The sequence below is a fragment of the Nerophis ophidion genome, linkage group LG06, assembly GCF_033978795.1.
Source record: "Nerophis ophidion isolate RoL-2023_Sa linkage group LG06, RoL_Noph_v1.0, whole genome shotgun sequence".
NCBI lineage: Eukaryota > Metazoa > Chordata > Actinopteri > Syngnathiformes > Syngnathidae > Nerophis > Nerophis ophidion.
Genome location: NC_084616.1, coordinates 60,881,724 through 61,090,386, shown reverse-complemented (window position 1 = coordinate 61,090,386; position 208,663 = coordinate 60,881,724). Strand labels below are relative to the sequence as shown.

Sequence of the window (208,663 nt, the reverse complement as noted above, 5' to 3'; positions counted from 1 at the left end):
ACCTTCTACCAACCTCGTCACGCCTGTTGTGTCCTTGAGCAAGACACTTCACCCTTGCTCCTGATGGTTCGTGGTTAGGGCCTTGCATGGCAGCTCCCGCCATCAGTGTGTGAATGTGTGTGTGTATGGGTGAATGTGGAAATAGTGTCAAAGCGCTTTGAGTACTTTGAAGGTAGAAAAGCGCTATACAAGTATAACCCATTTACCATTTACTTGGAACATGTTCTCCGTGCCATTTGCTGTTTGATATCATGCTACTTAGCTGTCTGAAAGCGGGTGACTCCACTGTAGAAATAGCCTGCATGTCTTCTAGCACATACGCTGCAATGGCTCTATCAATGTCCTGGTTAGCAGTTCCTCAGTTAAAATCCTTAAGTGGAGGTGAAGTGGCATCGGAGTCTGTGTCTCTCTTTACTAGCTTCGTCAAAGCATGTTGCTTTTGTAGCTGTTTCAGCAGATTTGATTGCTGTTGTGGGCAGGAGATAGGATCTTTGATCCAAGACACAACTTACATTTAAATAAAATATTTTTTTCTTTGTGCTCGACAAAATAAAAGCAGTGAGAATATCTTCATGTTAAGAAACTCGGCTTCGGTTCTGCACACACACACACACACACACACACACACACACACACAGTGCATTAAAACACACTCAGACCTTCTCAGTTTCTAGCCGGTACTATATAAAAAATATCGTAAAATAACGCAGTAACACATGATGTAGTTACGGTAACTGAGTTACTGACGCGTTAAACTATTAGTTAACACATTATTTGTAACAACACTGCATATAAATAGCCTAATTACAAAAAAAGTCAAATGTTCAAAGATTTGTTGTTGTGTGTTTACATAGCATTATAAAAGAAAATATACCAGCTGATAATATTTGATAACAACAAAGTAAAAGTAAAACAGACTATTTAGAATTTGGAACAGTTTTACATTGGCTTTCATATCATAACATTACCTGTAACTGTTGCAGGTGGAGAAAGGACGTTTAGCAAACTGGAACTAGTCAAGAACTATCTCAGACACTCAACAAGCCAAGAGAGGTTACATAGCCTTGCTGGACTTATAATTGTTGGGCTTTCTGATGACATTTACAGTTAATAAACAAGCCAAGACTTCAATTGAGATTAGACGAGGCTTATTGTTGTTTTCGATATTTGTTCTATAACAATACAAGCCACATGCTTTTTTTTTTTTTTACTGGCAGATTAAAATTGAATGCCACTGACTAGCTTGAGTCAGGACACTTGAGCATTTGAGTGATTGATTGGTAAATACAAAAAATACCCACTACCTATTTGTCGAGGGGTTAATTGAAAATGTATTTGCAACTAAATATGTAATAACATGCAGTGGGATGAGAATAATACAACTAATAATACATAATAATACCCTGGCTTGTTAAGTCCCTAATTGCAAAAAACGAAAGCCTTTAGGTGTTTACCGTCAATTATTACTCCCAAAAATGTATTCTCATTTACGATTTCAATTTGGGTACCATCAATACTTATTTTCTGGTCAGACGTTATGTTGCGATTTACAAACCTCACTATCTTGGTTTTGTTTATATTCAAAGATAATTTGTGTCCATCCATTTTTTTATTATATTTAGCTCTGTGTTTACTGTATTTATGAGCTCATTATAGTCATCACTACTGTAGAATATATTTGTGCCGTCTGCAAATAGTATAAATTTCAGTACTTTAGATGTATTAAACATATCATTGATATATACATTAAACAGTTTGGGCCCCAACACGGCGCCTTGGGGGACACCACAAGCAATGCCAAGAGTATCAGATAAAAATTGACCCATATTTACGAACTGTATCCTTCCTGTTAAATAACTTTTTAACCAGTCACCAGCCAGCCCCCTAATTCCATATCTTTCCATTTTATCTAGTAGAATTGAATGAATAATGGTATCAAAGGCTTTCTTTAGATCAATAAAGATACCAACTGCATATATTTTATGCTCCAGTGCATTAGTCATTTCTTCAATAGCTTCAGTTATCGCCATTGAGGTTGTTCGTTTGGACCTAAAGCCATACTGACTGTCATTGATTATATGATGCTTCTCAAGAAAAGATTCAAATCGGAAGTTAAATAGTTTCTCTAAGATTTTTGAGAATTGAGGCAAAAGAGAGATTGGTCGGTAATTGGCGTAATCGTGTTTGCTGTCACTTTTGAAGAGCGAAGTTACCATGAATTGATTAACGTGGACCCCGACTTAAACAAGTTGAAAAACTTATTCGGGTGTTACCATTTAGTGGTCAATTGTACGGAATATATACTGTACTGTGCAATCTACTAATAAAAGTATCAATCAATCAATCAAAAAAACCTTAGCGATTTTCATTTGACTTGGAAATGGGCCAGTCTGGAATGATAGGTTACATATTTAAGTTAAGGGTTTTACAATATTCAGTATAACTTTTTGAACCAATATCATGTTGATAACATGGCAGCCAGTGGAGCACTTACTTTTACACTTCCGCACAATGTTTGTCGCTTCCTGCTCATTTATAGCTGAGAGGAAGAATGACCAAGAATTCTGTTCAACAGTTGATTTTGTAACTCCATTGTCTGAGATATCAACAGCCAACTTAGGAGCGTCCATCCATCCATCCATCCATCATCTTCCGCTTATCCGAGGTCGGGTCACGGGGGCAGCAGCCTAAGCAGGGAAGCCCAGACTTCCCTCTCCCCAGCCACTTCGTCTAGCTCTTCCCGGGGGATCCTGAGGCCTTCCCAGGCCAGCCGGGAGACATAGTCTTCCCAACGTGTCCTGGGTCTTCCCCGTGGCCTCCTACCGGTTGGACGTGCCCTAAACACTTCCCTAGTGAGGCGTTCGGGTGGCATCCTGACCAGATGCCCGAGCCACCTCACCTGGCTCCTTTCGATGTGGAGGAGCAGCCGCTTTACTTTGAGCTCCTCTCAAGATTGCGACTTGTCCAGGGTGTACCCCTGCCTTCCGCCCGAATGCAGCTGAGATAGGCTCCAGCACCCCCCCCGCCACCCCAAAAAGGTACATGCGGTAGAAAATGTTCATGCAAACACTTTGGCACTTTTGCTACTCCAGAAGTGGGGGCTAGGTCAAAATGACACTAAGAACACAACAAAGGCTGGCTGAATGGAGGAATGGACAGATGGAACTTTATTGCCATTACACCTAACAAGTACATTTAAGTACAAAGACTTGTTAATGATGAAAACAAACAGCCCATTTGATTTGCTCACGACGAATGGGCTAAAGAAAGCACCTTGTTGAGTTTATTGCTGCCAAGTTATGTAAGCATATTCTTTTATTGTTCTCAATCAAATCAAAGATCAAAGCAATGCTGTTATTTTTAGATACACAACATATATATAAATAGTGTCATCAGATTAAAACCATCCATCCATTTTCTACTGCTTGTCCCTCTCAGGGTCACGGGGTGGCTGGAGATCATGTCACTTGTATCTATTTGAGAGCCAGTGGTCTAAATTGCTATACTATATTATATTAATAACCTCTGAGCTATGGTATCTCGGCTACTGAATTACCAGATTAGACCACCAGATGGCAGACAAGCAGAGGAAATTGTCTGTTTTGTGCATCAAATTGACAACCCATCCCTTAGTATAATTCTTTACCAGTAGGTTTAAACTGGGTATTACAATCCAAACATGTTTTTAAAAAAAAATTAAAAACCCTTATGTTATAAAAGCATGTCTTTAATTTTATGCTAAGACTGAATGGAACAGGTGTAAGATAAGCATTACCACCTGTTATGCAACCGGGAATTAGACGTCATAGCCCGAGGTTAAGGTAATTATTGTTCTTTATGCATCACTTGCATATTTTTGTGAGGACGGCACCAGAGGGTCCGCGTGGTAAATTGCTCTACAAGTCATTAAACAGTGGCCAAACAAAGGGGAGGTTCATCCTGATAGAAAAAGAGGCTTAGAGAAATGTATTACTGGGAGTCTCAAGCTCTATTATGAATCCAAATGATGTACAAGGCATGGTTCTGTAGCTCAAACTAATTTCCAGGACCTCTTTGACTGTCCTTGGGACTCCTTGTGAGTAAGAAGAAATAGTTTGACCCAAATCATCACCGGCGTCCTTGAAGAGTTGTATTAATAACCTGAGGAATCTGGAGACCACTCATTCCTCCTACCTCTTTCAATTTGAGCTTCCCTTTCACAAAGTATTTGTATTTATTCGTTTATCTATTCTACCTCCTTTGTGGACTGTTTGCATCCTTCACACCCTCAAGGTCTCACTCAATACGGCGTGGCTCAGTTGGGAGAGTGGAAGTGCCAGCAACCTGAGGGTTCGATCCTAAACTTCTACCAACTTAGTCACGTTTGTTGTGTCCTTGAGCAAGACACTTCACTCTTGCTCCTGATGGGGCATGATTAGCGCCTTGCATGGTAGCTCCCGCCATCAGTGCGTGAATGGGTGAATGTGGAATAGTGTCAGAGCGCTGTGCGTGCCTTAAAGGTAGAAAAGCTTTATACAAGTATTAACATGTATTTGTATTTCAATATCCTTCTGATGGAGCCTTTAGTATGAGCGTGTTTTGTCTTCATTCATGTTTCCCCGTGTGAAGAAAAAAAAATTGCCTCCTAAAATGCATTTACTGGTGTAGTTAAAGGCCTAAAGAAATTAGATTTTCGTATTCAAACGGGGATAGCAGGTCCATTCTATGTGTCATACTTTATCATTTCGATATATTGCCATATTTTTGCTGAAAGGATTTAGAAGAGAACATCGATGATAAAGTTCGTAACTTTTGGTAGCATATAATAAAGCCTTGCCTGTACCGAAAGTCACAGACGATGACATCACCCGTGTGAGCGCTCCTCACGTCCTCACATTGTTTATAATCGGAGCCTCTAACAAAAAGAGCTATTAGGACCGAGAAAACGACAATTTCCCCATTAGTTTGAGCGAGAATAAGAGATTTGTGGCTGAGGATATTGATAGCGAAGGACTAGAAAAAAAAATAAATAAATAAATAAAGTAAAAAAAAAAGAAAAAAAAAGCTGATTGCATTGTGAGCGATTCAGATGTTTTTAGACACATTTACTAGGATAATTCTGGAAGATCCCTTATCTGCTTATTGTTTTAATAGTGTTTTAGTGAGATTTTAAAGATTGTAAAGACATACCTCGAGGTCGGATGGCTGCGGTGAATACGCAGTGTCTCAGAGAGAAGCCGAGGAGCCAAGCTCACATTTTCCTTTTTTTGATATGACAGCTGCTGCAGGACGACGAATAATCCAATGATGTCTCCGGTAAGATATATATCACAATTTCCCCATCCAAAAACATGCTGGTTGACGTAGAGAAAACATGTTCGCTTGACCACTCCGCTTCACAACAAACAAAGAAACACCGGCTGTGTCTCGGTGCTAAAGACAGCTGTAATCCACCGCTTTTCACCAACAGCATTGTTCTTTATAGTCTCCATTATTAAATGAACAAATTGCAAAAGATTCAGCAACACAGATGTCCAGAATACTGTGTAATTACGCCATGAACAGAGACGACTTTTAGCCGTGTTTGGTGCAGCACTAATATTTCCTGACAGTCGCTGACGTCACGCGTACGCGTCATCATTCCACAACGTTTTCAACAAGAAACTCGCGGGAAATTTAAAATTGCAATTTAGTAAACTAAAAAGGCCGTATTGGCATGTGTTGCAATGTTAATATTTCATCATTGATATATAAACTATCAGACTGTGTGGTCGGTAGTAGTGGGTTTCAGTAGGCTTTTAAGTCAGACATATCAAGTCATCACTAAACAACTATGGGACAAGTGGTACAAAATCATTGGATGGATGGAACTATTTTTGCTGCACGTTGACTTTATTACTGCAATAGTCTTCCTTTTTATATTATTGCCCCCACTATTGACTAATTGGAGAAAGAGGCTGATGTCACCAGGGTCGTTTTTGACGCTTTTCAGCAAATTTAGAATTTCTGTGTCGCGATTGCATATGACAGTTCTTAGATTCCTTTATTTGGTATCATATCCTGTGCAAAGCCCATATTTTTTCATTCCACCTCCTGTTTGCCCCATATCCCACCACTCTTCTTATCTAATTGCTGGCTCCCTCACCTGTCCCTGGCTGGCAATCACGATGCTTCTTATATCCTGTGATCATGTGCGCTTCCTATGCCTATTTGCCCTTTGTGTACTAACTTCTCGTCGGCGTAGCTTTGTTTTTATTTTTCCTGTGTTTTCCTAACAAAAGGGCTTCTTTCCTGTACTTGCTTGCTGTCTCTGCATTCTGGGGTGTAGACCATCCATCCATTTCTACCGCTTATTCCCTTTTGGGGGTTGCAGGGGGCGCTGGCGCCTATCTCAGCTACAATCGGGCGGAAGACGGTGGTACACCCTGGACAAATTGCCACCTCATCGCAGGCTCAACACAGATAGACAGAAAACATTCAGACTGTCATTCACACACTAGGGCCAATTTAGTGTTGCCAATCAAATTATCCCCAGGTGCATGTCTTTGGAGGTGGGAGGAAGCCGGAGTACCCAGAGGGAGCCCACGCAGTCACGGGAAGAACATGCAAACTCCACCTAGAAAGATCCCGAGCCCGGGATTGAACCCGGGACTACTCAGGATCTTCGTATTGTGAGGCAGACGCACTAACCCCTCTTTCCCCATGAAGCCCCGGGTCTAGACCAGTGGTTCTCAAATGGGGGTACGCGTACCCCTGGGGGTACTTGAAGGTGTGCCAAGGGGTATGTGAGATTTTTTTAAATATTCTTAAAAAAGCAACCATTCAAAATCCTTTATAAATATATTTATTGAATAATACTTCAACAAAATATGAATGTAAGTTCATAAACTGTGAAAAAAATGCAATATTCAGTATTGACAGCTAGATTTTTTGTGGACATGTTCCATAAATATTCATGTTAAAGATTTATTTTTTTGTGAAGAAATGTTTAGAATTAAGTTCATGAATCCAGATGGATCTCTATTACAATCGCCAAAGAGGGCACTTTAAGTTGATGATTACTTCTTTGTGTAGAAATATCTATTTATAATTGAATCACTTGTTTATTTTTCAACAAGTTTTTAGTTATTTTAATATCTTTTTTTCCAAATAGTTCGAGAAAGACCACTACAAATGAGCAATATGTTTGCACTGTTATACAATTTAATAAATCAGAAACTGATGACATAGTGCTGTATTTTACTTCTTTATCTCTTTTTTTTTGTCAACCAAAAATGCTTTGCTCTGATTAAGGGGTACTTGAATAAATAAAAAAAATTCACAGGGGGTACATCACTGAAAAAAAGGTTGGGAACCACTGGTCCAGACAAACAAGGAACATGGAAATCACAATAACAAAAAGTGGGATGTACAACTGGAGAACTCTTCCTGAGGTTCTCAGTCTTTACATTTGTACAAACGTTTGTAAGTTGTTGGTCTACACCGCTTTTTTACTTCTCTAAAAGTCAGCTGGTATTTACTCCAGCTCATCCGTACCCTAACGAGAACGAGCGGTAGAGAAAATCAAAAGATGGATTGATGTTGATGTACAGAACCTTATACAGAGTATTAATGTAATGCACAGTCCCAGAGGTAGAAGGTTTAACACACAACATGCTTTTCACTTCCATTATTGCGTGGCTACTCACACCAGATATGTCAGCTTTGGAGCATGTTTGGACTACTGTGGATCGGCAAGTACGACAGCAGGCGCCAGTTCCTGCCAATGACCATTCCCTTTGCGGAGAAAGAATCAAATGTAAAGATGTAGGCTAGGCCTGTTGGGACATAGCTTATGTCTTCCTCGGCTATCTGCTATCAAATGCATTCAATCTGAGGAGATGCATTGCATTGCATGAAACCACAAATATAAAAGGTTTGCACAGAATACATATATAGTTTTGTGTGGGGGGGGAGCAAAAAGTGTTTTTATCCGTGCATATAGGTCTGCTTTAATGTGTTTTCCATCACACTCATGCATACATACATACATAATTCATTTGTTCATTTTATTTGCACCTAGACGTGTGTGTTATGAAAGATGACACACCTCTAAGTGTGAGGAAAGGACTGCAAAAAGGAAGAATATAAAAGGTTAGGGAAGCTCCGTAATTGGGGACCCTGTCTCGGAAAGTTGTGACCTGTTGACAGCTGAGGAGAAATATCAACGATCAGTCGGGATAAGAATAGCAACCTGTGAGTTTGTCTATGGCTTTTTCTTCTCGTTCATGTAGCTTTCAAAGTCAAATGTCCTCTAACAATCCTTCTTGTTACAAACTTAAACCACTGTTTTTTTTTTGGGACTATAAGATGCATTGAACATAATTTCATTTTCTCAAAAATTGACCGTACGCTTTATAACTTTGTGCACCTAATGTACGGATCGATTATGGTTGTGCTTACTGACCTCGAAGCAATTTGATTTGGTACATAGTGTAATGATAACTGTGACCAGTCACAAAGAAGAGACATGTGTAGACTGCAGGTTGATGCCTGTTCAATAAATGACCCTAGCAAGCACCCGTAAGCAAGCAACACCAAAACGTTTATGTTTCATTAAGAATATAGAACAGGAGTAGGGAACCCATGGCTCTTGAGCCATATGTGGCTCTTTTGATGACTGCATCCGGCTCTCAGATTAATCTTAGCTGGCATTGCTTAACACAATAATTAATGATTAATTCCACTGGTAATCAGTGTGAAAAATAACGTTCAAAATATTAAAAATTCTCATGCATTTTTACCCATCCATCCGTTTTCTACCGCACCTGTTCAAGGAGTCAAGAATGGTAAGAAGAATGTTATTCATTATTAGTTAGCTTCAGAATAAAAATGTTATTAAAAGGAATTGTGGAGGGGGTCCGGTCCGATCCAGTGGCCATGTACTGCTTGCCTGTGTATCGGCTGGGGACATCTCTGCGCTGCTGATCCGCCTCCACTTGGGATGGTTTCCTGCTGGCTCCACTGTGGACGGGACTCTCGCTGCTGTGTTGGATCAGCTTTGGACTGGACTCTCGCGACTGTGTTGGATACATTATGGATTGAACTTTCACAGTATCATGTTAGACCCGCTCGACATCCATTGCGTTCCTCCTCTCCAAGGTTCTCATAGTCATCATTGTCACCGACGTCCCACTGGGTGTGAGTTTTCCTTGCCCTTATGTGGGCCTACCGAGGATGTCGTAGTGGTGCGTGTTGTAGTTTGTGCAGCCCTTTGAAACACTAGTGATTTAGGGCTATATAAGTAAACATTGATTGATTGATTGATAGAATAACAGACGTGTTATTCCCTTATGTTGGTTTCGGTGAGAAAATTGTGGTAAAAAGTCGCTTCTTACCGGAGATCAGCTGAGCTTGTGCCGCCCATAAAGCTGCCGTCGACTTCCCTGAGACACTGCGCGTCAAGACACCCGTGGACACACACCTCCGACTATCAGGTACTGTTAAACTCACTTAAATACTAGCAACACAATAGAAAGATAAGGGATCTCCCAGAATTATCCTAGTAAATGTGTCTAAAAACATCTGAATCCGTCCCAATGCAATCACGTTTTTTTTTAAACTTTTTTTTTGTTTTTTTTTTCTAGTCCGCCGCTGTCAATATCTTCAAACACGAATCTTTCATTCTCGCTCAAATTAATGGGGAAATTGTCGTTTTCTCGGTCCGAATAGCTCTTTTTGTTGGAGGCTCCCATTAAAAACAATGTGAGGATGTGAGGAGCCATCAACATGTGACGTCATCGTCTGCGACCTCGGGTAGAGGCAGGGCTTTTCTGTTAGCACCGAAAGTTGCGAACTTTATCGTGGATGTTCTCTACTAAATCCTTTCAGCAAAAATATGGCAATATCGCGAAATGATCAAGTATGACACATAGAATGGACCTGCTATCCCCGTTTAAATAAGAACATCTCATTTCAGTAGGCCTTTAAGTTGCTACTATGTGGAAGAAAACAGAAGCCCGACCTAGGTCTGATTTAAATATCATGAAAAATATTTTATAGCCATGGTAGTGTCTTCCTGTCATGTAAGTGTTTTTGAAATATTGCTTTTGACTGCGTGGGTTCTCTCCGGGTACTCCGGCTTCCTCCCACCGCCAAAGACATGCACCTGGGGATAGGTTGATTGGCAACACTAGATGGGCCCGAGTGTGTGAATGTGAGTGTGAATGTTGTCTGTCTATCTATGTTGGCCCTGTGAAGAGGTGGTGACTTGTCCAGGGTGTACCTCGCCTTACGGCCGAATACAGCTGAGATAGGCACCAGCACCCCCGCGACCCTGAACGGGACAAGCGGATAGATTTGTAAATGTCACTGCCTGCTGCCACCTTGTGGTTTGTGTGTTTAGCGAAGTGAATTATATTTATATAGCGCTTTTCTCTAGTGACTCAAAGCGCTTTACATAGTGAAACCCAATATCTATGTTACATTTAAACCAGTGTGGGGGGCACTGGGAGCAGGTGGGTAAAGTGTCTTGCTCAAGGACACAACAGCAGTGACTAGGATGGCGGAAGCGGGAATCGAACCTGCAACCCTCAAGTTGCTGGCACGGCCACTCTACCAACCGAGCTATACCGCCTTAGTTTTCCTTTGTTGGTGCAGTAGACCTGACTCTTATATTTTTTTCTTTCTTGTAGAGTTCCTGTGTTTCCCTGGTGATGGAGTTGTGAGACGTGCACAGCTGTGTTCAATCTTCTCGACACTATTTAAGCAGCACCTCGACAGCTGGACGGCACTCGGCAATTCCACTCCTCGACTCTCCATGTCCAAAATTTCTATGCTTCCAGAGTTTTTGATGCAAAAATTCTTGGCGAGTCCCAGTGCCATCCAGCTTGGTGCTGTCTGGTAGGTTGCACGTCTTCGAACTCCAACCCAAGTCTAGTTCTTTTTGCATTTTAGCTTTTGTTCTTTTTTCCACGGTGCTCATTTTGTTTTCTCTTTTAGGCACCGTCTCGTCTAGGGAGAGGGAAGTCTGGGTTTCCCTGCTTAGGCTGTTGCCCCCGCGACCCGACCTCGGATAAGCGAAAGATGATGGATGGATGGATGGATGGAGGCACCGTCTCTTTTTGTTATCTCCTGCTTGGATTTTTGTAGTGAGTACTCTGTCCTTAAGTAAAGAACTGTTTTACTCACCTTCCGTCTGCATCCTTGGGTTCCTCTGTACCGCATTTAAATTGCATTGTGACAGTAAAAGCATTATAAAGTGTCCCAAACCAGCGGATGACATTAAGTAGGCATTGCCTGCCCTACATTACAACTCAAATATAGCTGCTTCAATTACAGCCAGCTACCCGTTGCTACATTAGGTATGTGATAGAAACCCGACAATGCCACCATATTATTTATCTCTCAGTATGAGACCTAACACAGCTTGTGAGTGGATGAAATTAGCTTGAACTTTGGTGAGGTTAATCAAATTCTGCATGACAAAAGAGTATGACAGTATGCACCTATTTCTTTTGTCATTTGGTGCTTAAATATTTATGGCTCGCAAGATTTGTTTACCGCACATCACAAGAATGAATAATCAGCCCGTTTGGTCTCTGCTTTCCTTGTATTCATTCTTTCATCCTCCCGTGACAGCTGCCAAAAGGAAGAGCGAAGTAATTACCACTTGCCTTTGACCCACACTGGCCTGAAGCCCAACGCTGAGGTGCCTGTTGAGGACCGTGGAAGTGGACAAAGAAACAGAATAGAGAACGGAGACCAATATAAAAACAGAAGGGAAAACATGGTGAATGAGTGATGGACCAATGCAAACATGCTGGTGGTTGACAGAAGGGAAGAAGAGGCCTGGCAAGATGCAAGCAGCGAGGGAGGGAAAGCTTCCGACAAAAGGAAGTGGGAAACTATCCAGTAAAAACATGCAGCGAGGGTGTGTGTGTGTGTGTGTGTGTGTGTGTGTGTGTGTGTGTGTGTGTGTGTGTTAGGGGAACGAAGCACACGCGGTAGATGGTCACAGCCCTAATAGCATTATATTACACTATGCCAAATTGAAATACATGCTGCAAGGGTAGTTACAGACTTTATTCTAAATTAAGCCCATAAAGGGAAAATATGCATGTAAATCCATGGGCTTAGCCATTCAAATATGTGTGAACAACAATTGGAAGCATCTAAGCACATTTGAGTAAGAGATATCTCATTATGCACACATAAGTTGAAAAAGACACATTGATTCACTGTCTATCCATTTTCTACCGCTTGTCCCTTTTGGGTTGGCGGGGGTGCTTGAGCTTATCTCAGCTGTATTCAAAAACGGTCAATTATGGTGAGTATTACTGTATTACCTTGGGAGAGGGGCAGTCCTGTGACAAAGTCCATAGAAATATGAGACCATGGTCGAGAGGGTACAGGGAGCGGCTGGAGAAGTCCAGAGGGTGGACGGTGTGAAGACTTGTTTTGGGCGCAGACGGAGCAGGCAAGGACATACTTCCGTGTGTCAGCATCCATTGAAGGCCACCAAAACCTACGTTTGAGCAAGTTGAGTGTGCGAGTGACTCCAGGGTGGCAGGAAAATCGAGCAGTGTGGATCCATTGCAACACTTGAGAACGGACAGAGTTAGGCACATAGAGGCGGTTATTGGGTCCATTACCTGGATCAGGATCTGTGCGTTGAGCCTCCTTGACCTTTGCTTCGATTTCCCAAGTAACAGCTGCCACAATGCGAGTAGAAGGGAGAATGGTCACTGGGTCATAGGGGGTGTCAGAGCAGGTGAATTGGCGAGAGAGGGCATCTGGCTTAGTGTTACTGGAGGCTGGCCGATAAGTCAGGACAAAATCGAATCTGCTGAAAAACAATGCCCACCGGGCTTGGCGTGAATTGAGTCTTTTGGCAGTTTGAATGTAGGAAAGATTTTTATGGTCAGTCCAGACGATACATTGCTTTTCAGCTCCTTCAAGCCAGTGTCTCCATTCCTCGAGTGCCAATTTGATTGCCAAAAGCTCCCGATTCCCTACATCATAATTCCTTTCAGTCTGTGATAAACAATGAGAATAGAAAGCGCAGGGGTGGAGCTTGTCATCAGAGCTAGACCGTTGAGATACCACTGCCCCGACTCCAGAGTCAGAGGCATCCACCTCTACAATGAACTGACAAGTTTGGTCCGGTTGCATTAAAATTGGTGCGGTAGTGAATAAGTCCTTTAGTTTTCTGAATGCCGACTCAGCCTCCTCAGTCCAAGAAAAGGGAGTTGATGATGATGTTAAACGGCAGAGAGGTTGGGCAATTGAGCTGAAGTTGCGGATAAAGCGCCTATAAAAATTTGCAAAACCCAGGAACTGTTGGAGCTTCCGACGACTTGTTGGCTGTGGCCATTCTAAAACTGCCTTTATTTTTTGGGGGTCGGGTCTCACTTGTCCAGCCTCAATAATAAAACTCAAAAAGGACACAGAGTCACGGTGAAAATCACATTTCTCCGCTTTGACATACAATTTGTTCTCCAAAAGTCTTTGTAAAACTAGACGGACGTGTTTGATATGTTCAGCTGGGGACTGGGAGAAAATTAGAATATCGTCGAGATAAACGAAAACAAAATGGTTTAGAAAGTCTCTCAAAACATCATTAACAAGTGCTTGAAAAACGGCTGGGGCGTTGGTAAGACCAAAAGGCATGGCCAGATATTCAAAATGTCCTATGGGGGTGTTAAAGGCTGTCTTCCACACATCCCCTTCACTAATACGTACGAGGTGGTAAGCATTGCGCAGATCTAACTTTGTGAAAATGACAGATCCCTGTAATGGATCAAAAGCTGCAGTGAGCAAAGGTAGTGGATATTTATTTTTGATAGTAATGTTATTCAGGCCACGATAATCTATACAGAGACGTAAGGATTTATCTTTCTTTTCAACAAAAAAAAATCCGGCACCGATAGGGGAAGAAGATTGACGGATCAAGCCTGCTGATAAGGACTCATTTAGATATTTTTCCGGATCAAGCCTGCTGATAAGGACTCATTTAGATATTTTTCCATCGCTTCTCTCTCTGGGCGTGACGAATTGAACAAGCGGCAAGAGGGCAAGGTGGCACAAGGAAGGAGTTCGATTGCGCAATCATACGGACGGTGAGGAGGAAGAGCTAAGGCTTTATCTTTACTGAAAACCTCTGCCAGATCATGATAACAAGTAGGGATGTTCGAAAGATCGGAGATTTCCAGAGGATCAGACGGTGCACCCTTAATGGGCACCAAGCCAGAGCGAAGGCAATTATTATGACAATCTTCACTCCAACCTGTGATCCTACCATGTAGCCAATCAATGGTGGGATTGTGTAAACGTAACCAAGGATGTCCCAGCACAAGTGGTGTGTGAGGAGAAGATATTAACTTAAACTGAATCTCTTGATGGTTGTTTCTAGAGAGGCAAAGTGTAAGCGGGACAGTACAGTGAGTAATATTAGCCAAGAGTTGCCCATTTAAAGAGTTAGCTTTAATGGGGGCTTTAAGTGCCTGAACAGGGATGTTGGAATGTTTAACTAGGGCAAATTCTAAAAAGTTATCCTCCGCACCAGAATCGATCAAAGCCGACAGGGGTAGGGAAACTTCACCAAAACTAAGGGTAGCCGGAAGTAACAACCTGGGACTAGATAGTATGTCAGGACGACTCACCAATACTCCCAGGACTATTGGTGAGTCCGGTCTTTTGGCCTAACTGTACAAGAAGAAATTAGATGACCCGATTTCCCGCAATATAGGCACTGACCTAGCCTCATGCGTTGCTGCCGTTCCTCAAAGGTCAGGTGTGCTCTGCCTCACTGCATGGGTTCTTCAGTATCCGCAGGAGGGGTAGGACGGGGAATTTCTGCGGTGTCAATTGCTGGCCTGAGAATAGTTTGAGGGATTTTAGGTCGACCAAGCTTTTCCCGGCGGCGCTCACGTAAACGGTTGTCTATACGAATAACCAATGAGATGAATGAACTAAAATTAGTTTCTTTGTCTCTGCAAGCCAACTCATCCTTTATTTGTTCATTAAGACCCTTACAAAAAAATTCAATAAGCGCCTTGTCGTTCCATCCTGAATCTGCTGCCAAGGTTTGAAATTCTACAGAGTAATCTGCAGCACTACGACATCCCTGTTGTAGAGTTAGGAGATGCTTAGCTGCACTGCCAGCCTAATTTGGGTGGTCAAACACTTGCCGGAACCGCTCAATAAAGTCACTAAATTTTCTGAGTGCCAGTGAGTTCTTGGAGTCTTCTGCCTCTGCCCATGTTAAGGCCCTGCCACGCAGTAACCCAACCATAAACAACATTTTTGACTTATCTGTGGAAAAGGTCATAGGTCTGAGTTGAAAAACATTGGAGCACTGCAGAAGAAAGCCTTGACAGCTGCTCAGGTCCCCATTAAAAGGTTCAGGGTTTGGCACGGGAACTTCAGAAGTAGTGGTAGAGGCGTGTGGTGTGGCAGGGGTCATTGGTGACTGGGCAGAGGCTGTGGGTGAGAGTGGATTAGTCAAAATCGACATCTATTCATTAATTGAGTCATCTGTGAGACTAGATCCTGATTTCCTTGGACAAGATGGTGTAGTGTCTGCTCATGCTGGCCAAGAAGGACTCCTTGCTGCGAAACGGCTTCCCTGATTGCCGCAGGTGTGTCCTCATCAAGGGGAACATCCGCTGGATTCATGCTGGCCAGTTCGTTCTGTTACGGTCTCAAAAAGGAATCCAATTGCGGATTAGTAAAAAGTCTATTTAATAACAAAAAATCACTGGAGAAATAATTTAAGAGTAACAAAAAACTCAGCTCCAGGAGAACGGGGTCAAAAGTCTGTTCTGCATCTGAGGAAATACAAAAAACAGGACTCAAAAAAAAGGTTCAGGACAAAGGTCAAAATGATAGCGTTCAGGTTAGAGTGTACCACAGGCAACAGACGAACTGGCACTGGCTGGGTGGAGATCCAGGGCTTAAGTCAGGTCGTTGATTAGGTGCAGGTGGGCTTGGATGGCTGACAGCACACCTGCAACTGACGACCAGGGAGAGACTTGCAGATACAAGAGGGGAAAAAAGACAGGAGAACCGCCCTCATGACAGTGTGATCCCACGATAATTGGAACACACCCTCCGGTACCCCTTCTTAAAGAGAGGAACCACCACCCCGGTCTGCCAATCCAGAGCAACCGCCCCCGATGTCCACGCCATGCTATAGAGTCTTGTCAACCAAGACAGCCCCACAGCATCCAGAGACTTAAGGAACTCCGGGCGGATCTCATCCACCCCCAGGGCCTTGCAACCGAGGAGCTTTTTAACTACCTCAGCAACCTCAGCCCCAGAAATGGGAGAGCCCACCACAGTGCTTTCACAAAGGAAGATGTGTTGGTGGGATTAAGGAGGTCTTCGAAGTATTCCCTCCACCGATCCACAACATCCGCAGTCGAAGTCAGCAGAACACCATCAGCACCATACACGGTGTTGACAGTGCACTGCTTCCCCTTCCTGAGGCGCCAGATGGTGGTCTAGAATCGGTTCGAAGCCGTCCGGAAGACGTTTTCCATGGCTTCCCCGAAGTCCTCCCATGTCCAAGTTTTTGCCTCCACGACCGCTGAAGCCACACACCGCTTTGCCTGTCGGTACCTGTCCGCTGCCTCCGGAGTCCTATGAGCCAAAAGAACCCGATAGGACTCTTTCTTCAGCTTGAATGCATCCCTCACCGCCGGTGTCCACTAACGGGTTCTACGATTACCGCCACGACAGGCACCAACTACCTTGTGGCCACAGCTCCAGTCAGCCGCCTCGACAAATGTCCACTCAGACTCAATGTCCAGCACCTCCCTCGTGACATGTTCAAAGTTCATCCGGAGGTGGGATGTGAAACTCTCTCTGACAGGAGACTCTGCCAGACGTTCCCAGCAGACCCTCACAATGCGTTTGGACCAGCCAGGTCTGTCCGGCATTCCCCCCAACCCCCCAAAACATGAGGCCGCAAATAAATGGGTTGTACTTGTATAGCGCTTTTCTACCTTTAAGGTACTCAAAGCGCTTTGACACTACTTCCACATTTACCCATTCACACACACATTCACACACTGATGGATGGAGCTGCCATGCAAGGCGCTAACCAGCACCCATCAGGAGCAAGGGTGAAGTGTCTTGCTCAGGACACAACGGACGTGACGAGGTTGGTACTAGGTGGGAATTGAACCAGGGACGCTCGGGTTGCGCACGGCCACTCTCCCCACTGCGCCACGCCGTCCCTACAACTACAAAGTCGATCATGGAACTGCGGCCTAGGTTGTCCTGGTGCCAAGTGCACTTATGGATACCATTATGTTTGAACATGGTGTTTGTTATGGACAATCTGTGACAAGCACAAAGTCCAATAACAAAACACCACCCGGGTTCAGATCCAGGCGGCCATTCTTCCCAACTACGCTTCTCCAGGTCTCACTGTCGTTGCCAACATGAGCGTTGAAGTCCCCCAGTAGGACAAGGGAATCACTTGGGGGAGCACTTTCCAGTACTCCCTTGAGTGTATCCAAAAAGGTTGGGTACTCCGAACTGCTGTTTGGTGCGTGAGCACAAACAACAGTCAGGACCCATCCCCCCACCCGAAGGCGGAGGGAGGCTACCCTGTCGTCCACTGGGTTGAACTCCAAAGTGCAGGCTTTGAGCCAGGGGGCAACGAGAATTGCAACCCCAGCCCGTCGCCTCTCACTGCTGGGAACCCCAGAGTGGAAGAGAGTCCAGCCCCTCTCGAGAGAAGTGGTTCCAGAGCCCTTGCTGTGCGTCGAGGTGAGTCCGACTATATCCAGCCGGAACTTCTCCACCCCGCGCACTAGCTCAGGCTCCTTCCCCCCCAGCGAGGTGACGTTCCACGTCCCAAGAGCTAGCTTCTGTAGCCGAGGATCGGACTGCCAAGTGCCCTGCCTTCGGCTTCCGCCCAGATCACGTCGCACCCGACCTCTATGGCCCCTGCTATGGGTGGTGAGCCCATTGGAGGGGGGACCCACATTGACTCTTCGGGCTGTGCCAGGCCGAGCCCCATGGGAACAGGCCCGGCCACCAGGCGCTCGCCATCGTGCCCCACCTCCGGGCCTGGCTCCAGAGGGGGGCCCAGGTGACCCGCGTCCGGGCGAGGGAAATCTGGGTCCTTTTCTTGTTTTCTTCATTGAGGTCTTCGAGCTGCTCTTTGTCTGATCCCTCACCTAGGACCTGTTTGTCTTGGGAGACCCTACCAGGGGGCATAAAGCCCCCAGACAACATAGCTACTAGGACAGGGGTAGGGAACCTATGGCTCTAGACCCAGATGTGGCTCTTTTGATGACTGCATTTGGCTCTCGGATACATCTGAGCTAATATTGCTTAACACGATAATTAATGACTAATTCTACTTGTAATCAAAGTGTTAAAAATAACGCTCAAAATATTAAACATGCTCATGCATTTGAATCCATCCATCCTTTTTCTACCGCACTTTATTTATTAAAAATTTTTTTAGGGCTTGCCCTCCTAGGGGTTCTTCAGACCACCAAGCACCGACATGAAAGCCTGTTTCAGGGTTACGATATTATTTTATTTTTCAATAAGTCTCTTAGTTGCTTTCCAGCAATTGTCTTTTTCTCTTTCGTTCTCGCTCGCACTCTGGCTCCAGCTCCCACCCTGTCTCTCCTCCTGGCTGCTGCTTATAACAGAACGACAGGTGATTAGATAACAAGGCCCAGGTGGGTTGTTTACGCACCTGTCACTGATTTCGAGGCCGGTCCTGGCACAGCCCGCTGCAGTCCCGCAGGCCACGCCCCCTCCACAGTCAGCATCAGAATATCAATGTTATTACAAAGAATAAGAGACCTATTATACTCTAGTAATGTTGGTCTTACTTAAAAATGCACACGTTTAGGTGTGTTTAGTGTTGAAAAAAAAAATGATATGGCTCTTACGGAAATACATTTTAAAATATTCAGATTTTTGGCTCTCTAAGCCAAAAAGGTTCCTGACCCCTGTACTAGGATCACTGGGACACGCAAACTCCTCTACCACGATAAGGTGGCAGCTCAAAGAGGAGATAATATTATATATATATATATATATATATATATATATATATATATATATATAAATACAATCTATTGCAAAGCAATAGAATAATAAGTGCTCGTACATTAACAGGAGTGTGGATGGAACTTTGTTACAGCAGAAAGTAAGCAGCAATAAACAGCACATCAGCAAGTAGATAAATAAGAGTCTAGAGAGAGAGAGAATAGTACAACTACACAAAGCAACCACACTGTGTGACAGATTATGTCTGCAGCCTTTGTAACCGTTTGACCGGTTTTATCATATTTCATACGCCAAAATATATTTTTCTTCAATTAGTCCTTTAGATTAGTCGACTATTCCAAAAGTGAGTCCAAAGATTATTCATTAGAAAATGAATCGTTAGTGAGTCGTTAGCCTTATTAACAACAGAGAACAAAGATGAATGTGGTGTGAGTCGAGAGAGAGAAAGTGGAAGCAGAATGTAAGCAGAATGTGACCAAGTGAGTGAAGAAGAGCCAGTGCACTCGGCCCTCCTTCTAGATGGCTGTTGGCCTTGAAGCCTTGAAGGCTCTGAATGGCACATTTGGCACACAAACATATTTGCTCGGAGTCCTCAAAACCAATGATGCAGTTCACTTTTATCCCCACAGCTGCGCTTTTGCTTTCTGTTTGATGGCACAATTTAGTTGACCATCTATTCGTCCTTTTTTTTTTTCTCTCTCTTCCTTTCTGCCCAGCAGTGCAGCGGATTTAATGACAAGTGTGTTTTTCAGTTTAGTGTCATCGCACCCGCAGAGGTACTTGTCACAGTTGCTGGTGCTGCTGATTCTCGACAAAACATAATGGGTCTCCTACACCATCGATGAGGCCTGCTGGTGCTCCTTTGGTGACACATGCAGCATCTGAAAGCACACTGTTGCAAATAGGTGCAGTAGGAGTCCAGTTCACAGACTAATTAAAGAAAAACTTATTTAAGTCGCAGCATGTTTGTAGCTGCATAGCTTCACACTGCACAACACATCTGACAAAACATGAGATAAAAAAGACTTGATTTTAGGGGGAAAAAAGACAAAAGACTAGTGAAATTGTCTGTCCGTGTAGCTTGTTCATTTTACATGATGAGACATCCTAAATTAAGATGTGGTTATCTAAAAAAAAAATAATAATAACAGGACTTTTAGAATTAAGTATTTTATTCTGAAGACAAGCATTATTCAACTCCCAATTCGTACAAAACCCAAAACCAGTGAAGTAGGCATGCTGTGTAAATCGTAATTAAAAACAGAATATGATTTGCAAATCCTTTTCAACCTATATTCAATTGAATTGTCAATGCGTGGACTTTGGGGTTTGTTTTCCCCGGAATGCAAAGGAAAGTTGGAGCGGGCAAGGCGTGAAGGTAAGGACATATTTATTAATTACTAAAATTTGCTCCATTTTGTCCACTAACGACGCAGAGATCATTATCCATGCGTTTCTTACGTCTCGTTTCGATTACTGTAACGTATTATTTTCGGTCTCCCCATGTCTAGCATTAAACGATTACAGTTCGTACAAAATGTGGCTGCTAGACTTTTGTTTGATCATATTACGCCTATACTGGCTCACCTGCACTGGCTTCCTGTGCACTTAAGATGTGACTTTAAAGGGGAACATTATCACAATTTCAAAAGGGTTAAAAACAATAAAAATCAGTTCCCAGTGGCTTGTATTTTTTGAATTTTTTTTCAAAATTTTACCGGTCTCGGAATATCCCTAAATAAAGCTTTAAAGTGCCTTATTTTCGGCTCTCTGCGAAGACACTGGCCATTTCCCTGTGACGTCACACAGTGCTGCCAATGTAAACAAACAATGGGAATACCACAGCAAGATATATTGACATTAGCTCGGATTCAAACTCGGATTTCAGCGACTTAAGCGATTCAACAGATTACGCATGTATTGAAACAGATGGTTGGAGTATGAAAATATTGAAGAAGAAACTGAAGCTATTGAGCGAATAGCTATTGACGCTATTCATAGCCATAGCATGGCCGAATAGCTGCGTTAGCATCGCCGGTAAAATGTGCAGACCAAACGATCAGGACTTTCGCATCTTTTGACACTGGAGCAACTTAAATCCGTCGATTGGTAAGTGTTTTTTTCGCATTAAATGTGGGTGGAAGGAAACGTAATATAGTTGCAAATGCATCTACAGGTTATCCATACATCTCTGTTCCATGTCTGCTTTAGCACCGCCGGTAAATAGCGTGTTTGCATCGATTAGCGTAGCATGTTAGCATCGATTAGTTGGCAGTCAAAATCAACAAAACTCACCTTTGTGATTTCGTTGACTATCGTTGCAAATGCATTTGCAGGTTATCCATACATCTCTGTGCCATGTCTGTCTTAGCATCGCCGGTCAAATGTGGAGACACTCTGGCACATTCAATGGGGTCTGGCGGCAGACACTTTCGTATCCTCAGGCCAGTGGTGCAACTTGAATCCCTCCCTGTTAGTGTTGTTACACCTTCCGACAACACACCGTCGAGGCATGATGTCTCCAAGGTTCCAAAAAATTGTCAAAAAAACGGAAAATAACAGAGCTGAGACCCGGTGTTTGTAATGTGTTGAAAATGAAAATGGTGGGTGTGTTACCTCGGCGACGTCACATTCTGACGCTATCGCCTCCAGCGCGATAAACAGAAAGGCGTTTAATTCGCCAAAATTCACCCATTTAGAGTTCGGAAACCGGTTAAAAAAATAGATGGTCTTTTTTCTGCACCATCAAGGTATATATTGACGCTTACATAGGTTTGGTGATAATGTTCCCCTTTAAGGTTTTACTATTTACGTATAAAATACTACACAGTCTAGCTCCAGCCTATGTTGCCGATTGTATTGTACCATATGTCCCGGCAAGAAATCTGCGTTCAAAGGACTCCGGCTTATTAGTGATTCCTAAAGACCAAAACAAGTTTGCGGGCTGTAGAGCGTTTTACGTTCGGGCTCCAGTACTCTGGAATGCCCTCCTGGTAACAGTTCAAGATGGTACCTCAGTAGAAGCATTTAAGTCTCACCTTAAAACTTATTTGTATACTCTAGCCTTTAAATAGACCTCCTTTTTAGACCAGTTGATCTGCCGCTTCTTTTCTTTTTCTCCTCTGTCCCCCCCCCCCTCCAGTGTGGAGGAGGTTCGGTCCGATGGCCATGGATGAAGTACTGGCTGTCCAGAGTCGGGACCCAGGATGGACCGCTCGCCTGTGTATCGGTTGGGGACATCTTTATGCTGCTGATCCGACTCCGCTTGGGATGGTTTCCTGTGCTGTCTTGGATCCGCTTTGAACTCAACTCTTGCGGCTGTGTTGGAACCACTATGGATTGAACTTTCACAGTATCATGTTAGACCCCGGGGGGGGTTGCCTACATTCTCATAGTCATCATTGTCACTGGCGTCCCACTGGGTGTGAGTTCTCCTCGCCCACTGGGTGTGAGTTTTCCTTGCCCTTATGTGGGTTCTTCCGAGGATGTCGTAGTCGTAGTGGTTTGTACAGCCCTTTGAGACATTTGTGTTTTAGGGCTATATAAATAAACATTGATTGATTGATTGATTGAACAAAAGGCGAGCACAAGGCGGAAGTACAAAAACTTGGCTAATGAAACAAAAACTTGCACAAAGGCAGAAACTATGAACATTAAGCAGAACTCGATAACTGTGACATGAAAAATCAAAACTTACATGGCATGGCAAGAAGCATAACTGTGAACAGGCATGAGTATCAGAGGTAAAGTCGCCAGGCTGACTTCCTGGCAACTTTCGTTTTAATAACAGTGACATGATTAGTGAAAACAGGTGCGTGACTCCAAATGTGAAACAGGTGAAACTAATGGTTGCTATGGTGACAAAACAAGAGAGAGTGAGAAAGCAGGAACTGAGTGTCCAAAAACCAAACAGAACATGACTTAAACCAAAACCTGATCACAGACATGACATGAATAGACTGCAAAGACAAGACACTTAGCATGCGAACTGGTAAACGTCGTTATTATTTGCAAATATTAGCTCATTTGGAATTTGATGCCTGCAACATGTTTCAAAAACCTGGCACACGTGGCAAAAAGACTGAAAAAGTTGAGGAATGCTCATCAAACACTTATTTGGAACATCCCACGGATGGGATGGCGTGGCGCAGTGGGAGAGTGGCTGTGCGCAACCCGAGGGTCACTGGTTCAAATCCCACCTAGAACCAACCTCGTCACGTCCGTTGTGTCCTGAGCAAGACACTTCACCCTTGCTCCTGATGGGTGCTGGTTGGCGCCTTGCATGGCAGCTTCCTCCATCAGTGTGTGAATGTGTGTGTGAATGGGTAAATGTGGAAGTAGTGTCAAAGCGCTTTGAGTACCTTGAAGGTAGAAAAGCGCTATACAAGTACCACCCATTTATGAACAGGCTAATTGGAAACAGGTCGGTGCCATGATTGGGTATAAAAGCAGCTTCCATGATATGCTAAGTCATTCAAAAACAAGGATGGGGCGAGGGTCACCACTTTGTGAACAAATGTGTGAGCAAATTGCTTAAGAACAACATTTCGCAACCAGCAATCACCATCTACGGTCTGTAATATAATCAAAAGGTTCAAAGAATCTGGAGAAATCACTGCACGTAAGCAGCAAGGCTGAAAACCAACATTGAATGCCCGTGACCTTCAATCCCTCAGGCGGTACTGCATCAAAAACCGAAATCAATGTGCGAAGGATATTACCACATGGGCTCAGGAACACTTCAGTAACTACAGTTGAACGCTACATCTGTAAGAGCAAGTTAAAACTGTAATTGTCATGCATGTAAATCAGTTTATGTTTGATTATGTTTATGTTTTGTTTTTGGACTCTTGCACTTCCTGATTTTGTTTGTCCCCATAGTTACGCATTAGTTTCCACCTGGTCTCCAAGTCACGCCCCTGCCCTCAGTCCCGCACCTGTTTCTCATCATCATAGTCACTATTTAAATCATTTGTTTTCTGTTCATCGGCCTGGGAACTTTGCTATTGCTGGTGCTTATGCTATTGCTTGCTTGCATTCTACTTCCTGCTTATGCTGTACTGCTTGCTGCTCCAACCTTCATGCCATGCTATTCAGTTTTGTCCATGTCAAGTAAGTTTTTGTTATTTAAGCCATTGTTCTAGTTGTATTTATAGTTCATTATTCATGCCATCGAGCAAGTGTTTTTGTTTCATGTTTGTATTTTGTAGTCTAGCATTAGTACCTTCTTGTGAACGCCCTTTGTTTGCTTATTTTTGGATTTTGTGTATAAATAAATTTTAATTATGCACCTGAATTCACGCCTGGCTCGTCCCAAATTCCCTCTGCACCGAAGAAGCAAAACAAATCTTAAACACAGTCCTGACACTACTATGCAAAGCGAAAGTCATTAATCAACAACACCCAGAAACGCTGCCGGCTTTGCTGGGCTCGAGCTCATCTAAGATGGACTGATGCAAAGTGTAAAAGTGTTCTGTGGTCTGACCAGTCCACATTTCCAATTGTTTTTGGAAACTGTCAACGTTGTATCCTCCGGAAAAAAGAGGAAAAAAAAACATTTGGATTGTTTTAGGCGCAAAGTTCAAAAGCCAGCATCTGTGATTGTATGGGTGTGTATTAGTGCCCAATCTGTGAAGGCACCATTAATGCTGAAAGGTCCATACAGGTTTTGGAGCAACATATGTTGTCATCCAAGCAACGTTATCATGGATGCCCCTGCTTATTTCAGCAAGAAAATTCCAAGCTATGTGTTACAACAGCGTGGCTTCATCGTAAAAGAGTGTGAGTACTATACTGTCCTACCTGTAATCCAGACCTGTCTCCCATTAAAAATGTGTGGCGCAATATGAAGCCTAAAATACGATAACGGAGACCCCGGGACTGTTGACCAACTTAAGCTGTACATCAAGCAAGAATGGGAAATAATTCCACCTGAAAAGCTTAAAAAATTGATCTCGGCATGGCGTAGTAAGTAGAGCGGCCGGCCAGAAACCTGAGGGTTGCAGGTTCGCTTCCCAACTATTGACATCCAAAAATCGCTGCCATTGTGTCCTTGGGCAAGACACTTCACCCTTTGCCCCCGGTGCCGCTCACACTGGTGAATGAATGATGAATGATTAATGACAGGTGGTGGTCGGAGGGGCCGTAGGCGCAAACTGGCAGCCACGCTTCCGTCAGTCAACCTCAGGGCAGCTGTGGCTAATGATGTAGCTTACCACCACTAGGTGTGAATGAATGATGAGTCTCACTTCTCTGTGAGCGCTAGAAAAGCGCGATACAAATCTACGTTTTTTTTTTTTTTTTTTTTTTTTTTTTTTTTTCTTCAGTTCCCAAACGTTTACTGAGTGTTGTTAAAAGGAACGGCCACGTAACACAGTGGTAAAAATGCCCCTGTGCCAACTTTTTTGCAATGTGTTGCTGCCATTAAATTCTAAGTTAATGATTATTTGCAAAAAAAAAAGTTTCTCAGTTCAAACATTAAATATCTTGTCTTTGCAGTCTATTCTAATGAATATAAGTTGAAAATGATTTGCATATCATTGTATTGTGTTTTTATTTACGATTGACATAACATGCCAACTTCCCTAGTTTTGGGTTTTGTAAATTAAGCAAAACTTAATTTCCTCCGTGGGGAAATCCAAAATATCTTATTTCAGTAGTTACTTTCTCAATTTTAACATTTTTAAAACAGAATGGACAAATTATTCATGCTATAATTGAGGTTATGATGTAAAGTCAATGACTAAAAATAATAAAATAGCTCTTAAAACTAATTTGTAGAACTACATTTTAAAATCTTGGAAATTGGCAAATGATTTGCAGTGCATGCTTTAAGATGTTCGAAAAAGTCAGATTTTTTGCAGCGCGGTCGTCTGTGAGTTGGGTGAGTATACACGGGCAATCTCGGAGCTGGTCATAAGTTTGTCCTGGTAATCGGTGGTCGATGATTTGTCCATGACAACTTTTTTAAATTGTATTGTTGACACGTTCTAGCCATTTCCCGCAAAATGGAGATTGACAAGCTGCAATAAATGTTTTTAAACGTATTTGGATTAGTTGATTATTTCAAAAGTTTGTCGAAAGTCGTTAATGGTAATAATATTAATAATATTAATGGATAAGATTTATCTAGCCCTTTTCTAGACACTCAAAGCGCTTCACAGAGAATTCAGAACCCATTATTAATTTACTCCACATTCACACCTGATGGTGGTAAGCTACATTTGTAGCCACAGCTGCCCTGGGGTAGACTGACGGAAGTGTCGCTGCCAATTTGCCACCACCACCAAAACATTCATTCACTTTATTACAGCAGTATGAACGGCACTGGTAATGCTACGTGCTCAGCTGCTGAGGGTGTAGCACTAGTCATAATGAGGGTTGAAGGGTTTTTGTTCCTGAGGTGATACAGACAGGTGTTTCTCTTAGAAATGGCGGAAACAGGAGAGGTGGATGATAAGGTATTCTTGGTGGCCATAAACAGGCTAAAATTAGGCACATTTCTGACATATTGCAATCACATTTTGCATATTAGGGGACCCAGCTGAATATTTTCAAGACATCAAAGTCATTGACAAGCCATTGTACCACAAATACGAAGATAAGTATGTCTTGTGCATAAAACCCGAAACATCCACTGCTGAGACTATTATTCCCTGAGTTGTCACCTCTTCGTTCTCTGTTGACCCTTCTGCTCGCTGCCTCCAGCTCAAGGTTTCTTGTTATTGTCAGTCGGAATGACAACTGTAGGACTAAAGTACATGTGTGCCAACTATTTATCATACTTGACAGTCACATTGCAGAGACTAAGTTCCTGTGTTAGAAAATGTTACATTTTAAGTCAATTTAATATGACTGCAATAAATGCTACATTCACGCTCACAATGAGTGACGTGATGCCCAATGCATATTGTTTTGTTAAAATACAATCTTTCAGTGTAATGAAGTGAATTAATTAAATCATCATCATGTTTTGCTTATGGTGAAGATGTATATCCAACTTGGAGAAGGCGACCCACCAAGTTTAATTAAATAGTCGTATTTAAGTTTGAGCACATAATAAGATAAGGCCCCTTGGTTTGATATTCGTAAGTGGATTGGATCATTTCCCGTAGAAAAATATGCTCTAAATGGGACTTTGGAATGCAAAAGGGATAGCCCTATCCTTGAGAAGAGACTACCTGTCTAGCTCAAAACCAACATTCAAGCTAGGACTTTAATCAGTTGTTTTTTGCAGACACTTTCACATGAACATCTCCTTACATGGTCAGTTTATGTTCTTCTGAATTAACACTCACCCAGACGCAGGAAGAAGGGATACAAGACTGTGGTTTTGCCTCTGTAGGTTAGGAGAGACACATTTGTTTTACTTGACCTCCTCCAGGTACTGCAGTCCTGTTTAATGATGCTCACTTGTAATAAAGCAACGTTTTGTACAGCAAATCATCTCTGACTTCTATTTTAATCCAACTACGCTGCAGTGTTACCGTTCTGCCTGGGAGAAGGTGACAAGACCAGAAATACACCTCTGTAGTCGTTCACCTTACTAAAAAATGTGACTTGTATTTGGTCTCATGTGAAAAGAATCTACAAAACATTAAGTCATGTGTGGTGCGTTGTGTTAGCGGCAGTGATTTTGCCAATTTGTGTCGTCTAAGTCCTATCGGCTGGTGTCACTTTGCAGGATTTTTGCAAGTAGAGTCAAATCGGTTTTAACTCAAGTATTTTAGATTTCGGAATGAAAGAGAGCAAGAATTGTTGCAATGACAGTTTGTGGGCCACTTGTTTCTGTTCCGTGGAGTGTGTGTGCAAACAGTCTGAGCCAGGAATGGTGAGACTTCTTGGTGACAGGGCGGAACAGTGGAGCTATTATTAGTGTTCGTGCCTCACAGTGAGAAGGTCCTGGGTTAGGCCTGTGTGTGCAGTTTGCATGTTCTCCCTACGACTGCATGGGTTCTCCCCGGGTACTCCGGCTTCCTCCCACCTCCAAAGACATGCACCTGGTTCAAGCTGATTGGCAGCACTAAAATTGGCTGTTACGATCCGTTGCCCGGATCATGTTTTGTCTAGTTTTTGACTACCTTAGTTCTGTTTCAGCACTCCCGAGTTTGTGTGTTTTAGTTACAATAGGTGCTGATTAGCTTCACCTGCCTCTGATTAGTGTTCGGGACGCTCACCTGCTCCTGGGCACTAATCAGAGAGCTACTTATTCCTGCTTATCGCCACACTCTGTCTGGCTGTCTTGATTGCTTCTGCAACATGTTGAGTATTTCTATGATTCTTGATTCTAGTTCATCAGCTATGCTTTGCCTTAGCTCCCATATGATGCTATCGGAACACTTTTCTGCATTTTTGTATTTTTCTTGATTTATGGACAATACATCATTGTTTCACCTGCACCTTGCCTCCGGAGTTTCCGTCTGCATCCAGGAAGAACGATCCGCGCTGTAAAATGTGACCACGGTGTAACATTGGCCTTGGTTCTAATTTGTTTTACAGTGAATTCCTGGCAACCACAACTGACGGGTATTTTTACCTTAAATTGTGCAGATTTTTAAAATGTTTTTTTTACCTTGTAGCACTGGAGGGGACAGAGCCTTTCCTGCCCCCAAATTATGGAGCCATTTGCCTCTGCACTTTGAGGCTCCACACAGCATTTTAAAAAATTGCTAAAAACACATCTATTTTTCCAAGCATTTCTGCAAATCTTTCAGCACATACACAATGTTGACATTTATATTTATATTTTGATAAAGACGGAAAAAAACACAAAGCGTGCAGGCAACAAACATCACAGGAGACGCAAAGGTAAATCACGAAATGCAACCTTAGCAAAAAAGATGCATGTTTATCCGGCAGAGTCTTGATACCAAGGGAGTAGGTTTGATTTTGAGATTGGTGGAGACACAAAAGTGCTCCAAGGCTCTGAAAGTTTACTTCTTTTTTTTTATTACATTAGTAATCATAATTTCACGTCATGCAGATGTTATAGGGTAAAGTAACTAAAATGAAAGCAAAGGAGACAACTTCGAAGAGTTCTCATCTTTACTGTTTAGTGTAGGGCTGGGGTGCAACTGTGCATCATACTGTCAATGAACATAGCCTACTGTCCATCAACAACATCAGAAATACATTCATGCAATACAACCTTGTAAATAAACATAAATGAACTGTAATAAACTTTTCCCCAACTTGTGTTTAAATCACTCACAATTTTTCCCTTCATCTACTTCTTTCTATTGCTGCTTTTGTACTGTAAATATGTTACATGAAACTAAAAAAAAATTCAAAAAATAAAACGGAAAGGTGAAATCCGGCAATCTGATTGGCTGTTAACCATGGTTTATATATTGAGCACGACTACTATTCTAAAGCCTTATCACAGCGTAGGCTATCACTCCGCCTCACGCACGTATGACTGGTATGAATGGAAGTTGTTGTCATGTATCCATGACAACGGACTGTTGCAGTCCGTAGAAAAAGACAGCTGATGTTTTTGCTATGTTAAAAAACGGACTAAAGTAGTTGAATTCACATGTTTAAGGTTAACTTTCACCTACGGGGAGGGTTATCAATGGTAGAGGGGACTGAGCATTGACTTTCACCTGGAAAAAAAGCGGAGGAAAAGACGAGATGCAGTGCTAATTTGGAGCTAACGTCTGGATAGGTGGGACTGTTTTTTCCACAGTGAGGAGTGACAGCGGGGACAGCCAATCACACATAAGTTAGCATGAACGTGGCAACCAATCAGGGACAGCCAATCACACGTAAGTTAGCATGAACGTGGCAACCAATCAGGGAGCGATATTTAGGTTAGAGGCGGGACTTCTACCAGAGACCGACATTTAACCCTTTCTGTGCCATAATCATTGACTAAACATTACGGGCAGCGCTTGTATTGATAGTGACTACACAGTATAATGGGTTATAATGGGTTGTACTTGTATAGCGCTTTTCTACCTTCAAGGTACTCAAAGCGCTTTGACACTACTTCCACATTTACCCATTCACACACGCATTCACACACTGATGGAGGGAGCTGCCATGCAAGGCGCCAACTAGCACCCATCAGGAGCAAGGGTGAAGTGTCTTGCTCAGGACACAACGGACGTGACGAGGTTGGTTCTAGGTGGGATTTGAACCAGTGACCCTCGGGTTTCGCACGGCCACTCTCCCACTGCGCCACGCCGTCCCCCTATGCAGTAGCGGCTGGATATTGGCAGGGACGTGTCCCTAGCGTCCCTACCCAATTCTAAGCCCTTGCTTGATACCAATGTCCCTAACCCAGCCACACACAAGGAAGTTGTTGACCTCCATGCTCTTCAAAGTTTTCTTCTGTATTGTCGTGTAGAATCATGTCTGGAGCACACGGTTTAGCTCGGTTGGTTGAGTGGCCGTGCCAGCAACTTGAGGGTTGCAGGTTCGATTCCCGCTTCTGCCAACCTAGTCACTGCCGTTGTGTCCTTGGGCAAGACACTTTACCCACCTGCTCCCAGTGCCACCCACACTGGTTTGAATGTAACTTAGATATTGGGTTTCACTATGTAAAGCGCTTTGAGTCACTAGAGAAAAAGCGCTATATAAATATCATTCACTTCACTTCACACGATAGTTTGATATGTTTGGGAACTCCAACGACGAATAATCTTTTATCACTTCAAAAATCTTCTTTTTTGATAAAGTACAGTGATCTATTCCGATGCATTGTTGTTTTTTTTGCACATATCGACTTTATGCAGGTGGTCGCCAGACCACGTGTCCCCGAATCCACCGGGGTAGAGTCAGGTGGCGACGAAGCGTAGAGGCCCGCTGCACCTGACGAGGTGGGCGACCCGGTAAGGGCCATATCCGTGGCCGATAAAAAAGGTCGGCGCCCTTGGCGTGGCGGACGACCACGTAGTGGCCACATCTGTGGTTGACGAGGCGGTCGGCGCCCTTGGCGTGCCGGGCGACCACGTAGTAGCCACATCCGTGGCCGACAAGGTGGCGGACGCATCGTCATCGTGGCAGGCGGCGAAGCTTGGCGTGGTGCTGCTACTGGCAGGGCTGGAGCTTGGCGTGGTGCAGGCACTAAAGCTTGGCGATGAGCAGGCACTGGTACCTGTAGTGGTGCAAGCACTGGGGCCTGACGTGGTGCAGGCACTCGGACTTGGCGGGGTGCAGACAATGCTACATCTTGTGGTGCAGGTACTGGGGCCTGGCATGGTGCAGGCACTGGAGCTTGGCGTGATGCAGCTACTGGCGACCCTGGAGCTTTGCGTGGTGCAGGCACTGGAGCTTGGCGTGATGCAGCTACTGGCGACCCTGGAGCTTTGCGTGGTGCAGGCACTGGAGCTTGGCGTGATGCAGCTACTGGCGACCCTGGAGCTTTGCGTGGTGCAGGCACTGGGACCCGACGTGGTGCAGGCACTGGGGCCTGACGTGCTGCAGGCCCTGGTACCTATTGTGGTGCGGGCACTGGTGCTTGGCATGGTGCAGGAACTGGTGCTTGGCGTGGTGCAGCTACTGGCGGCACTGGAGCTTGGCGTGGTGCAGGCACTGGGACCCGACGTGGTGCAAGCACTGGAGCCCGACGTGGTGCAGGCACTGGTGCTTGGCGTGGTGCAGGCACTGTGACCCGACATGGTGCAGGCGCTGGTGCTTGGCATGGACTTGGTGCTAGCCTTGGACTTGGTCTTGGTGCTAGCCTTGGACTTGGACTTGGTGCCCAAAAGTCTTTTTTCTTTAAGCTTTGATTGAGTGGGTGAAGAAAAAAAATGTTTGTGACTTGGGCGGGTAGGAGAAGCCGTACGGGAAGAGCCTGGTAGTCGACTCTGGGGGAATGCGCATGCTCATGCGCTGCGCCAGGCCACCGCCGGAGCCCTCGCGTCCCAGGTGCTGTGACCTCACCGCGCGACGGGCAAAGTGCTGAGGACGACCTCTGGGTGGCTTGCGCGTGGGGGCAGAAGCGGTCTTCTGCGTCTGTCATCTTAGCCAGAAGTTGCCCCCATGCCACCATAGCGTTGGGAGGGAGATCCTCTTCTGATAGCTCCGCTTCGTCCTCGCACTCCCATGGCTGAGCGTCCGCTTTGAGCTTCAGGAGGATCTTTTGCTTGTCCTGGTCGGAAAGGAATACCTCGTCCAAATTTCCTGCGAAGACACTTTCTTTGCTGGCAACTTCTGTCAAGCATGGACTTGGACTTTCCTTGTTTCTTCGACGCAGAGGATATTTAGGACGAGCCAGACGTGAATGTAAGAACATCTTGATTCATTAGAACTAACACAAACAAACTACAAAAAGGCAAACAAAGGGCGCGCACAATGGCGGAGAACAAATACTTGGCTACAAAAACAAATGACTAGAACAAAGGATATAAACTATAAACGTGAAACAAAAACACTTGCGCTGTGGCATGAATAACAAACCAAAAACTCACGTGGCATGGACAAAATAGGCATGAAGGTAGATGGGTCATTTGGGAAGTTGCCAGGCCGACTACCTGGTAACCCTGGCTTAAATAATAACTGTGATCATTACTAACAGGTGTGAGGGCTGAGGACAGGGGCGTAACTTGAGGGCAAGGTGAAAATCAGTGAGTTGGCATGGGGACGAGAACAAACCAGGAGGTGCAAAAACAGAACTGAGTGTCCAAAAAACAAAACATAACATGACCAAACATGACAAAAACAAAACATGATCCATAGGCCTGACAATAGGGATCAATTCCATTGCGTAGTTGGATTTTTTGCTCGTATCTGCGTTTTGCAAGAATATTTAAGCCTCTTTTGTATTCAGATAATTTGTACGCTCTCTTAGCTTCATTGACCACCACTGGTTTTTACTTCCGGGAAGAAGTCACATGTCGAAGTACAAACAATTGGCCAAACTAAATCTGAATCGACCTGCAGTGTGAACGTAGCCAAACTGTCTTAAAAAGAAAGAAGTGCTGCTCTTTTTTTTGCACAGAATCCTACAATGTCCATGTACTATACACGCACACGCCTGAACCCAGGAGTTAGTTCCTGCGTCATTACAGTAGCCATCTGTCAGTAGGCACACCAACTTGGCAATGTTTACACATTCACATACACTACATTGAGCCGTTCTATTTGCAAGTGGGAAATACTGTATGTCACCCCAGTGACCCCTTCCAACACCCAGCGGGCCATGAGGTTCCGCATGATGCATTATATTCACACGGATCAATCACAGAGGTGAAAGGTTTTCATTTTTTCTTTTTTCTCCATTCCCTCGTGCGCTCTCTCTCAATTCCTGCCCACATCAACGCGTCTGCTTGTTCGCCAAGCACTGATGTCATTGTCCACTCGATGAAATGATGAACGTTTAAAGCATAATCCCACACTTTAATCCTGGAACGCCGATGTGCACACACTGACGGACAAAACATGCGAGTTTTGGAGTGGGTGGAGTAGGGACATACTCACACATTTGGATCATTTTGGGCTTCAATCAGCTTCTAATAGCGATCTTACATGATTCAGAGAGAGAGAGAGAGAGAGAGAGCGATGAAAGATTATATATTCTCATGGGTGAGTGAGTGAGAGTGGGTGAGTGGAGAAGGGAGGGCTCAGGCAGAAACAAGCAAAGTAATTCTCACCAAAGCACAGACGGTTGTGCTACAGCAGGAGCTGCACTTGCTCTCTGACACACTTTCTGTTTTTGGATAGTTTTGCTGCAAACGCACCCACACTTCTTCAGAGGTAACAACTTCAGGTAGGAACCCACCGGTGTTTTATGCACGGTTAAAGATGCCGATTGAATGATGAATGATTAAAGGCGTCTTTCTCCTGATGATGCGGATAATCACGGATCGCGCATCCTACTGTGCGTCATGGTGACGGACAAAAAGAAAGTTACGAAAAAGGTGTTAAACTCGTCTTCCCTTTGACGCACCTGTTGATTTGCATGTTGTTTCGCGTCATGCAAAAGATAGACATTTTATTATTAGAATTATTTGATCGTGCATTTAATTGTGTGAAACAAAATTGCTGTGGCTCTTTGCACTTTTCCCCCAAAGGCCCACAACAACCGAGTGCTTTTGTTGGTTCTTTCCTGAGATCTGTTGACTGAAGGCTTGAGTTGAACCAAGGCAGATGCTGGGAGGTTTTAAATGCATATTTGAAAGAACTGCAAGTAGAGCCAGCTCAGATAGCAGAGAAGGAGAGAGGGAGGGGACTGCAGAGTGCAGAGTTAATCTATTTGATAAAGTATATGTGCATTAAAAGCATCAGTGGTATACATGATTTATTTTAAGATGTTCAGCCATTGAACATATATATTACATTTCTTTATTATTATTTTTTGCAAGATATTTGTCATGTGACAATCTGGAGAAAATACTGCATTTACAAGCTAGAGTGAAAAAGGTGAAAAAGCAGCGTAAAGGATGGAAGAATGTGGATGTTCACCTATTTATTTCAAAGCATAGCAGCAGGTGCATCACTCACTCACTCATTCATTTTATGTAGCCACTGTAGGCAACCTGTTTTTTTTTCTGTTTGAAGTCATCTCCAGAGACTTAATTTAGAGTTTGATATGGAGTTTGGAGAAAGGCTTCAGCCTAAAGGACAAAAGGCTTTCACAACACAACCAAAGCAAAAACAGAGCATGTACGCAAAGCAATCAAAGGAGCTTCAAGTTGTGTATTATGTCATGTGTATGAGCCACTAAAACCCATCTTTTTATTTCTTTATTTATTTTTTGCTTGGGAAAATGCAACTCAGGTTATAACCTGCAGTCACATTCATTCTGATACTTGTGCCAAATTGGTACATTTGAAATTTTAGGGAAAACAGTTAAAATGACAACAATTTTTCAGCTTGCCATCATTTTTCAAATAACTACTAATAAATGCACATTTTCAACATTGAAATTGTGTTTTAACACGTGTTTTAGTACAAAAAAGAAAAATGCTGATATAGTTTATGTTTGCCACCATACAAATAATGGCACACACACACCACCCCTCTCAGTTCAGCGGCTGTGGGAAAACTACACTATGACTGCGCATTTAAACTTTCAGTCCCCTATTGGTTTTTTTTTTAGTCACACTCATTAAACTCTTATTCGAAGCAACAGAATATAAATCACAGCTTTTTCCTACTCGCATTAGTCGACTTCATCAATTTCCCGTTGCAATCCCATTTGTGACATGCAAGTTGAACAGAATAATGACTGAAATACTTCAATAATATACATTAATGATAACTAAGTAACACATTCAAAAAGAAATTTCCATTATTATCATAGCACAATCAGCAGCAATAGAGAACATAGAGAACATGCAAAAAAACGGACTGCTTGAGCCAGAATTTTGATGTTTATCGTTTCTGAATGCACTTTGCTCACAATGACCATAATTTTTGCATAAAGGTTAGGTTGCTTTGTGGTGACATTGTAGGGTAAATGCATGTGCGGTGTAGGGCCTGGGGATTGCTGTTGGCATCTTAAGGTCAGCAATAAGGTTTTTGAAAAAGTGTCAGACTCTGTGTGCCTCTGTTGAGACACTACATTTCAGGAAATTACTTGCAGAAAATCACCCTCAATACTTTGTTATTTTTTTTGATCCGGTGACTACCATTAAAATTTAAATGTTTCAGTACCCATCTGTGGTCAACCAAACAAACCCAGAAAATGATGTGTGACCTTGCATTTCCGTCCATTCACCACAAGTTTAGCCAATCACAGACATAAGATAAGGAGAGATATTTTTCCACCAAAAAAAGGAAATGTACAGTGTTACGGCAGCAAACTGTACAGGTTGCAAACATAAAATGAACACCATCCATCCATCTTCTTCCGCTTATCCGAGGTCGGGTCGCGGGGGCAGCAGCATAAGCAGGGAAGCCCAGACTTCCCTCTCCCCAGCCACTTCGTCTAACTCTTCCCGGGGGATCCCGAAGGCGTTCCCAGGCCAGCCGGGAGACATAGTCTTCCCAGTGGCCTCCTACCGGTTGGACGTGCCCTAAATACCTCCCTTGGGAGGCGTTCGGGTGGCATCCTGACCAGATGCCCGAGCCACCTCATCTGGCTCCTCTCGATGTGGAGGAGCAGTGGCTTTACTTTGAGTTCCTCTTGAATGGCAGAGCTTCTCACCCTATCTCTAAGGGAGAGCCCCGACACCCAGCGGAGGAAACTCATTTCGGCCGCTTGTACCCATGATCTTATCCTTTCGGTCATGACCATAGATGAGGATGGGAACGTAGATCGACCGGTAAATTGAGAGCTTTGCCTTCCGGCTCAGCTCCTTCTTCACCACAACGGATCGGTACAACGTCCGCATTACTGAAGACGCCGCACCGATCCGCCTGTCGATCTCACGATCCACTCTTCCCCCACTCGTGAACAAGACTCCTAGGTACTTGAACTCCTCCACTTGGGGCAGGGTCTCCTCCCCAACCCGGAGATGGTACTCTACCCTTTTCTGGGCGAGAACCATGGACTCGGACTTGGAGGTGCTGATTCTCATTCCGGTCCCTTCACACTCGGCTGCGAACCCATCCAGTGAGAGCTGAAGATCCCGGCCAGATGAAGCCATCAGGACCACATCATCTGCAAAAAGCAGAGACCTAATCCCTCGGCCACCAAACCGGAACCCCTCAACGCCCTGACTGCGCCTAGAAATTCTGTCCATAAAAGTTATGAACAGAATCGGTGACAAAGGACAGCCTTGGCGGAGTCCAACCCTCACTGGAAATGTGTCTGACTTACTGCCAGCAATGCGGACCAAGCTCTGACATTGATCAGAAAAAAGAGAGAGAAAAAAAAAGAATAGAGAAAATGAACACATTCATTAGAAATTAAGCCAAAATTAAAAATATGAAAGAAAAACAGACATTACAGTATAGATTTTTTTGCAAAAAAGATCAGCTGAGAGATGCAATTCGAGCAAAACTTGTAGTCAGCATTTCCAGCATAACACAGACATGCACAAAGTACACATAAAATGCAATGTATTACTGCACATTGTGATATGATCAACACAATATACCAACAACATAACATTATTTTCATTGCACAAGGTCAGAATGAAAGTATCACAGAGTAGCGCTGAAGTACGTATGACAAGTGTGTAAGCAATCAAATCTCTACACCATGCATTTAACGCCCTCCTTGTTCACGTTGACTGAATTGAAGATGCGATAAGACAGCCAAAGACTAAAGAGTGTTTTTCTTCCACAGTAATTGCTCATTGATTACTAATTATGATTACACTGAGGAAATATAGCAATTATGTTTTGTAACTTTCAAGAAGGTTGGCAAAAGGTATGTGCAAGTGGAGTATGTTGCACATTGTCGTGTGTCTACTGGAAACATATCTCAACATGATGTAATACAGTTATACACCACTGCATACTACAGCTAATTAATACACACTGTGTTCAATTAATATATCTCTAATGATAAAAACAGTTAAGGCTTGGAAATATTATTTTCCAATGGCATTTTTTATTGAGTTCTCAAATCAGATCTGTTAACAGTGTGTGGGTGTACTTGATAAAATGTCTGGTAGGTGCATCAACCGTTTAATGATTTGGATCCGTAAAATGTATTTCAGATGGGTGTTTATTAGCAGGTTATCTGCAGAAAAATTGACATTTCAATGATGTTTGGTGAAAAGGACTTTTTTTTCCAATGCTTTTTATTTGCTTCCTTCTCAATCACCGCTTCAATCTATGTATCTTTCTGGATGAGAAAACTCTGACTGATGATGTTTCATGGTCATCTATTCATATGTGAATTTTCCTTAAATACAGTACATCATTTCAACAGCTCTCTTGCCAAGTGGTAACTCCACTGGACTCTTTTTGTTTTGTTTGTTTTATGTTGTTTTATTTGCCGGTTATAATTTATCTGCTGGTAAACCGTTATCAAATCATTAATCCCCGATAAGCAACCGTTTGAAGTGAGGTTCAAAGTGAGTCAATTTACTATGTAATGAAAGACACAAGGAAACATGGAATCATCGATGGTGCCAGTAACATTGCTGGTGTCACATACATACAACCTAATCAGTGGCCTAGTGGTTAGATTGTCCGCCCTGACATCGGTAGGTTGTGAGTTCAAACCCCGGCCGAGTCATACCAAAGACTATAAAAATGGGACCCATTGGCACTCAGCATCAAGGGTTAGAATTGGGGGTTAAATCACCAAAAATGATTCCCGGGCGTGGCACCGCTGCTGCCCACTGCTCCCCTCACCTCCCAGGGGGGTGATCAAGGGTGATGGGTCAAACGCAGAGAATAATTTCGCCACACCTAGTGTGTGGCGAAATTACAATCATTGGTATTTTAACTTTAACTTTTAACACCTGACTGCAATGTGGAGGTTTTTTTCAAAAGTATAGAAACCCTATACACCTGAAGACTAGAAAACATAAACGTTTAAAATGAGATTAGTCAGTACAGGACCAGGACTGTGCCGCATATCTGGTCTTTGCCAAGCAGATAAATAACAGTTTGAACAGATTTATCATTTGATCAATAAGAGACCTAACACCAGCCTTGTATGGGTGCAGTATCGACATCAATATCTCATTATAGTGTAATGCGGCACAAAAACGATAACACGTGTCCTTTGATTTCTGTGTATGGGAATGGTCAGGTTTTCTTTTGAGATGCTGATGAGAACAGAGACCTGAGCTGTTAGACTCAAAGTAGACCGGGTCGTGGCTAATGGTGGTTGCAGCAGACTTAGAGGAGCATTGACTTATTGATGCCCTATGAAACACGGCGCTCTATTCTCTGTGCATTCATAAACCTGTTGTCAAGGATTTGGTTCATAAAAAAACACTTACAGAGTTTGGGTGTAAAATCCAAAAAGTAGCAGTTAGGCAGCCAAATAAGTCGACAAACAGCTTGCTTGTTTTCACACACATACCACCTATGTTACATAAGCGTCTGCTTCAGGATAAACTGCAAGATCAGCATATGTTTCCCTTAACTGAGTTTGGTGCCGGAGGTTCCTCGTGTCATGTTCATGTTCTGCCTTTTCGGTCTTGTATCTCATCTGCGACCCATCTCTTCCAGCTGAGCCCCTTGGCCCATAATCAACTGCTAATTTGCTTACACCAAGATGTTTATCTTAAACTGACCTAATTTGATATTTACAACAACAAAACAATAATGTAAATGATTAAAAAAAATCAGCAGCCTCTTTAAGGGCATTCACATCCCATCTCCCCGGATTACAAACAACCTAATGTAAATAATCGAATGTATTTCTAATGTATATACTTGATCTTTTGCTATCTGAACTCACTATGGTCTCTGCTCGCTGTACATATCCTACTAAATAAGACCTACACTGTTTCAACGTCCAAATTTCTTTGTTGATGCAATTGTTGATGACTGAAGTACTGATATCAACCAAAGCTCCTTATCCCACCCCCCGGAAATAATGTAAATAATGTAAATAATTCAATGTATAAACTATGATGATTAACCTGTGTGATGACTGAATTATGCTGATAGTATATATTTGTACCATGAATTGATTAACGTGGACCCCGACTTAAACAAGTTGAAAAACTTATTCGGGTGTTACCATTTAGTGGTCAATTGTACGGAATATGTACTGAACTGTGCAATCTACTAATAAAAGTATCAATCAATCAATCAATCACAAACACTACAGTGGTCCAAAAAATGTAACTGGTAGACAGGGATTCAACAAAATAGGCAGAATCAGCCTTGGGAAAATGGTAAATGGGTTATACTTGTACCTTCAAGGTACTCAAAGTGCTTTGTCACTATTTCCACATTCACCCATTCACACACTGATGGTGGGAGGTGCCATGCAAGGTGCTAACCACGACCCATCAGGAGCAAGGGTGAAGTGTCTTTCTCAAGGACACAAAGGACGTGACTAGGTTGGTAGAAGGTGGGGATTGAACCAGGAACCATTAGGTTGCTGGCACGGCCACTCTCCCAACTTCGCCACACCATCTCCTAAACCCCTTTAGGGAGCAAAATAAAAGACGTGATAAACTCAAAAGCAACCCATGGAGCTAAAAATTATGTAGATGGGAGAAAAAGGGATCAGACAAAAAGATTGAGAGAGAAGAGGACATATATGAGAAAGAACATGGCCGAACCTCAAACAGTAAAAAACGTGCTGATGTTAAGAGGGTTCCTTCAGAAAAAGACTGTGGTTTGGGACATGGTTTATTGCAGTGGTTCTCAACCTTTTTTCAGTGATGTACCCCCTGTAAATATTTTTTTAATTCAAGTGCCCCCTAATCAGAGCAAAGCACTTTTGGTTGAAAAAAAGAGATAAAGAAGTAAAATACAGCACTATGTAATCAGTTTCTGATTTATTAAATTCTATAACAGTACAATATTGCTCAATTGTAGTGGTCTTTCTTGAACTATTTGGAAAAAAAGATATAAAAATAACTAAAAACTTGTTGAAATATAAACAAGTGATTCAATTATATATAAAGATGTCTACACATAGAAGTAATCATCAACTTAAAGTGCCCTCTTTGGGGATTGTAATAGAGATCCATCTGGATTCATGAACTTCATTTTAAACATTTCTTCACAAAAAAAAAAATCTTTAACATCAATATTTATGGAACATGTCCACAAAAAATGTGGCTGTCAACACTGAATATTGCATTGTTGCATTTCTTTTCACAGTTTATGAACTTACATTCATATTTTGTTGAAGCATTATTCAATAAATATATTTCTGAAGGATTTTTGAATTGTTGCTATTTTTTATAATATTCAAAATAAATCTCATGTACACCTTGGCATACCTTCAGGTACCCCCAGGGGTACGCTTACCCCCATTTGAGAACCAGTGGTTTATTGTACGGTTTATTTGTAATACCAACAGACGATATCCACCCAGATTGTTTATTCATCCTCCATTTAAAACCTGAATGATGCTTGTCCTAATGTGTGCAAGAACTGAACATCGTTTTAGGAACTGCAATGGACACAAAGCTTCATAGAACCTTTTTGTGTGTCACTAGGAAGAAACATTGCGTGGTTTCTCCTCTTTTACATTGGCAAAAACTATCTAAAAAGCCCCTCAAAACTCCCTAAAGTAGTATCTCATCTTACAAGCTTAATTGGTTTTGTGGCGGAACTCTTAACTCAAATCAAGGTCTCCCATAAAAAATAATTCCAATCAATTCAGTCGGTTTTTGTCCCCCAAAAAACTACGCAATATTAACATGCCTTTTAAAAATGAAAAAACACTTTTAATTAAGAAGTATCGTACAATAATATAATAGAACATAATTCGAACAATTACAGTAGTTTTATGAAGTAATTTAACAATATTGTACAGATTTTACTGTGTAGAACGGACTTCTACAGTATCTATTTCTAGCTGCTTCTCCACCAAATGTGACGATCTGTCACTTCATTTCTGCTTGTTTCCTCGTTTTGTATTCACTTCCTGCCAGTGCTCTTCTTTTGTTTCCACTTCCTGCTTGTCCCGCCAAGCGCTGTGTTTTTCCCCTCACCTGCTGTTGATTGGCAGCCGGTCCACACCTGCTTAATTTTTTATGTGAAGAACTCGCATGGCTGCAGTAGTAGCGACCCCAAGATGCAGGAACCAGGAGAATGGAGAGCAGGTAAAATTAGTTTATTATACTCAAAACAGAAAATGAAGCTGTCTTGCCTGTAAATGTTCAACAACATTAAAGGGGAACATTATCACCAGACCTATGTAAGCGTCAATATATACCTTGATGTTGCAGAAAAAAGCCATATGTTTTTTTAACCGATTTCCGAACCCTAAAAGGGTGAATTTGGCGATTTAAACGCCTTTCAATTGTTCGCTGTCGGATCAATGACCTTTCACCCGTGACGTTACAATGGGAAGCAATCCGCCATTTTCTTAAACACATTACACACACCGAGTCAAATCAGCTCTGTTATTTTCCGTTTTTTCGACTGTTTTCCGTACCTTGGAGACATCATGCCTCGTCGGTGTGTTGTCGGAGGGTGTAACAACACAATCAGGGACGGATTCAAGTTGACTTTCGTGGAGTGTGCTTCGATTAGCACGGCATGCTAATCGATGCTAACATGCTATTTAGGCTGTCTGTATGTACATATTGCATCAATATGCCTCATTTGTAGCTATATTTGCATCCAGCCTTTCCCTCCACCCACATTTAATGCCAAACAAACATATACCAATCGACGGATTGAAGTCGCACCAGTGTCAAAAGATGCAAAAGTCCCTCGCTTGTTCTGCACAATTTACCGACGATAGCAATGCTACGACAGAGATGTGTGGATATCCTGCGACACTCAAAGCAGATGCATTTCCAACGATAAAGTCAACAAAATCACAAAGGTGAGTTTTGTTGATGTTATCGACTTATGTGCTAATCAGACATATTTGGTCACGGCATGACTGCCAGCTAATCGATGCTAACATGCTATTTAGGCTCGCTGTATGTACATTTGTAGCTATATTTGCATCCAGACTTTCCCTCCAACCGCATTTAATGCCAAACAAACACTTACCAATCGACGGATTTAAGTTGCACCAGTCGTCAGAAGATGCAATCGTTGGTTAGAAGGCGATCGCCGAATAGCTTCAATAGCTATTCGCTCAATAGCTTCAGTTTCTTCTTCAATTTTGTTTTCGCTATCTGCCTCCACACTCCAACCATCTGTTTCAATACATGCGTAATCTGTTGAATCGCTTAAGCCGCTGAAATCCGAGTCTGAATCCGAGCTAATGTCGCTATATCTTGCTGTTCTATCCGCCATGTTTGTTTGTATTTACATCACTATGTGAGGTCACAGGAAAATGGACGGCTGGATTTACAGATAGCGAAAATCAGGCACTTTAAAGCCTTTTTTTGGGGATATTCCATGATGGGTAAAATAAATAAAAAAAACTTCTAAAAATAAAATAAGCCACTGGGAACTGATTTTTATTGGTTTTAACCTTTCTGAAATTGTGATAATGTTCCCCTTTAAGTCAGTCTTTCTGGCACTGAGGAGCGCTTGAGACAGGCATAAATAGAAACATGCTGATTGGCAGCTGGTGTGAACCGGCTGCCAATCGACAGCAGGTGAGGGAAAAAACGGCAGGCGAGACAAGCAGGAAATGGAAACAAAACAAGAGAACTGACAGGAAGTGAATACCAAACAAGAAAACAAACAGAAATAAAGTGACAGATCGTCACACCAAAGCCGCTTTTTTTTATTTTCATGGATAAATGTCCACCTTTTGGAATATTGTTTTAGCATTCATGGCCGGCGTTAAACTCACTCTGCTTCAGTATGCTGCAGATTAGCAGTGTTTTGGTGACACACTTTATAATGCTTTTGCTCAATCATTTCTTTGAATAAAAAAAAATAATCATCCAATTATTTTCTGCACCGTCATTCCCACTCATTTTCTTCCTTCCATGCTTGGAATACAAAGTTATGTCGATGTCTAGCTATAAGCTATCTAGTAAGACCAGATGTTTTGGTCGGATCTTACAGGATTCAAGGTGACATTTGTGACGCTAATTAGTGGCAAGGATGCTTGTAAGTGATAGGTTGATTGGCAACACTAAATTGACCCAAGTGTGTGAGTGTGAATGTTGTCTGTCTATCTGTGTTGGCCCTTCGATTAGGTGGCGACTTGTCCAGGGTGTACACAGCCTTCCGCCCGGATGCAGCTGAGATAGACTCAAGCACCCCCCGTGACCCCAAAAGCGACAAGGGGTAGAAAATGGATGGATGGATGTTTGTACAAACCCCATTTGCATATGAGTTGGGAAATTGTGTTAGATGTAAATATAAATGGAATACAATGATTTGCAAATCCTTTTCAACCCATATTCAGTTGACTATGCTACAAAGACAAAATATTTGATGTTCAAACTAATAAACATTTTATTTTTTGCAAATAATCATTAACTTTGGAATTTGATGCCAGCAACATGTGACAAAGAAGTTGGTAATGGTGGCAATAAATACTGATAAAGTTGAGGAATACTCATCAAACACTTATTTGGAACATCCCACAGGTGTGCAGGCTAATTGGGAACAGGTGGGTGCCATGATTGGGTATAAAAACAGCTTCCCAAAAAATGCTCAGTCTTTCACAAGAAAGGATGGGGCGAGGTACACCCCTTGGTCCACAACTGTGTGAGCAAATAGTCAAACAGTTTAAGAACAATGTTTCTCAAAGTGTAATTGCAAGAAATTTAGGGGTTTCAACATATACGGTCCATGTTATCATCAAAATGTTCAGAGAATCTGGAGCAATCACTCCACGTAAGCGGAATGACAGGAAACCAACAATGAATGACCATGAACACTGTATCACTTGATCACTGTATCAAAAACTGACATCAATCTCTATAGGATATCACCACATGGGCTCAGGAACACTTCAGAAAACCACTGTCACTAAATACAGTTGGTCGTTACATCTGTAAGTGCAAATTAAAGCTTTACTATGCAAAGCGAAAACCATTTATCAACAACATCCAGAAACACCGCTGGCTTCTCTGGGCCCGAGATCATCTAAGATGGACTGATGCAAAGTGGAAAAGTGTTCTGTGGTCTGACAAGTCCACATTTCAAATTATTTTTAGAAGTATTCGACATCGTGTCATCCGGACCAAAGGGGAAGCGAACCATCCAGACTGTTATCGACGCACAGTTCAAAAGCCAGCATGTGTGATGGTATGGGGGTGTATTAGTGCCCAAAGCATGGGTAACTTACACATCTGTGAAGGCACCATTAATGCTGAAAGGTACATAGAGGTTTTGGAACAACAAATGTTGCCATCTAAGCGCCGTCTTTTTCATGGACGCCCCTACTTATTTCAGCAAGACAATGCCAAGCAACATTCAGCCCGTGTTACAACAGCGTGGTTTGGGAAAAAAAGAGTGTGGGTACATTCCTGGCCCACCTGCAGTCCAAACCTGTCTCCCATAGAAAATGTGTGGCGCATTATGAAGCGTAAAATATGACAGCGGAGACCCCGGACTGTTGAACGACTGAAGTTCCACATATAACAAGAATGGGAAAAAATTCCACTTTCAAAGCTTCAACAATTAGTTTCCTCAGTTCCCAAACGTTTATTGAGTGTTGTTAAAAGAAAAGGTGATGTAACACAGTGGTGAACATGCCCTTACCCAACTACTTCGGCACATGTTACAGCAATGAAATTCTAAGTTAATTATTATTTTCCAAAAAAAAAATAAGTTTATGAGTTTGAACATCAAATATCTTGTCTTTGTAGTGCATTCAATTGAATACGGGTTGAAAAGGATTTATTTAAATAAATGATAAATAAATGGGTTGTACTTGTATAGCGACACAATGTCCCAATTCATATGGAAACGGGGTTTGTAAGTCAAATGTCCTCTTGCAACTTAAAGCATAAAAAAACACTGTTAAGTCGGGGGAATCCTACAGTAAGTTGAGGTGCCACTGTATTTTGATTATTTGACAACTACGGACTGAAGCATCAGCTGCCTCAACTAGCATAGGAAGGACAAGGAGGCCACCTGGAAAGAGAGTAAGACAAAGTCAGACTTCAAAAAGCATAAAACACGCACAGGCTGACGAGACTCAGGTGGAATCGAATGAGTGATAAAACAGACAAGCAAAGATAAATAATAATTAAACAGGCTATCATTTCTCACACGTTACCAGATGTTGTATATAAGACATGGTATGTATCCTCAACTAATCATTTCATTGGTATTTTGTTAACAAAGGTAAAAACTGCACACCCCAGTTATAGCACTGCATGTGGCCAACACAAATGGGCTCTCAACACACCAGCAAGAAAAGGAGCAAAACTCATGAATTCTTAATGAAATCGCGGTATGTGCATTTGTATACATACTGGAGATGCAGCTATGGTATTGTTATTTTAGCAGCACATTTTCACACGTGCAGTCCAAATCTGTTTACGCCAACTATTGTGTTCACGTCAGAGAAGCGCATTTCTTTCCACTTGAACGATTGTGTTCTCAGAACGAGACATCCAATTTGCAATGAATGTTTTCTCACTAATTCACATGTTCACGGAGAAAAACTTGGGCAGCCATATGGAATAAAACTAAAGAGGCGCCTGTTCCTGAAGTTGCTGACTAGGGTCTTCCTTCAGAGCAGCTTAAGCTTTCACATAAAATGTGTTTTTTTTCTGCACTTTGTTGTAAGATACTGAATTAACCAGCATTCAAGACCTTATAAATACATATGTGGGGAGAAACTATGAATTAATAATGAGTTATCCTATCCTTGCGGCTCTTTAATGTGATAGGAGTGAACGAAAGAGGGATTACATGCGGCTCGCAAAAAGGTTGGATGGAAAGGAAAGAGCAATGGGAACAAAAGGCGTTCATCACTGTACTGCTGTTAATTCCCTCTGCCAGTAAACAGCATCACCATACATCATTTCTCCATCTGCTATCCCTCTTTGCTTCTCTGTTTTTTAGACTTTTTCAATGCTGCATCCCTCGTCCTCACTTTCTTTCTGTCACACAATTTGGACCATTTTTCACTTCCACCTTATTTGTGGCCTCAGGGTAAGAAAGGAATTGCAACCAGAAAAGACTGAAACTAGAGTAGTTTTCGTTTTTGTTCCTCAACTGGCCTTCTGGATGTCGAACATTCTCAATCGGGTGCACTTTGCCCTGATTTGAATCTACTGTCTGTTGAGGTTGTTTTGTAGAGATAAGGAAAGCTTAAAGGACTAATAGTACAGTAAGTGATGTTTTATTATATTTGTTGGCTCTCATGAAGTCTACAGTGAAGAAATAATCAGTGATGAAGGGGAAAAAAGGGAACGTTGTGATGGGTTTTTGAAGTGAATTTGCTTAAAATTATCAAAATGTCCATCCATCTATCCATCTTCTTCCGCTTATTCGAGGTCGGGTCAGGGGGAAAACAGCCTAAGCATGGAAACCCAGACTTCCCTTTCCCCAGCCACTTTGTCTAACTCTTCCCGGGGGATCCAGAGGCGTTCCCAGGCCAGCCAGGAGACATAGTCTTCCCAACGTGTCCTGGGTCTTCCCCGTGGCCTCCTACCGGTTGGACGTGCCCTAAACACCTCCCTAGGGAGGTGTATGGGTGGCATCCTGACCAGATGCCCAAACCACCTCATCTGGCTCCTCTCGATGTGGAGGAGCAGCGGCTTTATTTTGAGTGCCTCCCGGATGGCAGAGCTTCTCACCCTATCTCTAAGGGAGAGCCCCGCCACACGGCGGAGGAAACTAATTTCGGCCGCTTGTACCCGTGATCTTATCCTTTCGGTCATGACCCAAAGCTCATGACCATAGGTGAGGATGGGAACGTAGATCGACCGGTAAATTGAGAGCTTTGCCTTCCGGTTCAGCTCCTTCTTCACCACAACGGATCGGTACAACGTCCGCATTACTGAAGACGCCGCACTGATCCGCCTGTCGATCTCACGATCCACTCTTCCCTCACTCGTGAACAAGACTCCTAGGGACTTGAACTCCTCCAATTGGGGCAGGGTCCCCTCCACAACCCGGAGATGGCACTCCACCCTTATCCGGGCGAGAACCATGGACTCGGACTTGGAGGTGCTGATTCTCATTCCGGTCGCTTCACACTCGGCTGCAAACCGATCCAGTGAGAGCTGAAGATCACGGTCAGATGAAGCCATCAGGACCACATAATCTGCAAAAAGCAGAGACCTAATCCTGCGGTCACCAAACTGGAACCCCTCAACGCCTTGACTGCGCCTAGAAATTCTGTCCATAAAAGTTATGAACAGAATCGGTGACAAAGGACAGACTTGGCGGAGTCCAACCCTCACTGGAAATGTGTTCGACTTACTGCCGGCAATGCGGACCAAGCTCTGAAACTGATCATACAGGGAGCGGACTGCCACAATAAGACTGTCCGATACCCCATACTCTCTGAGCACTCCCCACAGGACTTCCCGAGGGACACGTTCGAATGCCTTCTCCAAGTCCACAAAGCACATGTAGACTGGTTGGGCAAACTCCCATGCACCCTCATGCACCCGAGAGTATAGAGCTGGTCCACAGTTCCACGACCAGGACGAAAAACACACTGTTCCTCCTGAATCCGAGGTTCGACTATCCGGCGTAGCCTCCTCTCCAGTACACCTGAATAAACCTTACCGGGAAGGCTGAGGAGTGTGATCCCACGATAGTTGGAACACACCCTCCGGTTCCCCTTCTTAAAGAGAGGAACCACCACCCCGGTCTGCCAATCCAGAGGTACCGCCCCCGATGTCCAAGCGATGCTGCAGTGTCTTGTCAACCAAGACAGCCCCACAGCATCCAGAGCCTTAAGGAACTCCGGGCGGATCTCGTCCACCCCCGGGGCCTTGCTACCGAGGAGCTTTTTAACTACCTCAGCGACCTCAGCCCCAGAAATAGGAGAGTCCACCACAGATTCCCCAGGCACTGCTTCCTCATAGGAAGACGTGTTGGTGGGATTGAGGAGCTTTTCGAAGTATTCCTTCCACCTATCCACAACATCCGCAGTTGAGGTCAGCAGAACACCATCCGCACCATACACGGTGTTGATAGTGCACTGCTTCCCCTTCCTGAAGCGGCAGACGGTGGTCCAGAATCGCTTCGAAGCTGTCCGGAAGTCATTTTCCATGGCTTCCCCGAACTCCTCCCATGTCCGAGTTTTTGCCTCAGCGACCGCTGAAACCGCACACCGCTTGGCCTGTCGGTACCTGTCCACTGCCTCCGGAGTCCTATGAGCCAAAAGGACCCGATAGGACTCCTTCTTCAGCTTGACGGCATCCCTCACCACTGGTGTCCGCCAAGGGGTTTTAGGATTGCCGCCCCGACAGGCACCAACCACCTTGCGGCCACAGCTCCGATCAGCCGCCTCGACAATAGAGGTGCGGAACATGGTCCACTCGGACTCAATGTCCAGCACCTCCCTCGTGACATGTTCGCAGTTCTTCCGGAGGTGGGAATTGAAACTTTCTCTGACAAGAGACTCTGCCAGATGTTCCCAGCAGACCCTCACATTGCGTTTGGGCCTGCCATGTCGGTCCGGCATCCTCCCCCACCATCGCAGCCAACTCACATTGCACCCGACCTCTATGGCCCCTGCTATGGGTGGTGAGCCCATTGGAGGGGTGACCCACGTTGCCTCTTCGGGCTGTGCCTGGCCGGGCCCCATGGGAACAGGCCCGGCCACCAGGCACTCGCCATCGTGCCCCACCTCCGGGCCCGGCTCCAGAGGGGGGCCCCGGTGACCCACGTTCGGGCGAGGGAAATCTGGGTCCATGTTTTGTCTTCTTCATAGAGGTCTTCGAGCTGCTCTTTGTCTGATCCCTCACCTAGAACCTGTTTGCCTTGGGAGACCCTACCAGGGGGCATAAAGACCCCGGACAACATAGCTCCTAGGATCATTGGGACACGCAAACTCCTCTACCACGATAAGGTGGCAGCTCAGAGAGGAGTTATCAAAATATGTAAATATTAAATGTTATTATAAATGTGCCCATTACTATATAACATATATACACACAGCATGTAGATAAAACCTTAAAGGAGATGTTGGGACGGCGTGGCGCAGTGGCAGAGTGGCCGTGCGCAACCCGAGGGTCCCTGGTTCAAGCCCCACCTAGTACCAACCTCGTCATGTCCGTTGTGTCCTGAGCAAGACACTTCACCCTTGCTCCTTATGGGTGCTGGTTAGCGCCTTGCATGGCAGCTCCCTCCATCAGTGTGTGAATGTGTGTGTGAATGGGTAAATGTGGAAGTAGTGTCAAAGCACTTTGAGTACCTTGACGGTAGAAAAGCGCTATACAAGTACAACCCATTTATATTTGGATGTTTTTTAGGGGCTCTATAGGCACCATTGTAAGCAGACTTTTGATTGAATGTATTTATTATTTAGAATGCATTAAAAAAAAAAATCCATCAGTCGTCATGTCTTTCATATTGATTGTGAACAATAGGCAAAATTCCAGCAAGAGAAAAAATAAATGTGTTGTGCACCCTGACTAGAACACCAATCAGAATAAAAAAAATAACACATGCATCTAACTAGGTATAATCATACTTATCCTATCTTGAGTGGGAGAAACGGTGATGGGAATTGTAATGTATCAATTCTGTCTATCGTTATAGAGTTTGTCTTTCACAGTTATTAGGTTCTCAGTCCACACAGGCCTGCATGAATGAGTTATGTGCTGTACAACAGGGAAATTTAACCGGCGGCTTGGAGTGTATCCAACCCGGGAATGACGCCATACCGGCATCAGTTCAAAACTTGACACAAACATTTTTTGCAGTAAAAGCTTAAAAACATGAGAGTGCTCCTGTTGTACAAAGGAACTTGGATCACTGTAAACACATTGGGCAGATCCTTATATTTTAACCTCATTAGCAAATATTTACATCGTTGAGGCATTCCTCAAGTCCGCTCTTTTTTGCCGGTTACACATTCTTTTGTAAATGATTTATGTGTTGCTGTAGCTTGTTTACTTCAGATGCAGTCACTCGTCATTCGTTCACCTTCTTTAGTTATACTAGCAATTATGCTAAAGCAGTGGTTCTTAACCTGGGTTCGATCGAACCCTAGGGGTTCGGTTAGTCGGCCTCAGGGGTTCGGCGGAGGTCAAGGCACACTCGACTCATCGTGTAAATACAAACTTCTCCCTATCGGCGTATTAAGGATACGGCAACAGCTGACTGATTTGCAAGTGTGTAATTTGTTGTGAGTTTATCCACTGTGTTGGTTTTGTTGTTTGAAGAAGGTGATGTTCATCCACGGTAATTTTGTGCACCAGTAAAAAAAAACATGGTAACACTTAGGTATGGGGAACATAATCACCATTAATTAGTTGCTGATTAACATGCAAATTAGTAAAATATTGGCTCTTAACTAGTCATTAAGTACTTATTAATGCCTATTCGGCATGGCCTTATTATAACCCTAACCCTCTAACCCTGACCCTAACCAAATAACTCTAATTAAGTCTTTGTTACTTAGAATATGTTCCCCTACTGTCCAAATAACCCTAAATTGGTCATGATCTGTGGTCTGGATTCTGTTTTTGTTAGTTTTTGTTAGTTTTTGGACACTTTTAGTACATGTTTGCGCTCCTTGTTTTGTTACCATGCCGACATGATCATTCTGTCATGACTGGGGGGTCGCAGCTTACTATAAGGTTTGTTCTCCTGGGATGCAAACGGACTATTCTGGACAAGGCTTGAAGGTAGGAACATATTTAATAACTAGATAAATCTTGGCAGAGCATCAGGTAAACAAACATAAACTATGGCATGAAACGAACAAACATAAACTATGGCTTTGAACAAACACGAAACTGTGGCAAGAAATAAACAAGACTTTCGTGGACACGGCACGAATCGAGCAACATAAACTGTGGGATCGCATGAAAACAAGCAATGACGGCAGGCCGACTGACTGGCAAATTCAGGCTTAAATAACACCAGAAGCAGGTGAAAATTATAAGTCGGCATGGTAACCAAACTAAAATGATAAATGGGTTGTACTTGTATTGCGCTTTTCTACCTTCAAGGTACTCAAAGCGCTTTGACACTACTTCCACATTTACCCATTCACACACACATTCACACACTGATGGAGGGAGCTGCCATGCAAGGCGCTAACCAGCACCCATCAGGAGCAAGGGTGAAGTGTCTTGCTCAGGACACAACGGAGGTGTCAAGGTTGGTACTAGGTGGGGATTGAACCAGGGACCCTCGGGTCGTGCACAGCCACTCTCCCACTGCGCCCAAACAAAACAAGGGAGCGCAAACAGGAACTAAAAATAACAAAAACATGATCCAGACCACAGATCCTGACAAAATTAAGTCTTTGTTACTTAGAATAAGTTCCCTATACTAAATTGTTACCAAAAACATATAACTTTGTCTTGAATTTGAAAAAAAACAAACATTTAATTTTTCACTATGAATGCGCATATGAAACTGGTGGGGTTCGGTATCTCCAACAAGGTTAATAACCACTGTGCTAAAGGTTCCATTTAATGTCCTGTCTTTTTCATAATTTCAGTGAAAAAAAAAACTTGTGAGAGACACATTTTTGCAGCAGATTCTTAAAAACACTAGTGCTGTTGTAGAGATGATCTTTGATTAGCTTTTTTGCAGAAGAACTTTTAAAACAGCAGAGTGCTCCTGTAACTCTGACACAACAAATACACCAAAAACAAATGTTTACTAATAGGACTAGTAGTTCAGGCTAATAGTGAAGAAATATGCCTTAGCTTTCTGGCCCTCAAAACAATTTAGTTGCATATCCCTGATGTACAGCATAGCCTTCACCGAAGTAATGCTCCTAAGCCGATCGAAACAGCCAAACGGAAATGCTCTAAGCTAAAAATTCAGCAGCTGAAATGATGGGAATTAAAACAGGTCCAAACTGATCCAAGATGTATTGTCTCTGCCGGTCATAAAGTAGTTTTTATTCTTACATTCCATTATGCAAACCAAGCTATGATACAGGTGAATGATGACTGCTCTGAAAATGCTCTGCTTCTCATCGTTCCTTGCAGTTCAGGATGGATAGCTTTAATACAGAAGTGCTCCACAACACTGCGGTGCATTCTTCACTCCGAGGAATAATACTAAGGGCTTGCCCCCTCGCCCACCTTGAAACCATTTCCTCAACTTGGCCTTTGGCTTTTTATTTGCCGCCCTCTTTCTTCATTGCGCTCCCGTTCTTAGTGCACAGAGGCCCCTCACTGATTGCTTGAATGCATTGACTCATCTACGAGAGACAAGAAGAAAGTGAAAGGTATTGACGCAAATGGATGATGCTCTTTCATGCATTCTTTCACTCGCTTGAATCCAGATGATCACACATGCCCTAGATGAGCCTCAGTGTACAGCATGGGCATCACACATATATTCTATAGAAAATATGGTGTTAAAGAAAAAAAAATACACCCAATTACTCTTGTGCTTGTTGTCCTCATTCATCAAGCTCAACCTCATGTGTTGCTGACCTACCTATTTGCTCTCATTATACAAAAATCAATTGGTTGCAAATGAAAGCAGGCTTTTCACTTGTAGTTGATTAATTGAATAATATCAGGTAACAAACACTTAATGGGTAATCCGCCCTGTGGAATTCCCAAGAAATTATGATTCAGGGACGGAAACCAGAACAGGACACAGAGAAATGTAGCTAAACCGAAGAAAAGCTGGAGCATGCTCTGCTTTTGCTCTGACCTGGTTCCAGTTAATCCGCCCACTATACACGACGAACGTTACCTCCACGCTGTATTTATAGAGCCATTCGGTGTGTGTATTTTTGTGTAAGCCTGCCTGGATATATTATTTTACATTGAGTTCAGGTAATGCCGGCCCACTGATTCATGGAGAACAAGTTGGTATTCTCTAACTGACATGGGCATGAACATCAATAAATGACATCAGGAAATAACTCATCTTGAGCATTTCATTCTTGATTTTAGTGACATCTTGAGCCATACGACAATCACACTGAGCTTTTGTAGATTCATATTAACTGCCACATATTACGAAGTGGAACATGTTAAACCGACACGTTTTGTTTCCGTTTTTGGGCTGAAGTTTGCCAAAATGCACCTGAAAGACTTTCAGACTATGAGAAACAAAATGATTTGGTCTGATGAGACAAATATTGAACTAACGGAGGAAATCGGGTACCGCTCATCAGCAGGCCAATATCATCCCCACAGTGAAGCATGGTAGTGGCAGCATCATGCTTTGGGGATGGTTTCAGCGACAGGAACTGAGAGACTAGTCAGGATAGAAGGAAAAATGAATGCTGCAATGTATAGAGACATCCTGGAAGCAATTGATCCTGTCTCAGAACCAGCCAATAAAGTGTCAACTTCGGACGGCGGGGTGCGGTTGGGAGAGTGGCCGTGCCAGCAACCTGAGAGTTCCTGGTTCAATCCCCACCTTCTACCAACTTCGTCACGTCTGTTGTGTCCTTGAGCAAGACATTTCACCCTTGCTCCTGATGGGTCGTGGTTAGGGCCTTGCATGGCAGCTCCCGCCATCAGTGTGTGAATGTGTGTGTGAATGTGTGAATGTGGAAGTAGTGTCAGAGTGCTTTGAGTACTTTGAATGTAGAAAAGCGCTATACAAGTATAACCCATTTACCATTTACCATAACTTGAAAGTCACATGACATGCCTTGCAATACAGCATAAAAAAAGCGGGCGACTCTGGCATAATAAAATATAATCAGCATTTCAATGTGGCCCGCTGGATGTTTTCAAACTACAGAATTTATTCCAATGGTTACAATCTGAACTTTTGAGTGACATACGAGGCTCTGCTTCATGCAGACCAGGATCGATGACAGTGGGACAGAGTGGGCGGGGCTTGTTTACAGGGCAAAAAAGTTATAGCGAGTGTCAGACGGAGGCGGAATATCCAGCATTTTTTTGTTCAAATTTTGTATTGTAAATCCCACAGTTTGTATTTTTATATACATTCTGAATGCCATCATTCAGTAAAATAACCAAAGTTCTTTCCGTTTTAAAGATGGTCCGTTCAGATTTTTTACTAAAAAAGACATTCGAATGTACATGAACATACAGAATGTGGAATTTACAATATTAACTACGAACAATAAAACACCGAATATATAAATAGTGTATATAAACATTTCTCCTCTACTGCAGACCACTTCTTTAAACGACATATTTTACAAGCAAGCAAGAGCAACAAACAAGGTGAAAAATAAAGGAAACAAGATTTAAAAAAAAAACATCCACTTATTCGATTTAATAAAACTGTTCCTATGGTTACCGGAGTGTATTGTTCATCTATGAATGACCAAACTTTGTATGTGAACAACGAGCTTACGCTCAAACAATTAGTCCTCCCTCCGTGATTGCATCCAAGCATACTGGATACTTTGTATATGTATATATATATATACATATATATATATATATATATATATATATATATATATATATATATATATATATATATATATATATATGTATATATATATAAGTGTGTGTGTGTGTGTGTGTGTGAATGTTGTCTGTCTATCTGTGTTGGCCCTGTGATGAGGTGGCGACTCTTCCAGGGTGTACGCCGCCTTCTGCCCGAATGCGGCTGAAATAGGCTCCAGCACCCCCTTGACCCCGAAGGGAACAAGATATATGTATATATACATATATATATATATATATATATATATATATATATATATATATATATATATATATATATATATATATATATACATATATATATGTATATATATATATATATATATATATATATGTAGGTGTGGGAAAAAATCACAAGACTACTTCATCTCTACAGATCTGTTTCATGAGGGGTTCCCTCAATCATCAGGAGATTTTAATGGAAGCATTCACATACAATGGTTTATATAGAGCACAGAGTGGGTGGGTACAAGCAGGCGTAGGGTGTGGTGATTGGCTCATGTGTTACCTAGGAGGTGTTTCCGCCTGTGGCGGCATGTTGAAATGATTTCACTGCGCTTGTTGAGGGATGATAGCTCTGGATGATATATAATAAACAGTTTCTCTTTTAAGCATAAGTTGCATCTTTTATTACCACTGTTGTAAGGTGTGCTGGATGCAAGAATTTGCCATGTTATTGAATATTCAACATTATTGTCTTTGAGGTTCCAAATGTGTTTGCTGAGTTCGGTAGAATTCTGCAAAGTCTGGTTTCTAAAGGAGGCGTTGTGATTATTCCATCTTGTTTTGAACACTCCTTCGGTTAATCCTACGTACGTGTCGGATGTGTTAATGTCCTTGCGTATTACCTTTGCTTGGTAAACGACTGATGTCTGTAAGCACCTTCCGTTGAGAGGGCAATCAGGTTTCTTGCGACAGTTACATTCATTATTGGTTTCAGAGTCGTTTAGTCTGGGGGTAGGACTACGACTCAATCACAGGCAACGAAAGAAACATCATCATCCACGCAAAGAACTCCATACTCATCCACAACAGTACACCATGGCAAAAAAAGAACAATTCAACATTTGACGTTACTATGGGGAGTTTTGACGGAGCAGAAACGTGCGAACTCGTTGGGAGTTTCCTCCTCTCCCAGCTTGCTAGCCTCAACCTGAACCTTGGTATTTACCGTGATGATGGACTGGCAGTGTGCCGCGCCTCGCCAAGGAGCAGCGAGAACACCAAGAAGCGCATATGCCAAATCTTCAAAGAAAACGGCCCACGGATCACGATTGAAGCCAACAAGCAAACCGTCAACTTCCTCGACGTCACTTTCAACCTGAGAAATAACAGCTACCAACCATTCACGAAACCCAACACAACACTCCAATACGTGCACCACGACAGCAACCATCCACCCACCACCACGAAAAGAATACCTACCGGAATTAATAAAAGGCTATCGATGCTGTCATCCAGCAAAGCTGAATTCGACCAAGCAACCCCCCCGTACCAGAAAGCACTTGATGAAAGCGGATACAACTTCACCCTCACCTATGAACCCACCCCAGGAAACCAACCAAAAAAGAGCAGAAAACGAAACAACATCATCTGGTACAATCCGCCATTCAGCAAAGACGACTCAACCAACATCGGCCGCAAGTTCCTCACTCTGATCGACAAACACTTCCCCAAAGGCAACACCCTAAGAAAAATATTCAACAAGAACAACATTAAATTGAGCTACAGCTGTATGAATAACATGCAACAAATCATTTCAAACCACAACAAAGCAATTGCAAAAGGACTGCCTACCCCCAGACTAAACGACTCTGAAACCAATAATGAATGTAACTGTCGCAAGAAACCTGATTGCCCTCTCAACGGAAGGTGCTTACAGACATCAGTCGTTTACCAAGCAAAGGTAATACGCAAGGACATTAACACATCCGACACGTACGTAGGATTAACCGAAGGAGCGTTCAAAACAAGATGGAATAATCACAACGCCTCCTTTAGAAACCAGACTTTGCAGAATTCTACCGAACTCAGCAAACACATTTGGAACCTCAAAGACAATAATGTTGAATATTCAATAACATGGCAAATTCTTGCATCCAGCACACCTTACAACAGTGGTAATAAAAGATGCAACCTATGCTTAAAAGAGAAACTGTTTATTATATATCATCCAGAGCTATCATCCCTCAACAAGCGCAGTGAAATCATTTCAACATGCCGCCACAGGCGGAAACACCTCCTAGGTAACACATGAGCCAATCACCACACCCTACGCCTGCCTGTACCCACCCACTCTGTGCCCTATATAAACCATTGTATGTGAATGCTTCCATTAAAATCTCCTGATGATTGAGGGAACCCCTCATGAAACAGATCTGTAGAGATGAAGTAGTCTTGTGATTTTTTCCCACACCTACATATTGCGCTCTACCACGGTATCGAGCACTATTCTCCGGATAAGCCAATCAAGACATATATATATTTATATATATATATATATATATATATATATATATATATATATATATATATATATATATATATGTATATATATACATATATATATATACATATATATATATACATATATTAGGGCTAGGGAATCTTTGGGTGTCCCACGATTCGATTCAATATCGATTCTTGGGTCGCCATTCGATAATAAATTAATTTTTTCAGTTATCGATTCAAAAACGATATTTTTCCGATTTAAAACGATTCCTTATTCATTCAATACATATGATTTCTGCAGGAACTAACCCAGTCTGCTGACAAGCAAGCAGAGTAGAAGATTTTTTTTTTTAACTTTTATAATTGTAAAGGACAATGTTTTATCAACTGATTGTAATAATGTAAATTTGTTTTAACTTTTAAACAAACCAAAAATATGACTTATTTTATCTTTGTGAAAACATTGGACACAGTGTGTTGTCAAGCTTATGAGATGTCTAATGATAATGTGAATGAGGGATTTTTAATCACTGCTATGCTGAAATTATAACTAATATTGATACTGTTGTTGATAATATTCATTTTTGTGTCACTACTTTTGGTTCGTTCTGTGTCGTGTTTGTGTCTCCTCAGTTGCTCTGTTTATTGCAGTTCTGATTATTGCTGGGTCAGGTTTGGTTTTGGAATTGGGTTGAATTGTTATGGTATTGATGTGTATTGTTTTGTTGGATTGATTTAAAAAAAAAAAAAATTGATTAAAAAAAAATCGATTTTTTTAAAAACGAGAATTGATTCTGAATCGCACAACGTGAGAATCACGATTCAAATTCGAATACATTTTTCCCACACCCCTAATATATATATATATATATATATATATATATATATATAAAATGTGGCTCACGACCTGATGATATGGAAAAATGTTTTTCTTCCTGAAGATAAACCATTTGAGAAGCACTCAACTCACACATGCTTACTCCAAATCATCATTGATGCAGAACCAGCAGACAATAACCAACATTATGTTTCATATTTATTGGAAATTCCCCCGACAGCTCGTACAGCAAATGAATATGTTTGTCTTGATACAAGGAATAACGTTAGCTAACTTAGCATCAACTTAAGACAATGATGTTGCCTAGCTAGCTAGGACTTCACTTACATCTCTTATTCCTTTGCTGCGGGCGAATAACTTTCTTAAATCCATCCAGGAGTTACAGTTTGAGTCAAATCAAAATCAAAATATTGTAATTAACAAATTGTTGTTGGCTAACGTTACCTACCTCACGCAGTGATTCGAATCCCCCCTCTCTCTCTCTCTTCTCTCTCTCTCTCCCTCTCAACCGAAGATCCACACGTGAATAAATTACCATATTAAGTAGCCATGTGCTCACTGTTTCGTGGAATGAATACAGTACCAAACAATTACCATACTAAGTAGTATGTGTGCTGTTTTCTATGTTATGTAGACTTAAAACTCTGAAGCGTTTTTTTTTATTGGTGAAATTTTTACTGGGGCACTGCAGATCAACAGTGGGGCACGTGCCCCAGTGAAATATGTCTGGCGACGCCCCTGAGTCCATGTCTTTTTCATTACATTTACCTGAATATCATTATCCAGCAGCAACTGCTGGTCACATTGTGTATGACAGTCAGTTTAGCTGCACATCATGAAAGACATGCGTAAAAAACGGATGGATGGATAACATGAAACCGCATATCACTCAAAAGTGCAGATATTTTAACCATTGGAAACATTTCACAAGTTTGAAAATATCCAGCCGGCCGCATTGAAATTGTATGTTGTATTATGCCCAGATAGCCCGGTTAACTGCCTTTTTTTATGCTGTTTAGCACGACCCATGTCAGGTGACTTCAAACTTGACACCTCATTGGGTGGTTCTGAGACAGGATCAATTGCTTTGGTCTTAATTTACCGAAAGTGAATATTGCTTTTTGAAGCAGCAAATGTTTATACACTGAATTTTTCAGCACTGATTTTTTTTACACTGAATTTTTTTTATGCTGAATTTTTTACACTGATTTTTTTATGTAGTGATTGTTTTTACATTGAATTTTCATACACTGATTTTTTTTTTTACACTGAATTTTTATACAATACATTTTTTAACACTGAATTTATGTACACTGAATTTTAGAACACAGAATCTTTATACACTGATTTTTGTTTTATTAAATTGTGAGCATTATTTGATGTAAAAAAAATAAGTCCACAAAATTCAGATGCAAAAAAAAAATCAGTTGCATGAATTCAGTGTAAAAAAAAAAAAAAGCTTTCTTAATAGAGACACAATTTAACCTCCATATTTCGGCCTTGAAAATAAATTTCACTCGATCTGTACTTCTGATAATGCTCCTCTATTACGGTAAATATTTCAAAAAAGTATTTCTACTTCTGCAGCTCGGGCTGATCACTCTCCCAAGTGAGAGTTCTTACTTTCTTTCTTGCCCTTTACGTCTGTCATTCACTCCGCTTTGGCTGTCTCTCATTCTTCTTCCTCCCTGTCATCTTCATTTCAATCTTATTCAACTTCCTCATTGCTCGTCATCCTCTGAAAGCCGCAGCTCATTTCTTATCGCTCCTTATTTTGTTTTCTGCTCCTCATTGCTCTCGGCGTAAACTTCTCAGCTCGCTCTGTCAAACCTGCACCTCAAATTTTCTTAAATTAATGTAGCGTCTAGCAAAACTAATTAATTTGTACTCTGTCCAGCCTTTTCACAGAGTTTGGTGATTGTATAACTGTAAGCAGAAATACATTTTGTTGTTTAAGGTCAATTTGATTTGATTAAAATCTCATTTGTTAAAAACGCTTGTCCATCCATCCATCCATTTCCTACCGCTTATGTGTTAGTATTAAATGAGCGACGAAAGAGCCATCCTTTTTTGTGTTTATAGTTGCATTGCTTTTTTTCAGTTCATGGCACACTGTATTGGTGATTTAACAACATTCTAACACATATATGCACCTTATGTGCATATTAATGGACTGTCTTTTGCGTTCTTTTTTTGACAGTAACTTCCTTGTGGAGACACAAATTGGACCTTTAATTTCTAATTAAAGGCCCATTGAAATGAGATTTTCTTATTTAAACAAGGATAGCAGGTCCATTCTATGTGTCATACTTGATCATTTCGCGATATTGCCATATTTTTGCTTAAAGGATTTAGTAGAGAACATCGACGATAAAGTTCGCAACTTTTGGTGCTGATAAAAAAGACTCGCCTTTACCGGAAGTCGCAGACGATGATGTCACAAGGGTGAGGGCTCCTCACATCCTCACATTGTTTATAATGAGAGCCTCCAGCAGCAAGAGCTATTTGGACAGAGAATACAACAATTCCCCCATTAATTTGAGCGAGGATGAAAGATTTGTGGATGATGATATTGATAATGAAGAACTAAAAAAATTAAATTAAATTTAAAAAAGTAAAAAAAAATTTTTTTTAAAAAGGCGATTGCATTGGGACGGATTCAGATGTTTTTAGACACATTTACTAGGATAATTCTGGGAAATCCCTTATCTTTCTATTGTGTTGCTTGTGTTTTAGTGAGATTAAATAGTACCTGATAGTCGGAAGGGTGTGTCCACGAGTGTCTTGAGGCCAGTGTCTGAGGGAAGTCACGGCAGATACAAGGACGGCGCAAACTCCACAGATCTCCGGTAAGAGGCGACTTTTTAACACAATTTTTTCACCGAAACCTGCCGGTTGACAAGTGGTCGGGAACCATGTTTGCTTCACCGCTCTGATCCATAGTAAAGCTTCACCTCCGGGAATTTTAAACAAGGAATCACTGTGTGTTTGTGTGGCTAAAGGCTAAAGCTTCCCAACTCCATCTTTCTACTTTGACTTCTCCATTATTAATTGAACAAATTGCAAAAGATTCAGCAACACAACACAGGGTCTCTGCTTGCACCATGCAAGTGACGTCAATGTTCGGCCTTCGAGAGCCACATACCACACCGTGATTGGTAGAGTCCTTCAGCTCCGGACACAACGCTGTCATGCGCCATTCATACAAAACTCGCGGGCCGCACTAACATAAAAAATTTAATATTAAGGTGGGGGCCGCAAAATAACATCGCACTGGCCGCAATTGCCCCGCGGGCCGCGTGTCTGAGACCCCTGATGTAAATGATATGATGTAATACTGACAATGCCCCGACTACGCCCCCACCGCCATAAATTAATTTTCAGTTTATTTCGAACATGCACACGATACAACGTACTGCATCACATATTCATGCATCACATAAACAGATTGCCAAACACTGGAGAGCCTGAAAAAACTGATAATGTGTCAGTGGTCTTTACACAACATACAACAGTTGCTTGCCAAATCACTATGAAGGAGTTGTTTCCTTCATTCCTTTATAAAGAAAATAATGTCGATTTGAACTCCAATGAGAGGTGCGTCCCCTCTTGTGCAGCTATTTAATGTAACCAAAATATTAGAAACATCTCTGTGTTTTCCTCATCATTGCTAATTACAAACCAATCACACAAACATAGCGTAAACATTGAACAACAACAATAAAGTCACCCTACGACTCAGTACAAGGCATGAAGATGAGACGTATGTACCTAAATGTAACATTGGATTTACACCAGAGATCATTAGTATTTAAGGGTACTGGTTCACTCCTGTGCTCTCCTCTTCTCTTGAGAAATGTACTCTGTTAACGTTCAATAAAGGTGCACTCCCAGTGATAAATGAAGGTGCGCGCCAATGAAGACTGAGCATAGGCCTTTCTCTTCCCTCTGAATCATTTATGTATATTCGGCTCAGCCTCTATTTTATTGTCGTCATTTCATACTTACAGTTGTGCTTTTTAGCTTGGAAAAAAAATGATGAATCCCCACCTTCTCACATCTTAATTCTTAATATGCGAAGTCCTCTAGAAAAATGTTCAAAAATGTAAGTCACTCAAACTGACAACTGGCTGAGTGAATATAATTATTTTAGCTGGTTCTCGTCTTCCTCTAAATGGTGATAACATGTACGAGTCAGATGTTATTTGAAATACAATGCAGATGAAGCGAAGACATTCACGGTTAATCATTCATTGTATACTACTCAACAGCATACTAGTACTCAGGAGCCCAGCTTGGTGCCTGCAGGCCAATTCCATCATGGTGACATGCAGTGTGTGCCGCCTTAAAGGGGAACATTATCACCAGACCTATGTAAGCATCAATATATACCTTGATGTTGCAGAAAAAAGACCATATGTTTTTTTAACCGATTTCCAAACTCCAAAAGGGTGAAGTTGGCGATTTAAACGCCTTTCAATTGTTCGCTGTCGGAGCGATGACCTTCACCCGTGACGTTACAACGGGAAGCGATCCGCCATTTTCTCAAACATATTACATACACTAAGTCAAATCAGCTCTGTTATTTTCCGTTTTTTCGTACTTTGGAGACATCATGCCTCGTCGGTGTGTTGTCAGAAGGTGTAACAACACGATCAGGGACGGATTCAAGTTGACTTACGTGGAGTGTGCATCGATTAGCACGGCATGCTAATCGATGCTAACATGCAATTTAGGCTAGCTGTATGTACATATTGCATCAATATGCCTCATTTGTAGCTATATTTGCATCCAGCCTTTCCCTCCACCCACATTTAATGCCAAACAAACACATACCAATCGACGGATTCATGTTGCACCAGTGTCAAAAGATGCGAAAGTCCCTCGCTTGTTCTGCACATTTTACCGACGATAGCGATGCTACTACAGAGATGTGTAGATATCCTGCGACACTCAAAGCAGATGCATTTCCAACGATAAAGTCAACAAAATCAAAAAGGTGAGTTTTGTTGATGTTATTGACTTATGTGCTAATCAGACATATTTGGTCACGGCATGACTGCCAGCTAATCGATGCTAACATGCTATTTAGGCTAGCTGTATGTTCATTTGTAGTAGAGATGCGCGGTTTGCGGTCACAACCGCGGAGTCCGCGGATAAACCGCGGGTCGGGCGGGTGACATGACGAAAAAATAGATTTTAAATAGATTCGGGCGGGTGGCGGTTGAACCAATTCGGAAATATATATTGTAATCATCCCAGGAATGTAGGCTCATAAAATTTCTTCGTTTGTCTTGTCTTTACTGCACAAGATGTAATACAACCACACAACAGCTCTCATGTCTCTAACGCTTTTCCCGGGACAACTCGAACTCTCACTTCCTGTCGATAATGTCACTTCCCTATCTGTCCCGGAAGTCCCGCCCCCCAGCCAAAGTCATTGGCTAACACCCCGTAGCCAGCCGCTACATTATACATAGTTAAATATTATGTTGAAGAGGTTCATTTAGCCTACTGACGTGTATTTATAAATGGTTGATTTATATAGGCTAGTAGGTAAAATGTTGTACCTGACAACTCTTGATGGTACAATCCATATATCACGTCACAGACGACGTCACGCTAACATCACGTGACACCTCTGATGAAGGCTGCAGAAGCAAGGTAGCCCAAACTTGTCAGGTACAACACTTTACCTTACTAGCCTATAGAAATCAACCATTTATAAATAGTTAAATGTTCTTACCACCATAGGAAAAACGAGCAGCACTCTTTGAAACAGTATGTGGGCATACTTTTATTTTGAAGTGTCTCGTTTGGTCTGTCGACGAATGTAAGGAAGCTACTTCCGGGTATGGCCAACGAGGTATTTGTCATTTGTTGGTATTTTACTCGGTAAAATGTTTGATCCACATGCTGCGCATGTTATTATTTTTACGTTTGTAACCTGCTTTATTTATTACAGTTTTCACGGTGAATTTGAAGGGGAAGCAAGCTTTCAAATAAATCAGTTCAAGAAAGCCATTGTGTCTGTGCTATTTGGAGGGAGTTACACTTTCTAACCTCACTAATGCCTTGCATTATCTATTTTAGATACATAACAACGGGCGGGTGGAGGGCGGGTGTGTCTTGGGTGAAATGTTGGTTCGGATGGGTGGCGGGTGGATGACGACTTTAGTGATGAGGTTGCGGATTATATAATTGCCTATCCGCGCATCTCTAATCCAGCCTTTCCCTCCACCCACATTTAATGCCAAAGAAACACTTACCAATCAACGGATTTAAGTTGCTCCAGTGGTCAAAAGATGCAATCGTTGGTTAGAAGGCGATCGCCGAATTCGTCCGCGTTGCCTTTGTCCGTCGTGATATGGCTCAATAGCTTCAGTTTCTTCTTCAATTTCGTTTTCGCTATCTGCCTCCACACTCCAACCATCCGTTTCAATACATGCGTAATCTGTTGATTCGTTTAAGCCGCTGAAATCTGAGTCTGAATCCGAGCTAATGTCGCTATATCTTTCAGTTCTATCTACCATGTTTGTTTGTATTGGCTTCACGCAGTGACGTCACAGGAAAATGGACGGCTGGATTTACAGATAGCGAAAATCAGGCACTTTAAAGCCTGTTTTCGGGATATTCTATGACGGGTAAAATTTTGAAAAAAACTTTGAAAAATAAAATAAGACACTGGGAACTGATTTTTATTGGTTTTAACCCTTATGAAATTGTGATAATGTTCCCCTTTAACTTACACGTCATAGTGATTTGGCAAATGTTCACAGGGGGTACATCACTGAAAAAAGGTTGAGAACCACTGTCATAAAGCATCAATGCAGTCCGGAGATCGGCTGCAGAATTGTAATATACTTATGGAGTATAATAGTATAGTGCAGGCCTGGGCAATTATTTTGACTCGGGGGCCAAATTTAAAGAAAAAAAATGTTTCTGGGCCTCACAATAATGTCTGATTGAATGCTAATAAACGTGATAACATCCATCCATCCATTTTCTACCGCTTATTCCCTTTGGGGTCGCTGGGGGCGCTGGTGCCTATCTCAGCTACAATCGGGCGGAAGGCGGGGTACACCCTGTACAAGTCACCACCTCATCGCAGGGCCAACACAGATTGACAGACAACATTCACACTCACATTCACACACTAAGGCCAATTTAGTGTTGCCAATCAACCTGATAACAGAATGCCTTAAAAAAAGAAATGGAATTTTGTTTTTTTTCACTGAATTATGCACCCAGAATTTACATGAAAAAAAGAATGTAGGATTTAAAATATTAATAACTATGAATGATAAAACACTGAATATTGACAACATATTGACGTCATAACCCCTTTCCATCAACATATTTTATAATCAAGCAAAACACAACAAAAATGCAACAAACAGCGAAATATGAACAGGAAGGGTAAAAACAACCTCACCTACAATCTGATACAACTGATATATCAGTAAGCTTTAGAACTTTGTTGTAAAAATCTCGTTCTGCGTCTGTCCCTGAGACCTGCATATCAGCCTGGCCGCTTTGGAAACACTTTGTGAAAACGCTCCCCGCCCACACTGCTCGGTGCCTCGTCTGAGCTGCTGTGACGTAGATGACCATAGTAACTAACTATATTACCATAGTAACTAAGTAGATTACCATAGTAATTAGTATATCATTATCAGTATTTTCCTGAGGGAACTCTCCTCAAGTAATCAATAAAGTACTATCTATCTATTGTGCAAAAGCGCAGATTCGGACCATTGAAATACTTTGTATAGTTAAAGACTTACGGTCATTAGAAAACATCACTGCACAACATAATGGAAGCTACAGTTTTCATCTTAAAGATCTAAAAAAATATTTGAGAATGTCCGGCAGGCCACATTGAAAAGCTTAACGGGACACATGCAGACCCAGGGTGTTAATTTGCCCAGGTCTGGTATTGTGCATATTACGCAATATGAATTACCTGAGATTGTAGTCTGTGTTGGATTAGCACAGATGGGACAGAAACAACTTCCTACTCTGCGCTAAACCAGTGTTTTTCAACTACTGTGCCCCGGCACAGTAGTGTGCCGTGAGATATAGTCTGGTGTGCCGTGGGAGATTATTTAATTTCACCTATTTGGGTTAAAAATATTTTTTGCAAACCAGTAATTATAGTCTGCAAATGATGTGTTGTTGAGTGGTCGGTGCTGTCTAGAGGTCGGCAGAGTAACCGTGTAATACTCTTCCATATCAGTAGGTGGCAGCCGGTAGCTAATTGCTTTGTAGATGTCGGAAACAGCGGGAGGCAGCATGCAGGTAAAAAGGTATCTAATGCTTAAACCAAAAATAATCAAAAGGTGAGTGCCCCTAAGAAAAGGCATTGAAGCTTAGGGAAGGCTATGCAGAACGAAACTAAACCTGAACTAGCTAGAAAGTAAACAAAAAAGAATGCTGGATGACAGCAAAGACTTACTGGGGAGCAAAAACGGCGTCCATCCTTACATGACATGACAATCAACAATGTCCCAACAAAGATTGATAAAAACAGCTAAAATATTCTTCTTTGCTAAAACAATGCGGGAAATATCGCTCAAAGGAAGACATGAAACTGCTACAGGAAAATACCAAAAAAAGACCAAAAAAAGCCACTAAATTAAGAGTGCAAGACAAGAACTAAAACACTGCACACAGGAAAACAGCAAAAAAACTCCAAATAAGTCATGATGTGATGTGACAGGTCGTGACAGTACACCTACTTTGAGACAAAAGCTATAGTGATGCATGCTTGGTTGTGGTTTAAAGTCAAATCCAACAATTGCGACAACGACTTTTTACTGTCAACTGAGTTTCGCTTCGAAATTATTTCTGTTGGAGGTATGCCTACGGATTTTTTCAACACAAAAGATGTGCCTCCGCTCAAAAAAGGTTGAAAAACACTGCGCTAAACAATGTTCACATTGCTGCTAGATCACAGGTGTCAGCTTCCAGACCTGCAGAACACATGAGGACAGATCATTTTATCTGGCCTATGAGAGCTGTGAAAAATGTACGTCATTGACTGTGGCGAATTGTCCAGGGTATTCCCTGCCATCCGCCCGAGTGCAGCCCGGGATAGGCTAAATCACCTTCCGCGATTCCGAATGTGACAAGCGGTATGAAAATGGATGGATGGTGTAACGACCGGGTCGCATCGTGGTGCAGAGTTCGTTCTCTCAGGAATGTAGACGGGCTTCAGACACAGCGTGAAGGTAGGAACAAATGATTTATTTAAAAATAAATCAGACCTTAACAAAGAAAAACGTGCTCAAAGCACAGAAGACAAATAATAAAGGGGCTAGCATGGGAGCTAGCAAGTAAAAGAGCCTAGCGGGGAAACAAGCCGGGAACAAAAGTCGTCATTTGTTGTGTATTGCAAATTAGGAAGCCAGACTGACTGACTGGACTTCTCCAGGCTTAAATACTGTCAGTGATTACAAAACAGGTGTGCGTCCGGAACAAGTGGCAGGTGAAAACAATAAGTACATGTGGTAACCAACTCAGAGGTGCACAAACAGGAACCGAAGGAGTCCAAAACCAACAAAAAACACAATTGACTCCAAAATTTAATCAGAATACGATCCGGGCAGCGGATCATAGCAGATGGATGGATGCCCTGTGTATCTAAATCAGTGTTTTTCAACCTTTTTTGAACCAGGGCACATTTTTTTGCGTTGAAAAAATCCGTAGGCACACCACTAAAAGAAATCATTTCGAAACAAAACTCAGTTGACAGTAAAAAAGTCACTGTCGCAATCGTTGGATATGACGACCTGTCACATCACGCCGTGACTTATTTTAAGTCTTTTGCTGTTTTCCTGTGTGTAGTGTTTTATGTTCTTGTCTTGCGCTCCTATTTTGGTGACTTTTCTCGTTTTGTTGGTATTTTCCTGTAGCAGTTTCATGTCTTCCTTTGAGCGATATTTCCCACATCTACTTTGTTTTAGCAATGAAGAATATTTCAGTTGTTTTTATCCGTCTTTGTGGGGACATTGTTGATTGTCATCTCATGTTCGGATGTACTTTGTAGACGTCGTCTTTGCTCCACAGTAAGTCTTTGCTGTTGTCCAGCATTCTGTTTTTGTTTACTTTGTAGCTAGTTCAGTTTTAGTTTTGTTCTGTATAGCCTTCCCTAAGCTTCAATTACTTTTTTTAGGGGCACTCCCCTTTTGTTTATTTTTGGTTTAAGCATTAGACACCTTTTTACCTGCATACTGCCTCCCGCTATTTCCGACATCTACAAATCAATTAACTACCTGCTGCCACCTACTGATATAGAAGAGTATTACACAGTTACTCTGCCGAGCTCGAGACAGCACCGACACTCAACAATAACACATCATTTGCAGACTGTAATTAATGGTTTGCAAAAAATACTTTTAACCCAAAAAGGTTAAATTAGATAATCTCCCACGGCACACCAGACTATATCTCACAGCACATTAGTGTGCTGCGGCACTGTAGTTGAAAAACACTGATCTAAATGACAAAGAAGTCAAACATCAAGACAGTATATTCAAATCAAAATATATATTTCAGGGCTGTGAAGCAGTTGTGAGTTCAAACCCCGGCCGAGTCATACCTAAGATTATAAAAATGGGACTCATTAACTCCCTGCTTGGCATCAAGGGTTGGAATTGGGGGTTAAATCACCAAAAATGATTCTCGGGTGCGGCCACAGCTGCTGCCCACTGCTCTCCTCACCTCCCAGGGCATGGGTGAAATGCAGAGGCCACATTTCACCACACCGAGTGTGTGTGTGACTATCATTGGTTCCTTTAACTTGATAAAAACACAACAGTTCTAACACATGTTGAGGTGAATAAGTGAGCCCATCACGCCATGGTGCATGTTCACACATTCACAGCATTCATAGCATCGCTCAGGGCAGGCCACAAAAATACAGGTGTCTCTTTTTACGCTTCCACGTTCAATCAGTGTTTTATATCAGTGATTCCTATCCAGGGGTCGCTTAATTTCAACACGATCCATCAAAAGAACTGGTATTTTGCGCAACACTAGCAGTTCCTCCCATACCCATTGTAAAGATATGCAAAGGCAACTAGAACTTTAAAGGGGGTTGTGATTATTTTGATTAACATTTAATACGCTTCCTTGTGATCTACATAATATGTATCAAATATGCTTCAATGTAAATTTTGCTCCACAGTTACTTTAATAACCCCTTTTGTAGTCTCTCTGCAAGATGTCCGTGTGTGAAGGCATTCCCTTTTGGTTGTAAGGAAAACTCTTTACGCTCTGCACTCTCCAAAAGTATCAGACTTTGGCTTTTGAAAATGTACAGTGTTTGAATATAAAATCTTAGCCTTTGAAAATGTGCAATGTTTTAATCAGGGGTCTCGCGATGTTATTTTGCGGCCCCACCTTAATATGAAAGTTTAATGTTAGTGCGGCCTGCGAGTTTTACATGAATGGCGCTTGACAACGTTGTGTTATTAAAATGGCTCTTTCAACGTTCTGGGTTGCCTACCCCTGCGTTAGTGGAAAAGCGGTAAAGGAGTGAAAGTGACAGAAACGTTGCCATGGAGACAAGGGTTTTTCTTATGTGCCTGGCTGCAGTCACACCGCGACACCTGTCCGTCAGTAATAACAGTGCCCGATAACCTGAACTGATTCAAACCGTTATTTGTTTTTTTTTATTGTTTAATTTGCATTGCCTCACACGATGAACACTACATATATTTCTATGACGCCGGATAACACTCCGGGAGCAGTCACTTTTTTGTGCTCGATATCCCTTTGCTTTCTCGGCTAATATCCGCCGACCGCCGTGTTGCTGTAGGGGGGAAAAGCGGAACGACACAAACTGAGGAAATAACATTATTCTCACGTCGGCTAAATACAAATATATTCCACGATATTCAAAGCCTGCAGTGAAGAGAAAGGTTAGTGATGAGCAAAGACAATTTCGGGAAAAGTGGGAGATGCGATATTTCTTTGTTGAGCACATCGGCACCCCGACGTGTCTTATTTGCACAGAGAAAGTTGCGGTGCACAAGGAATACAATTTGAAACGTCATTATGCAACTAGACATGCTTAGAAGAATGCAACATTTTTTTTAAGAGATCGTTTCTTGCAGCCCAGCCTCACCCAGACTCTGCGTCCAGTGGCCCCCAGGTAAATTGAGTTTGAGACCCCTGGTTTGGACAAAAATCTCAAAAACAAAGACTGATATTTTTACAGTTGGTACAAAATGCGGCTGCTAGACTTTTGACAAGAACAAGAAAGTTTGATCACATTACGCCTGTACTGGCTCACCTGCACTGGCTTCCTGTGCACTTAAGATGTGACTTTAAGGTTTTACTACTTACGTATAAAATACTACACGGTCTAGCTCCAGCCTATCTTGCCGATTGTATTGTACCATATGTCCCGGCAAGAAATCTGTGTTCAAAAGACTCCGGCTTATTAGTGATTCCTAGAGCCCAAAAAAAGTCTGCGGGCTATAGAGCGTTTTCCGTTCGGGCTCCAGTACTCTGGAATGCCCTCCCGGTAACAGTTTGAGATGCTACCTCAGTAGAAGCATTTAAGTCTCACTTTAAAACTCATCTGTATACTCTAGCCTTTAAATAGACCTCCTTTTTAGACCAGTTGATCTGCCGCTTCTTTTCTTTCTCCTATGTCCTCCCCTCCCTTGTGGAGGGGGTCCGGTCCGATGACCATGGATGAAGTACTGGGTGTCCAGAGTCGAGACCCAGGATGGACCGCTCGTCGGGACCCAGGATGGACCGCTCGCCTGTATCGGTTGGGGACATCTCTACGCTGCTGATCCGCCTCCGCTTGAGATGGTCTCCTGTGGACGGGACTCTCGCTGCTGTCTTGGATCCGCTTGAACTGAACTCTCGCGGCTGTGTTGGAGCCACTATGGATTGAACTTTCACAGTATCATGTTAGACCCGCTCGACATCCATTGCTTTCGGTCCCCTAGGGGGGAGGAGTTGCCCACATCTGAGGTCCTCTCCAAGGTTTCTCATAGTCAGCATTGTCACTGGCGTCCCACTGGATGTGAATTCTCCCTGCCCACTGGGTGTGAGTTTTCCTTGCCCTTTTGTGGGTTCTTCCGAGGATGTTGTAGTCGTAATGATTTGTGCAGTCCTTTGAGACATTTGTGATTTGGGGCTATATAAATAAACATTGATTGATTTTCCAGACACGGTCAAAAATGTCTACAGTCAAAAGATTCACGGTCACAAAATTAGGTACATATGCCCAATATCAGATCAATACTGGGCCGAATTTAAAAAAAGGTGCTTTTAGCAGCATTCTTGTCACTGCTTGGCGCAAATCGGCGTTATTATGTGCATGCCAAGATTAGCAATATTAAAATACGTTATCCAACCTACTCTTGTGAAGAAGGTATGGATTGTGTATTTTATATCTAAAGTATTATATGTCACAATGGTCTTTTTCTGTCTGAGTTTTCCCGTTCTGCGTGTACGGTTGAAAAGTGGTGCAGACCCCCCTATTTTTGTATTTGCGTGTAATACACAGGGATTTCATCACCGAGACATTCAATCATTAATTTGCACATTCCTGTTGTCAGGCGTTTTGATATATTTTGAAATAAGCAGAAGACATGTACCACTTTTAGTAGGCACTTTTTCTTCTTTTTTTTTTTTTTGCTTAAAATGCGCTAATTGGATAGGCTTCATCATAGGAGTTATGTTAAAAATACATAATTGAAAAAAACACCAGCAGACACAAAATTGCATCAATTGAATTGGTTTTAATCAGCTCCTTCAGTCATTCAGCACCTATGACATTATAAAATGATATTGCTACATAGACAATATGTTAGAGATTTTAATTTTTGACAGTCAGAATATGTTGACAAGCAGACATAGGACGAAGCTGCTGGGCAACCGCCTCTTTTCTCACAGCAATGGGTGTAACTGGGTTTGTATGCAGATACTTTAAATAAGGACACAAAGCAACATTCGCAATTGAGTTTTATTCTTGTGCAGAATAATTATAGTTGCATTTTCTCCCACTATTGAGAGGCGTTATAATGATCGGCATATATTCGGCAGATTCATGAAGACTAAATGGATTGCGCTCCTTATTTTGCTCACTTGAGAGTAATCCTCAGTGCGAACATTTAGTACATTAGCTTTGCATGTGCTATCAAGTTTGCACGTGTTACACGCAGACCTTTAGTAATTCAGGCCCTTAATGTCCAAGTAGGTATGTCTACCACAGAGTGACACCACTGTTAAAAAAAAAGACTCAAAACACAGCGTTCAGAGGCTTCCAAAACTGTGTGAAAGTTTACAGCCAAATGCATGAACATTATGATTTGAATATCTAACAGCGTTACAACATTTTTAAATCAGAAAAGACTGAAATCATAATAGGTCACTGTTCAACATAACTACACACAAAAAAATGTTGACTGGATTCCAATTACTGAGCCTTGACTGACTGACTGGCCTTCAATATTTCCTCCCATTAGACTCTTTTGTCCTCACAAAAATGTGACTTTATGTTGCTAGACAGCCAGGATATCAACAACAAAAAAGTCAGACCACAGGGTTTGCTTTTCTTACTTTAGTGAAGCTTTCCTTGACATACTATGCATACACGTGTATTATGTGGTAACTTAGACTGACCATACGTCCTCTTTTCCCTGGACATGTCCTCTTTTGCAGGACTGTCCGGGGTGTCCAGCTGGGGTTTCTCGAATGCCTCAAACGTCCGGTGTTTTGTGTCAAGGTTGCGTGTATTTTCAATGTACAAACAGGGTTAAGAGGGGTTAAAAATGCATGCAGCTACATTTGTGAGGGAGGGACAGAGACAGAGAGAGCGAGAGAGCAAGGTAGTGGATTAATTGTCGATCAAGGCATACTTGGTCAAGAGCCATACAGGTCACACTGAGGGGGGCCGTATAAACAACTTTACTACTGTTACACACCAAACAAAAATGACACACACATTTCGGAGGAACATCCGGACTGTAACACAACATAAACACAACAGAACAAATACCCAGAACCCCTTGCAACACTAACTCGTCCGGGATGCTGCAATATACAGCCCCCCACCTTAACCCAGATTACATCACATCAAATATTCCACTTTGAAAAATATTTTTGTTGGAAGATTTTTGCATATTTTGTGTTTGCCATAAAAAAAACATGGAAAACAAACAAACAAAAAAACAACATAAAAAAAAATAAAACATTTTGAAATGAGGAATAGATCTAAAGTTGATTTAAGCGTTAAATATAAATGGCACACCATTATCATCATTTCATGACCGAAGCAAAACACTTTTTACACTTATATACTGAAGTAAATACACCTACAACTTATTAAATAAAAACATAGAAAAAACTACCAGCAGCGGTAAAGTTTGGATCCAAGAAGGAAAAAAATAAATGAATGAATGTTTATAACTGAATACATTTACATATTCATACAAATGTTTCTTCTTTTTATATTATTTATTTTAATGAATTATGTAACGTTTATGACAACCTTTTTCCAAAACACAATGTATAATGTGAGATATAACAGGACAATGCATACGTTTATCATTTGTTTTGAAAACGCTTACAAAAAAGTGGGACCCCAAACATTTACTGTGGGACCCCATTTTTATGACTTGACGGGGTCCATGGGACCCCGTTTTGAAAATTCGTAGCGCAAACACTGCTGTCAACAGAGGACAAAAAATGCTTTATTAAAATAAATATAATTTTTATAAAGCAAGTTCAAGTATCAATGGCAAATTTTCACCTAGTTCCGGCCTTGGCGTGCTGCCCGCCCTGGCACACATATATGTGTCCTCTTTTTGGGATTTCAGAATATGGTCAGCCTAGGTAACTGTAACATACGAGAAATATTCAAACTTATTACATATTAAATCACTGCATTTGACCAAAAGACATTAACAATTTACACAAAAATATGTGCACTACACGATTTGCTGGCAACTAGTCTAGGGTGCACTACACCATGTGCCCAGTCAGCTGGAATAGGCTACAGCCAATGATGGGCAGTAACAAGCTACATGTAGCTAAGCTACAGAGCCTAACTACATTTTCCAATAGCTTGGTAGTAGCTTAGCTACTTTTTTAACGAATAACTTTTCCTGTAGCTTAGCTACTTGTACACCCGTGTAGCTAGGTAGCTCATATCAAAACTACAGGCTTCAAAGGGAGAAAATGGCAAGATAAGGTGGGTCATCGAAACCATGAAGCTAAATCATGACAAAACATGCACTCATGTCATTTGACAACGAGGAAGTCGGAGACAGAGGGACGCTTCTAGCTGACTTGAAAAAAAAATGAAAAAAACTTTTAAATCACATAGGGATTTTCTCCACAGATTAGATTTTTTATTTTCTAGTATTGAAGATGACGTCAAGGAAACCCACAATAATGCATGTCTTTGGCCATATTTAGACAAATGTATGTGTCTACAAAAAACAATATCCAAAACTTTAGTTTTTAGTTGTTTACTCTGTAAACCAAAAGCATAACTGCTCTCTTCCTCTAAGACAGTGGTTCTCAACCATTTTTCAGTGATGTACCCCCTGTGAAAATGTTTTTTAATTCAAGTACCCCCTAATGAGAGCAAAGCATTTTTGGTTGGAAAAAAAAAAGATAAAGAAGTAAAATACAGCACTATGTCATCAGTTTCTGATTTATTAAATTGTATAACAGTGCAAAATATTGCTTATTTGTTGTGGTCTTTCTTGAACTATTTGGAAAAAACTTGTTGAAAAATAAACAAGTGATTCAATTATAGATAAAGATTTCTACACATAGAAGTAATCATCAACTTAAAGTGCCCTCTTTGGGGATTGTAATAGAGATCCATCTGGATTCATGAACTTAATTCTAAACATTTCTTCACAAAAAAAGAAATCTTTAACATCAATATTTATGGAACATGTCCGCAAAAAATCTAGCTGTCTACACTGAATATTGCATTGTTGCATTTATTTTCACAGTTGATGCACTTACATTCATATTTTGTTGAAGTATTATTCAATAAATATATTTATAAAGGATTTTTGAATTGTTACTATGTTTAGAATGTTTTTGAAAAATCTCACGTACCCCTTGGCATACCTTCAAGTACCCCCATTTGAGAACCACTGCTCTAAGACGTCCAACACAAATTTAGGAACACACATTAAGGTGAGTTGAGTTCATTAACAGTTTAACTGCACATAACCATCACCAACTGTTCCCAAACAACACACAAGTCATTGTTTTTTGTCAAAATATAGATGTTTTTTTACTGTATGTAGAGAAAATTAAAAACAATATTGGGGTGGGCTGAAGAAAAGGCGAACTAAATAAATACATACAGTGGGGTGCGGGGACCCACTGGAGGGTGTCCCCAGCTAAATGACAGATAGTTAACAGTAATGGACCCTTATTGTACGCTCTCGGTTAAATTAACATTGATATTATACATATGGGCCCATAGATGTAAATGCTGTTAAATTTCACTTTGATGTAGCAAGCTACATCGTCAATAATTTCGTTTTCGGTACCTGCCTCCATACTCCAACCATCCGTTTCAATACATGCGTAATCTGTTGAATCGCCTACGGCCCTGAAATCCGAGTCTGAATCCGAGCTAATATCTCTATACCTTTCTGTGCTATCCGCCATGTTTGTTTCTGTGTGGTCACGCAGTGACGTCACAGGATAATGGACGGGTGGATATAACGACAGTTAAATCAGGCACTTTGAAGCCATTTTTCGGGATATTGCATGATGGGTAACATTTTGAGAAAAACTTCGAAAAATAAAATAAGCCACTGGGAACTGATTTTTATTGGTTTTAACCATTCAGAAATTGTGATAATGTTCTCCTTTAAAAAAAAAATCAGTTGATTCGTTTTAGTGTCTGTTGACGTTATTTTTAATGGTGTTTGTTGTTTTTTTTTCATATAGGAGATATATTATTAATATATTTACCATGAAAAAATGTCTTGCAACATGCATTGTTTTGCGCCTCTATAATTCCAGACGCAAAACACTGGCGGCTCCCAGATTGTACCTTTGTTCTGCTAAAAATAGGCCTGGTTGTCGAGATCAGTGTTTCTTAACCATATTCCTTACCCCTTTTTGGGCTGTGAGCGCCCCTTATAGATCTCATAGACAGAAAATATGTTTCTCAGTTGTGGTCCATTTGGGCCGCAGCAAAAAATGTTAACTACTTGTGGCAGTAACGACAATGTCAAACAAACAGAAGAGCTACAGTCATAGAGAAGTTTCTTAAGCTCAAAAGTAAAGACTAAAGTGGTGAAGCTGTATTTTCATTTTCATTTAAATTGTGTTGACAGTTTATTCTGTAAACATATATTATTAAAATGTAGTAGTAATTTAGTTTGACTATTTATTTTAGCGCTGCGTGAAAATGTTTCATAATTTTTTGGCCATGAGTACCCTGTGCACGTTTGCTGGCGGCACGGTCTCGTCTTTGAATTTTTTTTGCAATATCTTTCTGGATTAAAAGACTCTTACCTGCGTGCAGATTCTCCTGCCTGTCTTTCTGCATATTGGGGAACACAACCTCACAACCCATTCACAACAGTTTATCCTAACCAGCAAGTGTGTTAAATATAATTATTAAATACAATTAAAATCAAAAGTAAGATTACTAATTCAGTGATAATATTTGAGTTAGCCCCAGGCCCCAAGGTCAAAAATGTTAAGCTCGCACTTCTACATTGCGCAGAAAAAGTGGTTCATATTATATTTGTGTGCTGCACTTTTGCGCTACATAACCAATAGTTCGGTTTGGACCATCGGAGCATATGGTGCCATGATTGAAGAGGGAAATTAGTGTTTCTATCGTGACAACCAGTAAAGTACACATAAAATCATCTTTTAAATAAGGCTGTCAGCACCATTTTTGCACTTTTTGTGCATGCAGTAGATTGCTTGTAACACGCCTACTAATATTACACGATGCCAATATGTTATTAGTTACTAGGGATGGTGTGGCGCAGTGGGACAGTGGCCGTGCATGACCCGATGGTCCCTGGTTCAATCCCCACCTAGTACCAACCTCGTTGTGTCCTGAGCAAGACACTTCACCCTTGCTCCTGATGGGTACTGGTTAGCGCCTTGCATGGCAGCTCCCTCCATCAGTGTGTGAATGTGTGTGTGAATGAGTGAATGTGGAAGTAGTGTCAAAGTGCTTTGAGTACCTTAAAGGTAGAAAAGCACTATACCAGTACAACCCATTTACCATTTACTTGTGGAATAAAGCTGACCATGTAAATGTAGCTAGCTGGTATTGTCTGTTTCTTTAGTAGCCAAGTTTTTCTTTTTGGAAAAACATTTTTTTCAATCCCGTAAAGTACAATTCTCAGGGGCAAATGTCTTGACGATGAAGGATATTGTTTGCTGCTGACCCTTTGTGAGTCTACTTTCCACATTCGTTTGAGCACTGCGACATCTGCTGAATTTTTAATTGACATCTCAAGCACTTTGCAGGATGTGCGTGTGTCAGGGGAGACAGGAAGAGTTTCATTCAGTGGGTTTATATTTTTCATGTGCAACATGGTCGTGACTGCCTTGTTTTTGCATCACACACTTTCGCATATAAGACCTTTTTTTTTTACCATCGGCATGCTTGAATGAAGCATGAAATATTGTTTTACTTGTACGAATGCAATTGAGAGCTTAAAGTCCAAACAGCGTTGCCTTTTTTTCAGTAAATGTCACTGTATGAAATATTTGTTTATGTTACAAATAGATTATATTTAAACTTATAAAATTGTTTTTTTTATGGAATGGTGGCTTTTTTCAATGCCTATTAGTGGATTTATCATCATTAGTCATTTTTAAAAAATCCAAAATGCCTTTTTCTAAAATCCACCCATCCATTTTCTATCTCAGCTACAGTCGGGCGGAAGGCGGCGTACACCCTGGACAAGTCGCCACCTCATCGCTGGGCCAACATAGACAGACAGACAACATTCACACTCACATTCACACACTAGGCCCAATTTAGTGTTGTCAATCAACCTATCCCCAGGTGCATGTCTTTGGAAGTGGGAGGAAGCCGGAGTACCCGGAGGGAACCCACGCATTCACGGGAAGAACATGCAAACTCCACAGAGAAAGATCCCGAGCTTGGGATTGAACCCAAGACTACTCAGGACCTTCGTATTGTGAGGCAGACGCACTAACCCCTCTTCCACCGTGAAAATAGTGAAGTTAATTACATTTCATATATCTCTTTTTCTCTGGTCACTCAAACATTGAGCAAACACATTTTCTACATCTAAGCCACATTTACACGAGTGTGGGTGGCACCGAGAGCAAGGTGGGTGAAGTGTCTTGCCCACCGACACAACTACCGTGTGACAAGGATGTTTATAATCGGCAGCTCTACCATCTGAGCCAAGCCGCCCCACATTTAATACATATTTAACTAAAGGATGAATCATTCGGCATAGATTAATCTGAATAGGGGATAGCAGGTCCATTCTATGTGCCATACTTGATCATTTCGCGATATTGCCATATTTTTGCTGAAAGGATTAAGTAGAGAACATCCACGATAAAGTTTGCAACTTTTGGTCGCTAACAGAAAAGCCTTGCCTTTACCGGAAGTCGCAGACAATGACATCACCCGTTGATGGCTCCTCACATCCTCACATTGTTTTTAATGGGAGCCTCCAACAAAAAGAGCTATTCGGACCGAGAAAACGACAATTTCCCTATTAATCTGAACGAGGATGAAAGATTCGTGTTTGAGGATATTGATAGCGACGGACTAGAAAAAAAATAAAAAATAAAAATCTAGTTAAATGCATTGGGACGGATTCAGATGTTTTTAGACACATTTACTAGGATAATTCTGGGAAATCCCTTATCTTTCTATTGTGTTGCTAGTGTTTTAGTGAGTTTAATAGTACCTGATAGTCGGAAAGGTGTGTCCACGGGTGTCTTGAGGCCAGTTACTGATGGAAGTCGACGGCAGCTGTATGGACGGCACAAGCTCAGCGGATCTCCGGAAAGTGGCGACTTTTTACCACAATTTTCTCACCGAAAACTGCTGGTTGACATTTGGTCGAGATCCATGTTCGCTTGACCGCTCTGATCCATAGTAAAGTTTCACCTCCGGGAATTTTAAACAAGGAATCACCGCGTGTTTTTGTGGCTAAAGGCTAAAGCTTCCCAACTCCTTCTTTCTACTTTGACTTCTCCAATATTAATTGAACAAATTGCAAAAGATTCAGCAACACAGATGTCCAAAATACCGTGTAATTATGCGGTAAAAGCAGACGACTTTTAGCTATGTGTGTGCACAGCGCTAATATTTCCTAACAGTCCGTGACGTCACGCATACACAGTATTTTGGAGATCTGTGTTGCTGAATCTTTTGCAATTTGTTCAATTAATATTGGAGAAGTCAAAGTAGAAAGATGGAGTTGGGAAGCGTTAGCCTTTAGCCACACAAACGCACGGTGATTCCTTGTTTAAAATTCCCGGAGGTGAAATTTTACTATGGATCAGAGCGGTCAAGCGAAAACATGGTTCCCGACCGAATGTCAACCAGCAGGTTTCCGTGAGAAAATTGTGGTAAAAAGTCGCTTCCTACCGGAGATCAGCTGAGCTTGCGCCATCCATAAAGCTGCCGTCGACTTCCCTGAGACACTGGCGTCAAGACACCCGTGAACACACCTCCGACTGTCAGGTACTATTTAACTCACTAAAACACTAGCAACACAAAAGAAAGATAAGGGATTTCCCAGAATTATCCTAGTAAATGTGTCTAAAAGTATCTGAATCTGTCCCAATGCAATCGCGTTTTTTTTTTTTTTTTTTTTTCTAGTTCGTCGCTATCAATATCCTCAAACACGCATCTTTCATCTTCGCTCAAATTAATGGGAAAATTGTCGTTTTCTCGGTACGAATAGCTCTTTTTGTTGGAGGCTCCCAATAAAAACAATGTGAGGATGTGAGGAGCCATCATTGGGGGACGTCATCGTCTGCGACTTCCGGTATAGGCAGGGCTTTTCTGTTAGCGACCAAAAGTTGCGAACTTTATCATGGACGTTCTCTACTAAATCCTTTCAGCAAAAATATGGCAATATCGCGAAATGATCAAGTATGACACATAGAATGGACCTGCTATCCCCATTTAAATAAGACAATCTCATTTCAGTAGGCCTTTAAGGTAGCTCCTGATTGGCTTGACTCTTATATTTTTTTACATCCAAACTCAGACCAAACCCTTCTATTTTAAAATCTGAATTTATAAAGATTGCTGCAAATTATTCCTCTCGCTTTGGTTTGTCCTATTTTAGTAACAGAGTCAATTTGACTGGAGCGGAAACTACTTTCCTCATAGGTTTTGCCATGTTTTACAGAAAAAGCAGGAGAACACAAAATCTGTCGATTTTCATAAGGTAAAATTGTCATAAAGAAGAGATACATTGCAAGACTTTAATCAGCATCAACGCTATGGTTGAAACAATTGATCGATATGCGCATCGATAGATATATCTATATTCCTACATTTCAAGTATATTGATCTGTGCTTGTCAAGTTTGCCTTCCAAAAGATAGGTATCAGTCCAATATTGTTTTAAAAGGGAATCGATCGATTTTATCGATACGCGAAAGAGGGAAAAATTGGCTTTAAGCGCGGCAGACTTCGTATAAAGTTTAGCACTTTTACCAATAAGGACGTTAAATGTTAAAAGTCTATTTGCCTCTCGGTGCGCATCATCCAAACAAAAATGGCGGCTAATTCCGGTGGTCAAAAAAGGTTATAAACACAAACGCCACAAGACAATATCATAAATTACAACAAAAAACTTTCGGTCACAGCACAATTGCAAAAGCAATAACAAAGACAAACGACACAGCACAATGATATAAAGACGCAACACAACTTTAAGCCACAAAGGACGTGACCGATGCAATGGAAGTGACAGCACAGTATGTTGCGGCAAACAAAATATCAAGCAACAACTAACAGCCAAGAAAAAGTAATTTAATTCAAAACAAATAAAAAGAAGAGATGTATGAAGGTTGCTATAGAAATTAGGAAGTGAGGTCCCAACAACATTAACATGGATGAGGATAATACAAATGGGACGCTGTCCGTCATCGGCAACGGCAGGCGGACACCGGATATTGTATGGCTGGGTTGGGATTCTCTATTTAGAAGGTAAATCTACTGTTAAATTGTTGGTTATGTAGTTTCGTTGAAAATTGCTTAAATGTTGAAAATATGAGCAGAAAATGTTTCCTCTTGTTCATTCAACCTAAAGCGTTGTTTGCATTTTATTCAAATAAGATGTAAATGCATTGGCCATTAAAGGCCTACTGAAACCCACTACTACCGACCACGCAGTCTGATAGCTTATATATCAATGATGAAATATTAACAATGCAACACATGCCAATACAGCCGTTTTAGTTTACTCAATTCCAATTTTAAATTTCCCGCTGAGTTTATTGTTGAAAACGTCGCGGAATGATGACGCATGCGCGTGATGTCGCGGACTGTAAGGAAATATTAGCGCTGCACGACTCGCGGCTAAAAGTCGTCTGCTTTAACCGCATACTCACACAGTATTTTGGAGATTTGTGTTGCTTAATCTTTTTCAATTTGTTCAATTAATAATGGAGAAGTCAAAGTAGAAAGATGGAGATGGGACGCTTTAGCCTTTTGCCACACAAACACACGGGGATTCCTTGTTTAAAATTCCCGGAGGTGAAACTTTACTATGGATCAGAGCCGTCAAGCGAACATGGATCCCGACCAAATGTCAACCAGCAGTTTTCGGTGAGAAAATTGTGGTAAAAAGTCGCCTCTTACCGGAGATCAGCTGAGCTTGCGCCGTCCATACAGCTGCCGTCAACTTCCCTCAGACACTGGCCTCAAGACACCCGTGGACACACCCCTCCGACTATCAGGTACTATAAAACTCACTAAAACACTAGCAACACAATAGAAAGATAAGGGATTTCCCAGAATTATCCTAGTAAATGTGTCTAAAAACATCTGAATCCGTCCCAAAGCAATCGCCTTTATTTTCTTTTAACTTGATTTTTATTTTATTTTTTGTAGTCTTTCGCTATCAATATCCTCAAACACAAATCTTTCATCTTCGCTCAGATTAACGGGGGAAAAAACATTATAGTCTCTGAATTGTATTGGCAACCACAAATAGCGAATCGTAACGTTGGTAAAGTGACTTACTTGGTACACCCTTAGTTCACACCTATTTCACTGTCTGATTTACTCTGACTTTTTACTTTTGGACATCTTCACCATGTAATTTTAGTTTAAAACACCAGACACCAAACTTTGTCTATCTGGGTTTACCTATAAATTTCCTTTTTTACAAATATTTACACTATATCTACAGTGATTCATTTGAGTCAATGTACGTACAGTTCACAAATCAATATGGTTCTCCCAGTCATGGGAGCTTATTCTGTTTGCCAGAAACTACGCACTAGCTGCGTTTCCAAAAAAACTCTCAAATATCGTTAAAACATGTTTACGCTCCCATGAGGCGGTTTTTCTGATTTTTTGATATCAAAGCGTGTTGTAAAAGCATGATGGAAACACTTTTTTGCATTTACAGGACACCTAAAGTCCTCAACACCGGACACGACAAGTCCGTGAAATCCTCGTTCACAATTCTCTCTTACAAAAATCCCTTATACCCAGGGGTCTCAGAGACGTCCCCCTTGGTTATTTTGCCGCCCCCACCTTAACATGAACGTTTAATGTTAGTGTGGCCCGCAAGTTTTATATGAATGCCGCTTGACAGCGTTGTGTGCTCCAGACAGACAATTTTTGTTATGTGGGTTCAAAATGGCTTTTTCAACGTTCTGTGTTGCCTACCCCTGCATTAGTGGAAAAGCGGCAAATAAGTGAAAGCGACAGAGACGTTTCCAGGGAGACAAGGGTTTTCTTATGTGCCTGGCTGCAGTCACACCGTGACACCTGTCCGTCAGTATTAACAGTCCCCAATAACCTGGACCAATTCAAACCGTTATTTTTTTTTTTTTTTATTGTTTATTTTGCATTGCCTCACACAATGAACACATATATTTGTATATGTATTTTTTGCGCTCGCCATCCCGGTACTTTCCTGGCTATTATCTGCCAACCGCCGTGTTGTTGCAGGGAGGAAAAGCGGAAAAAGACAAGCATGTCTTTTTCAAAGCCTGCAGTGAAGAGAAAGGTTAGTGATGTGCAAAGACAATTCCAGGCAAAGTGGGGGATGCAATATTTCTTTGTTGAGCACAGGGGAACCCCGACGTGTCTTATTTGCACAGAGAAAGTTGCGGTGCACAAGGGATACAATTTGAAACGTCATTATGCAACTAGACATGCTTAGGAGTATGCAAAAAAAAAATTTAAGAAATATTTTCTTGCGGCCCAGCCTCACTCAGACTCTGCGTTCAGTGGCCCCCAGGTGAATTGAGTTTGAGACCCCTGCTTATACCTAAGGACGTTGCCTTTGAGCGATCACCCGCTGCCTTTGTCTTGTTTTGACAATCACTGCAACAGCGGTCACTGCGATTATAATCACAGCTCCAAAACCATGGAATGGCAAAAGCCCCATCTTCCTCCAAGTGGAGTCTTGCCGGACGAGATTTTACGTGAATTACGGCTCATGACGCAAAAAAAACCCTTTAATTGAAACACCTGATATACTTTGTCAAGTGATGTGTAGTAAAGTGAATTATATTTATATAGCGCTTTTCTCTAGTGACTCAAAGCGCTTTACATAGTGAAACCCAATATCTAAGTTACATTTTTTTAAACAATTATGGGTGGCATGGGAGCAGGTGGGTAAAGTGTCTTGCCCTTGGACACAACGGCAGTGACTAGGATGGCGGAGGTGGAGATCAAACCTTAAGTGGCTGGCACGGCCACTCTACCAACTGAGCTATAACGCCCATTTGTCAAGATTTTTTAAATATTGCTTTTATTGTGCGAAAAACTTCAATGGAAATGCAGCTAAATATTTAGTAACTATGTAAACTTCAGACATGCATACTCATTCTTACATTCAGTTTTTGTCCAGGAAGGAGAAAGGTATTCTTCTCCCTGTGGACGCACTTACTGTGCATGACCTGCAGACTTACTCTCTTAATGGGGGGACGAAAACAAAAGGAAACAAACAGTGGCTCGATAGAGGGAGGAAGAATTCTGACAGAGTACTGTAACAAAACAACGGTGTCTGAATGTGTCTTTGGAGGTGACTTTTTTTTGGTCAATTTATCTTTGTTATATTTGTTTCTAGCCATGTGTGTTGAAGCACTGTACCTCTTTCCAGATGCAAACACACCTGCAACGGCCAAGACCTGAGACGAGAGTCACTATATGCACAATAAGGGAATTAGTGTTTAGTACAAGGTGGAAAAGCACCCCATAGTGGAAACACAAAAACAAATTAAAGTAATTGGATTGATGCTACAACACAACACACAAACATGCTTATCTTAAAGTGTTTCTCATGATGTGAGTAGTTGTGTATCCAATCCACAATACTTCATTTTCAGATCATCGCTTCACCTGTCTTTTCATTTCTCGTGGGTATTCTCTCTTCCCCATTAGAACTCTTGTTCCCCCTCCACTTGCACATCACCACACTGTAATAAAGCCTGCGACCGACCTGAGGGGGATGTGCACCCTGCTCAATATCCAGCACACACTTGTCAACCGGGACAGTAAACTTGGGAGTAATCAGTGGACCGATTCCTGTTTAATGTTTTGCAGGCCAAAGTGATATTAATGGCAAACTATGCAGTGTTTTTTCAGCTGCATCTCAGATATTGATTGTGTTATTGTTTCCTAATTACACCCAGTGCAATTCTTACAAGGGGTTGTGAGTCTAATAACAAATTTCAAACTGTAAGGGCTGACTTAGAAACAAGCTTGTTTTCTTGGCTTTTATTTCCTGCGTGCAGATTCAAGCAAATCACAGGAGTATTGATCGATAAAGGCTGAGCAACAATTGCATTACCAGAAACACACCTCGAATCACCAAGAGTGTAACAAATATAAGGTGATTATCACTAATCTTATTAAATGCGGGGAAACCAAGTGGCAGTGGAGGGCTCAATTATTCCACATAGTGCTTTGGCATGCTGTAACTTTGTCCGACTTTCTCTAATACATCCATCCATCCATCCATTTTCTACCGCTTATTCCCTTTCGGGGTCGCGGGGGGCGCTGGCGCCTATCTCAGCTACAATCGGGCGGAAGGCACATTTATTAAATTTTTTTCCACAAACGCAAAGGCAAGCCCAGCAGGACCAGGAGTCGTAAAGTGCCACAATATGGACCACATTTCACCGCTGTCATTTCCACTTGTGTAGCGGTGAGAGCATCCTGTAATGCAGAGGTTTGCAAGGCTAGTTGTAACCGCTTAAGTTTGGTGTGCAATTGCCATGATTAAACCTTCAGGACTGCTAAAGCTTGGATGGGCTTGGGCTTAACGATTAGCTGAGAGCGGCACTGAGGTGATGTGAGTCTAGAAATAGAAGGAGCTGCAAAGTCAAATTGTTTTTTAGGTAAAATTATCCAGCTGTCTGACCTAAAGGATCAACATTACGCAGAATTGCCCACATTTGCGCATACTTCTGTGATTTAATTAAAAGCCTACTGAAACCCACTACTACAGACCACACAGTCTGATAGCTTATATATCAATGATGAAATATTAACATTGCAACACATGCCAATACGGCCTTTTTAGTTTACTAAATTGCAATTTTTAATTTCCCGCAAGTTTCTTGTTGAAAACGTCGCGGAATGATGACGCGTACGCGTGACATCACGGACTGCAAGGAAATATTAGAGCTGCACCAAACACGGCTAAAAGTCATCTCTGTTTATGGCATAATTACACAGTATTTTGGATGTCTGTGTTGCTGAATCTTTTGCAATTTGTTCATTTAATAATGGAAACTACAAAGAACAATACTGTTGGTGGAAAGCGGTGGATTGCAGCTGTCTTTAGCACCGAGACACAGCCGGTGTTTCTTTGTTTGTTGTGAAGCTTTAACACAGAGCGGTCAAGCGAACATGTTTTCTCTATGTCAACCAGCATGTTTTTGGATGGGGAAATTGTGATATATATCCTACCGGAGAAATCCTTGGATTATTCGTCGTCCTGCAGCAGCTGTTTAAAAGGCAGCTGTGGGTTTGGCTCCTCGGCTTCTCTCTGAGACACTTCGTGTTCACCGCAGCCATCCGACCTCGAGGCATGTCTTTAAAATCTCATTAAAACACTATTAAAACAATAAGCAGATAAGGGATCTTCCAGAATTATCCTAGTAAATGTGTCTAATTACATCTGAAACGCTCACACTGCCACCGCCCGGAGCCGTCGCTTTTTTTTTTTTTCTAGTCCTTCACTATTAATATCCTAATTCACGAATCTTTCATCCTCGCTCAAATTAATGGGGAAATTGTCGCTTTCTCAGTCCGAATTGCTCTTACTGCTGGTGGCTCCCATGAAAAACAATGTGAATATGTGTGGAGCCCTGCAACTCGTGACGTCACGCGCACACACTTTTGGTAAAGGCGAGGCTTTTTTATCAGCACCAAAAGTTGCAAACTTTATCGTCGATGTTCTCTACTAAATCCTTTCAGTAAAAATATGGCAATATCGCGAAATGATCAATTATGACACATAGAATGGACCTGCTATTCCCGTTTAAATAAGAAAATCTCATTTCAGTAGGCCTTTAAACTCTAATGGGGACTCACATACATTTAATAGGCTGCTATCATGTAGGAACAGTTGAACTATATCAAGGGTCTCCAGAGTGCTGTCCAGGTTCAAGCTGTTTTTTTTTTTATTGGCCCGCAACACATTCTTAAAGGTGACTTATGATTTTAATCTACATTTAAAACACTCCCATGTGGCCTGGATAATATATATTAGATATCCTCCGTTTCAAATTCTGCATAAATTCTGCTTCACAGTCATATTTATAACCTATTCTGCAAAATGTTTGTTTGTGGAGGTGTTCCCAGATTTCAAATAAAACCACGCCCCACCCTCTCCAAAAGTATTTTAACTTATCTTCTGAAAATGTGCACCAAAGTCATCAGCACTATGGTTTTTGCAAACACGGTCGAAAATAAACTTAAAACACATTATGTAGATTCACCCGGTCACAACATTAGGTTCACCTGGTCACAACATTAGGTTCACCTGCACACTCTCCGATCGATTCAAAGCTGCATAAAAAGGCTGATTTAGCAACACAGCTGTCACCCCATGTCACATGCCGGTGTAAATGTAACTGTTGGTCATCTGCCATGTGCCTCCCGTGGACTGAGGGGGCGCTTTTTTCCTTTTAGGGCGAAATAATATATTGCTTTTCCGGTTGACCTATGACGTTCACCAAAACAAGGCATCTGCGGCTCCTTACAAGTCAACAGTGAAGTTTTTGTTGTACCATATGTCCGCATAATAGGGCACATATTGCAAACGTACAAATATTACGTCCCTAATGTCTATGTTGATGTTAAATAGCTGACAGCATGTGGGAGAAAGGTGTTTCAAGGTCATTTTCGGACCGTAAATCATGGAAACAAAACTTTCAAACGTCTTAGAGATCAGTCATAAGGCTCTGTGTATTAATGGGAGTTTTAAATTTGAAGAAAACGAATGTGTGTGCCCCGGCCAATACTGTATCAAATGAAGTTGCTATTGTTCTGGACAAGCTTGCCAGTTGTTTTTAACTACTTACAAGTGCACAAAGGCAGCGTGAAGCGGTTTGTGTACGCTTCATTCTTTGTCTTGTAAATATACCTGCTTCATTCTCTTCCATCTTATTTGTATATTGTTTGGTAGTCCAAATTAAGTTTTGCATTTCCTTAACCATGTTGTGTACTGGGGGAGTAGACGGCACAGACAACAAGGGTGTGGTATTAAGCTTCTATTATATATATATATATATATATATATATATATATATATATATATATATATATATATACATATATATATATATACATATATATATATATATATATATATATATATATATACATATATATATACATATATATATATATATATACAGTAATGCGGACGTTGTATCGCTCCGTTGTGGTGAAGAAGGAGCTGAGCCGGAAGGCAAAGCTCTCAATTTACCGGTCAATCTACGTTCCCATCCTCACCTATGGTCATGAGCTTTGGGTCATGACCGAAAGGATAAGATCACGGGTACAAGCGGCCGAAATGAGTTTCCTCCGCCGGGTGGCGGGGCTCTCCCTTAGAGATAGGGTGAGAAGCTCTGCCATCCGGGAGGAGCTCAACGTAAAGCCGCTGCTCCTCCACATCGAGAGGAGCCAGATGAGGTGGTTCGGGCATCTGGGCAGGATGCCACCCGAACGCCTCCCTAGGGAGGTGTTTAGGGCACGTCCAGCTGGTAGGAGGCCACGGGGAAGACCCAGGACACGTTGGGAAGACTATGTCTCCCGGCTGGCCTGGGAATACCTCGGGATCCCCCGGGAAGAGCTAGACGAAGTGGCTGGAGATAGGGAAGTCTGGGCTTCCCTGCTTAGGCTGCTGCCCCCGCGACCCGACCTCGGATAAGCGGAAGATGATGGATGGATGGATATATATATATATATATATATACTGTATATATGTATATGTATATATATATATATATATATATACATATATATATATATATATATATATATATATATATATATATATATATATATATATATATACAAATTAATCATAATCAACAAGGGAATGGAGTGTGATAACAATCCAAGTGTGTGTGTGTGACCATGTGTGGAGATTAGCTGTTGAGTGTTGAGCGAGAAGTGGAAGTCCCGGAGGGGAAAGGCAGGCTCGAATGTCTGTGAGACAGGCTGGTAGTCGGGGGACATAGCGAGGCGTGAACAGGTCCGTGTCCAAGCGGGAGGTCGAAGATCAAGGGAGGCAGTCCGGAATCCAGAGGGGAACAACAAGGAAGACGAGACGCACAGCTCGTCATGTGGAACGAAGGCAGTCTGCAAGAAGGACGACAAGGAAGACACAAGACTGATTAAACACGGCGGTGGAGAACACAGAGAGAGAGCAAGGTTGCATAAAGCTAGGTGATCGCTTACGGTACACCAACAGATGATTAGGTTCTTGCCCCGGATAACAGGCTGTGCAGGCTTTTGAAAGCAGTCCTCTGATTAGCGACAGGTGCGTTGAGTGCTGATGGAAAGGAGCTGCTTGCTGCCGCCGGAGTGACGCGTGCAGGAGATTAGAAGCCGTGAGCGTGTCCCAAAGTGCGCTCCGCCGGGTTCACTGAAGAATGCGCATTGGCATGCGCCTGGGCCGTGACAAGCTACCTTTCTTTTCTTTCACTTTGTGAAACAACTAAACAGTTTTCTCTTCATTCGAGTTGTTGCCTATATTTTTATTGAATGGGATGTGCTTTCGGGTTATATACCGCATATTGAGACTGGCGCTTGCATGATGACAGCCCACACTCGAGAGATCTACCTTCGAAGAGCATAATCTAGGTATGTTAGTCCAGTTTCTCAGAAGCCATACATGATTAGATGAAAGTGTTTCCATGGGTTGTAGGATGTTTCTTTAGAGCTGAACTGTATGAGAAATCAGATGTAATTTAGTACATGGAAACATAGTCACTATCAACTATTGTCTTGCGGCTTTTGGGGTGCTTGGACGACATTACTAGTCAAAATGAGAGTCAAATAAAATGGTATAATGTCTACTGTAATTATTGAGCAATATTAACAAATACAGTAGGTTACTGCCAAATAGGGCAAGTGATGAAAACAAAAGCTTTTACCATTCAATTTAGAGGAGATTGCTCTGGAAGAAGAACATTGTGATTAGGCAGCTAAAAACCTTTGCTGGACATTTGATAGGTGTTTGGAAAGTAGACCCGGTTGCGTCACTCCAAATGGATATTTTGGAGCAGGGGTGTCAAACTCAAATACAGAGTGGGCCAAAATTTAAAACGGACCCAAAACACGTTTTGCATTGAATATTGAACAAGCAGGGCTTATTTAACTTTATAGTGACATGCAAAATCGAGTGTCAAATAATAACGATAATAACAATTACAAAATATCAATGGCATGTCAAATACAATTTAAATAAAAATGTAATGCCTTTTTTCTATTTGCAGCCTTCTGAGGTAAATATCAAAATAAACTTTTTTCACAGGCTAATAATACATTTGGAAATAAAATAAGAATAACAAATGAATCAAAAATTCAAGTCTTGAAGTAGTAAGAGAAGGTGCATGAATAAAATTAATTGTTGCTCAGTTTGCTACACTGATTTGCTTTAACACTGAATATGGAACAAGCTACGCTTATATAACTTAATTGTGCAAAATCAACTTTCAAAAAACAAACAAAAAACATCACTTGTACATTAAATACAATTTTAATAAAAAAAAGTAATGCCTCTTTTCTATTTGCAGCCTTCTGAGGTAAATATCAACATTAACTTTTTCCACAGGCTAATAAATTTGAAATATAAATAAAATAACAATGAATAAATCAACCATTAAGGCCTTTTCACTGCTCAGTTTGCGACACACTGATCTAATCTGATGTGCTCAAGCCAGATACCTGGCATCTTTTCTTGGATGCTAGTTCATTAATGTCGGGGCTTAGACTTTGAGCTGAGGCAACCTTCATTATCGAACGAAGGTGTTCATCAGTCAGACGTATCCTGTGAGACGTTTTCGTCATCTTCATTGAGGAGAAAAGTTGCTCACATAGATAAATGCACCCCAACATGGAGAGCAATTGAGCAGCTTGGGTGCGGAGCTGAGGCATTGTGTCAGGGATGAATGGTGGAAACTGTGCGGCGCCGACAGCATCATAATTGTTTGACTTCAGCGTGTCATCACACTGGAGTTCTATCAGCTCCATTTGGAGGTTAGTTGGTGCATTTTCCATATTAACTGCGAAGGGATTACTCAATATTTTAAATCTGCATTTCTGACCATCAAAGTCGCCAAATCGCCAGCTAAACTCAGCGCCGAGTACACTCAGGTGGGCAGGGTTGGGGGGGAGGTCGGCGGGGGATATATATATTGTAGCGTCCCGGAAGAGTTAGTGCTGCAAGGGGTTCTGGGTATTTGTTCCGTTGTGTTTATGTTGTGTTACAGTGTGGATTTTCTCCCGAAATGTGTTTGTCATTCTTGTTTGGTGTAGGTTCACAGCATGGCGCATATTTGTAACGCTGTTAAAGGGGAACATTATCACAATTTCAAAAGGGTTAAAAATAATAAAAATCAGTTTCGAAGTTTTTTTTTTAATTTTACACCTCCCGGAATAGCCCTAAAAAAAAGCTTTAAAGTTCTTGATTTTCGCTATTTGCGATGTGACTGTCCATTTCCCTGTGACGTCATACAGGGCTGCCAATACAAACAACATGGCGGTTACCACAGCAAAATATAGCGACATTAGCTTGGATTCAGACTCAGATTTTAGTGGCTTAAGCGATTCAACAGATTACGCATGTATTGAAACAGATGGTCGGAGTATGGAGGCAGATAGCGAAAACGAAATTGAAGAAGAAATTGAAGCTATTGTGCGAATAGCTATTAACGCTATTCGGCTATAGCATGGGTGTACCTAATGAAGTGGCCCATAGCATGGCTGCCTTATTAGCATCGCCGGTAAAATGTGCCGACCAAACGATCAGGACTTTTGCATCTTGTGACACTGGAGCAACTTAAATCCGTCGATTGGTAAGTGTTTGTTTCGCATTAAATGTGGGTATCTAGTTTCAAATGTACATACAGCTAGCGTAAATAGCATGTTAGCATCGATTAGCGTAGCATGTTAGCATCGATTAGCTGGCAGTCATGCCGTGACCAAATATGTCTGATTAGCACATAAGTCAACAACATCAAAAAAACTCACCTTTGTGATTTTGTTGACTTAATCGTTGCAAATGCATCTGCAGGTTGTCCATACATCTCTGTGCCTTGTCTGTCTTAGAATCGCCGGTAAAATGTGCAGACACTCTGGCAAATTCAATGGGGGTCTGGCGGCAGATTTCTTGCCAGTGGTGCAACTTGAATCCCTCCCTGTTAGTGTTGTTACACCCTCCGACAACACACCGACGAGGCATGATGTCTATAAGGTTCCAAAAAATTGTCAAAAAAACGGAAAATAACAGAGCTGAGACCCGGTGTTTGTAATGTGAAAATGAAAATGGCGGGTGTATTACCTCGGTGACGTCACGTTCTGACGTCATCGCTAAAAGACCGATAAACAGAAAGGCGTTCAATTTGCCAAAATTCACCCATTTAGAGTTTGGAAATTGGTTAAAAAAATACATGGTCTTTTCTCTGCAACATCAAGGTATATATTGATGCTTGCATAGGTTTGGTGATAACGTTCCCCTTTAAAGTTGTTTATACAGGCACCCTCAGTGTGACCTGAATGGCTGTTGAACAAGTATACGTTGCATTCACTAATGTTTATGTTAGAGCCGCATTTATGCTGTGGCAAGGCCGGCACGCTGTTTGTATGGAGGAAAAAGTGGACGTGACGACAGGTTGTAGAGGACGCTAAAGGCAGTGCCCTTTAGGCATGCTCTCAATATTGTTGCTCGGGTGGAAATCGGTAGGAATTCTGGGAGAATGGTTGCCCCAGGAGATTTTCGGGAGGGGCACTGAAATTCGGGATTCTGCCAGGAAAATCTGGAGGGTTCGCAAGAATGAGTATTAGCGGTGAATGCGGTGCTACAGAGGCAGCACCGCTGTATAATACCGGCGGGCCAGCTCTTAATGTCAATTTGATATTGTCTCAAGGGCCAAATGAAATTACACGGCGGTCCAGAGTTCGACACCCATGCTTTGGACTATAAGGAAGGCAAGATTGTTTTATAAATATTTCTACATTGCTGCCACGGTTTGATTAAAAATGTTTGGGACTTATGTAGATCCCAAGTACACAACAGCAGGTACCATTAGATAAGAAATGTGTTTTTTTCATAATAGGACCCTAAGATGTTGTGTGGGGGCTGAACTGGGGCTTAACAGATTTCTGAAAGGGAATTAGTCCCCCCGAGCCCCAGTGTAGCACCTTCCCTGGGGATATACATATGTTGTCTTCTACAAATTTGAAATACTGTAAGCCTGTCACTTTTATAGAATTTGCTTTTTTTATAAATGTTTAGATGAATGTGCTGATGTGTCTTCTACTTCATCCAGGTTATTGTTCATCTCAAAGTTTTCAACTGATTAGTTGACTGTTCAGTTTATCTTAAAAAATATCTGGTCGTTCATCAGAGTAGTTTTCATCAGTTCATCCTCATAGACTTAAGTTGGACAGATCTAGTCTGAGTTCTTGGTGCAGTGGTCCTAAATATTTATCCTCCAACAGGATGAGTATGCACAGGAAGAGATGATTTTGTTATTTTGTGGCGTAAAAAATGATGTGTCCATCAACACATTTTAACCATTGAATCAATTATTCATACATTGTCTCGTATCGTTCAGACGCTGTATCGAATCTTATCGAATTGTTCTGTTTTTAAAATACTTTGTTTTTTAAACGTATTATGACCTATATATTTAATGATCTATTGCTAACAATGGATTCTGATGCGTCATCTATGTTGCTGCTCCTCGATCTTAGCGCTGCTTTCGATACCGTCGATCATAATATTTTATTAGAACGTATCAAAACACGAATTGGTATGTCAGACTCAGCCCTGTCTTGGTTTAACTCTTATCTTACTGATAGGATGCAGTGTGTCTCCCATAACAATGTGACCTCGGACTACGTTAAGGTAACGTGTGGAGTTCCCCAGGGTTCGGTCCTTGGCCCTGCACTCTTCAGCATCTACATGCTGCCGCTAGGTGACATCATACGCAAATACGGTATTAGCTTTCACTGTTATGCTGATGACACCCAACTCTACATGCCCCTAAAGCTGACCAACACGCCGGATTGTAGTCAGCTGGAGGCGTGTCTTAATGAAATTAAACAATGGATGTCCGCTAACTTTTTGCAACTCAATGCCAAAAAAACGGAAATGCTGATTATCGGTCCTGCTAGACACCGAACTCTATTTAATAACACAACTCTAACATTTGACAACCAAACAATTAAACAAGGCGACACGGTAAAGAATCTGGGTATTATCTTCGACCCAACTCTCTCCTTTGAGGCAGACATTAAAAGCGTTACTAAAACGGCCTTCTTTCATCTCCGTAATATCGCTAAAATTCGCTCCATTCTGTCCACTAAAGACGCTGAGATCATTATCCATGCGTTTGTTACGTCTCGCCTCGACTACTGTAACGTATTATTTTCGGGTCTCCCCATGTCTAGCATTAAAAGATTACAGTTGGTACAAAATGCGGCTGCTAGACTTTTGACAAGAACAAGAAAGTTTGATCACATTACGCCTGTACTGGCTCACCTGCACTGCCTTCCTGTGCACTTAAGATGTGACTTTAAGGTTTTACTACTTACGTATAAAATACTACACGGTCTAGCTCCATCCTATCTTGCCGATTGTATTGCACCATATGTCCCGGCAAGAAATCTGCGTTCAAAGGACTCCGGCTTGTTAGTGATTCCCAAAGCCCAAAAAAAGTCTGCGGGCTATAGAGCGTTTTCCGTTCGGGCTCCAGTACTCTGGAATGCCCTCCCGGTAACAGTTCGAGATGCCACCTCAGTAGAAGCATTTAAGTCTCACCTTAAAACTCATTTGTATACTCTAGCCTTTAAATAGATTCCCTTTTTAGACCAGTTGATCTGCCGTTTCTTTTCTTTTTCTTCTATGTCCCACTCTCCCTTGTGGAGGGGGTCCGGTCCGATCCGGTGGCCATGTACTGCTTGCCTGTGTATCGGCTGGGGACATCTCTGCGCTGCTGATCCGCCTCCGCTTGGGATGGTTTCCTGCTGGCTCCGCTGTGAACGGGACTCTCGCTGCTGTGTTGGATCCGCTTTGGACTGGACTCTCGCGACTGTGTTGGATCCATTGTGGATTGAACTTTCACAGTATCATGTTAGACCCGCTCGACATCCATTGCTTTCCTCCTCTCTAAGGTTCTCATAGTCATTATTGTCCCCGACGTCCCACTGGGTCATTATTGTCACCGATGTCCCACTGGGTGTGAGTTTTCCTTGCCCTTATGTGGGCCTACCGAGGATGTCGCGGTGGTTTGTGCAGCCCTTTGAGACACTAGTGATTTAGGGCTATATAAGTAAACATTGATTGATTGATTGAGATGCTTATTGATCCGTCAATCACAAAGAGAAGTACAACCCTACTAAATAAGAATGTCCACCTCACTGTGAGGTTGCAATCTCATCAGAGTGCAAAACAGGGGCGGTTCTAGACATGCTTATATGAGGGGGCAGTCAGAAATGTGAAGGGGGCATCATGTGTAAAGATCATGCTCCAGCACTTTTTTTTCTGTGCTTAATAGTAACGATGCTTTCTTCATTGAAATGGGTCTTTAGCTATGTGTCCAACCCCAACCTGGAGTAGTGGATTGCACTTTGTCAGGCCTCTACCTTCAGACCTGTCCAACTTGGGTGTCCCACCTGAACACTAAGCTCCTGCCGGTATCGCTCTTACGGTCACTGAGGCACGCAAATCCCCTGACCACAATAAGGTGGCAATCCCTCAGGGGGGGAAACATTAATAGCGCTGCCATATTTCCGACAGGGGAAACAGAAGCAGGCGTCTCGCACCACAGAATACTCTTGCCATGGTCGTGTGCGGTACCAAGCAGGATTGAATGATCTTAATGTTGTACCAAATGCACGCTTTGGGTAGCCACCCAGTGTTGGCTGAGATGGTGCGTTGCCATTTAAGTCACTGGGTAGCTGAGCAGGCTGCTTTGGGGGAGCGCTTGTTGGGGGGACGGAGGGAGCTGGTGCAGGAGAAACAGTGCTTGCTGGTGCTAAAGGTGCACTATTGCTAGCTGCTGTCCCTGATGTACTAGCAGTAGCATCATTGCTACTACTACATGCAGGAGCAGGACTAGACTTTTTAAATGCTCTGAAAAATGGATGCATTACAGAGCATTAACTTTCTCTTTGTGAGCTGCTGGAAGCTGGAGCAGAAAATAAGTAAGCTTGAACAACAACAGAAAAAACTTGCTGTGATTACATGAAGAAAAACAACAACAGTGCAGGACTACAGCCTGGGGCGGGGCTTTACGTAGGGGTCTGTCAGACACGGGTCACTTGTCTTCAGTTTGTCACATCCAGTGGACGTGGACACTCAGCTGGGCACAAAATTCATCCACTCCAATGTATGTGTGTTACCCACTTGCTTGTAAATTGATGAAAACGGCTGTTTTTTTTGTTTTTAGGTGTCTTGGTAATATCAAATGAAACTTATAATTTGTTTATTACAAAATGTAGATTGAAATATTAAAGGTTGACTACGTAGAATTACAAGAAAAACAACAGAAAAAGAATTCCAGCACTCGATTGCCAGACCGTTGCTGAGTAAAACGGGCCGTTGCTAGGGACTCCGCTCTGAACAGAGGACAGCAGAGGAGGACTGCTAAGCAGGATATACCTTATGTTTCATTTTTACCGTCATTAACAGCATCATAAATGACTTGTAGCTTGTTACAGGGACAGTGGAGGCTATCTGCCTTCCAAACCACTGCTGCTCAGAGCCTCCGCTGTCACTGCTCTCGTCAAGTTGTAAAAAAAAAAAAAAAAAGAACTCCGTAGCACCGAAAGTCCGCGACGATAAACGTGTTTATGACAGATAAGACTACACAAATACACCCATCCTAACAAGTATATGATAAATGTAGACAACTTTTCCTTTTCTTTTACTTTCATACTGCAACAGTGATTGTATTGTAACGGGTTGAGTTAAGGGGAGATGTTAATGTTAATGTGTCAACTTTCACGTACTTAGTTTCATGTACTGTTCTGTGAAGTTTACAGAGTGCCAGTGAAGGCAACACGTTCAGAGTTGCATGCTGGGGGTTACCTGTGATTGGGTGAGGAATAGGAGGGAGAGCTCGGTGATGTTGGGATGCGGAAGTGAAGAGGTCGGAGTTTTAGAGTGAGAGAGACAGACGCACGAGAGATAAGTTTACAACAATACTAGAGAGATATACAAATGTGCCTTTGGCGGTGGTTACGCCTCACAGTAGCCTGTTACGTGTCTAACAATAAAGACAGCAAGTGTACTACGCCTCTCAACTGGTTTCTGTGGAAACGCTACAGTATGTTTACTGAGGGCTGAGGGGTGTGTGCGGGTGTGTGTCTGCTGCGGAAACCGACACTACTATATCGTGTGTGTCCCTTTTTCGGCTGATTTTTCCGCTAGTGCAGATAATTTTGTCAACTTGTAATGTAGTAATTTTGTGAGTTTATTAAAATTTGCTTTCTCAAATTTTGATTTGAGGGGGCAAGACATTTATTTAAGGAGGCTCTGCCCCCTCTTGCCTCTGCATAGAGCCGGCCATGGTGCAAAACCCTGCAATCAGAGGCATCCAAAACTGTGTGAAAGCCCTTGCCAAAATGGATTTACCTTATGATTTGATGCTTTGGCATCACCTTTATCCAACATTGTAACAACATTAATAAGTCAGAAAATACAAAAATCATTGTTGGTCCTCTGAAAGATAAAATAAACATCACACAGAAAACATTGAAAAAATGCCCAAAGGACCTGAACACCCCCAAAAATGTGACCTGAAAAACAAAACAGCCGACCACCTTGTGCGTCTTGCTGCATTTGATTTTTGATGATTTCCGTGCGACCCGTTAAGATATGGTAAGGCTTCAAGTGTGTTAAAGCCATTAAAATGTTTTAGTTGGTAGAAAAAAATAATAGTCATAAAGAAGAAAAAATTCAACACCTCAAGGAGGTTAGATTAAATATTACTCTAATCTGTTTCTTTGTTTACATTTAATCAAAGATGTGGATGTTTTATTCAGATATACAGTAGCTTACATTGTGTTGATTTCAGCATCTCAAATGTACGAAACGATTTAAAGTGGTCCCTGCCTGCTTATTTTTTTCTTAATGCAGCCCTTGCTGGAAAATGATTGCACTTAAGTTAAAAGAGTTGAATTACCAATGATTGTCACACATACTAGGTGCGGTGAAATTATCCTCTGCATTTGACCCATCACCACAGGGAAGCAGTGAGCAGCAGCGGTGGCTGCGCCCAGGAATCATTTGGTGATTTAACCCCCAATTCCAACCCTTGATGCTGAGTGACAAGCAGGGAGGTAATGGGGCCCATTTTTATAGTCTCTGGTATGACTCGGCCGGGGTTTTACCTCACGGTCTACCGATCTCAGGACGGACACTCTAACCACAAGGTCACTGAGCATGAATGAACATAAATATGAATATGAATAAGAACTTAGGGGCCATGTGGTTTGAGAGTAAGTATTTAATTCAGGTGCATCGTGCTCACATGCGATCCTACATGCAAAGCCCATGTAAATTCTTGTTCACAGAGCACAAATGCTAAAAAATATACTGCACTGGTAAGAATGTATCTTATGAAATAAAATAAAATGCATTTATTGCGATGAGGTGGCGACTTGTCTAGGATTGTAGCTGAAATAGGCACCAGCGCCCCCCGCGACCCCAAGGGAATAAGCGGTAGTAAATGGATGGATGGATATACAATCTCAAGTATTTTTTGCGAAAAAATGTGTGTTGAACTTTGGTGTTCGGACATTTCAATGTGTTTTACTGATACTGATACTAGTACTCTTGTTACGCCTGTTCGGCATTGTGGTACCGGGTTGATTCCCTCGAGGATGCGTCGAAGCGATGAACACAACAAGGTAAGATTTAAATATTTATTTGAATAACAAAAGGAGCTATGAAACAAAACAAAACACTGAAGCTACGCAAAAGGCAAACAAAAGATGCTAGCGTGTGAGCTAGGAAGTACAAACAGACTAACACTTGACATGAAGGCACAAAATGTAAAACAAATAGAATTAGCATGAGTGCTAAGAAATAGCAGGTGGCTTAGCATATGAGCTAGCGAGAAAATACATACAGTCGTAACGTTGCGTGAAAGCAAGCTAGAGTCTCAGGCAGAAGAATGAAAAGAGGAAGGCTTATAAAGGGAAGGTGATTAACAGAGAACAGGTGTGCAGGAACCGGGAGTAACAGCTGAAACTAATAAGTAACCATGGTGATGGACTAAATGGGAAATAAACGGATCAAACGGAGAATGACAACAAAGATGAAAAAATAAACAATAATATGTGAAGATCCGAGTCACGGATCGCAACAACTGTAGTAGTATTCTAATAGTAAAAAATATTTATTATCGAGGTCGTAATGTGCAGCGGGAAAGCTTTGCACTGCATTATAAATCACATCACAAGCATTTTAAACATGAATGTCAAAGGTCACTTTTTAACCTTCCTCTTGTGTTAGCTTTCTGTTACCATCTCTTATGTTAATCGGTCAGTTTTGACCCATGTCTTAAATGAGCTGTAAAATACACCTAAAATAAATATCTATCATCCAATTTGTTTCTCATCTCTTGGTTACCTTGTTAGGCTTCTTTATCCATGAAAATATTGGTTTTAATATTTTTGGTGTGGGCCATTGGGCCTTTTTTTTGTCAGTATACCCCTCGATTTCAATTTAAAAAATGGTAAAATGGACCTCAGGAGAATCGTATAAATAAATAAAAGGTTGTTGTGGTACCTGACTATTGCTGATGGGTATTAGAACACATCTTTTAAATAAAATTGTTTTATTATTTTTTTCATTTTAATCATTTTATACTGAATTGACCTCACATGTCCGGAGATGCCCGTCTTTATTTGTTGTTGTACGGGATACAAGGTACAATGAGAATCTCTTAAAGCTCTCATGATTGGTAGAGGAGCTGGCTTTCAGTGTGTTCAGTTTTGGCTCTAATTATTGCTTGATAATCTTATTTCTATAACTGGATCGAAACCGACCCCTACAACACCAAGGTGATCATTTCAACCAGAGCGTTTTATAATTTAGTGAAAAAAAAAAGTTTTATTTTGTTGAAATAGACGTTTCTGACAAAGTCAAAAAGCCTTGATGGAAAAAAATACATTCATGTGGTTCTTTTATGCATTTAAAAACTAAAACGGGTCGGTGCCGACCCTAACACAAGACAAAGGTTAAAAAAGATGTGCTATAAATGTAACAGGTATTTTTACCATATTTTTCAGACCAGAAGGCCCACCCAATTATAAGGTGCACTGCCCATGAGCAGGTCTGTCACTTCACGATGCGCCGTTTTGTGGGAGGGTCTTATTGAGGAGGCTCCACTTCGGCAGCGTCTTCTCCCCCGCCATATTTGTTGTACCGCTAGTTTTCAGAGCTTCCAAAGTGAGTCTACTGACAGATACAAGTAAGAACTGTACGTTACTTTATATTAGAAATGGCAACAGTGGAGGATGAATGGCCAACAACAAGAGAATGTTGTGCGTTAGCGAATCAATTTTAAACACCTTCTATTTGCTTTTAAATGTCTAAACAACCTCACGCCAACATATCTCTCCGACCTTCTTCAGCCTTACTGCCCCACTCGATCCCTGGGATCAGCCGATCAGCTGCTACTGACGGTCCCTGACACAAGGCTGAAGCTTAGAGGTGACAGAGCTTTTGCTGCTGCTGCTCCCAAGCTCTGGAACGACCTACCTCTGAGTGTTAGACAAGCCTCCTCTCTTCCTGTTTTTAAATCTCTCTTAAAAACATACTTTTATTCCTTGGCTTTTAACACTAAGTGATATCCATCCTGCAATGGCGCCCCATTATACACCTGCTGTGAACCTGTTTTTATTTTTTTATGTTTTATTTATTTATTTTTTATCATGTTCTGTTTGTGTTGTGTTGTTTGCTCGGTCCTTGTATTTTTTTTATTTATTTTTTTTTTTGTCCTGTCCAGCTTCTCAGGCAAATCACATAGTTGATGTAGTTGCCCATATCGGCTGTTCAGATTTACTTTACAAAAGAGAAGTGTAGGATACTTCTCTTGTTGCCTTATTTGAATTTGACTTTATTAAATTTATTTATATTATGCTCGGTCCTCGTATTATCTTTTAACCTCTCCATTGTACAGCACTTTGGCTACCCCTGTGGTAAATTTTAAATGTGCTTTATAAATAAAATTGATTTGATTTGATTTGATTTGAATAGAGAAAAAGGAGCTTATTGACTACGGGTCGGGCTACAATGGTGGACATTTTTAGGACCGATCTGATGATCTGTCTTCTATCAGGTGCCATTTTGGGGGTCCTTATACACACACAATAATAATACCCTTATGTAGACACATAGCCGTAATGCGCCGACAAACCATCAAGTGGTGCATACGGTTGGGCGATACAACACATTTTGGCATCAATCCGATACCAAGTAATTACAGGGGCAGTATCACTTATTCTGATACTTTTTACTTGAAAATGCATGATCAGTAAATTGATTTTGCAGTTTTGCTTTTACTTTAATTAATTGATTATGATTGGTACTATTAAACACAGGACAGCAATTTAAGCCAAATAATCAAATAGCACTTATTACATTTACTAATAATTTATTAACGTTCTTAAAACCCTCCTGTTCAACCAGAGAGAGAGGATGGGTCCTTTGCAAACATTTCGGCAAAGCTTTTTCAAATATTCATGGATCTTGGTTAATTATTATGGTGAAATTCCAAAAATAACTCACATATTTAAATCTATAACCTATCCGTAAATAGCCTAAATAGGAATAATAATCTTACTTCAACAGACACACAAAAAGGGTATTATACTCTGCCATATTTATACATCAGATCATCCCTCAAATTTGAGGGAGTCTAGAAATCTTAATATAAGTGTATATGTTTGTGTTCTGGTAAAAAAAAATTTAATATATTTCAACTGACTTGAATATGATAATAGTTTGATCTCTCTGCTAAAATACATATTTGACCACCAATTAAACTTTGAAAAATAACATTTAATGCTGGAAATAACTCACTTATCTGGATATTGTTGCGGTTTTGAAAGGCCTGTCAGTGACGTCCGTCTCTCTGCCAGTGGTCCTCAGTTTGCTTTGCAGCTCAGCATTTACGTTCGGGTGTACCTGGTGTCCTCTCCCCCGACCTCCACCACCCACCCATTCTAGATAAAAGATATTTCATTCAATTCATTTTCCAGCATCTCTGCAACCTCGACTCTGCAATTGTGAACAAGCACTCTGACACACTCAGACACGCGCACAAGCAATTGGATTTAAGGTGGTAAAGTAAAAGTGTGATGTCTCAGATAGCTGGCTGTGCCTTCACACTCAGGTTTTGTATGTGCTGGAGTACATTTTCACATGCAAAACTAACAGTGATTCGCTGCTTTACCTTAATATTTCAAAGTAGCTATGAAACACAACAGAGTAGCATTTTATTGAAGAGCCAGACATGTTTTCTATTTTGCTAATAGTTCCCAGAAAAGCCTTGACAAAGAGTAAACCCAACATGATTTATGCTCATAAGCCGCCACGGATCAAAATTCCTTAAATTTTTTCCGTAATAAACCTTATTACCCAACATAACGGTATATCCTGTTATGAATTGCTTTTTTACATTTTGATTCACTTGTTGTTTAAGTTCTGTTTCAGCACCCCGGTTCTGTGTCTCCATGGTTGCCATGGTTATGTTGCGATCCGTGACTCGGATCTTCACATGTTGTTTATTTTTCCATCTTTGTTTCATTCTCTTTCTGAACCACTTACTTCTTGTTTAGTCCGTCACCGTGGTACTCTTCAGTCCACCTGCTACTCTCGGTCCACACACACCTGTTTGTCTAATCACCCTCTTATTTAAGCCAGCCTCTTTGTTCTTTTCTTTTCTGGGTTCATAATTTGCTCTCATGCAACAGGTGACAACTGCTACTTCTCTATGCTTGTATTCACGCTAGCTTCTCACGCTAAACCACTTGTTTATTCCAGTTTACATACTGATGTGTTTTTTTCTTTTTGTGCCTTCGTGCCATTTTAGTTGTCTATTTGTACTTCCTAGTTTTCATACTAGCGTTTTTGGTTTGCCTTTTTATTAGCTCCAGTGTTTTTGTTATTTAGCTCCCTTTGTTACTCACAATAAATTCATTATTTCTTACCTCTTGCCGTATTCATGTTTACGCATCCACGAAGGAACATTATCGGCAGCGCTATGCCCTCCAGTCTTGACAGGTTATTTATTATTGTCATCTGCCTCTGATTAGTGTTCAGGACGCTCACCTGTTCCTGGGCCCTAATCAGAGAGCTATTTAGTCCTGCCTTTTTGCCTCACTCATCCTTGTGCTTTTGTTTGCTCTCAGGCAACTGTCACGTTGGTTCCCCGTGGTTTTTCGTACGCTAAGTCTTGTCTTAGTGTTTCCTCGTGAGCTATTCCGTTCGCGTCCCGTGTGCAGTCGGCACGGTCTCGCTCTCCTTGTGTTTTGCTTGTTTTGATTGTTTTTGTATTTTTGTATGATTTATGCAAATAAATCATTGTCTTACCTGCACGCTGTCTCAGCGGAGTTCCTGTTGTCCTCGTCGGAAGAACAATCCACGCATCACCACGCCTCCTCGTCCTCATCAACGTTACATATCCTGTCTCTATGGATGTGCTTATAAAGCATTTTCTTTGTAGTTATGTGATCAGACATAATACTTATACATAACTTTGTATGAAGTTGTGTGACGTGGCACAGATGAGTCAACTTTGATGGAAAACTTGGTGACAAATGTGTCTAAAAAGAAAAATGTTGTTAAATCACACACTGTTCACTGTGCTCACTTTATGGTCAAATAGCAGCTGCTGCTAAAATGGTGAAACTGGATTAAAATAGAGTTGATAGGGGACAGCCCTTCATAAAGATGAGTCACATCACGTGTTCACACACACGTCTACCTCTGCAAAACTTTCACACACACACACACACACAGTTGTGAAGCTGTGAAGTTGAGAGGCACTATCAAATCTGCCACTGCAGTTCTCTGTTTTGCACCTCGGCAGTATTTTCTCCTTTTTCCTTCTGTTGTCCTCTTCTCCTTTTCTCTCCCCCTCTTTTGGCACCTCTCCCCTCAACTTTCGTCGTTCCCACTTCTCCATTCTTCATCCATCCATCCATTTTCTACCGCTTATTCCCTTTTGGGGTTGTGGGGGGCGCTGGCGCCTATCTCAGCTACAATCGGGCGGAAGTCAGGGTACACCCTGGACAAGTCGCCACCTCATCACCGGGCCAACACAGATAGACAGACAACATTCACACTCACATTCACACACTAGGGCCAATTTAGTGTTACCAATCAACCTATCCCCAGGTGCATGTCTTTGGAAGTGGGAGGAAGCCGGAGTACCCGGAGGGAACCCACGCATTCACGGGGAGAACATGCAAGCTCCACACAGAAAGATCCCGAGCCTGGATTTGAACCCAGGACTGCAGGAACTTCGTATTGTGAGGCAGACGCACTAACCCCTCTGCCACCGTGAAGCCTTCTCTATTCTTATCTCCCTCCTTTTTTATCTCTTACTCAGCCTCAACTGGAAGGTTTGTTCTGACTCAGTATTCCGCAAGCCCATGTGTTCCGACAGCATCTTTACATTATAACCTCATTGGGGGAAAAAAAACCTTGTGACCACACGAGAAACAAAAGAGAGAGCTAACTTTAAAGGCCTACTGAAACCCACTACTACCCACCACGCAGTCTGATAGTTTATATATCAATGATGAAATATTAACGTTGCAACACATGCCAATACGGCCTTTTTAGTTTACTAAATTGCAATTTTAAATTTCCCGGGAGTTTCTTCTTGAAAACGTTGCGTAATGATGACGTGTACGCGTGACGTCACGGACTGTTAGGAAACATGAGCGCTGCACACACACACAGCTAGCAGACGTCTGCTTTAATCGCATAATTACACAGTTATTTGGAGATCTGTGTTGCTGAATCTTTTGCAATTATGTTGAATTAATAATGGAGAAGTCAAAGTAGAAAGATGGAGTTGGGAAGCTTTAGCCTTTAGCCACACAAACACACGGTGATTCCTTGTTTAAAATTCCCGGAGGTGAAACTTTACTATGGATCACAGCGGTCAAGCGAACATGGATCCCGACCGAATGTCAACCAGCAGGTTTCGGTGAGAAAATTGTGGTAAAAAGTCGCTTCTTACCGGAGATCAGCTGAACTTGCGCCGACCATAAAGCTGCCGTCGACTGCCCTGAGACACTGGCGTCAAGACACCTGTGGACACACCCCTCCGACTATCAGGTACTGTTAAACTCACTAAAACACTAACAACACAATAGAAAGATAAGGGATTTTTCAGAATTATCCTCGTAAATGTGTCTAAAAACATCTGTGCAATCGCGTTTTATTTTTTTTTTACTTATTTTTATTTTTTTATTTTTTATTTTTCTAGTCCGTCGCTATCAATATCCTCAAACACGAAACTTTCATTCTCGCTCAAATTAATGGGGAAATTGTCGTTTTCTCAGTCCAAATAGCTCTTTTTGTTTGAGGCTCCCATTAAAAACAAAGTGAGGATGTGAGGAGCCATCAACGGGTGACGTCATCGTCTGCGACTTGCGGTAAAGGCAGGGCTTTTCTTTTAGCAAGCAAAAGTTGCGAACTTTATCGTGGATGTGCTCTACTAAATCCTTTCAGCAAAATTTTGGCAATATCGCAAAATTATCAAGTATGACACATAAAATGGACCTGCTATCCCCGTTTGAATAAGAAAATCTCATTTCAGTAGGCCTTTAAACCCTGACTAGAAATAGTGTACATACTGTATCTTCACATATGAAATTCAATCAGCCATACTGTAATCAGAAGCCAAACATTGTTGGAGCATTGTACATTAAATCATATTTGCTATAATTACAGGTGGCTGAATTTGCAATATCTCTAGTGCTAATCAAATATTTTCTGAGGTCTGAAGAGCGCATTAAACATTAAAGTACCAGTAGAGTGGAAAAATGAGTTCACTTTATAGGTTTAATTGTGTTTCATTGTATCCACTAATCTATCCATCCATTTTCTACCGCTTATCCCGTTCGGGGTTGCGGGAACCATATCCAATTGTATTTGCAATCGGCAAAGTATGTGAAAATACAGTCCAAACAAAATAAAATGCCACAAATTCAGTCGGCTATTTTGAATATTCTGCTCCGAAAATCTTCGGCAATTTCTCAAGATTCTACATCACTGGAGTAACGCTTCTGCACTCTGACCATATTATCAAATCAGTCATACTGGAAATACGCAAACATTGAAATGAGATGTGCTGTCTGTGAATCACAATCCTTCTGTAACTCAACAACACATATGCTTGGCTTTTTTATGCATTCAAAATTGTACAAACTCCGTTTCCATATGCGTTGGGAAATTGTATTAGATGTAAATATAAACGAAATACAATGATTTGCAAATCCTTTTCAATCCATATTCAATGGATGCACTACAAAGACATGATATTTGATGTTCAGATTCATAAACTTGATTTTTTTTTTTTGCAAATAATAATTAACTTAGAATTTCATGGCTGCAACACGTGCCAAAGTAGTTGGGAAAGGGCATGTTCACCACTGTGTTACATCACCTTTTCTTTTAACAACACTCAATAAACGTTTGGGAATTGAGGACACTAATTGTTGAAGCTTTGAAAGTGGAATTCTTTCCTATTCTTGTTTTATGTAGAGCTTCAGTCGTTCAACAGTCCAGGGTCTCTGCTGTCGTATTTTACGCTTCATAATGCACCACACATTTTCGATGGGAGACAGGTCTGGACTGCAGGTGGGCCAAGAAGGTACCCGCACTCTTTTTTTACGAAGCCACGCTGTTATAACATGTGCTGAATGTGGCTTGGCATTGTCTTGCTGAAATAAGCAGGGGCGTCCATAAAAAAAAAGACGGTGCTTAGATGTCAGCATATGTTGTTTCAAAACCTGCATGTACTTTTCAGCATTAATGGTGCCTTCACAGATGTGTAAGTTACTCATGCCTTGGGCACTAATGCACCCACATACCATCACAGATGCTGGCTTTTGAACTTGGCGTCGATAACAGTCTGGATGGTTCACTTCCCCTTTGGTCCGGATGACAAGATGTTGAATATTTCCCAAAACAATTTGACATGTGAACTCGTCAGACCACAGAACACTTTTCCAATTTGCATCAACCCATCTTAGATGATCTCGGGCCCATAAAAGCCGGTGCCGTTTCTGGATGTTGTTGATAAATGACTTTCGCTTTGCATAGTAGAGCTTTAACTTGCACTTACAGATGTAGCAACAAACTGTATTTAGTGACAGTGATTTTCTGAAGTGTTCCTGAGCCCATGTGGTGATATCCTTTAGAGATGATGTCCGTTTTTGATACAGTGCCGTCCAAGGGATCGAAGGTCACGGTCATTCAATGTTGGTTTCCGGCCGTGCCGCTTATGTGGAGTGATTTCTCCAGATTCCCTGAACCTTTTGATGATATTATAGACAGTAAATGTTGAAATCCCTAAATTTCTTGCAATTTCACTTTGAGAAATGTTGTTTTTAAACTGTTTGACTATTTGCTCACGCAGTTGTGGACAAAGGGGTGTACCTCGCCCCATCCTTTCTTGTGAAAGACTGAGCATTTTTTGGGAAGCTGTTTTTACACCCAATCATGGCACCCACCTGTTCCCAGTTAGCCTGCACACCTTTGGGATGTTCCAAATATGTGTTTGATGAGCATTCCTCAACTTTATCAGTATTTATTGCCACCTTTCCCAACTTCTTTGTCACGTGTTGCTGGCATCAAATCCTAAAGTTAATGGTTATTTGCAAAAAAAAAATGTTTATCAGTTTGAACATCAAATATGTTGTCTTTGTAGCATATTCAACTGAAAATGGGTTGAAAATGATTTGCAAATTATTCCGTTTATATTTACATCTAACACAATTTCCCAACTCATATGGAAACGGGGTTTGTAAATAAATAGCTAACAAATGAGTCAACGGATCGAGGGTCCTCTATTGTGCTCATTATACTCTCTAAAAATATCCAGAATGTTAGGTTTGCTACTAACAGTTTGTGTTTTCCTGCGTTTCATCTTTTAATTCCTGTCAGGTGCTCATATTTATAGTTTCTACTTCCTGTGTTTTCCAATCACTTCCTGTCCCGGTGCTCTTCTTTTCTCAGTATTTCCTGTTTGGTCTCTGTGTTTTGAATCACCTTTACTTTCTGTTCCATGTCGGGCCAGCACACCTGATTCTCATTAATTATTTCTTTTTAGTTCCACCTGTGTGCCTCCTTCTGTGCTCTATCATTCTACTTGTTGGCCGGCTCCCTGTGCACCTCCCTGTTGCCAATAAATATACTTTTTACCTCTGTCTTCTATTTCAACATCTTTGGGGTCACATTACCAGCAACTCTCACCCAATTCTGACAGAAATGAGCCAGCCAGTGAGTGACCCTGCAAAGATTTCCATAGCTTCTTGACAAGATTTTGGCCCTGATGGCCACATTGAAGCGTTCTCCAGCTTCTCCTCAAGCGCTCTCCCACCCATCCCTGTCTTTTGATCGCCTCTCTCGGGAAATCTGGGATCCGTCCCTTGAGGGGCCCGGGGGGCTTTGAGTAGCTGTGCAGCTGGGGAGGCACAGAAACTTCCTGCTCCAGTGAAGTCATCCACGACGCCGCTACCATGCCTCCCTAGTTGGATGACATCATCAGCGGCATCGCTATCAGCAAGCCTTCCTGCTTGGGGGAAGTCGTCCACGATGCTACCATATCTACCTGCTGGGATGACCTGAACGACGTCGCAACCAGCACTCCCTTCTTCTCCAGTGAGATCGTCCACAATGCCGACACCGTTCCATCCTGTCCTGCAGACGGCGCCATCCTCTCTAGTGGGTCTGCAAATGCCATCATTCTCTCTAGTGGGTATGCAGAAACTGCCATCCTCGCCAGTGGGTCTGCAAACGCCACCATCCTCTCCAGTGGGTCTGCCGCAGTTGCCGCCATCCTCTCCAATGGGTATGCCGCAGTCGCCGCCATTCTCTCCAATGGGTATGCCACAATCGCCGCCATCCTTTCCACTGGGTCTGCTGCAGTCGCTGCCATCCGCTCCAGTGGTTCTGCCGCAGTTGCCGCCATCCGCTTCATTGGGTCTGCTGCAAATGTCAGAGTCGTTTCTAGTGGGTCTGCCGCGATCGCAACCCACACCTCCAGTGGGTCTGCCGCACTAACCACCAGCAACTCCAGTGGATGTACCGTAGTCACCGCCCACAACTTCAGTTTGTGTGCCGCAGTCACCACAGTCTCTGCCCGCAACTCCAGTGGTCGTGCCGCAGTCGCCGCCCACAACTCCAGTGGGTGTACTGCAGTCGCCGCCTGCAACTCCAGTGGGTCTGCCGCACTTACCACCCGCAACTCCAGTGGTCGTGCCGCAGTGGCCGCCCGCAACTCCAGTGGGTGTGCTGCAGTCGCCGCCTGCAACTCCAGTGGGTCTGCCGCACTTACCACCCGCAACTCCAGTGGGTGTGCCGTAGTCACTGCCCACAACTCCAGTGGGTCTACTGCAGAAGCGCCGGTCTGGCACTTGTTTTCCTCGCCTGCTACAAAAGCTCCTGCCTGGCGCTCGCCATCCTGGTCTGCTGCAGAAGCGTCCATTTATCTTCCTCCTCGGCGGCCGCAACAGTGGCTAGTCCAAGGACATCCTCTGCGCTTACAGCAGCAGCGACTGGGACCTGGGCATGGACCCTATGCTGCTACTGGGGGGTTCATCCTGCGCTTCTTGTGCTGCCGTTTTCCAACTGCAGCGATGTTCCACCCTCCGCCGACACATGGCTCTTCCCCGCTGGCTGCGCAGACACATTGCCAATATACTTTTACTGCTATTTCAGCATTCTTAGGGTCACACTCAACAAATCCATCCATTCATTCGTTTTTAAAAACTGCCAATAACACTAAATTTATATGACGTGACCTGTAAATTAACCAAATGTGAGTGATATTGTTATCATAAGCGACAACGCAAACGGCCTATTTTAGTGGCCCATTGAAAGCAATGAGCTAATGCTAGCTTCCGCCGCTATTGTTGACGCACTAAGCCGAAGGCTGCTTCTGCTTTGTCTTAAACTTGCAAATAGGTCATTCTGGATTAAAATTCATGCATTTCTTCCAGGTAGTCGACAAATGTGAACATGAGCTAAGAGACTGGTCGATTTTGACTTCTCCCGTGATGGTGAAAAAGACGCGGTTGTGGCAACTTTTTTTAACACTTCGTGAGGATTGCAATACAATCTTCATCTAAACGGGAATATGTGAGCGCCTCGTCGGAGGGCATCCCAGCGAGAGTGGAAATTATACAGTGTTTGTTTTTTTATGGGTTTTTTTGGTTAGTTTGTATGTGCTTAGCATCTAGCAAAGCTGCTGATGCCATAGTGTTTCAATAAAGCTGCACCCGTTTAGCACTCGGTTACAAAAACTTATTGCTCAACCTCTTTGTGTTTGAGACTAAAAATATAAGGTTCTAGATCAGGGGTGCCCATTACGTCGATCTCGGAGGGTGTGTCAGTCGATCTCAAGCCAGGCATTAAAAAATACACATAAAAATGAGCAATCATCAATCATACCAAGACTTCACTTTCGTCAGTTGTTTGACATTCTCGGCACCCGAGGATCTTGTGAGATGACGCTGGCTGCTGCAAGCTCATATTTAAGAAAAAAATCACTAACAGGGCGGACGCAGAGAAACACATTTTATTTCTAGAGACTCCGTACCTACTGTCAAAACTCTAAAGACCGACTGCACAGTTCCTGTCTTCACCATAAAAGACCTGTTTCATCCTGCCTGTGCTAACAAAATAAGAGTCTCAGAAAGCTAGCGTGCACAAGCTAGCAAGCTACGGAGTTTGATGCCAATGTATTTCTCCCCCGCCCTCAGCGACCGCTTTCTCACTTGCTTGCCCACCCACACACTCACTGACGTCACTCACCTGCTGCCAGACATTAAAGGGCCACACACATATGCTACTCTCATAACAAAGTGTTTAAAAACGAGTATGCAAGTTGGACAACTGAGATGCCAAATCCAACCACTTTCATGTGGTATTGGACAGAAAGGAGGACTTTTTTTTTTCCTCCATTTGAAAATGCGGACGTTATCAGCACCACTGTCTAATTCCAATCAATGCAAGTCATCAGAATCAAATACACCAACTTATATTCTTGTCTTCATGAAAGAAAGGAATCTATGTGTGTTAAACATGCTTGTATTATCATTAAACACCATTAACTTGTTAACAAAAATGTCTCTTTCATAAATAAATAAATATAAATTATAAATAGGAATGAGGTAGATCTCCTCGACTTGGTCAATTGAAAAGTAGCTCACCTGCAGAAAAAGTGTGAGCGCCCCTGTTCTAGATCATAATAAAGCTTTGTTATTGATAAGGAGGTGGTTCGGGCATCTGGTCAGGATGCCACCCGAACGCCTCCCTAGGGAGGTGTTTAGGGCATGTCCAACCGGTGGGAGGCCACGGGGAAGACCCAGGACACGTTGGGAAGACTATGTCTCCCGGCTGGCCTGGGAACGCCTAGGGATCCCCCAGGAAGAGCTAGACGAAGTGGCTGGGGAGAGGGAAGTCTGGGTTTCCCTGCTTAGGCTGTTGCCCCCGCGACCCGACCTCGGAGAAGCGGAAGATGATGGATGGATGGATGGATGGAATATCTGGTTGCTACTTCTACATCACAACACGTGGGTTGCTCATTAACTCTCAAAATGGCTTGAGAATCTCAGTGAGATTGATACTACATTTAACATTTATTTATTCGCAAACGTTGGAAGTCTTTTAGTGCCATACATGTATATATGTTTTCCAATATATATAATAAAGGCTTTAATATAGGGGTAAATTGTTTATCCGCTCTACTGGTACTTTAAAGGGGACTTATAATTTTCCTCTTTTCCGACTTACAAAAGTTGTTACAGTGTCAGTTACCAGGTTAAACAACACCAAAGCATCAAATCATAAGGTTAATACAATTGGGCATGATTTGGATGCCTCTGAACGCAGTGTTTTACAGTCTTTTTTTGATTGACAGGTGTACTTATGTGGGCACTTTTAGTTCATACTCTCTGCCAGGTCTGCTGATGATACCTGGAGCTTCCCGTGTTGTTCATTCTCATTTAATGTTTTCTCACCTGCTCTGATGTCTATAAAATAAATACCTCCATGTTTGTTTGTCCACTGTATTTTATAGTTGGACTGCGCCTTTGCGACACATGAAATTTGGTTAAGGAAAACCCCCCAAAAATGTATTTATTATATACATCTAATCCTGGGATGCACATGATATCAGCGACATGATACGTTTGGAAGGTGGGCAGGTGTACCTAATTTTGGGACCGGTGAACCTATATATTGTTTTTCGACCGTGTCTGGGAAAAGAAATGTCATGATCTGGGACCCGGATCATGTTTTGTTTAGTCATGTTCTGTTAGTTTTGTACTCTCTCAGTTCCTGTTTTGTGCACTCCTGGGTTTGTTTTGGTCACCATGGGTACTGATTGGTTTCACCTGCCTCTGGTTAGTGTTCGGCACGTTCACCTGCGTCCGGGCACTAATCAGAGAGCTATTTATTCACATTGCTCGCCACACTCTGTCTGGCTTTGTTGTTTGTTATATGCAACAGTTTGCGTTGGATAATTCCTGGTTTCTTAGTTAATGATTCCTGTACTAAGTGGTTACCTTAGCTTCCTGTGCGATCGGCACGCTTTCCTTTAGTTTATTTCCTGTTTCTTTGTATGGTGTATGATTTATGAGGAATGAATCATGTTCCTACCTGCACGCTTCCAATAAGATGCGACCCCCACGTGACAAAAAATAGCAGTGATGTTGGCCTCACAGTATATTTTCCTGATAATTTATGATACTTTTAGAGAGCACGCAGGCTTTTATTGCAGTCAGGGAACGCCACCACACATAAACCATTTGCGACTGTGAAGCAATTAATGCAAAATTTGCTGAATTGTGTTATTATTAAGACACAGCCCTTCAATTTCTTAAAAAATAACAGGGTGCCTTATAACCTGTTGCGCTTGATGTACGGATTAATTCTGGTTGTGCTAACTGACCTCGAAATAATTGTATTTGGCACATGATGTAAGGATAAGTGTGACCAGTATATGGCAGTCACACATAAGAGATATGTGTGGACTGTAGGTTGTGCTCCCTGTTATAAAAAATACAATAACAAGGACTCCAAACGAAGGAAGCAAGTCCAAAAGGTTCATGTTTCATTGAGAATACTGAACATTACACAGAGCGGTCACAAATCCGTCAAAATGTACTATCACAACTTTGGTAAGCTACAAAGCTGCACCGCTTAATGGATTGTCAGCGTACTGAGCTTTAACATACGGGTATTATTACGGTTTGTGCATAAGGACATCGGAATTACATCTTTTAGGAGATATATTATCTGACGTTGTGTTTCACAATATTATGCAAAATTCAACTTTTCTAACCTATTGGTACCTGCTGATGTGTTTTGGGGATCTGCATTAGTCCCGAAAATGTGCATGCGTCCACCATTGTAGTCCGACGCGGTAGTCAATAAGCTGCATTCTTTTCTCTATCCTCTTGTTGTGGGGCATTCAACCTCCTCTGTTGCCATTTATGATATATCGTAGCGCAAATTTGTAACTTATATCTGTCAGTAGACTCACTAAGGAAGCACAAAAAACTTACCTGTACAACAAAGATGACGGGGAGAAGACGCTGTTGAAGTGGAGGCACGTAAAAAGGCCACCCAAACAGTGCATCCTGCAGAGACTGTCAGAAAGCAACTCGAAGATGGTCTGTAAAACATCATCTATGCATCATTTTGAGCAAGGAACCACTATTACATGTTATGTAGACCACAAGGAAGTGTTTTAAATGAAAAAAGAAAAAAAACTAAAAATATGACCCCTTTAATGAAAATATAACCCACTCATTGGCAGTGCGCCTTATAATCTGGTGCACCATATGTTCCGAAAAATATGGTGCACAAAAATGTACACCATAACCAATTCATATTGTCTATGCCATAAGGATGTAGTTTAAATGTAGATTAGAATCATCAAAGGTCCCCTTTATAAAAATGTTGCTTTCATTCGGTTTCATCATTTGTTTATCCATCCATCCATCCATTTTCTACCGCTTATTCCCTTTCGGGGTCGCGGGGGGCGCTGGCGCCTATCTCATTTGTTTAATAGAAACCAAAACTTTAATAACTAAATTAAAAATTGTGATTTGTCCCTTAGAGCAGTGGTCCCCAACCACCGGGCCGCAGAAGAATTTTTTATACATTTTTATTAAAAAAAAAAAAATATATATATATATATATATATATATATATTTATTTTTTATTTTTTATTTTTTAATAAATCAACATAAAAAAACACAATATACACTTACAATTAGTGCACCAACCATAAAAACCTCCCTTTTTCATGACAAAAACGTCCCTTTTTCATGACGAAGGAAAAAAAAAAAAAGAATCCCCCCCTCCCCAACCCGGGCCGCGGGACAAATTATTAAGCGTTGACCGGTCCGCGGATACAAAAAGGTTGGGGACCACTGCCTTAGAGTAAATATGGGGGTATTGCTCTATAATATCCAGCAGGTTACAAATGTTATGTGTTTGATTCCAATGTACTGTAACATATGGGTCAGTGACAATGGGTCGGTTCATAAAGTTTTTCTTCATCTTGTGTGTTTCTAAATTCGGTATGTCCACAAATTTGCCTCATGCATGGCAGGGTGTGAGGGTGCAAGTTCAAAGCTAGACAAAAAAATGCAATGCGCTGTTATTAGTATAGCTTGTTAATTTGGATACGGCTTTTTAAAAAGTGGAGCGTTTGTGTGCTTTTGTTGAGATGTTACTGGCAGTAATGTCCTTTTATGGTACCAATTTTGTTGTTACTCTTCTTCACCAATTACCTTTTCTCCTCCATTGTGCCCTCTTTTGATTAAGTGCCCTACAAATTCTACCTAGCAAGAAATGATTATAATGAATGATAATTGGCATTGGAAGCAGGTGGACCCCAAAATTAAAAAATGATCACAAAGAATGTGTGGAGTGCAAAAAACACAAAAAAAACATTAACTCTAACCTCACAGACACTGAACAGAAACATAGGAACTAAATATGCAAACAACTACAAAGCAACAAAGCTACACAGGGCACGAGGGAAGGCGAGACGCAAGGGGAAGCTAACAGATAAGAACTAATATCAATACAACAATCAGCACAGATGAAAGAAGGTACTGTTTGTACAAACAAGACAGTAAAAAACAAACATGATCATAAATATTAAAAAAGTAACAATAAAGTCAGAACAGAACGGCCCACACGGAAACCAAAACAAATTAACACACCACTCTTTTTGTGCACGTATGAGTAAAGCAAAGTCAAAACTGCTGAAAAGGATCCACCCCAAACTTGTCAGTAAACATCTACTGACCATTATCCACAAATGCCATTTTTCTTAAATTCCATTCACATCAGGCACCACTTTTAACCCTCCTGGATCTTGTCATGGGGATGTTGTCGCACTCACATAATCTCCTCATAAACCAGGCCTTTCTCAATCCATCGCTAAATTCCCCTGCACATATGGACGCGCATGCGCAAGCAAACGCTCATCCTCTAAATCAAACTCAGATCAGCACATGTCACATATCTGCTTTGACCTTTGCACTTTGCTCAAACCAACAGATTCATGAACGCACTTGCAGACACACATTCATCCATAGCGTATCCCAGTGCTCTGGATTAGAGATACAGATTAGAGATTAGGGGCTGGCAGTAGGATTACTCAATTCTCTCAAACGCCGCCTTCTCCGAAACACTTCTGGACTGACCATTTCCACTGGTGATGCTACGTAAAGCTAAAGAGCGAGGATTTTTGACATCATTGCATTGATATTTGTTTCATAATCCTAAATTAGCACTCTCATAATGTCATTACCCCTGAGCATTTCCATTGTTTTTTGTTCTACCCCTTTCCATTTATTATGTGCACTTCATTCTCTGTCAGCTAATCTTCAAAGCCCCAATCCTGAAGTCATCGCAGCTTTATTAGTTAACTTAATAACCTCAGTTCATCAGAGCTCTCGCTCGCCCGAGTGATCTCCTCACTTCTCAATTTGGTCAGCTTTATGGATTCATTTTGAGGCCTATGACGATCAATCGGACCGGGATAATCAGTAAATGAACCCAAAGCGAACATAGAGTATTAATGAACAGACCAAGTACATAGGGTAATTGTTAAGAGTAGAACAGGAGCATAGGAGGACATGATGCTGCTTCCAGGGACGTCAAGGATGTGGGCTGTGAGATGATGGACTGTATCGATTGCTGATTCACTACATTCTTTAAACTGGGTTTTTGGGGGCTGTTATTTTGGAATGGACTGTATTGCATGTGTGAACAATATGTACAAACCCTGTTTCCATATGAGTTGGGAAATTGTGTTGGATGTAAATATAAACGGAGTACAATGATTTGCAAATCATTTTCAACCCATATTCAGTTGAATATGCTACAAAGACAACATATTTGATGTTAAAACAGATAAACATTTTTTTTTTTGCAAATAATCTTTAACTTTAGAATTTCATGCCAGCAACGCGTGACAAAGAAGTTGGGAAAGGTGGCAATAAATACTGATAAAGTTGAGGAATGTTCATCAAACACTTATTTGGAACAACCAACAGGTATGCAGGCTAATTGGGAACAGGTGGGTGCCATGATTGGGTATAAAAACACCTTCCATGAAATGTTAAGTCATTCACAAACAAGGATAGGGAGAAGGTCACCAATTTGTAAGCAAATTGTCAAACCGTTTTAGAACAACATTTCTCAACAAGCTATTGCAAGGAATTTAGGGATTTTACCCTCTACGGTCCGTAAAATAATAAAAAAATTCAGAGAATCTGGAGAAATCACTGCACGTAAGCGATAATATTACGGACCTTTGATCCCTCAGGCGGTACTGCATCAAAAACCAACATCCGTGTGTAAAGGATATCACCACATAGGCTCAGGACCACTTCATAAAACCACTGTCAGTAACTACAGTTTGCCGCTACATCTGTAAGTGCAAGTTAAAACTCCACTATGCAAAGCCAAACCCATTTATCAACAACACAAAAGGAACGCTGCCGACTTCGCTGGGCCCGAGCTCATCTAAGATGGATTAATGCAAAGTGGAAAAGTGTTCTGTGGTCTGACGAGTCCACATTTCAAATGATATTTGGAAACTGTGGACATGGTGTCCTCCGGAACAAAGAGGAAAATAACCATCCAGATTGTTATAGGCGCAAAGTTCAAAAGCCAGCATCTGTGATGGTATGGGGGAGTATTAGTGCCCAAGGCATGGGTAACTTACACATCTGTGAAAGCACCATTAATGCTGAATGGTCCATACAGCTTTTGGAACAACATATGTTGTCATCCAAGCAACATTATTATGAACGCCCCTGCTTATTTCAGCAAAACAATGCCAGGCCACGTGTTACAACAGCGTGGCTTCGTAGTAAAAGAGTGCGGGTACTTTCCTGGCCCGCCTGCAGTCCAGACATGTCTCCCATCGAAAATGTGTGGCGCATTATGAAGCGTAAAATACGACAAGACAGCGGACTGTTGAACAACTTGAGCTGTACATCAAGCAAGAATGTTAAAGAATTCCACTTTCAAAGCTTCAACAAATAGTTTCCTTAGTTCCCAAGCATTTATTGAGTGTTGTTAAAAGAAAATCTGATGTAACACAGTGGTGAACATGCCCTTTCCCTACTACTTTGGCACGTGTTGCAGCCATGAAATTCTATGTTGATTATTATTTGCAAAAAAAAAATAAAGTGTGAGTTTGAACATCAAATATCTTGTCTTCGTAGTGCATTCAACTGAATATGTGTTGAAAAGGATTTACAAATCATTGTATTCCATCTATATTTACATCTAACACAATTTCCCAACTCATATGGAAACAGGGTTTGTATAACGTAAATACATACACACAAACTGGCGCTGACTGTATATAAAGCAAATATATCCAAATATTACCAACTATAACAATGTTCAGTGATTCACTGGTCGATATGTTTTTTTTAATTATAGAAGCCAAACAATAAAATAGTAGCCATAGTAATGTATAATGTGCACAGCATCCTACTGAGACTTGTGTTCAAGAAATTGTGCATTTAGTAAAAAGTGAAAAGATAAATAGGTCATTGAACCCAAAGTCAGATACTAAAATAAATATACAGATTAATTACCAATAGTGTGTGAATGAGAGAGTGAATTGTGTCTATCTGTGTTGGCCCTGTGATGAAGTGGCGACTTGTCCAGGGTGTACGCCGTCTTCCGTCCGAATGCAGCTGGGATAGGGTCCAGCACCCTCGCGACCCCGAGAGGGACAAACAGTAGAAAATGGATGGATGGAATTCAAACTTCACTAAACCATTTTTACTGCAGTCATTATAAGTGTGGCACTGTTCCTCAGGGGCAAAGGGAGTTATTTTTATTAGTAAAGTTTAATTTAAACTTGTCATACACAACCGCACACACCTCTGTGGATCATAGCAGAATGAAGAGAAGCTTGATGGCTCGCTTTTCCTTGACGAGGCTTACATGCAGCCAAGCAACCAGAGCCATTTGTATGCCATTTTGTACAAAAAATGACCTTCACTTCATTCAACGTGTTCCTTTTTTATTCATGTGAATATCAATGCCTTCCTGAAATCCCGTTAATCCTTTTATTGAACATATTAGCAAAATGTGTGCTCAACGGTCCACATTTGTGCTGGAATGTATTATTCATTTTGTGTTTTTCTGTCTGTATTTATCAGGTGAATGCTGTCATGCCATTTGGGTGCCTTGCTCTGCGAGACGGGCGGACTTACAATAGTATATCTGATGTGACGGACAAATATGAGATCGGTCCGGTCCTTAGAGCGTAAGTACTTTAAATATTTAAATATTTCTTTGATTATTTTGTCTTTTGTCATGTTTTAGCAATAGACTATGGCTGTCTTCAACTAAGGATTTTCATTATTAAATCTGATTTGTTAGATTTTGCCCATAGTCGACTATCAGTCGGCATTTTGTTTATGCTCTCCTAAGAAAGTAATCAACGGATTGTGGTAATGCTGATGTGCTATTTCACCTTAACTAATGAATTTTTTGAGATACGGGACATCTTTGGGGTTTTAGTTTGCTTTAAGTTGTCAGCACAATTTGAATTGCGAGCCTTCCTTCATAGTTGAAGTAATATTTGTCCACAGCCACAAGATTGACACAATTCTTCCTTCCAACTATCAGAACTGAGAAAGTTAGTATTGAAGAGAAGCAGTTGATCAGATCAGAGAACAGGGTTTCCCACACATTCATTTATTTGTGGCGGCCCGCCACGAAAGAATTAGGGCCGCCAAAAATAAAAATGTAAAAAAAAAAAATAAAGTTTTTTTGTTTTGTTTTTTCGGTTTTTGACTCGCTCGACCGCTCATAAAAGCAATGGGACTCTGTCTGTGAATGGAGCTTGTAGTTACATATTATATAAATATGTAAATATTATATATATATATATATGTATATATATATATATATATATATATATACATATATATATATATAAATATGTACATAAAGTGTTGTAATTATATTCCAACTCTGCGTTCTTCTTGGGACTAGAGAAGCCGGCGGCATTTCTGGATGTTGTTGATAAATGGCTTTCGCTTTGCATAGTAGAGCTTTAACTTGCACTTACAGATATAGCGACGAACTGTATTCAGTGACAGTGGTTTTCTGAAGTGTTCCTGAGCCCATGTGGTGATATCCTTTAGAGATTGGGGTCGGGTTTTGATACAGTGCCGTCTGAGGGATCGAAGGTCACTGTCATTCAATGTTGGTTTCCTGCCATGCCGCTTACGTGGAGTGATTCCTCCAGATTCTCTGAACCTTTTGATGATATTATGGACCGTAGATGTTGAAATCCCAAAATTTCTTGCAATTGCACTTTGAGAAACGTTGTTCTTAAACTGTTTTGACTATTTGCTCATGCAGTTGTGGACAAAGGGGTGTCCTTACCCCATTCTTTCTTGTGAAAGACTGAGCATTTTTCGGGAAGCAGTTTTTATACCCAATCATGGCACCCAGCTGTTCCCAATTAGTCTGCACACTTGTGGGATGTTCCAAATAAGTATTTGATGAGCATTCCTCAACTTTATCAGTATTTATTGCCACCTTTCCCAACTTCTTTGTCACGTGTTGCTGGCATCAAATTCTAAAGTTAATGATAATTTGCACAAAAAAAATGTTTATCAGTTTGAACATCAAATAGGTGCATTGTTTTTATTGTTTTTATATAGTTTATTACTAGCCCAGTCAGCAACCTGCTGGGCGAAGGTTATGTACAGCCGAAACGATTTGTTGGAGATTGGATTGCGGTCTGAGCAGACTATTTCGGTAGATTTTACAAGCCGACACAACATCCCAGAGGAGTTAGCACGTAGCCCTGGAGCTCCATGGCTACTGTGCCCGGCGAGGAGGAGGCGGAGGCGAAGACGCCGTGGCCGAAGGGGCGGCGTGTTAGCCAGACTAAAAATGAACCCAAACAGACCACCGATACCAAGTCTATTCCTGGCTAATGCGAGGTCGCTCGCTCCTCATGGTGAAGAGGACAAGATGGACGAGGTGAGGCTCCGTGTAGCACAAAACACTGTGATGGACAGCTGCGCCCTATTGTTTACGGAAACCTGGCTAACGTCCTCAATACCCGACGCTAGCATGGAGCTAACCGGTCACACAGCACACAGACAGGACAGAAACGCAGTGTCTTCCGGCAAGCGGCGTGGGGGTGGACTGCTAACCTACCTAAACAACAAGTGGACTTCTGATTCAAAGGTAGTTAACAGCCACTGTTCCCAAGATCTGGAATATTTTACAGTTAAATGCCGACCCTTCCATCTAGCCAGGGAGCACTCTGCTGTCCTGATCACAAACGTGTATATAGCTCCCGATGCTAACGCTAGCACGGCGCTAGCTCTGTTGCACGATGCAATCAGTGCACAACAGAACAAATATCCCGACGGCATCCACATCATAGCGGGGGACTTTAATCATGTCGACCTGAAAAAAGTGCTCCCCAAACTTCACCAGCATGTGAAGTGTGCTACGAGGGGAGCTAACACACTGGACAAAGTCTATTCCAACATAAAAAAAGGATATAGAGCCAAACAACTTCCCCAATTAGGCAAGTCTGACCACATATCCCTGCTCCTTTTGCCAGCTTACACACCAATAAGAAAAAGTGCTCCTATCACAACCAAAACGGTCAAAACATGGCCGGAGGGAGCCATGGAACAGCTGCAGGACTACTTTGATACAACAGACTGGTCAGTTTTTGAAAACCCAGACTTGGAGCAGTACACAGAAGCAGTCCTGGGGTACATCAAACACTGCATAGACACTGTCACAGTGGACAAGCGCATCCGAGTCTACCCCAACAGGAAGCCCTGGATGACAAAAACAGTCCAGGGCTTACTCAAAGAGAGAGACAGTGCCTTCAAAGCGCAGGACCTGGCACTCTACAGTGCTGCCAGAGCCAATCTGAAGAGAGGCATCAGAGAGGCAAAAGCCGAACATAGGAGGAAAATGGAAGCCCACCTGCAGAGCAACAACACCAAGGAGGTATGGAAAGGAATAAAAGACATGACCAACTTCAGACCCAGTAACCCTTCGGCTGACGGCGACGCCTCTCGAGCGGGGGAGTTAAACAGCTTCTTCGCCCGATTTGAGAGAAAAACACCTGCAGTCGTCACAACAGTTCCACCCAACACCCACAGCAGCTGCACCCTTATACTGGAGGAGCATGAGGTGAGACGCACGCTGAAGGCAGTGAACCCGAGGAAGGCTACGGGCCCAGATGGAGTCCCGGGACAGGTACTAAGAGACTGTGCAGACCAGCTGGCCGGAGTATTTACGAAGATCTTCACCCAGTCCCTCTCCCAGGCCGTCATCCCATCATGCCTGAAGACTTCCACAATAATCTCGGTGCCGAAGAAGAACAGGTCCACAGAGGACGCCATCGCCACAGCCCTACACTCCTCCCTGGGTCACCTGGAGACGGGGGGGAGCTACGTACGGCTGCTTTTTGTGGATTATAGCTCGGCATTTAACACCATTATTCCTGATAGACTGGTGTCCAAACTGTCAGACCTGGGTCTCTCGAACTCCATCTGCATGTGGATTAAGGACTTCTTATCCAACCGCCCCCAGAGGGTGCAGTTGGGTCGCCACATGTCATCAAGCCTGCACCTCAGTACCGGCTCTCCACAAGGCTGCGTGCTGAGCCCCCTTCTCTACTCCATCTACACATACGACTGCACACCTGCCCACTCCAGCAACTCCATCATCAAATTTGCGGATGACACCACCGTAGTGGGGCTCATCTCGGAGGGAGACGAGGCTGCATATCGGGATGAGGTGGAGAAGCTGTCCGATTGGTGCAAAGTCAACAACCTGGCCCTGAACACCTCCAAGACCAAGGAGCTGGTCATAGACTTCAGGAGGAAAAAAACGGACATCCTGCCCCTGATCATCAGTGGTGACTGTGTGGAGAGGGTCTCCGACTTCCGCTCCCTGGGAGTCCACCTGGCCAACGACCTATCCTGGAGCACCAACACCACGGCTACCATCAAGAAGGCACACCAGAGACTGCACTTCCTGAGAATACTCAGGAACAACCACCTCTCACAGGAACTGCTGGTGTCCTTCTACCGGTGCTCCATTGAGAGCATCCTGACCTACTGCATCTGCGCGTGGTTCAGCAGCTGCACGGCCGCAGAGAGAACGGCGCTCCAGAGAGTCATAAAGTCCGCCCAGAAGTTAATCGGATGCCCCCTCCCCTCCCTGGCTGACCTGTACAGCTCCCGCTGTCTCAGGAAAGCACAGAGCATCCTGAAAGACCCATTCCACCCCGGGCACAGCCACCTGGAACTGCTACCCTCAGGCAGACCCTACAGGGTGCTAAAAGCGAGCACCAATAGACTAAAAAATAGCTTTTACCCAAGAGCCATAGTAGCACTAAACAGGCACTGAGTGTCCATATGTCCATCATGTCCTCATGTGTAATGTTTAAATGTTTTTCTATTTTTTTGGACTACAATGTGAAATAATGTTTATGTATGGATACATAGATACATCTGTCATCTCTATCTTTTTTTTTTAATTTATTTTTTATTTATTTATTTATTTTATTTATTTTTTTAAATTTATACTACCATATTGTATATGCACCTTAGGAGGAGCTGCTCCAATTTCGTTGTTCTTTGAACCTGTTCATTGCAATAATGACAATAAAACTCTATTCTATTCTATTCTATTCAAATATCTTGTCATTGTGGCCTATGGGTTAATAATTATATGCGAATCATTTTATTCCGTTTATATTTACATCTAACACAATTTCCCAACTCATATGGAAATGGGGTTTGTACATCAACAGGCAGCAAAAATGCTTGTAACTCACAGCATTGCAAAAAGCCAAGATAAAGCCTGTATATCAAAATACTAAGTTGAGGTACTTGTAAGTTGAGGTACAACTGGATTCTGTATACTGACTGCTCACTCGGTGTCAGTAATGGCATATGGATTGAGATCAAGGCCTTATAAGGTGATTCTTCCAAAGTTAATCAATGAAACTTGTAAAAGAAGGTATTTCATTAAAGTGAGCAAAACACTGCTCTCATTTGCAACTATTTGTACGTCAGAAAAGGCTAAATCACTGTGATAAACAAATAAAACGCGGTAGTGACTGGATGGTTTAATCAGGTCCTCGGGTCTGGGGCTCCGTCGAAAAGACATTAAACATGACTAAATAGATTAAATAAAAATAATAACTAAGTTTTTGTCCGTAAACTTATGGATGGATCATCACCATTGTCAGAGGCAAGCTACAGTACATATCTGGTGCTAATGGCAGGATACAGCTGGCCCGACACGCACAGTGGCGTGGCGAGCTATGTGTTTTGCATCAGCAAATCTCCCATGTAAAAATATCCCCCCAATATTCTTGATTCTTGTGTGCAAACAAATAGATATTTGAGAGTAAGTTCTGGGAGGCCAAAACAAGGCCAGCTGTTTTTTAACACATCACACTATACAAAGCAGCAACCGCTCTGAGGAAAACTAAAGTGACAAACTGTAAGCAAGAGTTATCTCTTACTCTCTAAAAGCTATTTGTCTGAACACAATAATCTATTATCAATATGACATGATGAACGCAATCAGTTTATCCTCGCAACACATCTGCTGTACGCAGGGGCCCCAGCAGGTACTCAATTCGATCCCTCCCACTGATAGAGGTGCAGTGATGGGTAGTAACAAGCTACACATAGCTAAACTACATATCTTAACTACATTTCTCAGTAGCTTGGCGATAGTTTAGCTACTTTTTGAACAAGTAGCTTTTCCTGTAGCTTAGCTACTTTTAGAGCAGCTGTAGCGAGGTAGCTTACATCAGAAAAAAAAAATTTTGAATGAAATAAGTTTATTTCGGTCATATAATCAATCAAATCAAATCAAATCAATCAACCATTGTGTGTGATCAGTTTTACAGTACATGTTATATGTATACAATAATGCACATTTACACACGAAAGAAAAGAAAAAGAATGACCAAAAAAGGAATAGGCTGAAGCCAAAGCTTATATTTGCCTATCCTATACCTTCACAGAAAATTAGATTGCCTGGAACATCAACATAAAAAAAAAAAAAAATCAAAAATCAATGGGATGAAAGTAATTGTGACTATATTTTATAATTTTCAATTATTTCACCTTTCAATGTTTTCTTAAACCTTACCAAAGAAGTGCATGTCTTCAGCTCATCACTGAGCTTGTTCCACCATTTAACTCCTAAAACTGTAATACATTTGTATTTTATATTTGTTCTCGCTTTACCCATTTCAAAAATCGATATCCCCCGTAAATTATAGTTTTCTCCTCTTAAATGAAATAGCCTGAGAATACATGCAGGAAGGCTGTTGTTCTTTACTCGAAACATAATTTCCATTGTTTTTAAAAACACAATGTCGGAAAATTTTAACACATTTGAACTCATAAATAAGGGATTGGTATGTTCATAGTAGCAGGCTTTGTGTATTATTCTAATGACCCTTTTTTGAAGTTTTATGATTGGGTCTATGTTTGTTTTATAAACATTTCCCCAAATTTCAACACAATACGTTAAATATGGAAAAATTTAAAAAAAATACAACATATGCGGGCATGTCTTATTCAGCATGTGTCTTTATAAAGAATAGCAATAGATTTGGATATTTTTCCTTTTATATATTCAAATTACAAGCTACATAGAGAAAATGGACTGCAAACCCTGACCAAAAAAAAAATACGGAGAAAGTACAATGACCTGGATGAATGAGAACATCTATATGTACGGAGATAATCCATGATGATTGGTTGGTGTTTGTATGATGAGTCACATTTGGCTAAGTTTAAGGCGAAAAATTACGGACTGGTCAGAGGCTAGATAAGGCGCGTCATCAAAACCAGGAAACAAAATCATCACAGACAGGCACTTGTGTCACATGATGACAAGGGAGTCGGAGACAGAGGGGCGCTCCAAGCTGACCACTCAGAAAACAAAACATAATTGAAAAAGGCAGAGGAATCTCCCGCAGATTAGATTTTTCCTTGAGTGATGAAGACGATGTCTAGGAAACCCACAATAATGCATGTCCTTGGCAATATTTCAACAAATACATGTGTTTATTAGCAAAAGCAATGCCCCAAACCTTAATTTTTAATGGTTTAAACTTAACCATAACATAAAACTAAACCGTCTAAGACATCCAACCCAAATTATGGAGAACAAATTAATGTGAGTTGTATTCAAAAGTTTCACTGCACAAAAACATTACCAACTTTTTTCAAACAATACACGTCATGGTTTTTTTGTTGGGTGTTTTTTGTCAAAATATAGATAGATGTTTTTTTTACTGTACTCACCCCCGAGAGTGATAAGCGGTAGGAAATGGATGGATGGAAGTCAGAAAAATTAGTAACATTATTGGTGTGGGCCAAAGAAAAGGCAAACTAAAATAAATACATACAGTGGGGTGCGGGGATCCCTAGAGGTAGTTGTAAGGTGACCCCAGCTAGTTAATAGATAGTTAATAGTAATGGCCCCTTATTGGATCCCTTTGTGCACTTTGTTACATTAACATTGATATTATACATGTGGGCTCATAGATATGAATGCTGTTAAATGTAGGAAGATACTTTTGCCGTGTAGCTTGCTACAATTCTCACGATATAGCTTCACCTGTAGCTTAGCTACATTTAATCGAAAGTAACTAGTAGCTTAGTTTACTACATTTTCCCATCACTGTTGAGGTGCGGTTAAATGTCTAACCATTGTCATTGATAATCGAATCAGACTTTTCCAAATAACATCTTAAAATCTAAAACTACCCAGGATGTACCCCGTCTTCTGCCCAATTGCAGCTGATATAGGCTCCAGCCAACCTCGCGACCCCAAAAGGGATAAGCAGTAGAAAATGGATAGATGGAAATCCAAAACTACTTCAAGACAGCCCTGAAATTGACATTCCCATTCACATGAGAGTGCATGCATAAAAATGACTTATGTTAGCAGTTTGATATGTATCAGAACGTTTAATTGCATTGTTTGGCTGGACTATCAATACTTAAATATTACGTGATTGCGTTGAAGCAGCAGTCAACTCAAACTACATATTTTCTGAACTGTTATCCAGGCTTAAATAATGGTGGTTATAGGAGCATATTTTGCCGTCAAACCACACAACTTGCGAAGAGTGTATTATTATTTAAATCAATAACACACTGGATAACAAGATACAAAATAGAGCACTCAGTATGTCACCATTGCTCGTCATTGTAGTCAATTATGTAGCTATCCTGCTGTTGTGTCAAATTTGTCATCCATCCATCCATCTTCTTGGATGGAAATCTGGGTCCTTGAATCTGACTTTCCACCAAGGTCTTGGAGCTGCCTTCTTGCCAAAGGGAGTCTCAATCAGACACCGAGGTCTTGGAGCTGCCTTCTTGCCAAAGGGAGTCTCAATCAGAAATGCTTTGATGCAAAATTGATTGATTTAGTTTTTTTTCCAAACCGTGGCTGAAAACCTTAAAACCTGTAAATAGGACAGAAAAAACATGTAAACCAAAATGGATGAGTTTAAGAAATGAAGAAAATAAACATTAAATGTGTGCATATAAGAAATGAAGACTATAAAAACAAAATTGATTAGTGTACACAATATATTACGGTAGAGTATAAGAAATTGATGCTTTATTATTGATACTTGATGTCTTCTGTCATGATCATAATATTTTATTAGAACGTATCAAAACACGAATTGGTATGTCATACTTAGCCCTGTCTTGGTTTAACTCTTATCTTACTGATAGGATGCAGTGCGTCTCCCATAACAATGTGACCTCGGACTACGTTAAGGTAACGTGTGGAGTTCCCCAGGGTTCGGTCCTTGGCCCTGCACTCTTCAGCATCTACATGCTGCGGCTAGGTGACATCATACGCAAATACGGTGTTAGCTTTCACTGTTATGCTGATGACACCCAACTCTACATGCCCCTAAAGCTGACCAACACGCCGGATAGTAGTCAGCTGGAGGCGTGTCTTAATGAAATTAAACAATGGATGTCCGCTAACTTTTTGCAACTCAACGCCAAAAAAACGGAAATGCTGATTATCGGTCCTGCTAGACACCGACCTCTATGTAATAATACAACTCTAACATTTGACAACCAAACAATTAAACAAGGCGACACGGTAAAGAATCTGGGTGTTATCTTTGACCCAACTCTCTCCTTTGAGTCACACATTAAAAGCGTTACTAAAACGGCCTTCTTTCATCCCCGTAATATCGCTAAAATTCGCTCCATTCTGTCCACTAAAGACGCTGAGATCATTATCCATGCGTTTGTTACGTCTCGCCTCGACTACTGTAACGTATTATTTTCGGGTCTCCCCATGTCTAGCATTAAAAGATTACAGTTGGTACAAAATGCGGCTGCTAGACTTTTGACAAGAACAAGAAAGTTTGATCACATTACGCCTGTACTGGCTCACCTGCACTGGCTTCCTGTGCACTTAAGATGTGACTTTAAGGTTTTACTACTTACGTATAAAATACTACACGGTCTAGCTCCATCCTATCTTGCCGATTGTATTGTACCATATGTCCCGGCAAGAAATCTGCGTTCAAAGGACTCCGGCTTAATAGTGATTCCCAAAGCCCAAAAAAAGTCTGCGGGCTATAGAGCGTTTTAATTTCAGGCTCCTGTACTCTGGAATGCCCTCCCGGTAAAAGTTCGAGATGTCACCTCAGTAGAAGCATTTAAGTCTCACCTTATAACTCATTTGTATACTCTAGCCTTTAAATAGACTCCCTTTTTAGACCAGTTGATCTGCCGTTTCTTTTCTTTTTCTCCTATGTCCCACTCTCCCTTGTGGAGGGGGTCCGGTCCGATCCGGTGGCCATGTACTGCTCGCCTGTGTATCGGTTGGGGACATCTCTGCGCTGCTGATCCGCCTCCGCTTGGGATGTTTTCCTGTTGGCTCCGCTGGGAACGGTACTCTCGCTGCTGTGATGGATCCGCTTTGGACTGGACTCTTGCGACTGTGTTGGATCCATTATGGATTGAACTTTCACAGTATCATGTTAGACCCGCTCGACATCCATTGCTTTCCTCCTCTCCAAGGTTCTCATAGTCATCTTGTCACCGACGTCCCACTGGGTGTGAGTTTTCCTTGCCCTTATGTGGGCCTACCGAGGATGTCGTAGTGGTTTGTGTTGTGGTTTGTGCAGCCCTTTGAGACACTAATGATTTAGGGCTATATAAGTAAACATTGAGTGATTGATTGATGATGATCGTGCTGGCAAAGAACAACACATCTGTTGCACCTCTTACAGTTAAGGCCTGCTGACTGGTTTATTGATGCTTTGTATGAAGGTGTATCAAATAGGTGCTTCAGTATGTTCATACTGAGCGAGGAAGTTTGTTTGGTAGAGTTGGTTTCTGTTTGTGGAATTTGAACTAAATAAAGGACATTCAACTCCTCTCTGAGCTGCAACCTTATCGTGGTAGAGGAGTTTGCGTGTCCCAATGATCCTAGGAGCTATGTTGTCCCGGGGCATAAAGCCTCCTGGTAGGGTCTCCCAAGGCAAACAGGTTCTAGGTGAGGGATCAGACAAAGAGCAGCTCGAAGACCTTTATGAAGAAGACAATACATGGACCCAGATTTCCCTCGCCCGGACGCGGGTCACCGGGGTCCCCCTCTGGAGCCAGGCCCGGAGGTGGGGCACGATGGCGAGCGCCTGGTGGCCGGGCCTGTTCCCATGGGGCCCGGCCGGGCACAGCCCGAAGAGGCAACGTGGGTCACCCCTCCAATGGGCTCACCACCCATAGCAGGGGCCATAGAGGTCGGGTGCAATGTGAGCTGGGCGGCAGCCGAAGGCAGGGCACTTGGCGGTCCGATCCTCGGCTACAGAAGCTAGCTCTTGGGACATGGAACGTCACGTCACTGGGGGGGGAAGAGCCTGAGCTAGTGCGCGAAGTCGAGAAATTCCGGCTGGATATAGTCGGACTCACTTCGACGCACAGAAAGGGTTCTGGAACCACTTCTCTCGAGAGGGATTGGACCCTCTTCCACTCTGGCGTTGCCGGCAGTGAGAGGCGACGGGCTGGGGTGGCAATTCTTGTTTCTCCCCGGCTCAAAGCCTGTACGTTGGAGTTCAACCCGGTGGACGAAAGGGTAGCCTCCCTCCGCCTTCGGGTGGGGGGACGGGTCCTGACTGTTGTTTGTGCTTATGCACCAAACAGCAGTTCAGAGTACCCACCCTTTTTGGGAACACTCGAGGGAGTACTGGAAAGTGCTCCCCCGGGTGATTCCCTTGTCCTACTGGGGGACTTCAACGCTCACGTTGGCAACGACAGTGAAACCTGGAGAGGCGTGATTGGGAAGAATGGCCGCCCGGATCTGAACCCGAGTGGTGTTTTGTTATTGGACTTTTGTGCTCGTCACAGTTTGTCCATAACAAACACCATGTTCAAACATAAGGGTGTCCATATGTGCACTTGGCACCAGGACACCCTAGGCCGCAGTTCCATGATCGACTTTGTAGTTGTGTCATCGGATTTGCGGCCTTATGTTTTGGACACTCGGGTGAAGAGAGGGGCGGAGCTTTCTACCGATCACCACCTGGTGGTGAGTTGCCTGCGATGGTGGGGGAGGATGCCGGACAGATCTGGGAGGCCCAAACGCATTGTGAGGGTCTGCTGGGAACGTCTGGCAGAGTCTCCTGTCAGACAAAGTTTCAATTCCCACCTCCGGAAGAACTTTGAACATGTCACGAGGGAGGTGCGGGACATTGAGTCCGAGTGGACCATGTTCCGCACCTCTACTGTCGAGGCGGCAGATCGGAGCTGTGGCCGCAAGGTAGTTGGTGCCTGTCGGGGCGGCAATCCTAAAACCCGCTGGTGGACACCAGCGGTGAGGGATGCCGTCAAGCTGAAGAAGGAGTCCTATCGGGTCTTTTTGGCTCAGAGGACTCCGGAGGCAGTGGACAGGTACCGACAGGCCAAGCGGTGTGCAGCTTCAGCGGTCGCGGAGGCAAAAACTCAGACATGGGAGGAGTTCGGGGAAGCCATGGAAAACGACTTCCGGACAGCTTCGAAGCGATTCTGGAACACCGTCCGCCGCCTCAGGAAGGGGAAGCAGTGCACTATCAACACCGTGTATGGTGCGGATGGTGTTCTGCTGACCTCAACTACGGATGTTGTGGATAGGTGGAGGGAATACTTCGAAGACCTCCTCAATCCCACCAACACATCTTCCTATGAGGAAGCAGTGCCTGGGGAATCTGTGGTGGACTCTCTTATTTCTGGGGCTGAGGTCGCTGAGGTAGTTAAAGAACTCCTCGGTGGCAAGGCCCCAGGGGTGGACGAGATCCGCCCGGAGTTCCTTAAGGCTCTGGATGCTGTGGGTCTGTCTTGGTTGACAAGACTTTGCAGCATCGCGTGGTCATCGGAGGCGGTACCTCTGGATTGGCAGACCGGGGTGGTGGTTCCTCTCTTTAAGAAGGGGGACCGGAGCGTGTGTTCCAACTATCGTGGGATCACACTCCTCAGCCTTCCCGGTAAGGTTTATTCAGGTGTACTGGAGAGGAGGCTACGCCGGATAGTCGAACCTCGGATTCAGGAGGAACAGTGTGGTTTCCGTCCTGGTCGTGGAACTGTGGACCAGCTCTATACTCTCAGCAGGGTTCTTGAGGGTGCATGGGAGTTTGCCCAACCAGTCTACATGTGCTTTGTGGACTTGGAGAAGGCATTCGACCGTGTCCCTCGGGAAGTCATGTGGGGAGTGCTCAGAGAGTATGGGGTATCGGACTGTCTTATTGTGGCGGTCCGTTCCCTGTACGATCAGTGCCAGAGCTTGGTCTGCATTGCCGGCAGTAAGTCGAACACATTTCCAGTGAGGGTTGGACTCCGCCAAGGCTGTCCTTTGTCACCGATTCTGTTCATAACTTTTATGGACAGAATTTCTAGGCGCAGTCAAGGCGTTGAGGGGTTCCGGTTTGGTAACCGCAGGATTAGGTCTCTGCTTTTTGCAGATGATGTGGTCCTGATGGCTTCATCTGACCGGGATCTTCAGCTCTCGCTGGATCGGTTCGCAGCCGAGTGTGAAGCGACCGGAATGAGAATCAGCACCTCCAAGTCAGAGTCCATGGTTCTCGCCCGGAAAAGGGTGGAATACCATCTCCGGGTTGGGGAGGAGACCCTGCTCCAAGTGGAGGAGTTCAAGTACCTAGGAGTCTGGTTCACGAGTGAGGGAAGTGTGGATCGTGAGATCGACAGGCGGATCGGTGCGGCGTCTTCAGTAATGCGGACGTTGTACCGATCCGTTGTGGTGAAGAAGGAGCTGAGCCGGAAGGCAAAGCTCTCAATTTACCGGTCGATCTACGTTCCCATCCTCACCTATGGTCATGAACTTTGCGTCATGACCGAAAGGATAAGATCACGGGTACAAGCGGCCGAAATGAGTTTCCTCCGCCGTGTGGCGGGGCTCTCCCTTAGAGATAGGGTGAGAAGCTCTGCCATCCGGGAGGGACTCAAAGTAAAGCCGCTGCTCCTTCACATCGAGAGGAGCCAGATGAAGTGGTTCGGGCATCTGGTCAGGATGCCACCCGAACGCCTCCCTAGGGAGGTGTTTAGGGCACTTCCAACCGGTAGGAAGCCACGGGGAAGACCCAGGACACGTTGGGAAGACTATGTCTCCCGGCTGGCCTGGGAACGCCTCGGGATCCCCCGGGAAGAGCTAGACAAAGTGGCTGGGGAGAGGGAAGTCTGGGTTTCCCTGCTTAGGCTGTTGCCCCCGCGACCCGACCTCGGAGAAGCGGAAGATGATGGATGGAAGGACATTCATGTTAACTGTTTTGTATATTTTGCTCTGCTGAAAGAGATGATTAAAAATAGGTGGATTCCATTTTCTTTAAGTAGGTCAAGGAAATTGAAAAAACTAAATGAAAGGACTGATATTTGTAGGAGTAAGAGGCCAGCATGTAGTCGATTTGATCAACTCAACTTTTCAAAATACAGCCACAAAATTATAAAAAATTAGTCCGGAAAATCTCTACACACCCACACACACTGCAGGCCATATGGCAACATCAGCATCTGGCCTCAGAGATTTGTGCATATCTTATGTAACTCATACAAGCCAAAACTTAAGTGCTCATACTTTACTGTGTGATGAAAACAATATCTGCAATCTAATTGTTTTTTTATTATACCTCATTTTCTTGGCCCTATTGTTTTATAACATATTTGTCATGGGACTCATAATGAAAAAGTAATGTGAACACAATATACGCTAATGCCAGCCTTTAAATATAATAGATGTGAAAAGTTGTCATTTAATTTTGCATCTCACATCTTGAGAAGAGTTAACATATGCCTCTCAGCCTCAGGGCAAAATGATTTTTCAACCTGTTGTCAACTTGTTTAATTCTGTACTCCTCAAACATGGCTTTTTAAAACTCAAGTGTTTGAAATCAGACATACACCAGCATCCACTGATATTTGCTTGTGTCCTTATTCTGTAGCTGTTGAATCTGATAATGTTAGACACATTTAAATATTTATTTATATTTCAGTTAAGTTAATGTTTTTGTTCTCTCTCGTTCCGGTGTAGGAAGGAGTTCTGTGAGCTGTGCCTGGCTAAAGACAGACAAAGAGACAAAGTGTTTGTCTGCAAGAAATTTCTTAAGAAAGACGGCAGGAAAGTCCGCAAGGCCGCCAAGAATGAGATCATGATTCTGAAACTGTACGAAGTTTTATTTACTTTGGTGTAAACCTCAGACCTCTAATCATTGATATCTGCCCTATTGTTGTCAACACTCATCTATCGAGGTTACACAACAGTGTTATTAAGGAAAAGAGTTAACGATACAATAACTGACAATTTCTGTCCATATTTTCTTGTACAGCCTGACAGTGAGTTAGTCCATTCAAGCTAACTTAAACCAATCAATCTGGAATGGTCACCTTTCAATCACAGGCCACATAGAGACCATTCACACAAAAGTCACCAAGCTGAACCTTTGCTGTCAGTCATCTGAGTGAACCACGACACTATCAGAAACCTTTATGGAATAACATTTTTTTCCAGGGTCAACCACCCAAACATCCTTCAGCTTATTGATACATTTGAGACTCGGAAAGAATACTTCATCATCCAAGAACTGTGAGTGTTTTATTCACACATAAACCTTTCTTGCATATAAATGGTACTTCACTATGTTATCATTTGTTTTCATTCTGACTGCACCTGTACATTGATTAAATCACACAGAAATCCATCAGCTCAAGTGTGGTGATGAACATATTTTATTACTGTGTGCTCTGGTGCGGCCCTCCACATCAGAGAGATGTTGGATTTGATTATATTTGCTCCCGCTAACTCTCAACGTCACTTATTGCCCCTGAAGCGATGCTTTACTTTAAGTCAAATCGATTCGCCCAGTGCAGCTGACCAAATGTTTGACTAGTCTATGGATGTTCTCATTCATCCAGGTCATTGTATTCTCACGGCATTCGATCGATGGCAACCTGACTTTTTGGTTTGTCGTAGATGTTTTGCCTCTCATCCAAGTAGGCTTCATCAGTTCATGCTCATAGACTTAGACACCAGCCACTAGACTAGATCTGACCAATCTAAGTCTGATATTGGATCTGACCAATCCAAGTCAAATCTTTAAGTCAAATCGATTCGCCCAGTGCAGCTGACCAAATGTTTGACTAGTCTATGGATGTTCTCATTCATCCAGGTCATTGTATTCTCACGGCATTCGATCGATGGCAACCTGACTTTTTGGTTTGTCGTAGATGTTTTGCCTCTCATCCAAGTAGGCTTCATCAGTTCATGCTCATAGACTTAGACACCAGCCACTAGACTAGATCTGACCAATCTAAGTCTGATATTGGATCTGACCAATCCAAGTCAAATCTTTAAGTCAAATCGATTCGCCCAGTGCAGCTGACCAAATGTTTGACTAGTCTATGGATGTTCTCATTCATCCAGGTCATTGTATTCTCACGGTATTCGATCGATGGCAACCTGACTTTTTGGTTTGTCATAGATGTTTTGCCTCTCATCCAAGTAGACTTCATCAGTTCATGCTCATAGACTTAGACACCAGCCACTAGACTAGATCTGACCAATATAAGTCTGAAATTGCATCTGACCAATCCAAGTCAAATCCTTAAGTCAAATCGATACGCCCAGTGCAGCTGACCAAATGTTTGACTTGTCTATGGATGTCCTTATTCATCCAGGTCATTGTATTCTCAGGGCAGTATAGCTCGGTTGGTAGAGCGGCGTGCCAGCAACTTGAGGGTTGTGGGTTCGATCCCCGCTTCCACCATCCTAGTCTCTGCGGTTGTGTTCTTGGGCAAGACACTTTACCCACGTGCTACCAGTGCCACCCACACTGGTTTAAATGTAACTTAGATATTGGGTTTCACAATGTAAAGTGCTTTGAGTCACTTGAGAAAAGCGCTATATAAATATAATTCACGTCATTCGATCGATGGCAACCTGACTTTTTGGTTTGTCGTAAATGTTTTGCCTCTCATTCAAGTAGGCTTCATCAGTTTATGCTCATAGACTTAGACACCAGCCACTAGACTAGATCTGACCAATCTAAGTCTGAAATTAGATCTGACCAATCCAAGTCTACGAGCATGAACTGATGAAGCCTACTTGAATAAAAGGCGGAACAACATCTAAGACAAACCAAACAGTCCAGTTGCGATCGATTGAATGCCCTGAGAAAAGTGCTTTTCTGTTGTCAAACAACAGAAAAAGTAGTTTGTTTGGTTAGGAGAATTCAGATATACAGATTCATACTCATTTTGGAAATGTTTGACTGCCTTTGCCATCATCTGTATTATCTCCAAAATTAAGTAATGACCCACACTCAAATGTATTATTTGCTCACATAGATTGCCTTACTCAAAGGCATAAAGGCAAACACAAAAGTATTTTATTGCAATTCAACATGTGGCTAACAGCAGTAACTTTGCTCTCGCTGTGCATGTGTATGTTTTTCACACAGTGCCACAGGGGGAGATGTATTTGACTGGATTCAGGACCAAGGGAATTACACAGAAAAAGATGCCTCTAGTGTCATTAGACAGGTCCTGGAGGCAGTGGCGTATTTGCACTCTCTCAACATAGTCCACAGAAACCTCAAGGTAACTCGCACTTTCTGGCATTGAAGTAGAAAGAGAGTCTTGACTCCCAAACAAATCCATAAAAATATTTGTATGTTTGAATCCCATCTTGAAACTCCCTTCCACCGTTTTTATTTTGAGTCTCAGTTTTATTATATCATTTTCTATTTGACCATTTTAATTTTGAACATGTGTTTTTACTTTTGCTTTATGTGTTTTTTGGTTTCATTTTCTGCTTTTAATGTTTTCCTTAAGTTTTACATAATTTGGTGTACACCCCTTTGTTTTATCTGTGGTTATTGTGAAAGGCCTGTAGGAGACAGAATAAGGGGTTTTGATGAGCAGTGTGTGGGGCATGTCTTCTGGTCACATGGGTAAAGGTTGGTGTGTGCATAATAAGGCATTTAAGGATGAGGATAGGAGAGGATATGCTTGCGGTGCCATACTAATTGTTTACCGCTTTACTTTGCTGTTATATTTCACTTCCGTTTGTCATCGTATTGTTAAACATTGAACCCACTTCAAATGCACTCTCAAAGCGCATCATTCAAGAGATGAAAGACTCATTCTTATCCCTCCACCGTCCACCAATAAATGTGGCCGCATTACCATCCATCCATCCTTTCATTTTTTACCGCTTATGCCCTTTGGGGTCGCGGGGGGTGCTGGAGCCTATCTCAGCTACAATTAGGGGGAAGGTAGAGTACACCTTGGACAAGTCGCCACCTCATCGCAGATAGACAACATTCACACTCACATTCACGCTCTAGGGCAGGGGTCACCCAGATGAGTAGCCTGCTGGCCTGTTCTAAAAATAGCTCAAATAGCAGCACTTACCAGTGAGCTGCCTCTATTTTTTAAATGTTATTTATTTACTAGCAAGCTGGTCTCGCTTTGCTCGACATTTTTAATTCTAAGAGAGACAAAACTCAAATAGAATTTTTAAAAAATCCAAGAAAATGTTTTAAAGACTTGGTCTTCACTTGTATAAAAAATTTTATTTTTTTACTTTTCTTCTTATAACTTTCAGAAAGACAATTTTAGAGAAAAAATACAACCTTAAAAATGATTTTAGGATTTTTAAACACATATACCTTTTTACCTTTTCTATTTCTTCCTCTTCTTTCCTGACAATTTTAATAAATGTTCAAGTAAATATATTTGTTTAATTGTAAAGAATAATAAATACATTTTAATTCTTCATTTTAGCTTCTGTTTTTTCGATGAAGAATATTTGTGAAATATTTCTTCAAACTTATTATGATTAAAATTCGAAAAAAATATTCTGGCAAATCTAGAAAATCTGTAGAATCAAATGTAAATCTTATTTCAAAAGTCTTTTGATTTTCTTTGAAAAATTTTGTTCTGGAAAATCTAGAAGAAATAATGATTCGTCTTTGTTAGAAATATAGCTTGGTCCACTTTGTTATATATTCTAACAAAGTGCAGATTGGATTTTAACCTATTTAAAACATGTCATCAAAATTCTAAAATTAATCTCCTCTCTGAGCTGCAACCTTATCTCCTCTCTGAGCTGCAACCTTATCGTGGTAGAGGAGTTTGCGTGTCCCAATGATCCTAGGAGCTATGTTGTCCGGGGGCATAAAGCCCCCTGGTAGGGTCTCCCAAGGCAAACAGGTTCTAGGTGAGGGATCAGACAAAGAGCAGCTCGAAGACCTTTATGAAGATGAAAAACCATGGACCCAGATTTCCCTCGCCCGGACGCGGGTCACCGGGGCCCCCCTCTGGAGCCAGGCCCGGAGGTGGGGCACGATGGCGAGCGCCTGGTGGCCGGGCCTGTTCCCATGGGGCCCGGCCGGGCACAGCCCGAAGAGGCAACGTGGGTCACCCCTCCAATGGGCTCACCACCCATAGCAGGGGCCATAGAGGTCGGGTGCATTGTGAGCTGGGCGACAGCCGAAGGCAGGGCACTTGGCGGTCCGATCCTCGGCTACAGAAGCTAGCTCTTGGGACGTGGAACGTCACGTCACTGGGGGGGAAGGAGCCTGAGCTAGTGCGCGAAGTCGAGAAATTCCGGCTGGACATAGTTGGACTCACTTCGACGCACAGCAAGGGCTCTGGAACCACTTCTCTCGAGAGGGATTGGACCCTCTTCCACTCTGGCGTTGCCGGCAGTGAGAGGCGACGGGCTGGGGTGGCAATTCTTGTTTCCCCCCGGCTCAAAGCCTGTACGTTGGAGTTCAACCCGGTGGACGAAAGGGTAGCCTCCCTCCGCCTTCGGGTGGGGGGACGGGTCCTGACTGTTGTTTGTGCTTATGCACCAAACAGCAGTTCAGAGTACCCACCCTTTTTGGGAACACTCGAGGGAGTACTGGAAAGTGCTCCCCCGGGTGATTCCCTTGTCCTACTGGGAGACTTCAACGCTCACGTTGGCAACGACAGTGAAACCTGGAGAGGCGTGATTGGGAAGAATGGCCGCCCGGATCTGAACCCGAGTGGTGTTTTGTTATTGGACTTTTGTGCTCGTCACAGTTTGTCGATAACAAACACCATGTTCAAACATAAGGGTGTCCATATGTGCACTTGGCACCAGGATACCCTAGGCCGCAGTTCCATGATCGACTTTGTAGTTGTGTCATCGGATTTGCGGCCTCATGTTTTGGACACTCGGGTGAAGAGAGGGGCGGAGCTTTCTACCGATCACCACCTGGTGGTGAGTTGGCTGCGATGGTGGGGGAGGATGCCGGACAGACCTGGGAGGCCCAAACGCATTGTGAGGGTCTGCTGGGAACGTCTGGCAGAGTCCCCTGTCAGACAAAGTTTCAATTCCCACCTCCGGAAGAACTTTGAACATGTCACGAGGGAGGTGCTGGACATTGAGTCCGAGTGGACCATGTTCCGCACCTCTATTGTCGAGGCGGCAGATCGGAGCTGTGGCCGCAAGGTAGTTGGTGCCTGTCGGGGCGGCAATCCTAAAACCCCTTGGTGGACACCAGCGGTGAGGGATGCCGTCAAGCTGAAGAAGGAGTCCTATCGGGTCCTTTTGGCTCATAGGACTCCGGAGGCAGTGGACAGGTACCGACAGGCCAAGCGGTGTGCAGCTTCAGCGGTCGCGGAGGCAAAAACTCGGACATGGGAAGAGTTCGGGGAAGCCATGGAAAACGACTTCCGGACGGCTTCGAAGCGATTCTGGACCACCGTCCGCCGCCTCAGGAAGGGGAAGCAGTGCACTATCAACACCGTGTATGGTGCGGATGGTGTTCTGCTGACCTCGACTGCGGATGTTGTGGATAGGTGGAAGGAATACTTCGAAGACCTCCTCAATCCCACCAACACGTCTTCCTATGAGGAAGCAGTGCCTGGGGAATCTGTGGTGGACTCTCCTATTTCTGGGGCTGAGGTCGCTGAGGTAGTTAAAAAGCTCCTCGGTGGCAAGGCCCCAGGGGTGGACGAGATCCGCCCGGAGTTCCTTAAGGCTCTGGATGCTGTGGGGCTGTCTTGGTTGACAAGACTTTGCAGCATCGCGTGGACATCGGGGGCGGTACCTCTGGATTGGCAGACCGGGGTGGTGGTTCCTCTCTTTAAGAAGGGGGACCGGAGGGTGTGTTCCAACTATCGTGGGATCACACTCCTCAGCCTTCCCGGTAAGGTTTATTCAGGTGTACTGGAGAGGAGGCTACGTCGGATAGTCGAACCTCGGATTCAGGAGGAACAGTGTGGTTTTCGTCCTGGTCGTGGAACTGTGGACCAGCTCTATACTCTCGGCAGGGTTCTTGAGGGTGCATGGGAGTTTGCCCAACCAGTCTACACGTGCTTTGTGGACTTGGAGAAGGCATTCGACCGTGTCCCTCGGGAAGTCCTGTGGGGAGTGCTCAGAGAGTATGGGGTATCGGACTGTCTTATTGTGGCGGTCCGTTCCCTGTACGATCAGTGCCAGAGCTTGGTTCGCATTGCCGGCAGTAAGTCGAACACATTCCCAGTGAGGGTTGGACTCCGCCAAGGCTGTCCTTTGTCACCGATTCTGTTCATAACTTTTATGGACAGAATTTCTAGGCGCAGTCAAGGCGTTGAGGGGTTCCGGTTTGGTAACCGCAGGATTAGGTCTCTGCTTTTTGCAGATGATGTGGTCCTGATGGCTTCATCTGACCGGGATCTTCAGCTCTCGCTGGATCGGTTCGCAGCCGAGTGTGAAGCGACCGGAATGAGAATCAGCACCTCCAAATCCGAGTCCATGGTTCTCGCCCGGAAAAGGGTGGAGTGCCATCTCCGGGTTGGGGAGGAGACCCTGCCCCAAGTGGAGGAGTTCAAGTACCTAGGAGTCTTGTTCACGAGTGAGGGAAGAGTGGATCGTGAGATCGACAGGCGGATCGGTGCGGCGTCTTCAGTAATGCGGACGTTGTACCGATCCGTTGTGGTGAAGAAGGAGCTGAGCCAGAAGGCAAAGCTCTCAATTTACCGGTCGATCTACGTTCCCATCCTCACCTATGGTCATGAGCTTTGGGTCATGACCGAAAGGATAAGATCACGGGTACAAGCGGCCGAAATGAGTTTCCTCCGCCGTGTGGCGGGGCTCTCCCTTAGAGATAGGGTGAGAAGCTCTGCCATCCGGGAGGAACTCAAAATAAAGCCGCTGCTCCTCCACATCGAGAGGAGCCAGATGAGGTGGTTCGGGCATCTGGTCAGGATGCCACCCGAACGCCTCCCTAGGGAGGTGTTTAGGGCACGTCCAACCGGTAGGAGGCCACGGGGAAGACCCAGGACACGTTGGGAAGACTATGTCTCCCGGCTGGCCTGGGAACGCCTCGGGATCCCCCGGGAAGAGCTAGACGAAGTGGCTGGGGAGAGGGAAGTCTGGGTTTCCCTGCTTAGGCTGTTGCCCCCGCGACCCGACCTCGGATAAGCGGAAGATGATGGATGGATGGAAGAAAAATTACTAATGATGTTCCATAAAAAATTGTTTTAATTTTTTTCAAAAAGATTTGAATTAGCTAGTTTTTCTCTTCATTTTTTTCGGTTGAATTTTGAATTTTAAAGAGTCGAAATTGAAGATAAACTATGTTTCTAAATTTAATTTTCATTTTTTTCATGCTTTCTCCTCTTTTAAACCGTTCAATTAAGTGTTTTTTTCATCATTTATTCCCAACAAAAAACCTTCCGTAAAAGGAAAGAAAATCTACGACGGAATGACGGACAGAAATACCCTTTTATATATATATATATATATATATATATATATATATATATATATATATATATATATATATATATGTATATATATATATACATAGGCATTTGTGTCCCCTCTTATATTGCAGACAGGCAGATTTGTCTCACCTAAAAATTATAATGCAAATGAGAAAAACATTAGATTTTGAAATCTGGGTGTACCCCACCTTCCGCCCGAATGAAGCTGGGAAAGGCTCCAGCCCTTTTGTGACCCCAAGATGGAGAAGCAGTATGAAAAATGGATGGATGGATTGATGGAAATCTTTAACTCATATGTTTCCATTTTCAACGTTCAACACAACTTTCCTCATTGGCTCCCTCTTTGAGGTAGTGAGTTTAAGTGTTAGATATGAGAGGTATAACTGTAGTTCTTTGTGTTGGTCAAACTGAACCATAAGGTGTTGTTGGAGGATAACCAAGTTTGTCATTAGAGGTTGTCTTCATTGGCTAAAGTGCTTTGTTTTGAAATAATATTTTAAAAAATATATTTTTTACAAATTGTTTTTTTTCCAAGTCAAAAAGTTGTTACTTAAAAAAATGTTTGTGACATGGCATTTTGTGAATGGTTTGTACTGTTGTTCATGTTTATGACATATTTCTGCTCAAAGTATTTATGAATGTTTCAGGTGTCCCCTCCAATGTTAATCTCATTATTATGCCCCTGGTTGGTCACATTGATTGATTGATTGATTGATTGATTGATTGATTGATTGATTGATGCCATTGCAAATGAACATTGTTTTAATAATGCAGTTTCTCCCCACATACTCTCTTTCAAAATAGCTTCATATCTTTGTCAGCCTACCAGTATTTGAATTAACTATTAGCGTTGCTTTGGCCTAAGATGTCCTCTGCTGGTAGAAAGTGGAACTGTCTTTTAGGTTATAAAGTACTATACAGTATGTGGAATTAAATAGTTTTTTTTCTAATATGATTAATATGTTCTTATAACTGCGCATACATAAACAAGGCATTCAAAGACAACAACAATTCAAAGTTCAGAAGGATTTTTTCCTATGATGTTGATGTAACTGAAACCATAATAGTACACTTTAGAGGTGTCCAACCTCCAATCGATTAATCCTAACCAATAGTCTATTCAGAGATCTCATAAGAGAGGTCTCTGTCATGACCTCTGTTATGAGGTTTCTGTTATGAGGGTACATTCTTTCAAAAAAAGATAATGTATTCTTACATGAAATTGAAGACCAAAATTAAATAATATTCTATTTTCAGGGATAAGGCAACAATTGGAATCAATCTTGGTATGGGATTTCACATCATTAGCATCCACAATAGTGTATTTTAAACTACAGTGAATGTCAGTGTAAATATTTACATTTTGATGACATGAAAGGCGATGGAATGTTACGGCATTTACTAAAGTGCACATCTACACAATGCTATATGGATGACAACGACCAAATGATTTGGCAAAAAAAAGTAACACATTGAAATTGAATGACCTCCTAAACGTAACATTTTCTTTTATTGTCACACGCATATTGGGTGGTTATTTTAGTGGTCTATTTTCATATTTCATATTACCTTGCACCCATATAGCGACAGTACTGTATTATGTGTATTTTCCTGTAAATGATTTGACCTTGTATGTCCCTCCTTCTGTCATAGCTGGAAAATCTAATGTACTACAATGAGAACAATCACAACAAAGTAGTTCTGCGAGATTTCTACCTCTCCAGATTTGAGAATGGTCCTATCACAGAACCCTGTGGAACTCCAGAATACCTGGGTAAGATTATATCACATTACGAGTAATAATGTTCATTGAGCCAAACTTGTGTTTTCTTCCTAATTTACATTAGTCAACTTTTTGACACTAAAATTACAAATAACATTGGCTGTATGAAATAAGGAGAGCAGTATTTAGAGGCAAATACCCTGTATGTAAAACACTTATTCTGGTTGGAATTATGAACATAGTCAAATGGGTGATGAATGAATGATGAAAGGACCCAAGAAATTTAGATATGTCTTCCAACACTGCTTTTTATGAATCATCTCTTAGCACCTGAAGTAGTGGCTCGCCATCGGTATGGACGACCAGTGGACTGCTGGGCTGTGGGTGTCATTATGTTCATACTGTGAGTCTGCGTTATCAATACAACATTTTATAGATTCCAAATCACAACTATTTCTGTGTCCGCTGATGAAGTTTTCTTTTTGCAGCTTATCTGGTAACCCTCCTTTTTATGATGAAACAGAAGAGGAGAATACAGATCTACATAATCGCATCATTTTCTGTCGCATTGTTGCTGGTGACTTTGAGTTTGATTCTCCATACTGGGATGACATATCCCCTGCAGGTACACAGTTTCACCAAACAATGCCAACAAGCTGCAGTCTATAATATTTTTGGTTTCATTTAATGTTTAAGCTAAGGAGCTTGTCTGTCGACTCATGGAGGTGGACCAGATGCTGAGAATCACAGCACAAGATGCGCTTTGGCATGAATGGTAATGACGTAATCTCAAAAGTGCACATGTATTTGGACAACATACCTGGCTTGGCCTTATGTTTTGAGTGCTGCGTTTGTCAGGATTGCAGGAAATGGTGCATCAGAAAAGAACCTGAAGGATGGCGTCTGTGCCCAATTTGAGAAGAACTTTGCAAAGGCCAAATGGCGGGTAGGACGTCAAGCTCATTCTCCATTTCTAATGCAATAAAGGATGTTAAACAAATGCAAATAGTACAGCATAAAACATTGCGCAAATGTCAAATGGGGAAAACAGAACAAGATGAAAACAGAATAAGTAATGTCCATAAACCTCTTCTCTCTTTCCTCATATAATTCCCAGGAGTTGAAGGTATTGTAGCTCATCATGATAGCGAATGTAAGGACAGAGTGTGGGTGGAACTGCACATTCAGTCTGGCATGATTGAAGAAAAAAAGCATCTCCTTATGGCTGAACATGCGTTTGAATTGCCTGTTTTAGGGGGAAATATTTCAAAATAATTGACCATTAGCAGTCAACCAGGAGATGTGTTGATCATACAGTGACTGGTGAAGCTCTTCCCATAAGTTCTGTCTATGCCCACTGTCACTCTGTCTGTCCCAGAGGAGATCCATCCACACTGCCCCACTTTTCCTGATCAAAGTCAAATGTTCAAAGTGGCCCGGTCTGTTCCTTTTTTACTCCTCATCTGCACTAGTCACATTTGTACAAATAAGGTCATGAACAGCAACCGGAATATACAGTAGGTATTTTTGAGTAATTGTACCGTTAGTGTGGATAAGGAGAGAGTAAAATGAAAAGGATGTGGTGGATGTAAGCCACTGTGGACCATTCACGTGTATTAATGCCCTCTGTCATTCCTTTAATCGTTGTACCTGTACATTACATTCAAGCAATCAAAACTACATGCTGCTTCGTACAATAATTGATGTACCATAAAAGCTTTCTACTTCCAGATAATCAACCACCTGGTTTAAAAAAATATTCTAAGCTTGTACACTTTCCCAAATACATTCAGTGTTTTTAGTTTTAAGGAAGTCAGGAGAGAGGAAAATATTTATTATTCTCTGTGTGCACAGTTATTAGGCAAAGTGAATGTTTTACTTATTCCTCATATGGCTGCACATTTTCAGACTCCATAAAATACCACATTCCAAATATTTGCATGTTAGGTTATTACACTAAATTACCCATATATGTTAATGTGAGTGTAAATAGTTACATGTCCTGCTTTGGATTGTCGACCTTTAGGGTGTAGCCTGCCTGCCTCTCACTGGTAACCCTAATTGAGACAAGCAGTATAAAAAATGGGTGGAGAGATTAATAGAAAATTATATGCAGTATGTGTTACCTAAAGTTGAATGGGACAACAATTAGATTTAACTAGAAATGAAAGAGTGAATGATTGACCTCACCTGATTTAAATCCCGTTGAGAATTTGTGAGCATTACTCAAAATGAGATTTACAGTGAGAGACATATGTGGAACAGTGGGAGTACGTAGTTGCTGCTTCAGGAAATAGCTGACTGCGAACTGATCAATAAACTGACAAACTATGGATGAATGGCTCATTGTTGCTATAGAAAAAGATATGGTGGCTTTATTGGTCAACATTTTATTGGTCAACATTTTACCTAACAGTCATTTTGAGTTTATCTTTTTTATTTTTGTATTATTTGTGTATTTGGGTGGAAATCTATGTCTAATTGTTGGGCTGTCTGTGGGCACCACACAATTCGATTCCATTTTTGGGGCTAAGGATTCGATTCAGAATCTATTCTCAATTCTAAAAAAAATTCAATTCAAAATCCATACTTTTTTAATGACATCGGGTGCCAGTTCTGTGATTAACTACATTCCTCCGTAAAATAGATACCAGCTCAGATAAATGTATATATTACTGAAAATAAACTGGGTTTTATTTGATAAAATTCTACCCAAACATTTATGTCGAATACATATAACATGTCAAATACAAATAAGGCCAAAAGAGAAATATCCAATACTTCTCTTTTCTAATTACATACGTACACACACACACACACAGCAGATACGGGCATTTACATCAATACATTTTATATATATATATGTATATATATATATATATATATATATATATATATATATATATATATATATATATATATATATACACACACACATATGTGTGTATACATATATGTATATGTATACACAGTATATATACACATGTATGTATGTATATGTATGTATATATATATATATGTATATATATATATATATATATATATATATATGTATACACACACATATGTGTGTGTGTATATATATGTATATATATACACACACAAATATGTATGTATTTATGTATGTATTTATATATATATATATATATATATTATATATATATATATATAATATATATATATACATATATATATATATATATATACACACACACATGTATATATAAATATATATATATATATATATATATATATATACACACACACACACATGTATATATAGATATATATATATATATATATATTTATATATATATATATATATATATATATATATATATATATATAGTGTATACTCACATATGTTTGTATATATATTTATATATGTTTATCGATTTCTTAGGTGAGCTAAAACGTATTCTCTCACTCATTCGAACCACTGGCAAGTACAAAAAATATACCATTTTGATATTCCTATGATTGTTCACATTATATTTGATCATCAGTAAAATTAATCTAAAGTATATATTTTGCCTAATAATTGTGCATGTGACGTAGATCTGTTTTTTAAGTCAACAAGCAAACAATGAGGTATTTGGGAAGACTTTGGATTGATTCAAACCAGGGTAAAATCAATCAAATCTTCCTGGAAGTAAATACATGACACACATCTGCAGAATTCATTTCACTAGAATCATATTGCTTTGTTTGTGCCTTGACAAATTGTCAAATGCATAACTTTTAAGTAAACTGTCAGTAATCATTGATGTGTCAAAGGTGTGTGGGAAAAAGTAGTTAAATACAACAAGCATATAAATCCATTGTTCTGTTATCATCATTTTATCCATTTCTTTGCCTCTATATTTTGCAGAAAGCGATACGCGTCACCACCTTCATGCAGCGACTGAAGAACTCTGAGTCAGTTGTTGACAGTTCAGCTCAGGTAAAGAGTGAGGAAGTAGGGAAAGTTGAGGAGGGTGCAATCCAGGTGGCAAGCAATGACGGAGGTAGAAGGGTCGCTGACGGAGGACGGGTAACTTCCAGTGGTGTGTCCTTAGAGGTAATGGTTGAAAATAGACCAGCAGGTGTGGACAGAGAGGTGGAAAAACAGGAGCCAAATGTGATTCTTGAACCCTCATCTCCGCCTGGCGAAAAGCTTGGCTCAAAGAAAACACCAGCTAATGAAAGAAGGAAAACAGATGATCAAAATAAAGAATCCAAAATAACCCCTGAATGCACAAAGCTATTAGACAGTGGTTCAGGTCTACATCTTGACAGGAAACAGACAAGCGCCTCACCTGATCCCAACAGCAAGCGTAAGATGGCTGCAACAATCCATAGTGCTCCCACAGCTGCTTGTAGTGGCACACAGAAAGATGAGAGTGATGGAAGCTGGTGTCAGACTCAGCTACCTGAGGCGGTTGCAGAAAGTTCCGTGGGAGAAGCAGTCACTCCGGCAATTGCACCAGGACCAGGGGTAGATGCAAGTCTCTGTGTTAATTTAAGAGGTGAAGCTAGTCCTGTGTTGAGAAAGAATAGGGATGCCCGTAAAATAGACAGATATAGCGCTGAGTTTAATATTGCCAGGTCAAGTCCTCCAATAGGTCAGGCTTGCTATGCAATTGGTAGCTCTGCTAGTTTGGGCCGTCACGCTACCCCATACAGCACAGACATTGGGACGGTAGGCATGGGGATGGCAGGGCCCTATGGGAGTCCTTATAGTACTCTCTATACACGGGGACGAGGGGTAGGGATGTATGGGACTGGGCTGCATCAAGGAGCAGTTGGAAGCAGTGTGACAAGCGACTGGCAAATGGACAGTGTGATCGAGCAGATAGAAAAGCAAATGGTGGCAGTGCTGGAGAAAATAGAGGGAGACATGCCCTCATTGCTGGAGCAAATCAGTGACTGCCCCTCTGAACCACTACGCATCAGGAGTACGCACGCCTCACCTGCCACCTCTCGTGCACGCACAATACAACACCCAACTGAAACATCGGGCACCCCGCCACCTCTTCCCACGTCTCCCAGGCCTGCACTGCCATCGCTCCCTCGCCTTACTATTCCACCTCCTTCCTATCCTCCACCTTCCCCTCCTCAGGCTTCAGAAGAGCAGCTGGAGAAGGGTGGACAGAGAGGTGCAGACTATTGTGGCCATTCCTCTGGAACTGGAATGGGCAGGGGGTTATAAAACAGGTGAGAAAAGTATGATACAAAACAAAATTTGGGGGGAAAAAAATCCTCTTGATCTTTTGTTGAAGGTCTTGATATAGTCGCACCCAGACAACACAGCCACCTCATCCCCCACAGAGATGTTGTATTGTGTGGTATGATAGCATGGTCACAATAAGATGACCAGTACCCAAATACTCATCTTATAAAGAAGAATAGGTAATCCATATCTTTGTATGACATCTGTAAAGAGCATGATCTCACTCCACTAGTCTCTCAACACTAAAATCCACTTTTTGTCACCAAAAAGTGCAGCACAGGGGGAAATGGAATATGAGTAACTGATAAGGTACTATTTTGATTTAATTGTCTCCTGCAAATTGTAAATACAAGTCACGTAAACAGGTTCCTAATTCTTGTTCTGCTATATGTTGTAAACTTCCTTATGTTCACACACGTTTTCTAATCAAGCACTTCCATTTGTACTTTTGTTTATTTTATTGTAGCTTTTCATTCTAGGCTGAAGTTGAGATGCAGTAAACTGGACTGATCCAAACCTATATTTGTTAAATGTGAACATGTCTATACCCTAATCGTCTTGCACATCTATTTTGTTGAAAGGAAGAGCTAAACTTATTACTTTTAGTATCACAAGTGTAAAAAACAAAACAATGCATTACATTTTTATCATGATTTTGGATCAATGTGGCCGATTTATCCACTATTTCCCCCCTAAGTAAACTATACTGTGTCTGTTGGTCTTTCAATAAAGTCAGAAATTGTCATCTGTACATGTTTCATTTGTGGAGGTTTTGACGCGAATTAATAAACTCATGTTAAAGAATAACAGTACCTCGATATAATGAAATACATCAGGAGTCGGGAACCTTTTTGGCTGACAGAGCCTTGAAAGCCAAATATTTAAAAAAGTATTTCCGTGAGAGCCATATCATATTTTTTAACACTGTCAACCAATCAATCAAAGATTATTTATATAGCCCTAAATCACAAGAATCTCAAAGACTGCACAAGCCACTACGACATCACACTGAATACAACAAAATGTGTGCATTTTTAAGTAAGACCAACATTTTTAAAGTCTCTTATTCTTTTTGTGGCGATATAGCTTGGTTGGTAGAGTGGCCGTGTCAGCAACTTGAGGGTTCCAGGTTCGATCCCCGCTTCCGCCATCCTAGTAACTGTCGTTGTGTCCTTGGGCAAGACACTTTACCCACCTGCTCCCAGTGCCACCCACACTGGTTTGAATGTAGCTAAATAGCTCATTTGGTTTCACTATTTAAAATCGTTTTGAGTCACTAGAACAGGGGTAGGGAAGCTATGGCTGTCGAGCCAGATGTGGCTCTTTTGATGACTGCATCTGGCTCTCAGATAAATATTAGCTGACATTGCTCAACACGATAAGTAATGAATAATTTTGCTGGGAATATCAGTGTTGAAAACAGCGTTCAAAATATAAAACATTCTCATGCATTTTAATCCGTCCATCCATTTCTACCACACCAATTCAAGAAGTTGCATTAATGGTGCGAAGTATATTATTATTGGTTAGCTTTAGAATAACAATGTTGTTAAAAAGTGTGAAGTGAATTATATTTTTATTGAGCTTTTCTCTAGTGACTCAAAGTGCTTTTACAGAGTGAAACCCAATATCTAAGTTACATTTAAACCAGTGTGGGTGGCACTGAGAGCAGGTGGGTAAAGTGTCAATTCATGCTCACATTGGTATTGTGCCTACAACACAGTCATCTGGCTCAAGAGCCATAGGTTCCATCCATCCATCCATTTCCTACCACTTATTCCCTTTTGGGGTCACGGGAAGCGCTGGCGCCTATCAGCTACAATGAGGCGGAAGGCGGGGTACTCCCTGGACAAGTGGCCACCTCATCGCAGGGCCAAAACAGATAGACAACATTCACGCTCACATTCACACACGAGGGCAGTGGTTTTTAACCTGGGTTCGATCGAACCCAGGGTTCGCTGAGTCGGCCTCAGGGGTTCGGCGGAGCCGCCGCCACGGAGGTAAAGACACATCTGACTTATCGTGTAAATAAAAACTTCTCCCTATCGGCCTATTATAGATGCCCCCAAACAACGTTCCCTCTTTTTGAATGATCGATTGAATCTTTTACTAGTAGATTGCAAAGGAAGAGAATACATGATATGAAACAGTAAAGTTTACCCAGTACAGTACATATTCTGAACAATTGACCACTAAATGGTAACACCTGAATAAGTTTTTCAACCTGTTTAAGTCGGGGTCTACGTTAATCAATTCATGCTAATTTGCGTAAGGTGTGTAATTTGTTGTGAGTTCATGGACTGTGTTGGTTTTGGTTTTTCAACAAGGTGATGTTCATGCACGGTTCATTTTTCTACACCAGTAAAAAAAAAAACAAAGCTTTTTCTTGAATTTGGAAAAAAAACAAAAAAAAATTATTTTTCACTCAAGAAATATTCGGTGAATGCACATATTGAACTGGTGCGGTTCAGTACATCCAACAAGGTTAAGAACCACTGCACTAGGGCCAACTTAATGTTGCCAATCAACCTATCCCCAGGTGCGTGTCTTTGGAGGTGGGAGGAAGCCGGAGTACCCGGAGGGAACCCACGCATTCACAGGAAGAACATGCAAACTCCACAGAGAAAGATCCCGTGCCTGGGATTGAACCCAAGACTGCAGGACCTTCATATTGTCAGGCAGACGCACTAACCCCTCTTCCACCGTGAAGCCCAATGTGCACCACACATTATTCAAATATATAGCTGGAAGCAATCGGCAAAAAGATTGCGCATTATTCAAATTGCTTGATTTATTTGTACTTTTATTAGTAGATTGCACAGTTCAGTACATATTCTGTACAATTGACCACTAAATGGTAACACCCCAATAAGTTTTTCAACTTGTTTAAGTCGGGGTCCATGTTAATCAATTCATGGTAAATTCATGCTCACATTGGTATTGTGCCAACAACACAGCAGTCATCTGGCTCGAAAGCAATAGGTTCCATCAATCCATACATTTTCTACCGCTTATTCCCTTTTGGGGTCGCGGGGGGCGCTGGCGCCTATCTCAGCTACAATTGCGCGGAAGGCTGGGTACACCCTGGACAAGTCGCCACCTCATCGCAGGGCCAAAACAGATACAGACAACATTCATGCTCACATTCACACACCAGGGCAGTGGTTCTTAACCTATGGTTTGATCGAACCCTGGGGTTCGGCGGAGCCGCCGCCACGGAGGTAAAGACACATCCGACTTATCGTGTAAATAAAAACTTCTCCCTATCGGCCTATTATAGATGCCCCCAAACAATGTTCCCTCTTTTGGATTGATCGATTGAATCTTTTACTAGTAAATTGCAAAGGAAGACAATACATGATATGAAACAGTACAGTTTACCCAGTACAGTACATATTCCGTACAATTCACAGCTAAATGGTAACACCCGAATAAGTTTTTCAACTTGTTTAAGTCGGGGTCCACGTTAATCAATTCATGCTAATTAGCGTAAGGTGTGTATTTTGTTGTGAGTTCATGCACTGTGTTGGTTTTGGTTTTTCAACAAGGTGATGTTTATGCACGGTTCATTTTCTACACCAATAAAAAAAAAACATATAGCTTTTTCTTGAATTTGGAAAAAAAACAAAAACATTTTATTTTTCACTCACGAAATATTCGGTGAATGCAAATATTGAACTGGTGTGGTTCGGTACCTCCAACAAGGTTAAGAATCACTGCACTAGGGCCAATTTAGTGTTGCCAATCAACCAATCCCCAGGTGCATGTCTTTGGAAGTGGGAGGAAGCTGGAGTACCCGGAGGGAACCCACGCATTCACGGGGAGAACATGCTAACTCCACACAGAAAGATCCCGAGCCTGGTATTGAACCCAGGACTACATGACCTTTGTATTTTGAGGCAGACACATTAACCCCTCTTCCACCGTGAAGCCCAATCCGCATCACACATTATTCAAATATATAGCTGGAAGCAATTTGCAAAAAGATTGCGCATTATACAAGTTTGCAAAATGTGGTTGCGCATTTTTGCAATTTGCTTTGATTGATTGATACTTTTATTAGTAGATTGCATAGTTGAGTACATATTCCGTACAATTGACCACTAAATGGTAACACCCGAATAAGTTTATCAACTTGTTTAAATCGGGTTCCATGTTAATCAATTCATGGTAAATTCATGCTCAAATTGGTATTGTGCCTACAACACAGTCATGTGGCTCGAGAGCCATAGGTTCCATCCATCCATCCATTTTCTACTGCTTATTCTCTTTTGGGGTCGCGGGGGGCGCTAGCGTCTATCTCAGCTACAATCGGGCGGAAGGCGAGGTACACCCTGGACAAGTCGCCAACTCATCACAGGGCCAAAACAGATAGACAACATTCACGCTTATCGTGTAAATAAAAACTTCTCCCTATCGGCCTATTATAGATACCCCCAAACAATGTTCCCTCTTTTTGATTAATCGATCGAATCTTTTACTAGTAGATTGCAAAGGAAGAGAATGCATGATATGAAACAGTACAGTTTACCCAGTACAGTACATATTCTGTACAATTCACCACTAAATGCTAATTTGCGTAAGGTGTGTAATTTGCTGTGAGTTCATGCACTGTGTTGGTTTTATTTTTTCAACAAGGTGATGTTCATGCACGGTTCATTTTGTACACCAGTAAAAAAAAAAACATAGCTTTTTCTTGAATTTGGAAAAAAAAAAAAACATTTTATTTTTCACTAAAGAAATATTTGGTGAATGCGCAAATGAAACTGGTGGGGTTCAGTACCTCCAACAAGGTTAAAAACCATTGCACTAGGGCCAGGGGCGCCGAAAGGGGGGCGGGGGGCTAAAGGAGACGGATTCTAGGGGCCCATGATGGAGGGGGGCCAGAGAGGCCCCTGTTGATGATGAAATTATTATTAAAAGCAGCTTCCACGATATGCTCAGTCATTCACAAACAAGGATGGGGGGAGGGACACCACTTTGTGAACTAATGCGTGATCCGCCTCCGCTTGGGATGGTTTCCTGTTGGCTCCACTGTGGACAGAACTCTCTCTGCTGTGTTGGATCCACTTTGGACCGGACTCTCGCGGTTGTGTTGGATCCACTATGAATTGAACTTTCACAGTATCATGTTAGACCCGCTCGACATCCATTGCTTTCGGTTTCCTAGAGGAGGGGGGGGTGCCTACATATGTGGTCCTCTCCAAGGTTTCTCATAGTCATCATTGTCACCGACGTCCCACTGGGTGTGAGTTTTCCTTGCCCTTATGTGGGCTCTACCGAGGATGTCGTTGTGGTTTTTGCAGCCCTTTGAGACACTAGTGATTTAGGGCTATATAAATAATCATTGATTGATTGATTGATTGAAATTATATGAAATTATGAGTTGGAGGCCCTGTAAAGATTATTTTCATGGGGCCCAAAATCCCTAGCGGCACCCCTGACTAGGGCCAATTTAGTGTTGCCAATCAACCTATCCCCAGCTGTATGTCTTTGGAAGTGGGAGGAAGCCCATGCATTCACGGGGAGAACATGCAAACTCCACACAGAAGGATCCGAACCTGCGATTGAACCCAGGACCTTCCTATTGTGAGGCAGACGCACTAACCCCTCTTCCACCGTGAATCCCGCCATAGGTTCCCTACCCCTGGAACACATGAAATAAACGCAGGCCAACGTAGTTGCAAAGAGCCGAGTGTGCCTACATATCCCATCTGCCATTGCGGCCACTTTGGATTCGACCATATTTTTGAGGACACGGGTAAGGAAAATGGTGTAAGATGGTTAATAAAAAACGCAATAAAAACATGTGCTAGTACAAAAATCGATGGTTTGGGGGAATTTTAAGTGGGGTTTTACGTAATGGGAAGGATGTTTGATGGTCAAATAAATGATACGAGGCTGCCATTGAAACCTCCATGTCGAGGTGGTCGCGTCGCGCCTGTAACGTGCACATGTTGCTGCTTTGCTTTCTACTGAAATAGTGAGGGCTTCAGCCACCACCGGACAGCCAGCCAGCCTAAGCGGAAAAAAAAAACTCACGCAGAGCCCGCCACCGTGACACACTTTCACGGTTGCCATCAACAGCCGCGTTTACATTTGTCACGCGATTGCCTAGGACTTTTCTTTTGGTACAGGCAGATTTTTAACACTACAGATCAGGCAGAGTAATATCGGATGTGGTAAGTTGTGCACACTCGTCGATGCTAGTCCGATTTTTAGCGGCTAACGCTAGCGGGCTAACGAACATAGCGGTACAAGACGGGGGGAAAAGTCTCAGGGAGGCTAGATAGCTTGCTGGCTAGCTGCTAACAACTACGCAGTCGGTTCTATCTGCAGTACGCCGCTCCACTTTTTCGCGTAATCTTTAATCGTAGTTATCACCTCGACGTGGTCGGGAGCGCTGGTTGAAATGTATGCGGGGGTATTTCCTCGCAGGGAGTGTGTTATACTTAATTATTCATTTGTAAATAGTAACTGGGCGACAGATTGTGCCTAAAACTTAAAGCAGACGCGCTTTTTTATTCGCATCCAGTCGAATTTGCTGGAAGCTTCTCGAACTATTTCATGGAAACGGACTGCAAGATAAAACGTCACAATGGCAGGGCGATCGACGTTGCCAGTCACCGAATATCGAGCATTTTTTTCCCACCCCCCAGCCTTCGAGATGTGCTTTCCTGCATGCCATGTGACATGTAGCGTTGCTATTATGCACAGGGAGTGATGGTGGTTATTGTTGCAGGGACCATGTCGACATGTGTGTACTTGAGAATTATGCGGCCCACACGTTCGGTGGGAGCCTTTTGTCATTTCCCAGGCACCCCCTCCCCCAATACTCTTGTTCTTGCAAGGAAAGCTCACCCTTAACCTCTTGTTTGGCGGATGGGTCATATTGTTGTAAGCACAATACCAATGGGCGCTATTTGCAAAATGCGCAACCGCATTTTGCAAATTTCATGTCAAATCAAAGTCAAATCAAATGTTTATTGGATTCATCACTATACAGCAGAGCAGGGGTCACCAACCTTTTTGAAACCGAGATACTTCTTGGGTACTGATTAATGCGAAGGGCTACCAGTTTGACACACACTCAAATAAATTGCCAGAAATAGCCAATTTGCTCAATTTACCTTTTAATAAATAAATAAATATATATATATATATATATATATATATATATAGAGAGAGAGAGAGAGAGAGAAAAAATGGGTGTTTCTGTCTGTCATTTCTTTGTACATTTTTTTTCCTTTATCGGAAGGTTTTTTGTAGAGAATAAATGATGAAAAAAACTTAATTGAACGGTTTAAAAGAGAAAACACGAAAAAAATGAAAAGACAATTTTGAAACATAGTTTATCTTCAATTTCAACTCATTAAAATTCCAAATTCAACTGAAAGAAATAAATTTAAAAAATAGCTGATTCGAATCTTTTTGAAAAAAAAAAAAAATTTGTGGAACATAATTAGTAATTTTTTCTGATTAAGATTAATTTTAGAATTTTGATGACATGTTTTAGATAGGTTAAAATCCAATCTGCACTTTTTTTATAATATATAACAAATTGGACCAAGCTATATTTCTAACAAAGACAAATCATTATTTCTTCTAGATTTTCCAGAATTTTTTTTTAAAGAAATTCAAAAGACTTTGAAATAAGATTTACATTTGAGTCTACAGATTTTCTAGATTTGCCAGAATAATTGTTTTGAATTTTAATCATAAATTTGAAGAAATATTTTTTCCAAATATTCTTTGTCGAAAAAAACAAAACTAAAATGAAAAATTAAATTAAAATGTATTTATTATTCTTTACAATAAAAAATATATATACTTGAAAATTGATTTAAAATGTCAGGAAAGAAGAGGAAGGAATTTAAAAGGTAAAAACGTATATGTGTTTAAAAATCCTTAAATCATTTTTAAGGTTGTATTTTTCTCTAAAATTGTCTTTATGAAAGTTAGAAGCAAAGTAAAAAAATAAATGAATTTATTTAAACAAGTAAGGACCAAGTCTTTAAAATATTTTCTTGGATTTTCAAATTCTATTTGAGTTTTGTCTCGCTTAGAATTAACAATGTCGAGCAAAGCCAGACCAGCTAGCTAGTAAATAAATAAAATGTAAAAAACAGAGGCAGCTCACTGGTAAGTGCTGCTATTTGAGCTATTTTTAGAACAGGCCAGCGGGCGACTCATCTGATCCTTACTGTGGAAAATACTTTCAAAGCGCTTTGGGCTCCTTAAAAAGGGGTAGAAAAGCGCTATACAAGTACAACCCATTTACTATTTATGGGCTACCTGGTGCCCACGGGCACCGCGTTGGTGACCCTATACAGTGACACTAAACAGTGTACATCCACGACTAAACTACTGACTAAACTACTACCTCAACTTGGTTTACTATTTATAAAATGTAATAATGTAGGGTTACCTGGAACTTGAAATAGGCCACCTGGCCTGAATCCACACTTCCCTCGCCAAACACCTTCGTTTCCCAACCCTCACGCTTGGATAAATAGGCCTTGATGCTGTTGTAGGCACAATACCAATGTGAGCAATTTGCAAAATGCGCAACCGCATTTTGCAAATTTGTACAATGAGCAATATTTTTGCAAATTGCTTCCAGCTATATATTTGAATAATGTGTGATGCACATTTTGCAAATCAATGGGCGCAATTTGTATAATGCACATGTTCTTTTTGGCAATTTTGGAAATTGCTTCCAGCTATATATTGATTGTGTTGGAAGTTCTGGCTACTAACCCTAACCCTTGATGCCATCTACGCAGTGTTGGGAGACTGTTTTGCTGTTCTTCTGTTCGATGTAGCTTTCTGTGCAGAATTCCGCAAATTCTTCTTCAGCTGTCCTCTAACCATCCATTTGCACAGTCGCGCCATTTTCAAACAAAATCTCGTCTTGCGATATGCAAATTGCTTGCGCACAATGGAAATGACGTATAATTTGCAAAGTGCGCGAGATTGGTGAAATGCTTACAACAATGCCATCTACGCAGTAATAGAAGACGGTTTTGCTGTTAGATCGCGTCCAAATTTGCAAAGTGCGCGAGATTGGTGAAATGCTTACAACAATATTCAGCAGCATCCATCGATGCATTCACACAAGTGGGTCATTTTTGCTATTACTCCCCCTATCAGACTGTGACTTCTGCTTTGTTTCATTGAACTCTGGTTGTTTTTTGTCCTCAATAAATCTGACATTTTGTAGCAAACGGGGAATGTGTATATTATCAGTGCAAGATTCAGGCGACATGATGCGAAAATGATTTAAAGGCCTACTGAAATGAGATTTTCTTATTTAAACGGGGATAGCAGGTCCATTCTATGTGTCATACTTGATCATTTCGCGATATTGCCATATTTTTGCTGAAAGGATTTAGTAGAGAACATCCACGATAAAGTTTGCAACTTTCGGTGCTAACAGAAAAGCCCTGCCTTTACCGGAAGTCGCAGACGATGACGTCACATGCTGATGGCTCCTCACATCTTCACATTGTTTTTAATGGGAGCCTCCAACAAAAAGCTTTTCGGACCGAGAAAACAACAATTTCCCCATTAATTTGAGCGAGGGTGAAAGATTTGTGTTTGAGGATATTGATAGCGACGGACTAGAAAAAAAGTTTGAAAAAAAAGTGATTGCATTGGGACAAATTCAGATGTTTTTAGACACATTTACTAGGATAATTCTGGGAAATCCGTTATCTTTCTATTGTGTTGCTAGTGTATTAGTGAGTTTAACAGCACCTGTTAGTCGGATGGGTTTGTCCACGGGTGTCTTGACGCCAATGTCTCAGCGAAGTCGACAGCAGCTTTATGGACAGGGCAAGCTCAGCTGATCTCCGGTAAGAAGCGACTTTTTACCGAAATTTTCTCACCGAAACCTGCTGGTTGACATTCGGTAGGGATCCATGTTCGCTTGACCACGCTGTGATCCATAGTAAAGTTTCACCTCCAGGAATTTTAAACAAGGAATCACCGTGTGTTTGTGTGGCTAAAGGCTAAAGCTTCCCAACTCCATCTTTCTACTTTGACTTCTCCAATATTAATTGAACAAATTGCAAAAGATTCAGCAACACAGATGTCCATAAGCTGTGTAATTATGTGGTTAAAGTAGACTACTTTTAATTGTGTGCGTGTGTGTGCAGCACTCATATTTCCTAACAGTCCGTGATGTCAAGCGTACACGTCATCGTTATGCGACATTTTCAAGAAAAAAACCCCGGGAAATTTAAAATTGCTATTTAGTAAACTAAAAAGGCCGTATTGGCATGTGTTGCAATGTTAAAGGCCTACTGAAACCCACTACTACCCACCACGCAGTCTGATAGTTTATATATCAATGATGAAATATTAACATTGCAACACATGCCAATACGGCCTTTTTAGTTTACTAAATTGCAATTTTAAATTTCCCGGGAGTTTCGTCTTGAAAATGTCGTGTAATGACGTGTACACAAGACGTCACGGGTTTTTAGGAAGTATGAGCGCTACGCGCACACACAGCTAAAAGTCGTCTGCTTTAACCGCATAATTACACAGTATTTTGGAGAACTGTGTTGCTGAATCTCTTGCAATTTGATCAATTAATATTGGAGAAGTCAAAGTAGAAAGATGGAGTTGGGAAGCTTTAGACCCACAAACACACAGTGATTCCTTCTTTAAAATTCCTGGAGGTGAAACTTCACCATGCCAACCAGCAGGTTTCGGTGAGAAAATTGTGGTTAAAAAGTCAGTTCTTACCGGAGAAAAGCTGAGCTTGCCCCGTCCATAAAGCTGCCGTCGAGTCCCCTGAGACATTGGCGTCAAGACACCCATGGACACACCCTTCCGACGATCAGGTATTATTTAACTCACTAAAACACTAGCAACACAATCCTACTAAATGTCTAAAAACATCAGAATCCGTCCCAAAGCAATGGCCTTTTTTTTTTCTACTTTTTTTTTTCTAGTCCTTCGCTATCAATATCCTCAAACACAAATCTTTCATCCTCGCTCAAATTAATGGGGAAATTGTCGTTTTCTCGGTCCGAATAGCACTTTTTGTTGGAGGCTCCCATTAAAAACAATGTGAATATGTGTGCAGCCCCCACACTTGCGATGTTATCGTCTGCGACTTCCGGTTGAGGCAGGGCTTTTGTCTTAGCACCGAAAGTTGCGAACTTTACTACTAAATCCTTTCAGCAAAAATATGGCAATATCGCGAAATGATCAAGTATGACACATAGAATGGACCTGCTATCCCTGTTTAAATAAGACAATCTCATTTCAGTAGGCCTTTAATATTTCATCATTGATATATAAACTATCAGACTGTGTGGTGGGTAGTAGTGGCTTTCAGTAGGCCTTTAACTGCTTACTTTGTACTAACATTTCCAGCTTGGTTGGTATTTAGTTTAAATACCTGCATGGAACGGTAACGCTGTTCATTGTACAGCAATAATCGACATGCGTCCAAGCCAGCAGGGGCGGGATGAACGCGCATTGGTCGTCCTCTGTAAGCCAATAGCAAGGCAGCCAGCCTTTTCCGGTTCAGTTTTTCGGAGCCCCCGCCCCCTATCTCCGGCTGCCATTTTGGTTTTGTTCCCGACTGCAGTCGTAACGCCAGCCGCAGCTATTGCAAAGGAAAGCCCCGCATCGCAGTGACTCGACAGTATAGCCCCAAGGCCAATTCCTGCTCGCCTGCGACTCCTTTCCATTTATTCCCCGCTTATCGACAACCTTTCCAACCGCTGGCATCTGAACACGACCGGAGAGGAGCGGGTTTGCATTGGAAAGGGCCCGGGAAGGATTATTGGTAAGAAAGGAGGAATCAATGGGAGACACGAGCTCCGAGCCGCGTTAGCTCAAACGAAACATTTTTGACACGCTGCCCTACCTTGACTTGTGAGCGCCTCCACTCGCCGGGATATCGTTGTAAATTGTCCAGTAGATCCGCAGTTAGCGTCGTGAAGCTTTAGCATGTCACTAAGTTGTCTTCCGTACTGAATGGGGCCAGAGGCCTAGGCCGAGCCTCTCTAGCGACTTCCCTGCGTTCTCGCCTCTTAACTTATTAATGTTGCCCTTCCGTCCGCTTGCCAAACGATTTAACTGATTAGTGGCACCGAGCCTATTCTTAGCCGTGCGACTCTTGTTTGTTCCACGAGTAGTGACGAGCTTTTTTGGGGGAGCCTTTTAAACCTTTAAAGCCTTTGAGACGCAAATGAGCGAGCGTCAGGCAGCGTTCAGTCGTGGGCCGTACGGGTTTACTTTCATTTTTTCACCTGCCATCCACTGTTATGATAACACAAATTTTGTATTTTTTCTTGTATGCCCACTGGCTGCTGATATTCCGAATCGTAAGAGGAATACAGGAAGTGTTTAGCACGGTAAACTTGCTCCCTCGGACGCAGAAGTGTCGGATCGCGTTAACTGTCTGGCATATTGCGGCCTGTGTTTCTCCTTGGCCTCGTTTGGCCTGGTTACTGCCGACATCCTGGCATACCTGGGCGAATTTACCAGGACATTTGCGCGAATGGACTCGTACTCTCAGTTTGTGCGTAATTTGCCGTGTCCACACCTGGGAGATTTTCAGAAGTGCCAACCGCAGTAAAGTTTGAATGATTCAGCGCTTTTTTTTGTTGGAACGATGTCACTGTGCCTCTTCCAGATCCAGCTCTTTTACACAATAGAGCTGCATAAACAAGCAAGGCCGCCCCTCGAATATGAAAGCAGAGAGATAATGCTGCTATTCATGGCCCTTCCTAGGTTCGCTGTGTATTTAGCAGATTTGTTGATGGCCCTCAGCCAGCCCAGCTGCTCTCAGGGCTACCTTCTCACCAAAATGAATAGGATTGTGTGGTATTTAGCGTCATGCTAACTATGAAATTACATCTGTGACTTAGGGCCCCTTTTACATTGCAGACCAAATCTGATTATTTTTCCCTCAAGGGACACAGGTTGATATTTTTTGCCAGTCTAAATGTTTCAAATTGGATCTTTACGCATCAGGAGGTAGCCTGAATCTGTTTGGTATTTGATATTTTTAAATTTGACTGCAGTCTAAACGTCAATGCGATGTGACCTGATTGCGTCTTTATGTCATCTTTGGGCGAGCTGCATCATTCATGTGATCAGGAAAAGCTGTTGCCCACCAGCGCAAGTGGATACATCATATGGTGAGGAAAGTATTTTTTCGACTGCGAATATTCGGTTAATCACTAGTCAATTTTGCGTATATATGTGTACCGTATTTTTCGGATTATAAACCGCTCCGGGGTATAAGCCGCACAGGCCAAAAATTCTTGATAAAGAATGAAGAAAACCATAAGTCGGACTTGAGTATAAGACGCATTTTTGAGGGAAATTTATTTGATAACATCCAACACCAAGGATAGACATTTGAAAGGTAATTTAAAATGAATAAAGAATAGTTAACAGGCTGAATAAGTGTACGTCATATGGCGCATAAATAACCAACTGAGAACGTGCCTGGTACATTAACGTAACATATTATGGTAAGTCATTCAAACAACTATAATATATAGAACATGCTATACGTTCACCAAATAATCTGTCGCTCCTAATCGCTAAATCCGATGACATCTTCTTCATCGGTGTTGCTTCTAAACAACTCTGAAAATGTAATATCGGTATCGGTTTCAAAAAGTAAAATTAAGGAATTTTTAAAATCCCGCTGTGCACTACAAGGACATAGGGAGAAGTACGTAGCAGTTGCGTCTCCTAGTCAATAGCCCCTCCGCAACACAGGAGTTGCAGCAGCATGAGAGGTCTACTGGCGACGCTTGATGTCATCAAACCGCCGCGAGCGCGGCATAACCACAGCAAGAGTGTGTTGTTGCCGTGGCTAACAAGCGAGCTCGCTCAGTGTCTAACGACACCATACCTTTGGTTTGGGATTATTTTAAAGTGTCTGATGGATAAAAAGCTGGCAATTTGCAATGACTGCAAACAGTTCGTTATGCGAGGAGGAACCAAGACGTCTTCCTTAAATACGAGCAATTTGATCTCCCACCTCTTCAAGAATCACAAATAGGTACACAATGAATACAAGCGGAAGATGGATGAAAAGCAAACACCAAAAAAAAGAAGTACCGCACAGTTGTCGCTTAAAGACTCCGCCGAGGAAAAAAAAATACAAGAAACACCCAAAGGCAAAAGCCCATGTTGTGGTCAGGTACAGCGCACACAGTATGGCAAAAGCTACGTTGGAGTTTGGTGTGGCTAGTCTGCCCTACATGGCGCACACTTTGCAGCTTGCAGTGAACGGAGGGGCCTTGTCTCAACGCAGCATTTCAGAAGCTCTGGCTGATTGCCATGCCACTTCAAGCACTCACCACTAGCTTGCAGCACATTTGTATTACTCATACAAATACATTAGAGCAGGGCAGATTGAGCCCAGTTTATAATTCCCTGTTACACAGTATGCCAGGCAGTCTTGCACTAAAGGAGGACTATGTCATTGTATACTTTATTACTCTAGTATACTCTGGACTGAAGCTGTGCTTTCATTGTTTTTGTAGCTGTTGTTTGTGTGTCTTTATTTATGTGTGTGTGTGTGTGTATATATATATATATATAAAATAAAAAAACTTATTTTTTACTTTATTAAAACTGCTTGTGTAAGTGACATTGAGGTGTCTTTGGGGCGTCTGCGTGTTTATACTGGAGTCCAATAAAGATTACATTTTACTTTACATCTATTGAGTGCTGGAAAAAAATATAAAATAAAAATAACTCTGATTTGATCTACTTGGCCTGCCGTGTAAACTTAGTCAAAGTGGCTCAAATCAGATTTTTTTCCCAACGTAACGTTTTCACTGCAAGTACAATTTTATCTTTATCAGATTCCAGTATAAATGCGCCTAGGTCCCAATGTAGCATAATGTCACAAAGGAAATTGATCAGTCAAAATAAGCTCCCTGTTGGTGATGAAGAGTTAACTTGCCAGTAGCATCCATCCATCCATTTTCTACCGCTTATTCCCTTTGGGTCACGGGCGCCGCTGGTGCCTATCTCAGCTACATTCGTGCAGAAGATACTGTACACCCTGGACAAGTCGCTACCTTGCCAGTAGCGTGCAAAGTGATTATCCATCCATCCATTTCTACCGCTTATTCCCTTTTTGGGGTCGCGGTGGGCGCTGGCGCCTATCTTAGCTACAATCGGGCGGAAGTGATTATTTTATTTTACATAAATCAACGTTTGGAAGATTAAGGTATCATTATTTTGATGCAGCATTAGTGTAATTGATAGACACGGCTTTTAGCTTTTTTCAACAAAAAGCGGTTTATTTGAACAGAACCCCAGATTCTGTAAATGAACAAGGATGTCGCTACAACACGCAAAAACATGGATGCCACGTGTAAAGGAAGTAGGCAGATGAAAAAAACTGCACAAGTAGGAAAAAGAGAATTGCAGAAAGGAAAACGATAGTGCTTTGCACGCAAATGGCGTAGCTCACCCCAAAGATTACATAAAATTCATAATCGGGTTGCATTTCCGTTTAGACTGCAGTTACATTTGAAAAGATCCAATCATATTCGGACTACATTCTGATGCGAAAAGTTCCGATTCAAAGCACCTTTGAGAGCTTAGACTGGTAAAAAAAAATTCAATCTGTGACACTTGAGGGCAAAAAATAATACATTTGATGTGCAGTGTAAGTAAATGGGGCATTAGTAATTAGGTGTCAACTGCAGGCTAGTTAGATATGGAGACATGGCTGCCGATTCTGCTACATAGGAATTTAGCTTAAAAAAATCTGTTTCTGATGACATGCAGATGTCCAGCTCGCCGCCGTCCAAGAAACGTCGCTTGTCAGGAACAGAGACGAAGACGGGATCCAATTGCTCCTCCTCAAACTCTGTCAGAACTGATCTGTCCCACACACCTGCCAACGTAAGCACACAGCCCTCCTGGAGATACAATGTAAAGATTGTCTAATTTTTTTACTTCATGCTCCGTTATGTTCAGGGCATGGCTAAGAATGGCAATGATGCTGAGATTGATGAAGGCCTGTACTCCAGACAACTGTAAGTCTTATCTCAGTAGAAACTCCAACCTGTCGAATGTCTACAAAGTTGTGTTCATCATGCCAAATGTCTGTTTTTAGCTATGTGTTGGGCCATGCTGCAATGAAGCGCATGCAGAACTCCAATGTCCTCATCTCTGGTATGAGAGGACTTGGAGTGGAGATTGCCAAGAATGTCATCTTGGGGGGCGTTCGTAGTGTCACTGTACACGACCAAGGCATTGCAGAATGGAGAGACCTGTCCTCTCAGGTAAATTTAGTATGCATGGCAAAAGTCTTGACTTTCAATTTTATTTATGCTTTATTTCATGTTTAAACAGCGATCCCTCAGTTTTATATTTAATGGCTTGAGCTGTGTTAGTCTATAAATTGGCCTTGGATGATGCTCAGGTTACACTGTCATAAGATCTAATTAGAATATAGGTGGTCGTCTCTGTACACGTGCTTGGTCTAAACTATCACTTCCGTATCTTTTAAAATGAAATACCAATAAAAATACAATCCACACAAAATTTGTTGAACGCTCGCTTTGGCCGCGGATACTCGCTGTTTCTCTTGCCTAAACGCCATACTAAGTTGCAGGGCAGGGAGATCATCAAGAGTCGAAACATTCGTTTTCTGAGCCACAACATTGATGGCTGTCCACTTTCCTAATTATATTTGGATGAGTACAATTTGAACACTGTCAGTTCCGAACCAGTCGTAGTTCTAGAGTGTTTATTTGTAGCCAACAAGAAGGAATACTTTTTTTCATGACAGATTGTAACCTAAGGTTACAACACCGGAAACAGAGAGTCGGTCACACTTGGCGTTGTGCTTCTGCAAGCCCATCCATCAATCCACTCTCCTTAAAAGCCGCCATTGGCCTCTTGCATTTTGTAGATATGTTGTCTGCCGGTATAGCTCGGAGAGATTAAGGTTAGTCCACATCCCAGACATGTTGCCTCCGCTCCAAACAGCCCTGTGTGTATTGCTTTCTTCATCACATCCGGTTTTGGCAGTGCTATTAGGATGATCAGTCTTACTTTCGGCGGCCAAATTACACGATGGAATTGGGCTTGATTGTTAGCAAAAGATTGGCAATAAAAATAAAGTGTGTTGGAATTTGTCTTCTTCTGGATGCTACAATATATTAAATTAATTTAGTTTTTAATCAGTTACATTAGGGGAAACCCTGAAACTACATGAGAAATGTCATGAAGACAGCCAAAAGAGCATGGTAATTGAGCATTAAATCTAAATATAAAATGTAGTGTGGAAATGTATTTTGAATGTTTGTTAGGGGTTTGTGTAATAGCACATTGTGCTGACAGAAATTGTATTTTTTCTCGAATTTCCCTTTTTCTCAAAAGGTGCTCACATCCCTAAACAATGGCAAGTCCTACACACACCAACATTAATTTAGTAGGCTTTCTGTGATAAATAATATTTTGCCTCGTTCCAAATACTTTAGGATACGTTTGTTGCCATTTTTTAATACAATTAATTTTGTATAAATTTGCAAATACATTTCTTTATTTTAATTTGAAAATTATGTTTCTCACATTGCAAGAGCAGACCTTAGTACTGCCTTCATCCAAAAAATGTTTTGCGATGTCCTGATTTTAGACCCTTATACTTAATGAGGCTTTTAGTAGAATCATGAGATGAGATTATGTGGAGGCGTGAGGATTTATACTTTTCAAATTTATTTTTAATGATTGCTAATCAGCTAGGCCTTGACGACATGGCCTAAAAATAAAGTCTCCAATTTTTCCACAATAAATTCGATTTCCGATTAGTTTTTTTTCCCTTTTCGCTTTTTAAAGAAACCAATTATTATAAACGACAGGAATTCAAAGCAAGTTTTGCTTTTATTTGATGAAAACTATTAGTCCGAAATGGCACTGCATACTCTGCATCTCACTTTTAGAAAAAAAAATATTTTTATATATTTTTTTATCAGATGTAAATTGTACTTTTTTTGCAATAATTTTTAAATAACTATATTAAGAGCTTCTTCTGGGAGAAAACACTTAAACAAAAATGTAGCCGGTACATCTCATACAAATAATCTCAAACATTGAGATTAATAAAGTGCAAATTTAAAACATCTGTTTTGAATAAAATACTACTTTAAATATATATATATATATATATATATATATATATATATATATATATATATATATATATACGTCTACATTGTATGCAAATAATCAAGTCAAACATTGGGATGACTATATTTTTATTAAATGGATAGAAGTTAGGCTCTTTATTAGAAAATAGAACTTAGGCTGTTTGTTAGTGTGCACTGATGTTAAAGACAATGTACGTCTCATTGCATATGGTATATATCACTATATTGATGATTAAATGTTATAATTCCACAGAGGTTTTATAGCGGCGCCTGTCCGGTTTGGATGTGCAGAGTGAATGCCTTAGTGATCCTTCTGTTCGTTGTTCTACATTCTGTACATGGTACCTTGTGTAAATCATTTCGCCACAGTACTCTGCTTTTTAGGTCTAGTTGTTGCCGTCGTGTTTGCCCCGTAAAGATTTGCCTTTCCCCCACTTGGTTCGATGCTTTTTCAGATGCTGGAATACGTTTTCTGTGCTGATGCCTTTTTCAAACAAACTTTGCATCGTGCAGTTACTTGTTCTCAATCAATCAATCACACAAAGTTTATTTATATAGCCCTAAATCACAATTGTCTCACAGGGCTGCACTTGCAACAACGACATCCTTTGCTCAGACCCCACAGGTTCCGCACCTGTTTCTGCAAATCGAAAGCTCTTTTCTTTGCAACTAACATCTCGCTTTTGTTATACCATTAGCCATCATTTGCTAGGCTTGTTGATCTTTGCTAAGAAAGAAAGGGGACGAGCAAAAGGAAAATTTTTAAATATATTTTTTAATTGCAACAAAACTCCAATTTAATCTAATCGATATATCGCCCAGCCCTAATAACAGCTTGAATGGCCTCCCGCCATTCTCTCCATGAATTGCTTTTTACATTTCACAGTAGTCTTTTATTTTTACTTCGAAATATAAGTAATCTTTGAATTGGATGAGCTTCGAGAGTGCACACCAAGGGTGCAACCTTACAGACAATTCGCGATGCCATGCGGTCCTATGTTTCTGACCCACGGTTTCGGTTAATTTTTGATGGGTTTTTTGTGTATACGGAGAACAACTTTTTTTCCTTTCAAGTGTATTTTTATTTTGCCTGTCTGCTAATATTAGATTTTGCAGAGAGCAAAGTATCACTGGTATACTGAATACCATTAAATTTAAATTAACAGTAATTAAACACAAAACTTGAAAATGATAAATTCCCTTTTATTCATTGAATAATAGTGTACACCGGTGCTTCTCACCATTATGGCAGCAAGGTGCACCTTCATACCTTAATGACAAGCACTGACACAATTTGCAGACATTCATTACCTATATTTATTAACTCACAGCTTGTTGTATATTTAATGAAATACATAAAAGTGCAGTTTGAATTTGAGGTCGTGCAAAAAAAGTGTGCCAGCTTAAACAGGTTCAATGATCACTACAGGAATACATTGAAGGTAAAACACTCAAAAATGCCCAAACACTAAAAAGTGATTAAAAATATATAGATACAAAAATATTATTTTCTGATTAACTCAGTAGCTGAATTTAACCTGCGAGTCCACATTGTGGGTGGAATTTGTTCAGATTAAACCATTTCAGCTGCAGTAGTGAGTGGTGTGAGACGTTCTCTGGTGAGGATTCAGCAGATTTGAATGAAGTTGTTGCTTCTTTAAATTGTCTTTCAACATCTGCTCGTGCTGCCCATACATATTATTTTTTTTCTTCTGTACAATGTGAGGGGAAAGAGGGGTCGGCATGGGTAGAGGCACAACAGTGCTTTGACGTTTCGCCGTGGACAGGCGCACACGTACGCGCACTCTTCAAAAATTAGTTGGCAAAGCAAAAAAAGCTGTTAAGAGCACATTGTCTTGTTCAGGGCAGACCGAACAGTTTGGTATTTTACGTATACAATTTCAGTCCTAATGCACACATGTTTTTGCTAAAATTATTTAAAATTTTTTACTTTTAGTTTTATATTAGAGAGGAAGATCTGGGGAAAAACCGAGCGGAAGTCAGTCAACCCCGCCTGGCTGAGCTCAACAACTACGTCCCTGTGGCAGCATATACCAGCACTCTCACAGACGACTTCTTGACGAAGTTCCAGGTATAATTTCACGCCTAGGCCGTTATTGAAGACAATGTCATTACATGGATTTATAGGCAATTTTAACTTTTCACTTTTTGTAATCTAGGTGGTAGTGCTGACCAACTCCACTCTAGATGAGCAGCAGCAAGTGGGAGAATTCTGCCACAATAAAGGCATCAAGTTCATAATTGCAGACACCCGTGGCCTGTTCGGGTGAGAACCTGAACATCTTTTACATTTAGTGCTGTGCGATATGGGCTCAAAAAAAAAAAAATATATATATATATATATATATATATATATATATATTCCAACATATAGGTACATTGTCATGAATAATATCGCAATACATCTTATTTAAAGCTAAGTTAAGTTATCTGTATTTGCGGGACTGCTTGTCATAGATGATTCTTCAGGACAACAACTCTATTAGACCCATTAGGTGTTTTTCCTTTTCCTAATTTTTGGGTATTACGGTAACGTTAGTATTTGGTGATATTTTAACACGATAGTTTTCTTCATGCCGTGTCTTCAAGTGGTAGACACAATTAGACCTGTTCAACTTGCTGGTAACAATTTGTTGTTGGTATGTTTTACAAACTACCTTCCAGTTGGCGTCTGACTTTTTTTTTTTTTTTAATCCAAACGTAGTTCCTGTTCAATCTTTTTGGCATCGATTCGTCTTTGTATTTCGTTGAGTTAGCTTCCATTCTGATTTCCCTGGCTGCGAACTTGACATCCATGCCCCCGCCCACTTAAGTTCTTTCAAGTGAAGTAGTAATGCTTCCATAAAGCAACAGCATGTAGCTGCTCATTCTTTCACCCCTAAGTTGTTTCAGGACCATGTCTCAGGACTGCTGATGCCGGTTTGAGGGTCCAGTACCCGCAGGGAACCTGTCCGTTCTTACCCCATAGATAGTTTAAATTAAAACTGCTAAAATAGGCCTAACACTTAACCACTTTTGGTGTCTCGTTATCCAGGTAGCTGCTCATTCATACACAATAATTACGTTGCATCATAGACATTTTTATGCTGTACTGTGATAAATGTTGTAATATCGCACAGCACTACACACATTTTGAGTTCACTTTCTTGAGGTTACTGTTGTTTTTGACACCGGGTTTGTTGATTTGTAGCCAGCTGTTTTGTGACTTTGGTGAGGAGATGATTGTGCATGACACTAATGGGGAACAGCCTCTGAGTGCCATGATTTCCATGATAACAAAGGTTAGTCCTCACAACTTGATTTTTGTTCCTCAATCCATTGTCATTTTAAAATAATCTGTTTAGTCAACTTGAACAAGAATATATTTTTCTTCAGGACAATAAAGGTGTGGTTACTTGCCTGGATGAGGCCCGTCATGGGTTTGAGAGTGGAAACTATGTCACCTTCTCAGAAATTCAGGGCATGACAGAACTCAATGGCTGCCAGCCGGTGGAAATCAAAGTTCTTGGTAAGGCTTATCTGTAAAATAAATATTGCAGTACATCTTAAAGATTTGACGCAATGTGTTTCCAGGTCCCTACACCTTCAGTATTTGTGACACAACAGGATTTACGGACTATATAAGAGGAGGAATTGTTTCCCAGGTCAAGGTGCCCAAGAAATTCACCTTTGTAAGTTGAAATATGCACATCAAGTGGTGTATGAGATGCTGTCAAAAAATTAGCTTGTCTTCTCCATTATTTCGATTGACCACTCTCACACACCTTAATCGTTTTTTGATTTTAAACAAATGTGTTCACTCAGACATACTGTCCAAACTGAACTTAATCAGTGAACATGTTAATTTAAACATTTTATCTTGTGAACATGTTAATTTAAACATATCTTGTATTGATCTTTGGGTTACAGAAATCATTGTCCTCCTCCATGGCTAAGCCAGAATTCATAATGACAGACTTTGCCAAGCTTGAGCGTCCGGCACAATTGCATGTGGGCTTTCAGGCCATCCACGCCTTCCAGAAAAAAAACAACCGACTCCCTACACCGTGGAACCAGGTAAACCCCTCTCCGTAGCAGCAGGACAAAAGCAGGAAAGCCACGTCTCAACCCAACAAGTCACTTCATATCACAACGATTCTTGTTTGGAATGACCATTTTTGGTTCGTCTGGCTTAGAGCAGCACAATTCATAAAATTAAAATCACAATTTTCGGTGCCACAGTTGAAGTTGATCATCTGTAATATTAATTGTTAAACAAGCAGGCTCTGCTGCATATCAAATCAAGAACTTTCAGACTCTGCGGCAGCAGGAAAGCAAAACTGGTTCATCTTGAAGCCCCATGAATATGACATGCTCACGTGCCCACCCTAAGGACCACTCCAAGTTGATTGGTACCTGATGGGGAAACCTGTTTACAGAACATAATGAATTTAATATTGATAAAACCATAATTATTATTTTGCCTGTAGTCATTTTTGGCTAACTTCAACTCCAAGCATTATCTTAACACATTTGGTACAGCCATTTAACTTCTGACATCTCTGCATTTCATTCAGGCTGATGGTGAAGAACTATTGTCAATGGCCAAGGAGTTGAACTCTGCTCAGACTGAATCAGCCCAAGTAGAGCAGCTTGATGAGGCTCTCATCAAAAAGATAGCATTTGTAGCTGCTGGCGATTTGGCCCCTGTCAACGCCTTCATTGGTGGCCTGGCAGCACAGGAAGTCATGAAGGTCAGTAAAAAGCTATTGGCAACTCGCAACGTATGTCTCAGTCACGACAGCACTAACCATAAAATTCTAGTTTTTAACCTTGGTTTTAATATGGCTGAATGATCTGTTTGTATTTTTAGGCATGTACCGGAAAGTTTATGCCCATAATGCAGTGGTTGTACTTTGACGCATTGGAGTGCCTGCCTGAAGAGGAGGGAGTTGTACTCACAGAAGAAGAGTGTGCCCCTGTAGGTGTTAGCAACACCCACATTCATATTTATGCTGACAGTGTCATAATGCTGACAAACTCACTTTTTTTCTCTTCACTCAGAGGAACAGTCGCTACGATGGACAGATTGCTGTATTTGGCACAAAACTGCAAGAGCTGCTTGCCAAGCAACGCTACTTTCTGGTGAGTATGCCATTCATTGTCATTAGTGGTATTCTGTTTCAAAGGAATATTCAATGAGCACATGAGGCAATAGCTATTAAAAGACCAAATACAGTGAGGAAATTATACTAATGGGTTTGATAGACCTGGTCATTTGTAAGTTGTAACTCTAGCTCTCAGAAATTAAGGGGTTAATTTATGTTGGGGACTAACTTCGCTGGCCAATTTACATAGATATATCTCTTCTGTATGCTAATCTACAATACCCAAATACCTGATTATTCCAGGTTGGAGCTGGTGCCATTGGCTGTGAGCTTTTGAAAAACTTTGCCATGATTGGTTTGGCTAGTGGGGATGGTGAGATCATTGTGACAGATATGGACACTATCGAGAAGTCCAACCTCAACAGACAATTCCTCTTCAGACAATCGGATGTTACGGTTGGCATATTTTTTTCCTCATCCAAGCAGCTTGAACACGTTTTTCTTGACATGTGTATTGTAATAAAGTGTACTGCAGTTTTATTCTTGGTCATTTGGATTCTTGTGAAATTCAATATTTGTGCCAGTATTTTATCAGACACTATTCCATAGCTCTTGTGTCCGTGTGTGATAACAGAAAATGAAAAGTGACACAGCTGCAGCAGCAGTGAAACAGATGAACCCCTCCATCAAGATCACTGGTCACCAGAATAAGGTGGATGCAGAGACAGAGAGGATTTATGACGATGACTTCTTTGAAAGCCTTGATGGCGTAGCCAATGCACTAGACAATGTTGACGCACGTAAGTAGTATAATTTTTCATTTGAACATTCCAATAAATGTGTGTGTATAATCAGAGTCAATGTCTTTTTTGTGCAGGTTTGTACATGGATCGTAGGTGTGTGTACTACCGTAAACCTTTACTGGAGTCTGGTACTCTGGGTACCAAAGGCAATGTCCAGGTCGTGATCCCCTTCCTTACAGAGTCTTACAGCTCTAGCCAGGATCCACCTGAGAAGTCTATCCCCATCTGTACCCTCAAGAATTTCCCAAATGCAATTGAACACACACTTCAAGTGAGTAAACATGTTTATTTTCTTCACCAGACATTTGAATCAATCAAGCAAGCAAGTTATTGATCTGTTGCCTACACGTTGCTCTCTAGTGGGCCCGTGATGAGTTTGAGGGACTTTTCAAACAGCCACCAGAGAATGCCAAGCAGTACCTCAAGTAAGACAACTTCCTTTTATCCTCCTGTGAATTGGTCTGGTACTGAACCCAGTTTATGTCCATGCTTCTATGTATTCTCCCACAAAAGGGCTTTTAATGCAAGAATTAAGTATATTTATTTGTAATTAATTTAAATTGGGAATCGGCATTATCTTCAATTGATCAAACTTAGAAGTAAACATGTCGATAAGCAGTGTAGGCATATTCATTAAATTGAATTTATAAACATTACTACAGTATACAATACAAATTGTCAATAGGAACAACCATCTAGGGCAGGGGTCGGCAACCCGCGATTCTGGAGCCGCATGCGGCTCTTTGATCACTCTGATGTGGCTCAGCTGCTAAATTGCCGATCCCAACGATTATTCCGTGAGGTTTCCGCATTGTAGTGCCTTTTTCAGATATCACCCGGGGATAAAATTCTCAAATTTTCACCTGGATTTCAATACTGAGGGTGTGCAGTAAACGCAATGCCTTTAACCTCTACAACATGTCGTCGCGCCCGCTGTAGCCCGGAAGAGTAGGGATGCATGTGATTCTGGGTATTTGTTCTCTTGTGTTTGAGTTGTGTTAGGGTGCGGATGTTCTCCCAAAATGTGTTTGTCTTTCTTGTTTGGTGTGGGTTCACAGTGTGGCGCATATTAGTAAGAGTGCTAAAGTTGTTTATATCACAACCCTTAGTGTAACCTGTATGGCTGTTGAACAAGTATGCCTTGCAATCGATGACTAGTGTCTGCAGAAGCCTCATAAGACATGTGACTGGGCTGGCAAGCTGTTTGAACGTGTTGTAGAGGGCGTCAAAGGCAGCACCTTCATTTGATGCCCTTCTTATTTTTAGTCGAGGGAAATTCTGCAAACATTCACGAGAATAGTCGATCCGACAATCGGTAGTCCCTCGGAATATTCGGGAGGGTTGGCAAGTTTGATGCTGTCAAGCGGCATTCATATTAAACTCGCGGGCCCCACTATCATTAAATTTTCATATTAAGGTGCAGGCCGCGTGTCTGAGACTCCTGGTTAATACATAGCACAAAGTAAAAAAAAAAAAAAAACTATGCAGTGTTATTTCATTTTAAATTTCAAAAGAGTTTTGTGGCTCTCATTGTTTTCTTTATTTTGTGAAACAGGTTAAAATGGCTCTTTGAGTTGTAAATGTTGCCGACCCCTGAGCTAGGGGATCAGTCGAAGATGGCCCAACTAGTTTGAATTTAAACTAGTTTTAAAATTTACATGAGTACTAATTTCTACTGGTTGACCTGCAGAGATCCCAAGTTCATGGAGCGCACCCTGAAACTTACTGGTGGTCAGTCTGCTGAGTTGCTGGAGGCTGTTTACAAGACCCTCGTCACAGACTGTCCCCACAGTTGGGTCGACTGTGTAACTTGGGCACGTAACCATTGGCAGTGCCAGTACAACAACAACATCCGCCAGCTATTGCACAATTTCCCCCGTGATCAGGTACACGCTTAATTGCTTGTTGAAGTGTCACTAAAAGATTAAATGCGCCACACATTGAAATTTTGGCTTAAGAATCTGTTATTCATTGGGGGATGTTAACCATTCTCGTCTTTTCCTTGTCTTTTAGCTAACCAGCTCTGGCGCCCCCTTTTGGTCTGTTCCAAAGAGGTGTCCTCACGCCATAGAATTTAGTACAAGCAACGTAAGTATATTTTATGTATTTCATCTCTCTGAAAGTTGACTTGGTTTTCAAACAGGCCGAATACCAAAAGCTGTTTTTTCTTGTAGGACCTGCACATAGACTACGTATTTGCTGCAGCCAACCTCTTTGCTCAGTCTTATGGCATTAAAGGAAGCACCGATCGTGCAGCAGTCGTCAAGATCTTACAAGAGATCCAGGTGGCTCCCTTTACGCCACGTTCTGGTGTGAGAATCCATGTCTCTGATCAGGAGCTGCAAAATAGCAATTCCTCTGTTGGTACGTAGTTATGATGGCAATATTGCTATGCAAAATAGCAATTCCTCTGTTGGTACGTAGTTATGATGGCAATATTGCTAATGAGGGGCTTTAAATTAATTGCTAACCCACTGCATTTTTGTTTAAACAGATGATTCCAGATTGGAGGAGCTGAAAGTTCTGCTGCCTCCTCCCGAGTCAGCCCAGTTCGAACTCTGCCCTATTGAATTTGAAAAGGTAGTACATCTTTCTTTTTAGGTAAACATAATCTGTCCTTATATATCTTGAGTGTTTGTTCTTCCAACTACAAGGATGATGACACCAACTTCCACATGGACTTCATAGTAGCAGCATCTAACTTGAGAGCAGAGAACTATGACATCCCCCCAACTGACAGACACAATGTGGGTGCTTAGATCTGTCAGACCTATCTGTTGGTTGGGTATTCCAATGTAATTATCCTCTTCCCTACCTAGAGCAAACTCATAGCTGGCAAGATCATCCCAGCCATTGCCACTACCACTGCTGCAGTTGTGGGTTTGGTGTGCCTTGAGCTCATCAAGATAGTCCAAGGACATAAGAAGCTGGAGTCATTCAAGAACGGCTTTATGAATCTCTCCCTGCCGTTTTTTGCCTTCTCCGAGCCCATTGCTGCTCGCAGACATAAGGTAGGTACACGGCATGTGTCTCGCTGCATGTTGAGCTTCTGTAGTGGTGTAGCTTAACAGAAGGAAAAATTCAACCGTCACTTAAAATTGGCATGCATAATTAGTAGCTCCTATGATGATTCAGCCATGCTAATACTGATGCACCAGGCAGTTTGTCTGGGTGCAAGTGAGTTCAACTCACCTTCTCACACTGGTTAAGTGTGTGCTGAGGAGACAACCACAACACCTACTGTTGACTGTGTTAACCTAACATGTTTTAATACCCCACCTTGACATTGTTTCGACAGTACTATGAAATCGAATGGACGTTATGGGATCGTTTTGAGATCACAGGGCTGCAGCCTAATGGAGAAGAAATGACACTGCAGCAATTTCTGTCATACTTTAGAGTATGTGCCTATCTGCTTATTTAGCTACGCTTTACTTGTTGCATCATACTAAACGCGGTTTTTGTTTTATTTTTAAGAATGAGCATAGGTTGGATATCACCATGCTTTCTCAGGGAGTGTCCATGCTCTACTCATTCTTCATGCCCCCCCCCAAACTCCGAGAGAGACTTGACCTGCCGTGAGTACAATATTTTCGTGACATGTCATCAAGGGCTGCACAAAAACTTAAACTCGTTTTCACATCAACTGTCATCTGTGTGCTGCAGGATGACTGAGATCGTGACCAAGGTGTCTAAGAAGAAGCTGGGCAAGCATGTCAAAGCTCTAGTGTTTGAGTTGTGCTGCAATGACCTGACGGATGAAGATGTAGAAGTGCCATACGTCAGATATACTATCCGCTGAGCTCCACACTGATTCCGCCTGCAAGATGACTTGATGCTGGAGGAATAGGGGATGCTTGTAAATGATGGGTTAGCGTTATTTGGGGAGAAGGGGGACATGGGTTCAGGTCTTTACTGGATCAAGCTTATTGTTTTTGTTTTTCAAGGCCTGTGGTTTGTGTTAACCTGTGCCTCTGTACATAGCCTCCATTGAGCTGACTTGCTGATAGCTTTTCGTGAGGAATCCAGTTGTGCTCTTTTTGTCGAACAGAGCTCTTGCAGGAGGTGGGAACCTGAACATATACTGGACCTTCTGATATTTTGAAAAACCTCCATGTTCTGTTTTAATTCTAAGTCTTAGTGGTGTGTTACTGAACAGCCTATCCAATGTTCATTTTAGGAATCCTCACAAACTTGGGTACACACTTGTGCTCCAATCCTCGCCTGACACCTCACGTGACTGTTTCCTTTTTACATGCAACATAGAAAATGTTTGAAAATAATAAAGCAACATGTAAGTACAAATTTTATCCCGTGACTGTTCAAATTCCCTACTTCTACAAACACCGCCAGTTTTAAATGGTTTTGGCTGGATGACCAATTGCACCTCAACTGCCGCCCCAGCACTAAAGATAATGTCTTTCTGGTTGAATTGGTTACTGTGCTTTTCAGGCTCCTTTACTCAGTCGGCACTCTTGGCTTAATGGAGAAGGCTCTTGCACATGACATCTGTTTTCATTCATTTACGTCTTGTTTTTTGTATTATTTTTGAGGCCTCATTCGATGTTCGGTTCTCAACGTGTCCTTACCTTGTAAACTCCTAATGACACCAGAGTGTAAGAGCAAGGCATATGTATCTTGATATGGGAGCACTTAGCTTGATAGTTAATAAATGCTAAATTGTGAATGAATCCGTTGTGTTTTTACATTTAAGGAAATAATGTGAATCTGAGAACAGCAAATGTAATGCTTCTGTTTTAATTATGCTCCTTGCACACTCAAGAGCGGGTACCATACTAACCTTAACATTGGATCCGTGAGATACATTTTCATAATGTGTTGAAGCTGATTTATGAGTTAAATTCCAACTAAAACAAATGATTCAAGAAGGCAAATATCAAGTTTGCTTTTACAAATCTACTCTCACTTCCTCTTGCGTTCACTATGTTGTGTTCAGTCATCCGCTCGCTGACTTAAGTTTTGCACCCTGCCTGAGAAGAGCACTTACATTTTGAAGTGTGACCTGAAAGGATGTGGTTGAGTGTGAGACAAGGAAGAACCAGATGAGGAAGAAGTTACACAGAGCTCTTCAAAACAGGCACTTTACAAAACCAAAGACGTTAGGTCTGAAAAGTGTGAGGGAATTTCGTGATGGATTTGTGATGATGCTTTGACGACATAAAAGATGGAAGTGGAAGAGATCTGTGAGACAAGGACTTCCTGGTACGATTACTCTTCATATTTGGGCCGATATTGTAAATGCCTAAAACATGAAAGTTGCTACTATTGAGTGTTAATTCTAACACTTTAATTTGACAGCCATATTTGCATAATTTGACAGGCGAATAATAACAACGCTGTGCTTACATAGGACACTGAAGTCAATTTTATCAAAACCAATTTTGGATTTAGCTGTATAAAATTAATAATACAACTTTTAGGTCACAAATAGGAGGAACAAAGTCAACCGACTTCTGTGACCATACTGGAGTAAGTCTCCATCATCTCCTTTATCATCCGATCAAAAACCAAAAAGTCACTATTGTCTCATTTTAGAAGAAGAGAAAACAAGACTCAACACCAGAAGTTGTGATCAGAATCCCTGAGGTGAGTGCGTGTCAAAGTCCCATATTGTGTTTCTGACTAATTGATGTTTTAGGAAGCTTTTCATTGGCGACTACAAAGCTGTGCGTTTAATGGTCTGCCGAGTGCTCAATTCCTATTATAATCTCGTATTTGCGTTCTTATTCCTATGTATTGCTGCTGCCATTTCTGTGACACAAATGTGCCACAAAGCCACAGCAGCCATCTTGTGTGTTACTACAACACACATGCTTTCAACACCCTTCCTCTTTGAAAGAGTCACAGGAAATGAGAGGTTCAACCTCCTTCCACTTTCCTTCGCTCCGTTTTCATGCCGCCCCTGCGTTGCGTCTTCTCTTAGCAGGATGAAGAGGAGGAGGAGGAACATGAAGAAGATAGTGAAATGCAACCTGAGCATAATGGCTTACAGGTGAAGTGTCCATATCACCCTAACACGATGCATGCTTTCAGTGCTTCTCAAACTGTGGTACGCCAAAGAGTCGTGTAATTAAATATTCAAACACAGTGTTACTAATCAAACTGTGTGTAATGTTACAGTGAGCAAAACTATGAAATATGAAGTCAATTTCGGGCTAAAGAGCGCGCCGGTATTTAAGCCACACCCACCAAATTTTAGAATAAAAGAATATTTTTACATATATAAGCTGGACCGGACCATAAACCATACTTGTCGACTTTGGGATGTGGGGGCGTGGTTTGGACGGGGGGCGTGGTTAAGAGGGGCTTAGTATAATTCACCAATTGAGTATTTCATATATATTTAATATATATATGTATGAAATGCTTGACTTTCAGTGAATTCTAGCTATGTATATTTATTATGTATATATATATATAAATTAGGGCTGGGCAACGATTAAACATTTTAATCGAAGTTAATCGCACTATTTCTCTGATTAATCGCGATTAATTGCATTGTATAAGCAAAGCCCAATAATGAATTCAAAAGTAGTGTGTAGTGCACCTTTATTGGAATATTCTCCCACATGAACAAAAGCGCCAAAACATTTGTTGTGCAAACACAATTTAAATCAGTCCTTGTTAAACAGTAGCAGTTAAATTGCATATTTTATGAAAATCAACTCAAAAAATGTAAATACAAAAATTTGAGCTTATTGCCACTGCCAGGGTATTTAAGTTATCCTGTTTGTTATGGAAAATAAATATAATCTACATACAAATCTCTGAGCCACAATCATAACATCTGAACAGGCAATTTCTGAGGTAACAGCAGAAAAATTTTTTTTATCAGGGATCTTATGTTTAAAAAAACTATATTATAGGTAGTGGGCTGTTTTAGGGAATTTTTGATCAAATTATCTGTAGTAGCAATATTAATAATGTTGTGTTTATTCTGCGTAGTGCACTTAAAATAATTATGACCATATCTAGGAATTGATATGATGGGAATTTTCCGATTGTTTGCTTGGTGCTTTGATAAACTGAACCCATATACATGGTACTATTTGTGATGTTATGAGCCAGGGAAAAAAAGAACTACCCTACCCAGCATGCAACAGGAGTGACGAGCATGCGCGGTAACCCGGTATAGGTTGTGTCGCCATGACGGCATCTTGTATGTTGTGATATGCACGCTCTGAAAGCAAACGTTAAGAACTCAGCCAACACCCCTCGTCTGCATTATTCATAAATAGACAGACAACACAGATACTCCGCTGCTTCACAAGCCGCTGGATGTAGCCGGCAAAGTATTCCCATGCCAGCTAGCCGGTCTAGCAAGCACGCGTCATTCAGTCCAAAACGGCCTGATCTATCCACATTCAGAATTGTCTGGCGGTCATAAGTGATCCTGGAGTGACCACGGTGTTAGCCAGCCATGAAATTTGCAGAATTGTCCGGTATTTTTGCCAAATCTTCCATCTTTACCAAGAGCCCCTCGAGGCCGAAGTACATCCGGGAGATTCCATCTTGTTAAGAAAAGGCGTTAACAAAATAAAAGCATGTAAACAACATACGCAAATGTGCGATAAAATAATTGTCAGCGTTAATACATTGATGAGTTAACGCGTAATTAACGCATTAATTTTCCCACCCCTAATATATATATATATATATATATATATATATATATATATATATATATATATATATATATATACACACACACAAATAAAAGAAATAGTTGATTTTCAGATAGCACCTATCAAATACAGAGTACTAAAAACACAGTGGTTCTTCTAACTGTACTGTGCTTGCTGGTTACTTAAAAAACAAAACAACAACACTTACCGTTCACTATTTGAGTAACCTTCGTTCTGCCATTTGCATACTGGCGAGAGTCACTTGCCGTCAGGTGCACACCACCACGTAAATCGTTGGCCAATCAAAAAGCAACCCCATAACGCTATAGCCAACCATCACCAGGCGATGTCAACAGACAACATAGAATCACTCTATTACAGCCTGCGTCGCCATGGCTGTAACTTCCTCGTTCTTCTGCTTCGTCTCCTTGTGTGTGCAGTTTTTTATTAAAATCCGTAGATGTAACGTGATTGGGCAGGCAAGCTGTTTATACAACAGGAAAGCTGACGTGAAAACAGGCTGTCCCCACTCCTGTCCGCATGGAGCTGGAGGGGGCGTGGCCTCCAGCTCCGGCTGAAATTCGGGAGAATTTCGGGAGAAAATTTCTTCCAGGAGGTTTTCGGGAGAGGAGCTGAATTTCGGTAGTTAAATATGCAAACACAGTGTTACTAATCAAACTGTGTGTAATGTTACAGTGGCCAAATTCTGGGCTAAAGCATTTAAGCCACATCCACCAAATTTTTAGAATAAATGAATATTTTTACATATATTAGCTGCACCGGACAATAAGCCAAAGATAAATGCCGGTATGAAATATTTTGTAAATGTTTATTTACTTACCTTATTTGTTTCCAAAGGTGCCTGTCACACGGCAGTAAAACAGATGATCAAACAAAACAGAAGTCAAATCGCCATAAATCGGAAGCGAAAGCTAGCTCTCCGATCATCCCAACAGAATCAAAAATCAACGCTGACGTTAATTTGGTAAATTTACGACACTGAAACAATACAAACAGAATGCCATAGTAAGTTCATAATACTTAATACACACACCTGTAAACGTCTTAGCATATTCGATAATGCTAATGACGCTAGTTTAATTACGTCACGAAAGCAAGTACAAATATGCACGAAAACAGCCGCACATTGTGAAACTTTCAAACGTTGCTATGAGCGATGAATGCAGATCCTTTCGAGCACAAAACAGGAAGTACACTGTCAACCCGCAGTGAGGGAACTGCGCCGACAGAGACATGAAAATTATTATTGAATACAAAACATTACGGCCGTTAGCGAAGAAAAAATCAAAAAATTAACCACACTGTTTCATATACCCCAGGGTTCAAAGCATTGGAACGAATTAGCGGTTTATAGGCCAGAAAATATCCATCAATTTTCTACCGCTTGTCCCTTTTGGGGCAGCGGGGGGTGCTGCAGCCTATATCTCAGCTGCATTTGGCGGAAGGCGGTTTACACCCTGGACAAGTCGCAACCTTATCACAGGCCCAACACAGATAGACAGACAACATTCACACTCACATTCACACACTAGGGACCATTTATTTGTGTAGTTAAATATTCAAACACAGTTACTAATCAAACTGTGTGTAATGTTACAGTGACCAAAATTATAAAATATGAAGTCAATTCCGGGTTAAAGAGTGCACCTGTATTTAAGCCGCACCCGCCAAATTTTAGAATAAATACATATTTTTACATATATTAAATCTGAAGTGAAATTAAATAATTAAATGTTCAAACACAGTGTTACTAATCAAACTTTGTGTACTGTTACAGTGGCCAAAACGATTAATTATCTCGTAAATTCCGGGCTAAAGTATTTAAGCCACATCCACCAAATTTTAAAATAAATTAATATTTTTACATATATTAGCTGCACCGGACCATAAGCCACAGATAAATACCGGTATGAAATATTTTGTAAATGTTCATCTACATACCTTATTTGTTTCTAAAGGTGCCTGTCACACAGCAGTAAAAAAGATGATCAAACAAAACAGAAGTCACATCGCCATTGATTGATTGATTGAAACTTTTATTAGTAGATTCCATTGTACAGTACATATTCCGTACAATTGACCACTAAATGGTAACACCCGAATAAGTTTTTCAACTTGTTCAAGTCGGGGTCCTCGACTAAAATCGGAAGTGAAATTAAATAATTAACTATTCAAACACAGTGTTACTAATCAAATTGTGTGTAATGTTACAGTGGCCAAAACTATTAATTATCTAGTAAATTCCGGGTTAAAGTATTTAAGCCACATCCACGAAATTTTTGAATAAATGAATATTTTTACATATATTAGCTGCACCAGACCATAAGCCAAAGATAAATACCGGTATGAAATATTTTGTAAATGTTTATTTACTTACCTTCTTTGTTTACAAAGGTGCCTGCCACACTGCAGTAAAGCAGATGATCAAACGAAACAGAGGTCACATCGCCAAAAATCGGAAGCGAAAGCTAGCTCTCCGATCATCCCAACAGAATCAAAAACTCAACGCTGATGTTAATTTGGTGAATTTACGACACTGAAAAAATACAAAAAGAATGCCATAGTAAGTTGATAATACTTAATACGTACACACATGTAAACGTCTTAGCATTTTTGCTAATGCTAATTACGCTAGCTTAATTACATTACGATAGCATGTACAAATATGCACGAAAACAGCCGCACATTCTGAAAATTTCAAACATTGCTCGGAGCGATGAATGCTGATCCTTTCGAGTAGAAACTCTATGGATAAATATACTTCCAGCACAAAAAAGGAAGTACATTGTCAATCTGCAATGAGCAAACTGCGCCGACAGAGACATGAACATTATTATTGAATACAAAACATTATGGCCGTTAGCGAAGAAAAAATCATAAATTAACCACAGTTTCATAAACCCCAGGGTTTAAAGCATTGGAACAAAGTAGCATCTTATAGGGCATAAAACTGAGTACTTCTTAAATAAAGCCTCGGTCTTGTTTTTAATGAATACTTAGGCCTACTACGCTGCTGTTTTAATGTGGGTTATTATGGTGGTACTTGACGTGTCAAGTGTTTTCTGAGGTGGTACTTGATGAAAAAAGTTTGGGAAGCACTGCATGAATGTGTCAACGCTTGACTTTTTGTCATTTTCCATTAAAGGAGCCCTGTAACAAACGGGTCAAGCCAGTGGTTAAGTCCAACAGCCTAACAGGGGTCATCACTCCGGTAAAGACGCCTGCGCTCAAACGTATCGGACAGTCAATTTCGGTAACGTTGCACAGACTCAAATCCCACTTCTGTTGATCACATGCACTCATTTATCGATGTGTCCTTCTAGCGATCTATAAGTTTCCGCACAGATGTGCGACCTTTGCCCACGCCGCCTCTACGTTCTCGCACAAAGGCCTCATCGTTTCCAAGGAGGAGCAACAGCCAGTGCTGGAGTGACACGGTGGAGAGCCACCACCTCACAGCCAAGGAGATCAAACGTCAGGAGGTGAGGAAAGAGGAAGATAAATAAAACTACCGTGGAAGCCAAACACTTAATTGTCCTGGTGTCATTGGGGGAAGATGACCGCTATGTACTGCACAGGGATTGAGAAAGAGGATGTGAGCTGGGACTGTTGCTTCAACTTCCTTTGTTGTAGAGTCAGCTGCAAATGCTCACGTCGGCCCATCTGTGCATCACATACGATGCAAGTGTGTCAACATGTGTGTTCTTCTGCAGGTGATCTATGAGCTGACTGAGGGAGAGCGACAACTCATCGAAGACCTCAGTCTGGTGAAGAAGGTAGACAAGCATTAAAACACCCTGCATTCTCCTTTTTGAGCATTTTTCCATTACACTTCCTCACCAAAGTGAGTCGACCTCACGTTTCAGCAACCGTTTTGCCAAATACATCGATTTACAAAAGCTATTTGTACTTGAACATGGTTCCTAAATAGAATAGTTTGTGTATTAAAACAAATTTCCTCAAAAGAAACAATGTAAACAGTTTCATATTTTTGTAAAAGTTTGTACACTTTGACTTAGGTCTGCTACAATTATTTTACTCATTTGATTAGAAAAAAGGATGATTCGTATTCTGTTACTTCGACTGATAATCTTATAAGTTTTAACTAAAAACAATTCATATAGACGCAGACATAGTTGGTGCCTTGATTTGTGTGACATGATTTGTTATTTTATTCGATTACTCAAATAACCGAACAAATTAATCAAAAGAGTACTCGATTACTAAATCAATCAATAGCTACAGCCCTACTTTGAATATTATATAAAGTTCTATACCTGGGTTATGCAACTGGCAACAAATCTGGCCCTGGAATGACACCATACCGGTTTGGTAGAAAACTTGTGAAACATGTTTGCTTTACATTCCTAAAATACACTATAATATATAGTGCAGAGGTGGCAAACATTTTTATTGAGGGCCACATTGCAGTTATGGCTGCCCACAATGGATACAGAATAATATTTGAGTATTAATGTATAAGTCAGGGGTGTCAAACTCATTTTAGATCAAGGGCCACATGGAGAAAAATCTACTCCCAAGTCGGCCGGACTAGTAAAATCACGGCATGTTAACTTAAAAATAAAGACAACTTCAGATTGTTTTCTTCGTTTGAAAATATAATAAACACATTCTGAAATTTTACAAATCATAATGTTGTTGGGGTTTTTTACACTTACGCACATGTTGCGGCTTCTATCTTTATTTGTCGTTATTTATATTTTCAGAAAAATTATGTGATAATGTTCATCATTCAACTCATTAGTGTTGATTTTCAATTTATCAAGATAAAAAAATTATATGAAAGTCAAATTACAGTATGTTATTTATGTAGTTTGATCAGTTTCCTCGACTGATGTACTAACATGTGGTTTATTTTGGACATATGTAGCATCATCTACTAAGATACAAATAATTGCTATTGCGACATCCAGTGGACACATTTAGAACAGCTGTTTCTTTCATTAAAAAATTTCATGTTCATTTTTATACTTAGCAAACTCATCCCGCGGGCCGGATAAAACCTGTCCGCGGGCCTGATCCGGCCCTCGGGCCGTACGTTTGACACCCCTGGTATAAGTCGTCTTATTACAATTTCTTTTTGTACACTGTAAACAACAATCTGTAGAATTTATGGTAAAAAAAAATCTGGCACCTCTGTTGACAGAATTTTACTGCATATCTGTATTATACACTAAAATACGGGCAAAGAAGCTACCAGTTTTTCAGTTTTTTAGCATACAATCTCTTGTCATTATTACAGTGTACAATATGATGAATAATATAAGTCAAGTAGATATTTAAGTATTTATTTAAATTCAAATACCGGTGCATTTTGTGGACCTTATATGTGCTGCATTATTAAATAATATTAAAGTTAAAAAGATATGCAACTGCATGCAGTACATGTGTTTTTTCTGTCAAAATAATGAGAACGAATACAATTTAGTAAGAAAAGATCAAATACTTAATTGACGCACATTATTTCCAGGCTTTTTTGGGTCACATAAAATGATTTGGAAGGCCAGATGTGGTCCAGGGGCCTTAGATTTGACACTTGTGGTATGGAGGAACTTGGATCATTGTGAACACAGTGGCAGATAGTTGCGTTAATATTTACCCTTGATAGCAAACATAAAATAATGGGATCCAAATCTATGATTACTGAAGAGTTCCTCAAGGCAGTTGAATGTTGCCGCGCCATGCAGTACTGTACATTAAACAAACATAACATGGGGTCATGGATCAACTTTCTCATTAATAACAAAGCCAAAACAACTATCTAAACTGACCTAATTAGCATCTACTCCAGGGGTAAGGAACCTATGGCTTTAGAGCCAGATGTGGCTCTTTTGATGACTGCATCTGGCTCTCGGATAAATCTGAGCTGACATTCCTTTACACGATAAGTAATGAATAATTCCACTTGTAATCACAATGTTAAAAATAACGTTAAAAATAAAAAACATTCTCATGCTTTTTTATGTTCAAAAAGTTGCGTTAATGGTAAGTATTAATTTATTTATTATTGGTTAGTGTCGGGCTTGCCCTCCTGGGGGTTCTTCCGACCACAAAGCACCGACATGAGAGCCCTTTTCAGGGTTACATTATTGTTTTATTTTTCAGTAAGTCTCTCAGTTGCTTTCCAGCAATTGTATTTTTCTTTCTCGCTCGCGCTCTGGCTACAGCCTCCACCCCGTGTCTCCTCCTGGCGGCTGCTTATAACAGAGCGACAGGTGATTAGATAACAAGGCCCAGGTGGGCCATCTACACACCTGTCGCTGATTTCAAGGCCGGTCCTGGGACACCCAAGTTTGCTGCAGGCCCACAGGCCACGCCCCCACCACAGTTAGCTTCAGAATAACAATGTTATTACAAAGAATAAGAGACCTATTATACTCTAGAAATGTTGGTCTTACCTAAAAATGCATGCGTTTAGTTGTGTTCAGTGTTATTAAATATTATATGGCTCTTACGGAAATACATTTTTAAATATTTGGCTTTCATGGCTCTCTCAGCCAAAAAAGGTTCCCGACCCCTGATCTACTCTGTCGACACTGTCACCAGTCTTGGAGTGCAGCCACAGTTTGAAAATCACAAAACTCCTTAACTTTACAAGCCAGGTTGCGACAATAATTAGGAATAAAAATCCATTTTACCTTGTTGATAAATCTTGCAGCGGAAGGAAGCGGGAGGTTGTAGATACTTCCTCAATGTTTCAAATCACACACCGCTTGTCCATTGCTTTCTTTGGACTCATATTGACCTAGCGAAATTAGAAACAGGCTAAAAAAAAAACAACAACCTTCAAAAACAAAGTCTATAACGACAGCATTGCTCTGCTGACTGAATGAGTACCGGAGAGTATCAAATAGCCCCCAATGATTATGCTGCCGGGCACAAAACTGCCCCAATGACTATGGTGCAGGGCACAAAATGGGTGAAGGAAACGTGTGTACACAGAGACAAAGTTCATACAACAAACCATAGTTTTTCTGGGTCGCCCTCAATGTACCACAGATCCCCAGTGCCCACGGCACTTTTGCGGTCTGAGAACATAACACCACCACTATGCTTGACTGTCAGCAATCTATACTCCTATATAAGCTGAACTCTGACTACTCTGAAGTATATTAACGTCTTATTCCTGTAATATTGTCTGTTGAAATAATGTATTGTGACAAAAATGGTTGCTATGGTATTGCAGTCTTTCACATTTGTGAAAGACTGCATCGAAATGGTCTCTGTCTCTCACTCACACATGCATACACACTAATTTGACCCTTGACCTCTGTGGATGTCACTAGGTGTACTATGAGCCCATGTTGAAGCTGGATATCATGACCGAGACTGAACTCATGCAGATTTTTGGCACTCTGGACTCTCTGATTCCTCTCCATGAAGGTGATCAATCACTCTTGCTTGCATACATGCATTATGTACAATAGTCGGCTGCAACTTCTCAACAAACTGAAAAGGTATGATACATTCATCCATCCATCCATTTCCTACCGCATACAACAAGTATAATAAATATTTCTTATTTTTTAAAGATAGCGATGTATAGTGCATGTGCTGGGCCGCCTTAATGCACAGGCTCACGTGGACTCTCGTCCAAGAGCTGTGGGACTCGATCAGGAGCTCCCGATTTTGACGGCGGAATGCAATGATTGGTGTTTATAGCTGTCAATCACAGACAGCTCAGCTTCATGTAGCAATTGTCTCCCGTCCAAAGGCAAAACCTAGTAACTCACTTCTAGCTGATTTTGAGAAAACAAAGGAAAACCAATCTATCTTGATGCTGTCTTACAAAGATCTACAAAGTCATCAAACGTATAGATGTTTTCTTGAGCTATCATTATCTTTGCCGATTGAGCCATGGATTGAACGTGTGCCCTTTCTCCAGATATTTTATCACAGTCTCGGGTGGGCCCCATTCTGCGTTTGCACATTGGGCAAGAGCGTCCAGTTTTTATTTTGACCTCCACAGTTATCTGCCCAAAAGAGTATGCAAGGGGAAGAATCAAGAACAATACATTTAATGAAGGTGCTTGCAACGTCCTGGGCCAATCTTCCAAATATCCCCTCGTGCCATAATATCCCCTAATCAGGTTGACCGTCAGCCCCCATTCGTGCAAATGTCTCATTAAAGACAATAAGGCGACTGACAAAGAAGCTCCGATTGGTCCCTTGAGATACTAGGTTTTTCTGTTGTATCTACTCGGTTATGTGGTGGTTGCTAGGTCCTGCCATGCGCGTAACAGCTTACTTACAGAACAAATTACAATATCGCATACACTAATGTAAAGCATATCACATAGGAACTCCAAAATTAATATCAGCTCAGTTTTGACCAAAATTGAGTTACTGGGTTTTGCCTTTGGACGGGAGTTGTGTACTCTCTCCCTCTCAGCTGTGTTTTTTTTTTTACCTACTGCGCCAAGCATGCGGGAACCCAGGTCACCGGTGTGAGATGCGAGCGTGCTGAATAGTCAGCTAAAAGCACAGGCAATCTCCCGGAACACCAGCACTATTCTTGAAGTGAACTGGCTTCTATAACACACATACATGTGCCCGCCACAAAGGAGATGAACACATCTTTTTTCAAAATATATTACATGTTTGCATTGTTACTGTTCTGTTGAGTAAAATCATGATTTTTTTTTTTCGAACTGTGTTTTCGGTGGAGGGGTTGTTGAGATTTGCGGTGGGCCCCCAAAATTCCTGTGTGGCCCTGTGCATGTGCATCTCTCCAAGTTAAAATATGTTTATCATTTGTCAAGTACTATACGGTGCTGTAAAATTGCACTTAGTCATGTTAGAATAGAAGTGGGGTTTCTAATAGTTTGTCTACCTTATTTAGGCTCATGTGAGAAAAGGACAAAATAGCGCTCAGATTGGCGCAGTACAATTTAATACAGCAAAATACAAATGTACTGTATTGTTAAATTAATGCTTCGGTGTCAATCTAAACTGCAAACTATTATGTTTGTAAAACTTCCACCATTAGATCATGCAATGTACCTAACATTGTGGCCATGCAACTTCCTGCATCACATTTTGTCTACATGGTTTTGACTTTGTGTTTTTTCTTCACCACAATATTAGAACCCTCGCTGCTTAGTATGATGCAGTGCGAACTCCAACTCAATAATACACCTATTTAAAAAGAATACTTCTGATAGTGTGTGGCACAAAATGAGCATCAATCTCTCGGTAAAGGCGCCATTTGGGATAGTATTTTCTTCAAAGTGAGCAGGTGTTCCTGATATTGTGTCTAGATCAGGGGTCACCAATGGTCGCCCGTAAGGACCAGATGAGTCGCCCGCTGGCCTGTTCTAAAAATAGCTCAATTAGCAGCACTTACCAGTGAGCTGCCTCTATTTTTTAAATTGTGTTTATTTACTAGCAAGCAGGTTTCGCTTTGCTTGACATTTTTAATTCTAAGAGAGACAAAACTCAAATAGAATTTGAAAATCCAAGAAAATATTTTAAATACTTGGTCTTCATTTGGGTTCAATCCCATGCTCGGGATCTTTCTGTGTGGAGTTTGCATGTTCTCCCCGTGAATGCGTGGGTTCCCTCAGGGTACTCCGGCTTCCTCCTACCTCCAAAGACATGCACCTGGGGATAGGTTGATTGGCAGCACTAAATTGGCCCTAGTGTGTGAATGTGAGTGTGAATGTTGTCTGTCTATCTGTGTTGGCCTTGCGATGAGGTGGCGACTTGTCCAGGGTGTACCCCGCCTACTGCCCAATTGTAGCTGAGATAGGCGCCAGCGCCCCCCGCGACCCCTAAAAGGAAATAAGCGGTAGAAAATCGATGGATGGGATGAGTCTTCATTTGTTTAAATAAATTCATTTATTTTTTTACTTTGCTTCTTACAACTTTCAGAAAGACAATTTTAGAGAAAAAATACAACCTTAAAAATGATTTTAGGATTTTTAAACACATATACCTTTTTACCTTTTAAATTCCTTCCTCTTCTTTCCTGACAATTTAAATCAATGTTCAAGTATTTTTTTTTAATTATTATTGTAAAGAATAATAAATACATTTTAATTTATTTCTTCATTTTTGCTACTGTTTTTTCAACAAAGAATATTTGTGAGATATATTTCATTAAACTTATTATGATTAAAATTCAAAATAATTATTCTGGCAAATCTAGAAAATCTGTAGAATCAGATTTAAATCTTATTTCAAAGTATTTTGAATTTATTTTCAAATGTGTGTTCTGGAAAATCTAGAAGAAATAATGATTTGTCTTTGTTAGAAATAAAGCTTGGTCCAATTTGTTATATATTCTAACAAAATGCCGATTGATTTTAACCTATTTAAAACATGTCATCAAAATTCTAAAATTAATCTTAATCAGGAAAAATTACTATTGATGTTCCATAAATATTTTTTTTAATTTTTTCAAAAAGATTCGAATTTGCTAGTTTTCTCTTCTTTTTTTCGGTTGAATTTTGAATTTTAAAGAGTCGAAATTGAGGATAAACTATGTTTCAAAATAAAATTTAATTTTTTTTCCTGTTTTCTCCTCTTTTAAACCGTTCAATTAAGTGTTTTTTTTTATCATTTATTCTCTACAAAAAACCTTCCGTAAAAGGAAAAAAATCTACGACGGAATGACAGACAGAAATAACCATTTTTTTATATATATAGATTTATTCATTAAAGGTAAATTGAGCAAATTGGCTATTTCTGGCAATTTATTGAAGTGTGTATCAAACTGTACCCAAGAAGTACCTCTTGGTTTCAAAAAGGTTGGTGACCTCTGTCTAGCTAGTAAATATTTGATTTTAACTCGTCAATAAGAATTCCGCCTGTCTTTGTTCTGTAACAGATTTACTGAGTCGTCTTGAGCGTCTGAGGGGTTCTGAAAAAACTGTCGGTGCGGTGGCTCCCACTCTAATGAATTGGGTCAGTATCTTGCTGAATCTATCTCTCCAATCCTGCAAATGTATCTCATCTATCTAAGCCTTTTACTTATTTGCATCTAATCTCCTCATCTGAGCAGTTCCCTGGCCTGGAAGCCTACGTCACATACTGCTGCAACCAGGTGGGTGCCAAAGCCTTGCTGGACCACAAAAAACAGGAAAAGAGAGTGGAGCAGTTCTTGCGCCTGTGCCAGGAGTCCTCGTTTAGCAGGAAATTGGACCTCTGGAACTTCCTGGATCTGCCTCGAAGCCGTTTGGTTAAATATCCGCTTTTGCTGAAAGAGATCCAGAAGTGCACACCTGCAGAGCACCCTGATGAGTTCACATTACCTGATGCAGTGAGTCAATATGTATATCAATTAGGGCTGGGCGATATATACGATATATCGCGGGTTTGTCTCTGTGCAATATAGAAAATGACTATTTCGTAATATTCGAGTATACGTTCTCACGCAGTTGCTTTTAGCTGCGGGCGTTACACTACAGGCTCTTCCCAGTCTCTCCTTCTCACAGACAAGCAGGCGCACAAACTTACACACGTCACATACTGTCACGTCATATGTCACGTCATATGTCACATACGTATACGCCCTCGACCAGCAGAGAGGTAGCAGACTGGGTTAAGTTAGCTGTAATGCTAACGTAGCCGTACGAGTCGTAATACGAGAGAAAGAAGGTGCGGATTTGGTAACAAATGAAGGAAGACTTAATTCCCAATAAGAACAGCGGGGGGTCTATCGTCTGGCGGTGGTTTGGCTTCAAGTGGAAATATGTCCAACAGACAACCGTAATTTGTCAAGTGCGGGGCAAAAGCGTTGCTATAAAAAGTAGTATTGCTGCAAATATGTAGCATCATTTGAAAAGTCACTCGCTAGAGAATGAAGAGAATTTAATAACGTCCACCAAAGTGAAGGACGAATACTATTTGATTTCCTATTAGGCAGATCATTTTTATTTGACACTTAAAATGTCTCTGACAATCTTGCACTTACTGTGTTGGAAATGACAGGAATGTTTGTGCCACTGCTTAATAACTTTAATAAATACACTTTTGGCCAATTGACTTAGTTGTGATTTCCCTCTCTGCATGAAAGTTTAATAGTAGCATATATTAATGCAGTATGAAGAAGAATGTTTTAATGTAGACACATAGAATCATCATACTGCTGTGATCATATGTATCAAGTGTTCATTCAAGGCCAAGGCAAAATATCGTAATATATATCGCGATATAGCCTAAAAATATCGAGATATTAAAAAAAGGCCATATCGCCTAGCCCAAATATCAACGACATAATGTATGCATGGAAATTGTTGCCATGGATACAATTAACAAGTTTATCATATGTGGACTTCAAGTGATATAACAAATACATTCAGTCTTGCAAACGTCCATTTATCCATAGTTGACCACTTTTCTCTAATTATTTTATTTGCACTTAGTTGGAACTCATCCAAAGCATTGTGGCAGAGGTAAACAAGAAGACAGGGGAGGCCGAGTGTCAGTTCTACAGGCGGGGGCTCAACTACCTTGAAGACTGCCAGAGATTACCAGAGATCCAACAGTCTCGTTTCCTCTACTGTCACGGAGAGCTCAAAAACAACAAGGGTCAGGTAACAACTACACTTTTTGGACTATTTGCTTTCACTCACATTTCACTGACTGACTCAAGCATTTACGAGGGAAAGTAAACCCACTGTTTTTGTCTGTTCCTGCTAACAAACACTGTGTGTGTGTGTGTGTGTGTGTGTGTGTGTGTGTGTGTGTGTGTGTGTGTGTGTGTGTGTGTGTGTGTGTGTGTGTGTGTGTGTGTGTGTGTGTGTGTGTGTGTGTGCGTGTGCGTGTGCGTGTGCGTGTGTGTGTGTTTTGCGTGCCTGCGCAACAGCGGTTGCATGTATTCCTGTTTGAGCTTGCTTTGGTTTTGACGAGACTGGGAGAGGACAGGGACGGTGGTCACGTGTTCCACATCTACAGGCAACCTCTGCCAAACGCTTCCTTGAACCTGGAGGTGATTCCAGATGGAGAAGCAGCTGGAGGGGGCTCCTTCAGAGGAGCCTTTACGGGGGGAAATGATAAAGGTAAGGCGTGTGCATGTACTTTTCAGTTTCTATTTTTTTGACGGTATATCTTCTTAAGATACGATACTATAGAAGTGAAGCTCATAGGCATGCTTTAGAGTAGTCCGTGTTCAGCTTATACAGCAGTACAGATTGGGATGGGAATCAATACCGTCCCTGCGACCCCAAAGGAAATAAGCGGTAGACAATGGATGGATGGATGGATGGGAATCAATACCAGTACTTAACAATACCAATTTTCGATACTTTTTTGTGTGTTCAAAAACGTTAGTAAATGATAACTACCGGTATTTAAAGAAATATATATAAAAATATTACCACTGTGAGCAGTGTTGTCCAGTTATCTGGTTTTGTTACACTTCCGTGTCTCATTTACTCGTAGACTACTGTCTTACTGCCATAACCACAAAGTAATATTTGCCATCAAGTTGAATGTGTCAGTCTTTTCTCTTGTTGCGCCCTACAGAATATTTAAACTGTAAGTATTGTATTCATTACACACCAGCCGTGTGATTGTATCGTGCATCTCAGTTGTAGTTTTGAGATTTGGAGGTGTAGAAATCGTCCAACTAGCGCATTTTGAAAAGTGGAGTCCTACTGTACTTTTGAGCGCCTTCTTCTTGCTTTGTTGGCATGGAAAATTTGTTAAATGCCATTTGACAACTTGTTCATTTGCCATTTGGAAAATGAACAAGACATCACGTGCAACAAAGGTATCTAAATGTGGCACAGTTTGATTTTAAGTAAATCGGTATCTGGCAGGACTGTACTGACGAACTTTGGTTGGTACCAATAAAAGCACCGAATTTAGTACCTATCACTAGTTGGCGGCATCATAGAAGAGTTTTTTTTATTCTGTATAACAGCCACTTCAATCAGCATTTGCAGCTGCGCTTCAGGTATTCTGTGTGCTAAGTGGTCCGCCAACACGCACCGACTGCACCCAGAGCCGCTTTGATGTGGGGAACCAATTCCATGCAATAATTGTGTTTTTTTAGTGCATGCTAACATACTAAATGTGTGTGTATTTTGTGCAATGTTGGGTTTAGAGTGGGATCGGGCCCAGATTATGGCGCTACGCCTCTGTGCACAGACACGCAACTCAAGCCTGATGATGAAACACACAACCTGACCCCTCTCTCTCTCTCTCCCATGCATTTCCAGTGAAGAACTGTTTTCGTGTGAGCAGCAGGGGGCGCTCCAAGGCTCACTCACACAGCCTGCAAGCCAATGACTCCTTTAGCAAGCAGCAGTGGGTCACCTGTCTTCGCCAGGCCATGGTCCAGTCTCGAGACAGGAGGGCTCAGAGCAGGCAGTCGGTGGCTCCTCTGCACTCCGACCCCGCCGTGTGTCACATAGCCGACCTCAGCCTCAATTCTGATGCTGAGATGGCAGACGTTACCATTCGCTATTGATGGAGCGTCTGGTATTGACACAAATGGTTTACTTGTTGGGTGCATCCTGAACAATGCTATTGAATGTAAATTTAAGATGAGCAAATGTGTTTTTTTTAAATAAACTGACACTTTAAAGTTTGTTTTAGTACTCTTAAAAAACTGCGAAAAGCTGCAGGGACTATGTGGTCAACCCAAGAGGGAGTAAGGAAAGATTAGGGATGATTATCTTCTCTCTCTCTCTCTCTCTCTCTCCTTCCCTCGCTCTTTCTTTCTGGCTCTTTCTTGGACACCAGTGACTGTGCAGGACACATAGGTAGACTTTCATTTACAGCCTGCACACACACAGTGAAACTGTAGACATCCCCCTTATGCATTTTTAACAGCTCAGCAGGTGATGGGAACAGTTAGGTCAGGACTCTTTGTTCACAGATAAGATTGGCAAGTGATCAGGTAAGTGTTCTGTTTTAGGCTCATTTAATAGTTCATACTGTAATAGCATGCCGTTGTGTTTTATTCAGAACACATTTGATTGTCGTCAGCTTGTGATGCTTTACAAGAAACCATTCATTAAAAAGGGGAGCTTATGATCCACGACCACGCTCCCATCACCTTTACCCAGAATGTGACAGAAGGAGCCTGATAGCTTCATTGGTGGACACGCCAGGATGCCTGGAGCTGACGGGGTCAACGAGGAGGGTTCCTGCAAGGCCTTGTGTCGAAACCTGGTGTCCCAGAAGGATCTGCAGAGAGAGGCAGCGGACATTTCACAGTCTGTTCTCTACACCTCCCTGATGGGACTGCTGCTGGTGGCTGACAATGAGGTGAAGACCACACAGCAACACTTTCAGTTGTTAATGCACACTGGCTTGTGTTACTTTCTCCCGCTTTTTCATCTAAAGGATCACATGTAATGCAACATGTTCAAGCACTTGTCAGCACTCTGCGGTCTCTAATAGGATGAATACTTTCAACTGACCTCCTTTTTAGACTTTCTTGTTTTGCTAATGAGATAAGAAGGCTAAATCTGTCCTAGGGCGCACACAAATAGACCGTATGACAAGTCGGTGTTAAGGCAAACACATTGGTCAATGATACAACACAATGTGACACAGGTGAGAAAAGCAAGCATGATGGGTTGTTTTCTGTTTTTTTTTTGTTTTTTTTAAGAAAGAGCAGCTGCCTTTAGGGAGTGGAAGGTGTGGTCTTAGGAATATTGGTAACACAGTAAGTGAATATGTTCCTCCAATAAAGTTAGTTATTGTTTGTAAGCATGTGCACTCCCCTTTTAGTGTTTCCTGAATGCAATAGTCCAGTGTCTGTCCCATACTGGCAAGCTGCGGGACTACTGTCTCCTTAAGTCCTTCAGACATGAAAAGTTTTCCAAAGAGGAGGCAAGGCTTACAGAAGGTACGTGCCTTTGTCCTCCCAGGACCCATTTTTTCCCTCGTTCTTTTGCTTCTTGTTTGCTTATTACTTGTCTCTCAATATCAGCCTTCTCTCAGGTATTGTCTGGCCTTTGGGATGCAAAAGAAGCGGACATGGTTGTAAATCCAAGACAGTTTTACAACATGTTCAAAGATGCCGTGCCTTGCTTCAGTGGCTATAGGTGAGACAATAAAGTAGATCTCCATGTTTTGTTCTACCAAATTCAAACTTCTGTCTTACTTTAAAATGTTGACAGACATTTACCTCAGGTTATTGCTTTTGTTTACACAATTTGCTCAAATTATCAGTCCAATAGGGAGTAAAGATACTTGTTTTGATTTCAGTAAGGGTCACATTTAGCATTGTTTTAGCACTTAACTGTTTTTTCAGTCGTACTTCAATGTTTGAGTTTAATTGGTTGTGTGACAGAGCTCTGAACTCAAAACACTTGAATCTCAAATCAGTGTCTCCCTTTGAAATGAAATGAAATCCATTTATTTGGGAAAAAAACAGCACAATTTCAACATGTTAAATTTTATGAAGTAATAATAATGTATTGCCTTTACCTTTGAGAGCAGACTTTTGTGGTATCTCCTATGTGCTGCTTCTTTGTCAAACATACCTTCATCAGCTTCTCCATATGTTCATAGAAAAAAAAAAATTCTATTAATGTTCTTGGCTGGCGTTAGACTCATTCTGCATCAGTATGGTGCAATCTAGCAGTGATTCTCTGAAATTGCTACAATTAAGTTTTTGGTATGTTTTTGATTTAAAAAAAAAAAAAATTTCAATGAATATCATCCACCTCTTCTTCTCGGCACTGTTCGCAACACTCACTGTCTTACTTCCCATGGTTGGAAAAAAAAAAAGTAAATCGATCTATAGGTGTAAACTAATAACTACGACTAAAACCAGATGTTTTGGTCAGAAATTACGGGATTCACCGTGACATTTGCTATGCCAAATAATATGCTTGTAACTTGTTGCATGTAACTTAAAGCAGTGGTCCCCAACCACCGGACCGCGGCCCCGTACCGGGTTGTGGCCCGATTGGTACTGGGCCGCAGAATAATTTTTTGTTAATTTTTATTTAAAAAATTTTTTTTTATATATATATATATATATATATATATATATATATATGTTTTTTTATTTTATTTTATTAAATCAACATAAAAAACACAATATACACTTACAATTAGTGCACCAACCACAAAAACCTCCCTTTTTCATGACAAAGAAAAAAAAAACACTCGTATGTTGGGGCATTATTAAGTTGAGGTATCACTATACTTATCTTGGGTATCAAAAAATAAGATTAATTGTATATTTTAAATGTTTCAAGACCTCTGTTTTGCGTTAACATCTCTGTGCTTTGCAGTCAACAGGATGCTCAGGAGTTTCTCAGGTTCCTTTTGGACAAGCTGCATACTGAAATCAACCGCAAGCCCAACATTAGACGGACCCTAAAGGACCCCGATCAAAAATATGTCAGATTTAGGTGTGTGTTTTTGTTCAAAATATATACAACTCAAGGCCTTCTTGTTATACTGTATAGTAATAACACATTATCTGTGATTTACCTGCTTACAATTCTCTTAAGGATTTCTGAAGAAGCGGCTGCTACGTGGAAGAAACACTTAGACAGAGAAGACAGCAGGATAGTCGGTAAGGAGCACATGGTGTATTTCTCCTCTTGACGTAAATACAATCAAACCACCTTTGCCCTTCTGACAGATCTGTTCTCGGGTCAGTTGCGGAGCTCTCTGCACTGCTCCGTTTGCTCCCACTACTCCAACACGTTTGATGTCTTCTGCGACCTGTCTCTGCCCATCCCCAAGCCGTGCTTTGCTGGTGAGGTGACACTGAAGGAGTGTCTGGACCTCTTTTCTCAAGAGGAGCGGCTGGACAAGGAGAATTCACCTGTAAGTTCTTAAATAATTCAAAAGCAATAAATATCAATATTAAATGATTCAATGGTACTGTAATGTGTCATTTACATGAAAATAGATTCCTTTGACCCCGTCATGTGGCAATGTACTTAACTTTTTTAGAAACTTAGTATGATTGAAGAGTTTCAACATTGATTCATTTGACACACTGGAAGTGAATGTCTTTGCACGTGTTATGGCTTCATAGAAAGTTTGGTTACATAGAATGGCAGAACTTTTACTATCAGGAATCCACTAATATTTTCTCACTGAAAATAGGAGTGCTTAAACTTTTTGCCTTCAAGGGCCAAAATGAAAATGTGTCAATGGGCCACAGGCCAAAAAGAGCAGTTTCAAGGGTGAAAAACAAATAGCCTAAATGTAAATAATGTTTATTTAATTAGTGCCAATAACAATTATATATGGCAAGTAGTTAGTCTGGTAGACATGCCATCAATGACTATTTGAGCTCGAGAGGTGTCCCAATGTATTCTATTCCCCTTCTGATACAATATCAACATTGGAGCCTTGAGTATTGGTGATACTCATATAAAGCCGATTTGATATTAGCAGGAATCATAGTACATACTTCTATTATTTTGTAGTATGAAATGGTTTATAAATTCAAGAATAAACTACTTAATATTATAATCTGGAATGGATTCATACTGTATTTCAGTTGAACTGGAATGGAAATATTTTTAAAAAAATAAAGATATATTTATATATGGACAAACGGTAGAAGATAAATTGGATGTATAAATATATTCATAATTATTAAAAATTGAATATTTCATTTAAGGATCTGTATGCAACTTGCTTACAGTTACTGTACATTGTTCTGCCAAAAAATAAAACAAATGTACACTATCAATTAGGGGTGTGGGAAAAAATCGATTCGAATACGAATCGCAATTCTCACGTTGTGCGATTCAGAATCGATCCTCTTTTTTTTTTTTAATCGATTTATTTTTTATTTTTATTTTTTTAATTGTTTTATCAATCCAACAAAACAATACACAGCAATACCATAACAATGCAATCCAATTCCAAAACCAAACCTGACCCAGCAACACTCAGAACTGCAATAAACAGAGCAATTGAAAGGAGTCACTAACACGACAGCTTGGAAGAGGTCAGTATGAATATGTATTAAATCTGGGAAGCCACCCTCTGGCAGGCCGAACCAAACGACTTGGTATTTACTTTAAAGTAGTCAGTGTACAGATTGTATAGCAGTACAGAATTTGGGCGCCAGAAGTTGGCTGACTGGTCAGCGGTCCTGCTCTGTCTCCTTGTAATGTATGTCTGCTCTTGAGGTTGTGCTGAAAATCTCAATTTACCTTCATGCATTAATAAAATATTTCTGATTGTGATTCTGATAGATAGTGAGTTAAATAACTGGACAAGTGAATTCCAAGAAAACTGAGTCTTGTCCACAGTCAAACATGATGAAGGTAGCGGTATAGTCTGAAGCTCCATGAGTGCTACCGGCATGGGAGAGCTGTGGTTCATTTGGGAAAACAAAAACAACAACCTGTCGTTGTTTTGAACCAATTCTATTGTAAGACGGTAGTAAAGTGTTCTTCTTTGGGACTCACATTTGTGCATTTGCATCCATTCATTTGTTTTAGATGTGCGAGAGGTGTAACAGGCACACCGAGAGCACTAAGCGTCTGTCCATCCAGAGGTTTCCCCATGTCATTGTGATCCGTATCCTTCATGTCATTCTAAGCTTTGTAAAAATCTTACTTACATAAATAACTTAACACTCTAAATTAGATCTGAATCGTTTCGCTACATCACGTTGGTCCATCAGTAAAAGCACCGTCTGCGTGTCCTTCCCTCTCACCCACCTAGATCTTGGGCCTTACGGACCTGTGGATTGCGGTAAGACTTGTTCTAGTGTATTTTCTTTTATGACTATGTGTGGGTCGGCTATCGTGTGTTGCTGTCATTTCATTCAATTTGAGCAGGGAAAAGATGTAAAATACCTGATATAAACCAACTAATTGTTTTTCTTTTAGAAAGTTGTAATGGGAGGACTGCTTTCTGAGCTGCCACCTTATCATCGTAGAGGAGTTTGCCTGTGCCAATGATCCTAAGAGCTATATGGTCCAGGCGTTTTTATACCCCCCGGTAGGGTCTCCCAACACAAACAAATCCTAGGTGAGGGATCAGACAAAAAGCAGCTGGAGGACCTTTATGAAGAAAAAAAAAAACAAGGTTTCAGATTTTCCTGGCCCACACACAGGTCACTGGGGCTCCCTTCTGGAGCCAGGCCCAGAGGTGGGGCTCGATGGCGAGCACCTGGTCTCCGGGCCTATACCAATGGGACACAGCCCGAAGAGGCAGCGTGGGTCTCCCCTCCAACGGACTAACCACTTATGAGCAGCAGCCGAAGGCAGGGTACTTAGCAGTCCGGTCCTCGGTTACATAAGCTAGCTCTGAGGGGAAAGGAGCCTGAGCTGCTGCGCGAGAAGTTTGACGCACAAGCAAGGGCTCTCGAACAAGTTGTCTTAAGAGGGGCTGGTCTCTCTTCGCGGCGGGCTGGGGTGGCAATTTTTCTTGCCTCCCCTGCTGAAAGCCTGCACGTTGGAGTTCAACCCAGTAGACGAAAGGGTAGCGTCCCTCAGCTTTTGGGTTTGGGGACGGGTTCTGAATGCTGTTTGTGTTTATGCACCAAACAGCAACTCAGAGTACCCGCCCTTTTTGGATTCCCTCAAAGAAATGCTGGAGACTCAGTGCTCCCTAAATTGATTCCCTTGTTCTGCTGGCGGACTTCAATGCTCATATTGGCAATGACATTGAAACCTGGAGAGGTATGAATAGGAAGAACAGCCGCCCGGATCTGAACCTGAGTCGTGTTTTGTTGTTGGACTTTTGTGCTTGTCACAGATTGTCCATAACAAACACAATATTCAAACATAAGGCTGTCCATATGTGTACTTGGCACCAGGACACCCTAGGCCGCAGTTCCATGATCGTACTTGTGTCATCAGATCTGCGATCTCATGTTTTGGACACTCGGGCGAAGAGAGGGCAGCGCTTTCTACCGATCAACACCCGGTGGTGATTTATGGTGGTCGGGGAGGATGCCAGACAGACTTGGCAGGCCTAAACGCCTTGTGAAGGTCTGCTGGGAACGTCTAACAAAGTCTCCTGTCAGAGAAATTTTAAATTCTCACCTCCGGAAGAACTTTAAACATGACACGACGAGGTAGGAGTTGGACATTGAGTCCGAGTGGACCATGTTCTGTACCTCTATTGTTGAGGCAGCCGATCGGAGCTGTAGCCACAAGGTAGTTGGTGCCTGTCGTGGCGGTAATCCCAGAACCGATGCCGTCAAGCTGAAGAAAGAGTCCTGTCGGGTCCTTTTGGCTCCTTGGACTCCCGAGGCAGCGGACAGGTACGACAGTCCAAGCGGTGTGTGTCTTCGGCGGTTGCGGAGGCAAAAACTCGGACATGGGAGGACTTCGGGGAAGCCGTGGAAAACCATTTCCGGACGGCCTCGAAGGGAATCTGGACCACCATCCACCGCCTCAGGAGGGGAAAGCAGTGCACTGTCAACACTGTGAGGATGGTGTGCTGTTGAACTTGACTGCGGATGTTGTGGATCGGTGGAGGGAATACTTTGAAGACCTCCTCAATCCCACCTACACATCCTTCAATGAGGAAGCAGTTCCTGGGGAATCTGTGGTGGGTGCTCCTATTGCTGGGGCTGAAGCGGTCTGGTCTCTGGATGATAGTTGTCAGTGCTTGGTCCGCATTGCCGGCAGTAGGTCGGACCCGTTTTCAGTGAGGGTTGGACTCAGCCAGGGCTGCCCTTTGTCACTGATTCTGTTCATAACTCTCTCACTATCTCTAAGGGGCTCTACCTTAGACATAGGATGAGAAGCTATGTGATCCGGGAGGCGCTCAAAGTAAAGCTGCTGCTCCTCCACATCCGCAGGAGCCAAATGAGGTGGTTCAGGCATCTGGTCAGGATGCCACCCGGACGCCTCCTTGGAGATTGTGTTTAAGGCACCTCCGACCGGTAGAAAATCACGGCAAAGACCCAGGACACGTTGGGAAGTCTATTTCTCCCGGCTGGCCTGGGAACGCCTCAGCATCCCTCGGGAGGAGCTGGACGAAGTGGTTGCTGAGAGGGAAGTCGGGGCTTCTCGACTTAGGCTGCTGCCCCCACGACCCGACCTCGGATAAGCTAAAGAAGATGGATGGATGGATGGATGGACAGATTGTAATGGGAGAATTTTTCCAATATAGTATTTAACTTTCAATCAGTTCCACTGTATTTTGTCTACTTAGCTTTTACATTTCTGACTGAACTGAACTGGAAATAAATGTGTGTGTGTGTCTCTATATGTCCCCAAAGGTCCAGTTCTCTATGATTTATATGCAATATGTAACCATGTGGGGACTGTAAACATTGGTCACTACACAGCCTGCTGTTCAGATGAGAATGGATGGTGTTACTATAATGACTCTAGGTGAGACTACATTTAAACTTTATATTTGATTAAATGCACTGCTGCATGTAGCCTATTTGCATCATTCAAAAATACTTACTTAAAACCTGCTGTACATGTACTTCATGCTTGTGCATCTGATATTTTTTACTTACTGGTAAAACTTTCTGATACTTACTCTCAATCTATCCACAGTGTGACACCAGTTTCTGAGAACCAGCTTCAGACCAATCAAGCTTATGTGTTATTCTACCAACTCAGTAACAACTCTGCTCCTAAAAGGCATTGAGACTTCAGACTGGCTGAGGAAGACAGCCAATCAGAAAAACTTTACCTCCAGTGACCATAGAAACAAACAGTGCAGCCATGCTGGGATTTATAAATGATAAATGGGTTGTACTTGTATAGCGCTTTTCTACCTTCAAGGTACTCAAAGCGCTTTGACATTACTTCCACATTTACCCATTCACACACACATTCACACACTGATGGAGGGAGCTGCCATGCAAGGCACCAATCAGGAGCAAGGGTGAAATGTCTTGCTCAGGACACAATGGACGTGACGAGGTTGGTACTAGGTGGGATTTGAACCAGGGACCCTCGGGTTGCGCACGGCCACTCTCCCACTGCGCCATGGAAGTGCAGCATGAATAATGTGCAACACTATCATGCTCTTTTAAAAGCAAAATGTCAACTATGGAAGAGCTGATAAGGAGAACTGCTCAGGTGCAGGGTTGCCTTTATTATCGCCTTGTTCTCAAAATGTTTTGAAGCAAAGCTCTTCAGCTATTTGGTTGGAAGGATTCATTGGTGATCTCCCCAACCATCTCATCTCAATATCCTGATGTTGTAGCACAATTATTAAATAGTTCTTGTTTATACGTTAAATTTATCTTTTTGCCACAGTTTTGTGAATGTGTATGTACAGTAAATACACGTAATGTATTAAGGTACTGCTTTCTCTATTACTGTTTTAATATGTCTAAATATTGGTTTATCTTATCTATCCCGCTTGGCAACTTGAACATATCTGCTGTATTCTGAAGTTTAATGCAAATTATACCTGTAGACAAAATAGTTTTCCTTCCGTCTGAACTTACAGTTTAGTGGATTTCATATATTGACACATTTATTATTGTAATAAACTATCTTTATGTGCTGTTAGAAGCATGCATTCTCGTCCTGAGGCTTGCCAATGCATTTTTGCCTTTTTTAAAGGGGAACTTCATTTTTGGAGTGAATTTTGCCTATCCTTGACAATACTTGTGTGATAAGCACACTTATGTTTTTCTTTTTTTAATGCATTCTAACTTGTAAATAAAAGTTAGCTAACAATGGAGTCAATGGTAGTCACATTCTTTTGTCTATAAAGCGCTCTAAAAAAACATTCAAATACCCCCATCAATATTTTATATACAAAATGTATTTATATATTGATTGACTGATTGATTGATTGAAATTTTTATTATTATATAGTAGATATATCATGTAATAACAGGCAAATGTACAAACCCCGTTTCCATATGAGTTGGGAAATTGTGTTAGATGTAAATATAAGCGGAATACAATGATTTGCCAATCCTTTTCAACCCATATTCAATTGAATGCACTAAAAAGACAAGATATTTGATGTTCAAACTCATAAACTTTTTTTTTTTTGCAAATAATAATTAACTTAGAATTTCATGGCTGCAACACGTGCCAAAGTAGTTGGGAAAGGGCATGTTTCTTTTAACAACACTCAATAAACATTTGGGAACTGAGGAAACAAATTGTTGAAGCTTTGTAAGTGGAATTCTTTCCCATTCTTGTTTCATGTAGAGCTTTAGTCGTTCAACAGTCCGGGGTCTCCGCTGTCGTATTTTACGCTTCATAATGCGCCATACCTTTTCGATGGGAGGCAGGTCTGGACTGCAGGCAGGCCAGGAAAGTACCCGGACTCTTTTTTTACGAAGCCACACTGTTGTAACACTTGTCTTGCTGAAATAAGCTGGGGCGTCCATGATAACGTTGCTTGGATGACAACATATTTTGCTCTAAAACCTGTATGGACCTTTCAGCATTAATGGTGCCTTCACAGATGTGTAAGTTACCCATGCCTTGGGCACTAATACACCCCCATACCATCATAGATGCTGGATTTTGAACTTTGGGCCTATAACAATCCGAATGGTTAGTTTCCTCTTTGTTCTAGAGGACACCAAGTCCTCTGTTTCCAAATATAATTTGAAATGTGGACTCGTCAGACCACAGAACACCTTTCCACTTTGCATCAGTCCATCTTAGGTGAGCTCGGGCCCAGCCAAGCCGGCGGAGTTTCAGGATATTGTTGATAAATGGGTTTGGCTTTGCATAATAGAGTTTTAACTTGCACTTACAGATGTAGCGACCAACTAGTTACTGACAATGGTTTTAAGAAGTGTTCCTGAGCCCATGTGGTGATATCCTTTACAGACTGATGTCGGTTTTTGATGCAGTACCGCCTGAGGGATAAAAAGTCCGTAATATAATTGCTTATGTGCAGTGATTTCTCCAGATTCTCTGAACATTTTGATGATATTATGGACCGTAGATGGTAAAATTCCTTGCAATAGCTCGTTGAGAAATGTTGTTCGAAAACTGTTCGACAATTTGCTTACAAAGTGGTGACCCTCACCCCATCCTTGTTTGTGAATTACTTAGCATTTCACGGAAGCTGCTTTTATACCCAATCATGGCACCCACCTGTTCCCAATTAGCCTGCACACCTGTGGGATGTTCCATATAAGTGTTTAATGAGCATTCCTCAACTTTCAGTATTTACTGCCGCCTTTCCCAACTTCTTTGTCATGTGTTGCTGGCATCAAATTCTAAAGTTAATGATTATTTGCAAATAAAAAAATGTTTATCAGTTTGAACATTAATTATGTTGTCATTGTAGCATATTCAACTGAATATGGGTTGAAAATGATTTGCCAATCATTGTATTCCGTTTATATTTACATCTAACACAATTTACCAACTCATATGGAAATGGGGTTTGTACATTGATTCAACATTATACATAAAAGTTGTATCAATTTACAAATACAACTATTTTCCCACAGTTTTTTTTTGTTTTTATTAAATCAACATAAAAAACAAAAGACACTACAATTAGTGCACCAACCCAAAAAAACTCCCTCCCCCATTTACACTAATTCAAACTCTTTTACACACAAGGGGTTGTTTCTTTCTGATATTAATATTCTGGTTCCTCCAATATAGAACAATACAGTCTGCAAGGGATACAGTCCTTGAAGCTCACATGATTGTGTGCTGCTGGTCTCCTAACAATTGCATTAATTACTATGTTTTAAGTAATTGTTTTTATATTGTATCATTTTCGTTTTTATTCAAGAAAATGTTTTTTATTTGTTTATCTTATTTTATTTTTTCAAAAGGGACCTTATCTTCACCAGACCAGGTTGTCAATGAAATTAGATTGTTTAAAGGGTTCTTAAACCAGATCCAGTCGAGATTAGATCCAGGTCAGGCTCAGCAGCACACACCTTCATTTATGTACACTGAAAATTAGAGAACAGAACAGATTGAATATAATCCATAAACAAAATTACATTTTCAAAATAAGCATTTATGTACAGTCCGGATTGTGTCCGGGTCGGACTCAGCAACACACCTTCATTTATGTACACTCAAATTAGGAAACACAACAACAGATTGCAACATTGTTTAAGTCACTTTTAAAAAAACATATGTATAATAAACGTATCAATGTCTTGTGCTTGCTGGAGACTACTGTAATACCACTGGAAAAGTGTGGCATGAAATTAAAACATGCCAAAACTCAAATTAGTTTTTTTCCTATGACCAACGTTATTGTAACTGTAAAAATGGAATAGGAAAAATATAACCAAGTAGCGCGATACATTGCTTTACATTGAAAATACCTGCAACCAACCAACAACCTTATACTGAAGTTCGCGGACAACACTACGGTGGTCGGACTCGTCTCAAAGGGGGACGAAGCAGCGTACAGAGAGGGGGTCAGGAAGTTGGCCTACAAAACTAAGAAGATCGTCGTCGACTTGAGGAAGCACACCACTGACCAAGCCCCACTTTACATCAAGGGTGAGTGTGTGGAGAGGGTCCACACCTTTAGGTTTCTTGGTGTCCTTATCTCTGACATCTCCTGGTCAGATAACACTATTGCCATCCCTAAGAAGGCCCGGCAGCAGCTACACTTCCTGAGGAGTCCTCAAGAAGTAAAACCTGGACTCCAACCGGCTGCTAACCTTCTACCACTCATCCATTGAGAGCCTGATGACATACTGCATCACAGCATGGTACGGCAGCTGCAACGCTGCAGACAGGGAGCGGCTCTAGAGAGTGGTAAAGGCAGCACAGCGGATCGACTGCCCTCTACCCTACCTGATGAACATTTACACCTCCCGATGCCTCAGCAGAGCTAATACGAACATTATCAAGGACAGCTCCCTCCCTGGTTCTGACCTGTTTGATTTGCTACCCTCAGAAAGGCTCTAAAGGGTCATCAGGTCTAAGACAAACAGACCCAAAAACAGTTTTTTCCCTAAAGCCATAAGCACGGTGAACTCTCATAAGGCACTGATTTTATAGTTCAGCACCTCTCTGTGTGCAATTTTTACTTTCCACCCACAATCTGAACGCTTCTGTATATATTTAAGTTAAAGTTAAAGTGCCAATGATTATCACACACACACTAGGTGTGGCAAAGTTATTTTGTATTTTTGACCCATCACCCCTGATCACCCCCTGGGAGGTGAGGGGAGCAGTGGGCGGCAAGGGTTGCCACGCCCGGGAATCATTTTGAGTGATTTAAACTTCAGTTCCAACCCTTGATGCTGAGTGCCAAGCAGGGATGTAATGGGTCCCGTTCTTATAGTCTGTGGTATGACTCGGCCGGGATTTGAACTCACATGTATAGTATAATATGTATTCTTATAAAAAACACATTCTGAACATTCATTCTCAGGACTGGACTGTGCACCTTACCTCCTTTTGCACTATCTTTCTTTCTTTCTTTTCTTCCTATGTTTTGCATATTTGTAGACTGTCTCACTGATCCTGGAGTTGCTTTTAATCTCATTGTACCTGTGTATAGTGACAATAAGAGGCATTCTATTCTATTAAGTCAGTGGTTCTCAAATGGGGGTACGCGTACCCCTGGGGGTACTTGAAGGTATGCCAAGGGGTACGTGAGATTTTTTTTTAATATTATAAAAATAGCAACAATTCAAAAATCCTTTATAAATATATTTATTGAAAAATACTTCAACAAAATATGAATGTAAATTCATAAACTGTGAAAAAAGAAATACAACAATGCAATATTCAGTGTTGACAGCCAGATTTTTGGTGGACATGTTCCATAAATATTGATATTAAAGATTTTTTTTTTTATGAATAAATGTTTAGAATTAAGTTGATGAATCCAGATGGATCTCTATTACAATCCCCAAAGAGGACACTTTAAGTTGATGATTACTTCTATGTGTAGAAATCTTTATAATTGAATCACTTGTTTATTTTTCAACAAGTTTTTTTTTATTTTCATATATTTTTTCCAAATAGTTCAAGAAAGACCACTACAAATGAGCAATATTTTGCACTGTTGTACAATTTAGTAAATCAGAAACTGATGACATGGTGCTGTATTTTACTTCTTTATCTCTTTTGTTCAACCAAAAATGCTTTGCTCTGATTAGGGGGTACTTGAATTAAGAAAATGTTCACAGGGGGTACATCACTGAAAAAAGGTTGAGAACCACTGTATTAAATGTCTTTTTCCTCATCAAAATAGTAGACATTATGATGTTATATGGTTTATTTATTTTTAGACATACTTAACAATTTACATTGATAGATATCACATGAGGGGCAGCACGGTGCTAGTGGGCTTCGTGCATGTGCCTCACAATACGAAGGCCATGAGTAGTCCTGAGTTCAATCCCGGTGACACCGGGCTCGGGATCTTTCCGTCTGAAATTTACATGTTCTCCCCGTGACTGCGTGGGTACTTTGGCTTCCTCCCACCTCCAAAGACCTGGGGATAGGTTGATTGGCAACACTAAATTGGCCCAAGTGTGTGAATGTGAGTGTGAATGTTGTCTGTCTATCTGTGTTGGCCCTGTGATGAGGTGGCGACTTGTCTAGGGCAGTGGTTTTCAAATGGGGGTACGCGTACCCCTGGGGGTACGTGAGATTTTTCAAAAATATTCTAAAAGTAGCAACAATTCAAAAATGCTTTATAAATATATTTATTGAATAATACTTCAACAAAATATGAATGTAAGTTCATAAACTGTGATAAGAAATGCAACAATACAATATTCAGTGTTGACAGCTAGATTTTTTTGTGGACATTTTCCATTAATATTGATGTTAAAGATTTCTTTTTTTGTGAAGAAATGTTTAGAATGAAGTTCATGAATCCAGATGGATCTCTATTACAATCCCCAAAGAGGGC

General features: G+C 41.5%; 4 protein-coding genes, 1 long non-coding RNA gene and 1 other non-coding gene across 15 annotated transcripts; 5 read left to right on the top strand and 1 right to left on the bottom strand.

Annotated features, from left to right (window-relative positions):
• The first annotated feature begins 33,431 nt into the window (after positions 1-33,431).
• Positions 33,432-148,935, top strand: camkvl (CaM kinase-like vesicle-associated, like). 2 transcript variants are annotated; one of them, XM_061904474.1, is made up of 11 exons: positions 33,432-33,718; positions 119,113-119,219; positions 133,544-133,675; positions 134,021-134,095; positions 135,969-136,107; positions 142,906-143,026; positions 143,303-143,378; positions 143,464-143,600; positions 143,672-143,750; positions 143,834-143,921; positions 144,093-145,816. In XM_061904474.1, exons 2-11 carry the CDS (start codon positions 119,125-119,127, stop codon positions 144,108-144,110), a joined length of 960 nt encoding a protein of 319 aa, XP_061760458.1. In that variant the 5' UTR covers positions 33,432-33,718; positions 119,113-119,124; the 3' UTR covers positions 144,111-145,816. The 2 variants fall into 2 exon arrangements, with proteins under 2 accessions (XP_061760458.1, XP_061760457.1); XM_061904473.1 differs by lacking the exon at positions 144,093-145,816 and adding an exon at positions 146,847-148,935 and having other exon boundaries at positions 33,446-33,718.
• Positions 146,337-160,429, bottom strand: LOC133555052 (uncharacterized). Its single transcript, XR_009807264.1, has 3 exons — positions 160,078-160,429; positions 147,274-147,495; positions 146,337-147,153 (listed from the first exon to the last, which is right to left on the bottom strand). It is a non-coding gene; the product is annotated as an uncharacterized LOC133555052 (long non-coding RNA).
• On the top strand, positions 153,930-176,953 carry uba1 (ubiquitin-like modifier activating enzyme 1). 3 transcript variants are annotated; one of them, XM_061904472.1, is made up of 26 exons: positions 153,930-153,948; positions 163,983-164,099; positions 164,175-164,233; positions 164,314-164,482; positions 168,309-168,443; positions 168,532-168,638; positions 169,563-169,653; positions 169,748-169,880; positions 169,946-170,043; positions 170,282-170,428; positions 170,929-171,105; positions 171,225-171,332; positions 171,416-171,496; positions 171,763-171,915; positions 172,094-172,259; positions 172,337-172,533; positions 172,623-172,687; positions 173,953-174,148; positions 174,276-174,350; positions 174,437-174,626; positions 174,757-174,842; positions 174,917-175,009; positions 175,082-175,273; positions 175,561-175,662; positions 175,740-175,840; positions 175,929-176,953. In XM_061904472.1, exons 2-26 carry the CDS (start codon positions 163,983-163,985, stop codon positions 176,062-176,064), a joined length of 3,174 nt encoding a protein of 1,057 aa, XP_061760456.1. In that variant the 5' UTR covers positions 153,930-153,948; the 3' UTR covers positions 176,065-176,953. The 3 variants fall into 3 exon arrangements, with proteins under 3 accessions (XP_061760456.1, XP_061760454.1, XP_061760453.1); XM_061904470.1 differs by lacking the exon at positions 153,930-153,948 and adding an exon at positions 154,162-154,369; XM_061904469.1 differs by lacking the exon at positions 153,930-153,948 and adding an exon at positions 159,772-159,996.
• Positions 175,381-175,487, top strand: LOC133555310 (small nucleolar RNA U6-53/MBII-28). Its single transcript, XR_009807330.1, has one exon. It is a non-coding gene; the product is annotated as a small nucleolar RNA U6-53/MBII-28 (small nucleolar RNA).
• A 290-nt stretch (positions 176,954-177,243) lies between the features above and the next one.
• On the top strand, positions 177,244-194,489 carry arhgef3l (Rho guanine nucleotide exchange factor (GEF) 3, like). 4 transcript variants are annotated; one of them, XM_061904478.1, is made up of 13 exons: positions 177,244-177,485; positions 177,704-177,752; positions 177,822-177,869; positions 178,210-178,275; positions 183,075-183,182; positions 183,253-183,411; positions 183,643-183,705; positions 187,237-187,333; positions 190,782-190,858; positions 190,956-191,213; positions 192,319-192,489; positions 192,762-192,954; positions 194,119-194,489. In XM_061904478.1, the coding sequence occupies exons 1-13, from the start codon at positions 177,448-177,450 to the stop codon at positions 194,367-194,369; spliced, it is 1,578 nt and encodes a 525-aa protein (XP_061760462.1). In that variant the 5' UTR covers positions 177,244-177,447; the 3' UTR covers positions 194,370-194,489. The 4 variants fall into 4 exon arrangements, with proteins under 4 accessions (XP_061760462.1, XP_061760461.1, XP_061760460.1 ...); XM_061904477.1 differs by having other exon boundaries at positions 178,207-178,275; XM_061904476.1 differs by having other exon boundaries at positions 177,819-177,869.
• A 138-nt stretch (positions 194,490-194,627) lies between these two features.
• On the top strand, positions 194,628-203,129 carry usp21 (ubiquitin specific peptidase 21). Of its 4 annotated transcripts, none has more exons than XR_009807262.1 (12): positions 194,628-194,801; positions 194,870-195,172; positions 195,519-195,575; positions 195,641-195,758; positions 195,843-195,957; positions 197,158-197,277; positions 197,380-197,444; positions 197,514-197,701; positions 199,342-199,420; positions 199,490-199,597; positions 199,735-202,197; positions 202,372-202,413. XR_009807262.1 is itself a non-coding variant. In XM_061904480.1 (12 exons), exons 2-12 carry the CDS (start codon positions 195,017-195,019, stop codon positions 202,463-202,465), a joined length of 1,215 nt encoding a protein of 404 aa, XP_061760464.1. In that variant the 5' UTR covers positions 194,630-194,801; positions 194,971-195,016; the 3' UTR covers positions 202,466-203,129. The 4 variants fall into 4 exon arrangements, 2 of the variants coding, with proteins under 2 accessions (XP_061760464.1, XP_061760463.1); XR_009807263.1 differs by having other exon boundaries at positions 194,629-194,801; positions 201,660-202,197; XM_061904480.1 differs by having other exon boundaries at positions 194,630-194,801; positions 194,971-195,172; positions 202,083-202,197; positions 202,372-203,129.
• The last annotated feature ends 5,534 nt before the right edge of the window (positions 203,130-208,663 follow it).

What these genes read in the sequence shown, in the direction of transcription:
- uba1 (XM_061904472.1), top strand. Translation starts at nt 163,983, where the DNA reads ATGTCCAGCTCGCCGCCGTCCAAGAAACGTCGCTTGTCAGGAACAGAG. An exon ending in ACTTCTTGACGAAGTTCCAG is followed by an intron (nt 168,444 to 168,531) that starts GTATAATTTCAC and finishes TTTGTAATCTAG; the next exon opens with GTGGTAGTGCTGACCAACTC. An exon ending in TCCCTACACCGTGGAACCAG is followed by an intron (nt 170,429 to 170,928) that starts GTAAACCCCTCT and finishes CATTTCATTCAG; the next exon opens with GCTGATGGTGAAGAACTATT.
- usp21 (XM_061904480.1), top strand. Translation starts at nt 195,017, where the DNA reads ATGCCTGGAGCTGACGGGGTCAACGAGGAGGGTTCCTGCAAGGCCTTG. An exon ending in TTACGGACCTGTGGATTGCG is followed by an intron (nt 199,598 to 202,082) that starts GTAAGACTTGTT and finishes ATGTCCCCAAAG; the next exon opens with GTCCAGTTCTCTATGATTTA. An exon ending in TGTTACTATAATGACTCTAG is followed by an intron (nt 202,198 to 202,371) that starts GTGAGACTACAT and finishes ATCTATCCACAG; the next exon opens with TGTGACACCAGTTTCTGAGA.
- arhgef3l (XM_061904475.1), top strand. Translation starts at nt 177,448, where the DNA reads ATGGAAGTGGAAGAGATCTGTGAGACAAGGACTTCCTG. An exon ending in GTATCGGACAGTCAATTTCG is followed by an intron (nt 183,183 to 183,252) that starts GTAACGTTGCAC and finishes GTGTCCTTCTAG; the next exon opens with CGATCTATAAGTTTCCGCAC. An exon ending in TCTGATTCCTCTCCATGAAG is followed by an intron (nt 187,334 to 190,781) that starts GTGATCAATCAC and finishes GTTCTGTAACAG; the next exon opens with ATTTACTGAGTCGTCTTGAG.
- camkvl (XM_061904473.1), top strand. Translation starts at nt 119,125, where the DNA reads ATGCCATTTGGGTGCCTTGCTCTGCGAGACGGGCGGACTTACAATAGT. An exon ending in ATCGGTCCGGTCCTTAGAGC is followed by an intron (nt 119,220 to 133,543) that starts GTAAGTACTTTA and finishes GTTCCGGTGTAG; the next exon opens with GAAGGAGTTCTGTGAGCTGT. An exon ending in GATGCGCTTTGGCATGAATG is followed by an intron (nt 143,751 to 143,833) that starts GTAATGACGTAA and finishes TGCGTTTGTCAG; the next exon opens with GATTGCAGGAAATGGTGCAT.